This window comes from Oxyura jamaicensis, chromosome 1, assembly GCF_011077185.1.
Source record: "Oxyura jamaicensis isolate SHBP4307 breed ruddy duck chromosome 1, BPBGC_Ojam_1.0, whole genome shotgun sequence".
In the NCBI taxonomy this organism is placed as follows: Eukaryota; Metazoa; Chordata; class Aves; order Anseriformes; family Anatidae; genus Oxyura; species Oxyura jamaicensis.
In genome coordinates, this window is record NC_048893.1 from 13,401,304 (window position 1) to 13,689,661 (window position 288,358).

At 40.1% G+C, this 288,358-nt stretch overlaps 6 protein-coding genes and 2 long non-coding RNA genes across 40 annotated transcripts in view; 4 read left to right on the forward strand and 4 right to left on the reverse strand.

The window, feature by feature from the left end:
* Positions 1-9,209: 9,209 nt before the first annotated feature.
* On the forward strand, positions 9,210-77,179 carry KMT2E (lysine methyltransferase 2E (inactive)). 15 transcript variants are annotated; one of them, XM_035313507.1, is made up of 29 exons: positions 9,212-9,630; positions 17,278-17,333; positions 27,454-27,638; positions 34,999-35,110; positions 35,454-35,683; positions 37,288-37,368; positions 38,153-38,211; positions 42,299-42,471; positions 43,489-43,527; positions 45,284-45,496; positions 46,873-47,003; positions 48,611-48,728; positions 48,864-48,973; positions 49,884-50,145; positions 52,059-52,157; positions 58,788-58,952; positions 59,924-60,232; positions 62,491-62,745; positions 62,919-63,063; positions 63,805-64,058; positions 64,195-64,251; positions 65,766-66,329; positions 69,005-69,303; positions 71,234-71,322; positions 71,422-71,541; positions 71,717-71,808; positions 72,777-74,243; positions 75,540-75,642; positions 76,209-77,179. In XM_035313507.1, the coding sequence occupies exons 3-29, from the start codon at positions 27,568-27,570 to the stop codon at positions 76,247-76,249; spliced, it is 5,658 nt and encodes a 1,885-aa protein (XP_035169398.1). In that variant the 5' UTR covers positions 9,212-9,630; positions 17,278-17,333; positions 27,454-27,567; the 3' UTR covers positions 76,250-77,179. The 15 variants fall into 15 exon arrangements, with proteins under 15 accessions (XP_035170838.1, XP_035169398.1, XP_035168680.1 ...); XM_035312789.1 differs by lacking the exon at positions 17,278-17,333; XM_035314078.1 differs by lacking the exon at positions 17,278-17,333 and having other exon boundaries at positions 76,212-77,179.
* On the reverse strand, positions 76,670-222,045 carry SRPK2 (SRSF protein kinase 2). 5 transcript variants are annotated; one of them, XM_035315825.1, is made up of 18 exons: positions 221,871-221,935; positions 221,699-221,777; positions 171,159-171,222; positions 123,012-123,163; positions 116,328-116,436; positions 115,739-115,826; positions 115,408-115,495; positions 108,829-108,935; positions 103,731-103,896; positions 101,490-101,515; positions 99,751-99,997; positions 98,661-99,149; positions 93,777-93,877; positions 93,578-93,685; positions 83,229-83,298; positions 82,431-82,523; positions 81,895-81,987; positions 78,123-78,307 (listed from the first exon to the last, which is right to left on the reverse strand). In XM_035315825.1, the coding sequence occupies exons 3-18, from the start codon at positions 171,194-171,196 to the stop codon at positions 78,123-78,125; spliced, it is 2,160 nt and encodes a 719-aa protein (XP_035171716.1). In that variant the 5' UTR covers positions 171,197-171,222; positions 221,699-221,777; positions 221,871-221,935. The 5 variants fall into 5 exon arrangements, with proteins under 5 accessions (XP_035171560.1, XP_035171716.1, XP_035171871.1 ...); XM_035315669.1 differs by lacking the exon at positions 171,159-171,222 and having other exon boundaries at positions 76,670-78,307; positions 221,871-222,045; XM_035315980.1 differs by lacking the exons at positions 82,431-82,523; positions 171,159-171,222 and having other exon boundaries at positions 221,871-222,045.
* On the forward strand, positions 98,439-116,532 carry LOC118161500. Its single transcript, XR_004748067.1, has 3 exons — positions 98,439-98,570; positions 99,338-99,341; positions 116,522-116,532. It is a non-coding gene; the product is annotated as an uncharacterized LOC118161500 (long non-coding RNA).
* Positions 206,100-217,232, reverse strand: LOC118161544. Its single transcript, XR_004748085.1, has 2 exons — positions 216,827-217,232; positions 206,100-206,686 (listed from the first exon to the last, which is right to left on the reverse strand). It is a non-coding gene; the product is annotated as an uncharacterized LOC118161544 (long non-coding RNA).
* Positions 222,046-243,410: 21,365 nt separating the features above from the next.
* PUS7 (pseudouridine synthase 7) lies at positions 243,411-264,747 on the forward strand. Of its 7 annotated transcripts, none has more exons than XM_035340377.1 (19): positions 243,411-243,472; positions 244,231-244,399; positions 245,285-245,363; positions 246,024-246,417; positions 248,253-248,355; positions 248,456-248,557; positions 249,433-249,577; positions 251,534-251,551; positions 253,956-254,067; positions 255,384-255,461; positions 257,122-257,250; positions 257,465-257,590; positions 257,863-257,924; positions 258,078-258,238; positions 259,099-259,225; positions 260,006-260,107; positions 262,671-262,800; positions 263,841-263,932; positions 264,380-264,747. In XM_035340377.1, exons 4-19 carry the CDS (start codon positions 246,053-246,055, stop codon positions 264,514-264,516), a joined length of 1,989 nt encoding a protein of 662 aa, XP_035196268.1. In that variant the 5' UTR covers positions 243,411-243,472; positions 244,231-244,399; positions 245,285-245,363; positions 246,024-246,052; the 3' UTR covers positions 264,517-264,747. The 7 variants fall into 7 exon arrangements, with proteins under 7 accessions (XP_035196268.1, XP_035196292.1, XP_035196300.1 ...); XM_035340401.1 differs by having other exon boundaries at positions 248,253-248,349; XM_035340409.1 differs by having other exon boundaries at positions 243,412-243,472; positions 248,253-248,337.
* A 1,046-nt stretch (positions 264,748-265,793) lies between these two features.
* On the forward strand, positions 265,794-275,114 carry RINT1 (RAD50 interactor 1). Its single transcript, XM_035341399.1, has 14 exons — positions 265,794-265,912; positions 266,313-266,508; positions 266,699-266,940; positions 267,157-267,330; positions 267,408-267,557; positions 268,738-268,894; positions 269,392-269,502; positions 269,686-269,911; positions 270,571-270,708; positions 271,424-271,623; positions 272,431-272,645; positions 273,272-273,452; positions 273,536-273,654; positions 274,829-275,114. Exons 2-14 carry the CDS (start codon positions 266,332-266,334, stop codon positions 275,043-275,045), a joined length of 2,307 nt encoding a protein of 768 aa, XP_035197290.1. The 5' UTR covers positions 265,794-265,912; positions 266,313-266,331; the 3' UTR covers positions 275,046-275,114.
* Positions 275,115-275,564: 450 nt separating this feature from the next.
* EFCAB10 (EF-hand calcium binding domain 10) lies at positions 275,565-277,868 on the reverse strand. Its single transcript, XM_035341414.1, has 5 exons — positions 277,513-277,868; positions 277,107-277,291; positions 276,705-276,869; positions 276,342-276,426; positions 275,565-275,851 (listed from the first exon to the last, which is right to left on the reverse strand). The coding sequence occupies exons 2-5, from the start codon at positions 277,204-277,206 to the stop codon at positions 275,815-275,817; spliced, it is 387 nt and encodes a 128-aa protein (XP_035197305.1). The 5' UTR covers positions 277,207-277,291; positions 277,513-277,868; the 3' UTR covers positions 275,565-275,814.
* An 8,360-nt stretch (positions 277,869-286,228) lies between these two features.
* The window catches only part of ATXN7L1 (ataxin 7 like 1), a 115,116-nt gene continuing 112,986 nt past the window's right edge, over positions 286,229-288,358 (reverse strand). For all 9 annotated transcript variants that reach the window (XM_035331750.1, XM_035331720.1, XM_035331759.1 and 6 more), the window contains one exon: positions 286,229-288,337. In XM_035331750.1, coding sequence (XP_035187641.1) covers positions 288,278-288,337 — 60 coding nt within the window. In that variant the 3' untranslated portion in view covers positions 286,229-288,277. The remainder of the gene's footprint in view (positions 288,338-288,358) is intronic.

The following is a 288,358-nucleotide window of genomic DNA, read 5'->3' on the forward strand; positions in this document are numbered from 1 at the left end:
TACATCCTATTCTAAACAGGATGTAGAGTTTACTTGTAATGAGAGCAATCAGTATATAATTGTTGCTCAATGCTATTCAAGCAAAAAGGAGAGGCACCCGGAGCAAGAAACTTCCTGACAAATACACAGGCTATTGGAAAAATCCATGCTTCACACAACATCTACAGACAGGCACAAGCACCTTCCAACAAGTCACTTCCAGACAGAAGGAGCATTTGTAGACAGCTCAATCCCTGCTTAGTGGTGCTGTGCTACTTGCAAGAGACATTAAAAGGAGGCGAAGATCAGTCACATGAGACTTTTGAGACACAGGCCTTAGGTCAAACACGACTAGGTAAGGCAGAGCCAGTAAAATGAACAGAACCAGACCTGAGTGGGGAATGAATACTCTCAGCGGTATACTAAACTGAGTTTCGTTTTTTTTGTTTGTTTGTTTGTTTTAAAAAAGAAACTGTTCTAGAACAGTGTTGCAGTATCATTATTGAAACTGAAGGACATCCTTAGGTAAGCTGACTTAAGCAGGAGATAAAGTATAGAAGTGCCCTCAAACAGACTACTTTGCTTTGCTAGCTGTAGGTGATGTTACAACAGGTCCAATGATGTTTTCTTCCAGATGAGCACTAGTGTTTGGCCTACAAGGCAAAAATTTGGATAACCAGTTCCAAGGAGAAGAACTAGCTGCTCCAATTTACTTGAATGAGAACAGTATTCAGGAGTTATACCACTAAAACAGATGACAAACCAAACTAATTTAGCTAACAGCTGCACTTCCAAGGCCAATAATATTTGTAGCACACAATCTGGGGGAAAACTGAAGGAGCAGCTTGGCTGTTCCAGGAAAAAAAAAAAGAATAGTAAGACCCTGTACCGCCAACTCTCAGAAACACTGCACGCTTAACTTCAACTTTCAGGATACAGTCCTAATAATTTTACTTTGTGACAACCACTCCCTCTCAGCAATTAGATCTGCACTAGCAACCGTAGTCACTTGATGAAAGAGCTCTAAGACGTGTAGAATTCAGTACATTGAATTTGCTCTGTATAATCCATCTTCCAGCAGCACGATTTTTCTCTTCTGTTCACAGTAGTTAGCCTCATTTGAAATACTCCTGCCTGCCAATTTTAAAAGACAAAGAAAACCAAGTCTAAATGCTGCCTTCGTAGTCTCTATTTTTGCCCCAAACTAGATGCTATACTTTTCCTGAAAAGGTCCTTCAATTTTAGGATTCCCTCATTCCCATAGCAAGAATACTAACACCTACATTCAGGGTTTATATTTCATGCTTAGTCTTAATTAGATGATCAGCGACATAAAGAAGAAAAACCCTAACATGCTAGCCTACTTGCATACAAAACCTAGTTGCATTTTTAGGCAATTTCCCAAAGTCAATGGAAATGTTAGAGGTGTTACATGGTGGTAATTGCACAATTAGAGTAAATTGAGTTGCTGCAAATCAGTAGTAGGTTAAGTACATGTGCCACATTTAAGATTCATCACAAGATGTACCATTAAGAACATTCCTGCCATTAACCCTTCTTGCACTCTTTACGTAGAGGAAAGCAGGTGATTTTACAATCAGACTTCTTTCCTTTAATGTTCGTCTAGTCTGCAACGTACCATAGATCCATCTCTTACTACAAGTTGTTATCAGCTCACTGCCACAATTTCCTCGTTATGGTCATTTCTCCTCCCCAGTAGAAGTCATCTATTATCTCTTCTAAGGAGAAGACTCTCCAAGTTCAAAACTCGCTGTTAGCTAAGCCCAGACACCGTGGCTCCTACATGAAGTATATCCTTTCCTATGCTTGTGCAGAGATAGGAGACAAGTGTTTCTCAGAAGCGGTTTAAAAATAGGATCTCACAACTGCCCAGCATACCTTTTTAAGCTTACAAGCTTGCTCTAGCATATGAATAATGGGATGATAGAGCAAAGCACTGGATGAAATCAAAATGTAGCACTACCCTGATAAAAGCAATAGTTTTGTTTTATGAGAAGTGCAGTCTTCTAAATCAGGACAGCTGTGAGAACACTATTTTAAGTAACACACGCTTGTAAAGTCCAATTAGAATGCCCATAGTCTTTCTGGATGGACGACTTATCCCATCTCGAATAAAACTACATCAAGCAACACTAGCACCATCATTGTTGCCAAAAATGAAGCTGCAGCTCAGTTAGCACTCAAAGGAGAACGATGCTCATAAGAGACGAGACAGGCTACAGCCCATTTCAACCTCATGGATCTGCCAGTTTCACTCAGTCTCTCAAAGGGGTTGCTTAAACTACACTAAAAGCAGCACAGCTCTGCACCTCCAGCTTATTTCTCACTTCAATTTGGGGAACCACATGGCAATGACCTAAATGGCAAGGGCAGGCAGGAACATGGGTGGCAAGGAAGATGTGCTTGCACCTAGTTCCTCTGCTAAAATACCCTTGTTCTCCAGACAGTGCTTCAGCTCAAGTTCTTCTTGCACCCCCCTCTCATTTCTGATGCACCCAAGAGCTGCCACACAAGGTAGCTTTGCACTTGTATTTGTTTGGTCTACAGCAACTGCACTAACACCACATCAAGCAGCTCTCAGACCCAGATCCATGACAACCAGTTAGAGGGAAGTGTACCTACTAGTTCCTGTACATCTGCTGTGACACACTGGGAACTCCACCAATACAAAGCTTTGTGAGTTGCCAACCTAAGGAGGTTTGCAAGCCCACAATTGCAGCCAGCCAGAAAGCCACCCATCTGGTATATACCATTCCATCACATTTCTGTTCTTCTGCAACAGCTCAGTAGGCCACACCTACCAGGACTAAAGCAGTTGTCTGAAGCTAGTCCTTTGAAGAGACGTGAAGCACTGCTGCACTCAAGCTGTGTTTCCCTTTTGAAAGAGAAATGCTGCATGTCTGTGTATCATTAACGAGCTGCCAAACAGCACTTTCATACTTGACCAGTGCAGGAGATTGATTTCCTATGGTTTTTCCCCTACCCCTTTTAAGAACGCTCATTTCATACAAGCCACACTAAGACATTTCAGCAGAGATAAGGAACCCCTTTTGTCCAATGTTTAATAAACACAGAAATACAGAAGCCAAGTCTCGTTTGGCTTCTAAGCTTACAAGACAAACTGTGAGACTTGCTGTGAGAGGACCACCTTGAGCTGCAGTTCTGGAACACTGGAACCCATGCCCTTTGGTAAGAAGCAGTGTTTACCTCATGTTCTTCACATAAACCTTGAAGAACCACTGTTTTGGTTACACTGCTTGCACCTTAACACTGAGGAACCATCTGTTTGTTAATTATCTCCAGCATCTTCAAAGAACCATTACTGACAGGGCTCCAAGGCTAGAGATATGTTACAATCAAGTGACAATATGACTCCACTTCTTAGGAAGGGCCCAACAGTGCGTTGGACTTGGTGCACACTCCTACTAAACCTGAAATCAGCTGGGCATTTAACACCTGTCAGCCTGCTCCTCTCAGTGAGGGACTATTTTTTTTTTTATTTTTTAAAGACACAAACAGCCAATCTGGGGTCTTCCTTCCCTAGGAAAATCTTGACTAATCTTCCTGAAAGGGTCTCGACTTTTTCAGGAAAGCTTATCGTAACACAAACCCATAAGTGGCATGCAAAGGATGTACCTGCCCTGCTGCTGTTCAGGCTTTGAACACTCCTTCCACAGCCAGGTGGAAAGATCTGTTGAAACTGATTGCTTCTGATCAGCTGAAGGTCACTGGACATGCTCTACTCCATGCAAGTAATACATATTCATTTGACTAGTGACCGTTGTGACCCACAGAGATCACAAGCTTTTTAAAGATTAGTTCACAACTCTTCCAGTAAGAGTAACTCTTCACACAGCCCAGCTATTGGATTATCAGTCACTTCTGGAACACGAAAGCCTATTCCAAGTTTTACCCTGCTCCAACAAGATAAGCTCATTAAGTCCAAAATCTGTGAACACTTAACCCGAATCCTGCTCCCTCCCAACTCTGGCCTAGTCATTTTTATTGTCTGCCATTTCAGACAATCTGAAATGACCCTGCCACCCCTAACCACAGATCTAGCAGTGCCCAACTCCTTAAGCAAGGGTTAGAGGGATTCTGGCTCCAGTGGACAAGTACCTATAGGAGCTGCCAGTCAAATTCCTTAAAAATTGCATTTTTAGTAAAAAACACACCTGATTTAATTAAGTTTAAACATGCACATGTCCATTTTTTCTCCCTGCAGCCTGCTTCTTCCTACTCCTGTTCAAGCAGGAGCATTACGAAGCCATGCAGTGAACACTCACATCAAAAAAACATCCATTACAATTAGGCTTATGCCAAATCTGTTCTCCTGTTCCACTTCTCACACAGACACTCATGCCATCAAAAAAAGGGGTGGTGCAGAAGCAAGAACGAACAGCTGGGAAAAGGTACAGGATCATCTTTCAGCATGAGCACCATTTCAACTATGGCATTAATGCATACTCAGATCTATTACACCTCGTATTCCTTTCTCCCCTACATACCCTTGAACTCTTGTCAGTCTCTTTGTAAGACAAAGGTAAACAGTGCTGTTTAAATAACAGGTCCTAGCAAAGGCACAGACCACATACATGCACAGACAGGATACCATGGCAAGTTAGAACCACAAGCCTAACTGCTGGAGAACACCCAGCCAATCAAAATATCTTTCTTAAAAGGAAAGAACTGTAGTTCAGTAGGAACTGTTTCTCTCTGGTAGACTATCATATATACAAACTATTTTTTAAAAATATCTCTGTCTTACAGCTCCCTTCCTTCCCCTCATCTTTCCAGTTAAAGGCATTACAGACTGGCCTTGGGGCAGATCCCCTTCCCTACGGTTTCTGTCTTGAAGTTGTACATGCAGTTAGTGTTTATTCATCTCCTGCAGCAGAAGAAACAATTCAGAATGCATCACAGATGTTATTTTGAAGCTTCGCTGCATCACCACTGGAGTTACCACTTCCCAAAATGATAGCACTTCCCTGAGGACAGCCAGTAAGACAGCACAGAAACAAACCAAAATACTATCTTATTAGAATTTGCCTTCATTTCTGTAGTTTCATAAAAACATAAAGACTCCTCAGTTCAAATGCTGCTACAAGCTATCAGCTACACACAACTTTTAAAACAGTTCACTTCTCAGCTCCCAAAGCGAAACCTGGTTATTAATGCAATCTACCTAAAAGGTTGCTTTACAGATTAAGGCTTTCTGCACAGACAAGCTTTCGATTTGATATTCTAAAGTAGCTTATAGAATACTAAGTATTCAGACTGCTCCCTTACAGTGAGGTAGGGAATCGCTCCCTTTGCTTCCATGATCATGCAATACATGCCTAAATACAAGTACTATTAACATAGAAATTTGTTTTTCCACATCTTCAGTGCACATGACTGTTCCTCATTTAATACATATGCAATCCAATATTCATTTCAGGTCCCAAATAAATCTGCTCTACATCAGAAGGATCACTGCACACTGAAAGCTTCTCTGGAAGCTTCCATTACACAGGGAGTATTTACCTTGTGCTACACTATGCCTACACAGAAAGGATCAATAATCCAGTCACTTAGATGTTCGGTTAACAAACCAACTGCCTCCTCTTAACACTATTTCCAGTAAGGCTTTTCTTTATTTATTTTTAAGTAGCCTCACAACCTCTAGGACTCAAGAATCCTGCTCTTTGTAGTAGCTTACACAAAACCGCCTGCTGCGAGGCTCAGCTGACAGCCACCCATCTGACACTCAAAACAGTTTCTTTTAGAAAACAGAGCATACATCATAGAAGTTAAGCTCAGACGAGGCTCCGAACTTTAAAAAGCTTCACACTGTCACCCTTAATTACTGTCTCCATTTCTTTCCTGGTATCCTTTATATAACCTCCAAAGGAAAAAATGTAGCACTATTAGATGCTTCTAGCCCTGGCCTCCTGCCCCTCCCTCAGCACACACGTGCCCTGCAGGCTCTATCTGCAACTAATACTGACTACTTACAGTAGCTCCCAGTCCCCAGTCGCTTCTTATGCAACTAGGCTCCACCTCACCACGTTACTTATGTAACGCATTAAGCAGCATCTATTATCCAGGATTCTTCTACATTAGTCATATACCCAACAACTTTCATTCCAGCAGTTCTCACACAACTAATTCACCAAGAATTCAAGCTTCATTCCCCACCAGGTCGCTGCTGCAGAGAAGAGAGGAATTGCACCTATCTGCAAACATACTGAGAACAGGAATAGTGCTGTAAAGCATTTATAAGTGGAACAAGCCACCACATTTAAAGCATCAGCAATTTTAAGTGTTAACTCGTTTGTTAGGTTAGCTGCAGAGGCTAAGTTTACATTGTACTATACAAGATGTAGGAACTGGCAGTAAATTTCTCTGGAAGCACAAAAACCCCACCCAAACAGGAAAATAAGTTGCACTCTTTTAAAAAAGAGAAAAGAGTTATGATTGGAAAACGTACATTTTTCACCCCTGCCCCAAATCCTGAAATAAAATACAGATCCAGAATGTATTTGCCAAACTCCTAATCCCACCCAGACTAGCATGCCAAGTTCACTTCCCTACAAACCTCAGGAGGCAGGACAAGGGCCACCCTCCCAGTATTTACACACCGTGTCTTTCCATTTTCACTCAGCGCACGCTTCAATCTCCACGTTACAGATGTGGGCCACCCGTGGCCTAACTCCCAAACAGACGCCACAAAGCCTTATTAAAACGCTCCTCAAAGAGGAGCCACCAAGACACAAATTAAGTCATATCGACACGTCCAAGCGCTGTTCTAACAGAACTAGAGGTATCAAACAGCTTTCTCCTCAGCCTCCCCGTGCACCTAGCAGAGCCGCACCAAGCTCCTAGCAGCACAACTCCACACAGCTTACACGTCGGCTTTAGCGAGACCAGTTAGACAGCGCTGAGGCGGGTCCCAAGGACACTAACTGACCCCTAGTGAGGACGGGGGAGCCGAGAGAGGGGATTCACGCGTGCCCAGGCTGCGGCTGAGGGGCCCCGCGGGGAACTTCCCCTTGGGGACAGCGTGGAAGGGCCTCCCCCTATGGCCGCGGCGGGCAGGGAGGGAAACGAGAAGCTTCCTCGGCTACACCCCAGCTCACGAGGGCAGCGGGGGAAGGGAAGGGGAGGCGGGGAAGGGGCCGTGAAGGGAGGCAGGGGAGGCGCGGGCTCCGCGGGCAGCCACCGCCGCCGCCTGAGGCGGGCTGGGCCGCGGCCAAGCCCCACAGGAATGCGGCGCGGTCACGTGACCTCCGGCGGACGTGCGCCGCCCTGCCCTCGCCAGGGAGGCCCGGCGCCATCTTGGGCTGACGCAGTTACAAAAGCCCCGCCGAGCCGCTCCCCGCTCACCCTGCCCACCACTCCTCTCCTCGCGGCCCCGGAGCTGCTCGGGAAGGAGACACCGAGCCCGTTTTTTTCCCCGTTTTCCCCTCTTTTCACCCCATTTTCAGGCCTCCCCCCGCCCGCCCGCCCGGATCATGGCGCCCGTTTTCTCCCCTCGCCCCAGCCTCCCCCGGCAGCTCCCGACCCTGCCCAGCTGCGGCTGCCCCCTTGGTGCAGGATGATGTCAGCGCCAGCCAATCAGCGCGCGCCGGGGCAGCCCGGGCGGGCCGCCCATTGGCTGCCGCGCAGCTCCCGCCCCCCCTCCTGACTCCCGTCTCCGCCGCGGTTCGCTGCGGAGACGCGGCCAAGGCACGAGTGGGAGGGGGGGGAGGGGAATAGGAGGGGAAGAAAAAAAAAAAAACCTACACAAAAAAACCGACAACCAAACCCACCAAGACGCCGGCCGCCATTTCGCGCAACAACAGGCAGAACCCGAGCGAGCAGCCCCGGCCATAGCGCCCTAAGGAGAGAGAGAAAAAAAGAGAGAAACAGAGACACACGCACAGGAGAGTTAGACAGGAAAAAATACCCATAGACTCCGCCATGATCACAAGACGTTTAATCGCCCCCCTCCTCCCTCAGGCTCAACGCCCCGTTACAGCCGCCTCCTCTGCGTCCAACCAGCTAGCAGATCCCTTCACCTCGGCTCCCTCCTGCCGCAGCAGCAGCTGTTTAGAGCCCCAAACTCTCTCTGCCCGAGGTGTGGGGGGACGCTAGGCTATGGCGCTGCTGCTAACTGCTTCTCCAGTCACCCGCTTGTGGCGGCTCCATCGAGGCAGGGTAAGGGCTGCCAGCCCAGCTTTTATCTGGTGCCCCGAGTTTGCGCACTGAAGGAGGCTCGCTCAGCCCCTGGTGGGCGTCGAATGAAACCCCAGCCGCCGCCTCCCCTCCCTCGCTCAGCCGCGGCGCTGGAGGGGCTGAAGCCGGGCAGGGACGCGGCGGAGGGAGCTGGGGGCTCGGCGGGAGCTCTCCTGGGCTCCCCGGTCCGGACCAAAGCAGACCGTACCTGCTCTCCGAGCGCCGTTCCCTACGGGGGAAAACCAGCCCCGGCCACTGCTCGTCCCGTTCCCCGGCGGAGAGAAACGCCTTCAGCTAGCGCGGCCCAGCTCGCTTCGAGCAAAGCACCTCGCTCCCGCTCGCCTCACGCGCCTCGGGGAAGATCTCAGCCTCGAGTGCCTACTGCGGGAGAGCTGCAGCCAAAAGCCTCCATGCCGCCTCCAAACGGGCCCAGTCAAAACCTCCCGCTCCCTCCCCTTTCTCGTCGCCCCCCTCCTTCCCCGCCCCTCCGGTTAAGCTCCTCTGCACGTCCGAGACCCCCGGGGCTTTTTCGTATACTTTTTTTTTTTTTTTTCTTAATGGCGAAAACGCACCCCTCGGGTTGAGATCCGCCAAGGATAGGTACGGCCGAGCGGCATGCCGGACGTGAGGAGGAAGCCGAGGTGGAGGGGGGGGAGGAAGAAGCAGCCGAGGACGGAGTTTTGGCGATCCTGCCCCAGAGGATGCAGCTGTGAGTCAGACATCCTCCCGCTGCCGCTCGCTGCCACCACAGCCGCTGCCCCTCCCCGCCCGCGCCTCACGGATCGCCCCCGAGAGCAGCCCGGGCTGCTCTCCTCCTCCACCACCGCCGCCCTACTTCCCCGAACACGTTCTCTCTTCACCCCCCCCTCCTATTATCGCCCACCCCCGACCCTCTCTCCGCTCCCTCGGCCACGTTCGGCCGTTCTGCCCCGCGAGGCTGTTTGTAAAATGGACACTGAGGGCTCGGCGGGCGCCCAGCGCGCAGCAGCCCACAAGCAAAATGGCGGCTGTTTGGCTTCGCCTTGGTAACCCTGCCCCTGCCAGGCGGGGCGGGTGAGCCCGTGCAGGGGGAGGGAGGGGAGAGCGGACGCCATTTTCCCCGAGAGGCAGTGACATAGAGGGGAGCGTAGGAGGCTGCGAGGAGGGAGACACGGGAGCAGCGGCGGCGGCAGCGGGGTTTGTACGCAGGTCCCGAGGCAAAAGGCGCTCCCCAGCTAGGTCCCCGTAGGGTTCCGTGCGCCGAGCTGGTTCCTGGAGGAGGGGGGGCCCTCCTCTTCCTTTCCTTCCCTTTTCTTTCACCCGAGTCTGCTGAGGGGGTGAGTCCTGCCCAGGGTAGGGACATCCGCAGTGGGGCAGCGGCATTGTTTTGGTCGGGATAGGAAAGGGGCTCGGCTGAGGGGTCCTGCTGCCTGGCCTGTGTGACCATTACAGGTGAGTCTTGGGTTATTTCTAAGGGATTCTACCGGGGGTGCCTCGGGGAGGAGAGGGGGGGGGGCTGGCAAGAAAAAAGGGGGGGGAGCAAAATGCGACGGGGCCGCCTCGTTGCCCCCGGGGTGACTGACTCCCTTCCCCTGAAACGTGGTGAAATTCTCCTCAAGTTGTCTTCAATTCGCTTTTCCTTTTGTGGGGTTTGGCTTGAAAATGGCAGGCTGTCGCTATATCTTGTGAATATGGCGGGTTACTGTAACTGGAGGAGCTGAGGAGAATTTTTTGGCAGTTCTGCCAGATTTATGCGTTATGCTTGGAAAAAGAGCCATGAGGGGCTATTATGTGACAACATACGCTTCCTCAGACTGGTGGTTTTTAAGAACGGGTTTGTGTGTTATTGGCACTGCGTATTGAGTTTTATGAAGCTTAGGGAAGCCTATTCTCTTCCTCCATCCTGTATATTTTTGCTTTGTGATACTAAAATGGCTCGTTATAGGCCTAATCTCTCTGACTTCCACACCCCCGCCTCCTTCTCTGCCTCCCTGCTAATATCTCAGCTTCGTGGTGTAACCTGGACAAACGGAAAGCTGTCCTAAAGAGTTTCTGTGCCAATTTAAAAGGGGATCATTCTCTCCACCCCCTTTCTTGAGGTTGTAAGTAGTTATACTGGTGCATCCCTTTCTTGCTTCGGTTTCTGTAGCCAGCATTCATGTTCCTTGGCTGGCATATTTTAATCTTCAGGAAATAAAGAGTGGTGGAGTAGACCCTATGGCTGCAGACATAGGGGAGGAGAAACAAACGGTTCACTGTGTAGTACTAAATAGGGTAGAGAAACATAATATAGTCTGATTAGAAAGGTCCTGCTATTCCCCCATACTCAGCCATTAGGGAACGTGTGGTGGCTAAAAGCCCTGAGGTCCCTAACACAGTACACACTACGTGTCGTTGAACGCAGAAGCTTAGCACTGCATCTAGATTTAGTAATATTTTAGTCTGTTTATTTACAGTATCTTAAATAATAATGAAATGTTCCAGTTATTCAGGGCTCAGATCGGAGAAAACAGCGATATATCCACACCTGCACTTACAATGCATAACAAATTGATTATAATAACAATACTTTTAAAGTTACTTTTCAAAAAATGTGGAGCAAATTTTTTAATTTCCCTCTTTTGTCCTTTAGAGATTCTAAAAATGGCGGCCTCAGGCTGATGTTGTGGTAATCTAATCAGCTCGGGTCCTCCACACCCCATGCAGTGCGTTTGTCTGCAGCATATTAGAGTCTTATTCTGTGTAAATGAAAAGACCGTTCCCTTCAATTAATGTACAAAACATCTCTTGGCTTTACTGCGATTTAAAAATGCTGTGTTCCAGCTGATTAATTTTATTGGTTATGTGTGTGAAAGGCAAGTGAACGAGACCACTCTTGTTGGGGAGAAGGGGGGTGGAAAGAGGCAGCAGACCCAGGAGGCTTCTTTGAGGGGTGTGTATAGATTTCTCTAAGGTAATACGTGTGTTGTCAAGTAATTTGGAAAAGCTCCGGCATTTGTGGCGGAGGCTGTGTATCCGTCCATCACATTAGCAACCTAAAAGTGATATTATTTTTCAAACTAAAGAGGAGATTAAGATCGCTGAAACAGTCAGCTAAATTCTTTGTGGAATCACATTTGTGAAACGTCATGGTTGTCTTCCAGGAAATACCTTTGCTGGACATTGGGGTTGTAATTCTATATATTCGTAGTTCGAGAATACAAAAAGAACTTAATACTGACTGAAATAATGCATGCAAGATTATAACCTGTTACTCTATTAAGATGCAGAATTTCTTCTGCCACTGTAATCGAGTATTAGACCTTTTCTTTCTTTTACATTGCGTATTGCTGTATAGAACGTGTATGATAACATACGTACAAATAATTAACTGAAAGTGCGGTTCCAAACCTCTAATTTTTTTCTGAAATGAAATATGAACCTTTTAGTATCACCACTATAAATATGTTTGGGTGGGGGGAAGGGAAGTCACAAGGATTTGTTATTCCGTAGTTGGTGTAGTGTACTCTGATACAAACTATGGAGACTGTGAGCTATACGTTCAAACAGCAGCAACAAAAAAGAGATTGATGTTTGTCATTTTTGTATGTTTGTCTTTAATCTTGTCGTTGGTTTAATGAGGTATGAGTTCGTATTCTAGTATAGCTTTGGAACCTTCTGGATTTAAACAATCAAAAGTACTGAAACGGCAAAACGGTCTTCAGTCTCTGAAGAATTCTAATTTAGATACTGTTCGTATATAGAGCAGCACTGATGTGTGGTGTAAGCTATACCTGAAGTTCCACAGCAAGATGGTAAGACTTTCAGTGGTGCTAATGCATGCTTTTCATGTGTTTTGAGGCCAAAGGCTGAGTGATTTCAACCACCAAGTGATGCATTAATGGTCCAACAGTCCATGCTCCCATCATACGCTCCTCATATTATATGGACTTGATTTTTTTAAAATAAAGCATGTCTTACTCTCTGCTTATTAAAAAGGATACAGTTTTAAAGACTTTGTACGAGCATTTTTAGAAAGCTCTTGCCTTTTTCTTTTCTCTTTCTAGGTTTATAGCCTCTCTACTCTTATTTTTTCTTTTAATGCTACAACTTAGAGGGCCACGCTGCTCTACTTCATGGCCTCAGTCATGTTCTTGGGCAGATGTCCAATTCAAGATTAACATTAGAAGAAACAATTTTGTGCAGTTTACAGAAAGTGTCGCTGGGGAAAAACTGAGATCCAAAAATTGGAATACCCCAACTCAATTTTTACAACTTACCTAACAGATCACAATTTTTATGCATTAAGGCCCTTTTGGGATTTTTGAGATCTTCCATTTTTCCTGTGTGTTCTAGTGAGTCACTTTGTGACTTAGTTTCTCCATTTGTGAAATAGATCTGTGATCTGAAAACAGACTTGTTTAAGGAGACAACGTTACAAAGGAAATTCTACCTTTATTTTTGAATTTCACTGATGTTGGTTTGTTAAAATATATTCATTAAAAATGAAATCTTCCCCCAACCTACTAACAGAAGTTCTTGAAAGAGAGGTTTGAAATCTGAATTTTTAAAAAGATTTCTGATTTACAAACATCTTGTTACAAATGCAATTTTGTAAATGTTAAAATAATATGGATGTTACACAAATGGTTTTAGCGCTATCTTCAAGCTTTTCATATCTGAAGGAAAAATCTGCTCAACTGTCATAACTATGCATTTTGGGTAAGCTTTTTTTGCCATCTGGGAAGTTTCAGAAAGGAAAAAATACTGACTTCTTAAGCTGTATGCATCTAGGGAAAGTTTCATTTAGTACCAATATTCAGATTACTGTTAGGAGTTGCATTACCTCATATCTCTGGTTTGGTTTCAACACAACTGGGTTAATCTGTTGGAATGAAATACAGAAAACAGCATTGCACTGAAGGCTGATCCCAGTTTGATTTAAAGACAGCCTTAATTTTGTGCTCATGCTAGTTTTAGTAAGGCTCCATAAGGGTTTTAGTTAAGGAGTGTTGTATGTAACTGAAGAATTATGCAGTTGTTTTAAATACATGAATCTGTAAATGAAGGTCTAACAAAATTATTCTGCTGTTTTCATGTAAAATTCTAACAAAATTGAGTTGGGGGATGTAGATACAAAATGAAAGCCAAATCAGGCTTCTGGAGAGATCCTAAGGAAATCCAGCTATGTTACTGGTCTTGTGACTTCCATACAAACGATCATTTGTGAATCCCTCAAAAGCAAATTTTGTTGGACAGTGTTTCTGGAGTAGGTACTGTGTTCAAAAGTTTCCACTGTACAAATAGTAGTTTTGATTTATCGCTAAGAATGAAGCTTAATTTTTTTTTATATATAGAGATGCCTTACTTGTTTCAGCTCATGTAGAATGTGGATTACTTCTTGTTCTTTTGAGTTCTGTATTATTTACAATGTTAATTGCATTGGGCTTTTGAAGGGTGCGAGGTGAATGTGCCTAACTACCACTGTTCACAGTCTTCTACTTAGAAGAAAAAAAAAAGCTTACCCATAAAAGTTAACCTAATCACTTTCAGGATCCAAAATTTTGCTCATGACCTTCATACTACAAAAAACCCTGCTATAATCACATTCAAAGACAAAACTGTTGTTACCTTTAAGGCATAACAAACAGCTTATTTAAAAGAAACCTTGTCAAGGTTTCGTATACTTGCTAGCAGATACTGAGATAATTTTTATTTCCTCATACAAATCTTAATATATTAACGTGGTGTTAATGAAACTGGCAAGGTTTTAAGCTCTGCAAGTTGTTAGAAAATCTTCATAATTAAGGTTGTCTGCAAGCCTTTGAAGAGAGTTTTGTCATACAAAGTGTGTTTTTTAACATCTCTGGCTTAAATGGTTTTCATCTGTTAATTTTTTTTTAGTAATTAACGTGTTTGGTAAGAATTATGGTAAATCGGTGTCCACCCCAATTGTGTGCTGCAAGAGTACAAATAATAGATTGAAGTAGCATGCAGACTGTGTACTTTGTAGGTAAAATGTGTGTTAATTTTGCATATTTTATTGGAAGAGCACTATCATTCCTTTCATGTGATAGTTTATATGCTGCCTAGATTGAGATGTGGTGCTGTAAAACTTATATGACACTTGCATGGGCTCAGCCCATGCAAGTTTTGCAAATCAGGCCAAGTGTGGGAATGCCAAAATAGTATTGCTTTTAGTTCAAAAATTTAGTTTTAGGTTAACATTTTTGAAAGATATACATATTGAAATGCCCCAATGGAAGTTGAGGTTTAGACAAGCTGTGTTGTTTTTTTTTAATCTCACATTTCTAGTTGTGTTTTGTATACTGTTTCATGCTATCATAGTCTAGGTAATCATTCACTTTTATATCCTTATAAAAAAAAAAAAAGGCCGTCAAGTTCAAAGAAGATGAGTGAGTAGATTTTCATGACATTATTGTAGCTTAGGTTACAACTTACAAAGAAGGACCTATAGTCTGATGTTTACTGTTGATTTTTTTCATGCTGTCCATGGAAAGCTTATATAGAAAATGATTAAATTGGTATCCTGTATTTACAAAGTGAGAATTGAAAATTCTACCATGGGATGGTAGGTTTGGATCTTTAGCCTGCGGAGCTCTGGGTATTTAAATTGGTTCAGTGTTCATTACTTTTAACTGTTATAATTTCTCTAGGTCTAGAGATAACTTTCTTTCTTTCGCAGTGGGTGATGCTCTTATTTTGCCTTGAGTAGACAAAAGAGCTACCTCCTAATGAGCAATGGGTATAATGGGACTATTTTTGTATCACAAGACAGCTGATATTCCAAGTCTAGACAGCTAATCCTGTCTTAACTGTTGGTTTCAATAAACTTTTTGAGTGAGAAAATGTTTTTAGTCACTACTACTTAAACTGAAGGTGAAGGCCTGAGAATTACAACAGCTTACCTAAAGCTTTTTGGGGAAGAAATGGAGAGATTACTCCTCTCAGCTGGTTTCTGAAGGTATAATTCTAGAACTGAGAGGGAAACATTAATGGATTTATCTATAAGTGATTTTAAAATACAGTCATTACCTTACTGTCTGTAAGGATGAAGTTAACTCCCTCAGATGCCTTACCAAGTAGTAATACTGTTGTTTCTTACTCTTTTTGCATACAGTCAAAATACTTTATGGGAATTTCTTTAATGTTCATTTAATATATATATATATACACACATTTATTTATTTACATATATATGTAAATAAAGAGTTGTTACTGTCATTGATTAAAACCAAACAAAAACACCCTGTGTAACATTCGTATGTTCATTCTTTGTCCCTTGCTTTCCAGTTGCTTAAATCTTCTGTCATAGAGGCAATAAAAGATAAACTTTGCATCTTCTTTTTTCTCTGTTTGGCAGTAGTATTCAAAGATGAAAGCTGTATTTTGTGCTTCTGTGGCTGGGCAGAGTTTCTTTGCTGTGTTTATTCTGAGATGACGTATTTCTTATCTTTGTTACTACAATTAAGAATACAAACTGAGATCATATTTGAAAACACAAATGTATAAAGGTGCAGAAAATCTCTGAATTTCTTAACACAAATCAGTCAATATACTCTTGCAAGATAATTGGAATTGAAAACGAAATGTTTTCTGTTCCCTTTAAGTAGGAAACATCTTTTGATATCAGACTTCTGTGTTTTCTGTGGCTGCCTTTGAGCAGCCTTCTCAATCTGTTCCATTGACCTCTCCCTCCCAAAACCTAAATAAAGAGCTTTGCAATGCTGCCATGTTGTTACCAAGAATATAGTCTAGGTTAACTTGTGCTTAAAACTGTGTAAAAGGTCTAATTGCTAGAAGAATAAAGGTTTGTCTGAAAGAGTGCAGATTTCTGACTTGTCTTGTGTTTGGATTCCTAAGCACGAGAGTAACAGTCAAGTGAATGTCTATAAATATTTACAGAATTAGAAATGGAAGCACTGTTGTGCCATTCATGCAAGTCAAATGGCATTGATAAGACAGGAGAACTGGTTTTGGAACCTACCAAAATGAAAGGTTGGGCTAGATGACCTTAGAGGTCTTTTCCAACCTGAATGATTCTATGGTTCTGTGAAAACATGTCAAAGTAGAAATTAGTTTAGCTGAAACGTCAAACTTGGTGCAAGTCTAAACAATTTACTACTTGTATAGTAGGTATCTAATACGTAGATGTAGGCTTCCAAGTCTTGTTAAAGTGCATAGAAACATAAAGTAATAGTTTTACTTGATGTCATAAAGTCAGCAAAATAGGTTGTTGAAACCATTAACTATTGCAAATATGTATTTGCAACCACATGTTCCCCTTCCACCCCCAAAGCCATACTTCATTCTTAGAAGAATACTGGACCTTAGAGTTTAGACCTTCCAGTGATTGACTCCCCGTTCGGTATATCGTTGTATTTATTGAAAAATATCCTTGGCCCTTACACTTATAGACGTTACTTACAGCGTATGCTTATGGAACATTGTGTGCGTGCAGAAACACTATGCTTTGAAATGTTTGTTAAGAATAATAGCTTGCAGTAACACGTGTAAATGGTGTTTCTTGGAGAATAATTGGTAAGTTTTTGCATGTTTAATCAACAGTTATTTACCATTTCACAGTAGATAGAGAAAAATGTTTGCTGGGAAACAGCTGATGCAAACAATGGCTTAAGGATATCTTTAATGGGAAAATGATTTATTAGTTTTCTTAATCTTTGAATTTTACATTTCACAGTGATATAGTGCAAGCTGTTAGATAGCTGAGAGTCTAGTGTATCATTCTCCAAGTAACAAGCAGTACTGCTATCAAAAAGTGGTCTTGTCTTTTATACTCATTCATAGGGTGTACTTGCATTTTACAGCTCCTTGATTCTCCCCTTCAAATAACTGAATGTTTGAATGGGTAGGCCTTTTAGTGCAGTCTACTTTAAGAAGTATGATAGGCAGGTTACATGATTGGCAGCTAATTTTCAGTTTGGGGGTTGGTTTCTGTAAATAGAAAAGCATGGTATTTTCTGTCTGCGTCCTCTGTTGCCACTTCTGTTCAATAAACCAGTTCCTACTCTTTAACTTACTCTATGACTGCATTTACCTTTATTTCCCCTCTACCACTCATTCTTTTTCTCTTCCTAGTCCCGTATTTTAACTTCAACTGAGAGAAGAAAAGGAGGAGTGAAGAGAGAGAAGAGGTAAGGGGGAGTCTTCCATATGTTTTAATGGACTGGCATAAGTACCATCATTTCAAGAACACGCAGGAGCAGTGCTCTTGGATGAGGTAGCAAAGGGGAGAATAGCCTACAGCCAGTGGAAACCAGTTCTGTATGGCAGAAATGTTGACTGACAGATTCTGAGTGCAATGTAAGCAATGACTTGAAGAATCAATGCTTGAATGACAGAGACTCAAGTTTTTAATGCACGAATTTTGCACGCCATGGAAGAAGCAGATTTTTTTTTGTTGTTTCATACCCCAGACTCAAGAGCAATTCATGAAGTTGGGTTGTCATTCTAAACGTGACTGGGGTCTTTGTTGATGGTAAAGTTTTGTGTTTATTGTATCAGGATGCTCATAAGTATGCTAATAATCTTCTTGCTTCACCTGGTTCATTCTGACTGTGTATTGGGGACTGGATTAAAAGCAGAGTAGGAGGAAAAGCAGCCTCCCTCTGTCATAGTTTGCCTGTAATGGCCTTGATTATCAAATAAGTTGTACTGACAAAGACCCAATGATCATTAGACCAACAAATAGCTTTAAAACAAAATCTTTAACAGTTAGGAACTTCGTGCCTTTGGGATCTCCAAAGTTTAATGAAAATCCAAAAGGGGATGGATGTAGCTATGAGCATTGTCCTTGGAGAGTCAGAGAGAAGCAGCATAATGATGTTAGCCATTATGCGGTCTGTGTCCTGACAACTCTCACATGTGTGACTCCAAACCAGCCGTAGAGGTACTTTTTTTTTTTTTTTTTTTTTTTTTTTGCTGTGTTACAGCATGTGAGAAGCAGCAGAGCGGGGCCTGACTACTGACAGCACACAGGTCTGTGGCTGGCACAGGAGGGGCTTGAGGGGCTTGTGGGTGAGGCCAGCACCAGCTAACGTTTATGAGGAGAACGTTGCTATGAGAGAGATAGAGAGAACATGAGGCCTACGAGGATGTTTGGACAAAAACTACGAGTGCATAGGAAGTCAGATTACTTTCAGACCAAAATGTTTCTTTTGTGCAGTATACAGGGGTTGGTCATTAATGGGTCTTACAGTGTACATGGTATGTGAATTATGCCTACTGTCTTTTTTTTTTTTTTTATCTTCTTTCTTAATTGTCTTTTTGTCTCAGCCCAGATTTGAAATAGACTGCTAACTTCTCTGTTAGGTTACCATAGAGAGCAGCAAACAGTCAGCAGAGGTCTGAATTTGGAGTCATAGTTGTTTCTGAGCCTGCATACTACAACTTCAGTGATGTATTGCTTGGGAGCTGGATATCCCTCCTAATCTCTTAGTAAAATCTATACTATGGGGAAGCGTGTTGGGGGAAACAGAGTAGAAACTTCCTTGTGGGCAAGATTAGTCATTTATTCATGTCTTCTGCTTCAAGGTCTGATTAAAGATGTGTTATCTCCTTAGAAACAGCCAGCAATAAATAAATATTCAGATTACTTTGCATAGCGTAAATACATATATCATACTTATGCTACGTGTATTTGTTCCAGATTATTTTGCGTGTGTAGACACATTCATAAATATATGTATACACACAGAGTAGTTAACCATTTGATTCCTATCTGGCATATTCCATTAAAATGTCAGTTTCTATCACTAGTTTTCCAGATAACCAGTGCTCAGAGCAGTGGTAGAAAGTAGAAATTTAGTCAAATAGGTATTTTTTTTAGTAAAATTTTCTTACTGTTTTTCTCTCTTCTCTATGTAATCTCCCACTCTTCTCCTCCACTTAACAAATAAAATGAATAAAAATTTTAAAAAATAGTTTGCAGGCAGGGAAGCAGAGTAGAAAAGCTCTGGTTGAGTTGTTGGCTCTGACAGTTCAGGACAGAAGTCTTCACTCTGCATTTGTGGACTGTGACACACTGTAATGATAGGTGCATTGTTAATTTGCAACTTCTCCTGTATAGGTTGTGCTGAAGCATAGGTATATCGACTTTTAGATCCATTCTTGTGCATTTTCTTTGTGGGAAGGGTGGTTCCCATGATTGCAGGTTAAAATTGTTGGTCTGTAAATCTGAAGGCAGGCATGACAAGAATTGCTTTTGTTAATGATTGCAAAACATGTATATACACATATGATGTAATTGAGGAGAGGGGGAAGGAAAACGTTTGCATTGCATACTCAGTAAAAGGCAAGTTACATGTAGAAAATTATTTTTACATGCTGTCCTCGATTTTATTTCCCTTTTTGCAGTACCTGTAATAGTATCAATTTTTAGATAACTGAGTTCCTGTGTGCCATATTGAGTACCAGCACTTCAAAAACATTTTTAACCCCTTCCCCTTAGAGCATTTTTAAGAGGAAAAAAGGCACCAGTATATCATATAGATGAGTTTTCCTGGTGTGGTAAGAAAATCAAACACCTCTACTTTTCGTCATCTCTCTCTGATGCATGAGATGACTTCTGTAAAGAAAAGTCAGGAGAGGTCTGAGAGCAGTAGTGTCTTGGCAGCTCTTTGTCTTGCTCCCAAGACCCTGTTGATGTGGAAACCTGGAGTTTGATTCGGAGCGCTTCTCTGTCACTGTGTGGAGCCAAGCTGGACTGGCAGTATGATGAGTTTTCTCCTGGGAGCAGAAGTTGGAAGTTTGGTTTGAGCTTAGTGCCGGATGAGTACAGTTAGTTTTTTACATTCAGATGGACTTGAAGCTATAACCCGATAAGTGTTGTGTGCTGGTTGAGCTGAAAGGTCTTGCTTGACTCGAGACTGTCATGCAACTAGTTTGTGTATTTTGTGTTTTCAATTAGTTTTATCTGTAAATCTGATAATTCTTCTCCACCCTTACTCTTCTTCCTTGGTCCATACAAGGGTACAAAATCAGTTGTGCAGACACATAACTTTGTCTCAGCAATTTCATTTGTTTGCTCCAGTAAGCTTCACTTTAATTCCCTCAGATCTGTACACACCCCTTGAAGAATCTTAATACGTGTACTGTCTGTATTCTGATACTTAAATGCTGCTCCAGGAAACTGTTCTTAATGTTTTGCCTGTAGTTAAAGGGTGAGAGACAACGGGTTTACCTGGACTTTTAGTTCAGCAAATGAGAGCCTCTTCTGTAGCTTTCAGAGGAAATAAGCACTGCTAAAACATGGGGTGAACTAATGCAGATTACAACTTTTCAGATATTCAGGAGTAACAATTCTCAGGTCTTTCAGTTACTTTATGAAGTTGAAGTAAATTATGACTGACTGTTGTATCGCTTCTAAGGAAAGATAGTTGGTATATGTACAAAGGTTAGAAGGTTTTGATTTATTTTTTCCTCTCCCCAGTTACATATATTTTGTATATGACCTTGTGAAGATGCAGAGCAGACACAGTATAGAGGTGGTAATTAGGTTAGCATATTAATCTTTGCAGTGACATTAGGTTAGGACTTTGAGATAAGCTTGCATGCATTGGTGTAAAGTCTAGATTACTTATCCTAAACCAGTGCTGTTTCCTCTCTTGAAATAGCCAAAATTATGATTAGGTTTTTAATCCTTAAACTTGCTGCTCAGCATGTACAGAGGTCTTGATAATTGTCACCTGCAGAGGCATTGTGTGAAATCCCCGAGTCTTAAAACACCTAAAATGTGTAACTGCTTTATATTTTCCCCTCTTGTAATTGTCTGTTGATAGATGCTGCTGATAGATGCAAGTGGTAGAAGAATGTATTGAAGAGCTTCAAGTGTGTAAAGAAGTGATAGAAACAGCCCAATGAAAACATGGAGAAAAATAAAAATAATAAAAAAAAGACTTTAAAGATTAGTGCAGTCTTCTTGTGTATGTTGAAAATTCTTCAATCTCGAGCTTAAAAATAATTGCTTGCTTAATTTATAATTTCACTGATGCGCCTTTATAAATTGGAAAATAAATGTGTTGCACCTTTCTTTGAATTCTATTCCTAAAGTTTATAATGTGTTTTTTATTTAACTTAAAAATGTTTGTCCTTGTTATTTATCACATGGTAACAGGATATGGAAACTGATTTATGGGGAAGGAAACACAAGAAACAATGACATTGTGTCTAATATTAAAAAACAAACAAACAAAAAAAACAACAAAACAAAAACACAACTCAAATAGAGTAGAATGGTAAAAGCAGATTTCTCTCCAGCCCCTCATTTGGTTATTGCAGTGTTAGGGCTGACTGTGGATTTAAAAAAAACTTGCAATAAGTATATGAGAATGTCTTGATATTCTGGTGCTGCCACCAACTCTTAACTTTTTGCATAAACGTTTTGCATCTGTGCACCCAAATAAGAGCTGTAGCATGCTTGTACACACAGCATAGGTTCTAGCAGGCTTTTTAGTACTACTGTTTCCTCTTCCTTCTCAAAAAAAGGTGAAATGTGCAGAGGTAGGCTACTAAAGTTAGCAGATACCGATGTGAGCTGTGCCTTTCCCAGTATAGCAAGTACTGTATGGTTTCCTCTCTCTTGAAAAACATGCTGTGTTATTGTTTAAAAAAAATACATAGATAAGTCAGAGCTTTCTTAGATTTATATTGTTACTTCCTTGTAGAATATAAGTACTGGGAATTCAGCTTCTGAACCTATGAAAGTAAATGCAAGTAAAAGTGGGTAAAAATGAACAAATATGTTATCCTACTCCTCCCCCTGCACCCCCTCTCCAAAAACAAACAAAACAAAAAACCTTACATGAAAAATGCCATGGAAGAAATTGTCTGGACTCTTGACGCTTAAAGGATGATTGATAGCTGGGATTATGAAACCTTGTTGGAGTCATCTGGACAGTTTGGCTAGGTTTCAGGTTCTTATTTTTCAAGTGTGCTTTCTGTCTAGGTGATCTGTCATCTGCTTGTTGCCTGAAGCCATTCTCTGGAGCTTTTAATGGTCCCCCAAGAAACAAGTGTGGGGGGAGGCTGACACAGTTGGCCTGCAGTTGGTTGGCAGCCAGCATCTGATCAGAACTGGATCATGTAGAGTTAGGTCCAAAAATACCAACATAACTTCAGGAGATTACCCATTTAACATCTGATCCAAGAGTTAGGCCCTCTATACTTGTTAGTTTTTTCCTCTTCTCCTCCATGTACCCGTGAAAAAGTTACGTGTTTTCCTCTGCTGTCACATAATTGATCTTAGAAGGACAAGGCAGAAAGGAAACATGTGGTCTTTGTTAAACCACAGAATAATGTTGTGTAAGTGGAGTACCTCAGGGATAATATGTAACTTATTTTCTGTTAAACACATAAATGATGTTCTTTGTACAAAGCCACACAGATGAAATAATTTGGCCTGTATTGTGCTCTTATACTTCCGCTAGTAGAGGACAGGTCATTTAAAAAGACTGGTTCTGGGACTGTAAGCAAAGTAAATCACAAGAAGTAGTGATGAAGCTTCAAAGATTTTATACTTGATAAGGCAGTTAAGTCAACAAGGTCGTGAGCGCTCTGTAGAAAGAAAAAGAACTGCCATGGGAAACGTAAACCAGTGTGATAAAGTGAAAATAATGAAGGGTGGTAGGTTTTTGCAGGCCGTTGGTCTTGCACAAGTGATGTTTTAACCAGATTAAACCAAGAATCTGTATAAAGAAGAAAATCATATTACTAGGACAAGGTAGGCTTATTAGTTGCAGTTTAATAAGAGCAAGGTTTTCTCAAATAAGGAAGGTGTCTTCATGTAATGAAGTTGTGCTATTAGGGTAGCAATGAAAGAAATGACAAATATAAGAAGTTACCAGCATTCTTTCAATGGTTACAGAGTAATGCCCCTGGAAGAGTAAAGAGGGCCCCAACAAAATTTGAAATAGTCTACTGTTGAGTTTAACGAGTAGATGAACTACTTCACTTGGTGAAGAGCTAATAAATGAAGCTTTTGTATAATGCCTTTTTAAATATCTGGATCTGAAATTAACTTGACAAACCAATTTGATCCTTCTAACTTTCAAATTCATGTGCTACTTGAAGAAAGACTGTGTGCAGTGAGTTTATGTATATTCCGTGTGGATTGTAGGAAGCCGTCTTCTCTAGCACCCTTCTTTCCACTCTCCCCTGCCAATTTTTTTTTTTTTAATGAAACGCACCTATGAAAACAGTGTTTTGTTTTGGTTTTGAAGGCCCCAGGTAACAGATTCTCAGAGTTCTGGAAGAGTGGTGACCTCATAGAATTACGGAATGGGTTGGACTGGAAGGGACCTTAAAGGCCACCCAGTTTCACCCCCCTGCCATGGGCAAGGACACCTCCCACCAGGCCAGGTTGCCCAAAGCCCCATCCAGCCTGGACTTGAACACCTCCAGGAATGGGGAATCCACAGCTTCTTTGGGCAGCTTGTGCCAAGGCCTCGCCACCCTCAGAGTGAAGAGTATCTTCTTTACATCTAATCTAAACCTCCCCTCTTTTAGTTTAAAGCCATTCCACCTTGTCCTATCCCTACACTCCCTGACCAGGAGTCCCTCCCCAGCTTTCATGCAGCCCTCTTTAGGCACTGGAAGGTCGCTGTAAGGTCTCCCTGGAGCCTTCTCTTCTCCAGGCTGAACGCCCCTAACTCCCTCAGCCTGTCTTCATGAGAGAGGGGCTCCAGCCCTCTGATCATCCTTGTGGCCCTCATCTGGACTCATTCCAATCTGTCCCTGCCCTTCTTGTGCTGGGGGCCCCAGAGCTGAACACAGTAAGTAGATTTAAAATAGATGCTGAAATTGGAAAGTACTGCATTATGATACCAGGTAATATTTTATTAATTATCTAAAATACCAAGCTTCAAAAGATAAACAATCACTCTTAGGATGGATAGGGAAGGTTTCCCAATGATTAAATTAACTTATGTTCTGAACTATCCAAATATTCTCTTGTAAAAATACTGGGAATATTTTAGTGTCATAATAATACTTCTAATTCTGACATGACAGAAAATAATTATTTTCCTTTATCTGAAATCTGATATCAGTGTTGTTCCTCATTCAGTAGTTTATAGGATCATATTAATAGCTATAACATTTAAAATAAAATTTATCCTTTTGCTTTTTTTGCTCCTATGGGAATTTGTTGAGGATGAGCTATGTTTGTTTGAATTACCTTGTCTGCGTGGGTATGGTGACCTGGTGACTGCTTAATTCTTCTGGTCTTAGCTACAGGCAGAAGAAAAGCATTGGAGGGTTCTGTGCGTGTGTATCGTGAAGATCTGAAACCTTAAGGTAGTGAAAACTGATGAGGTAGCCTCACCGTCTTGTTCCGTTTCCTCTTAAATGAAACAACTTCTGTTATAACACTGTTCAGCAGAACAAATTTGAGTTGATCAGGTATTGAATTTTATTTGGTGTCAATTAGTGTCTTCAGATTTTTGAGTGAATTCTGACTAAGGCTTAACGATGTCAAGAGCTTACAACAGATGTATCTCAAATATCTCAGCTCTGCTTCCACCCTTTCCCCACCCCCTTTTTTTCTCTCCTTACAAGAGCAATGTTGTACTTGGTCAGAGATCAAAATGTTAATTGTAATTGGACCACATGTTAGCAGTGAGATTTTTTTTAAAAAAATCTGTACGTAGCTTTAAAATCTGCTCTTTTTTTCTGTTACTTTTAAAAGTTAATTTTAATCTCACATTTGGTATTCACATCTCTTCATGTTGTTGACATGAAGGTAGTTTGAATATATGATAATGATTGGGTAACCTCAGCTTTATGCAAGTTTGTAGATGTCATAGCATACAAGGGGGCTGGTTTAGGTTGGTTCATCACTTCCATCAGTCTCCCAGGCATTTTTGGCTTTATTAATTTCCAGTTGTTATTTTACCTGGTCAGAAGTGTTTAAAGAAAATCCAGTTTAAAAAAAAAAAGAAAAAAAAAAATCCAACACCATCACCAAAAGCTGTTTTGATTATGAGAAACCTCAGGGTAAATGAGGATCTCAATCCCAGGCTGTGGTGTCCAGTATGTCTCTTAGACCTACCTTATGACACAGTAAAAATATTTTTTGGACTGTCCTAATGACAGGCGTCAAACAAAAAGCCCTATTATGGTAAGGATTTGTTAGCATGGATGAAGCTGCAGATGACGGGGCATTGACCCTGTTGTCTTAACATGTGCTTTACATGGATTAAACAAGTTCATAGCTTCGTTTCAGCTCACGAATAGGAACTAATGTAACATTTTCCCCTTTTTTCAGAAGGGAACTAAATGGAAAATGGGTTTTGTTATAAGTTGTTCATAAGGCTTCCTTTAAGCCTTCAGTTTAGGGTTCCTACCCTATAAGTAACCCATGTGGCAGCAGGATGAGCATTCACTTACACGGTGAGAGGGATTTGGAGTTTTTTATATGCCTGCTACTGCTCTATATCTGCTTTTGGTTTAGCAGGTTTTTCTCGCTGCTTATTCTTGAAAACAGTATGTTTTAGTCTTGAATTGTATGCATAGCCTAGCGATATGGTTTGACGTTTGTGACACTTGATAAGGAAATGCTCAGTGGTAACTTGAGGGAAGCAAGATACCCCATGACTGGTTGGCCCAAGTGCTTTTTAGTTCATTTGGTGACTCATTTAATGGGACCAAAACACAACTGCCGCTGTCTTGAGGAATAGTGAACTGTAGGTTTAGACGCTGAGCATGCCAGGGTGTTTGATATGAACTGCCAGGCTTCAGTCATGAGTTAAAATTTAAGTTACGTAAAGACTTGATGGCAGTTCATCCTGCAGAGATGTTTGTCGTTCATCCCTTGTGGATGTTTAACATCGCAGATGCTACTTCAGCATCCTGGAGATACTGACGTGATCAACAAAAGGAGCAGATTCAGGTTTAAGTCTGCGGTGCTTTTCTGAAGAATCCTTGTACACCATTTTCCAGTTGAGGCCAGTTAGCTTTTTCTTGGCGATGTAATGTGTTTGGCAAGGAGGAGTGTTAAAATAAGTTGATCTCAAAACTGTCAGGCTTTCATAGACTTCAGCTAGGATGGAACACTTTGTTAAATGGAAGAAGTATATTTATTAAGTAGTATATTCCTCATTGCTGGGTGGTCTCTGTTCTGGCAATTCTGACATACGAGAAGGACTTTGCAATACTTCATTATGCAGGTAGTGAAGGTGGGGGGCATTTCGCTTCAGGTACCTGGCTACATGTGGAAAACCTCGTCTGTCTTAGGATATAAAAAATACACCAGTTCTCTAATAATCTCTGAATGGGGACAGATGAGGTGCTTTAGTTGTTTGTACCTCTTCTGTGCTGTGTGGTGTTCTGCCCTGCCCAAAAGGAGGAGTGGGAGACTGGCAATAACTGCCATATAGGTGGGATTGTTTTCTTAACTTGAGTAAGTCAGAGTTGTAGAGCATTATTGCTCTACAATTAAAAACTACTACTGATTCTTTTTTGTTTGTTACTTTAGCCCCCTATGTGTATAGTATCTTTTGATAGTGATCTGTTAAAATGAGATTAAAACTGTCATTTCATTTCGTTATTTGTGAGTCACTAGAATTATTTTGGTTTAAAAAGATACTGAATGGAAGTTCTGGGACAGTTTCTTATGTAACATTTCATTTAGGTTGTGTTGTGAACATGGAAAGTGTTTTTTTCTTTTTTTTTTGGATGTGCAAAACAAAAGTGAAGAATGCTCTCTGAGAAATACCTGAAAAACTCTTTGACTGGATTTCTGTTGAAAGTTAACAGCAGCTAGGCTCTGAAATAGACCAGTAAGCAAGTGTACCTGGTGTTTATCGCAGAATCATAGAATGCTTTGGGTTGGAAGTGACCTTAAAGATCACCCAGTTCCAACCCCTTGCCAATGGCAGGGATGCCACCCACCAGATCCAGGTTGCCCAGGGCCTCATCCAGCCCAGTCTTGAACACCTGGTCTGAACATGTTTGGTATGCTACCTATAAAATGAGTCTTTGTCACTTCGCTGAATGTAATGAATGCATTTTTGTGATCGTCAATTTAAACAATAGCGTTTTAATTAGTTTGTAATACTTTAATAAGCCTTGAGATCATCACAAAGTATATTTAATATTAATGACTCTTAAAGAAAATAGAATGCTTTATCTTCCTTTTGCTTGTATAAAATAAAACTATTGAAATGACTGTTACTAATGGTAATTTTAAGTGTGTGTTGTAAACTGCCTGTTTTAAAATGATCCAACTCAGTCTTCTGATTTTTTTTTTTTTAACAGGGTTTGTGGATGCACTTAGATGTTTGCAATGAGCACTGTGGCTGGCATGCCCCAGTGTTTTGGATACCAATGCATAGGACTCTGTAGTAATCGAATTTATCAGAAACGAACGTCATGAGCATAGTGATCCCATTGGGGGTTGACACAGCAGATACTTCTTATTTGGAAATGGCTGCAGGCTCAGAGTAAGTATGTTAACGTAAAGAGTAAGTTTTCTGTTTTTAATTACCTATTTTCTCATACTGAGGCTTTTTAATACAGTTGGAGAAGACTTATCAGTCTCTAGTTATATTGGATTTGTAATAACTTAAATCAGTAACTTCAAAGTCAATTTCTTTTTAAGGAGAGTAAAGGAGAGAAGGTAAACTGTTCTACAGATGCATTTTTCTTCCTTATCAGACTGAGAAATGCAGATACTGCCTGATTCACCTTTAAAATATTTTACTATTTCAGTTTTCTTAACCTGTGTTTTAAAAATAAAAAAAACTCAACTTCCCATGTTTGGGTGGGGAGTTCTTCTGGTATGGTAAATTGCAACAGAGTAGTAATAATCATAAAGGTGCCTTTATTTTGGAAAGTTTAAGGCCTGTCTTAATTGTCTAGTGCTGTGTCTTCACAAAGGTATTTTATATTGAAAAAGAAGTAGAAAATAAATTGGCAATTACTCTTTCAGTTAGCACAAAATTGGATAGCCATTTGTAAAAGGTTGCAAAAAATCCTTAATTCAAGAAGCTTTGCATGAAATAAGCAGAGTGTTTTTTTAATTTTGTTTTTACTGCAGGCACCTGAGACTACAGAGTATAGATGAATTAGATTTTAGGTGTCGTTGGGCCCTGAGTGGGGATTTTTCCTTTCATGTAAACATCTTTCCGTGTGTGTAGCATCCACCTGGCTCTTGAATGTTATGAGAGAAATAATATTTTGATCAACTTGAGAAGTAAAAGACCAAGATGTTATTATTTCTACCTGTTTATATAGGACATCATCCCATTTAGCTCTGTGTACTTCAGAGCAGTATCTGGATTTTTTTCCTGTTTCCTCTGTGGCTTTTGTGTTAGTAAAATGTGACAGATGAGTTGTGAAAAAGTGGGTGTCAAGACAGTAAAGGTGATGTTAAAGATCAAGAGAGTTTGTGTAAGCCACAGTAAGTTTTGTACACTTCCTTGAGTAAACAGAGGGGAAAAAACAGTTCATTTCTTAGAGCAAAAACTGTTAAATACGTCATTTATATTAACTATTTGAGATGCTGTTACTCCTTCCTTTCCTCTGAGTACAGACAGTCTTTAGTAATATTTAAGCCACTTAGTTTTTCTGGCTAACACACAAATGTCTGTTTTCTTTAGATATTGAAGCAATGGTTTAGACTTACTTTAAATGCTTTCTTAAAATCTCTCCATAAAACAAACTTCACAAACTGGTCCTTCATCTAACAGGTGCATTGAATTAACTACTATCAATAAAAGTAGTGTGCACAAAATCTTAACTTGAGAGTGTGTGCTAACCTAGTAACACAAAACTGTGTACCTAACAACTGCATAAGCAATTCAAGTAACCTTTTCTATCACTGTTTATCTGCTTTAAGTGTACTTTTTATGTCTTCTTCCAAGGATATGTTGGGCATAGATAGTATTGATAGTGATTGTAGATAGACCTTTGAGCAGGTTCTGGGGTTTTCCCGGGTGGGAGGAGTTGGACTTTCTTCACGGTGACTGACAGGTCTGATGTTGCTTCATCAGTTGCTGAAGCATGAGCAAATACAAGAGTGGGGGGAATGACAAACCTAATTATGTAGGAGAAGGAGCCCTAAAGGATAAAACATGCTTTAAACTAAGGGATTAGTGTGGTGGTTTTTTTAACAATGGGTAGTTTATCTGTTACATACAGTTTCACTTCTAATAAGGAGGCCAGTAACTACTGGAGGGCCCCAGGGGTCAATACTGGGACCAGTCCTGTTATAAAATCTTCGTTAATGATCTGTACGCTGGGGTACAGTGCACCTTCAGTAAGCTTGCAGGTAACACAAAACTGTGGGGAGGGGCTCATTCACCAGAGGGCTGTGCTGCCATCCAGAGGGACATGGGGAGGAAGCACTTCTGTGCTGTGGGGTGACCGAGCACTGGCATGGGCTGCCCAGGGAGGCTGTGGATCTCCCTCCTTGGGGGTCTTTGGAAGCCACCTGGACGTGGTCCTGGGCAAGTGGCTCTGGGTGTACCTGCTTGGGCAGGGGCTGGAGCAGCTGGCCTCTAGCCTCACCGTTCCGTGTTACAGTATTTCATCACGTTGTCTCAGTGCAGGTGTAAAATTTCTTAAAGGCTTTCTAAAGATGAATACCAGTGATTTTCAAAGAGAATCCCTCTTTTATCATTAAAGACCTTGTAGTATCATAGAATCGTCTAGGTTGGAAGAGACCTCCAAGATCACCGAGTCCAACCTCTGACCTAACACTAACAAGTCCCCCACTAAACCATATTCCTAAGCTCCACATCTAAATGTCTTTTAAAGACCTCCAGGGATGGGGACTCCACCACTTCCCTGGGCAGCCCATTCCAATGCCTAACCACCCTTTCAGTATAGAAGTTCTTCCTAATATCCAACCTAAACCTCCCCTGGTGCAACTTTAGCCCATTCCCCCTCGTCCTGTCACCAGGCATGTGGGAGAATAGACCAACCCCCACCTCGCTACAGCCTCCTTTAATGTACCTATAGAGAGCCATAAGGTCACCCTTGAGCCTCCTTTTCTCCAGGCTGAACAGTCCCAGCACCGTCAGCCGCTCCTCATAAGACTTGTTCTCCAGACCCTTCACCAGCTTCATTGCCCTTCTCTGGACTCGCTCGAGCACCTCCATGTCCTTCTTGTAGCGAGGGGCCCAAAACTGAACACAGTACTCGAGGTGCGGCCTCACCAGAGCCGAGTACAGGGGGATTCATATACATACAGATGCTATACATAATATACAGAGCCAGCCATTTTGGAAAGTCCAAAATGTGCTTCCTGATTTAAGAGATTATTGGTGTAGCTCAGTGTATAAGATACACCATCAGTAGTACTATTTTACTCTTTTTGTATCTATATGTGCTTCTTAGAGAGAAGGCCCATATAATGTACGAACGTACTTTGAACCCAAAACCCAAAATGGATCATTGTATCAAGCTTAATATTCAGGAGAAAGGGTTATGAACATTGTTACAGTATTAAACAAAAATCAATAAAAAGTTAACCCATTACCAGTGTTGAAACAGGGATTATTTTTTTCTGAAGTGTCATAGGAGAATGGAGAGGTTGCTGATAAATGGTATCAGGCCAGCCTATATGGGATGGCCAGCCTAGTATGGGATGCTTAGGTAGCAGATGGTAGAGTAGGGCTCAGTTTGCTACTCTCTAGGTAGCTAAGGCCATCTGATGTGTTTGGCTAGGTGAAGTGTGTTGAAATAGAAAATGTTATCTGCTTTTCATACAAAATAAATCATATTCCTTTATCTGAGTTGACCTTCAGCCAGATAATGCTCAGGTGTGCTGGTACAAAGGAAAAGCAAACCCAGACTCTGATTAGACTGATCAAACCTGGTGCATGGCAGGTTGCTGTTGCTGAAGCATGCTAGGAAGGAAGAAGTTTCATTTGGAGTTTTAAAGGTGCTTTTGGGAAGCACTGTTAGCTAACCTTCCTAAGGTAAGCTTTACAGTATGAAAGTTTTTGTTTTAATGAGATTATTTTTCATTTGAATACTGAGAGATTTACAGAAGAGGTTGAGTGCCCCAGATTTTAAGGACTAATTTAATTTTGGTAGTCAAAAACTACCACCTTTTCTTCTGGAATTATTGCTCAGGCAGAAACAAAATGGTGTTTGAGAGCAATGGCACGGGGGCAGGGGGACTTTTTTAAAGAAGAATTTACTCCTGGCTTAGAATGAATGGCTTGTGGTTGATTCCCATAATATAGATGAGCTATAAGTTTATAGGGACAGTTTTTTTTGTGTGTGTGTGTGTGAACTGATTTCCTGTGTAGCCTATTTATTTTTTCACTAATGCCATCTGCTGGCAATGTGCAGAATATTTTTCAGTTTACATTGTACTGTTAAATACAACCACTAGGAAGTAACCCAGAACAGGAGAGTTTTCAACTGCAGAGTATAAATTTGAGTGGGTCTTGAAAGAAAACATAGTATCTTTGCTTTTTTAACTTGTTTTCAAGTTACAAGGATGTTTTAAGTAATTGCAAACTGGGAGCATAGGAGTATCTTTCCTTTTTTTTTTTAATGGTCCTTTCTGTTGTGCTACTTCTGGATATTTAGCATGATTTTGAATTGCTAACCAAAACACCTAACAAACAGTACTTTAGCAAAACTCCATGGTTAGCCTATCGTGGTAATAGTTGTTTGTTTCAGAGCATATTATTAGCATTTGGGTGCTACAAATATACCATGTTCTAAATGGTTTTGATGAAAACTGAAAACACTGTACCATCTCCCCATGGAAGGGTACAGCTGTTTGAGGTAAGGCTGGAAAATGTGGCATGTTCAGAAAAAGCTTAATATTTCAGTTTGTTACAGAACTGGTTTAAGGTCAAAGAAATGAGCAAGGAAAACATAAGAGCCGCCTTTCAGATCTGAGTGCTTCCTCCTTCTTCCTGAAAACTTGCTTTCAGGGGTGCCTGTAATAATGCCAGTGGAAAGATTAGGGGGAGTGGGTGTTTGCTTTTTTTTTTTTTTTTTTCTCTTTGGAAAGGAATGCAAGCATTTGTTTAGGGTATGACTGCAACTGAACTATCCAGGATGTATACTTGAAATCTTTAGCCTTGTATCCTATTTTTTTTTCCTTTCATCTCCTTTCTCTATGTTGTCTTCTGCATTTTTAATAGTCAGCATACATAATAGTATGGTTGCAGTCTTCTAAATCAAGTACTTAGATGCTAGCTCCAAAGTCATGTTCTGGGTATTAGAAATGGTTCAGACATGTAAGTGGTAGAAAGACTGAGTCCTGAAGACTAGATTTTTGGGATAAGGAACATCAGTTTAAAAAATAATAATTGAAAGTGGTATCTAATGCTTTGAGTGTACAATTAAGAATTTTACTAAGAGGTGTGTCCCCAAGTGTTTGGGTGGGGAAAAAAGCTTTACTGAAAGCTGATTCTGCTTAAATACAGCTTAATAAACTTTTAAAATTTAAATATGAGGCTTACTTGTCTTTGTTTCTCACCCATTTTTTTCCCAACCCATTTTTGTTTTTTTCTTGCTCAGATGAACGTTGTGCTTTTTTGGTTTTAACCCTCCACTCTGTCTTCTACATCTATTAAAATAATTAGGGATAATGGATTGTATTTACTTCTGCATTTCCTTTAGAAGCTTAATGCTTCCGCTTCCCACAAGAGTTATACTTCTAAATCTTAGAGTGCTTCTCTTCAGTGGTTTGTAAACGGCTAGTATAGGTAGAAGTATATTTAAGGAGTAGGGTCTATTGTCTTGCTTCATGTTTTGCAAGAGTACCTTTTAATTTTGTAGTCAGTTGATGAAATATGTATGACTTCCCTTTTTAAGACGTGATTCTGTTCTTGTCTCTTTCATTGAATGCTCACTTACTGAAGTAGTGGTTATTTGAGGGCACGTTAAGATTGATTAGTTTATTGGATGGATAGTTGACTCTTAATTAATTGGCATTTGGGCTGGCAAGATCCTAGAAGTATTAGCTAGGTAATGTTAATGGTGTTGATTAGTGCCCAAATGCATTGTATACCAGTACAGGTGTGGTCAACATATCTGTGGGAAAGACAAAGCTTTTCCAACTAGTGTCCTTTTTGATTTTTATTTTATTTTTTTAATTGGGCTTGATGAACCTGGCTGCTTCTGGGATGTAATTCCAGCAAACTCTCATAAAAAGTACTTTCCAGCTGAGAAGCGATGTAAGAAAAGAAATTAGGATTTTTCTGGGCTTGAGATAAATAAGGGCAAGTGACTTCAGAGTTTTTGGTTTTCCCCTCATGCTAGTGTAATTATAAGTTCTGTTTCTTATCTGCTAGTACTTCGTGTGATCCGTACATTCCCCCACCTGGCATGGTGATTGTTAGAAACATCAGTACTTTTAAAAAGATTTTTCCCCTCTGAACTTTTGTGACTGTCTTTGCCTGATGATAGCATTTTTAATTAGCGATGATTTCTACACAGTAAGATCACAAAGGGAAAAGCTAATGAGAAGAAATTAGCTGCTAAGGTATTAGTGGGACACTTCCAGTTATGTATGTTCTTCCCAGGAAGAATAATTATATTCTTACAGACATGTTAGCAGAAAGTTTTAGTTGCTGGTGATTTCTTATATCAAGCTAGCTTCACTTCATGACATATTAAAAAAGCTTGCATTTATATCTTAATGTCTGAGAAAAACGTGAATTTCTGTTTTAACTTAGGATTCAGAATAACCAATTTTAAAACAACAGCTCAAGGAATTACTGAATCTTTGTGGGGAAAAAGATTTGATGCACAGTAAAACTAAAATTAGAAAAGTACCCACGTGGGCTCAATTTGTGATGCTAGTCAAAAGCCATTTCAGTTTAGAAGATGCTGATATTTTGCCCTGCCCTTCAGTGTTTAAAAAATAATAATAAAAAAAATGCAGCTAGGTAGCTGCATTAATTTGAAGTTTGTACTGGTGTGATTGAATTCTATGGTGCAGTGCAAAATCGACAATTTTGTGACACATGAACTGAGAAAAGGTGCAATTTCTTGGATTCAAAAAGATACTCCAGTTTTAATATTCCTTTACCTTTCTCAACTTCTGTGTTGTGGTTTAGTACAGATAAACCATAGTTCCCCTATTAAAGGTGACACTGCCTTTCTCTACCAAGCTTTATCTAGAAAATCGTTCACCTTTTTCTTACAAAGTAAAAAAATAAATCGATGAGTGCCTTTTTTAGATTTGCCCTACTTAAGGTTTCTGTTTGTAGAAACAGTTCGCTGCTGCTGTGGGTGCTGGTTCATAAAGATTTTGAGAGTCATGTGCTGATGCTACCACTAGATGTCACTGCAGAATTTCATGGTGTCAGCGCTAGTGCTGGGGCTGTGTCCTCAACGGGTTGCAGCTGTGTGTATTGTTGCTTATGTCTTTTGTCTTAATTAAGCTGAAGTAATTTACCTTGTATTGCAACTCGATAGACTTGTGCATACTGATTAATGTGTTCCTGACAAAGTGTGTAACATGTTTTTCTGTCCAGATTTGCAGGTTATGTGAAACGATTTTAGCATGCACACTTTTCTTTGAGTAGTTTTGTAGCTACAGAGGTATAAGTTCTCTGCCACTCTGGAAGCTTCCTTTTAGATGAAAGAAAAGTGCTGTTATTTTTCTTCTTTTAATTGGGCAGTTGTGCTGGCAAAAGTGGTTTTGGTGGTGATTGTTGTATTCCTGAACTTTTTTTGTATGTTCCTTTTTAACAGGAGCAGCAGGTAATTACTTAGCAGTTGTGAAACAATTATCATAACTAACAAGTATATTGACATAACATTAATAAATTACATATATTTATTAGTACAACTAATTATTATTCTGTTTTTGTTTTGCAGACCAGAATCTGTAGAAGCTAGCCCTGTGGTAGTTGAAAAATCGAACAGTTATCCACACCAGTTGTATACCAGCAGCTCGCATTCACACAGTTACATTGGTTTGCCCTATGCAGTAAGTTTCGTGCTAAATATGGTAAAATCTGATGTCCTTAAATAGGAAAAACTCCTGATTCATGCTTACATTTTTGTATTTTATTGGGATCTGGGTAAAATGCCTACAAATGAGTGATTAGAAAGCTGAATACAGAACATAGTGAATTTTATGTAAAACATAGTTGAGAAGGTTAAAAAAAAAAACACCACCAAGAATAAACAATGACAGAAACAAGTTTAAATTTTAAAAATGCCCAGAACTTCAGAGACTTCTTATAAAGTTAATTCTTATACTTTGGCTTAAATAACCATCAGAATGTCTGACACTTGAGCTCTAACTTACTGTTCAAAAAAAAATCTAGGACCATAACTATGGTGCTCGGCCTCCTCCAACGCCTCCAGCTTCTCCTCCTCCATCAGTGCTTATAAGCAAGAATGAAGTAGGCATATTTACCACTCCCAACTTTGATGAAACCTCCAGTGCTACTACCATCAGTACGTCAGAGGATGGAAGCTATGGAACTGATATTACCAGATGCATTTGTGGCTTTACACATGATGATGGATATATGATCTGTTGTGACAAATGCAGGTAATGAATATTAAATGTATTGAAAAGGTAAAAATGACTTAAAGCTGTATTGACAAATTGAGTGCACTTAAATGGTGTTTTAACAGTCTTGATTCATAAGATAGAGGAAACTTCCTTAATCAAAACAATGTTTGAAGGTTGAAGGCTTTTTAAAAGTCAGAGTAGTTGTTTAAGAGCAACAAGTATTTCACACTTTATTCCAGTCTCTTAATTCATGTCAATTTGTTCATACCTTTTAAGTATTGTTGCTCTAGTAAGGATATCTTTTCTTTCTAAAAAGGATATTTATTTTCTCTAAGTTTTGTCATTATGGTGAAATAAAAATCTGAAGGTACCAAGTAATAAAAGCATTTTGGGAAGGTATGTACGTGTAAACCAAGTAACTTGCAGGAAGCAAAGTAATATGACATAAGCCTCTCAAATCACAGGCTTTTTTTGTGTGTGTGATCTTTCTGATAAGAACTCTTCATCTTCAAAAGACTTGGTCTTTTGCTAGGTATTGAAATTCTTAAAGCTAACAGATTCTTACTTGGGAAACCAGAGTTAAATATTTAAACTTGCGTTCATGTTTTGGTATGATCAAATAGCTACTTATATAAGCAGATGCTATTAAACAATTACATTTTGGAAAATTATGCTTTGAAATTTTTAGAGGTAGGACACTTAGCAGGACAAGACAAATCTCATATTTCTGGAACTGTTCAGTGTTAGCCTGTACATTCTCACTCAGTACATATAATGAGCTAATTGATGTTGCTGAATTTACTAGGTTGTATTTCTAAAATGATTGCTACAGCTAATTAAAACATTAATTCAGGTCTTATTCCTCTGGCTGCTTGCATAACAAGCTTGTTCATTTTCAATGGTCCTTGATTCTGGTAACCTTTTCTCTTAGTTTGAAATAGAGATGTTCGTTCAGCAGGGGAACTGTAGATTGTCATTGGTTAGGTAGTCTGCTAGTTTTGAAGAAGAGATTTTCTGTAAGGTGCTGGGAGAACTGTGAGAAATTCTCAAGTGATTTTTGTCCCAGTTACTTCTAGTCTTTGGTCTAGCAAGCAGCCTTTCTTGCTTGACCATGGGAGGAAGCAGTTAAAGCTCTTACTGTGTTGTACAACAGTGCTGCCAGTCGTGTGACTTCTGCTCCTACACAGGACTTTGCAGTCACGCAGAAGAATATATGGCGTGGGTGTCATGTTGACATGCAGTGGCTTTGCAGAAATGCTTCAGGAATACATATATACATATATATATATGTATATATATATATATATATAAAAATACATATATGTAGAGAGAGAGAAAATGAATTCCCTTTTCATATTTAAAAAAAATCCTACAAAATAAAACGGCTAAGGAAGCAGAGGCATTGGGAGGCAGCCCCAAGATTAGAATTGCAGAGTGATCTGCAGAATAGAAAGTCAGAAGGCTAGCAGAGGGCTGATGAAGATTGTAATTCAGTAAGTAGTTTTAGGTAGTGTTCAATCTGAGTCAAGATCATGACAGGAGGGTGGGAAGAAAACATATAAAGTGTGTGTATTTACACACACAGAGTCTGTAAAGTTGTACTTAAAATAACCAAAAGGTGGGGTGTGTTTTTTTTGTAGTGTCTGGCAGCACATTGACTGCATGGGAATTGACCGGCAGCATATTCCTGACATATATCTGTGTGAACGTTGTCAACCAAGGTGAGTAGTTCAGATGATTTTGAACTCTAAATAGCTAGAACAAGTAGAGAATAATTAAAAACAAAACAGACACACAAAACAAGTCCTGGAACAACCAACAATTAAAAATGCAGACCATGTGACATTATCTTGAGAATTTTAGATGAAGGAGCTATGTTTCTGATGCAGATGATCCTACCAGTCTGCATTCTCTTGTTCAGTTGGCATTGTTTTACCTCACTAGATGACAGGGTTAAACAATTGAAACACTTACTGACATAGCAATGAGTCATGGATCCTTTCTCAGGCTGGACAATGTGCAGACAATTCATTTTCTTGTTTCATTGCTGTCAAATGCGGAGAACCCATAACAGCAGTGCTTCCAGACCAACTGTGTCCCACCAATATTTCTCATCTTTCATTTTTATGGCCCCATTCCAGTATGCTACAGTGTTCACCTCTAAGGATTTCTTGCTCCGGAATGGGTATTTTTATGCTCCCTCTCAAACCTGAAATCCTATGACATGACCAGGAGGGCATTTAGTTCTATGTGGTAGGTAGATTACACCTGCCGTTAAGAATAGTTGTTATGGGATATAGAGCATAAAATGCTATCTGTTATGTTCAGTTGTAATTCATGGGCCACCTGTCAGTCTTTCTTCTGAGCTACCTATATTTTCATTATGTTTTGAAGTGATTTGAATAACTGCATGTGCCTTGTATTACAGTGAAGTTCTGTTTTAATACTTGGATGTATTGATACATAAGTGTAAAACATGGAGTGAAACATATTGTTTAATTTCAGGAATTTGGATAAAGAAAGGGCAGTGCTGTTACAACAAAGGAAAAGGGAAAATATGTCAGGTAGGTACAGCTTTTAAAAGTTTTTTCTTCAGTAAAGGTTAAAAAATAAATATCAACTGCATAGATGTAAGATTATATACACATTTCTTTGTAATTCTGACAGTCTTCAGTATATAAGGTTCAGTAAATCAATACCTGCTACATGATTATTGTTAATAAGAGCTTTATATTAGAATAGTTAAAGTTCCAAGTATTTTCTTAAAAGATGTCACCACCAGTTCAATTGTGGAATAATTCATTCTGAACATTGTTAAAGTTTCTTAAGAATGAAAGTAGGTTTTACAGTAACAAAAATATTTTGAGTAAGCTACTAAAGATGGATGGGAAAGTTTGAGACTACGTCTGGGATAAGAGAGGGTTGCTAAGTTCACCTCCTTTTGGGGAAAAAATGACTTCATGTTTCTGTCACTTCTTCCTTGACAGTGTAGACTACTTCTATTCTAATAGTAACATGTTAAAACTATTCCATTACTGGCAATACTCCAGTCTCTGATGAAGAATTTCATAATTAAATGAGTTTTAAAACAAAATAGCATAATTTTGAGAGGTAATCCTAACTGATTTGTTGGCTCGATTTGTGTATGTACATAGGTATTTTTGTCAACCAAAAAATTAATAACTTTTTTTTGGTAACCTGATGAAGCAAGGAGCTTTTTAGTCTCTATATTTTATGAAATGAGCTCTACTACCATTTACAGAATGTCAAAGCTCAGCTGACATTAATTTGTCAGGAGTTCTGTCAAGCCATTGTCAAAATGTGTCACGGGTTTGGTTGACAGGTGATAACTTTAAAGCTCTGCAAAAGTCATAACATAGAAGACCATCTAGAACTTAACATGTTTTACTTTCAAATTCTGTCTCAGAAGTGCTAGGGGTTTGTGCACGATGCTTTAGTCAGACATTAATGACTTATGTAGAACACCATCATAATTTCTGGTTTTGTCCGCTTTCATTTTAACAAAACCAAACCTACTTCATAAAGTTTTGGTTGACCTGCTAGATGAATTTAGAACTCAAAAATATTTTCTTGTGACTCCAATAAATATACTTGTTCTATTATGTTATTCATTAAGTGGAATGATATTGTGAGGCTAAATTAGCATTTACATACAGTACACAAAGTCAATGTCTGAGCTATTTAAGTAATCTCTTAGGATTTGTAGTCATACTATTTGATAATTTACTATAAACTTAAGGAAAGAGAAGTAGCCAAAATCTTACACAGGAGCTGAAGAGAGAGAACCTGTTAAGTTAGCATTGAGCTTAATCCTTAATCATTAGTAGTCTTTTAAATCTGCTTTGTGTAGTCGATAGAAAAAGAAAAGACAAATGGTAAATCTTAAGTATCAAAAAGTTTAAATAAATAAGTAAAATAAACCCTTATCCTGTTTAAGCTGTGACTTAGTGCACTGTTAATTAAGTACTAAAAATCACAGTAATTAGAAACTAACATGTTCTCATGTTAACATGCTCTCTGGTTAATTTTCATTCAGCTAATACACTTGCTTGGCTAAATGCACTTTTTGTGTGTTGGTGTTTGATGTAACGTAGTTCAGTCAGGCTTAAAGTAATTCCAGGTATGTTCATATACCATGAGACACTAGTAAAAATGGGCAGTTTCAATAGATGCTGTCAAGTAGAAAGAGCAAAAAAGGCATTGATTCCAATGAATCTGTTAATTACAGTAACAATCAGTTACTGTTAAATCAGTAACATTCTGGTGCTTTCAAATATTTTTATTTGGTATTAAGTTACAGGTTTTAAGAGGCAAGATTGCCTGATCTCTGTGTTCTCTGACTAAAGACGTATACAGAGGTCCAGAGGCTTATATATAATAGGGCTTTTCATTTAGATGTGAGAATACTTTACCATGTAATGGTTTTCATTCTAAAGATTTCTGAAGCGTTGCTGCTATTAGCCATGTTGCATCCAGAGCTAAAAAGTGGGCAGCAAGTAATAGACCAGTTGTTTTACCTCAAGAAAAGAGATTTTAGGAAATGTGTCCCATGATGTGAAAGTGGGTGAGTGTCTTGTGTGCATAGCCACATCGGTTTTCTTCCTTGCAACATTCCTAGTCTGTTGTTCTGGGGCCTGGGGTTGTATAATGTTGCTCTTGTGGATTAGATTGCTTGCTACGGTTCAGTGCACTGCCTTTGTTAAGCACCTAATTTTATCAAGAATGATTTTACTTAAAGATACAGTAGCCAGATGTGTTACTTGTTTGAGGATGTTGCTCCAAGTGGTCTGGTCTTGAAATAGGTGCTGATGAAGGAAGCCACGTGCTGCTTATGGAGAAGAGAGTCTGGGCTCATAATTTTTTGTGAAACTTTGTATCTTGCCTTCCAAGATGCAAAACCTTCACTTAGTGTGCTTTGCTAAGGCTCTTCAAAGTGAAAGCAGGTTAAGTAGGTTAGGAAGGAGTGTTTCAAAACAACTCTGTGTAATTATATGTTTGATTGAGGTAATTACTCTCTTACAGTAAGCTAGAGCACACTGATAGACAACAGTATTGAAATGGTGTTTCGCTGAGGAAGGTGGTGTTCTGTGGGGGCTTTCAGGTTGGTTTTTTTGGTTGGTTGGTTTTGCCTGTGATGTGATGTGTAATTATGCTGTAGGAATTAGTGTATGGAGTACAACACTGATGATTTTAAGGGTGATGATTTTTTGGGGGGGTTTTCATTTCCCAATTGTTGGTTATTCGGCTAGTCGTTAAAATTAGTTTTTGATTAGACATTTCTTCTGTGTGTTTTTTAGTGATAGTTCATAAAATAGTCCCAGTAGAGATGCAAACAAATTAAGATCACCTATAGATATATATATATATGTATATATAATAATACGTGCATAAATATATTCCTACATCAACTTATAGGTAAAGTATAGCTTTGTTTAACAAGCTTAGAAAGAAGAACCAAGATAGTAAAACTGGATTGCTTACTGTTCACAGAGGAATGCTGTGAACAAGAAATTGTGAACAAGAAGTGTGGAAATTTAAGGAATGCTGTGAGCAAGAAAAATCCAGACTAACCAGTAGCTGGATCTCTTTATTTAGAGAAGTTTTCAAGAATAGATAGTACTGTTGAGTGCACTGATAAAGGCAACATCCTTTTGAGCTCAGAAGGAATGTTTTCTCTGCTCTCATCGTAAGTATTTGTAAAGCCTCCCCAGCGTGGTTTCAAAAAGTATTGGTAGTGTGAAATGCTCTGAAGGCAGAATATTTGGAAAGACTGCTAAAATGTGAGAAGTCTGTACTAAGCATACGTGAAGAGCAGTCTCCTATCTATTTGTACCATCTCTCTTCCAATCCTCCCCACACTTGACAGCCTTTCATCTTGACAGAACTAGGGTAATCCTGTTTCAGGTCAGGAAATGTATTTGTCTGACATAAATGCTGATGTATGCTAAACTTCAGACGTTGGCTTTAGGTCTTCGTGTCACAACAGAAAACAAAAATAACAGTTTGTGTACGATCCTGTTTTAACAAGGAAAACAGAGTTCCACTTTTCCCTTCCTTGGGAGCAGCAGAGTGTTATCTTTAGGGGATTTTTTTTTTTTGAGAGAGAAGGCTTTCAGCTACATTGACATATGTGCCCTGAAAAAGGAACTTGACACTAAAAATTTCAGCTGAAGTAGTTGGTTACAACTTGCACATGACTGATTAATAGGCTTTCAAAAGAAATGCTGGGCAGTCATTAATTTTAATCCTCTCTAGGATATCGTCATCAGAGAATCCCAAAGCTGTATTACAAGTAAAGGCCTTATGTAGGTGATGAGGTGACAAGTAATTCTTTTTTTTTTAACCATTTTTTATTTTTATTCTAATTTTGCTTATAATGGAATACTATAAAATAATTCCATTAAAAAAATGAATTTAGTTTGGTATCTTTTTGTTACCTGGCATTGCAAATATCTTCTAACTACTAGCTTTTCACAGATCATGCTGTTAAAACCGTTGGTGAATTTTGTGTATGAGTTCTTGAAACATTTGGCAGTACACATTTTGGGCTTTCAAAGGCAGGTGTAGAGTAGCTGGTAAATGTTCTTTCTATGTTATGTCATTGCTTACAAAATGTTCTTTCTTTTAAAGATGGGGATACCAGCGCAACAGAGAGTGGCGATGAGGTTCCTGTGGAACTATATACTGCTTTTCAACACACACCAACCACAATTACATTAACTGCTACAAGAGTTACAAAGGTCAATGATAAAAAAAGGAAAAAAAGTGGGGAGAAAGAGCAGAACATAGCAAAATGTAAAAAAGTAAGTGAATGTAATTTCTGTTTTTCTGTTATAGCTGTGTGACTTCTCTTACCAAGAGACACTGGTGTTAAAATCCAGGTTATTGTTACTAATATTTTACTACCTGGGTTTAGATTCAAATGTAATATTCTGTTGCAGTACGTGGTACAATCTTCCTGCCTTTTCTGCTCTCCTAAATTAAAGAAAGATGTATTAGCCGTGACTGTTCAATTTTATAATTGAGATAGAATTTGTAAGGAAGAATTGCATTTTGCCAAACTGCTTAATACAGATAGAGGTGAGGCAAAGCAGGCTTCGGATAACCAAAGAATTGTGAATACACTGTAATTCTGTACTTTCTATGTTAAGAACTAAAATACGTGGGATTTCCTAAACTAATGAGTTGCTTTCTGTGATTAAGATTCACTGGCTTGGATGAGAATTTTGTCCTTTAAAACTAGGAACTAGAAATAATATTTCCAAAACCAATACCAATAACTAAGTAAATACTGCCTTTTGAATGAAAGGTTCTGAATATTAATTTTACTACATTGTATTCTACAATGTAGTTTTTGTCTCCCAACATAAGATAATCTAAAGAATGAGATTTTAGAATGAAAATGAATTTTACAGGTTCTCTGTGACCTGCTTTCCCCCCTCCCCTCTTCTGATAAATATTACAGTAAAGGATATGAGCTATTCAGAGACTTAACCTGCTAAGTAAAGGGTGTTCCCTAAGTGAGTTACTCTTTGTTGCATTCTGAAATTCTAGTCATGTTGTAATGTGGGAGAAATATGGGTACATGGACTACTATCACTGAAATCCAATGTGCACTTAGTTTGAAATGCTGATTTTTGTTTTTTTTTTAATATATTTTGTGGGAGATAACCCACTGCCCTGAGATTTGAGTAGCTCATCTGTTTTCGTCTTGCATGTTGAGAATGGTCCACTAAAGAGGAGGTAATTGTTAATAGGTTTCAAATTGCTGAAGAGATTTTGTATTTCCTCCTAAGAAAATAAAAACAATTTTGTTTCAGGCATTTCGAGAAGGATCCAGGAAATCTTCAAGAGTAAAGGTAGTGTGATTTAGTGTTTTGTTTTTGTTTTACACCTTAATTCAGTGTTACTGAATGTATAGTTCCAAGTATACTGTTGATGCTTCATATTATTTAAGTACTAAAATACTCCTAATAATGAGTTATGTAGTTATCATAGTAATCTTAAAGGTATAAAAACCATGTTTTTGTTCTGCAAAGTTAACCAAAATAGTGTAGTGTGAGCTTTTTTTTCTGAGAACACCTGATATTCAAGAGCCAGCGGAGGAATTGGGGCATTTCTGTGCTGTGAAAGGGAACAAAGTTCCCACATGCTTCATCTGAGCTTAGTAACTCCAACTTACCAATAACTGTAAGCAGCAAAAGAATGAAGTGACTATATTGCATTTGAGAGCTAAGCTATAGCATTTCTGCTCTGTCATACATAGGTGTATTCATCTGGTGGGACTCTGTTTGCTAGTGCTAGCATAGTCTCTGTAATGATCAAGTGCTGGCATCGTTTAAGTAATGGTGTTGGGATGTCTGCTTTCTAAGACTAAAATGTTATAGCAGTCTTCAAATTTTCTGTGGGTATATATTCATATATACAGATATACTCATGGTGTGAAAGCTAGATACTTCCCATAGTTTATTCATGCTTGAGATAAATACAAGTAGGACACAACTTAGGCTTAAGATATACCAGATATGACTGCGACTTGCAAGTATGAAGACAAAATAAGGAAATCAGAGAATAAAATCTCAATTCTGTCTTTATGAATTTGGTGTTTGTGTGGTTCTGTTATTTTTTTTAAACTGCATCACTTTGTTACACTGTTTGTATGTATGGTTCCCTTAATGCACAAAATAAATGTTATTAGTAACAGGTAAATCAAAGTACTGAACTACTTGCTGTTTTATGAATGTTTAATAGTGTCTCTGCTCAGGTGGATAGAAAAGGGAGCGTTGGCTGCTGCTGTCCATAAGGAGCACTGGTTGGCTGCAGCCTGGCTGCTGTTTGTGAGGTCTGGAGGTACAATGGTACTTTCTTTGAAAGTGAAAGGACCCGAAGCACCGGAGAAAAAAATTGTTTAGTGAGGAACAGGCAAGGGGAGAAAAATGCTGTGTGCAAAGCCTGTAACATTTGGGTTTGCAGCCTTTGCACCTTATTGTAGTAGTAGAAGGATTTGTAGAGCTTTCTAAGATGTGAAGCAGAAAGATGTAGCATAGCCCTTGAAGCTCAAAGGGGTTTATCAAATCTGTGTGTAATTGAATGGTAGCTGGAGTTCTTTATATTTGCATATGCTCGTAAAGTTGAGTAGAAAGGGAGATTTGACCTCCAGTTCCTGCAGTGTTAGATTCCTGATTCCCAGTTCTGGGAGGAGACAATGTCAGTCTCCATCCTCATCCTGCTAAAAGCCAGAATCCCTGTTGAAAAGGAATGTATTCCTGAACTTGGTCAATGTTTATGAAATTATGCTGTTTATAAAAGGACAAATGTAATGCTATTGAATTCAGTGGAGTGCTCTTAATACAGAAATTTCAATTGTACTTCCCATAGAGTGAACTTTCCCTTCCTGTAGTGGAGGAAAAAGTGCATGCAAAGTACTGTTATGACAACACTCAGTTATTATAGTTGTTATATATAAATTTTAATCAATGGCATACTCTAGCCTTTTATTTCGTAGCATGTTGTAGGCATATTCTGAGTTTCTAGCTTACTAGTGGGAACCTTTCTTTCAATAAATAAATAAAAATCCTAACCTTGTAATAACTGGTTGCTTACTCTAATTTGTAGGGCTCAGCTCCAGAGATCGATCCTGCTGACAGTTCAAACTTTGGATGGGAAACTAAAATCAAGGCATGGATGGATCGTTATGAAGAAGCAAATAACAACCAGTACAGTGAGGGTGTTCAGAGGGAGGCACAAAAAATAGCTCTGAGATTAGGCAATGGAAATGACAAAAAAGAAGTCAGCACCAGCAATCTGATTTTCAAACCTCCAGTAGAGGTAAGGAGCTGTGCCACATTGTGTCATTGTTTGTTGTGTGTTTTTACAATGACAAAGATAACCATTTAGATGCCTTAAAAGTAAATAAGTAAATTAATTCATATTCATTTCCTCTATCTTGTCTCACCAGATCTAAGCATCAGAGTTGTAACAGCTTTTTCAGAGTTTCTAACTGATACTCATACATGCTGTATCACTCTTGGTTATAATAATACTTACATACCAATTTTCATAAAACAGTTAAAATGCTATACTAAACCTGAAACCTGAATTGTTCTATAAAATGTTTGTTATGGAGGGCATAACACGGTAAACTTTCTTGCTACCACTTCTCTGATGTGTAAGGAATATCAGGAATGGTTAGAGCAGAAAGAAGCATTAAAATTGAATATTTTTTCTACTACGTGTATCAACATGTTAATTGCATGTGTTTTTCTTGAGATGTGGTAAGTCTGTTCTGGATTTTTAGATATTCAGATAGAATTTCATTTCCATCATGAAGAGTGTTGCTGATGGTAGGTGGTATCCCAGCACTGATGTTTGACTCTGTACTCTTGTGATCCTGTAATTTCTAGTTTATGAAAAAATTGTGCAATGTCTCTGTCTTTGACATCAGTTAATGATGAGCTTAAAATCAGAGCCATATAACAGACCTTAGCATTTTGTAGCAGAAATCTCAAGGAGTAGTTACTGTAGCAGATTAATAGAAGCATCTTTGCTTCTTTTCCTCAAAGACCATCATGGCATATGGGACAGCCTCCTTAGAGGAATATCCCTGCTTACAGAGCCTTTTGCCTACATAGAGGCTACTTCCTTTTTGATTGACGGTGACAGTTTTGAGAGTTCACTAATTGTCAGGGTATGTATTGGTTTTTAATTAAAAGACATCCTTCCATCTAAAGATACGGAAATAAGAAATTTGCAAACTTTCTCAGGTTTCTTTTTTATTATTTTGATATTTTCCTGTTCTGTTTTTTCCTTGAATGAATCATGGATGTCCTTGTATGTTTGCATGTTCTGTTTTGTTTGAAGGAATTGAAGCCTTTTGAAAGAATTACACAAATGAATGCAGCAATTCGATGTGTGCTGACAGTTAAATGTACTGTGGGATATAATACTTGAATCGTGAGAACATCTGTGTGCTGCGATTTAGCTGTAGTAGAATACAGGGCTAAGACATTTTTTGAATCTAAGTTTATAACTAGTTGCATTGGCATGGGAACAGGATGGTTTGATCAAATTAGTTTGGAGGTTTAATTACAAGAAAATTTTCAGTTCACATAACGGTGTTTGGTGGTTGTGAGAGTATGATCTGCTGTTAATAATTTTCCGCCCACTTTTGCCATTATTTCATAAATTAACTTCTGTCTTTATAGAGTTACGTGCAAAAAAACAAGAAAATTTTAAAAGCTGCCAAAGACTTGCCTCCTGACGCACTTATTATTGAATACAGAGGAAAGTTCATGCTGAGAGAACAATTTGAAGCTAATGGATATTTCTTTAAAAGGTTTGTTTATTTCAGATGTGTTGTAATAAGGTAACTATTAAATGCTCTTTTGCCAAACTTGTGCCTAAGATACAAGTGGGTCTTGATTACCAGTGGTGCCTTGCATTTACTTGCTGTCTGATTAAAAGTAATTGCAGTTGGTATCTGGTGTCCTCCCCTCTCTCCTGGATATCATTATAGCTCTCTTGAGGAAATAGTTTCTTCCTTCTTTGTCCTTATCTGGCTAAAGGATTCCTGTGTTCTCAATCTTGTAGATGTGCACCTTAACCCAGGGATTGACAGGCTCTGCCATCCAAAAGTAATTAGGAAAGTAGTGGTAAAGACTTCTTTTTTGGGAGAGAGATTTTAATTCTTTCAGGCTAAGAACAGAATTAAACACAAGTCAACATGAGCTTTTTAACTGCCACAGTTCTCTAGTTGGTAGGTGTCCTGGTTTCAGTTAGGACAATTATTTTCCCTCCTAGTAGCTGGTAGGGTGCTATGTTTTGGATTAGGATGAGAAGAGTGCTGATAACATGCTAATGTTCTAATTGCTGCAGAGCACTGCTTATACTAAGCCAAGGACTTTTCAGCTTCTCACTCTGTCCTGCCAGCGGGCAGGCTGGGGGTGCAGCAAGAGCTGGGAGGGGACAGACCCAGGACAGCTGACCCAAACTGGCCAAAGGGGTATTCCATACCATCTGACGTCATGCTGAACAATATATAGGGGTGGCTAGCCGGGGTGGGGGGGCCGGCTGCTCGGGGTTGGGCTGGGCATTGGTCAGCGAGCGGGTGGTGAGCAATTGCATTGTGCATCACTTGTTTGTACATATTATTATTATTATCATTATTATTTTCTATCTTAATAAACTGTCTTTATCTCAACTCACAGGCTTCACTTTCCCATTTCTCTCCCCCATCCCAGAGAGGGAGGGGGGAGGGTGAGCGAATGTCTGTGTGGTGTTTAGCTGCCAGCCGGGTTAAACCACAACAGTAGGTTACTGAGCAATGCATGGCTACTTCCTTCTTCCTGCAGATCATTGTCAGTGCTGCCATTAAATGCAGGGACACACTGACCTGGGACATTGCAAGAGGTTTGCTGGAGAAGCGAGTGTAGAGCTGTTGGTTAGTAAAGACAGGAGGGTTCCCAGCACCTGTAGTAGCAGAACTTGAAGTATGTCTTGGCAGAGCGTTTAGATGCCCAGTTCCTTCAAGAAGGCTGGGTGCTCGTGGTACTGCAAGAACTAGGCAGGGGTGAAGTGGTTGTTTTTATTTTTGAGGTGATTCTGTGAGGCACCTACATTTCTACTGGAGTTTCATTTTAGAATCAGTTACAAGAAAAGCTTAAGAAAGATGTAGAATCTTTACCTTGTCTCTTCCATGTTTAGCACTTGTTCCTCCCTTTAAATCCCATGCAGAAGAATTGCATTTAGGGCTGTGACTCAAACTTTCGGTATTCCGAAAACGTATTTTGAGAACATGAAGCTTCAAATACAAATGGGTCATTCTCAGATTAGCCCTCAAATTCAGTGTAGCTTGCCAACACTATTTCACATTAGTTAACTTTGTATCAAATAGGCTGTACTTAGAATTTTTAAATAGCTCTGGTTTTCTTGTCTGCTTTTCAGGCCATACCCATTTGTTTTGTTTTATTCCAAATTCCATGGGCTAGAAATGTGTGTTGATGCAAGGACTTTTGGAAATGAAGCTCGATTTATCAGGCGTTCATGTACACCAAATGCAGAGGTGAGCATATACATGAAGTTAAATTAGGTTTATTTACTTAGATGTCCCGTTCCCCTTGATTTTTTCCAAATGATAATTTGAGCACTTTCTACAATTTCTATAGAACAACAATAAAACTAATGTTCTCTTACATAGGTGAGGCATGTAATTGAAGATGGAACGATTCATCTTTATATTTACTCCATCCATAACATTCCAAAGGGAGCAGAGATTACGATAGCATTTGATTTTGATTATGGAAATTGGTAAGTATTTGAATGACGCCGTTCATTAAATAGCATTTAATGCCTATTAAGCTGTGATGCGTTCAGGGTGACCTTGATTTTTGTATCATTCACTTCTTTGTGTGCATTAACAGTGCAGTGGTCCTCAAGTATTTATTTTTGCAGTGAATAGTGTATGTTTAGGCAGGGTTTCTTCTGTATTTTTATTACTGAATATGTTGCTAATTTTAGCAATATTGTAGTTACCTATTAGTAATGTAGATAACATACAAACTTGGGTGAGTATGAATAAACATGGCCTATGAAAACTTCTCTGTATATAGGTGCCCAATAACATGGGGGGAGTAGAAAAAATCTGGAACTACACAGTAATTGCCCTATTTCAGAGTGGCTTTGTAGTATGTTGGGAAGATGGTGTCTGGAATTTAGCTACAAATAGGTGATTAAGAATGTTTAAAGATACTGAGTGCTTAGCTTGCCTTAAATTCTATAAAATATGTTTTTCTGAATATAACTGCTCCTTTTATGAACTGGAGAAAACTGTAGTAAACAGCTGTTATCTGTAAGAATCACTTTTAAGTGATAATTTCCTTTATTATTTTAGTTTTGCTTACATATAAAAGAGCTGTTATTTAGTCACCTCCTTGAAATCTGATGGCAAAATAAGGCTTTTGAGGCCCATATAGGCCTTATTATAAAGTAAGGTGTGTCATCTCGTATTGATTTCTCTCTGCTAGTAGGAAGTGTTGTAGAGCACTGGTACATCGTGCAGGAACACCTCAGCTAACACCAACTTCAAAAACTGAAGCACTGAGGAGTCTAATTCTATATGTGAAAATTACCAGCTTATATGTTAGTTACAGTTTAAAAAAAAATCTCATTGCTGTACAGCCTAATCAAAATATGCTTTCTTGGATTTATTTACTTGTAGTAAATACAAAGTGGACTGTGCTTGCCTCAAAGAAAATCCTGAATGTCCAGTTCTCAGACGTTCTGAGCCTACCGAAAACATCAATACTGGATATGAAACCAGAAGGAAAAAGGGAAAGAAAGAGAAAGATGTTTCAAGAGAAAAGGAGACTCAAAATCAGAACATCACGTTGGACTGTGAAGGAGGAGCCACCAAAATGAAAATCACAGATAATAAGCAGAGGAAGCTTTCTCCCCTCAGGCTTTCCATTTCTAATAATCAGGTATTGACACAGAAATGATTGGGAAGCAACGCTTTTAAACACAAATACTCTAAAACTCTTGTGTAGTTACTAGAATAATTTTAATAAGTCACTGAAAAAGGGATATGAGGATTTATCAGAAAAAAAAAACAAAAGAATGAATAAGCTGTTTAGGTCTTTTACATTATTCCTAGTTTTACTTATTCTTTGATTAGATTTAAGTATTTTGGTTCCCTTACCAGTTTTGACTAGATATTATTTCCCTCTAAATTTCTTTGTGGATCTCTGATGCAAAAGCCTCATGTCATGCTTTCAGGAGCTCCCAGGTCATCGTGAAATGCAGATAACCAAAAAGCCATGTTACTCAGAAGTGTAATGTATTAAAATAGAGTTTGGAGAGATGGGAGGAAGAAATGTTCTGAAGTTAGTGTGGTAAAGCTACTTGGTAATACCATGGTAGTCAATTATTAGATCTGTCTTTTCTAATGTTAGTATGAAGGAACTAATGAGAGAGATCCATGAAATTAATTATGAACCTAGCTTTGCAGAGCAGCTGTTAAAGAAGTATTTCGCATGAAAGGATTGTTACCTTGGTAACTATCTTTGTTGTTGTAGGGAAAATACAATTTAAACTTTCCTCAAATGTGGTGGCTTGTGATGATGATGATTTAAGGGGAGAGGGGGAGAGTTTTTGTTCTGGGAGGAGAGATTTTCAAGTTTTTCATCTTTTAGCGTCACTAGGAGCAAAGGAAATACAGTGAAAATTATCATATTTTACACCCCCCCCCCCACCCAGTTTTTATAAGACAATCAAATCGTTCTGTGGTTTTAGTATCTACGTCTCTTTAAAATGCTTGGAAGTCCAGAAGGCATGGCATGTGACTGTTAAAAGCGATCTGCAGAATCAATATTTAAACTTTCCAATCTTACATGACTCTTTTTGTTGCTTTTTAACTGGTATTTGGAACCTTCTCCTGGGCTTTTAGCATAGCATACTGCTTTGACAGAGCAGTCACAGGAGAACTCAATGTTTTTTCCAAACTGAACTTAATAAGAATTGTGAGGAGAATAAAGCTGTTAAACTGTGTATATAAATATAGAGGCCCAGTCAGTCAATTGATACCTTCTTTCCTGGGACAAAATATCTCATGTTAAGGTAAAAGAAAGGATATGGGCAAATGTGCTTTAAAGACAAATGCTAAGGAGTTCTGTCTAGTCACCTAATCAAAAGGTAAAATTGCATGTAGGGCTAACAAACTTAACCTTCAAAGCTACTCTTCTGTGTTCTTTTCTCAAACCAAATAACCATTATTAGTTAGCTAAATTTTGTTTCTCTGTGGCATGGCACTGTTATTAAACTGTAGTGAGATTGTAAATGGAAGATGTCACTTCGATGAAATACACTCCGGAGCTGAGAAGAAATTCCATGTAATAGTACGTTAAGTTCTCCTTTTGACATGACAACATTTGTTGTACATCACTATAATGCCCAGGGTTTATTTTTTTTTTTCAACGGATGTATAATGGAAAGCTCCTAATTCTTTAACTTGTTAAGAAGTGGCTAGATCAGTGGCCAGTGTTAGTGCCCAAAAGTTTCTGTTGGACTGCAGGTTTAATTCTAAAAATCTGGGGGGTTGGGAGTGGATGGGTGGCTGGGGACGGGACCCCAAAACTTCAGTAAGATCAGTATGCTTAAGAAAAAAGATACAGATGTGTCTAAGCTCAGATTGAAAAAGATCTAGTCAAGTGGTTATATTTACAGGTTTATGTAAAGGTACAAATAGATGTCAGCTTTTGTACATTTTACCTTGATATATTGGCTTGGTTACTTTTGAAGTAGTGATCTGAGGATTCTTGGTTCTGTGTAGCTTTTAGTATTCCCTAGTTTGCAGGAGTAGTGGAGCTTCTGTAAAGCAGTCATTTCCATCTTTCAGGAGCCAGATTTTATTGATGATATAGAAGAAAAAACTCCCATTAGCAATGAAGTAGAAATGGAATCAGAGGAGCAGATTGCAGAAAGGAAAAGGAAGATGGTAAGTTGGGAAGCAAGTAGCTGCCTAAAGTTGTCACTAAGGCTTAGTGACACCTGCTCTTCCCATGCTAATTGCTGCCTTTCTGTAGGCATTTAGAATCTGAGTATATATGAAGTCAGATCCTTACATGATCTTCAACTTCAAATGCAAGGCTTGCTATTTGAGTGAGAGCATTTCATCTGGCTTGATCATCGCTTTCTCACAAAAATCTGCTTTTATCTTCAAATGTATATAACTTCCTATTGCTTAAAAAAAATGCCTGTAGCAATCAAGTAGAATTGATTTTCTTCACTCCTTATTACTGCACATTATTTTTAATGGCTGTTTTATAGATGGTACTAATTTTTTCTTGAATTCCCAACTTACAAAGCCTCAGAAATCCTAATTTTTACAGATTGATATAGAACAGTGTTATGAGCACTGGTATTATAAAATGTGCTTTTGTGTTGGGCATTCAAAATGTGAGATGCTTCAAACAGATTAAATCAAAATCTTCACCAAGATGCGTAATGCAATACTAGTATTTGGGACATTTAAAATGCTATCTTTTTATTGTTTATGCTCACTTTTTGTATACAATTTTTATTTGGAAAACCTTTTTATTCTAACACTTCACTGTTCATGACTTTAAAATGTTCTGCTTGTAACCAGTCTTCTGAACAGACTTATTTTGGTTCTTTGTACAAGAGTATATCTAGATTTGTGCAATTTTTGTACATGCATTAACTTAGGGAGAGAAATGAAGTCTTTCAGAAGTATGGTTCAAGACTTCTAACTTGCACCTGTTCAAGTGTCAGAACCAACTATTTTCTTGGCCATGAGTTTGTTGTAAAGATTTATCACTTTATGAATATTGCACACTGATTCAATTCTAAATGCTACTTCGCATGTCTCAGGTAGGTTATCTTCTTTGCAAGTTCTCTTTGTATTTCATTTTCTTTTTAACTTCCTTTACTTCCATTAATAGTTACTGTTTATGTAGCAATTCAGATCTGAGTTGGTGTCTTACAGACTAGTGTTGTTGGTAAGCTTGCCTTCTGTGAAGCTGTCAACCCAAGTCAAAGACTACAAACAGCAACAATTCAGCGCAAGTTTGGCAAGAATTTATTAGTAAATTCACCAAATGTAAAGAGATGATTCTGCTACTTCCTTCCCGCCCTATTAAAAAAAAAAGAAAAAAAAAAAAAGAAAAAAAACAGCCAACTCTGGGGGCTGTGCTCTGATGGTAAAATATGAAGAAACATACCTTTGTCTTCTCTTTAAGAACTGGGTGTTTATAGTGGTAATACTGTCACCCTGTATTAGAAGGAAAACATATTTTCATATCTTTATGTAGCTGTGCGTGTCTGTGCTTAGTATGGAAAACCACTTGCAATTTAAGTACATAGATTTAAAAGATTTGCTATACTTTCTAGACCTTTCACAATTCCTGCTTGCTGTCCTGCTATTTCAGATACAGTTGTACCTGAATTGCATGGACCTGGGTGATTATTAGTCTTGTCAGGAGAGCTAAAAATTTCAGAGAGGAAACATTGTCAACACTGTTTCTTGTTGTAGTTTTTTATTCGAACATATGTTAAATAGTGATCTCATTCTTTTATCTTTTCTGACCTAAAGCTAAACAGCATATAGCAGCACAGAAGGCTGTAAGAAAGGGAACTGGTTTTAGGGAGGAGAAAGTAATTCAGAGGCATAGTGAATGGATGTTGTACGTGGTGAGTTGGAGGTTGGTGGGGGAGGAATGTGGAAACAAAGATGAACGTTTAACATCTTTCTGCTGTTGAATCAACAGTCTAGGAAATGTTATATTAAAACAAAGGGAAATTGGCCTTCAACTTAAGGTTGGCCATGCTGCCTGCTGCCTTACTCTCCCCCACCTCCCCTATCTTCCCTAACAGGTTATTTAGGGTACACACAGTGTGCGATAAGGATACCGTCCTTTCACTTTCCTTGAAGTTAGTCGTGTTTTTGTTTTCATATATGTAAGAACTGAAAAGCAAGTCATTACACCATCTACCTCTTATTTATCTTACTGTCATTCTTCACTGTTTTCCACTTTTTCAATTCTGGCGTCTTCTCTGTTGGTGAATTTTAACTCGAATAGTATTCAGTTTGATCCAGAGCCTATACGCCATTATGTGATTCCTTTATCTCTATTGTATTTATCTCATATCATGCTGTGTTTAGTACAACACTATTTTGTCATTGAATTGATGTTTGCTTTTTATTCTCTCCTGGATTTAGTGTATGAGTACCTGCCAAGAGCTATTTTGTGCATAAAGACCTCAAATGACATTTAAAGTACTTTTTGTCTGCAGCTTAAGGCAATTGCTGCTGTGGCATCTTTCCTCTTGGTATGATCACAAGATCAGCATTTCAGTTGTCTGACATTATTCAATGTTGCTCGTACCAGATGTCCTTTCAGCACATTTAGGACAAGTGTTCATCTTAATGTGCTGTTAATTACTTGGTATATTCAAAAAAATGTTTCATCAAGTCTGTAGACATCCATCTTTGATTTTGATATCTGAAAGTTATTAGACGAATTATTTCTTTGGCATTGTTTTAAGATTCAAAATGACAGGGAGAGTTTTGTTCCATTTGCTGAACTGTCAACATTACTTTAAAGCTTTTCTCTAAAGTTTTTATGGCAGTTGACCATTGCACCTATTTTTTTTTTTTTTTTTCAACAGTGAAATGGATGATGTGCCATCCCAGTGGTAGGTGGCTCATCTGCTTTTTCTAATGGCACTGCAGGTAACTGCAGTCTTTTTCAAATCTAACCAGGTACTGCTAGAGTGCAATTAGATGATTTTTGGTGAAGTGAGAAAGTAGATGGTGAGGAAATGAATTATTCACACTAGAGGGGAATCATTGATACTTAGCATTAGCATGAGCCAGCTAGTTTTGGCCTTGAATTCTTGCTTTGGAAGGCTTTTACGCTCATACTGTTCTGTGACCTGTTTACAGATTTTTGCCATTACTGGGTTTGTCTCTTGAATGCATATAAATTCTGCAACTTAGTTCTTTTTCTTCATAAAAGCATCATCATCTGGATCTTCTGAATAATTTGTATCAGTGTTGCATAAAAGCTTCTGCTTTGTTTCCATGACATTTTACTCTGCCCTCACAGCTGTTAGTTGTGAATGTGTACAGTACTTACACAGAAGGGAGTAACACCAGGCACAGGCAGGGAGACGAGTGGCTGGAGAGCAGCTCTGCAGGGAGGGGTTTGGGGGTGCTGGTGACAGCAGGCTCAGCATCAGCCGCAGTGTGCCCTGGCAGCCAAGAGGTTGGGGTGCAGTAAACACAGCACAGGCAGCCAGCGGTTCTCCTGCTACATTTACAGTTGGTGCAGCCTCACCTTGAATATTGTGTGTGGTTCTGGTCTCCACGTTATAAAAAGGAAGTTAAAGTCCTAAAAAGCCTCTAGAGGAGGGCAACAAAGCTTGTACAAGGGCAGGAAGGCACGTCCTGTGAGGAGAGGCTGAGGGCACTCAGAACCAGGAGGCTGCGGGGCGGCCTCATTGCTCTGTGCAGCCTCCTGAGGAGGGGATGTGCAGGGGTGAGGTGCTGGACTCTGCTCCCAGTAACTGATGACAGGATGGGGGGAATGGCACACAGCTTCATCAGGGGATGTTCAGACTGAATGTCAGGAAAAATTTCTTAATTGTGAGGGTGACCAAACACTGGAACAGGTTTTCAACAGAGGTGGCTGATGCCCCACGTCTGTCAGTGTTCAAGTGACAGTTGGGTAACATGCTTAATATTTTCGTTAATTTATGGTTAGCCCTGCAGTGGTCAGGCAGTTGGACTTGATGAATTTTGAAGGCCCTTTGAACTAAACTATGCTATTCCAGAAGTTCAAAATAGACATGGCATTTTCTTACTGTTCAGTGCATTCTTTTCCCTCATACCTTTTATCTACAGGTGATCATACAGGTGAACTGAGGAGGTACTATTCCACAGTTCTCTTGTAAGATTAAGGGAGATTCATGAAACTGCCAAGAACTGTGGTGAAATTCTTGACCTACAGTATAGCACACAACAAGAGCCTGTGGAAAATGAGCATTAATCACTTGTTTTTTGTTCTGTCTCCTTAAGTAAGCTTCAGATTGCTTCAGCATATTTATATTCTATTAGTAGGGGGACTTTATTGAGAGCAGCCCTAAAGAGAAGGCCCTGGGGGTGTTGGTGGATGAGAAGCTCAACATGAGCCAGCAATGTGTGTTTACAGCCCAGAAAGCCAAACCTGTCCTGGGCTGTATCAACAGAAGTGTGGCCAGCAGGGTGAGGGAGGGGATTGTGCCCCGCTGCTCTGCTCTCATGAGGCTCCTCCTGAGGCCCTGTGTTCAGCTCTGGGGCCTTCAGCACAAAAAGGACATGGAGTCCAGAGGAGGCCATGAGGATGACTGGAGGGCTGGAGCACCTCTCTGTGAGGACAGGCTGAAGGAGTTGGGGTTGTTCAGCCTGGAGAAGAGAAGGCCGCAGCGAGACCTTACAGTGGCCTTCCAGGAAAACTGGGAAGAGACTCTGTCAGGGAGTGTAGTGATAGGACAAAGGGGAATGGCTTTAAACTAAAAGAGGAATAGATAGCAGGAATAAATTATTTACTCAGAGGGTGGTGAGGCCCTGGCACAGGTTGCCCAAGAGAAGCTGTGAATGCCCCATCCCTGGCGGTGTTCAAGCCAGGCTGGATGGGGCTTTGGGCAACCTGGTCTGGTGGGAGGTGTCCCTGCCCATGGCAGGGGTTTGGAACTGTGGGGTCTTTAATGTCCCTTCTAACCCAAACCATTTTGTGATTCTATGACATCCCTAACTCAAAATCATTAAACACAATTTTGTTAACCTGAAAGGAGTATGAGTACCATCTTTAAAAATAAAATCAGGCTTTATCTTATTTTGGGTAAGTGTAGCAAACCACTATTAACTAATAATTTACTAATTTATGAAAACTGTGTTCAGATATTACCAGTTAAACTTTTTCAGTACTGAAACTTTATTTAAACTAAAATTGTAGATAAGTTCTCTAAAATACTATTTCATTTCTTCTTTATTTATATTCTCTGGGTGTGACAGCTCTACTGATGCTCTCCTTTCCTCAGACAATGTTTGTTATTTTTCCTTATAAAAATATCCTTATATAAGGATATTATATCCTTATATAAGGATATATATTTCCTTATATAAATAGTGTTTGTTATTTTTCCTTAATGTCGGGTGATGATAATTTGGTCAATGACAGACTACTCTAGTTAGATTCCTTTTTCTAAAACATTGCGAACAATATACTTGCACTGTGACCCATGGAAACCAAATTGTATTTAATTAGGATAATGGATCAGATTAAAAAGAACTTCTAAATTAATTTCAAGGCGGCACCAAAACTGCATCTGCCCAGGCCTTACAGAAGTTCAAGGGGAGGGATTTGCATTCCTTTTCGTCAGTACTTCTACAATTGTCACTAACAGAATCAGTAAGACTTGGATTTTTAATTTTATCTGACATCAGAAAGTAAAATCTCTTTACGTTAATAATTTGTATTTTAGTATGAAATCTGAAGAATGGCAGCGTGAGCTTTAGTTTTAACATATTGGAGTGCCTCCTCATGCGTTTGAGGAGTGATACTCAGTGAGCACTGTTGGATATGCTGCCTTTGGTCCAGAGGACATGCTGGCACTTTTCTGTTTGTTTTTTGGGTGTTTTACTTTGGTATTCTTACAGAAGTAAAACCTTATGGAACTACGTTACAGCGTGGTTGCTCTAGTAGTTACAGACATAATTACTACTCTGTCTCAATCATGAAGGCTGCAAATAATTCAAGTTCGCATCTGTTTTACCATTCAAACCAAGGCAAGCTCAGTGGCAAAAACAGAGTTGTGTTCCTCATTCACTCAAATGAGCAATACACTTACAGGCATTTTCTTTGATGCAAACATGTTGTTGCTATCCATGCACTGTTGTTGCACTGCAGGCACTGAAACTAAATAAAGCTTGAAATAGAAGCCCCCAATTCTGCAGCATCTGTGCTGTCTTAAGCAGAGCTCTGTGCAGGTAGGGAGCTACCTCTTTAATAGGACTAGACTTCAATTACCAATTGACAGAAAATGTAACTTCTGTGGGTGATCCAAAGTTATCTTACTTTGAATTAGTGATTCTTGGATGCTGGTTGCATGTTTTGATATACTACATAGCACTTTGGTAAATAGAGTCAGAGAGTAGTGAAGCTTTTTGTTGTGGTACTTCTGTGTATATAGTAAAATTTCATGGTTTTGGTCATGAGCATTTCATTGCGTTTTAAATATTACACAGGCTAGTAAGTAACCCAGTGATGTGTGTTCTTACGTTTACAGGCCAGTGGTATACTAGTATATGTCTGTTTAGTAAGTTCTCTAATCTAAAGCAGGACCCTCTCTTCTTGTTTGTCACCGCTGATGAGAATGCAAGCCTTTCTTCAAAAGTCTGCAATAATTGCAATCATTCTAACATCTCCCTCTTCTCTGAGCTTTGCTGAAAGTGATCTGCATGTCAACATACACTGTACATGTTCTGAAGCACTTAAAACAATTCACAGTATTTACAGATGTGCAAGATTGACTGAAATTTGATGATTGTTATTATATCCATCAGACAAGAGAAGAAAGGAAAATGGAAGCTATCCTGCAAGCTTTTGCCAGACTAGAAAAAAGAGAAAAAAGAAGAGAACAGGCTTTGGAAAGGATCAGCACAGCAAAAACTGAAGTTAAATCAGAATGCAAGGAAGCACAGATTCTCAATGACACCGAGTTTATTCAGGTATTTACCCAGAACTTTATCTTAAAGCTGGATTTTTAAAAGGCAATGTTGATCAGTTTGGATATTGATTTGCATTAAGGTGTATGAAACTCTTTTAATCACCTGAACTCATATTTGACCAAAATCTGGATAGTACTTTGACATAATGTCTTCTGTTGACCCCACCCCACCCCCCCAGGTAACTGTTCATAGAATTAAACAAGGAATTTCAGTTAACATTAGTTTATGTGAAAGTGCATACACACAGAGCTACTATATAATTGAGTCTGTCTTTGAAGTTCAAGGTGGGAAGTATTTACTGATGCTCATTCTATGGCCAGGAGTTGGTTTTCTTCAGGCACCCTCTATAACCAGTAGAGAAAGGCTTGCTCCTCCAGTGAGTTATTCAGAAGAGGTTGTAGTCTTTTCTTTCAAAGGAATTATTAAGGCTTAGTTTGTTCTAAATTCTTCTTGCAGGCCACCCTTAATATATCATGGACATTTTTTCAGTCTATTGTTGCTGGATACTAGTTCTCCTTTGCAAATAATCCCACAGATTCTCAGTTTGGGTTGTTTCCATGGGTAGTATCAGCCAGCTTGCTGTTAAGTCCCTTATGGCAATTCTAAACACTCAGAAAACTCTAAGTTACAAGAAGGATATTGAACTGAAAGACGACATAGTGTAAGCAGATGATTTCTAGCCTGTAGATGAATGAATGTGGTATAGGAGTTCCTGCAGTGATCTGACCAGCGACTGGTCTTTGTGAAGAATACTCTGGCAGTGATGCTTGGGAAGAAAGTATAGGAAACATGGTAGTCTTCCTTGAAGTAGGGTAGAAATAGTAACTCTAAAGTGTTTTAGCTCTAAAAACAGAAGAGAGAGGCTTTTTTGACATACAAAGAAGGAGGAACTGATAACAATTTATTTTAAGAAAGATGTGTAGGTTTACATGTGTGTGAGATCCATCTACTAATTTTTTGTTTTGTACCAGGAACCAGCAAAAGAAGAAACTGCCACCAAGCCCACCCCAGCCAAGGTTAATAGAGCTAAACAGAGAAAAAGCTTCTCTCGGAGTAGAACTCATATTGGACAACAGCGTAGACGACACAGAACTGTGAGCATGTGTTCAGATATCCAGCCATCTTCTCCTGACGTGGAAGTAACTTCACAGCATAATGAAACTGAGAATGCTGCACTGGTAGCTGAGCCCGAAACAGAAACTGTTGTTACAGAAATGGTTACCGAAACAGAAGCTCCAGCACTTAATAAATGTCCTACTAAGTATCCTAAAACAAAGAAGGTAAGTTTCTGGAGGGTGGGGAGGAAAGGATGGACTTCGAACAGAGGTTTATAAAAACCATAGACAGCTGCATTTATATCTTAGCTATATATGGATTTTTTTTTTTTTAAAAAAAAAGCCTTTCTTCTTTAAAAATTACCATTACCTGGCCACTCAGTGGTAATAAATCGAGCTTTTAAAGTTGTTACATCTTTTAGTAGGTGTTACTTTAGATTTTTAAGAGAGTTTCAAATACAGCTTACAGAACTATTTTAGAACAAATGTTTTCTAGGGAAAGTACTTTCTAAATAGACTGAAATGGTATATGTATAACTGAAACATAATTAAAACTGTTAATTGCAGGTGGGGTGGGTGGAATTAGCTTTCCTTCCTTTTATTCATCATAGGCTTTAGAATGTATTTCAATGGCAGTGAACTAAATATCTTAAAATAATTAGTTTCCAGTACTTTTGAGACATCTGTTCTGAAGTGAGTGGATTTAAATACTCAAAAGTTTACACAGATACCTGGGAGGGAAGCATTCATAGCTCTTCAGTGCTTTGTTTCAAATAAATTTTTTATTGCAATGCGCTGCACACAGTCTGGAGAACTGTTGCAGTATTTAAAGGCACTCCAAAAAATCTGAAACCTGCAGGAGTGAATAACGCAGGAAAACGCTCTGCTTTAAAAACCTGCAGACAGCATTAAAAATTTCTGGTTTTCTTTTCCATGCTTTACAAGCTATTCTGAATGTTTTACTGGGGAGGAAATGGGGACGGGGGAAGCAGAGGAAGAAGTAATAGGCTGAAACTTCTTGTTGATTAACAGTAACAATTGCTAGGTGATTTTAATTAAATCCACAAAATAAACTTAGCATTTATCTGTCTATTTATCTGTCTAAAAATCTTAAATGGTACAAGAGTCATCCTATTAATTGCATCACTACTAAATTCTTGTCAGAGGGGAGGCTAGAATCTCTTCCTCTTTTTCTGTGCTGCAAAAAAAGCAAAATGAAGGTACTCAAAGTCTGAATTCTACTCTAGTTTTTTCCTGTTCTGTATTTTTAACGGTAAATATCTGGTTGTATTTTACCCATTATATCTTGTAAGGAGAAAGTCCTGATTTGAAACTAAGTAAGTTCGTCTTAAAAAAAGCAAACACTTAAATGCTATGATAATCTGTCAAAGCCTTAAAATAATATTAATATTTAATGTGCTATTTTTGGATGTCCTAATTTTATAGGACAAAAGCTTTGCTTACCTCTATAAAATTTGGGAATTTAGTTCTGTGTAAGAGATTAGAGAGAGAAAAAAAGTGGATGAAATCTTCAAGCAAAGCAAGATGTTGCATTCTACACTTTTTTTTTCAAGCTGCTACAGTGCAGTGAATGCTGGTATTTTTATTTTTCGTGAAAATCTTTTGTGAGAAGTATCCTTGTCTTCTACTAATGCTCAGAAAAAAGCTGAGAACTATTTTGCATCTAAGAAGGCAGTCTTATTCTATACTGTACGTTGCAGTGGATGATTAAAGCTGGGTATTTTGAAACAAAGAATTTGGGTCTGAATCTCTTAAGTATTTAATTCAAAGACCTGTATACTTAGAGTTCAATTGCTCTTTCTGGTTCCCTGTTAACAGGAACTAAAATCCTAGCATCACAGAATCATCTAGATTGGAAGAGACCTCCAAGATCACTGATTCCAACCTCTGACCTAACACTAACAAGTCCTCCACTAAACCATATCACTAAGCTCCCCATCTAAATGTCTTTTAAAACTTAGATGTTTTTCAGAAACACAGATCTGGCTGGGAAAAATACCCTTTTTGGTAAATGTGCTATAAAAATGTGCTATAATTTAGCTACAGTAAGGAAGAATGTCCAAGGCATCTGTCTGACATGGTGACTGAAGCAGAGTCCTGACAACATGGAATTCTGATAAGGAATTTATTTAACTTTGTTTAATTAACATGAGAAAATTTTCCATGAGCTTGGGTGCTCGGGCTCAATTTTAAATGTCTTGGAAGTATGTTCAGTGAGAGTTAAATATAAAAGAACTAAATGTTCTTAGTTTACAGAAAAACAACAAAAGTTTCATTATGTAGAGCAATTGTATACTACTTCCCTCCATTCTCCCAGTTATTTCACCAAACTGTCTTCATATTCTTGTCCAGCTGTCTTCTGATTTGTGTAACAGATGACAACATGAGTAATAAGACTAAAAACTTTCTGAAAGCCATTAGTAGAAAACACTCATAAAACATTTTTTTCCCTCTTTGCTTAGCACTTGGTCAATGAATGGTTAAGTGAAAAAAGCGACAAGACGGGGAAGCCTGCAGACAGTGTATCAGAAAGGCCTCTGCGCATAACTACCGACCCTGAAGTTCTGGCTACTCAGCTGAATTCTCTACCAGGTCTCACTTACAGCCCACATGTATATTCTACTCCAAAGCACTATATTCGTTTTACTTCACCATTCCTTTCAGAAAAGAGGAGGAAAAAAGAACCCGTGGAAAATATTACTGGCTCTTGTAAGAAGGTAACGCTTCCCTTCATTGTGGTTCCCCATGCCATAGTACTTAAAAATAAGTCTTTATTTGCTAGCATCAATTCAGGCAGAAAAAAACTGCTTGGCACTTGAATTGTGATACATTTTTGAAGTATATATCTTCAAGCTGTTAAAATTACTGATTTCAATTTGTTTTATTAAAGCGTTGGTTGAAGCAAGCTTTGGAAGAAGAAAACTCATCAGTGATTGATAGATTTAATTCACCGTCACAGGAGAGATCTAGAAGTCCAGCCATCAATGGTGAAAATAAAAGCCCTTTATTACTGAACGACAGTTGTTCCTTAACAGGTGATGCTTTTACTAATACATAAAGGTTTTGTCAAAGTAGGTAAATGTGGAGGGCTGCAGTTCTTAAAGTGATGAGTTAATGAAAGTTCAGGGGTCATTTACACTGTTTCCTGATGGGTTGTCTTTTGGATAGTTGTTGGAAAGGCGTAGTTGCATAATAGCTGTTTTTATTTTCCCATTTTCTTTAAAGTATAATTGATACAAAATAAGTAACAATCATTTCTCATAGTGAATCTGTACAGATGGTCACAGTCAACAAAACACTAATGTTTTTGAATATGAACATCAAGAGGTTAGATGATGTTCTGTATATTCATACCCTTAAATTCAGTGGCCCTGTTGCACCCAGGGAAAAAGTTGCGTAATCTGTCAGGAATAATGCAAAATGGGAACATGCTAAAAACCACACTTATGTGAGAATACAGAGCATAACAGATGATCCTTGTGTACAGAACTTGCATTTCCACTTCTTAGCTGAAAAGTCTTTAAGATGCATAGAAAGAGACGTTTTTTGGAAATGTAGGCAGTTCTTCCCGTTATCCTGGAGGGAGGGGGAAGGAGAACAACACTTACTGATCTCTGTATGCTGTTAAGAGTTGATTTTTCAGGGAGTCTGCCCCTAAGAGAGATTTGTCAGCTTACTTACTTTTTAATGTGGGATTCATAGCCTTACGGCATGGAGCATTTAACTGCGATTACTATATCTAGATCTCCTGTACCTTTTTTGTAATTTTTATGTAGATCTAACAACACCACTAAAAAAACGAAGACTCTATCAGCTGTTGGAGTCTGCATTCTCAGAAACATCCACACCTACTCCTTCTCCATATGCCACACCAACCCATGCTGACATCACTGCCTCAGAGCCATCGCTGTTCGCTACTCCTCCTAGGGTAAAAACAGAAGATGAAACCTGTAGAAATGGTTACAAACCCATTTATTCGCCAGTTACTCCTGTAACTCCATGTATCCATGGGAATACCATGCACTTTGAGGTGAGATTTATAATCGATTTTGATGTGCTTAGATTTTTATCATTCTGCATAAATCAACATTTGTGCTCCTATTACAAGGGAGTGTACTGTTTCTCTAGGCTAACAATTAACTTGACATTTCTTCTTATTCATTTAGAATATTTCCTCACCTGACAGTTCCCCAGAAATAAAAAGGCGAGCTTACAGTCAAGAGGTAAGGATGTTTCAAAAAATCTGCAAAAGGTTTCTTGGTTTTATCAAGAAACAACACTTTGGGTAAATACTTGCCACCGTCATTGCAAGTTTTGTGGAATTTGACTTCATTACAGGTTTTATTTGCCTATTATTGTATATTTCCACTTTTCCTTTTCAGTTTTCTATCTTAAACTGGTGCTTTTCTCCATTTTTTTTGTGTGTCACTTAAATCCTAATGGCTGTTGTGGATGAGCGGTAACCACTGCAACTTAGATAAAAACAGCGCTTGCGCTTTTCAGGCGGTATTTAGGTTTACATTAGCATGTCTTGTTACCAGTATCTCTTAAATGTTTTGCTGGAGCCTAATTATGCATAGGGTGAGAGAGAGTACAGAAGAAAGGTAACAAGGTGTTTCAAGTGGATTATTTCAGCTACAGCAGGTGCTGCAGCTATGGGCCTAGAGTATTCCCAGATAAGGATAGATTCCGATGTAGAGGATCAAGCTGTGTGGTTGAACCGCTAGAGGGCAACGTGATTCATAGATCCGAGGACTTCCACAGGGATATTTGCATCCAAAAGGAGAGTGACAAAGTTCCACAACAATATGGAATTTGAATTGTGTGATAACTAAAAAATAAGCATAAATATGCTGAACCATAAACTTTATAGTGCCTAAAAGGAATAGGTAGAAGTAATTAGCAGTAAAAAAAATCAGCTGTTGATTTTTGGAGAGCTTCACTTTTGGTGGATCTTGCAAATGAATGGTTCAAATATTCTTTCCTTTTGGCAAAGTGTGGATGTATATATAAAGCTTACTTATTTTTAGGTCGAAATCTTAAATAATGAAATACACAATTTTTCATGCAATCATAGCTGTTGATTGAATTTAGTAGTTCTAAACTAGTGTAATTGGAAATGAGTGCTTATCTGACTCAAAAAGAAGAGTTTTACTTAACTCTGCATTGTAATGCAAATGATTTTGAAAGGATTAATGAAAACTTCAGGTTAGTTTAGAAAAGATATTTCCAGCCATAGGTACGTGCTGGGTTTTTTATGGCTAACAGAGTTCTAAGGCATACAGAAGTCAGTTTCTGTAACTTCTCATTTTTTCCTCTACCGAATGCTGATTTTTAATAATGGTCTTAAAATTCTGAAGTGTTTGGAAAAGCTTCCCTGCGTGCCCCCACCAATTTTTTTTCTTGAAGTAATTGTGTTGACATCAAGGATCCCTTTTATGCTTAAGTTAAGCAAGGCCTGTGTAACTAGGGACTTGTTCCTGTTGAAGCTCCTCTTCCTCTACCAGTTGTAAGTAAAACCTGGTATTAAAAGTTTATTTTGACTTTTGTTCGTACATATTTCATAAAAATGCTTTTAATAGCAGTAGTGGAAATAAGTATCTGGCTACACAACTGTTTCTTAAACTCATGGTATTGCAAGGTCTTTAATGCTATTTAAAGGCACAAATCAATGTCAGAATAGTTGTCATCATGTTGCAATATGGAAGAAGAGCTGACTTGTCCTTTCTTCATGCAGGGATATGACAGAGCATCGATTCTAGCACTGAATTCTTTCAGAAATTCCAACCTGACAGAAATGGGTCTGCAAGAAATAAAGACTATTGGATATTCCAGTCCAAGGAATAGGACTGATGTCACTCGGCAGTGCACTGGCGAAATGGAATCTGTGTCAGACCTCCAGCTGGGACTCGAAGTTATTGAGCAAAGTGCACTGCATAAAAACCTGGAAGCCCCCACACATGATAGGACTGATTCAAACAGCCAATTAGAAACTGCTCATTGTGGACGGGGCACAATTTATTCTTCCTGGGTAAAAAGTCCCGACAGGACAGGTGTAAATTTCTCAATGAATTCTAATTTGAGGGACTTGACCCCTTCACATCAGTTGGAGGTAGGAGGTGGATTCAGAATAAGCGAGTCAAAGTGCCTGATTCAAGACGATGCTAGAGGCATGTTCATGGAAGCATCTGTTTTTTGTACTTCAGAAGATGGAATTGCATCTGGCTTTGGAAGGACTGTTAATAACGACAACTTGATGGATGGAAATTGCACACCCCAGAATCCTCCACAAAAGAAAAAGGTTATAATTTTAAGAATTGTTTGGTTTTTCTTACATAGTCTGGTAACAATATTTCTATAAGAAAGAAGCATACTAAAAATAACAACAAAACATCTGACATTTAAACTTTATTTACTACACTGTAGGCATTATTAAGGAGAACTCACGAAGAGCAAAGAGTAATGTTGCGTGCATCCATTAGTAAAATTAATTTTTAAAAACAATATACAAAAAATCACTTCTTTCTATTTTTAATGTTATTTCTTATGAGTCTTAAATGAAATGCTCAATAAATAACCGCTTTTCAGGTTTGAAAATAGTTGCTTGTGCCACCAAGTATTAAAATACTCCATTCTGTTAGAATACTACCAATTTAATCATATACTGGGAACATCTCTTAATGAGTTACTACAGGAGGTTGCACTAAGGTTTGATACTAACACTTGAAAATTGCTATTTAGTTGTACTTAAGGTATCTTGGTGTTGCTGTTATGAGTACACAAGTCCATAGTTACAAGAAATCTTTTTTTGGCTTGGTTTCTTTTTTATAAAACACCATTTGGAAGATAAGCACAGTATAAACTTGCTACTCTTCTCAAACAGCCACTGTAGGTAATTTCTTTTGGTTACGGTCAGCTGGAACCAAAGCTGGAGGTCAGCCTGCATAAATGTCTTGACTGTGTCAGGTCATCCCTTTGCTCCTTGGCAAGTTTCCAGTGCAGCAGCATGTGCAGTTATGTCTCATAAACAGACTATAGAAATAAATGTGATTTATTTTCTTCACGAAAGCAATGGGCAGGGGACTAGAGGTGTATTATTTGTGAGCATACATGTGTGTAGGTAACATACATGCACGATGGGGTTTTGATTTTTTTGGTCCCATCCTGCCCCCTTGCACTTGTCCCTTCTGCTATGCTCTGGGACATCCTGCAAGGGAATGTTCATGACTGTACCTTCAGAAGTTTGCCATCAGAACTGGATTTTGTGTTTATCTCTCTGATACTGAGATATAACTGAAATAAGGCCGTAGCTTTGTTCTTACCTGGTCCTGAGTTGTGTGAGAGGCTCTCCATCTGTCTCCCCCCTCCCATTCCCTTAGAATTCATGCGTAAAGGTCTCAGTTGAAGGAAACAGCCAGAAATAATTTGGTCTGTACCCCTCAAAGAATGACTTTAAGGTTTTCCAGGTGCAGGCACTCAAATTTAACTACACTTTGCAGCCTAGAAGGAGGAAAAAAATTCTCATTTAAGGTGAGGGCAGAATTCAGGATTTCTATAGGAGAATAATAATTAGAAGCCTTTTGCTAAGATCTGTTAAGACATGCATGTTCTTACACAGTTGCTAAAAGAAGGTGCCCCATATCACAGTGTTGCTATGGGTATTGCTTCCTTTATTTTCTCTCAGCATTATACAAGTTCATCCCATTGCAATAGCGTGTCATGGCCACGCATCATAAAACTTGTCCAGTCTTAACATTAAAGCTTTGCTTAAAGCAGTCTTCTTCAAGGGATCCCAGTGATGTGGAAATAACATGAATTGTTTCAAAACAAGATCAATTCTTGGTCTAAACCTTCTCTCAGTAGTGTTTTGACTCTTTGTACCCTGGCATGCAGATGAGTTTTTAATAGAAAACCACCACCTCGGACTGCTAACAAACCAGGCCTTGGTTTCTGTCCTCTGAGTAGAAATAGATGTCTGCCTTTATTGAGGATTTAAGCCATTTAGGTTTTTGTTGTTATTGCACTTCAGCTTACTGTTTTGCATTATGAAGAGGGTTCAGAGTAGATTGCTGATAAGTAGGAGGAAAGGAATCAAGACATCAAATGTAATTTCTATAACACTAATTCTCTTACTAAGCAAAGCAGGTCTGAAGGGGTCGGTATTTCAGCCTTCAAATTGTGAGTAGACATAGTGAAAGCATTTGATCTAGTTTTCTCAGTGAAAGTAATTGACTAATATTCTTATATTCTATGGAAGTGCCTATGCACTAGTTTTTATATAAAATTGTGTGTGTATGTGCATACACTCAAAAATGAATAAAATATACACACACGTACACAAAGTAGAACCACATGTCCCTTCCTGTGTCATTGGTTTTGGAAATAAACATTTATACTTGAAATTTATAATTGAAATATGCTCTGAATCAGTAGCTCAGAGTGCGGTGAAGATAATAATTTAAAACAAGTTGCAAAAAGTTTGTCATTCTAAGTCACAAATCCTTTATATCAAGAAAAAAATATATGAAAAGCTCAGGATATTTTGATTATGCAGTGGAGTGAAGCAAAATCTTGGTCTGTTTTTCACATGAGGTAGGCCGAGTGAGAGTGACTCAGTCTCTTAAACTTAGCGTTACTACATTGCTGTCCTCTCAGTGACACAGCAATTCCAGGAGGGGCTCTGAAGTCCCTTCTCACTTCAACCAGCAGAAGGACTTCAGCAGTGAACCTTCAGCTGTTCCACAAACTTCTGTGTTTTTGGAGGCAAAATACATACTTCCTCTTGGCAGAAGCCTGTCTTTGCGTCTTCTTTGATAGCCATTACTAGGTGTGTAAATTAACGGCAAGTGTGGTGAGATGCCTTCAACTACGCCCATCTTTTAGAGCCAAGTAATTGGTATGTCTCACTGAAGGAATACATTTAACTGAAAATGCCAAGAAGGAAACAAACTTTCTTCTAATCTTTTTTTTCCATAGGTATCCTTACTAGAATACCGTAAGAGACAACGAGAAGCTAGAAAAAGTGGCTCAAAGACAGAAAACTTTCCCCTTGTTACCGTATCTCCTCATGCAGCTGGTGGAGGAAATATAAGTAGCAACAACGGTGCTAACGATGGGTATAACAACAGTGGTGAAAATGGGGAGCAAACCGATAACGCTGCGAGCCTACCTGTACCACTGCCAACTACTGTTTATAACGCAGCGCCAGAAGACACCGGTAACAACTGTGCAGTTAAGGAGACATCAAGTGAGAAGAGTGAGCCGGAGGTTCAGTGGTAAGTTACAAAACTGTAGGACAAAAGTTCTGGTGAATTATGTACTTAATTCTAAGTCTTGTATTTGAACTCTTTTGTTAATAAGTGTGCAGTTACGGATTACTGATCAGAAGCCCTTCTGTCAAGCTGGTAAACAGTTGTCCAACCAATCACCTCAGAAATACAGCAGATACCTCATGAAGATAAGGATATGGAAAATTACATAAAATACTGATCAGCTTTTTTTCATTCTGCTTTGGTATTTTATTTTTCAAGAGCAAAAACAGCTTGAACAAGATAGATCACCTAGTTCTGTAGACTGTAAAATTGTATAAGAGCAGTTGTGAATATTTAGAAAACGGTGTGGAGTAGGCATGCTCCTTCCAGAGCTGCACAAGTCACACTGTGTGTGCTTGCCAAGGTGTTACAACGGCTTTGGGAGACAGTGAGCCTGATTTTCAGCATGACCTGGCTCTGCATTTAATATCCTTGCATTGTCACTGCTTCATCTATGGGCTGAAGATATTTTTCATCTTAAACCTCAAAACCTTTCCAAAAGTACAGTAGGAAACAAGGGTGGAATAATTTGTGTTGATCAATAAAAGCTTCTAGAAGACTCTCTGAGGAGTCTGTTTTTCAGCGATCTAGTTGGAATGTGTGCTTTGTGTTTGCTGTCGCTTAAATGCAACATGCAGAGATGCATGCAGTCTGCCTGACAGTTCCTTCTGCTCAGGTAGACAGCGTGTGGAGATACTTGCAGAGTTGCTTATGATGGCTGACTGGCTCCCCTGTGTGCAAGCCATATGCTGGATTGTACTCCCTGCCAGATACTCCGGCAGCCTTAAGATCCTGGGGAGAGATGCAGTGTGAAGGGGGATGACACAGAATGACTTCAGTTCGTTAAAATGTTTTGCAATGTTTTCCACTGCGGTTTTTGGTAGCCTTAAAGATAGACGGTCAACTTTGTTGACTCTGTCTCCAAAATGTTGCTAGCACAAAATAAACGCTGCAGAAGTTCTTTATGCTATAGAGAAGGACTGACAGTGTTGCAGATGAACATGGGCTGAGGAGTTGAATACCTCTCTGCTCAGATGCTCCAACTATTCCAGAATAGAAGGATTTTGTAGAGCCAGCTGAAGGGAGAACGTAAGTGCAGTCTTCAAAACTTCACTGAGAAGTGGCTGTTAAGTTCATAATGCAGAATGTAGTGTACCGTATTGTAACCAAAGTATGTGGGAAATAGGCTGAACTGGGAAGAATTTTAGTAAGGTTCTTGCAGTATTCCTGCAGAAAACCTCCAAACTTGTTTTAAAACAGCAGCATTGTAGAGTATTGCATTGTAGAGTTCTTGCCTGAAAGAAAAACTGAGTTCTGTAGAGTGCTGCCATTACTGTTCTTTACGTTCAGATTGTGAGAATGTAATTGATTATAGGACAGAAGACATGACTGTCACTTCACCTGATACCTGGTGAATGAAATCTAAAAGCTTAAATCCTATACATCCGGAGTTGTGCAGCATTTACAACTATGGATCTGCTATTGTAGAGCAAGTTCTTTTTTAATAAATAAATGCTATTTCAAGCTTTTCAAGAAGGCTTTCTACAAATGGAGAATGTGAAGCAGTACTTACAACCTGTAGTTTTTGAAATGTAGTTTTTGATCTGTCAGATATTAAGAATAAAAAGACCTCCACAGATCTACAGATAATCTTTTCTTCTGGAGAGGAATTGTCAGGTCTCGTAACAAGGTTGCACAGAATTGGTGTATTTAAAATGTGACAAAACAGATCTGAAGTACGTAACCAAATGGCATTCCTTAAGTAGGACCAGTTATTTGGCTCTTACATGCAGTCAACACTGTAAACTCTGACCTAGTATTTGCATGTACAGTGTCCTAAATCTGGTCCCTGGGAGCATATCGCCTTATTTTAACATACGCTTCCCTCTTCCAGGACTGCATCAACCTCTGTGGAACAAGTGAGAGAACGAAGTTATCAGAGAGCATTACTTCTCAGTGATCATAGGAAAGACAAGGACAATGGTGAGTTGATTTATCGTGCCAAAGGCAGATACATCTAACCAATTCCTTAGGTAGTCCTTAATCGTTCTAATGTTTTGTTTGGGTCTGCTTCATCTGTAGGGGGAGAATCACCCTGTAGCCCCTGCTCACCGTCTCATGTTCAATCTCCACCTTCATCTCATTCAAATCTCATTTCCCAGTTGCAGCTTAAAGTTCATTCTTTCACTGAATGTATGGAAGGTCAGTAAGCAGATGACCTTGTATGACACTTATTGAATAGTCTCTTACAACAACGTTAAGTAGCTCTTTACAGCACCATTAAGTAGCTCTTTAAAGTAAAATACAAAGTGCTTAGTGATCTTGGCAAAAGACCTTTTCCCCCACTGTTATATTTACCTCTTGTGTTGGTTTCTAGAACCTGATCCTGAAAATCCAGAGCCTACTTCTGAATGTCCATCCCCAGATACTTCACAGAAGACTTGTAAGAGTCCTTCAAAAGCAAGCAAGGTGTGTATGCATGTGTTTGTGTGTATCAAGCATATGTGTAGGTCTCAATTTATTTTTAAGATGTTAGCATCTTGATTCTCTGAGATTTTTTTAAACATTACCATCATGATTTTCCATTGAGCTGAACATGTATGTAGTAATTCTCTTAAATAATTTAATGTAGGTAAAAATATGTAAGAATATTTGCAGTAGGTCCAACATGTAGAAATTCCATCCCAGTTGGTTTGTGTTCTGTTCTTTCAGTAGCTGTATCTACTTACATCTGATACTGCGTTCTGTAGACACTGATAGACGCTGAATAGAGCTTGTATCAGTGGTCTTGGTATTGCCACAGTTCTGCAGGTTGAATGCCAAAGGACTGACAGAACTGACAGCAGTAAATGATGGTCAGAACTGACAGCAGTAAAGTACCTCTTACCTTATAACAGGAGTGGCTCTTGCCATGTCAGGATTTGGTACTGTCTGGCAGCAGAGGCAGTGATATGCAGAAACTTGTTTCGGAGCTTCCTGAATGATACTGAACGCAGTAATTCAGGTTATAACGTCCAGTCTGTCTGCTAGCATTATGCCAGTTTTAATATGTTAAATCACTCAAAAAAAAAAACCTTTGTTTTTGTAAATAGGCATCTGGAATTATTCCTTTCAGACTCAGAAATCTAAAGCTTTAACAAATAGAAGATTCTGACTTTGCCTTGACGGTCATGTTCCTGTTAGTATTCCCAGGTGCACTTGCTAGGCTTTGACTTCAAAGAACAATTCATGTGTACTTGCTAGAAACAGGGCCTGTGCTAAGTTTAAGCTTCCTATGGTTACTGTTTTTCATATGCCAAATGTATCCTGTCTTCATGCTTTTCATCCATCAATGGAGAAAGAGAGCACTGTCCTGAGAAGATTCGTCTAGTTTTAGTGCCTGCATCATTGCATGTTCTGAGTATCTTGGCACTGAGGGAATTTCTTTTCTGTTCTAGCCCTCTTCACCAAGTCCTGTAGTTTCAACACAGTCACTTGGGAAAACGCCGGCAAAACAAGATTCGCACTGGGAAACTGCAGCAAATGCACCAGAGGCCGAGTGTGTGAATCACCCAAAACCTGAGCTGCAACAAAAACAGGTGACAAATAATGTCCAAGCACTTTCAAAAAATCATCCATCTCAGTCACATCTGCGCAGTTCTGCTGAGCAACTTCCACACTCACAGAAGCTGCCTTCTGCACCTTTGAAGCTTCATTGTCCCCCCTCGCCTCACGTAGAAAATCCTCCCAAGTCATCTACGCCTCACGCGCCCGTGCAGCATGGTTACCTTTCACCAAAGCCTCACTCGCAGCAGCTGGGTTCTCCGTACAGACCTCATCATCCCCAGTCACCTCAAGTCGGAACGCCCCAGAGGGAAACGCACCGGAACTTTTATCCAGCAGCACCACCCCTTCAGCCTGGGAATCAGCAGCAGCCGAGCGGCCCGCTGTTTACTCAGACAACTTCAGGACAATCTTCAGCTTCTTACAGCCAATTTAACCAACAAAATTTGAACAGCAATGCACCACCTCCCCCTCCCCCTCCGCCCCCCTCCTCTACTTATTATCAAAACCAGCAGCCCTCTGGAAACTTTCAGAGTTACAGTCAGCTGAAGGGCAGCATACCCCAACAGACTGTGTTTTCATCTGGACCAAACCAAGCACTTCCTGGCTCTGCGGGTCAGCAGACGGTGCCAGGACACCACGTCACCACGGGGCATTTTTTGCCCTCTCAGAACCCCAGTATTCACCACCAGGCTTCGGCCTCTGCTGCCCCACCTCCTCCTCCGCCCCCACCTGCCCCGGGACCTCACCTTGTACAGCAGCAAAGTACTCATCAGCAGCATTCTGTAGCACACGTGGTTGGTCCGGTTCACGCTGTGGCCGTAGCTCCTGGATCACACCTTCACTCTCAGGCTGCTGGCCATCATTTGCCACCGCCCCCTCCGCCGCCGGGTCCTATCCCCCACCACCAACCTCCTCATCCTCCCACGGGACACCAAGGTTTGCAAGCACAACACCAGCATGTTGTCAACTCTGCACCCCCACCCCCTCCACCCCCACCCTCCAATGTCATGGGCTCGGGGCATCACCCAGCATCAGCACAAGGGTTGCACCACCCGTCGCACCAAGGACCCCCCCATTTCCCTTCAAACGCCCATACGGGTGTCTCCTCCTATTCCTCACAAGCCCCCCATCACACGACGTTAGGACCTGGACCTCAACATCAGCCTGCTGGAACAGGACCTCATTGTCCACTCCCCGGTCAGGGTCCTCACATCCAACCTCAAGGACCAAACAGTATTGCAACGCCCACTGCTTCAGGGTTCTGCCCTCACCCCGGCTCAGTAACCCTTCCCCACGGAGTGCAAGGACCGCAGCAGGCGTCACCGGTGCCTGGACAGATTCCCATTCACAGAGCACAGGTGCCGCCGACTTTTCAAAACAATTACCATGGTTCAGGGTGGCATTAAAATGGATCCCTTTAATTCTAAACATTTTTAAAATGTTCTGTAATATAAACTGTGTATATTTCATATGTACCTATTCAAGGTACTTTTTAAAGCTTGTACATGATACTTTGTATAAAAGCAAACACCAGTGCTCTTTCATTGTATCTTTCCATTTTTTGCTTTTTAAAATTCCTGAAAACGTGCTGTTAAGCCAGTATTAGGTATTTCTTTTTATTTTGTAAGTGAACATTCCAGCTGTTTTTCTGGCAGTAGGTTTGATGCTGCATAATCTTTAAAATTTTATTGTTGCAGTTAAATTCATTTAGTGAATGTTTTCTATATTACTTTTATACATATGTAATTAAATAAGTACACAGGCTAAGTGATGGCACTAACAATTTTTTTTTTCATTTTCTTCTGTCAACAGTTCTTTGTGTGCATAGAGATAGAAAACAATGCAATACAAATTTTTATAGTTTTGGTGTGGACATGGCTTTTTGTTTCATCAGTTATTTGCAGAAAATGTAATTTAATGTATAGACTGTTTCTAATGTCTCTGACGAGTGCTGTAAATACTGTATTTCTTCTGCTTGTACAATTGCTTAAAGCTTCTTTCATTTGATATAGTATTGTACATAATAAGTCTCTTTTGCAAAAAAAAAAAAGTGTGATCTTTGTGAAAGTAGTACAGTATATGATCTTTAATTTTTTTAATATACTGTCACATTGCAGCACTGGTTGGGCATTTTAATTCATGTTAATAAATCACAATTATGTCAGTTTTAACCACTTGTCCTCAAAGGGTGCTGTGTGTTAAAGGAAGGGGCTGTAGGCCTTCTATCACTGCGGGGCTCTTGCCCTCCATGCCGTTTCCAGCTGTGGGGTTATGGCACAGACTTTTAGACTGAGCAGGGGAAAATAAATCCCCTCCTGAGTCTAGAAGTGAGGAGAACTTAGTTTAAGGAGAGCAGGGTGTGGGGTCAGGTTATTTAATATTAATGTGCGCTATGTCTAGACCATAGCAGTGCAGTTGTGCACTAAAGGCAGGTGTTACTTTGTTCTTGGTTACAAACTACAGTAACAGCTGCCCACTTCAGCACATCCCTGTTCTCTCCTGTTGGCTCTCTAGGACCTCCTGTTAGTGTGGTAATGTAGGAAGTGAGACCCTTATACCATAATTATGGTGTATGCCTGTCCTTAGAGCTCATTAGTGAATGCTCTTGAATTCTGCTCACGTAACAGAACAAATGCTTGATGGCTCTCTTTCAGACCCCAGAGGAGAAAACCAGCATGCAGCTTCCTCTGCTCTGGCCGCTAGAAAACCTGAAAGGGGACAGGATTGGAAGTGGCAATTCCTACTCACTGAAAAGTGGTAACTCTTTTTAGCACATAGAAAGTATTGGGGCTATGTAAAACTATAATTTGCTCATAAGTACTGGAAAAAATAGTACACAAAATGCTTCCCTGGATAACCGTTGGCTATACAAAACACATGCATGTCTGAGCTCCTCTAGTTGTACTAGCATGAAGTAGAACCCAATTAGGCCATCAACAACACCAGGGAGAAAAACCAAAACCAACCCAACGCACCTTATTCTACTGCTCACACTCATTTTGAGATATCTGCATCACCTGCCACAGCTCAAAGCTGTTGACCTGACCCTCTGTGATGATTTGTTACCTCTTAGCAGCTGTGTGAAGTGTTGACAAAGGGGGTAGCAGCCCATGACTAGCATTAGTCAGGTTTTGCTGTATCAACGCAAGTAAGGCTAGTCCCCTGGTTTGCCATGCGGTTAAACTGATGTTGCCAATGCTAGGATTGTCTCTGTAGTCAGGAACAAACCGTTAATTAGTTGCAGCAGGGCCCAGGGTGAAGCTAAGCATCATTTTACCTCTTATCTCTGGATTTCACTGTAGCATTATTTTTTTTCTTCTCAGCAGTGTCATCCCTGAGGCCTTTAAAAGCCGTTCCCGTGTGAAGAGGGAAGTGGATGGTCAAAGGCACTCAGGTCTGAGATCCAGCTGCTGGCAGGGCCTCGGCATGCACAGGAGTTTCTCCTGCCTAGCGTGTTTGTGTGGCTCTCCTCTTCCTTTTTGGATGAGCAGCTGCCCAGCCACATCAGGGATGGGGGATAAAGGGCTACTTGTTTATATAAAGTTAAACATCTCCTATGAAACGGCTCAGTTTTGTCTTGTTTCATCTAGCGCCCTCTCAGATACAGCCTATCACTCCTCATTAGCCTTGGTATGGTTTGATTCATACAGGTGGTGCTATTTTGTAACCAACCCCATCACGCAGTAATCACAGCCAGCTAACCCCCACCCACCACCACCACACACAATTCTAGCAAAGAGGTGGATTTACGACTAGCAAAGATTCCAATGACCAGCACACTGTCTGAAAAAACAAAACACTTTAATTAGACAACTGCAAGCACCTCAAACAACTGGTTATTGTTACAGCATGGGGCTATCTTCTCACAATCTAGTTATTGCAAAGGCATGTGAATAAATTTCATATGGACAAAGTCAAGAAAAAGTGGCACCATAGTTACATGAAAATCAGAAGTAAGCTTACATTCATCCCACTGACTTCTAAAAGAGGCCAAAACACACCTCTGTATTTTACATTCTAAAATCTGTATTGCCTATAAGCTTCAGTCTATGTAGCTTTTTTTTCCTAGGAAACACGTAATTCTTGCGTGCAACTTACAAAGAATAATTGTATGTCTAGTTATGGGAAAAAAATAAAGCTAGTGCAATTTGTTTTAGAAACATGTAAAGCTATGAATGGAATGAGCATGATCTTGCTTCTTGCATTTTACCCACTGCACTGTAAATTATTTGCAGCTATCCTTCCTTAACTGATTCCAAGCACACACTTTTATTATAAAAGATCAGTAATTCTACACAGAGAGTGGTTCTCATGCTCAATTTTTAATTTTTTTTCTTAAGGTATAGTACAACTTACAGTGCTTATAAAAAGGCAACACCATATGGTACCATGTCTTCACTATCACATTGTAAGGGAAATTGCTATTTTCTTTTCTTAAAAGCACTTAAAATAGGCAAAAGTTCTAAAAGGGAGTGCTAAATGATAATGCATACTTTATTAGAAAGAAGTCTAGCCTTCCTTTAAAGTGCCATTTGGGGAATGAAATCCTGTAAACCAGAGCCACTTTGTTTAAAATCCAATGAACGGGAACTGCTACAGAATAGAAAGTTTACACAATTCCTTAAAGCAGTTTAAAGTCCACTACATGCAATTGGTTTGCTATAAAGCTCTCTAAAACTTAGTAGCTTTACTCTGAAATTGAGTCCCCAGTCCCATATTTAAATGGAAATAAACATTTACAGGGTGCATTTACATACACTATAATACAAGAATGACGTCCCTTTGCCAGAAGATAAAATTGTACAATTCCTTGCCGTAACTCAGTTCTGACTTGATAAATTTCTTACGCTTGTAAATTATATAATATGCATCAGCTAAAATATTTTTTTCATAAATAGTTACAAAACTTGCCAAAACACATGGGGGGAAGTTTCTTTTGTTCAAAAATCTGACATCTGAATGCCACACAACACAAGAAACAATGCTTAAAGACACGTTAAAGTGTTTTCTGAAGAAAGTGGGTGAGTAAACTACTAGCTGAAGACAAAAAGACTACCCTTCCCCAAGAACACAGTGCACAAAAAGCAAAATGTCAAACAGTACCTCAAGCAAAATAAAGGTCTGAGGATTGAAGCCAGCTCACGTGTGATCCTGCTAAAGAATTTGTGACAGTCACCATTTAGGTCCGATGCATTGGAAAGTGGTTGCTGGCTTACTTCTACAGCTGGGAGATTCTGCTAAGAATTCAGCCATGGATGCCTAAGGCATTCTCCAGCTGAAGCACGTTTCTCTGGGACCATTTCTAGCATGGGGATCAGGAAATCTGTAAACTGTGCAGCATCTTCGTGAGGCCAACCGTACTTCTCCACGAGCACGTCAAAAAGACTCCAAGGTTTCAGCTTGGTAATGTGTCGGAGTTCTCCTGTAGACAGAAACATTACTGGTATTAGACAAATACCTCTTCAGTCCTGATAGTGACTAAACCCTGATTAGTTTCCCTCTAAAAAAGAAAAAAGACAACTCATCAGGCTGAGAATCATCATTTAGGAAGGTCTGCACATTGCAAGCTTGCTTGAGGTCCTCAAACAAAGAAAATGAGCACGTCCAGCATCACAAACAAATCATTCCTAAAGCAAATGGTGTTTTACACCTGGACTCCACTATAAGCAATGTTTCTGATTTCCGATTTCTTCCTGTTCGTAGAATCACAGAGTCATAGAATGTCCTGAGCTGGAAGGGAGCCACAGGGATCACCAAGTCCAACTCCCAGCTCCACACAGGACCACCCAAAATCAGACCCTGTGTCTGAGAGCGCTGTCCAAACGCTCCTTGAACTACACCAGCAGCTCGGTTCCATGCCCACTGCCCTGGGGAGCCTGTCCCAGTGCCCGAGCACCTCTGGGTGCAGAACCTTTCCCTAACCCCCAGCCTGACCCTCCCCTGCCCCAGCTCCATGCTGTCCCCTCAGGTCCTGTCGCTGTCCCCAGAGAGCAGAGCTCAGCGCCTGCCCCTCCGCTCCCCTCGTGAGGGAGCTGCAGGCCGCCATGGGGCCTCCATCCAGTGCCCCATACACAAAGGCACTTGCTCTCAAGCTCTTGCTGCCCACAAGAACACCACAGGCCTTCACTCGTTAATCAGCCAACAACCCTACACCTTACAAAAGCTGCTCCAACCTTTAGGCACAGCTCTCAGTAACACAGCTCATTCTGCCTCGCCAAGTGCCATTTGCCAACAGTGTCACAACAACTGGTTGCAAACCAAGCCCAGCACAAAGGGTTTGCCCTCACGGATTCTGCTCCATCTCCCAGGTGAGCGCAGCCGGGCTTGGGCTGACTTCTTCCTGGGGAGGAAGCGCCTGCTGCTCCTCCTGTACTGCACACAGCCGACTGCCAGTTGGCAGCAGTTCTGCAGCCGCCACCATAAAGACCCCACAGAGTAACCCTGCAAACCCTGCAGTAACCCTGCAGTAACCCTGCAGTCAGCCACTGGCAAGGGAGAGGAGAGACCCGCTGCTAACAGCAAGCCGAGGTGTGCTGCCCATGGCTCGCCCACTTCCCTCCTCTCTCTCCGGGTAGGAGGGCACTGACATAAAGGGCAGCGAGAGCAGAGGCTGGCAGTCTTGGGCCAGTTCGTGCCTGTACATTTCCAGCACAAGTGTGGCCCATGAGTACTGCTGAGTCAACGACAAAAAGAAAAGTCAAAAAGGCTCCGGTTTAGGTCTATACAGCCCCACAGTACTAATGTACAGAGCAGAAAGTATCTTGGAGAAGTTTATTCACTTCCAGGCTTACTCTCAGCCCTTGAAAATCCCCATACAGCCCTTCAATTGAAGTGCTGAAAAAATGTTTGACTACTTACAAAAACGGGTAGTATGTTTTCTAAGCGTATAAACTCCAGTATTGTGCAACAAGGAATCTCTCTGCCAAAAAGCAATAGAAAATAGTGTCTTGTTATTGACTGCAAGCAAAAAATAAATAAATAAAAAGAGGCTGGGCCTGTAACTTCTCCAGATTGCAGCACTCGCTGCCAGGGTTGCCATAATCACTTATCAACATGGGGTGGAGAGGGGGGTGATGCAACAGCCTTCACCTTTGTATTTAAATTCGGTAGTCTGGGGCATTACATTCTCCACAAAAAACCCAAACATTTCGGAAGGCCTGGAAATCCAAAGTCATCATCCATTTTGTGAATAAAACGTATTTGTAACAGAATCGATTGCATGTATTTTCACCCAAACGCTTGCATTTTCTTCTTTCCACCCTCAGGTGGTATGAAGTGCACACAACCGCAATCTGAGGATCCTGGGGTTCGGTGGCTGTCGCTGTGGAACCTGAGTTCACACTGTTTGCACACTCTTCTTATTCATTTTGTGAAGTGGAGCTCAAACTGGAAGTATCCAAGCTAAGACCAGCATGCCCTGAGCTACACAACGTGCTGTAGTGTTTTTCTGCTGAGGAACAAACTATTTTAGCACTAAAGGCTGGAGGTTTTCCACAAGAGATTCTGTGAAGACTGTAAAAATGTAAAGAAGAAGATGGGATACAGTAAAAATTATCTGTGTGGTCCAAGAATTAAATTAATGCTTCAGGTCTGCACTGGGGATGCCGGAGGGTACATTCCTGCCCCGAACATTTACTGGTTTATACACCTAGGGACCTGTTGTCCTCGAGTTTGATCATCTCAGTTAACACGAGCTTGGTGTTGAGCCTGCTGACGCTGCAAGCTCCATGCTCCCCACCTGCGTGTAAGGAAATAGCTGTGTTAAACCCATCGCTGCAAGTTTCACTGGCTGTCCCCTCACTCTGCTATGGCATGTTGGTGAGCAGCAGCTCTGTTTTCAGCTTATCCACTGCCTTTGCTACTTTGCCCATCATCGTATTCCCCCCACACGCAGCCTTCTCCACTCCAAACTGAATTCCCAGGCTTTTCGGTGTCCCCCGTAAGGCAGCCGCTCACAGCTCCTGCCCTCCGCCTTGTCCAGCCCGGTGCCCTCCTGGGGAAGGGCCTGAAGCCAGGCGGAGGTCCCTACGCGCTCGCAGCGCAGCGCCAGAGCCTCGGCCCCGCCGCGCCCCCAGGTGCCCGCTGCGGCTGGTTGGCGCTGGCCCTGCCGACAAGCCGCCCGCCGGGCACGTGGAGTCGCGGGCGCGAGGGAAGCCGTGGCACTGCCCTGTGGGAAAGCCGCTCGCCAGCCGCAGTCCTCGGCCCCGGTGCTGCCCCGGACGTGCCCCGTCACTCGAGGCTGCACGGTGCTGTCTCGTCAGCAGGGAGATGAGAGAGGCTTGAAGCATCCCTGCGGTGCCTCCCACGTTAAATCCTATCTGAAAGACCAGCCTGAGCAAAGACCAAGCACAAAGAGGTCAGAAAGGTCAGTGTAGAGATTCGTTTGCTTGTAGCAACTGGCCGTGCTACAAGAGGGGATGATTTTAGGGGGTTCTGTTGCTGCGCGATGCCACGCACGGCTGGCTGTGACCCAAGGCACCGCAGCAGCCAGCAGTGTTTGGAGCGAGACAGCACTGCGCACGGGAGAGCGGCTTTCTCCAGCGCTCTGGCACAAAGCCATCCTTCCTCCTCAGGAAGGGTCAGAGCCCGAGGACTGCACACACCTGCCTGTCTACTGCCCGGGCATTCCTTTTCCACCCTGTTTACTCCTTACCAGGTCTGCCAGAGCACTGTGTACATGGAAAGCAGTCAACAGCTCATTTTCCACCAAGTTACAAGCTCCGCATTCCTTGCTTGCTTACATTTACACGAACATTTGACAACGGATTCACACAGACATTTGTTAACGTTCACACTTTGCTGAGTACATCCCCAAACGAATTCTAAATGAAACACCGGAATGAATGCTGCAAATTTTTGCTTTCCTCAGAAAGCCAGGTTTACACCGAAATTCTTCTTTAATAAGAGCTCTCCGTTTAAATGGATATATTTCTTCAGTACCCATAAACGAACACACTCTCCTTTTGGATAGTATTATGCTTTAAATTAGTGGTGCATAAATACCGTTACCTTTTTTGGTGAAAAACTCCTTGGAATATTTCCCCAACATAGCGTATTTTCGAGGGATTTTTCCCAGCAGTTCAATGATCAATGCTATGTGGTCTGCATTGGAGAACATTGCCAGCAAAACAGAAACATACAACAGTTTAATCAGTACATTGCATGCACACACTAACACTGGCCCGGTACAGACAGAAATAGATTGATCCTGGTAAAAAAAAAAAAAAAAAAAAGACACATGCACCGTGGCTAATTTGGGAAGAGGCTTTCAGCAAAACTTCCTTCTCGAAACATCTGGGTATCAGCCGCTACAAACAAGTTTGGCTATGTACTTTAAAACGTACCAAATAGATATTTTTCAGGAATTTTAGGTTAAAAAATAAATACAATCAGTTTGTCACAGGTTCCTGTGCACTTCGGTTTTCAAAAATAAATTTTTGTTGCGTGATTTCAGAAAATGCTCCTCAGTGGGACATGCTACAACCAGCACCAGCAATTCCACTTCTGTCTGCATCACGGCACCTTTCAAAAAGAAGAGGTACTACCTCTGCGATTGAAGAATTCCCGAGAATATTTTCCAGATAGAGCAAAGTGCCTTGGGATATTGCCTAGCAGCTCTATGATGTGTGCTATGTGGTCTATGAGGGAGAGAAAAAAAGGATACGGGAGTGGAAGGGGCAGGGAAAGGATGGGATAAAAAAGAAGAGGAAAGAAACTGGAATTAGTAAAAAATCAGAAATAGTTTCAAATCAACAATGTTTGCAGCAAGTCCATGCAGAGGTTTCCAGGATCAGCAGAGCTCTGGCATCATTAGTAGCACTTAGGAACAATGAATGATGCCCACATTACCACTGCAAAGGGCATTTACAGGCAAACAAGCATGAAAATGGACAGGTATACGGATGGAAGCAGGAGTTAAATCTCTTTAAAAAAATAAATTAGTAATTGCCTAATCAAATAAAAATTCACAACGTAAACATTATTTCAATGTCAATCTTATAGAGAAAATACTACAAAATTCAAAATTGAGGTTTCTTTTCTAAACTAAAACATTGTTATTCTCAATCAGGTTTCCACACATATGCAATCTTACAAGAAGGGCAGTTTAATTCCTTCAGGCAGTGGTTAGGTAGATGAGTATCTGCAGAAGGGAGTTTTTGCCCACCCACTGCTAGTGATGGAACTTAAAACTAAAAAGAAAAAAATTGCATTTATGTTCTGAAAACAATGTGTATGAACAGTTCACTCAAAAACAAAAATTAAGCCCACTGTAAGCTCGCTAGAAATTTGAGAAGAACATGAAAATACAGAGAAACTCGTGGAATAACTCAAAAGGTTCATACCTTCATCCCTGGAATAGTCTTCACCAGAATGTGGTTCAAACAAGTAATCTCCAGTTGCTAGCTCAAACGCCTATAACACAACAGACATACCGATGGGTATTGCAGAGAGGCTTTTCATCTTAAAACATCAGAACATGACAAGTATCCCGGAGCCACGAGGGAGCCAGCACTCCAAGCCAAAGGCCTCCGGCAGCACCTGAGGCTACTCACCTGGGAGCCACCAGGCCCGCACGACCGCGGGCCTGAACCCCGGGCGTTCCTGCCTCCAGAGCTGGGGAGATCGGAGGAGGTGGGAACACGAGCCCCGAAAACCAGCAGTGCTGAAAGCCCTCGCCAGCTGACCACCGGGTTCTTTGTGCCATGTCCAAAGCCATGCCACCAAGCCCCGGGGCAGGAGGCACAGCTCATAGTGCCCACTGCGACATGGCGCCGGTGTGAGCTGAGGTAGCACGTTTAATGGACTAACATCTTAAACTGAGTTAAATGGGTGTGTTAGTGAAGCTGAGAGATTCCTAGGTGTACGGTAAAGAGCTACATTTGTACCCGAAGGCTAATTATCGGTCACAGATCAAACGTTGGGGACTGAAGTCTGAACCAGAAATAAAATCCCTTTATAACTGTAATTAATCACTTGAAATCAAACAGGGTAAGCTTCCTCGATGACTAAATCTGGAACAGTTTTTCAGAAGGCCTTTTTGCTGAACTCCGAGTAAATACTGCAATCATTGGGTAAAACACTGAGACGCCCATTGATGGAGGGAATCAGATCAGGCAGAGGGATGATTGATCCCTTCAGATTATTGCAACGCTTCCACGGGATGCTAACTCTACACTGCGTCAAGACAAAACCTATGGGCAGTTTCTCCTTACAGGCGTAATGGGTACTGAAAGCCTCAAGCACTGAAATGATTGTGAGAGCCCGTACTCGTGTACGAGCATGGACTCATCCAGCCTGATTTGTTAACCAATTCTCTTTCCGCTCTGGATCACCCATTACCCAAGCAGCCACAGGAACCTGATTTTTTCCAGGTGGTATAAGCATCGAACTGCTTTCCATCTCCAAGAGCAGGAAAAGCATCTGAGCCACAAAATCATTCCAAAAATCAGGCAGAGCCTGCTGGCACAGGGAAGGGATTTCACTGTCAGAACATTTACTATAAAATATTACAAATATTACAATATTTACAGAATATAAACACACTTCCGTTCCAATTTGTACTGTGGAGCTGTTCAATCACCTGCAACTTTAACCTGTTTATGGGCACTTGACTTCTTCAAGCTGTGAACTGCAGAGTGATCCAAGTGGGCTATCGCCAGACCAACTCGCTCCCATCACACAGCAGCTGACAAAGCAAGGATGCCCTTTGCTGGCATCTTTGTTGATCCTACAAATGGGCATTTCTAAAGTCACCAGGCACTCATACACAGTCATTTACCTTTTTTCTTCCACTACTCTGAGCTTGAGAATTTTTAAATTAAAAAAAATCTGAGCAACTTCATAAATTATTACCAGGTATTTAAACTGAAGAAACTATTAGGGTAGCCAGAAGCTATCCATGGAGAGCACAATCCAGAGAACATTGTTATTCTCTTGAGAGGAGACTGAGATGCCACAAGAGTCCCCTCCTTATCTAATGGGAATACATTCATTGAAAAAGCTGGGTCACCTGTCTTGGGAGAGCACTTGCTGAAGGGGCTGATTCCTGACATTAGGGAACTCATCTCTACTTAACGCAGATTCCTGAAGAACAAAGGAAATGCAGTTGGATTTAACCACAACGGTAAACTGCAGAATAGAGTTCCCCAGCTCCTCCCAAAAATGAGGCGTTAATAGCTCAAAATGTTTGTATGGAGTTAAGACTAAATTGGAAGAACTCTAACAACAGCTGACAGAGAAGCACAAGCAACAAGCGTACCAGAGCAGCACACAGGCTTTTAGATCAGACTATTTAATAGGAGCTGCACGCCCTCAGAGGTGTAGGGTATTTACACCACCCTCTTGCTGAAGAGAAGCTAAAGCTTTTCAAAAACATGCTGCTGCTTCCCTTTTCCCCTTTTTGTGTAGCCCTGACCCCATGCCCAGGATGGGCTGGAACGGCAGCGTCTCAGACATTTCAGCCCATGCCTCTCCCTAGGCCTCTGCACCAGCCCCACAAAGCCTCCTGACTCAGATGCACACAGGACAGCCCAGAGACAGCCTTACCCTTTGGGTGCTGCAATAAATACCCTGAATGCTTGCAGCATTCGTGCAGGAAAACACCTCACGGATTCACCTGTAGAAACGTGGCAATGGGATCCCAGATACCCGCACGGTACTGGCTACCTAACGCAGGATAAATGGCATAAACCAGCGTCAGTTAACAAAGCATAAATCCCTGACCTGCGTTTTTACCATGAAGTACCAGGAGCAGGGAGGTGATGACTGCCCTCTCCTCAGCACTCACACCCGCAGCGGGAGGCCTGTGACCAGTCTGGGGCCACCAGTACAAGAGAGACCCTGGCAAACTGGAGAAAGAGCATGGAGGAGCTCTGAGAGGGCATGGGGCAGAGCCCAGGAGGCAGGAGGAGAGGCTGGGGGTGCTGGGGTTGGGCAGGCTGGAGGGAGGATGGCAAAGGGGGATTCAGTCGCTGTACCCCACTGCCTACAAGGCAGGAACAGAGAAGATCGAGATTCACCGTTCTCAGGCGGAACCATGAAAGGACAACAGGGAATGGACGCAGGTGGCAACATGGAAAATTCCAACCTGATATGAGGAAAAAATCCTTCAGAGAGACAGGCTGAGCATCAGGACAGGCTGCTCAGAAGGGCCATGTTAATGCCACCTTGAGAGCTATGTAACACGCAGCTGGGTGAGGCCCTGAACAACCTGATCCAGCCTTGACATCAACCCTGGTACAAGCAGGACGTAGACAAGACTACAGGACCTCTACAGATGCCTTCCAGCCAAGATATGTCTGTTATTTCCACAGTGCTGCAAATACAGGTTAGTCATATTTGTATAATTTCTTTCCCTTTGAAAATATTTTTTAAAAATACATTTTTTTGAACAAAACTCTGAATTATCATCTTATTTTTCTTAATGTTGACATTTACCTCCACAGAAATCAGTGTTCCAATTATTATATGGAGAGAACAAACGAGATGCAGCACGCTTAACATATGGCACAGAAGCCCAAGGCAATCATCCATCCTTACCGACTGTATTGGCAATCACTACTTATCACTTCTCTAAGGCGATCACAGAAAAACAGTCTAGACTGTTTTTCACCATCTACAGATGGAGAACATTGCAGATAAATGGTCACCCTGCTGCTTTTGTAGGCTCTGGAGAGGCCACAATTCCTTCCCCGCCATGTGGCTGTGCATGAACCTACCACAATACGGAACTGTTGGCACTGCTACCGCGTATTATGGATCCACGTCTAATCACACAATTGGAAATAGCTACATTTTCACTGTATGACAGCTGTGTACTCAATCTGGTGATTGAAAATGGCTGCATGCCTAGGGAAAGATGTCTGGGAGAGGACGGGAAGAGTAATTCACTTGGCCTTCACCAGGCTCCCTGAATTCCTCTTACAAAAACCCCAGCTGAAAAAGGACAACAAACTAGAGGCCAGAATTATTATTCTGACAGACGAGATCCAGCTCTTGGCCAGAGTTTCTCCACCCCAGCTGAAATGAAGAGCTATGAATGAGAAAATTGTAACTGCTTTAAAAATAGACTTGGTTTTAAGCACACTGTTCCACAGGTAAGTGGGAGCATGAAAAGAAGAGCAAAAAGCTTTCTGAGAGAAGCACTCCGGATAACAGGTTGTTCTCCCATGAACATCTTACTCTAATGATCCAGGCAATGGAAGGAATATAAAAGGGATTTTGCACGGTTGCTGCTTGGAAAGGAAGGTCAGACATACATGGGATGCTTGAAAAGGAAACAGCTTTCTATTATTTGCTATACTCCGAGCTCAGAATCATGCAAATGCTGAGTGTTGCCTTGAAAAGTCAATTTCTTTGGAAAATCATTTACTTCTGAATGTTTCAGGTTGTCCACCCACCGCCTTCAAAGCAAAAGGGTGCACAGTGATTAATAACAGCATTTTGTACTGTATCTGCCTACTGAAAAATATGTGCAACTTCAAGTTTTTCTTCTCTCCCAACCAGATTTTGGATTTTCCATTTTTCCTCAAAATGCTGCTTCTGTGCAGACTGAGGCTTGTCATCACACCTTCGGTGGTGTGCCACTCGCACGCACCAGCACGATGATACTCACGATCCTATGGGGACATGGCTGTTTTCTCCCACTGACAACACAAAGAGTCACCTCCCTGCTCCTCGTTAGAGGGCATTATCCAAAGAATTAAATTTGGGACTGAGCAACAAGTGCTTATTTGCACATTTAACATAAGTTACCATACTCTCCTTCTTCCTTTTGTCCTTCTGAGTTGTTTCCTATGAATAGAATGAATGACTTGTAATAAAAATAAATTAATTAATAAATAAAAACCACCACTGTAAGCTTGTTTGCCTGGTCTCACAAGCTGTAAGAGCATTTTCCCTTACTATGAAAGCTGTTTGCTTGCCTCCTTTTTCCTCTTACCCAATACAAAGGTGATATTTCCTTAATCTTTCCTATTCTTTTTGGGTAGAAAAAACACCAACTTCAATTTCTCCTTCTCAGACTTCCTGCCGGTCTACAGCTATGATATATTAGCGAGTTCTCATTACAAAAATAAGATATTTCAGGAATCACAGCTCACCACAAAAGCCACCTCAGATATGTGCTAAAAAATACGGTCTTGTTAATGTCCTAGCTTGTGATAGAGTCATCTCCTCCCCGCAGCTAAAACAAGACCGTACCTAATGAACAACACGAGTCAGATGATGAGACTCATCGTTTCAGGTGCTTTTCCTGTCTCTGATCCAAAGAGCATAAACAAGGAAAAGCGATGGAATCATGGTGCTTGCTGTCATTTTCAGAAGCAGCACAAAGGGATGCCCTCGACCAGTGCTAACTGCCTTATCTCGCCAGCATTTCCAGGCAGCAGCAGTGGGGCACTGTGTTCTGTGGTTTTGGAGATTTAGGAAGTGCTAAATCAATCGGTGCCTGCTCAGTTTGTGCTCTGCAGGAAGAGACTCTCAGTACTGCAAATGAGGAAATTCAGCCTGATAAAGTCAAATGATCAAGCGTGGTTTCAGTCCTGTCAAAGGCACTGCTGGATCCAGATCTGCTTCTTTTTTGGGTGAAAATGAAAAAAAAACAACGAGAAATGTACCTCCCTGTTGGCATAATTAAAGTAGGGTTTAGTACAGCAAGGGAACATAGTATTTTCTAGACTACACTATCTGTGAAAAGAGATTTCCAGTGTCAGCTTCGCATGAGAGCAGTTGATAATCCCACTTAAACTGGCCACATTGTTGAAAGGGAAAAAAAAAGGGCACTGTGCAAGTTCCTTAGCAAAATATGTAAATGGGCAGCAAATGATTGCAACAATTACTCATGCTAAGGTCCCTAAAAGTCTGGGAAAAAAAAAAGAAGTTACACTTTGTTGCATTCTTTGCTCATCAGAGAACAAGCAAACTCCTTTGTCATAGTCTGGAAAACCCCAGTGGCATTTAATTTCTTTCATCAGCTTCATAGCACATCATGCATGCAGTGATTATAAGCCTCGATAGACATGCGTCATCCTGTTTTTTCCCTCCTATCTTCCCCTGCCCCCTTTAAGACCCTGAAATTCAGATTACCTGAGCAGAGGACTGGTACTGGCCTGAGAATACCCCCTTTCATCCTTTAAATCTGATTCAAAGAGGTACTTACCCTGTTGGGGGCACAAGAACTGAGCCATGCTGAATCATCTAAAATTAGAAGATTCAGCCCACAGGCTCCTGGCTTACAATGCTACTTATTCACTGACATAACACCATAAGAAAAGGAGCTGTAAGGTTTTTAGCACCGAGTTACTTCTCTCTCTTTTACCCGGCTTCAGTTATATTATAAGCTATTTGGGTAGAGTCCTTACATGACTCTGTTTGTGTAGACTTCCAGCACAATTAATCCTGATCAGAATCTCTGACTACTTCGTACTGAGTATAATGTAAATACAACGTGACTGTTCTCTCCTAGGAAGCTGCATCAAACACACGGGGCTGGTGGCTAGATGAAGCCAACCCGCACTGGCGCAGCCCACCTAATGCGAGCACTCCACGCAGACACAACGCAGCATGTCCTAAAAGCCAGGTCCATAAGGGGAGTACTCTGCAAGTTGCTGTGCACACATGGATGCAGATGCTTTGCATGCTCAGGGCACCATCATTTGCTTTGTTAAAAACATCACCACCTCCACTGTCAATACTAAAGGTCAAGTAAAACTGCTGATGAATGGTAACGTGACAAAAGAGTTTGCTACTGTCGTGATACACCACGACCTCTATGCCTGACAGAAACACTTAATGCCATAAACACAAGCCAAGGCAAGAGCCAGCAGCTCTGCTACTTGCCTAGTCACTGCTATTCCCAATGAGCAAGATTATTTTGTTAGCAAGCAAAAGGCAATGAAAGGCCTTAGGCTCAAATGGAGAGTGATAAAGCACAAGACCAAGCTCAGAAGCCAGGTGAAGCCTGGCCCCATGCACTCCAGGTAGTCCTCCACAAAACCTACAAACCAGGAGACACGAAAAGATGGAGGTGCTTTATGTACATATAGAGGGCTCAGCTACTGACATAGAAACTCCACGGACCCTAACATAATTCATAGAAAGGCCTGGTTTTATTATTTTTATATGGATTTAGAATATCTGACCCAGAAGTGCATATAAAACAGCTGGAAAACCCCCTTCTATTCTGCAAGATAAGCAGTCTTTATGCACGCGTTATACTGCTAAGCAGTGTTCTGGACCACATCGGAACAAGCTCTTTCAGGAGGGTTTGGCAGCCGTGTGGCTGTACTTGAACACTGCACCCAGAACCAGAGACCCTCACCATGACTGTGAAGCAGGAGGTCTTCTGTCAGCAGGAGCTACACAGAGAGAAGTAAAAAGCTGAGATCAGCCTCTGTGGGAACACTGCTCAGGAATCTCTGACTGAGGGTCCTGGATACACACAGATCTACAGGATACAGTTCAACATTTAAATCCATCTTCATGAGATTAAAATATTTTAAACCCTCTTCCAGATTAGGTTCAGAGAGCATGCCCAACAATTCAGAGTCACAAGTATGTGTTTTAAAAGCCTGGTGTCTCATCTTTGCTCAGATACCACCTTGCTATACTTTGCATTTGTGTTAATTCACATCATTCATGAGGCACAGACTTTTGCAAGATGTGCATTATCTTTCAGTAGATAAATTGAGACAAGAAAGCTTAGCCGAAGTCAAAATCATTATCAGAATGAAAGACAGAACCTGTAATTATGTCACAGCTCCCAGAGCAAAGCCAGATGTCACCTTTCCAGAACAGGTGCTCAATACTAGTCACAAACATTTCTGATGAGGATATGATCAGGGGAATTACTTACTCGCCCTGAACACAACCTCAGATTTACAGTCACTTATTAAGTTATAGCTAGCCCTTAACAGACAACCCTTTTTAAAAAATGTTTATTTTTATTTTTTTTTCAAGCAGTGAATGAGAAATACCATATGCAGGAAGCACAGGGCTGAGCTGGTAGGACACCCTATGTGCCTGGTGGTATCACCCTGGGCAAGGTAAGGAGGTATGGAATACCGTGAAGCAAAAAGTAAAGGCAATGCTTCTGGACCGTTCATTTTGCACAGCAAAGCTTCCAAAATGTCCTTAATGACATTGGACCTGTCATGCAAGCAAAGCAACATTTCAAAGAGGTGGAGAATCACCTTCCTCTCCATTTAATATGAAGTCTTAGACAGCACGGCTAACAGAATACCTGAGCCACGTTTTCAGCCCGTCAGAGCAAAATAAACACCAACTTCAGCTCCATCAGGCAGTCCCTTTGAAAATACAGCTAAAAGTAAACACTACAGAATTAAATAAGGCAACAAGAGCAAAGTTACCTAAGAAGGACACTTTGTGAGGCACACTTAGGTACAACAGAGAATCCAGAATTGAGAAAGCAAGTGGGATTCTCGTGGCATTAAAACGCTTCAGAACTTCACTGTTCTTCGATACTACAGTGACTGGAGATAATCAAATCAAGATTTCCAAAAATGGCCTAATAGGTTAATTGGGAGTTTGCAGTTCTACATCAGTCACGTTTCCGCACATTTTAACATTTCAGCACATCAAAAGTCCTCTGCAGAAAGACAGTTAAGGTGTTTGGTTAGTACCTACCTCAGAGCTCTACTCCCTCTGATTCAGGATGAGCACTTACACTGCTCTGACCCACTTCCTAACCACTCCAGAACGAAAGCAGATCCCAAGGAGTTTGGAAACTATGAATTTCTGGAGTGAGTTTCAGGCACTGATCTCCATCTTCTACATGACTGCACTTGTACAGTGAAGATAACTGAATTCAACTACCCTGTGGCAGTGCTGTAAGACTGCAAAGTTTCTACAGTATTTTTAAGAGCAAAAATACAAAGTCTGTGACAGAAGATGGAAGAGAATTCTAGTGTTTCTGCCTCGAATGCTTTACTATCTTTAAAACTTACATATGAAAAAAGCAGAATTGTATTTTTCTTATGGAAATAATGAAATTCTATACATAACTGTGAATCTGAACTAAGATAACCCAACTGGCAGAGATTCTTTAGGTTTTGTTTTTGTGAGTTTAAGAAAGGACTCACACGAAGAAAGCAATACAGCCTATATAACATGAAAAAGAATTTGAGTGTAAGGGGCAGGATGACTGTCACAGAGTGTAAGGGGCAGGATGACTGTCACAGAGTGAAACAGCCCAATATTTGCTTGCATGTTCTTCATCTCCTCTTGTCCGATACAGTTTTTCGAAACTCATCCAGTCGCTACAACTATTTAAAATCTGATAGAAGTTCTTACAATATGGGATAAGAACTCACACGTCATGTCAGTAGCTAGTGCCCTTCCAAAGATGTCTTTTCTATTTAAAAGGAACGTTTACAACTCACACCAAGTATCAATTAGCAGGATGCTGGCTGAATAAGTACAACCTTAAAGGAAGAATACAGAGTATTCAACACCATAAAGAGGTACTGGGTTGAATTAAGGTTAACAGAATATCAGGTAAAAGGAATGATAAGTCCCTACAGTAATATTATAGATAGCTACAAGAAGACTGAGAGAAGACTCATTAAAGAGTTCACAGAATTCAGGATCAAAACTGTGGAAAATTTTCTATGCTTCATTTTCAATGTAATAGAAAAATTCTACATTTTTCCTCAAAATTGAAGAGTAAATTTAGAAATGGATGTTCTTTTCCATGTACTAAAGCAAAAGCTAGTATTAAACTCCAGAGAAAACATGCTTGCAAATTTACTTATGGGTTAGTTACTTCCAACACATGGCTTGCTGAGCTGATATCTGTAGGATTTTATGTTCCTTTCAATCCTCCTCCTCTCCCTCTCAGTTCTGCAATTCTTCTCATCACCCACGCCTGCAAACTGTGTCTAGTATTTAAGTGTTCTCCTCCTCCTCACACACTTACTCTTTTCAGACATGTATTTGTAAAATATAAAGATTTGAATAAGTTTTCACTTTTAAAATAGACAAAGGTATTTCTAAATGTATTTCCAAAACTATCTTTAATGAGAAAATGCATGTAGCTTGTCCTCAAAGTGAGACTGCAAACAGAATCAGTGTTTCAAAAAGTTATTTTCATTTTTCCTACTTTCTATAAAAATATATCATTTCAGTTTTCCTGTGTGTTAAAACTAATTCTACAGAACATTACCACATACTTTACTAATAAATTAAATTCCTTCTCTTCAAGTTTAGCATCTAAAGCTGTGATTTGCAAACCAAATCTGATGAATGTTTTCACTGAAGGTGGCAAAAATTTAAAGTATTTCAGTGTTTTGCTACTTTATGTAATAAAAAGGAATGGAAACACAGCAAAGAGTTGCAGAGATTCTAAGACAGGAAAGAAACATGCAGTTGTACGATTTCAATTAGATTTTGACATTTAAAATATAGGTACATTTTCCTTTAAACTTGCATATTTTAGACTGCAGGTTTAAAATGGATCAAATGAAAATTAGAAACTTCTTCCAAAATACTTCCTGTTGATTAAGAATGCTTAAAATATTCAAATAAAGGGGAACAATCATCAGTAGCTATCTGACGGTACGTAATTTTAATATTATATTTGTGTCAAAATGTCAGAACCATCCACATCAGGATCCCTCACTACATAAACGACTGTTTTTAGGAGATTTTAGAATATGTATTGTATCGTTCTTACCATACACGCGGTACTCCAGATATCAGCAGGTGTACTGTAACCTGCTCCTATTAAAACTTCTATGGATCTATATTGTCTTGTCTGGATGTCTTCTGTGAAGTGTTTATGCTACAACAGAAAGAACCACATTAAAAGGAAAAATGAGCAATAAAAAGGCTTATTCTAAGTAGGAAGGCTGTATAGCTGACCTGATACTTACCACCCAGCAGGCATTCCCCAGGTCAGCAATTTTAACTCTAATTTTATCTGCATTTCTTGGGTCCAGTGGATTCACCAGTAAGTCAGCAGCACGAGTTTTTGCTAACACAAGCAAAATGCAAAACAGTTAGTATTTAGAACATACTTTTCATTCTCCATAAGCAGTTTTGCCTTGACACTTGATCCAGTTTTGTAATACCTTGAAGACATCAAAATCATTTGCTCAATGTTATGAGAAATTAAAGCAACACAAACAGTATTTCTCACCTTGATTTCTCAATACCTTTACACATTTAAAGTGCAAATTGTTCACATTTTTAACAAATTGCCATATGACCATCATCAAAATATCTGGAGGAGCTCCTAAGCAAAAATGGTGTGTGCTTCCATAACAGAAACTCAAACGCCAAGAACTCCACATGAAAGATACATTCTTAGAACAGTTTGGTTGAGAGAATAAATCCAGTACTTCCATTCTTGACTAAGTCACATACAGTCTGCCTGTTTGTTTGTTTTAATTTGCCCCATTGGGAAAAAGAATTACTAAAACCTGGACAATTTCAGAGCCTAGCGGCCAGTTATCCATTTCACAGATCGTTCAGCATTGAATCAAAGTTCTCTGAAGGATCTGTTTGCATTGAACGTGATTCAAAGTGAAATAGCAGAACTGTAATCAATTAATCCTGCAATCTTTATCGGTTTCTGGGACACTGGAGACCCTCCCCCACAACAGTGCAGGAATGCTTCTTTTTTGTTGATTTTGACATAATACCACCCACTGGCTCCTAAATTACATGGGAAAGAAAACAGGTTGATTTGAATGTGGAAGAGAGAACCAGGTATCATAAATGAGACAGTGGCAAAGGAATCATCTCAGCTGCTCCATCAAAAGCTACAAAAACTAAACAAAAAACTGGTGGTAAGATACGAAAGACCTACTAGATAAGATCTGGGGATCCAGTATAACGATCAGTTAAACTGGCGTAGGAATTGGAAGAAGAAAATACACTATAAGTGGGACAAGGAGAAAAAAGAGAGGAAGTCTAATGGTGAATTAGGATTGACTGAAATCAGGTGAAGATCTTCAGCTACTGGGACAAAAAATCTGAATGGGCAATCAGGGATAATGATGATGTCTGGATGGAAAAGAAGATGGCAGGACTAAACGGTTGAAGGGGCAGTGATGTCAAGAAACCAGTCCTCTAAAATAGCTGGAATGGAGTCCAAGACTTGAGTTCAAAAAAAGCACCAACATAGGGCATAAAAGTAATATACGCTGAGAGAACATTAAGGCTGCATTCCAGCACTTAAAAGTCAGGAATTAGTAATCTTAACTCGAAGTCTTCCCTTAAGAGCATGCTGCATAGCAGTATGGCTTTCCAGCACAATCACATGCATTATTCAACAACTAACCAGACCTTTCTCAGTTCAGTAGCCCTGGCGAAAAAGAAGATATTGCTGAGTAAATCCTTCCCATACATCTTACTGAAGGTGAAGTGTTGCAGTAAGTAAAGCAGGAGAATAAAGGGAAAAAAAAGCCTAGTTAGTAAGGTATCTGAGTATGACATTCGAAAAGAGCATCCTTCAACCTCCCTTAAGAGACTGGAAAAAGGTAACAGGCAAGTGCCTCCACCTTCATTTTTTTCTCCTGAACTCAGTGAATTTGTGTCACGTATTTTCTGAGAGATGAATGAGACCTTGGATTCTGATTTTGACAAATGCTGATCATTCATAGCTGACTGAAGTCAAAAGGAGCGTACTTTTTAGCAAGTACTCTCAAAAAGTATCCTCTGGAGCTCAACCTGAGCGCAAACTTCGTGAGCATTTCTAATTTTCACTTCTGTGTGTCCTAGTTCCGTAAAACTGAGAAATATCACCTCCTCTTCTCAGTCACACCACGACAATATACTTAGTAAACATTCAAGCACTGGAACAAGGAGGGAAGTCATGCGGAAATTGATAAATTTGGCCTAAGAGCATTTGGTCACACAGTGTAAACTTAAAAAAAAAAAGATGAAAAAAGATAAAAACTTGAAAAAAATAGTTGCGCAGCCGCTGAACACAAATCTGTCTGTGCTGAATGAGGCAAGTATCCTGAAGAAATTAAGATGAGACCACGCTACTTAAGAATGGATAGCAATGACTACATGGAGATGAGCAAATAAAGTCCGTGTCCGTACAAGAAAAGGGTAATAAAGATATAGTGAAAATGTACCTTAATCATTTTTATTACTGTTTAAAGACACAAGTGGTGCTGTTAAGATCAGTAGCATCAAGCTTTTCCTCTTTCTGAGGAAGAAGTGAGTTAAGGCTGAATTTACTGACTCCTACCTCCTCTGCTCCCAAGGCCCGTAAACTGCTCCTGATGAGATAAGAGCACGGAGGAATGAAGTAGGTTTGGTTCTCCAGCTGGGGAGATAAGCTGCTCCTGTGATGACAATAGCAGCTTTACTCTGGGGAAGCAGGAGGATTTTACACATCACCCCAGGAAAACAGCAGTAGAGGCTTCCTGCCCATCCACTGCCAGCAGCACAAAGAGGCTACCGAGCATCTAGGAGCCTTCAGGGGGAACGGGGCATAAGGAGATAGACTGGAGGATTTATTAGCCCAAGTCTTGACCTCCTGCAGAAATCCAGCTCTACTCAATTGCATTTCATTTCACATTTCTTACCTACCTACAAGTTACCTGATTTAGTCAGACTGTAAAATAAACCGTGTGAAATGCTCTTCTGAAGTCTTAAATGAGGAAATGCACTCTACTGTACTTCTGAATGCAGCTCTGTTTAAATTTAGTAACTTCATCTGGGACAATGTTCACGCAGGCTTGGCGACCTTCTCCTGAGCTATCTCATTTTCTTCTATCCGCTTACAGATTTAGTCTCTCAGTATTTTCTTTACTGAAGCTGAAACCCATAATATTTATCATTTAGTCACTGACACTATGGATAAAGCCTATGGGTAATACTCTGGAGCCATTTAATTCAATGACAAAAATCCAGCTCTTTGCACAGAAACCTAGATTTCACTTTCTATGTCTTGTATAAACAGGATTTATAGACAAAAGGTTTGGATTTGAGCAGTTTTGGTGGCCAAAATGTAAATGTCCAAACCCAAGCTGAATACAGAAAAGTCATAATGAGTTGAGGGTTGGCAACATGCCTTACAGAAACAAAAAAAAATCACCGTGTTTAGATTTACCAAAAAGCTTGAGAGAAGAGCTGTCCTAAACTGAAGAGAGCTATTAATGAATGAAAATAGTGGATATTAAAGAACTTTTGAATATGACTGAGAAAAGATAACAAGAAGTTAGAAGCCGCAGCTAGACAAATCTAAACTAGTTACAATTCTTCTAAAACTTTAAACATACTTTTTTAAAAATCTTTTAATTTGTCCAAATCAGCAGCAGTTTTGGTGGTGGTGGTGGTGTTTTGCTTTTTTTTTTTTTTTTTTTCCAAAATATTTTTTAAGCCAAAAAAAGCTTTCTGAGCTTACTAGATAGGTGCATTAGTGCCTTGTTATAAAAAATGGGCCAGGTTAAGCGATCTCACGAGCACCTTTGGCCTTAAGCTGTGTGAATAATGCTTACTGGCAAACATCACCTTCCTTCTCTCTTTCCTACTGCTCAATGCACATAATTCACCTACAGTAACTGATCTAATACCCTTAAAAACAAGTTCTACAGCAGAAAAAAATATCAGTTTTGCATTGCTCTTAAAATTTAAGATGGCAGATTTATTTAAATTGATCAAGAATGCTTTTGTGCTGTGTTCCAAGCTGCATCTATCAATCTCCCAGGTCAGAATGCACAAAAAAGCATCCCATTTACATAAAGTATGCTAAGCTGAGCCACTGCCTTTGAGGAGACAATTACAGATTTTTCATATCTTAATCACTGCATTTCTATAACACTCACTTGCCTCCCTCCCCCCCTTTTTTTTTTTAAAAAAAAAAAAAAAAACACGTAATCAAAGCCCAAGGTACCAGGCAAAAGACTTTCATCAATTCCAACCTTTTTTAAAAAAATTCTTAAAGTCATTCAGAACTTAACATATTTTATTTTCCTTGAAACTTGTTCCCAGGAGACAAAAATTCACCAAAATGCTTTGGGACCAAAATAACTTAAAAATCTCTTACTCATTTCTAGACATCAGCACTGCCTTTTTTTTTTTTTCAGAATTCTTCTAAGATGAAGCTCTAAATTTAAAATAATGATAATTTGGACTGGGCATTCACTTGCTGATTATATTAAATGATCAGAACATTCAGAGTTAGACCAAGCCAAGAAAATTAAATTAGTCTGCAAAGAAAAAAGGTTTCCCAGTAGTGGGCTGCAGCTATGATCCAGTCCTAGCTATGGCTAATCTGACCCCACTTTCTGACCAGGTGTGAGCAGTGCCTAGGAAAGCGAGTATTTGGGAGCAGCCTGCACACACTTCTGACTGCAGAGGCTGGCAACATGGGCACCATCTTCTCAATGGGCACACTTCAGCGTCAAGCAGGGAGCAGGCCATGACATTAGTAGGTTTGGCACTAACTCAGAAACTAAAAACATTTAAAACACTTCAGCTGTAGGTAAAGAAAAGACAACATCACAGAGAAGTTCCAGATCTACTGTTCAATTAAAGCAAGGGAAATTGTGTTACAGAGCCCTCCCCTTGTTACTGAGAGGTGCTTTCACACTACTGAAAGAAGTATGTTATGCTCTACCCATAAGGCATGTGATGAATTTTAACTTAAAAAAGACATAAAATTTTAAATGCAAACTTCACTGAACAGAGATAAAATATTTACTTAAGTTTCAGCTCCATTACTCATTCTGCAATCAGACACCACACCAGTCCCGAAGACTTCAGGCCCAGAATATGCCACCAAGAGGAATACTTACTTTTAGGAAGATCTCCAGTGCTTGAAGCTGAAACTGTTCTGCTCCTGTCGTGAGATGGGCTGCTCTCCTCTCTTTCAGTTACAGTAGATCCTTCAGAAACAGCAGAACCACAAGCTACAGACTCTAGAGCCCCAGAGAACACTGAAGCTGAAAATTCAGAGAACTGTGACTCAGGAATTTTATGACGTCCATTTGGCAATTCACCATTAAACTGTTCATAGGAGCTGCTATAAGAGTAATCACTTTTTGCATTTGGCTCATCAAGATTATACTCCTCTGGATTTGGACATTCTTCCTCTTCCTCATCTTCATCTTCAATCTGTTGTTCCAATAGGAAGGGGCCATTGACAATATGGCCATTTGTTTTGGGGGATTCTATCCACTTAGGGTCTGTAGGGTCATTGTTGGCAAGTTCCTGCTCAACATCGTCATCTTTTTCAGTGTTTTCTTTCTCTGTATCTTCTTTTTCATCCTGATCTTCTGCCTCACCTGAAAAAAATTAATGAGCAACATATTAGATCACATATCAGCACATCATTTTGAAATTAGGCATTCCTAATTTTTAACTCTTCAGGAAATACTTGACTTCCAACATAGCACACAAGGCAACTCTGAATATCACTGGAACACGCAAAGACTTTAAAATCTAAATTAAAGGCAAGAGAAGGATCTAATAGGGCTGTTGGAAAACAAACAAAAAAGAACAATGTGAAGTGGTTCAGGATAGTATAACTGAGGGAACAATTCAGAAGAGAAGAATGCTATGAATGGAAGGTAAGTGGTTTTAAAAGCAAGCACTACAAATTTACAACTCTGTCAACGTCAAACGGATTCATCACAGAGGCAGAAAAATTCACAGTATAAACAGACCCAAAAAAAAGACAGTATTACATCTCTGTCAGAACTGTAAAGAGTTGACAAAAAAACACAGGAGCTAGAAAGGAGTTAAATCTTAATTATGCTTCAAACCACAGACAATAAACAAGAATTTTTGTTTGGCAACTTTGTTCAATACGTTAGATGCAATACTGCAATTACTTTCCCCTCTGAAACAGTAAATTCTAGGTCAATAAAAGCAGATGACACTAACCATCATCATTTCCAGGTTCTTCATCTACTACCTCTTCTAGATCAGCTGTTTTTAGTTTCACCTCTGGGTGGTACTCATCTTCTTGCTCATTTGATGGTACAGCTGAGGTTACATTTTCTTCTATTTTTTTCCTTTCAGCTTCTCGCTCTAGTTCTTCTATTTCCTGCAGGCGTTTTTCTAACAGCTCTGCTTGCCTCTTCTGTTTTTTCTTCAGTTTTTTCTTTTTGTTTTTGGATATTTTTCCAACCTGAAATATTAACAAAAACAAAAGAAAATAAACTAAAAACAAAGAAAACCAAAATTGACCAATTCCCCTCAGGGCATCTTAGACCAAAAACATGCAGTATGGCTACTTCTTATTTGAAATGACAATTAATATAGTAATAATATATATATATATTTTACCATTTTATATACGGAAAAACTTTCATACAACTATGGTTATATAAAGTAAAAAAAGCTATCAAAACCTTACATAGTTATAAATATATTTTTACACTGTTGTTTACTAGACACAAGAGCAAAAAACATTTAAGATGACACTGTAAAATTCCTATAATCTCAACTAGCACAATAATTTTAAACTTTAATCTAGATCAACAGATGATACGATTGTACGTGGAAGATATTCTGCTATCACATCTGCTATATCTTACATATTTTGTATGCTTATCTGCTATAGACTATATATATGATCTCTCCCTCTGTACAGCAAAAGTATGCAGAGAAAAATTATACAAGAAACCCAAAGAGATTGAAAATGGTAAAGAATTTTAAATAAATACTGTGCTGTTCAGCTTTTTCCCTGTAAAAAGCAGCTTTATTATTCCTTTCTGGTCCAAAACATATGAATCACAAACAACAGATGGCCATCATGAAAAGTTCCACATTTTATATAACGTAAGGACTAACAACCCCAGGTATAACAACAAAGAAAAAAAAAATCAAGAGATCTGAGCTAAGACTGATACAATTTATTATATTTTAATTGAAATCTGACTTCTAATTTTACTCCTTGATAAATTAGCTCTATCCAATTTTCATTCATCATTCAGATACCACTAAGAAATCCTCATACAAGTCAAAAATAAAGTACAGGGAACAAAGAGAAATACCCTTTTCTTAAAGGTTTATCTCTTATTTCCGTTAGCTTAAAACAAACTACATGACAGTCAAAATCAGACAGTTAATTTGATAATCCTACTAACTTTCATACACGTTGTATGCTTATTTAAATTATATACAGGTTTTGTACACACAGATGTAGAAAGCAGGTTTGACCTCAGGTACCACTAAGCAGCCGTATTATCAGTGGCTCCTTGCTATAAGCATATAGCAAAAAGATCTGTGAAACTTCACGAAAAAACTCTTAAGACCTGGCTGATTAAGGCCTTGAAGTCCTTAAGCTATCTGCAGTGCCTGATACTTTACAGTGCATGCATGCATTGCTGTCAGGATTTGAACTGAATGGATTATTCCATGAGAGATGAAAATGGCAATGCTTAACTTCCTTTGACACAGCTACAGAATTGTAAGTCTATGAGAATTTCCATCAGAGCAATGTGCTGAAAACTGGTAAGGCCAAAGACATTGAAAGAAAAATATTTTCTGAAACATAAAAGCTTTATTCAAAGGAAGCTTTTAAAAAGGGTAGACACTACCAACAGTCTCTTAGTTACTAATACTGCCAGAAACACAGAAAATAAGATAGTTAATTCAAATTATATATCAATACTTACAGGCTTTTGTTGTGGAGCTGTACTCACTAGAAAGAAAAAAAAAAATCAACTTTCAATATACATTTTTACAAGAACTCTATAAAAGCAGAAAGTTGTAGAAATTATGTGAAAACATTCAGAACTAAATTATAGAGCACTGATTAAAAATCTTATTTTTAGCCTTTTTTTTTTTCCTATGCTCTTTACAAGTGCCTCCTGCCTGAAATCATTTGATGTCTCTATTAGAGTATCTGTAATTGGAAGGAGCTAGCATTAATTTCTGTTCACTCTGTTGTGGCTGGTTAATGAAAGTTAACCAAAGTCCAAAAGGGAAGTCTGAAAAAGTAGAGTGGACAGAAAACATTAGTTGACTGTGGAGTAGTCACTGCTGAAACACTTGCAGACAGCCAACTGATCAGGTGTAGATAGATAGCTTTTAAATAGTCCAGGGAGAATCAACACAGATGACTACTGTGTCACACTGAAGAGGAAAGTCAAATATTCACATTTCCTTCCTTTTGAAGCAGAGTGCTTTGATAGGACTGTAGGTATGAATAAGTGCCTGCGGCAAAAAGCTCTACACCACAGAAAAAGCATCGCTAGTGTGTACCTTGTCCTAAGCATGCCTCAGGTGGATACCATCCATGACTAGGTCTGATGTGATTACAATAGCAACTGCAAAAATGCACAGACGAAGAATACAAGCCACACACACACACAAAAAATAATTTAAAACTAAAATAACCTAATAGGGGAAACAGGAGCAAAGTAAAACTGAGAAAGTGGAACTGAACGGGGGAGGAGAACCACTCTCAAACTTCTTCAGACTCACAGGCATATGGCAATTAACAAATGCAAAGGGAAAAATGGAGACAGTTCAGAGTTCTCTAATAGATTCTGCTCCTGCTGCTAAGTTCAGGGCAGAAAAACAACACTTGTACATCCCTGAAAGAGCAATGTTTTCAAAAAAATTCTTACACTTGAGTATCATCACTTCTATGAAAAGTGCAATTATGCAGAAACTATACTTGACATGCTGTAAAGAAAACACATCTTCTGTGTGGACACAGCTCCTGTGTGGAAAGTCATACATTTAATTGCAATTTGCTAAGAACAAGCTGTGATGAAAATTCCATTAATGTATTCCTTAACATAACATTTATTTTAATGCCAGGAAGCAGTATCAAGGCTACATGAACAAAATCAAGTTACTTCCCACACAAGTAACATACAGCCTTTAGCTATATGATCACACAGTATGTGAAATTCAATACAATATATTAATGATATATCGTTGCATGTCAACATATCTAGCATATATAATACTGTGAAACAGCACAATCATTTTTAGCTTGACAAAAAAAAAATCACATTCAGTCAAAGATGGAGTTTAAAAAATTATGTTGAAAAGAAAAGTGCTTTAGGAAATCTTAAAAGTCTGTAAATAACGGGCTACAGAGGAAAAAAATATAGGTTTGACCACAATTGTTCCCGATATAGAAGGTATTTTTACTATATCTCAATGATATTAATCTATAATGTATTTTCCAACAACATTACAAAGATCTTTAAATGTTATTATTTCTCCACTGCCTGCAGCTGATGTGCTGGATTACCAAATAAATGGCAACCACACTACTAAAGATCACTAGAAAAGCCACGTTTCCTTCTTGTTTGTCTTTACTGATGGTTGTGAAGTCCTTTATTTTAGTTTCTCCTAGCTAAACGTAACATACTGTTCCCATCAATGTTCCTGGCAAGTTTAACAAAGTATTTCACATACAGAGCTAGGAATAAGAGATTATCACAGATTCAGTCAGGTGCAATAAATTCCATTTTCAGGAATGAAAAACTATGGACCATAATGCCTGTTACTGCATTATGAGCACAAGTTATAACCAAAAAGAAGGCAGGTAATTTCAAAAGTACGCTGATGAAATTCTAACAGAATTAGACACTTAAGTTAGATAAGATCATTAATTATTGTCAATATTAAAGATGCAAGGTTTCACTGCAGATAAATCTCATTAAAGCTTGCAGAATGAGTCTTTGTTCCAATAAATCAGGGACTCCAAAAAATTGAACGTGCAAAACTGAGAAGAAAGTACTCCTTTTTAGCTTTGCAGAGCATCAGTAAGAATCAACTAGATGTACATTTTCAGATGCAATTCTTTACAACATTAATATTCATTAAATGAAACGCTGTTAGCATTAATTTATAGAGACGAATTTACTGAATTGCATTTAAACATACTATCATACCTGCTGAGCCAGAAGGAGGAGGAGCACCAGCTTTCTGCCACTCGGTAGCTTCTGCAGCCATTCTACGAACATAGGCATCATCCACGCACATCAGAATGTTTTCTGGCTTAATATCCGTATGAATGATCTTGCACTTGCTGTGGAGATAATCTAAACCTTGAAGTACCTAATTGCAAAAGGAATTTTTTGAAACTTATTTTTATCAGCCAGAGCAAGCTAAAAGTATTTACTGTTAGTACAGAGATGTTCAAACTATTGCCAGCAGTCCATGTGTGGCCTGCCAGGATAATTTATTTAGCTCATAAGCCCAGTTCCAGAGATGTCCGTAAGTTAGATATTGGTTGGCTGAATGGTCTTGATGACAACAAGCTGCTCTCAGACTTCTATTTCCCAGGTGCTTTTCTGTTGATCAGCACACGTGGAAAAAACCTAGATAGGTCTTTCTTGGAAAACAGATTCAGGCTGCTCAGTCAGAAAGGCTGATTTTCACTAGCTTGTTTAAAATGTTATTAAAAAAAACACCACAAGTGCTACGTACTACAACTGAAATCTGCTTTGTGAATAACCAGGACTTAATAAATAACAACTGATTATTGCAAAAAGCAAGAAGGGAAATGTTTGGATGAAATGCTAACTATAATTTTCCTTAGAATTGCAATAGTAATTTGGCTTCTAATGTGATCAAGATGTCACATAAGGACTTGTCTACCTGTATTTGTTACACGAATTTTTCCAATAGTCTTTCATATTCTCTGGAGGCAAATTCTGCTCGATCACATCAAACCTGCATATCCAAAATCTTAAAAATGTCTTCTGGGACTAAAATAAAAAGAATTTTTACACAATGAAGCTGTCTCTGATTCCAACCAGCACAGAAATACAACAGCTCACATGGTTTTAAAAGTATTTGAGATGAGACCTAGGTATAATATAAAAGCCTTGAAAAAAGTAATCGACTTTCACCATTACTTTCACAAGTCAATTACTGCAACTAATCAGTACAGGGTAAGATAAGAGGGTTAACCAAACTACTGCTAAAATAGTCTCCATAAATATTGTAAACAAATTTTAAAAAAGGGCAAGAAAGAAAAACCCAGAAACCTAACTGACCCCACTTAAAAGAATTCTTTGAATTTTTAAAGAATGTTCTACAGCAGGAAATAGACCTCCAGCCTCAGCTACAGGAACAGCCTGCCATTCCAGATATTGTATAAATAAATCAGCACATGCTGACCTCCCTGCTCTCAGGATCCCTGAAGACCAAACTGGCTAGGGTGAACTTTAAAAATAAAGTGTGTTGGTTCAAAATAGCAGTAACAGAATACAAAGGCTACCACCAAGTCCCGAGCTAGTTCCAGGTGGGTATGTCCAGACAGCACACCAGGTAGCTCAGGTAGGAGAAAAACAGTGGCATGTGTATCATGTTTACACCCAGAAACACCTCAAAGTGTTTGGCTCTGTTTTCTCCTGTTCTGGAGCTAGCTTGGAACAGCAACCTTTCTGAAAAGCGTTCCATCGTGCTCTTTATATATGTAAAAATTGCATGTTCACATGAGCAAGACTCAGCATCGCTGCCAAAGGTATACCTAGAAACTGCTGCTTTCTTAACAACCTGATTTTTTCCCTGCAAATCCAAACTATGCCTGAGCATTTGCCAAAGCAATCAAAAGAATATGCAGTACATCTCAAAGTGAGAAATGTTAAAGAAAGACTGGCTTATTCTAAGAAGGTAGTTAGTGGCTAAGTGACTGCAATCTTTAGAAAAGACATTAGCAGCAATAGCAACATAAAGTTTGATTACAATAGACTTTTCCCTCCACCGCTATGGTACAGAGCATCTTAGAAATTACCATCAAATATCTGAGGAGAAAAAGAAGATTCTGCAGTACATGAAAAGCCATAAACATTCAGAAGAAAAAGTACGTTCCACCACGATGTGCACGAACAATCTATGTGAAAATGGATTTGCTGTTACCCACTTTATAAAGATAGCCTTTCCCCCTTCCATATGATAGGAATTTTCTTCCATTTTGGCTGGAGATTCCTTTTTCATATAACAGACAGCATTATTTTTTAATATCACAATCAATTCCTTGACTTACCATAACGACCATACTGCTGGAATTTTATAATTAGAAAGAATGCTCTTAGCTATCTTAAAAAGTGGATGGGATGAGACTGCTTTATCATAAAAACTGGAAGTGTATTATACCAATAAACCAGTAAAGAAATGTAGACTGCAAGCGTGACTGAAAACACAGGACAGTTCCTGTTATTACAATTACAAACATGAATTACAAAACCGTGTATTTTCCCTGGTAAATGTCGCATGGTTAGTTTCACATCAAGAAACTCTTTGTCATCATCTGCAGTGCCTATTTAAGATTCCCTTTTCTTCTCTTTCTTTTTCATTCAGGGAGCAACATCACATTAACACAAACAGATTATTTACTATATTGCAAAGCAAAAGAGAAAATTTTCAGTGATCATTACATGATGCTGGCTTTAGCTTCTGTTTCAGAACATAATCCTTTTATAGACTGATGATATATATTTTACAATCCAAAATAAGGATTCCAGAATTAAATCTGCACTGCCAGCCATCTTCACTGCAAAAAAGGAAGTGTGGCAGCCAGCCCTTTTTCAATTCTATAGGGTCATCTCTTGCATGGCATTTCATATAACACTGCCCCAGGGGGAAAAAAAAAAAAAAAAAAAAAACCTGCTTAAAATTGAAATGAAAATTCTTATTAAGAAACTCAGCTCTCAGCTGCATTTTAAGATAAACCTTAATTTTGTCCCAATTGAGTACTCAAAAGAACTCAAAAAAGAACAAAAATATTTTCCAATTCATAGCATAAGGAATTTCTTTTTTGTTATAGCATGGAACTATAATACTTTTTGAAATGAAATGGCTTATTCCTGAACACCAGTGCAATACTTGAATTCTCATATTCAAGTTTCATAAACAAGTTTTTAAAACATGCATGGCACGAGTTTTGTGATTTCAGTTGGAAGGAGATCGCGTTGTTGAAACCCTCTCCATCTAAGACATACCTGCTTCAAAGCTGAATCTAATTTAAAAACCAGATCCGATCCAGTTCACTTCTGACTATTTCTCACGATGCCGGCTGCATACCATGACCTATTCCAGTGCCTGAGCACCGTCACTGCAAATCATTTCTTCTTCATATGTAATAAGAATTTCTCTTTTTGCAACTCGCCTGCCTTGCCTCTTCTTATCTCTGGGTACTGCCCAGAGGAGTCTGGCTCCATTTTCTCCATCTTTGCTGAAGACTGCAGAAAGTTCTCAGTTTTCTTAGCCTTCTCTTCTTAAAACCAAACAAGCCAGTTTCTCCCAAGTCCTCCCATACACATGCTGCAGCTCCCTAATCCTCTTGGTCGCCTTCTACTGGACTCACTTCAGTAAGCCAACGTCTTGCACTCGGGGCCCCAAACTGTACAGAATCCTGAGGGGCTAAAAACAGAGCCTCAGTTCTGCTGCCTACACCCGTACTGATGTGTACGCATATGAGCTCAACTGCTCATCCCTGCCTGTCCTTTGGGAAACATCTTTACCTGCCTGTTGCTGCACTGCTCCCAGTGAGGTTATGGCTCTGCAGCTGTGCATGGATTTCTAATTCCAGTTCATTTTTTCCTGTGCCTTATACATTGTAAAATGCCACTCAAGACAGGTCCCCAGTCTGACTATCTGAGGAAAAACTGAGAGCCTCCCCTATAGGCAGCTCCTTAAGGCAGCTCCTGGCTGATGTCCCTTCTCACTGGGTTTTGGTCACCATCCCTGAAGACCCCACCTGAAAGTCCTTCTCTGCTAGGTTCCCATCTTCCTTTCAAAAAGCAATCAGCTTGGATCCATTCCTGTTTCTGCAAACAGGCATTGCAACAGAGGTAAGAGCTGCAGGGGGCAGCTTCTAATCTGGCTTGGCTGCTCAAGCCAGTGTATAAAGAAAGTACACTGCAAATTCCCATGTTTTGGCCAAACTCCAGGACAACAGGGCAACCAAACTGAAAACATTCCAAACAAAATAATTACAAAGGTTACCAGAAGCAGTGAATATTTATACGCACGTATTAACACAAATACACAGTCCTGTTCCTTAGCACACAGCTCGGTTCAGCACTGCGTTAGTACAGCTCCTTATTTCTAGCATCTGAGCCTCCTGGTCGTACAGAAATTAAGGGAACGACAATTTCAGCTCCATCCTAGCAGCTTTGTCAGGCAGGGTATTTGGCTAATTCTGATTAAAGAGCTGAGAGGCTGATATTCACCAGATGACATATCATAAAAATTGCAAGGAAAATAACTACTTCAATAGGCAGCTTATTAACAAAATAGAGGTAATGCTGATGAAAGGCAATACAAATTACTTAAGTGACAAACTGAAAATATTTCTTTGATCATTGGTCGGTATTAACTACACATGGATTAACAGTATATATAAAATCACAGAGATGTATGATTTTGCCTTGTTGAGATACCATTTCTCCGTACGATCACCTCTCAGCAATTTGGTTTTTACAGCTACAGCAAGAGAACATATTTTGAAAGAGTATCTCCCAGTGAAATGTTCTGAACTGTTTCATCTGGGTAGGCCTTTGACTCTACAAGAATTTAAATATATGTAGATAATTTCCAAAAAACAGTTTCTTTTAGAACTGATTTTTCAGAGATAAATCTTTTGTTCAGTTTTATAACAATATATTATTTCCCAGTGTTCTGATGTTTTATTTTCCAGAACAGATTATTAAGAAGCATGACACACTGATGATTTTGTTAACCAAAACTGCAATTGAATATGAATACTCTTACATCTATGAAAAAGACTCATTGTTTCAGCTTTTTGTTTTCTGTAACATCTCAGGAAACTCCCTTATCAGTGGGGTATCTTGATAAAAATAATACAGTAAGGAGAAATGCAGGCTACCAAGGAAAAGGCTCTTACAAACCTTAGCAATAAAAATAGATAATCTCGGATACCTTCGGTAAGAATTTGTTTGAAATACCACCATTCTAGCCTTCAAATTGTTAACAATGGTGGAAGAAAGACATGTAGAAAATAACATTAGCAAATCTTACCTGTCGAATTATACTTTTTACACAACGGATGGGAAGGCCTTGGTAATTGGACTTGATTATCCATTTTAGGAGATGATGTCCAAGTACTTCGAAGACCATACAGACATCTGGGATTTGATTAAGGATAATTCCCAAGTAAACTCGTTAAAAAGATGAACCACAAACATTTGTTTGCATATTGACTAAAGCAATCATCATTCTGTAAGAAAAAAGTTCCCCCTTAACTGAGCAAAAAATGGTATATGCTTTGGTACTACATTTCAATTCTATATGAACAGGTACAAGAAGAGTGCCCAAATTAAAACTTGTTAACGATGCAATTCTTGTCTGTTATTTCTAAATGTAACAACAGCATTAGGGTGAACATTGAAATAGCTATATATAAAAAAACTAATTCATTTTTGTTTTCTTTCAAACAATTCAAAGTACTAATTTGTCCTATTATCTCTAGTTTTTAATAAATTTTAAGTGATATGAATAGAAGGTTTTAACAACAGTAGACTGCAGCAACAGTGTTTTAAAAATGAACCACCCTAAATATCTTTCTGATTAGGCTCAATTGAAAAACACTTGATAAAGATGACAAAGTAGTAGGAGAATGGATCTCTTGCCACCTACAGTTTTAACTGCAGAGGATAACGACTATCATCAAAGAACTTAGGAACAAAGACAACTTGTAATTCAGAAGCAGCAATATGCAAAAAAACAGAATGCCAGGAAGTTTCATTTGACCCATGATCTTATCTGCCAATAGCAGATAATCAGGGAAGAGTATTGGAACAGAGCAAGATGTAGAAATTTGCAGTGATTTGTGGTTCAGGGACCTCTAACTTAGAGCTTCTACACCTAATACACCTGGGTAAGTTATTTTTTTATTACAAAAATATTCTAACATTCAAGTTAATTGCAAGTTTTAGCATCCATAACATTCCAGCAAGAATTATACAATTTGACAATACTGACTTAACCCCCAGACACCAATTGGGAATAACCTTACCATCGCCAGAAACTGTAAGGAATGTTGAAATCTGAACTACATGACACTATAACCTTGCACAGAATAACGCGATACAAATGACAGAAAATGAAATAACTGATGGATTCTGCAGGAAGATCTCAATGGATGGAAATTAGATCCTCTCTTTCTCAGAGACCATTCATAGGGAACCACACTGTTAGGGGAGAAATCTTACATAACTTATCAATGTTTTGTTAACCAATGTCTTGGTGATGAGCTTAATGTCTTAGCTTGAGTAAAAATGATACTTACCTTACCTACGGGTCTATCACTTAGATTCTTTTCAAGCACCTAACCCATATGAATAAGGTTATGTGAAGTTTTAAAATCTACATCCCCAAGATGGAGTTAGCCTGAAAGATAAAATCCCTCAAGACTGGTCTTTGTGAAGAATTTTAATTCACTTTGATTGCTGCTACCTGTTCTTCTCACTTGATGTTCCTCAACTCCTGTATTAGGAGAGATCATGAATAGTCATTTCCCAGTCATATTAATCAGCTACTCAGAATATTATAAAACTCTGACCGTTCAGAAGAGGAAACACTTTTCCGTACAAGCATCCGATGACAAGAAGTCACTAATAAAGCACACAGCCATCAGAGAGGATGAGCAGAGCATGTTAGCACTACAGGGCTTATTTACTTAGCCCATGCAGGGAAGCTGCAATGCTACAGAAAGACAGCAACACACATTTCTGAAAGGCAAGACTCTGCAGTGTTAAATGAAATTTAGGACACCCGCCCACAGTCCTTCAGACCACTGCTGCTGCAGACTCTCCAGTGCACATTCCTGTCATTCCTTGTTTTTTACTGGACTGCTATGCCTTGCCAGTAACCAGAAGAGGAAGGGATGTGGGGAAGTGAACAGCTGAGAGGCAAGAAAGGGGAGGACACAAAGAAGGAAGACGCAAGGAGGAATGGCAGAGGTAGGCAAAGAAAGGGAGAGCCAGAAGAAAGAGGAGTGATGTATACCTGGAAAAGATTGCAGCATTTCACCAGGAGGACTCTGACAAACCCAAGGCAAGCTCAGTACTGGGGAGGCAAGTGGGATGGGGAAAAGACAAGCAGGAGGCTCAGTGTTTGGATAAGATATGTCAAAATGTGACAGTTATCTGATTCTCTGTTGTGACCTGAAGCATGTAAACTGCAAGCCAGCATGTCCACAAAGAAAAGCGTGGGGAAGGCTGTGCATTAATTATCAGGAAGCCAGCCCTGCAAGCCCCACGATCATCCCACAGCACCAAGTGCCTGACAGATGAGCATGTCCAAAGAGTCCTTCAGAAAAAAAAGAAAGCTGAAGCCCATGCTGCATACGTGTCTCGTATGAAATGCTCTTTGAAGGGAGTCTGGAGAATATCTGAAAGGGGGAAACTTAGCAAAGTAGTGAAAGTGAAAGATAACAAACAACATTTATCAGCTGACAGAATTAAGTACTTAAAACTGTTCTTTCTTGACCAGAATCCTGCATGTGACTATTTATCTACAAACACAATACAGGAATATTTAGAAATCTGATGAGGTTTAAAAACTAGCTAAATTAAATGACATAAAGCTCTGGTACCAACACAGAGCATATGTGGATGCATCTCAGTAGCTTCTGGGTTGGCAGCATTTAGGCCCTATGGCATGCAATTAATGCTGTATATTCTCTGAAGATAAATTTAATACAATTATCGTAATACATGATCATGTCTGGAATGTTTCCTTCTTTATTTTCTCACTTGTATCTCCAAGCACTTGTTTCATTATGTGATTATCTGAGTTTCTTATTAAAAAAATGCTACCCTCAATCATTTATTAAGGCTCTAATAAGTATCCAGTGCAGATAAATACAACCATCTACACTTACTGAAAATACTACAGTGCCCCAAAGTTCAGGAATTCTGTTATTTCCTCAGAATAAATCATAATTGCAACCTTTTTAAAATGTACAAGTAGCTAAAAGAAATGATCAGCCTAGTGTAGCATAGCACACATTGCTAAAATCTACATGTATATAAACACTTCTTACAGCTCCTAGGAGAAGGGTGATCGTTTTCAGACACACAGCCGTGGCAGTGGCTCTACAAACTCACAGCCCTGTGCTACACGGTTCTTGACAAGCTCCCCTGCCTGGAAGCTCCACAGTGTTTTGTGATATTTGCCATCTAAAGGATCCATCTACCTCTCCTTTGTCTTACTTTAACTTTTAAAAGCATTCCTTAATCAATAATCAAACCTCTATGAAGCACGTTGCTTTAATTTACAGTCAAGGAACAGATATTTAGTGACTTACCCAAAGAACGCTAGAAACAATACAGCATGAAAAATTCTCAAATTACTGTCTCTCAAACTGTTCAACTCAGTAACACCATTGTAGCACTAAAATGGCTTTTTTTAAATGGCAACCACTAGCAGCAGAACGTTAAAAACAGTTACTTGATCCTTCCCTCCCTTCCAAAAGGACATACACCAGAGATTTTTTTATCCTAAAAGAAAAAAAGGACTTGATCAAATAACCAATACAACCAAATTCTGATCGAATAAGCGATGTGATTCAGGATGCACAAGTTTTTTACAGGAAATCTCAAAGCTATTTTCTATCATATTTTCACTGGCGACTAGGACTTTGACAGACTAAGTCAAGGATCTACTAAGGTAGAACTGAAATAGAATAAATCAGTACCAGCTATCCAGTTTTAATCCACTAACACAAAGCTATCTGAGCCCATGTTACACCAATACATGACCTCTCTTGGCTTTGTCAACTTACATGCTGTATTTATGAAAAAGTTTGGATATGCTTTCAAAATACTATCACTAACAAAATTTACTCTTCATATTCAAAAACAGCTTTTACCTTTAATACAGATGTTTACATACCTGTGAATCTCATCAGTAACATAAGAATGTTACTGGGAAACTGTTCTCTTAAACAGGTAAGAATGACTTCCTCACATCGGTATGAGTACATTTTCTTATTCCCCATTTCATATTAGTGTTTTCCAATGAAATCAGTAAGTCAAAATCTCTGATTTCTAAAAATAACTTTAATTATTCTTCAATAGCACAGTTGTCAACTGAAGAGCTGAAGTGCTTTGGTGACATTATTTTTTAATGAACACAGTTAGACAATAGAGATATTTATGCATTACTTCTCAGCAAGCATTTCAGCTCATAGATTAAAACCTATTTTATGTAGCCCAGCAGCACCGAGAAATCCCAACCAGGGTTCTTTGCCTCATTGTGTTAAACAACTTCTTTGATCACAAATTGTTTATAGTCACTTTGAAATGTCTGCTAGCCACTGTATAGTTTCTTTTAATTCATGTTAATGTGATGATATGATAAAACCCACGAAAAAAAGGCAAACTGTGCTGACTTCACCTACACTTAAGTAGTTTTCTACCAAGGTAGCTGACCAATGAAGAAACATGGAACAAAGAAAACTGGAAGGAAGGGGAAGCTGTTAAAATCCCATTCTGGAAATGCGAATACTTGTCCCTATACTCACTTTTGTCACTTACTACAAACCCAAAGGCTAACTGACGTCAAGAAACAGATGGGTGGGATGAAAACTGTTTGCACACTTTTCCCTGGAAGGATACTTTCCAATGGGCTTTCAAACTTACTGGAGGTCACCTCCTAGATTCCTCTTCTAAAGGACTAGAGCTAGTGAAGAGCATCTTAACCTAATTTGTTAAAGACTGAAGGCACATCACCAAAATCAACTTAGTCTTAAGCTCTCTAGATCAAGAACTGTCTCTGTTTAGTAGTATGATACATTGAATAATGAGGTCTGTTATTAGGCCTCCAAGACACAAGCATGCAAATAAATACTAGTTGTAACAATAAATGAAAGGATAATAATATAATAAGCTGCTAAAATATCTAATACAATTAGCAAGGACAACTCCCTTCAGTTCAACTAAAAAGACAAATGTATTCATAGATGCCAGATTTTCCCTGAGTACAATATTCAGGCATATATATTACTTTTTCTATTTATCTCCCTTTCTTAAAGCATAGGAAGAAAAGACTTTAAAACCTTTGCCAAAAAATAGAGATCATGTGGCCAAAAAAGGATCACGTAAACCAAAAAGAGATGCTCCATGCCCTCACAGTTCTCACAAGAAAATAGCAACCAGCTTCTTCATGACACTGACTCTTTCTCCTTACTATTCAAGGGCAAGACATACTTACTGTAAGCCTGTAGTGGGTTTACGTGGCAAGGTTTTGGTAGCAGGGGGCCATAGGGGTGGCTTCTGTGAGAAGGATCTAGAAGCTGCCCCATGTTTGGTAAGGGCCCCACTGCTGACCAGAGCTGAGCCAGTAAGTGATGTTGTTTGTGCCTCTGTGAGAGCAGATTTAAGACAGGGAAAAAAAACGCTGCGCCACACAGCAGCTGGGAGAGTGAGAGGAGTGAGGAACAGCCTTGCAGGCGCCAAGGTCAGTGAAGAAGGAGGGGGAGAGGTGCTCCAGGTGCCGGAGCAGAAGTCCCCTGCGGCCTGTGGTGAGGACCATGGTGAAGCAGGATGTCCCCCTGCAGCCCATGGAGTACCACGGTGGAGCAGGGTTCCACGCTGCAGCCCGTGGAGGAGACCACGGTGGAGCAGGTGGACCTGCACCGACGGAGACTGCGGCCTGTGGAAGACCCCTGCCGGAGCAGATTCCGGGCCGGACCTGCAGCCCGTGGAGAGGAGACCACGCAGGAGCAGGTGACCTGGCAGGAGCTGCTGCCCGTGGGGGACCCAGGTTGGAGCAGTGAGCTCCCGAGGGATGGACCCTGTGGTACGGACCCATATCTGGAGCAGTTCTTGAAGAGCTGCTGCCTGTGGGAAGCCCACACCGGATCAGTTCAGCAAGGACTGCATCCCGTGGGAGGGACCCCACGGCACAGGGGACGAGAGTGACCGAGAAGGAGCAGCAGAGAAGAATTTCTATAGACTGACCACAGCCCCCATTCCCCCATTCCCCTGCGCCACTCGGGGGGGAGGAGGTGGAAGAGGGTGGATGGGGGGGGGGGAAGGTGCTTTTGGTTTCTTTCCTTTGTTTCTCACTTCTCTAGCTCGTTAGTAATAGGCAATAAATCTTACTATCTGGCTACGCTGAGTCTGTTTTGCCCGTCACAATAATTACTGTGTCATCTCCCTGTCCTTATCTCAACCCTTGAGCCCCTTTCATCGTATTTTCTCCCTGTTCCTCTTTGAGGACAGGGAGTGAGAGAGCGGTTGTGGTGGAGCTCGGCCGTCCACCCGAGTAAAACCACTACAAAGCCTCACCTACTACAAATCTTTTCAGTAGATTTCTAAAACTTACATTCTCTAGTTCTAGTAGATCATGACAGGGTTGTCTTTTCTCTCTCTCTTTTTTTTAAATATATATTGCACTCTATTTAAAAAATTTAATCTATTTCACTCCGGTGAGTGCACTAAATGCTGGACTACTCTTTGTATCTACACATATGTTGATGTTTCTACACAACGATTTTAAACTAAGACTAATTAAAAATAGCCAGAACTAAGAGATTACTTATCTCATTAGACCATTTTTGATGAAGGTGCAACATTTTCAAAAGGATACGTATTCCATTCATTCCAGAAATTTTGAAGTCATCAATTAGCTGTACAACCATATCTTTGTTGGGATCATTAGGGTCACTTTCACGAACCTAAACCAAGAGTGCAAACACTGACATTTTAGTATTTTAATGTGAATTCTTTCTTAATTACTTAGTTTTCAATATGAAATTAAATGATATTTTGGAGCTTCAGAAATCATAACGACATAACATACTAGCTATTTAGAAAAATACGTAAAAAAGTTTAAAAACAATATCCCACTACATTTTTTTTTAATTCTTCATTACTATCATGATTAGTACCGAGCACTGTATCGCATGAGTGATACTTACACATTTGAGTAACTTTATTTCATCCAAGGCTGTCTCTGTGTAATGCTGGGCACTTTTTACGACTTTCATTGCAACAAACCTTTTTCCTCTTGAAAAAAACAAAAAAACAAAATCACTTTCAACACATGCTCTGAGCTAAAACAGACACATTTTGGACGTTTGGAAACGTTAAGTAGAATATTTCATAATTTCATGCATTCTGACAGAAAACTATAAAGCACTGAAAAGCAGCTTTTAACAACATTGTTAACAACCTCGTTTATTGAATATTTTATCTCCTTCATGCTAATGTCTTTAGAAGAGCTATATTTTTTCATTAATGACACAACAGAAATAAAAACATTAGCTTGCTCTCACACATTCAAGACAACATGTAAATTCAATAAGCAAAGCTAATTTGTCAAAGAAAACAGTTACACATATTTCTGAGAGGTTTTATAAACTAAGGACTTAACCAAAGGCAAAATGATAATGCAGACGTTTTTCTGCATTACGAAAAAGATAGCATAAATTTACATAGCTTTATCATGCATGCAAAATAAAAGTTACTGTAAACAGAATAAAAAATGGGTATGTATAGTTTACTTACTGCATATCCCAGCATAGCCAGACTGTGGAGAAGTGTCCCCATCCTAGCTTTCTAATAACATGATATCGGCCATTGAAAAGATCACCAATTTTCACTGGATGATAGCCTCCTTTCATGGAAATAAAAAGTAGAAAAGGAATATTCAGAAAACAAACAATATTCTTCAGTTCTTCAATTAAAACCTGTAGTATAAGTTTTCCCTTTCAAATTGTCGTGTGCTATAAATAGGAAGTCTAAAAAAATTTACTCTAATGTTAAAAAATACTGCCTTACTTGGCCTGGAGAGAAAATACTCATGCCCTGTATGTACTGTAGAGTTTATCTGCCCTTCTCTGTTACGGCTTTCATCTGTGGTAATACCATCTGTTCAAAGTACAGGAAAGATCTACGTTATTTCTTTATCATATTTGAATTTTCTCCAGTCAACAGATTGTTGGATGAATGTAGAATCTCAACAGAGATCGTTTTAATTCCCATTTGCTTTCTACTAATAAAAGGCAGCGATAAAATACTTCCTGAGAAAACATTATGAACAACGTCAAATTTATCGATGCTGTTCTGCTTGGCTCCTGACCCACAGCAGCAGCACGTTTTCCCAAGCCTGAGGGTTTTATAGCGGGGAAGCAGAGGGAGCAGGTAGCTACAGGCTTTGTCTAAGCTGCATTTTAACCCAAGTCTGCAGGCTACCTACCCGTTCTCCCTGCTGCAGTCCTGACTTGTGCCCCCACACACCTTCTCAAAATCCCTGCTGGCAGAAAGGCCAACCTGACAGCAGGCTGGAGCTCAGGTTTCAGCACAGCGGGAAGAGGTTTGCAAGAGGTAGTGCTGATGTTGATTGCTCCGCTGTGAAGCTTTTTATTTCCTTTCTATTTTAAGAGTTATTCTTAAACATTGGAAATTGAGTGATCACATAAGATTATTATTCAGATCTTAACACACTAAATAAACGTTCACAATTTTGCCTGAATTGCAAAGGAATAATACAGCTGCAGCCTGCAGCTCTCCAGGATGTCACCCATCTGTCAGCTGTCATGGGATTATCTCTTCAGCTCTTGCTGGTCCTTTGTCATGTCACGCCCAACTGGCCTTTGGAAGAACCCTTACTGACTGATTATTCCACTTCAGATTTGGAAAAACTTAAGAATACTTCCTTTAAGTTGTTATATTTGTTTTGAAATACACTGCAAATCTTGTTAGAACTGGTGCCCAGTTAAAACAATGCCAATTTATTACTTAATTCCTTGGATTTAGAACAGGGAGTTGGCTCTTATCTCTTGCGTATCTGTGGAACAGCGGCAACAAATCCGGATACATTTATATCCTTTCTATGCTAATAACATTTTATTTTTTTTTTGCCTTAACAGAAGTTCAGGAGTTTATTTATGTGCTTGTCGCAAGGATTTCCAGAGCAGATGAATAAATTTATTAGAATTGTATGACAGAACTGTAAAGATTGCATATTTAACACAACCATAATGCTTAAATAAAATATTGATTTAGATGTCAGTATGCCTAAACAAACTCTAAAACACACAGCTTCGGGATCTGTACGGCGAGGTGCATCTCCAGGCTGAATTGGCTCCTGACAAAGCTTGCCCAGAGCACCAGCCAAGAGCTGACCTGCCTGGCCCCGTCCCAGCCGCCGGGCTCTGGCACCACCTCAAGCACGGCTGCAGCACCTGGGGAGCAGCCCAGCCACTCTCTCGTTTGGACCAGGGCTGGTCTGAATCGAGTGACAGCACGGTGACACGCAGAGACCCAGGCCCAGGAGGATCTCCCTGCTCTCCCTAGGAAGGAAATGTTTGCAAAAGGCTTCCAGGACAACTCACCTAGCAACGTGAAAATACCTTAAAAAAATACCTTCGTTTCCACTGCCAGATTGTGCCAATTTAGTAAGAATGTGCAACATGCCCGTGTGGGAACTGGTCTCTTTTCAAACAAAAAAGCAGGTTACTTTTGGAGTGCCAGCCCAGATTTACACCCCAGGAAATAGGATGTCCAGGCTTATTTAGAGTAAATGTTGACTACTGTGCTTTCCACTTTGTTTGGGAAAAGGAACAGTACCAGGCACAACTGAAACCCAAGTTGCTTGTGTTTGCATTGCTACAGAAATTCCCTGAATAAAGTCACACATACAAATTCATACTGATATGAAATAACAGTAAAAAAAACCAAAACCTAAAGCACTGATTTGTGTATTTAACCATCCCTGCACTAACAGCTGCGGATGAAAATATTAAGAAAACTGAATGAATGTAATCATACCGAGACAGTTACTGTCTGTTTTAAAACAATCAAAACAAACAAACAAACAAACAAACAAAAAAAACTATTCTTCGGTAAATTCTTTCTGTAAAACTCTACCCAGGACGATCAAGTGATAGATGTGAGAGGAAGGTTAAGGGAACAAATACAGCAATTCTACCTTTCTATTACTGAAAAGGCTTGCATTTGTGAAACACATCAAGCCTGCTGACCTGACAGCAAGGATTGCTTAAAATGCTTCAAGTAAATTCAGTGTCACGGTATCATTTCTTATTATTTTTGTCCTGCATATCTCACTGCAAGAAAACAGTGAGAAGTATGAAACTGCATTCTCCGTATAGTTATTGCTTTTGCAAGCAACTGTAGTCAGAAAACCTGAAAAGAATGCAACACCTAGTTTTAACATCTGTCTATGGTTTGCAAAACAGATTTTAAATTAAACAATATAAAATTTTCTGAAATATTTTACAAACTTCTTGTATGTCTAGTCCTAGTAACTCGTTCCTGAACACAGTTACAAGGCTTCAGAAGCGTCTGAAATCACACACAACTCACGCAGGTTTTTGTGCTGCAAAAAAGGTGTAACTCTGGGCCTTCAAATGTAAAACAATGGTCTTCTTTTTTTTCCCACTAAACAAAATATTTGCCTTTTCTTTTTTTTTTTTTTTTTTGACATGGTAGCAGTGTTAACATTCAACTACAAAGAATTTAAGCACAGGTAAATATATGTTTCTAAGAGCAGTGTGGTTTAAAAACTGCCTTGCAAGTCTGCCTGTGTGAAGACAGCCTTTGGCATATTTGTGCTTCAAAGGGTCAAAAGCAATCAAGAACTTGTGATAGTTTCTTCCCAGCACAGACAGAAGAGAGAACCTCCTACAGAAGGAATCAAAGACTCTGAAGTCAAGTTAATAAACAGAGGATTGACAAGTTATTTAGGTAAAATCTATGTAGTGCAAGAACAATGACACTGTACATGTAAAAGCCGTGTTACTTTGGTCACTACAGCACTCTCATAACTAATTACAGCACTAAAACAAGTGTGTATCCACTGAGTAAATATACATTTCACAAGGTATTTTCTACTGTCCTAATTAAAACTAGGAGCAGTTTTGTTAATAATTAATTACTATTCCCGTATGTGTTATTCCCTATTCCTGCTGCTGGGTCAGCAATGTATTCATTTACAGGTTGGGGACAACCAGGTAACAACCCAGTTAAATGCATTTTTAAAATTGGTGTCATCCTACAACGAATGCAATTATTTAAGTTCTTCATGGTACAGAAGGTACTTCCAAACAGTAACAACAAGAAAGTATCTATGCAAAATTATAGTTTTGAGAAAAATTATGTAATTTTGGAAAAACAATATTGGTATTTGAAAATACACAATGTGTAAGTGGTAGTGCTGATAACGTAACAAAAAGTCTGTTGTGCCATTCACTACAGCACACACACAAAGTCTCTCACACTGCTAGCTAGCTACAAGCACTCAAGGAAGAGGGTCAGAAAAAAATGAGATCATTATTCCTAAATGTCTCCTGAATGTATTGGTAATTGTAGCTGGCTAGTTCTATGTTTGTATAGGGAATTATTCCCTTTGTGAACTGGATGAATGGGAGACATCTCCAGGGGGCAAAGAAGATGATCAGAGAAGCTAAGAATTCCAATTACATCTATGACATGACAGACTCTTGAAAAAAAAAAAAAAAACACCTCCAAGTGTTTCAAGGCATTTCAGAAAAGAAGAAAAAATAGCTTCATTGTCTAAGTACCCCTTGAAAAATCATGTAGCTGCAGTTTTGATATTTCCATTTCTTAAATAAACATTTGAAAAGCATTCGATCTCAATTTAGTGGCATCAACAGAAGTCATTTCACAGATTTAACCAGGCTCTGGAAGAAGGCCCAGGGGAACAAAGGTTAGTCTGCTTTACACAAGTGGCTGTTAGTTCTTTCCTTCATATCAGGTGTCAATTCAAACTAATCCAATTTCCTGATTAAAAATACTATTACGAGTGGCAACTATTTACTAACCACTATGTAATGTGGTGAAGATGTAAGCCCAGCTCACAGTAACATATTCTTAAAAAAATAAAATAAAAATACCTGTAATAAAATTCCCCAGACAATGGTAAATATAGTTAATAGGTAAAAATGTTCAATTTGTTAAATACATTTACGTATTACACACACCCTCATCAAAACTGCCCTCCTATGAAGTTTCAGACTGGGGCTGGGAATGGATGAAGTATGCTCTAAGTATCACTCAAAAATCCTGAGGGACTGCCACTTTGGAGATCAAATTAGGAAAAAAAAGAGACAGTCCAGTAAAACATGGTAATTTCCAAATATTTATCTTCTGCTCCACAAAGATACCCCAAAACAGGAAAACATATTAAAGCTAATAAAACATCTCTCCAAAGATCTGGAAATACTACATCCAAAAGCCATCCCTGCAAACCTTTACCAAATAACTTATTCATTCCCCAGACTGAATATAAAATAAAGTCTAAGTGGCTCCAGATCTTCCCAGCCTTGCCATTTGATTGAGACGCATATACAACACTGACCTTCCTGTCAAGTTCAACCACAGCAAGTGAAAAAAAAAAAAAGGAAGCGTACTGATCACTCTGACAGGAAACTATGGTTAAAAAATAGACAAATTATCTAGTGGAGCAACAAAAGCACTGTTCTCACAGAAATAAATGATTATGACAACCAAACAAACCAAAGCTTGAACCAATTTTTAGTACGCTTCCATCAGTTCACAGATTCAAGATTTCCAGAATGCAGGAACACCTTTCAGTATACAGAAGTTGCCTTTAATTTTTCCAGAAACTTCAAGTGTTAGTGTAACGTGTAGTTCATTTTAAAAGCAAACAGAATCTCACTCGTGACCTATTACAGTCACAGACTCTACTTAAACAGGTAACTTACAAGCAAGCTGTAAACTTAGATTTATATTTTTTATGATCTGGATACTCCAGATGGTGACATTTTGCAAAAGATAGTGGAACACAGACAACAATGGATTGTTTGAAATTAAATGCAGCCCTTACTTCAGGGAAGAATTAAGTGGAGGCCTAGCCATGCTTAATCTCAAGTAGATACAGATGCTTACAACAAACAGATGTTTAAACAGCAAATCCATCCTTACTCACTGATCGAAGATGTTACAGATAGCAAAAGAGTTATGTTAAGAAACTGGTGTGTAACAACAGAAATTGGAAAAAAAAATACGAATAAAAAAATACAAAGATGCTTTAGCTACGGGTTTTCTTTTCTCTGCTGCAGACTGTAAAATTTAGTTTGAGTTTACCATTTGGTTTTCACCACTGGTATTTGTAAGCCATTTCAACATTTGAAATATCACATATTAATAAAATTTCTTACACTGAAATTAAAATGTCACGTCCACTTGTTAAATCTGAAAATACACAACAACTCATTCCAGGGCTGGGAAAAGGGATTCTTATAAGGGCACACTGGCAGGCTTACATAGAAACTTCTGATGAAGACAGCATCATATTAGACAAAATATTTATTGATTTGAGGAACATGGAATACCAGATATAGTCAATGTATGTATAGCGGTTTGGGGCTGTACTAAAACATGAAAATAAGAAACGAATCAATTCAAGACAATAAAACTTTGTTTCCTAAAGTAAATTCATACCCCTGAATTGACAGACATGTTATCTATGATTTTTCATGCAAGTACAGTGCACACTAATGGGAATAGACTTGAAACAGCAGGAGTAACGTTGAAACAAACTTTAGTATTGACATTGTTGCACTGCAGTTATAGATTTTTATGCAAAAAAAAAAATCAACCCATCTGCAGCCGTTTGCTCTTACAGAAAAAATCCACCTGTATTTAAAATAATATAAGTAACTACAAAAACTAAGGCATTTCAGAAACTAAAATAAAGATGCAGAGAACCTCAGACAGTGCTGAGGTCTGTGAAAGGCAACGTGCAGAAAGAAGCATGTATCATAGGCTTGTGCAGGTATGAGAAGGAGAAAGAAAAGATACAGACCCAAATGTATTTAGTTGACATCAAATGCATGAAAGCATGTGAGAATGTATAGAGGGGGAGTTAGTTTTGGTTAGGATATTTGTTTCTCTTACAGCTACTATATATCAAGTAAAGTTTCTTCTCTTATTCTTATAACTGGGAAAAAAGGAGACATAATATGTGTACACTTTTAATTGCAAAACGCATACATCAGCTATAGGTAAGTGAAAGCTGAGCTGAATACAGTGCGTTTGGACCTGAAACAGACAGTCATTGATAACTTTAGTTATAAACAAACCCCATAATGAACGGCTGATTCTTCAAAAACCTCAAGAGAACCTGGCTGAAGTGAATGGCTGAGATACCATTCACCCGCAAGGACACTGCTGAGCTGCATGTACCTTTACAATAATCTGCGGGATCCTCCTGCTCCTCATCGTCAGACCCTAGGATCTCCTCCTCTGGCTCTGGCGGGGCGGGCTCCGGCAGGGGTGGTGGCGGGGGCGGCGGTGGTGGTGGAGGTGCAGAGGGGGCTTTCTGCTGAGGCTCTGGCCTGGAGATGGAAGAGAGAGGACATTTAATGAAGAGCTTGGTCAGCGGTAATCCGATTGTTGAGAGGGGAGGAAAGATGCTTTGGGAAATGCGAGTGAAGCACGTCTCTCGTTATCTTTTCTATTGCCTTGCGATGCCCCAGGGAGGCATGGACAGAGATGGCCTCACCAGGCCAAAAGTAAGTTTCAAGTGAATTTGGACTCGGTCACTGGAACAGCTTGCAAAAGACACAAAGTACATAATCAGATATGGCCCGGCTTTTTCAATCCCTGCTGAGCAATTGAGGTGTTACACCCATGTTCTTGAGCATAACATAAAATAAATATTTTTCAGAGGACATCAAGGTAATCGAGTCATTCAAAAGCTCTCGTCCGCTAGCTGAATGAAGAAAGATCTCATTAATACTCAGCAAGAAGCAATCTTACAGCGATGCCAGCACAAACCAGATGACTTAAAACACTTCTCCTCATCTGTAGCTCCTGCCAGGACTACGGAAAAATGTATCAGCACACAAGATACTGAAAACAGCTATTAGTAAGAAAGAGAGAGAAATTAAGTCTTCCTGGTTAGCCCACGAGCACGCACAACGCTCTTGAATATGCAGTAATTGAAAAACAAAAAAAAGCCACCGGCAAGCAAGAGGTGGTATCTCTAAGTTGCTTCTTCAGTTTAGAAAACAAAACAAACAACAAATAAAAAAAGAAAAACATGAAAATGAAATGTTTTGTTACTCAAAGTGTTCTATAGCTTTTTATGAGAAAGATTATAGTTGGTATTTCTGAACACCTACAGATTACTGCCATTTTGAAATTCGGAGCACTTTCAGTACACATAAAAAATGAAATCCAGAGTTGAAGCGTATCTCTTTGTGTAACCACCAAGAAAACCTCCCAACAGGTTTATGCTGTCATTTTTTGTATTCATATTTCACACAAATAAAAAAATATGTATTTGTAAAATGATATACTTGCAAAATAACTTCAAGCATGCGTGCCACCAAAAGCTGCTATAATTTGCATGTAGATCTACTTCAGATCTAAGCTGCCTCAAAAGTACCATATTAACAGTATTATTCAAATAACCACAACTGAAAAAATACTGCAACTTGTTAATTTTTCATCTCTCAAAACTCAGACTTAAATGCTTCCTTGATCATGAATAAAAACTATATTTACGTTTATCTTGCTCCTAAATTCATCTTTCTCATAATCCCCCACCACTTTTTTTTTTCTTTTTTACACACCGCAATTGTTCAAGACAGACAGCATTTGGAGTAGACAAGTACACAGTTGGTCAGAAATAAATTCCACTGGCAAGATACACCGCCTGCACAGCAGCTGCTATTATGCCTTTGCTTTAAAGGACATTACTGGAAGTTGCACGCATACCAAATTTATCTGCCTGATACTTCTTTCACAAAATATCATTCTTTTATGATTTCAGTAAACGGTCAGATTTTAAAAGGATATTTGGAACTAGTTTATTATTGAAATACAATGGCTTAAGTTATGTCAAGCAAACTACCATCATTTTACCTCATTCTGACCATGTTTCAATTTCATTATTTTGGTCACATAAAATGATACAAACGTGGCAAAAATCCAGCAGATTACAGCAACATGGTACAGGTCATAGTTTAAAAAATCCATTGGAGTTCTGCTGATTTTGTCTTTTAAGCAAGCAACTACTAGATCTATTTCTTAACATTATAAAAATAATGTTTTAAAGAGAATTGGAAGCATTTCTGGAATTGAGATTCACACACTTTGTCACTCATTTTGAAATAACTGTCAAGGAATACCAAGAATCTCCCTCCAAAAGACCAGAAGAAGGAATTTATTTCTAGAGAAACTGATTAACAAAACAGAGCTTCTCCTGAGTCTTTCTCAAGCTACTATATTTTACTTTGGTTTGCAAAGGGTTATTTTTTCCTGTCTACAATCCTTGCTGCATTCGGTACCCTGGCATCCAGAAGCATTTTCTTATTCTCCTTTGCAGACATCAGGAAGGAAGGGGGGACTTTGTTTCCTTCTGGGGTGATTTATGATTTTTTCCGCCAGTAACAAACACTGATTTAAACTGAGAAAGATCTTTGATTTGCTCTTTTAGCTTTGCTTGCACCTTTGGAAGCAATTGAATGTTACGATGTAGAGAAGGGTGAGGGAAAGACATGCTGCCACATTACACCAGCCTGCCTGCTAATTCGGCATTAATGCCTTCTTTTGCCATCTGTTTGCTTTAGTTTAGGATTCTCAGCAAGGGACATTGTTGTTTGGTTTTGTTCACTGTTACATTTCTGAGCTGTCCATAAAGATCAAGTCTTCAGCACTTGACTTGGCTGCTTAAGTTCTGCCTACAAGTTCAGTAGCTCAGAATAGCATCGCTGATGCTTGCTCTTCTGCCAATACACAACTTGACAATACTAAGATATGACATCAGTCTGAGAGAGAACTCCAGTTTTGCTGTTTCTTAATAGCCCTGTTATTGAATTGGAAATGTAAGATACTATGAATGTTCCAACAATCACAGAAACACAAAATGGTTTGGGTTGGAAGGGACTTTAAAGACCCCACAGTTCCACCGCCTTGCCATGGGCAGGGACACCTCCCACCAGACCAGGTTGCCCAAAGCCCCATCCAGCCTGGCCTTGGACACCTCCAGGGATGGGGCAGCCACAGCTTCTCTGGGCAGCCTGTGCCAGGGCCTTACCACACTCACAGGAAAGAGCTTCTTCCTTATGTCTAATCTAAATTTACTCCTTTTTAGCTTAGATTTAGATATATTCCTTTATGATGTATGACAAATATACATTTCATTCAGCTTACACTGTGGATTTTTTTTAGTATAGAATTTTTTAGTACAGAACCGCAACTTGTTAAAATGTGAACTGATTTCTCATTGAAGTGGACTTCAAAACATCTTTGACATGAACAATTCAGACGTTAAGAAAGCTGTAATAAACATGCTAACCTCTGTTTCCTTTTCAGAAACATAATTGTCCAAAACTATCATAACATAAGCTATGCAACAGCTGCATTATTTCAAGTTATTTCTCTTCTTAATATCCTAAGATGTTGTATGCAATGATGTGCATTATGTTACACACCCATGCGGAGGCATACACTAAATCTATTTTTCTTCTTTCTGCAGTAATCACTTGGTACTCTGTGGTCTACCACTACTAGGTTATTCATCACCATCCGAGCATAAACACTTAATTAAAAGAAGATGACACACTATTTCTAGACTCGCAATATTCTGACAGTGGGTATGCAGAGAACTGACCGTCTCCACAGGCTACAATGACAAACCTTACAACCATATTAAAATAAGAAATACAAACAATTAACAACCACTACTCAGGATGTTTTTATCTTTAATTTACTGCTTTCTAAACACAGCACAGGCTGATCAAAATACAATGAAATCCTATTTTTAACCTCCTTTTAGAGGGAATGTTTAATAAAAGACAAAAGAAAAGCTGAAGCATTTCTCCTCTACAGTGAACACAAAGGAAAATATGCCCAAATGCTAACTGGGGTCTTATAACAAAGCAGTTGCCCTCTTCAAGAACCACAAAATTACTGACATCTGAAATTTACTCCTCCCTCATGGACATGTTGCTCCATGGTCCAGCTGGAGAACAGCCAACAGTAAAAGCAATCAGCGTAACATTAAAACCTGGAGACATTGAGAAAATTGTACCATGACAAGTTCAGGAAGAGGTGTCCAGCTTTGTTGTGGTGGGTTGCTTTGCTATTCCTCTATTTGGGAAAAGGTAAAACAAGAGCAGCGAGGGTGATTAAAAACACGAAATGCCTTCCATATGGGAAGCATCTGAACATACCAGAGCTCTTCAGTCAGGAAAACAGACAGCAGAGATCTATAAAATCTTGAGAAGAACAGAGAAAGTGAATAGGAAATGACTGTTCACTGCCTCACCCTGCACAAATTGAGCCAAGTTTGGAAAAAAAGCTAAATTTAAAAAAAAAAAAAAATTACTTCTGTGACACGGCATTAAAAGCTAAAGCCACTTTTTTCCCTGGGCAGCATGGGTGAGAGAAGCTTCCCTATGCCCAAGTAGGGATCAGTAAAACGCCTGGAAGAAAGATCTCCTGATGGCTCAAAGAAAGCCGCCTTTGACTTGGGAAGTCTGAGATAGATGAATTTTGGAGAGCATTCAGCACATCGGGGCCCGGCCCTGTGCTCCTCTTGAGGCGTCTGCTCCCGGCCAGAGGGCCGCAGCCGCACCTTGGGCCTGACCTGGAGCGGCCATTTCATCTCCAGACACTCCTCCCTGTTCCTCACCAAATTAGTCACTGTCATGGCTAAAGCACAAAACAGGCTTCAGGCCTCTTCATCCAAAACCCTCATCAGGAGAAAACTCATGTTTTTGTTGTTACTATCAAGCAGTGAATAAGAATGCATTGCAGGCAAGATTGCTATGCTGTAAGATTACTTGAAGAAACCAGCATGGTGCTCTCCATGGGGGACAGGCATAACCCAGGAGGAGACCTTCTCTGTGAACACTGTAGGCATGATGAACTACTCAATTTTTTAATTTAAAGACTACCTTTTGGGTAGCAGTACTCTAGCTTGAATGCAGCTAAAACCTGATTCTCCTGCCTTTAGAAGAGCATTGTCTCAGAAGGAAAACAGACCAAGTTAAATGAAGAACTATTGGGGGAGACAGAAATATATGATATGGCTAGGCTAAAACTACCTCAGCCTAAGGGGAAGACGAAACTTTCCTTAAGATTTACAGATAAACATATCCAGAGAAATTTATTTGCTAATAGAAAATGCAATTAAAAGGAAGTTAAATGACTCCTTCATATATTTAATAAAATAAAACTTGGAAACAACTGTATTCTAACAATGTTATGAATCTCCTGACATGTCCACTGAGGCTCTTTGGGGAATTTCAAATTGAAGAGAAAACAAGGAGGCAGGGGGAGGGTAACCATCAGAAGAAATGTGCTGCAAGCCTCCTAACACTGCAATGTGAGCTTTCAGAGAGCTGTGAGTGGGTGTGGGTCCATCTGGAAGGAGCTCCAGCGATGCTTCCCTCCAGCTCCAGAAGGCAAAATCATTCAGGGCAGGACTCTCAGGTGTTGCAGAGCTTACAGGCTGAAATCTCTGCACACAAGTCTCTTCCAGCTGCTGTTAACTGCTAAAGGACTCAATTATTAAAAATCTCTTTCTCCTATGTCCAAATGGTGACTGCTTTACTAGTTGAACTCCTGCCTATTCTTTTTCCCAAACGCAGATTTAGTTTAATTAGACAAGTGCCAGCTAAAAGTTAGCTCTGTGAACCTTAAATGAAGGTTTTCTAAATAAATGTATGCATACATTATGCAACAAAAATATAAGAAATCAAAACAACCCCTAAGTTCTTCTTCAAGGAAGAAAATTATTTAAGATGTAAGATTTTTAAATTTGTTATTGTTAGATTTTTAAATTATTCATAATTACAACTATACAGTGCTTGTAATTTCATATTATAATACTTTGTAATTATGCCAGAGATTATTTTACTGTTTTTAGAATCAAAGACTATAAATTTAGAAGGAAACAGGTTACATAGAGACGCTTTTTAACTAACTCCAAGAAACTGTTCAAGTGAACTTGCTGAGACAGCCTAGCTTTAAGTGAAAAGCTTGGGTTCTGGTATCAGTGCAGACCAAGAATACAGTTTCCAATTCTAGAATATTCATGCATAAAGAGAGACTGCTGGTGTGTCCCAAGCATGAAGCAGTTTCCACATCTGGTCATTATCCAACAAAATTATCATTCCTCCCGGGACTGTCAACATTCTTTCAAAGACAGCATTATAACTTACAACAACCACCACTGCTCGTGGAAACCCCTCTTGGAGCAGGGGAGGCTGAGACACAGTGGCTTCTGTAACCTCAAACAAACACCAAGACAGAATTATTTTTTCATTCCCTTTTAGCGTGCTACCCTTTTGGAGGCAACCCTGGGCTTCAGCATATACTGAAGGCAAAGTAAAATGCCAAGGAAATCTGCCTTCTTCCTTTCAAAACAACAGGTACTATAAATAAACACCATTTCAAGCAGCCTTCTCATGCCTCCACCCCAGCCTAGAAGCAGAGTGCTGCTGTTGTGAGACATCCTTTTCTTTTTCTGCTCCTGACCATGGAGTCTCTCCTTTTCCTTGCTGGAAATTACATGGCCATGAGGGATGACAAACCCACAAGCTGAACTTCTCGCTGTGTGCCCACGCCATCGGCAGATCCAAGGCAAGGCGAGCAGGAGGAGCCCACCACCAAAGGCAGCGCTGAGAGGAACCAGCCGCAGCCTGCAATTATAACAAATTGCATCTAACACGAAGCAGTAAGGTCTGCCTGCTTGGTGGACATGAGAGAAGCTGGCTCTTCTGGGCTTTCTCTGGGACAGCTACACCAAGGTCCCAGAAACAAATGGTGTCAAGCTCTGAAAGTCAGTCCTCCCCCCAGTTTTGTTCTCAAAAAGCTGCAATTCTGTTAAAATTGGCAGCAAAGGCAGCAAATCATAAGTCATATCTATCCAGGAAGCTTCAATCTTAACTGAACCTATCTTTTCTTCTCACATACTGGTTTCTTGCAAAGTTCTGCCTTCCAGACCTGTTCTCCATTACAGACTTGCAGAGGGGTAAAAAATAATATCAACAATCAAGAAAGAAAAAAAGGCTCGCCTGGTGACACAAAGAGAAAATACCTAGCAGTATACTCAGCACCTTACACACTGCCCATATTTCTAGCCTCTGGTAAAGTGCTGTAAAGGTTGAGAAAGTTATTTTAAAAAATTGCACCAAATCCCTAAAAGACACAGCGGAGAAATCCTGTTGGCCTAGTTCCATAGGAGACATACCGATCAACAGAGAATGAAGAGTTTCTCGTATGCTCATTCTAACAGATGGCAAAAATGAAGCCTCCACCTGAAGTCAGACAAGGCAGCTCACTCCAACAAAATGATAAAAGCCTAGTTAAAAAACCAAACCGGTCTCATATCTCCATATGAAGCTTCACCTTCTCCAAATCCTCCTTTGAGAAGGTGCTTCTGCTGTCTCCCTGCATACACACTTCCATCTCTGACCAACTAGAAGACCTTACAGGAAACACCAGCATGCAGCAAAGGACACAGCCGCTATTTCTTTGGCTTCTTTTTCCAAATTGTCATGGTTAAGCTCTGTGATGGGTTACTTTTAACACGACGACTCACACATGTATAAATGGAAATTATTTTCTGACTCTCTCTTTTTGGCATGTTACATTGTAGTATTTAGCTTTTTGCTTTCTGTCTCATTAAATTATAGCATTTCTAGTCTTTCTATTAATAAGATATGATCAGAAAGCATGCTGCTTGTTGTTTCGGTATCTTACAGTTGCTACTAGCAACAAATTTCAAGTTGTGAAGGGGAGGAAGGAGACGCATCCTCTGCTCTCCAAAGCGCTCTTTGCTCCTGTGGAAATGAGTAGATTTAATCTAATTGGCATCAAAACCCCTCACATCAACAACCCAGCAATCCAAGCCAACAACTTCCATAGAGTTAATATAAACACAGGCACACCAAAAGTAGATATACATTCCATTTACATGTGTTATAAATTAAACAAATGCAATTGTGATAAACTGAGCAGAAATAAGTCAATAAATAGAGCATTTTGTACCCCTTTTTACCTATTTAATGTAATCCTGACCTCAGGTGAACAGATCATCCCAATGCAAAAAAAATCATCCCCTCACTTACTTCATGCTTTGGAACCTAGTTCTACAGGGCAACGACACGTGGGTAAACAGGCAAATGTTTTGGATGGGACAAGCACTAGGGAATGTAACTGCCAGGGGGAAAATAACAAGAGCCTGAAGGGGTAAGGTCAGACTTAAGGTTACACAGCAGCCAGAGGAACCTCTTCAACTGCACCAAATATAAAGCATTGCTGCAGTGATAGATTCTGAATGCCAGCTTGAACTCCATTGATACCAAACTCCACCTTGTTCACCTTGCTCTCCAGGGGCCAGAACAACATGGATTCTTTATAAAAAGTCATCAAAACTCCTTTTCTCCAACAGACCACTTTCTCTCAACACGAGGGATTGATCTCAACCTTTCTAAAAACACACAACCCACTCCCAAACTTCCAAGTGCTGTTAACTTCTCCTCCACATAACTTTACAAGAATTTTAACCAACTTCTTCTCAATTTCTGCTAACATTTTATGAACGTACCTATGCTTGCATTGCAGTAACAGCAAACAATAAAAACAAGCTAAATAAGAGCAATTTAAACATTTTTACCTTAAGTATTGGATGTACATTACAGAAATGTCTATCATTTAAAAAATTGTCAGGCTTTTAAGCTGTTAACATTCTTCCATTTGGGGTGTAATATATGCAGGCATAAATACAATATATGAACACATCTGCTTTCAGTTTCCCTCTACATATTGCTCATCACATTAATTTAAGTATCCGCTTTCAAACAGAAGTCTATATCATAACAAATCTATAAAAAAGTAAATAGACTGCAAAGTTCAGAAGCAATCAGAAGTAAGAAGAAGGTAAAGCTACAGATGCATGTGCTTTAAGAAAACTCATTCTCATCCAAATGCAGACAAGTAGCAAGCAGCTGGTTTTAAATAGTCTCAAAACTTTAAGGGCTGCACCTGTGCTTGGACATAAAAAATTGTTAGTGTCCATTCTTTAATAGCTGGTATTATTATAAGCAATAAAATAATTTAGGAACCTGGATGCTGAATGACCGTGCATAAGCTAGGACCAAGAAATGAGCAGCCAGTAAGCACAACCATGGCATCTGCACCGGTCTGCATGCTATCTTCTCTGAGCTTTCCTGCACCTGAGAGAGTTTTTGCAGCAAAAATTTCACAGTGGTGAAAAAAGGCAACTGGCAACCTCTTCTGGACACAGGAATGTCACCAATCTTTAGCTCTGAGTTACAATCCAGAACGGTGACACCAGCCACCATGATTCTGGCTGTTAAATTTAGAGACTGATTTTTCATGTCCGGTATGTGGACTTTCACACGGCAGCAAGGCTGACTCAATGAGGCCTTCCTTCTTTGTTTTCTTGCCAGGTAGCATACCATGCCATTTGTAACTCTTTACTTGGTGCTTCTGCCTTTTTGTCTTCACAGAGCTGGTGTCAATTATTACTGTTCAGACACCTGGTAACACTTTTTATTTGGATTAATTGCTTGATAAATTGATCTAGAAGAAAAAACAATGGCTTCAGCTTCTAGGAAAAAATGAATCTTCTTTTAAAGTGCCTAGCTCTCAGAATGAATTTTTCACCTTATTTTTTATACTCTTTAATGCAAAGTTAGAACTGATCTCTTGCCCAACAACCATCTGCGCCTCTTACAGAATACGGCATCTTCTATTTATCTGACGTAAATGCAATACCATATGCTTCCCAAAGCAGCTGCATCCAGCATCCTCTCCTGTGACACATTCCCTCAGTGCAGAGGTCATTATTCTTCCTAGTGCTACTCATTCTCATTCAACGCTCCCAGGGAAAAATACCTTTCAACCCCTTATTCCCATCAACCACCTGCCTCATGGGCTTTAAGGCTCATTTTGGAGCCCTACATTTTGTTTGGAGCTTGCAGCTTAAGGTCTGTTCCCTTGGTTGGACCTTCACTGAGTGGTGGCTGCCTCAGGAGAACCAGGGAAGTCACCTCAGTATTTTAAAGCCCTGTCCAGCCTGTTCAGCTGGCTTGGATGAGGTTGTAAAACTGTGATGAGGTTTTCAGAATCTCTTCTGTGTCAGCAAGTCTTAGAGTAAGGGTTATCCAGCCATCTGATTCATCCTTGCCTTGGCATGCTCTACCTCACAGCATGGATGCTGGATGACTCACTCACTTACTTATTGGAATATTCCTATTTCTAACAATAATTGTGATTCTGATCCATGGTGAAAAAAAATGAAGGAATCCCAGCTGTCGTGGAATCCCAGCTGGACATTTGCTCTCATAGAGAAGATTTAAGTGTGAGGATGAGCCCGCCTCCTGGAGTAAGATCCTTCCATATCCTGTGCCTTGGTACCAGAATGCACCCTGCACCATGTCAGCCACCTGCAAGCCTCAGGAAAGGCAGCTCATCTTGCAAGGGTAATTTCTGAAGCCAGTTTACAATACAAAGAGGACAGCAATTACTACTACTGGGAGTAATACTCCATTTCACCTCTTTCACACAAATAATCTCATCTCAGGGTTTCTCAAAAGGACAATGGTGTCCTGAACATTAGCTAGAGCTGTTAGAAAAACTGAAGAATTTTCAGATTCCAGGTTTCAAAAGCCAAGGATAATAGATCAAGGATAATTGACATGGCACAGCACAAGACAGAAACACACTGGCACTGACTCCTAATGACAGCTAAGGATGGTGACATAGCTTCAAAGACATGGCATACTCAAAGCAGAAACCAAGGTCCAAGGAACATTGCAAGTTTACTGCTGACAAAAATGGAAATATTGAGTTTTATGGTGGTGGCACAGCTTCTGATCTGACTGGTGCTAAAACTAAGATATGCTACATATGTTTGTGATGTATTGCCTTGACTTTCACTAAGCTGAGTCAGTGCCAAAGCTGGCTAAAGTCTACTCTGGCATCGGCTCAGTTATCTGACAAGCCTCAGTGAAGTCTTGAAGAAGCTATGTAGACTATCAGCAATAATGGATGGAAAAGAGCTGAAGAAAACTCTGAGCTGAACACTGTTTCAAGAGAAGAACTGAGCATACCGGGCTCATCTCACCTTATGTACCTATAGTTATTTACCTACAGAGGTAAATAAGTTTTTCTACTCCTGAACGAAGAGGTAGATATGCAGTGAGAGCACACGTGGGTTACTGCTTAAAAGCGGGACTTTAAATTGCTAAACCTCTAAAAAAGTAATAGCCAAAACACAAGCTGATTGCAAGATGGGATGGAGATACTCTGTTATAAAGCAAGACATCTTTAAATCATTAGCATGACAAGGCAGCCAAGCCTTGGACAGCTGTAAAATGCTTTTGAGCTTAATCCTGATTGATAGTGAGGGTGCCAGACATACAGAAGAGGCTAATACTCCTCTGTGAACATTTTATCTACTTGAATTTCCACAAGAGTCCCAGTTAGGATAAATCAGCTTCCTTTAGATATTTGACAAATTCCTGCTAGGCAACACCAGATACAGATTAGCTGTGTAGTGCTAGGGGTGGGGATGATTCACAGAGATGCACGGAGCCTTTCACACTTCTGAGGAATTCTGCTTCCAGCCAGGTTTGTCTTCTCAGAAGGTTCTGAATTCCCAGAACATCCCACTTTTCCAGGGTGGAGTAAGTACTTTACGGTGTAGGAAGCATAGAGAAATGCAGAGGTAGATGAGCAATGTCTCACCCTAGTCCACTCAAAGATGAAAGATGAAGTGCAGGCTTCAGAACTCCCTTCCCTTAGTGATTCCTGGTACCCAAATGAAAATGCAGCATTTCTAGGAAGCTACCCGATACCTTTAAATCATGCTTTCCTCACTCCTAGCTTTTCACTAATAACAAAGGAAAAGAACTACCTGAAAGAGCTCATCAACACAGATTTAATTCACCAGAAATACTTTTAGGGAAGTATAAGAAGCAGACAATTTTTTGTTTATTTTAAGAAAAAACCACCTTCTTTACCTCTGAGTGATGTCCCAGTCAATCCCTATCCGAATTTTCACAAGTACATAGAAGACACTTCACAAAATGGATGTCTCTAAGTCTTCCAGTTTCACCTGACTTTCCCGTACGTTTCTGTGTATCAGCTACAACCATTTCTTGAACAAACATTAACACTTAAACACATGGTAAGCAAAAAAAAATAAAAAATGGAGAAGCAATGATGTTAATCTACTGAACAGTCTTCAGCAAATAAGGGGCATGAGAGGCTGGTTTCCTAATCATTCATTGTGCCAAGGGGGAAAAATAAAAGGAGTCCCTGTAAGAGCTCTCCTCATCCTTATAATGCTAAAAATAGAAAAAGATGTAGTAAGTCCCACTGAAAGATAACAGAACGTTGAAAGAACAAACAAGAGAGGATTATCTTTTGAAAACCCACAGAAAATGAAAAACAGAGGGATAAGATTGCCACAGAAAAGAATGAGATTTATCTGGAAGTCCTCATAGACCTTTGTGAAAATAATTTTAAAAGAGCGGAGAGGTGAAGTCTAGCTTGAAAAGGCTAGGACTAAGACAAAAATCAGTCTGTTTTGTCCCCATTCTGCATCAGTGCTAAGCACCCCTTGCTTTCAGTACAGAAAATTTCTTGCTATCTCCATGCAGACCTATCAGCAATAATTGTGTGTATTTAACAGTGCTTTTCTGTAACGTTAGAGAAACATAATGAAAATTAATTTTCAAACAAGAGGTTTCCACTTCCACTGTTACACAGATCTACCTCTTCAACAGATTCATAATCATTGTTAAATGTTTTTTTGTGTGTGTGGTTTGAAACATTACCTAGCTAAAATGTAGGTCTGCATCTCTTCCCTTGCACAAAAATACCAACCACAGGCCCGTGTCAGCCCTCCTCACAGTGCCTCGGGGTTGCCATGGAAACTGGCCCTGCTTTCTGCTGCCAGCACAGGCTCTGTGTGAGCAGGAAAAGAGCTTAAATAATATTTATGTAATATGCAGCAGAGACCGTATATACGAGTTGTATGATTTTATGGGAGGCCTGCAGACTGGTTAAAGTGGCTTCAAGAATCCGTGGATTGTTTCATTCAGACATTCAAAGTTTATTTTTATTGCTAGGCTCAAAATCATACCACGGGGAATATATACGAAAGCGGAATTCACTATATTCTTTTCTCCACATTTTTGATCAAAGAGACAGGTGGGCTCCATACTTTGTAAGTAAATAAAATCATGTGTTCTTGAATGCACTGTGAGAGAAAACAGAATTTGATTTCTTCCTTAAAGTGAGACAACCCCTACATCTTATTCCCAAAAAGCCATAATAGATTACTAACAAAGACTTTTTTGGTAGCAGACTGATTTTGAAACAAAAGAAGGCCAACCTAACCTTCGTTATTTCCCTTATTTTAATAAGTGGCATGTGTTTCTTCTCTTCACCCCCGCCGCCCCCTTCTTTGAAACAATTTTCATGTAACAATACTGCAGGAATTTGGCAATTCTCTTTTTTCTGACTAGAAGCTGACACATTTTTCTGACTACTCCCTGACATGTCTGACTTACCCTGGCCTCTATGCAGTAAATAATCAAGTGTACCTTGCCATCTCGAATCTTGTTCAGTCACTGTCTTATTTACAATCAAGCTTTGTTAGATCACAGTGTTATATCAATAAATATATTGCTGCTTCTCTCATCTGAGTGAAATATATAATTCCATCCGTGACAGCTGTGTACATGCACACAGTCACCTTTCACAGCATGGCTGAGGCTGGCAGGGCCCTCTGGAGGCCAGCTGCTCCCACCCCTGCCCAAGCAGGGACACCCAGAGCCACTTGCCCAGGACCACGTCCAGGCGGCTTCTGAAAATCTCCAAGGAGGAGAATCCACAGCATCCCTGGGCAGCCCGTGCCCAGTGCTCAGAGCTCAGCTTTTAACACCAGGCATGAAATCAAGAGACACATTCATACTTCCAAAGACCAAACAACCCAATGAATGGTTAATGCCCCAGAAATGCTCTCAATACCGAGCAACTTAATTAGACAGCTTACTGTAAACACCAGTTAGAATGGAAATTACCCTTTGGGTCTATTTAAATGGGGTGGGAGGTGGAAAGTGCTGTGGAGAGTCTTAAACATAGAAGAAAAAAAAGGAAGTCTTATTTTCTCATTTTTTCACCTGTGTTAGACTTTCTCGGCACACTTTTTCATAGGTAACATGTTTGGAAAAGTACATAAATTGGGTATTCCTTTTGTCTGTAAGAATTTCTGACTAGAAATATGAGAGCGGGAGACCAACTAGCAAACACACATCGCATCCAGACAGCCTGGGAAAGAGCCTCAAAGCCAGGTTCAAATCCCTAATCTGAATGATCTGAGATATGAATTTTACTTCAAATATACGTTGTTCTAGCCTATATCATAAGTCAATACTCAAAGCCTATTGCTAGAGTTAAAGCTTACTGTCTCTCTCACCTATATAGTTTGTTTTTGTTTTTGTTTTTTTTCAGATAAAATATTTAAGTTGCAAACATTAGCTAGAACAAATTATCCTTCCTGAAACAGAAATCCCTTGGAAAAGGGGTAGACCCAAGAACTTTCAATGCAATGATATCAGAAGGGCTCTGGTAGGGCATATCAAAGATCTACATAACACCAGTATCCTGTATCTGAGAAATAGCCCTGTGCAGATGTCCATGGGAAAGCTGAGCACAAAGTTCCTTCTTCCCCCAGGCAGTCTCCTGGTCTTCAACAAACAGCACCTCTGAGACCGCCAGATGGGACTGCTATATATTTAGTAACTCCCAACTCACTTTTATTGCACAAGTCTACCCAACTCCCCCTTGAGCATGTGGAAGCTTACAGCATCTGCGTGACATGAAATTCCAGAGCATAATTACACCTTTTCCAAAGAATCACCTTGTTTTGTTTGCTCTGCAGCTGCCATCTCATAGCTTCAAATGACACCCCTTGATTCTTGTACTGAAAGTGTCTGAACAGTCATTCTGCAGTCACCCTCTCCCTGGCTCACTATTCAATAGACATCTACTATATCCCCCTCTGCCATCTGTTTTTCAGTCTTGGGAAGTCCTACTCAGTTCTGTCGTTCCTTACAGGAAAGCTGCTCCATAATTCAAGATCCTCCCCTCCACTCTTCCCAAACCTTGTTGTACCCTCTGTATGCCATATAGGCAATGCGTGATGGGCTTACACTGGCATAATATTTTGTTCTTTGTCATCTCCTCCTTTGTTCCTTATCATGGCTTTGCTTCTTTAAATCATTATTGAACATAAGGCTGATTCTTTTATGAAACACCTGTTTCAGTGTCAGTTCCCTAAATAAATATCACCTCAGAATCCATTATTTTATATGAAAAGTTAGGATTACTTTTCAATATGCATCACTAACACTGAACCTCACTTGACACTTTGCCATACAAAACGTTGGTGTGAACATACTGAACTATGCTCGAGGGAGTTTTTTGACCAAGAACCATCAGGCTGAAAAGGCAAAACGCGGATACAAACATACTGAACTAAGCTTGAAGGAGTTTTTTAAACCAAGAACCATTATACTGAAAAGGGAAATAAAAAATGCATACGCTTCCACCAGATAACAAACAAAATAAGCTTTTTCATATTTTCAGGAAAACGAGAAACTAGTTTTGATTGCAGGTTTTTGCTTGTTTTTGACATTCTAACTCTATGACTAGCTCATATGACTGGGGCTCTCCAGAGCTGCCTAATTATTTTCTAATGAGAGTGTGATTATGGTATGAGTTATTACTTCTTTGAATAGAAGTAGATTAATCAGTAGTTCTAAAAGGAAATGACATTTCCTTTTAAAATATCATTTTATATAAAAATAATTATGTATCTCGTGAAGTTTAAATAAATGAGATTTTACTGTAAAGAGATCTGAAATTAAAAATATTTACCAAACTAATACATAAAGACTCTTGCTCTGCTTTAGTTAGCATCAGACAGCATCATAAAACACACACTTTGCAAAATAATGCAGATAAGACATGTTCTTCGAGATAATTTTATCTTTGCCTCAGAGATACTATCCAGGCTTCCATCTAGCTTGGAAAGAACAGAGACAATTTATCAATACAAGCAGTGACTTTAAGGTAGTTATCATATCCATAGAAATTCATGTATAAAGAAGAATTGTCATTGCCAAAACAGGAAGAAAACATTGGCATGAAAATCCTAGATACTAAAGATTAGACTGAAAGAGGGGCATAGTGCTCATCATTACACATTTGAAGCCATACATCAGAAAGATAAAATGTCCCTTACCTAGTATAGTAAGGTAAGGAGACTACAGGAAACCTAGTTGTCCTAAACTCCCTCTACCATGGCAGTGAAAAAGGGGCAATTAAACATTAGGTAAGTAGTAAGACAGGTATTTAGTTTCAGATGAACGATGAATGCTATATTAAAATAATTATGCTTTTTATTAGTTGGGGACAAAATTAAATAGTTCCATCATGGAATTGTAAATTTCAGAGATAACTAAAAGGTTATATTCCCAGAACATGACTAAAATGAACTGAACATTTTACAGAATTAAGCTTTGACCAGGAAAACAATCATTCGCTGCTAAAAGCGACACTAAAAGATATTACAGAGATGAAATGTAAAGGTAGATGAGAATAATTTTAGTAGCAACTGCACAAGTTGCATTGTTATCTACTTGCAAAACTATAGAATCATCTCAGTCAGCACAGGACACACAGCTCAGAGCTTTAAGCAGCTTTTGATTAAGCAATCTAGAGAAAACAGTAGCTGCTACAAGCAACTTATAAATTAATAAAACTCATCCATATGTTTGTAGCAGGATAATATATTTAAATATTTATTGAATTTTACAGAGTAATGTTCCATTTCATTATTATGATTGCATAGGAGACCTGGCCTTTGTCATGGTATTTACTTGGTGTTTCTCAACTGATAAGAATATATTCAAATGAAGACCCAACAAAATGGTAGAAGGTTGCAATTTAAGAGAGTAATATTTTTAGAGACATTTTCTCTTCATTTGTTTCTGTACAAATTGCTATTTATAGAGGTGACTGATATTTAACTGCATACCATTAAATAAAAAATAAGCAAAATATTTTCATGAATGACTGAGATCTGTAAAGTGAATATGAAACAGTTTTAGTTTGAAAGCAGCTGCTCATTTTAGCAAACGAGAACTCTAGTGTTATATTGATCTTTGTTCAGAAAAGTAGTACAAGGGGGCTCACAATACCTTCCACAAAAAAAATGTATCTTCCTCCACACGTGGACAATGCATATATTTTATGCATTGCATTTATGTCAACAGTATGAGGAAGTTTACTATCAACTAGGTAAAAGGGTAAGATGACATAAAAAAAATGACAAAATGAACAGGAATTAATCCTTAAAGCGCAAACTGCTTTTTTATATAAAATACCAGTTTGCACTTGAATTTCACAGGAAGCCTTAGGTAGTTTGCTCTGACTTTGCCTTAAAGGTATTTTTCTTACTGTCGGCTCCCACTGGAAACAGCACCACACTACCTTATATGCTAGCATTTGCTGAACTACATGGAGTTGAAATGGATCCCAAAGTTACTGCCTAATAATCAGAGTTTCAATGACTAGAAGCAAAATTATGTAATAAAGTGGGTTTTAAGCTCTTTTTAAGCTCTATTTTTTTTTCCAATCCACAGATTAAAACATAAGTAAAACATAATTTATTCTAAACTAGAAGAAATTTAGCTTACAGGAAAACTTTCCTGTGCATCTTCAAGGTTCTGCTCGCTGCCAACTTTAGCCTCCCAGCACATAGCCTTCAGATGACCTATCCCAATGAGAGCAGACAACAGTCATAAGACATAAACAGGAAGATACATTCATTTATTTCCTGTATATTTTCTGACTCTGCTAAGAAAAAGTATTTATATCAATTAAAGGAGAACAGAGACATCAGAAATGTGACAGCTCCTGTTCTCTTGCCAGGTTTTGAGTTGAAGACAGGCTTTTGGTTAAAGAATGGAGATCAAAATGAAAGGAGTTTTAAAAAAGTAAAAATAAAGGAATTAACAATACCAAAGATTTTGTCTCAAGACAAAAATCTACATTGTTTTGCTCCTTCAGACTGTGTTTGTCTTTTTTTTTTTTTTTCAAATTATTTCAAGCATTTCTCTATGGCAAGTGTTTAATACTTTGTTATGCAGTATATTATCCCTGTGAAGATAATCACAATCTTCCTAAAAATGGAAGTGTCAAGAGTAGACAAAAATTTCCCTTTTGCAAGGAACAGGCTGGTTAAGTCACAAGCATTCGGTTTGCTGAATGGTGTTATTTTGCATACAGATTCCTTGTTCTTGCAGAATTACACGCAACTATGAATTCGGCATTTCTTGCAGCCATGATGTGGCTGCTCCAAGTCGCATGAAATGGCAGGAGTGAGGGTGCAGCACGTGGACTGTGAGCAGAACCACAGAAGAACAACCAAAGTCTCCATCAGCAGAGGTTCTCTTTTGACATCCTCCACAGTGCTAAGGATTCTCCATGTACCTTTACTGGGATCCTGCTATTTAATAGGTAAAGAATGAACTTTCTGTCTCTTACAACAGTCAAGGCACCTTCACTTTGTTACACTCTATCTTCTACTTTTCTTTTGCTTAAGTTAATGCCTTATTACTTAAGTTAAACATCTTTGTAGAGATGGCTCTTGCATGAAAATGAAAAAGAAATAAAAATAGTAAATAGCACATTAAATTCAAAGTACTTCGTATGACAAATTAGGAGACTCTAAACAAGGAGAAAAGGTTTCAGGAAACACTTCCTAAATTTTTCCAACATCCTTTACAGCCAATGAAACAACAGCCTATGGAAGAAAAATCGACAGAACAGTTTCTAAAGCTTCATTGGTGGTATGTAATGTAACGACCAGAATACAGAGTCATTCTGAGTACTGTAATGAAACAAAAATATGAGAATGCACACATACAGAAGCAACAGAGCATGCACACACAAGATAGTAACAGATTATCTTAAATATGCATCTGCTTCATTTTCAAAAAGCAGATTTGAGACACAGACACCTCAAAATTTCTGGGCTTAAGAAGAACTGTAGCACAGCTCTGTCCCTTAGATGTGCTGAAAGCAAAAGATAATCCAATTTATTCTGTAGATGACATGAGCACCCTTAGATTTTCTAAGAGAATTTTATTCAGTTCATGGAAATTCTTGGGAACCAGAAAGCAAGTAAGTCTGCCCCACGAACCTTACAGAGCTATGGCAGTAATCTGCATGGTGCAATGCAAAACGTGAGGATAGTGCCTGACAAATTTGGTGGCCTTGTATGATGGGATTACAGTATTGCTGGATAAGGGAAGAGTACCTGACGACATTTACCTGGACTTGTGCAGAGCATTTGGCACTGTACCCCATGATATCCTTGTTTCTAAATTGCAGAGACATGGATCTGATGGATGGACCACTCGGTGGGTACAGAATTGGCTGGAGGGTTATGGAGTTGCAGTCAATGGCTCAATGTCCAGGTGGAAGCCAGTGAAAAAAGGAGTTCCTCAGGGCGTACTGGGATGGACACTGTGTAGCATCTTTGTCAGTGACATGGACAGTTGCATCGAGTATACCTTCAGCAAGTCTGCCGATGACACCAAGCTGTGTGGTGCAGCTGACACGCAAGAGGAAGGGATGCCATCCAGAGGGACCTGGACAGGCCTGAGAGGTGGGCCTGTGCTACCTCATGAGGTTCAGCAAGGCCAAGGGCAAGGTCCTACACTAGGAAGAAAATTAACTGAAAGCAGACCTGAGGAGAAGGTCCTGGAGTTGTTGGTTGATGAGGTCAGTATGACCCAGCAATGCGCGCTTGTAGCCCAGAAAGCCAACTGTGTCCTGGGCTGCATCAACAGAAGTGTGACCAGAAGGGTGAGGGAGGTGATTGTACCCCTCTGCTCTGCTCTTGTGAGACACCATCCTGAGACACATTGAGCTCTGGGGTCCAAACATAAAAAAAGACATGGACCTGTTGGAACAAGTCCAGGGAAGGGCCACGAGGACGACCAGAGGGCTGGAGCCCCTCTCCTACAAAGACAGGCTGGGGAAGCTGGGGTTGTTCAGCCTGGAGAAAAGAAAGCCGCAGGGAGACCTTCCAGTGCCTAAAGGGGGCCTGCAGGAAAGCTGGGGAGGGACTCTGTCAGGGGGTGTAGTGATAGCACAAGGGAGAATGGCTTTAAACTAAACAAGGGTACATTTAGATTAGATAAAGGAAGAAATTCTTTACTCAGAGGGTGGTGAGGCACTGGCACAGGTTGGATGGGGCTTTGGACAACCTGGTCTGGTGGGAGGTGTCTTTGCCCATGGCAGGGGGCTGGAATGAGATGAACTTTAAGGTTCCTTCCAATCCAAACCATTCTATGATTCTATAGACTTCATATTGAAAAAAAAAAAAAAAAAAAAAAAAAGAAATACTATTTATTTGTTCCTTACAAAACAAATCTAGGATATTAGGGTCACGCAAATGCTGGGGAAAAGGCCTTCAGTCATAGGCCTTTCATGCGTGAAAGGTTTATGTAGGGTGAGAAATTACTCCAGATGTCCTCTAAGAAACGCAAAAATATCTTAAAACAAGTCTGAGGGAAATGCAAAGCTTTCCGTTTTCTTCAGCTTACTTGGTATACAAATAACAAGCACATTCTGGCTTAGAAGGGATTTTCTTGTTAATTTAAAACTCAATTACAGCCGTTAGGCTTGTAAAGGAACGGCTCTTTTGGAAAACCTGGAAAGGTTGGAAAAAACAGCTTGCTTGTTGCACTCTGTTACTCACCATGCTCAACTAACTGCAGTTTTGCATATGTCAATTTGTTAACTCTTTCACGAAAATCAGAACCTAGATGTATGATGCTACGTATCAAGAAAACAAGAGCTCAAACTTGAAGTGTTCTCCTACCCATACCACAGCAGAGGTCCCACCTGAAAGGCAGGTGCAGGCTGCCCTGGTTGCATTCCCAGCAAAGGAGAGGGCAGGACAGAAAACAAGGAAATGGAGAAGACCTGTGAAGCCATACTTTTCTTTATGCAGGAGAATATTGCTGTAGCAACATACATGGAATGAGTTTCTGGATTTTTTGTATTATTTTCCCAGCTTGTGACAGTTCTGCAAGGCTAAATAACTGAGCATATGATTCCATGCCTAAAAAAGGCTTATGGATATAGACTTAGAAATCCCTACAATGTCTGCAATGCTCGGATGCCTTTTTTTTTTCCAGTTAAATTACTCTGCACTTTGAAAGAGACTAGAAAAAACGTACTCATGGGACATAATTCTCCCATGGGACAGATCAGTTCTAAAAAAGAACAGACTGCCTAACCTGTTAAAACTCTTGCAAAAAGACCCCAGATTTGCCAAGCATGCTACATAAAAAAATGCAGGTAGTAGAAACACATCTTCTATTTAATCATACTGTAGTTTTATTTAGACTACGGCTGAAAATAAAGTAACAGTCCTTCTGTCAATTTCTTTCTACTATCTAGGATCAAATAATAATGAACTACATGCCAGGTAACCCACATAAATTAGCTAAATTTAGAAATTCAGATTATTAATTCTGTTTTTAACTGTACACTTGCATGATCTTAAGTCAAACTACTACTCCCCTCTTCTACAAGTTAAAAATCACCATAATGGAAATGAAAAGGACACCTAATAATTGTGCCATTAAATATACTGCTGCATAAATAACTGTTAAGACTGGACAAATGCCTCTGCATGAAGTTAAATGCTTAAGGTCAAAAAGAAAGAACACGCCAACAGTGTTCTGTATTTTCCTTCTAAATCAAGAGATTCAAGTCTGGAATGTAGGTCTTTGGAAGAATCTAAAAAAAATAAAACCCAGAAAATTGTGTCTTTTTTTCCCCATAAAAATATGCTCTGCAGATCCCATTTTTACACATCAATCACCAGTCCAAAACAAAGGAGGCCATGTTTTGCAAAATTACCCTTCTAAAATAAGCATGCAAAAAGGGCAGTAAATTTTAAAAATTACTGCTGCAAGAGGGTATGAATAGAACAGTAAGTGACAGTTTTGCAAGTCTGCTTCCAAACCAGCAGAACATGCCCTCAATCCTTCCAGGGCAGGGAGCGCAGTTACATCAAAACATGTCTGAATACAGGATCTAATCCACACCAGAAGCTGATAGATGTAGGCATACTCCTCTCCCAACTCAACTTGAAAGGCCATAGTAGGCCATCCTTCAAAAAGGCTCAAGTCTAAAACATACCACAAACTGCTTTTAACTTATTATCTGAGTTACTGTTTCCAAATAATCTACGATACTTTGGAAACACAGCAAATAACCAGATAATTAGAACAGGCCAGGTTACTCTGGCAGGATGAAGAACCATTTCATGGAAACTTTAAATCAATGGTCAAATCTCAAAATGCAAAACATTCACCTAGCACTTATTACAGGACTTAAGTCTACAATGACCAGCGCACCATAGTGTTGTTAAAGTCATAAAGGCCCGAAGATACATGGAAACAAGTCTTACCAAGAACAGAATCAATCTTTTATTAAAATATTTCTTGCAACCATATCCTCAGCACTGTCCTCTTTTGTCCACTATTCTCCACTCAGCACAGCAGCACCAGCTCCTCCAGGGCCTGAGGTCTCCATGCTGCTGGCCAGCACAGGGCTGCAGGAACTTCTGAAGAGTGTGGTGTATGTGAGAGTGCCTGAGCTGATACGTCCTGATGGTACCACCAGCTCTAGGGTCAGATACAGGGTGTGATGTATCTACCTCGGCTATGGTTGCTTCTGAAAGAAGTCTTCTCGTAACATCTCCACCTGCATAGTAAAGTCAGAGCACTACAGGTATTTGGAGACTTCTCAGTGCAACCAGGGAGCTTTAGCTGAAAAGCAGAGACACCACTGTTGAATTTAAAAACCTGATGGGTCCTTCTGAAGGACCTACTCCTTACGCTATGGATCCTTTCTTAAATTATGAAGTGAAGGGAGGGAAACTACTGTAGCAAGGCACAAAAAAAAAAATTACTCAAATATAATGTGAAAGCATCCAATTTAGACTTTCATTTTGTACTTGGACAAAAAATTTCTCGTAAGAAAGAGGATCATTGCATTGTCTAGACACGGACAGAGTTACTGAATGTCTGTACAGTAACACCAAACAAAGCCTAGAGCTCAAGTCACTTGCCAATATATCGTACTCTCTTCAGAATCAAAAGGGTTCTTGTTAAAATAAAGCATCGCTGGCAGGGCCTGACAGCTAGCAGAGAGGAGGTTCTGTATAACAATGCTGTAGAACACTCTGTGGAAAAACAGAGTTAAAAATAACTTTGAATTTTGTGAGAAAAAGTGTCTAATGAAACACAATGAATTAAATCATGTTTTTATGAATATTTTTTTTCTCCCTTCTGACAGAAGGGAGAAGCTGCAGTTCAGACTTAAATAACTTGCACAATACCCTAAACCCAAAGTCAAACCACCAGTCTCTGAAATTGCAGATCGGTCTGGCTGAGTGCAACCTTACTCTTCGGCATTGTTCATGAACTGCCATTCAGACTTAAAAAAAAAAAAAAAAAAAAAAAATAGACCAGTAGGTGTTACATTCAAGTTGCTGCAGTTATATTCAGTTGCTGCAGTTACACAGTGGTAAACGAGAACTCTCCTTCTTAGCAGACCGCAAGAAACTGTTCACCTAAAGAGCATCTATAAAAAGCCAGACTCAAGAAAACCCAAGTGACATGCAAATCTAAGATTGCCTTGTTATTTCTTTCTAGTTTCTAATTACAACAGATTTTCGCACTTTCACTATGCTTTTACTTCACTTTCCAAGAGGGGAGTTAACAAAGAAAGCACATACTCTGTTTTTCTATTAAGCATGTAGAAAAAGTAGAGGCATAGCTGGCATTCACAGAATTCCAGAAGTCACAGATATCGCACACAGAAAAACTCTGCATGGTGGTTCCTCCACAACCTTCTTTTACTTATATATACTACATCTAGTTTATACATCTTTTAAACCCAACTTGCCAAGCAACCCTAGGTTCAAGAAAGTATTAATGAAATTACAATTTCAGAAGCTTTTGAGATTTTTTTTTTGGCCTTTACAGACCCCAAAATGGGTTGTACGCTTTTTTTTTAAAAAAAAAAAGTATCAAATGTATTAAAAACTTGTCCAGAAGTTTCTATTGAATCTTTGATTTCCTTAAGTTTACAGCAATCACTTCTGTTTTGTAAAGAAACAACTGGCCAGTTCCAGACAAGATAAGCTGACTAAACCAGCAGTGTCTGTGGAAATTATAATGAATTTGTCACTAATCTCAATGGTGTCAAAGTTTCACTACTAACCATATAAAAGTGCTTTCTCATTTTGCTGCAAAAAAAGGAGGTGTAAATTATTTTTAAACAAAGGTGATTTCCAGCATTTTACAATATTGCTAAAGCTCTAGATCTCTCTGTAGATAGAGTATCACTGAACATGGCTAGCAGCTTCCAGCATTTCCTTTTGAAAATCAATAGTAGTTTTTTTTAATGATTTGTTAGTATTCTGATTGATCTTAGGCTCATATATCATCTAAATACTGTAATTTAATAAGAACAAGATTGCTGTACTTCTGCATAATACGTTAGCTAAAAAGTTCTTACAGCCAAAGATACCGCAAACAAATTAGCATATGGGTGCAACTAAAGGTTTCACAGCAGTACTATGGCAAACAAAGACTGAAGGTAAGTTGCAAAATTCAAGCCAAATAGCTGTGAGAGGTGGAAACTAGGCTGGAAAATCATCAAGAAGATCCAAAACACACAAATGACAAGGCAGATGTGGTGCCAGCTACCATATGTAAGCACCAGAGAATGGAATTTACATACCAGTTAAGTAAACAGGAAAGCAGCAGCTGAATCTATCTAAATAAAAAATGGAGCCTTGTTTTTCTGTAGAAATAAATTATACGGTAGCTTAAAACTTCTCAACTAATGCAGAAGCAAAAGACTGAATCAAGAACAGAAAGACCTGCTGGATCATGAATTTATATATATATATATATATATATATATATTTAGTAACAACTCAAAATAAGGATTGCAACCTAAAGCCATTAACATTAAGATGTTAATTGGTCAAATTTGGAGGACAACAGAACTGAAAATTTCCAAGACCTATCCCTCTTTTAACAACACAAAGTTCTGGTTTTGGTTATCTTCGCATTGAAAAAGGACCTCAAAATAATATACCACCTTCACTGATCCTGAGTGTGACTTCAAGATCTTCTATTTCTATGAATATACATGTAAAACGCATGCCACGCACACATAAATCAACCACAAAACCAAGCAAGTACTGAAAAAGGTTTGTCCGGTTTTGTGTGAACCCCATGATCATGCATCTATCTCGTGCATACTGCGATTACCTTGTTACTGCCACCAAAAATTACCTTGTACCTGCTTACCAGATTATTGCCTAACATCCTAAAAACAAAAGTGTAGAATATACACTCGCCCTTTTATATGTTCCTTATAACGTTTGAAAACCTGTAAATTATCATTATGAAATTTAAGTGTTTTTCTTGCTTGTTCTTACTTTAGACATTAAACTACTGTCTGCATTAGAAGATTCTGTAGGTGGCTAAAAGAATTATGTGATTATGACTTTAAAGACACTCTGGATGATTAACCTAAGAATCGAGATGAGATGTGAGGGTTTTTTTTCTGTGTTGTCCCCTCCACCTCAGTCTGGCTTGTTAAGGATTCAACAACTCTGCCACTTTAATTAAAACAGTGAGAACTACTAATGCACATCTGACTCATCCAGAAAAACCTCCAGCAAAACAGAGGAGATACCAGACTTGAAATTCTATTTAAAACATGAAAAAAGCTGGAGAGAGAATCAAAAACGTTTTGAAGAGTAGGAGGGGAAGAGTTCAGAACACCTTCATAACTTCTGTATACATTTCAAAAATAAGGTACACGTTTATTTCTTCTCTGTTCTGTACATGGCATTTTCAAAATAATAATAAATAGGGAGAAAATAGTTATGGCTTTTTGCTTAACACATGAAATGGCTTCAACAACTTACCATTCACCATTTCAAAATGTTCTTAACGATAAAGGACTATTACAGAACTATTTGCTAGAACAAGAACATCAACTTTGTCATTTTAATTTTACTGTATAGTCTGATCACTTCCAAAACTAACACACATTCACTTTATCTTGTCTCAAGACCCTAGGTTTATTGAGTGATCTCCAGCACCTAAGCTCTTTAAAAAGCTCCAATGAAATTGCAAGGCTCTGTAGTTAGATACATGACTTAGCCTCGCAATGCAACTCCAAAACAGCAGAACTGTTATTCTACCAGTAGAGAAAGAATAAGCAATAGTTGCAGATTTTATCCTAAAAGTACTTTGCTTACCCGAAGAGTTCAAAAGTGCCAAGTATGGTCCATTAGTTCTCCACAAGAGAAAAAGTAGACTTACTTGTGCCATTTTCACATTACAACTCAATCATATCAAAAAAATAAAGCCTGTCTTGACAGTACACAAAGCTAGCTTGACCTCTGCTAGCAGAAGAACATCTGCTCTGGGTCACACCAAGCTGCATCTAAACCATTATCTTATTCCTGACCGTGACTAAAATGTCCATCTTCCCAACAAGGGAAAGATGACAGTTGCCAACTACTTGCCCAGTGAGCAGTAATTTGCCATAGGGACTTCTTGGACCACAGATGGTATTTAACAGTCTTCAGTGAAGTAGTTCTCTATAAATTGAAGACCTTGGACTGCCACCTCTTGCACTGATGAAAATTTAACACTAACATCCTGTTGCAAGGCCTTCCACACACTAAACTACCCACATTTGAAAAACAATTTCGTTTTGTTTATTCAGAAACTGCCTGCAAATTTCCTGTATTGGAAGAAACAGTGAAAAATTATTTCTTATTTACTCTTTGTGTGTCACTCACCATTTTATAAACGTTTATTTGACCTCCCCATTGACACTCCCGTTCCAACGTGAAGATCCCTAGCCTGCCTTACCATTCCATGTGTTGTTTCACACCCTCCATCAATTGCCTAACTTCTCTCAATCACTTATCTTGATTATATTATTTCTGAGATGGAAAGAACAGAACAGACTAAAATATTCAAGACTGGGGACACTGTACGTTTACACCCTGCTCGCTATTCCTTCCCTGGTAATCCCCAACTTTCTACTTGTGGTCCTATTACAGCACTGAGCTATGACCTCAACAGATCTAGTACTCCTCCAATACTGACAATAATGCTGATATTTATTAGAATTGCCTCTACAAACTGTCAGAATGCAGCTTCACAATTGCTTTTAACCGACCAGGTCGATGCTTCCAGCACAGGGGACTGCCCTGCCATCTGCTCGCGTCTGACAGACTTCCAGGCATCCCTTCTGCCCGCAGTTGTGCTCACGTCGCTCCCTCACCCCGCTCCTCTGCGGCGATTTTCAGGCTGATCAAACCCCGAGCCAACTGAGAGCATCAAGCACACCAGTGCCAGCACTAGTGATGAGCAGCAGGAGTAAGTGCTGAGGATAAGGTGAGACTTGGAACCTGGACTTGGGCCAACTGTGAAACCGCGCTGTTCATGTGTATTTGCAGTAGGAAGCATCTCCTCCACTGACTTTTACGCAGCGCCTCAACAACTACGCAGTAACACGCACAGCACAAATGGCTTAAAGGGCAAATACATGTGGTTCGTTACTGACTTCTCATAAAGAACAGAACTCTGAGATTATGACACTGAAACAACCACCCCAGCACCTTCTCATACTCCGTGCAGTACGGAGGGCCTTGTTGGAAAACCAGCAGCCTTCTTCTTTGGCTTTGGTGTCATCTTAACCAAGGTACACTGACCTGATTAATTAGACATTCTGCATTGTAAATTATCATAAAGAGAAAATGAAGTGTTTTTGAACAGCTGTTGGCTTTAATAATGTAGAGAAGCTATGAGTGAAAAGTTTATAAAGATGGGTATTGGCTCCATTTTGAGCTGAAATGGCCTGCCAAAGGCAAAAAGCTCTTCCCTTGCCAGGTGTTGCCTTTCTTCTCAGAAAGGAACGGAATCATGCAATATTTTTAGTCCCTGATATCTGAACCTGGATTTCTCAGGTCCCTCTTTCTTTTAAACCACTCCAGGGAGATCAAATGCCAGCACCCTCACCAACTCACCTTGTCAAAGGCTTGCTGAATTGCAAATATGCTTTTCCTGCCTCCCAACAGGACTATCAACAAGGCAACCCTGTCTCCTGGGGTTACAGAGCCCAAGATCAGATGTCTTTTCATACTAGCATGATCTTATTATGTACTGTCCTAACTTTAAAGCTTAAATGTTGTTGATACTACAAAAACATAACAGATTTTGGGCACAGTGAACTTAAAACAGCTGTTTTGATCTATAATGGATGCTTTCATTTTCCCAATGAGCCTTTGATGGCATTTAGATCTCTAGCTCCCAGCTGATGTACCCAGATCACTGAAATGGACAAAGATACTCCTAAGATTATTTTCTAGGGCTTTTTTTGTTGTTTTTTTCCTTTCAATCCAGAAAACTTTAAGGCTATTTTTAATGTTATTTTTGAACTAGGTTAGTATTCAGAAGAATTTTCCACCCCAAAATTTGTCTAAAAAAACCCTTTAGCATTGATTACAGATGAGAACCCCTTTTCTCACTCCACAGGTAACTGCTTGTTGCCACACATGATAAACGAAGGAGGACATTACACTGGGAGCACATCACTGCTTGATATTCATCCTAAAAGGGTGGCCGATGCCTTGCCTTAGCAATGTTTTCATTCTTAGAAGTACACTGGGAATGCATCACAGAAGGTGTGCTGTATGTGCAAAGTTCACAGGTGAAAATACTACACTAGTTATAAACCTACAGCTAAACTGCCGGTGGAAACCTCACTTGACTTCCAGAGCCAACATTGACCAACATTGATGTTGTTAGCACCAGCCTTTCTCCCCCTTCCCTTTTCAAGAATGAAGCTGCTATTCTGGAGGATTATAATTATTAATCCCCAGATATATGCTGAACTGATGGCCCCCTTGAGCTTTTCCAGTTTTTGTTTGTTGTTTTTATTCTTGTTTTTAACTCAATGCCTCTACTCTCGAGCCTTTGCCGAACAGAACAGGAATGCTTTAACAACACTTAACAGTGCCACTGCTGTTAATAAGAACTCCTGAGACACCAAGTTAAATGCCTTAACCACACGGATTAATAGTTGCTGCTGCTGTGTGAAATAGGAGATAAGACAGATACTGGATTAATTAATGCTGGAGAGAGACTGAAAAAGCAGAAACTGTTAAAATGCTAGGATAGCCAGCTATCCCAGGCATTTTTGGAAGGAGGTGATTGGAACATCATTTCTTCTCCTGATAAGCAGGACATTTTATGTCCAGGATCCAGCAAAAAGAAAATAAAAGTCTTAACTTTCATCCCCCCTAACTGGAAGGAGTTTCGTGATAAGGCTCTACCAGGGCAGAAGAGCCTGTGCTTTGCAGTTGAGCTCTTCTACGCTGGCACTCAAGTGGTGGCTGACTGAGTGATTTTGGGATGGGAACCACACAGCCAAGAATACCTGATGATTTTTTCTTACTGTTCTTATTTTAATATACATTAAATCCCAAAAACCTAAGCAGTACACTAGTCTGAAAATCTCGCTATCTAATCATTTATTAAGACGAAAGAAATGCCTGCCTATAGAGAAGGTAGACATTAGAAGAATTACTGACAGAGGAGAGTCCCAGTCCTTAGTAGGACTGGGCTTACTTTCAATCCTTACTAGGACTCCACTCAGTATGTGGAGTCATGCAAAAACCCTATTAAGACATTTGGTCATTAAATATACTGAAAAATATGCCATATTCTTACCATACAAAGAAACGAGCATTCATCTAGATTAATGTGTTTTTTTTTTTGTCAGAATTTCTGCTGAATCACAGATGGTGATTTGCAACATTTTCTTTTAAGCTAAGTGCTAAGGCTTGCAAACTGCAGTTATAATCACAGTGAGGACTACCAAAAAAAATCCACAAAATAATGCTGAAGTGTTAAGACTGACTTAGAGCAAGTGCAAGAAAATGCTGTAAAAAGTTTTTAAAACCTAAACATTAATGTTATTGTTACTGCTACAAAAAAAAAAGAGGTCACGGAATATGCAATTACTGCCCTCTCATGTGCTCTGCCCTCACTCCCATCATGCAGGCTCTGGCATTTACCTGATGCCTCAGCAAACTGGTGGTGAGCTCAAGGGCAAAGAGGACAGGACAACTGGCACAAGGTGAAAAAGCTGTGCCAGGGGCAGGATCACTCCTTTCAGTCACAAAACTGTTAGGCGGAGGTCAGCCCTTCTGTTGGAACCATATGCAAAACTTCATGTAGTTCGGTGGGATGTGTAACATGGGTAAGCTCGTAACGTGACCAGTACCAAAATCCTGTCAGAGCTTGCCAAGCGGAAATCCAGGAAACATCCACCTAGAAGACAGCTGGGACAGCGTAAGGTATCACTAGCTCTCTAGATACTTGGTTCTGTGCCAGGGATAAACCTTCCTGCAGGAAAGCAAACAGAAGAGACGCTCCACCAGCACTACAGCCAGCTTCTCCCCTTTAGCCCAGGTCCTACCAAAGACCGATTCCCCCAGCAGCCCCGTGCAGCTACACGCAGCTGATTGCTCCCCACAGCACTGCTCTGTGCTAGGCAGGCACACAGCAAGCACATGCTCAAGGTCGACAACAACTCCCATTTCCCTCTGTAACATCAAAGAATTCCAGGAGAGCACAAGTGACATTCAAAGGTGAACCAGAGGATGCGAAAAAAGTAAAGAATGATCCCAACTAAAGCTCTGTTCCTCTCTGAGCCGTAACCTCACACACAACATGGAGAAATGAAACTGACACCATTTTCAGGCATTAACAAAATGCCCTAGAAGTCAAAGCTGTATGAATGCAAAAGAGGTTGATCATGACCCGGGCCCTTCATTGTGCCTGCCACAGGCTCGGGTCTTCTCAGACACAGCGCAGTCAGATCCTAAGGGAAAGCGACGACTTCTGCCGCTCTGCTCGAAACCCAGAGGACAACTCCAATTCAGCACTGATGAGTCCTAGAGGGAGATGCAGCAAGCTTTCCTTGGGCAAGACTGCTATAACCATCAGCCTGGATAAAAATAAGATAGAGACAGGAGTACAAGATGAAGATAGGTGTTTCCAGTCCGTGTAGGTACAAACTGATGCAGCTCATCAAAAGCAGAGATTTACTGCCTCAGTCAGCAGCTGTTTCTTCTAGCTAATGCTTCAATGTTTGCAAACTGCACTTGTAACAGCAGTGAGGACTGCAATAAAAAACATCCACAAAAGAGCACTGAAGTGTTAAGACCAGCTTCAAACAAGTGCAAGAGAACCCTAGCTGAATTTTTAAAATCAGCATCCCCTGATAGTAAAAAAAAAAAAAAAAAAAAAAAAAGGCAATACTCAACTACGTTAAGTGTTAGATGTTGCTACAGCTATATGCAACAAACTTTTAAAGACATACTGCATTTATACCTGCCATTATACCTACGCTTTGCTGGAAGCCATTAAATAGAATTCCTCAAAACTGAAGTCTCATTCTAAAAACCACCTCCTGTAGCAATATCATTCAGAGTACACATACCATGTCTTTTGCTAGTCACTTTATTTGGCAGAAGCAGACATTTGCATCTTTCACAATGAGAAGCCCCATCTTTAAAAAACCAAGTCACTTACAAGAAAGCTTGCAAACAGACAAACCACAATCAGACAATGAAAGAGAGGTTAGCATCTCTTGTGAATAAAAGATTTCCCTTCTGTGTTTATATCGTTACTGAACCTAATTACATCGTAACACCACCACCGTCTTAATTATGTTTACAGATTCCAGTTCAACATCAGCAAGCTCTGTTCTGAAGTACGCCAAGACAACAAGGTACAATTGACTCAAACTGTTAAAAAAACACCACCAAACAAGAAACCTTAAACAATACATGATATGCCTTAAGCAAAACACAGTATATTTAACTGATTTTGCAAAAAATAAACTAGCCATGTCAGCAACACTAGAGCAGTAAGTAGCAATAACTAGACATACCTGCCCAAATTAAGTTGCACGAAGTCCATAAAACTAGGAAAAAAATACCGAGGAAGGATGTAGTTATTTCTACAGTATAAATGTTACTGCCCCTTCCTCACATTTCAAAATACGTTTTGCTCCTTAACTTGAACATAAATAGCACATTTTGTAATTTCTAGTAATTGCTTCTTCCCTTAGACTTTCATTTTGAAGTCGTATCAACAAACCAAATAATAATGAAAAAACTTAAACTCTTCAGCTTCCATCTCACCACGCAGTGAGTGACTCACCCAGAACACATCATCTCCTCTGCTACTTGCTGACACAACTCCACACAACAGCAATTTAGAGCCTCCAGTCTGGCCCAAGAGAACCCTGTTCTGTATTTTGATGGAGATCCAGCAATTTCTAATGCATGCAGTGAAACAACGTTGTGATTGAGAGCAGACTTCTGCGTTACTATGAAATTTCAGGACTGAGTGCTAACAGCAGCAGCAAACATGCCAAAAAGTAACCAGAAGTAACTTCTGGATTTTCAAACTTCACTTACGTTTTATATTACAAAACTTTGATTTCTAACTCAAGAAGACTTGATTAAAAAAGGACTAGATTACTGGGAAAAAAAAAAAAAAGGCAGTATATACACCAATCCCTTCTTCCCTAAATCAATTTAAATGAATTAAGCCACTCATCATGGCCCATATACGCACAACTTTAAAAAAAAAAAAAAAAAAAAACATCTCAGAGCAAAGGGATTCTACAGAATCTAATTCATAGTTCACCATCTCAAAACTCTTTAAACAACATAAAATTTATTACAGTGAAAACAGGAAATGGTTTGTGTGACCGCCCAAAGCAGTCTGTGATTGAATTTTGTAGAGCAGCAGACCGAGTATGAAACTCTTGTCAATATTTTCCCCTATGAACACCACATAACCCTGCTTCCAAAAATCCCCTTTCATTGAGCAGGAATTGTTTTCCTTCTCGATTGCCTACTGATTCTTTAGTGTTTAGCAGGTTCACCAGCACTACATGAAAAGCTACCTCACAGCTCGATGTCCTATCCAAGCAACGCAAGGAACAAAACAGAGGACACAAAACAGTTGCAGGTGGGACTTGATACCAACTGGAATGTTGTCTCCCTCCTTTTATCTGCTGCAATGTAAATCTTTCAAGCTCACATTTGAACAAAATTAGCAGTAGCCCACTTGCTATCACAACAGGCCCATCCTAACACAAAAGCAGTGCAACGGATTTTACAAGAAAACCCTTGTGCACCAGTATCCACGCTGACATTTAACTGCATTACATGCAGAATTAGCAAGTTTTAGCCTTATTTATTTATACTGAAATATAATTGTTCTAATTCTACTTAAGGATAAACCACTAAATAAATTATGTATTCCAAATCCTCTTTTTCTACCAAAAATTCTCATTACCAAATTCCAATCCTAGGCTCCTAAGTGTACTCAATAAGCAGTGTTCCTTTTTTTTTTTATTAGAAAAAAAAAAAGGAAAAAAAAAATGAGTAACTGCAGTTTACTTTCTATTACTGAGATATAAGGCAGGGGCAAAAATAACTTCCTAGGTATTTCATTATGAAGAAACCTTTGCAGTTTGCCCCTTCACTGCCTCACAACGGTTTCTACAGAAACTAAAATAACGTTTAAACCCCTTTGCCACTGGTGAATTAAGATGAAATTGCCCAAGAACAGGAGAGGTTCTGTATTGTTTGGCTTATGACAAGTAAATCAGTCAAATGTCTTGAAGAACTTAAATTATCGTATTGTTAATTAAGTTAATTAATTCAGTTAAAAGCTTTCTCCATAACAATTATGGATATGAATTTATCATGAAGCAAAAAAAAAAAAAAAGAAAACCTTATTTTAGAATCTGTTGAACATTTAATAGGTGAAAAGCATAATTAGCTACGAATAACCCAGACCAGCAGAAAATAAGATGCAGTAATAGTCTGTTTCTGAAATACATGATGCTGATGATCAACAGCAATCAAATGCCTCCCTGACTGAGTACCCTCAGCTGCACCGTGTCCACTGCCTGTAGATCTGAGACCCCATCCCTTCCCTAGATGGGAAAACTCCAAAACACTAAGCACCAAAGTGAATCCTAACACAGCCAGAGGAAAAAAAAGAATAAAAAAAAAAAAAAAAAAGACAAAGAAAGAAGCGTTGTAAGCCTAGGGAAGCCCTTGTTACTGCATAGACAAAACAAGAGTGCAAGAACTGGACCAGACAGACACCTTTGGGACAGGCTTTTATTTTCTAGCTGGGTTTGACTATGGCCAACAAACAAGACTACAAAGAGCAATATAAAACAAAGCTGCGTGCTCTCTCATGAATTACTTGGCTACTGCACAGGTGCTTTCAACAGAAAAAGATGACCAGCTAAGAGTGCCCAATCTTATGATTGCAGTTGAAGTACAGAAGCCTGAAAAACAAACTCCTAATGTAAGGCGGCTTTATTTTCAATCAAAAAGTAATAGCTTTTAAGAAATCTAGTGTGCATGTTTCGTATTAAAGTGTTAGCTGAATTTCAGTAAGCAAGCTTTGTCCAAATACCATTTTCACAGAGCATCAGGACAGATGAGGTTGGAAGGGGCCTCCGGAGGTCACGAGGTCCAACCTGGTGCCTTGGGGGAGGCTCACCTGGAGGAGGCTGCTCAGGACCATGTCCAGCTGGGTGCTGAACATCTCCACGGATAGCGATTCCTCAACTCTCAGGGCAACCCGTGCCCTGTGTTCAACCACCCTCAATATTTTGGAGACTTTTTCCTTACGTCTAAATGGAGTTAACTGCATTTCAGCTTGTGCCTTCTGCCTCTCCTGTCACTGGGCAGCACTGACAGGTCTGTCCGCCTTATTGCCTCCATCAGGATCAGTTCATACACGCTGATCTTCCTGAGACGTCTCTTCTCACGGCTCAACACCCCCATCACTCCAGGCCTCTCTTCATATGACAGAAGAAGCTGTCTGCAAGTCCATCACCTTTTGCAGCCCTTTGCTGGATCTCCTCCAGTTGGTCCCTTTTTTTCTCCCTCTCATGTGTCTCACCAGGATGGTGGAGAGTGGAAGAATCACCTCCGTTGGCCTGCCGGCAACACTCGGCCTCATTGCTGGCTCACGTTCAGCTTGCTGTCCATCAGGTCCTTTTCTGCCAAGCTGCTTTCCAGCTGGTGGGCCCCCAGCCTTTACTGGTGCCTGGAGCTGTTCCCACCCAGGTGCAGGACTCGGCATTTCCCTGGATTGAACTGCACGAGGTTCCTGTGAACCCACCTCTCCAGGCAGCACAGCCATCCAGGGCACCAGGCACTGCTCCCAGCATTGTTTTGTCTGCAAACTCGCTGCAGGTGCACTTTGTCCCATCACCCTGGTCACTAACAAAGATGTTAAACAGACCTGCCCCAGGAAAGGGTGACCACTGGAATACTGGGTGGTGACTGGCCTCCAGCTGGACACCGTGCCACTGATCACAGCCCAGTAAGCCCAACACTTCGGCCAGATCTCAGTCCACCTCACCTGGCCCATACTTCATCAGCTTGTCTACCAGGATGTTATGGCAAACAGAATCAAAAGTCTAGCTAATGCCAACATAAACAAGAGACACTGCTTGTGTTTTATCATTGTTAAATATAATTTAATCCCCTAACATTTTTGTCCTTCCAACTGGACTGTTTTTTTTTCCTACATCTGAATTAATTCTATTATTCCACTTGTTAACTCTGGCTGTTATATAAGCTAACATACTTGGATTCTTATAAAACCTTTATCAAAGAAAAAATATATATGCAGAAGTACATGAAGTACTACCATAATTTCACATCTCTAGCTTTCACTTCACATAATCCTTATCTCCTTTGATGTATCAGTACTTAGAAATAAACTTTAAAAAAGCACAAAGTCAAACACGGGATAACAAAGCAAACAGCCTGCAGAGGACTGGGAGCTGATGGTGTCTGAATACAAGGAGTGGGCAACAAGAACGCGGCCTGAGGCAGGGAGCGAAGGGAAAGCTCTGGGATAAAACTCCACTGCAAACAAACCTCATTTCTTCTTACAGGCAACAGCATACGCGTGAACTGCTGGTTACGGACAAAACAGCTACGCCTGAGAGGAGGTTGAGGGAGGCAGGAAGCTGCGCGAGTCACAGAAGCCTCCAGGAGCCGAGGAAGGAAACGCATGCCTGCGTGTCAGTCAGATCCAGCCGACTCACAAGGGCTTGGGCCAACTGAGCAGGCTGCCCAAGCATCGCGTGGTAACCTACAGCCAGCCTGCCCGTACAAGAAAAAGGGGTGATTTAGAAGAAAAACAAACAAACGTGCACAGAATGGGCTAGATCTAAAGAATCTTGCCCCGGAAAAGCCCAGGGAAGAGCTGGCAGAAGCCTGGGAAGTGGCTAACAGAGATCCTAAAGCAGCTCACACCTGTCCACGGGAAAGGCAGAGCTATTTGCAGCAAAGGGCAGGAGTCTTGGGATGCCATGCGACGTGACCTGCGAGGAAACCGCAGAGCCCAGAGAGCAAATAAAGGTATTACAGGGTGTATAAAGGCTTCTTTTGAAAGCTATATTTTAAGTCTGCCATTGTTATCCTAAAAAACTGATGGCTGTGATCATGCTACGCTCTAAATAATTCTGCACTGGGCTGCGATCAGGGCAGAAGGTTGGGCTGAATACCTTTCTTTTTGGTGCAAGTAGAAAAGCAACATTAGCTCTTTTACGTAACAGCTGTAAATAAACAAACTGAAAAGCACTGCCCAAAGCACTGACACATCAAATCCAGGCAGACCGTAAGGTGTGGGGATTAAAAGAATTTTCTAAATATCAATTACGAAATTAAAGGAGTTGGGAAAAACTGCTCACAGTTACAGATGCCTCTGTGTAGCAGGCAGAAAAAAAATAAACAGCAAAAATACTCTGCCTGTGATCTCAGGAAAGAGAATTGTGTGGTTTTTTCATTTAGTATTTCTTTTTTTTTTTTTTTCTTTTTCCCCTAAATACAGCACTTGCTAGACAGGCAGACTTGAAAACATCAGCAAAATAGCTGCCTGTTGCACTTTGTTTCTACTCTGCTCAAGCAAACAGAGCTCTGTTTACATTCTTTGTAAATAAACAGGGCTGTGCACACACAAAAATCTCACAACTCTCAAATCACAATCTATTTTTCTTCCTGAGAGAAGCAACTTGGCAAAGCCTCAAGTACTAGCTAGCTTTTGGGCTCTTATATTAGAAATAATACATGCCAGGTTTTCTGAATACAGATGTCAGATAGCCAAATATTGGCTAATGTGTGGTGTGGATCTGTTTTTTTTTTTTTTTTTTTTTTTTTTTTTTTTTTTTTTCCTCCTGTTCAGCTACCCTGTAAAGGAACTGAGCAATCTGCAGGTCTTGCAGGTCAAATTAACAATAGCCTTCCTGTCCACCTTAGAGACACCACTCCTCTTCTAAACAAGGACTTTTTTTTTTCTTTTTTTTTTTTTTAGCTGGCACAAGAAATAATTTTTAATTGTTACTGTCAGATAGCTCTTTTCTTTTCTGGGCCAGAAGGAGCAGGGGCACGCTGGCCAGTCTGAGCTGGATTATGCCCCAGAACTCCTTACCTATTATTATATAACTCTGCACTACCTTACCTCAAGTGGGTTTTGCAACAAGCACAGAAGACAAGTTTGGCGGAGTAAGTAGCACTACTTGCTTGTGGTCATTGCTGAGCTTTGTCTTCATTAGATGTATGAGGCTAACGACTCCAGCAGGTGTAAATCTGAAGCACAGAGTATATATTTAACACACTGTAAGAAGACACCTCAGTTTTCCTTTCCAGAAATGCGAGTCTATAAATTAGTTAAGTAGCCAAAACCCTCCAACTTGAAATTTCAAGACTGAGTAGTAGCAGCAAAGGAATCGAGGATTTTGTATCCTCAGCTGATTGTAATCTTTTGGATGTCCGTGTCAGATTGCCAGAAATTCAAACAGCCCTAAAACCAGTTTTGACAGGTGTGACTGGGAGACTCGTGTTAGGTTATCTGATTAAAGGGTAATCACAATAAAAACAGAGCCAGCGAGGATCAGCGGAAAAACAAGAGGCAGAGAAATCCTAGCAAGCTAATCAGTGAAAACGGAGCACCTGAATCAGCTGCTCCCAAGACCACCAGTTAGACCATTGTCCCCCAGTGAGAAACCCACCAAGAGTCAAGGAGGAAACTCTCCCCAGAAACACCTTAAAAACTAAAGGTTATTGCCTTAAGGGGTACAAGACTTATGGGATGCAGGCAGAAATAACACTTTGGGATTGTGTAAAACTTACCATGAGATTGTGGGAATACACAAGACGTTATGAAATAATTAGGGAAAGGCACTAGAGGTGGAGAAAGACAGGGACAAAGGTGGATAAGAGAGAAACAAGCATGGGAAAACAGCAGCAAAAAAAGGATAAATGGGGCATATCCAGTGCAGACAGGTTGCTTGTCTGAGCCTTCCCCTTGATTTTGACAGTCTCTCACATTGTCATTAAATCCTATTTCTATCTTCCTTGTGGTGCACTTTTCATTCCGAGTGTGCAAATTCCAGCAAACTTCCAGCCAGACTAGCAGCAAGTAGATAAGAGGTCTAAGTACCAGCAACTGGAGCAAGAACAAACCCTGGGGACTCAAGGGTCTAGGGGCCAACGAGGGGAGACCACGGGGCCTTGGTGTCAGCTACTAGACCACTTCAAAACAGCTACGAGGGGGACTTGCAGCCCTGAGCTGTTGGAAGGAGGAGCAGGACTGGGCTGCCTGTGCAGACCCTGTTGGTGTGCTCTGTGTATGCTTGCATGGGTACCAATAAAAGCATTTTTTTGATGTCTCTGCTGGTCCACATGGCCAGCTGCGTGTGCATTTTGTGTGTGTTGTGTGAGTGCATGCACGCACGCACACCTACTGGGAACAAGTGCTCAGCCTCATTAGGGGCTGGCCCTGGGGACACAGGATCTGCAGCAGCCTTGCATTTATCTCTTTAGGCGGGATGGAAGATATGCCCATGGGACCTAGAGCCCTCCAGCTTTGGCTACCTCTAACACCTGGCACGGTTGAAAGGACACAACTTTCGTAGCAAAGCTATCAGTAACACTTGGAAGGAGATGAATATAAAACCATGATTTGAGTTCAGGATAAACGTCCTGTGCCTGTTTACGGTGTCCTGGCATTTGCTGGAACTCACTCAATTCTGTTCTGCTACGGTTTTTTGTAAACAATTTGGTATTTAAACGACAGCAGAAAAAAAATTATTAGCATTCTCAGGCACCCTTCTAGTGCAATTGGACGTCCTCTGGTTCTTTTAATAGCCCTTGAAATTCCATGTTTGAAAGGAATCTTTACTGGGTCTTTCTTATGCATTTTCTTTTGAAGTCAGGACTCAATTGTACACCATTATAATGGCAGAGTAACACAAATAAAGCAAAAATACAGATAAGACAAAGCAGATGTAAATTAAATTACACAAACATATTTAACAGGTTTGCCTGCAACTCTAAATACTAGTGGCGTGTGCAAAAAAACATGCAGCCACAGTGCCAAAGGAATAGAGTCACAGTAATTTATGGCCTCAGAAATCCACCCACAGATAGCAAATCTAATACAGGGAATACATTTTTTGTTCACTTTTGTTTTTGTTGCTCCACAAGCTATGTGTTTTCACTTCTGCTGTGAAATATAAGCATTCTGAGGGAGACCATCTTTTTTTACTTGGCCCTCTAGACCAATACTCTGACACATGAATTACCTGGGAAGGAGCCAAGTGAGACTTCAAACCACATATACAAAGACTTTGGACTCTTACTTACATTAGAAACGTTTTAATTGATAAAATTTACTTCAGAATCACTGTAGTCAATCATCTTTTTCATATCTCTTAGGGAAGTTTTGATCCAAAGCAGTGTTACAGTTTTCCCAGAAGCAGACAGCTCCCATAGCTAAGATACCAGGCAGCAGAAGAAATTTCTGACTTTTGTCACAAAAGCAATAGGACCCATCAGAAGGGCAAACTGGAGATGACTGCACCACTCTGAGAATACCTCCACACAGTGGGCAAGGTAACCCTTTTATAGAAGGATTCATAAAAAACAGCTAATTCCAAACATCTTCAATTCTAGTTTATGGCATGGAATAAACAGAGGGTGAGATGTCCATTTCGTATGGGGGCATGGCAGGAGCTGAATGCTTCTGGGCAGTGGCTAGAGCAGCTGAATGAAAAAAGACAATGAGAATCTGTGGTCATGATGTTGGATAGAAAATAACAAAATGGCTGCACACTGAAAACCTCATGAATTTCAGAGCCTCTTTCCACTTCAACAACAACAAAAAAAAACACACTTGGATATTTTGAATCTCTACCTGTAATAACAGTTACAAAATAAAATATTGCCTCTTTATAGCACTAATAACAAAAACAATTCTATTTCTGCCAAAACTACTGCTAATATTTAAGCTTTGACAACACAGAAAAAAACACGTAGCTTAAGAATTGCATCTACACCAGCATGGCCTTAGAATCAGAGTCACTAAGGTTGGAAAAGCCCTCCCAGACCATCTGGTAAACCACGCCTTACTGCCGATGTCACCCACTAACCCATGTCCCTAAGCACCACGTCCAACCTCTCCTTGAACACCCCCAGGGACGGTGACTCCACCACCTCCCTGGGCAACCCGTCCCAGTGCCTGACTGCTCCTTCTGAGAAGAAATGTCTCCTCATTTCCAACCTGAACCTCCCCTGGCACATCTTGGGGCCATTCCCTCTAGTCCTATCACTAGTTACCTGTGAGAAGAGGCCGACCCCCGGCTCCCCACACCTTCCCTTCAGGTATCTGTAGAGAACAAAAAGTTCTGCCCTGAGCCTCCTCTTCTCCAGACACAACACCCCCAGTTCCCTCAGCTGCTCCTCACAGGACTTGTGCTCCAGGCCCTTCACCAGATCTGTAGCCCTGCTCTGGACATAATCCTTCTTTGTCCCCCCAAAAGATAAGCACTATCCCCACGCACAGTAGCATTAAGCAACAGAAGGAAGGATAGATTTTGGGCCCAAGAAGTTGCTTCACAAAAACAAAGCACCAAACTTTAAAAATGTTTGACATTACTCCAACATCACTTTGCCAAACTAAGTAGCTCTAAAAACTTCTTTCCATATAATTACATTGCTCTGAGTTTTGGGGGAAAAAAAAAAAAGCCTTCAAGATTAACCAGCAGAATATTGAAATATAAGTGTTTTACAAGCTTTCAGGAGAACAAATATGATCTTTTAGTAAATGTGGGCATCACCAATCTCCAGTAATTCGCTGTTTTGGAAACCAGCAAGATAAAGCTAGAATTAGGACACATTACTCAGTACAGAAAGGTTATTTAACGTGCCCTCTGAACATCCTGTTAAACAGAGTGGCCAAAATTTCATATAAACAGAACATCTGCTGGGGATATGGTTCTGGCCTTGAGCACTGTCCAGTCACAGAATAGAAGCAATCAACCAGCCTCATGGACCTACAGCCATAAGCAGATGAGGAGAGTTGTGTAGACGAACCTGGCAAAGAACTGGCACTCCTTCAGCTGTAACATATATAACACAGGCAAAACTTGGAGCTTCATGTTTGTTTTGTAATCAGAGCTTTAAAGAATTAAAGGAGAGGAAGAGAGAGGCAAAAGAAAGGGAAATAGTTCAGCTTCCACATAGTCACCATCAGCAGCATTAGTTTGGTAGGCATCCTAGGTGAGATGACTTCCACTTTTTTTTTTTTAAGGTAATACTGACTGGATTTTGGCAGAGAGCTTACCCAATCCTAAGCGTAAGTCTTGAAGAAAATAAGAAGCATCTAGATTAGAAACTAAGGAGTCCATTCCTATGGACTTCTAGTAAGACACCTTCTGGTCACAAAACCTTTGGAGAGAAGAGGTATTCTTCAATCATGTGAAGATCGGATTGATATCTTCTAAACTGAATGGCAAGATTCACAGCAATTCAAAAGCTGAGATATTACAATTATCCTGATAATATGCTTATAATAGATAAAATATGTAAGAAAATAGAATGCCTAAATGGGCACAAAATTGCTTAACTTGTTGCTTAGCACCTTATGACAACTGCATCAATTGTGTATCAATGAAAATGCACAAGAACATCATAGTAAATTTATGAAATTACATAAACATCTGAACATTTCATTATTCATTTGTAAGTACAGAATGAGAACATGCAGAAAACCTCAAATTAGTTTGTTCTGTAACAGCACACTGACAACAGAAAAGCATTAATCTGGTATAGGTACACAGTATTTTTGTGCAATCTGTCAGCCAGTGTTCCCAGACCACTTGTCTAGGGCCTGCAGTGGGAATTTTAGTGAAGTCACGATTAAGACAGTGATTAGGCAAAAAAGTGTCAAGTCATGAAACTGGACTAAATTCAGAACAGGAAAGGATTTGCTTAAAATTAAACATTACTTTTTCTCTGACCTTTTATGCCAAAGTAGAATTGGATACATACATTTAGCTTGGAAAGGTAAAGTACTTTGTTCAAAGCGTATGTTTTCAATCTTTTTCATGCTTTTTTTAGCCATTAACTGTTATAATCGTCACTGGCTTGCTTGAATTAGTTTCCAGTGTAGGACAGTTCTCACACAGGAGAATCTCAAACAACTCCCCAGCACCTTCAGTCTCTCCCTTTCCCCAATATCTCTCATCTTAGTTCCAACAGTAAGTGCCAACTACTGAGATCTGTGTTTTCAGAAGGTATGAGAAACCTCCTTGTAATAAATATCTCAGATGCCTGTGTGATGAAAAACTCCTAAAATAAAAAAGAGAAAAATTAAGTAGTGAATAGAAGAATCTGAAAAATAGGGACACTAATGACACATTTTACTTGTGACTAAATATCAAAATGTGCGATTTTCTTAACATATAGCAGAAATTCCAGACAGACGGGAATAAAAAAAAATCCACCATGGAAAAGTAAAATACACTTCACATTCTAAACCTTTTTAAACCTTACTGATGAGCTGATACAGGCACTATCAGCTCTAAAAAAAAAAAGTACAAAGTGCACCCTAAAAATATCACCTTGAATGAAAAAGCTGCTCTGCAAGTAGCTTCTTCTACATGTTATTTCTGTTTTTTTCCTAAATGTGCACAGTGGCAAGCTGTGACATTCCTAGTCTCTGCATCCCTTTCATACTTAAGTCTGTCACAATAAAACTATTAGTATGCGAAACCATTAATATGAAAAATACACAAATGGCAGCATGTTTCAGTCCAATTTTAGTAATCTAAAATTAAGTATCTGGTCTAATACAGTTACACAGACACACTGTTATTGAACACATTTAGTTCTCCAGTGAAGAAAATGCCTCCCTGGATAAACAGCTTCCATCCCACATGAAGACAGGATAATTTCTTCCCTACTTCTAAGATAAAGCACATCAAATAGCAGATTTCGCTTGGAATTTTGAAAACAGGGAATTAATACACGCTATTCACTGTTATCACGCACTATTTTAAACAAAACCAAAAAATTAGAGTTGTACAACTAAAAATAACTTGAACCACCTGTAATGGAAGTTAAAAAATATTTATTTTATACTATAAAAATGTAAAGAGGGAAGATAGTTTTAGATGTATTTTTAAGTGTTAGTGGAACTGATTGAATAGTCACATTATTCTGGTAATTATTTTTTTGTTTCAATTTAGTTACACAAATAATAATACAATTATCACCTTATAGTGCCCTGTTATCCAGTAATTATTCCAAAACATTCATCTGACATGCAGCACTGCCGGGTCATACTGAATGTTGTGAGCTGATGGTTCTTCCACTTCTAAACGTGTTTTATTTCTATAACTCATTACAAATGACACTTCTGCCTGAGGAGAATGAGTGCATCCACAATTAAATTAAGAAAACAAAACAAAACAGGAAAATAACCACGTGTTCCTACACCCCAAGGAATCTTTTCAACATCAGTGTTTCACAATGCCTCTTAAATCAACTAACATTAGATCTCTTCTTGAAAAAGGAAACAAAGTGTACTCAGTCTCCATCTTTTTTCTTCCCCACCATTATTTTAGGTTTCTTCTTCTTTTACTTTATCCCTGACTGCATTCTTGAGATGACCTGATGAACAGACCATGTAAAAATACATTAAGACATGCATTTAACTTGCTCTGCAAAGATAAATGACAAAGATGGAGGGGTATATATAGCTCATGGCTAAATAAAACCAAACAAAAATAAAAACAAAAAACAGTTGTCCTTAAACCTTGCCTGCACCACGCCACCCCAAATACTTCTGCACACTGAACAAGAACTTCACTGTCCTACTGTCATTTAAAAGTATTTTCCCTTTTCTGCTATTTATGGAACCCCTCAGAACGGTGAAAATTGCATTTTACACACAATGGCTACCTACTTTAGGACTGCTTATGAGTGCTTGGCTGCCATCATTTGTTTTTGTTATCGTTTCTAAAATTTTGTGGAAGAACATTGAAGCATAAATTCATTTTAAAGCAACATGTACATGCAGCCTTTGCAGAAAGGCAGCAGAAGAGCCAAATGTGTCAAATGTATTGGCCTTGCTAAGAGCCTTTACCAGTAACATCTTGTGGCAGAAGTGCATCGCTAAGATGACCTGTAGAATTTGGAATCAGAGCTTAAAAAAAAAAAAAAAGCTTTTTGCCCTGAAGTATGAAAAATATTACATGCATTAGGTTTGTCAGAGAACAGTCTACGCATTAGAAAATGATGCAGGTGGAAGAATGACTTTTCCCCAAATAGAACTGAAACTCACAAGAAGTTCAACAAAGCCCTTGAAAAGGCAAAAAAGAATCTGTACAGCTCAAGGAGAAGAAGAGAAGAGGACATAACAGAGATGGTAAAAATAAAAGTATTTTTGCTTTCTTTGAGGGTTCTCGCAAGACCACCCTCCTCTGCCCAGCTTCTGCTATTGGCTTCTGTATTTCCAAGAGCATGGAAATAAAGCATATATGCGGGGAAGCCCCGTTGGTGTAACAAGTTAGTGCAGGCCACCTGAGCCCCCAAACATCCACAGGCAGCCTCCCCTCTAGCTGCCCACCAGCACAGGGAGAGGGATGCCACAGGCTGCTAACACAGATGGGCATGGCACTAACACTCAGTATTTCAGGATGTAAAGGTGTTATCTCATTTTATCTGCCTAACCAAACACCCCCCAGAACAGCAACACATAGGTCTCACATCTCCCCATCTCATTCCCCTGCAAACAAAAGTTTTTCTAGGCAGGAGGTGAGGGGAAAGGAAGGAGGAATTTCATTAAGAAAAACAGCTCAGGCTTGCATTCATTTACTTTCCAAGGCTATAATATCTTTAACATCTCAGAGGATCCTCACCACAGAGGTTCAACTCACTTTCTTCCTAATGTCTCCTAAAAGCCTCTTAAAAACCTAACAACCAGGTATCCTGAGAGAATGCTGCAGGATTTCTAACACTTGGAGCGTCCACAGCAGCCAAACCAGCCATTTGATCCAGCTTCCTTCTGACCATTTTGTTGTTGTTGTTTCTTCCCTCTAGGACAGGATAACATACTGAACTTGCCGAGCAAGCAGGAAAAAGCTACAAACGCCAAACTCTCCTGTAAAAACATAAACTAAACAAACCAGAAGGCAAGTGATGGGCTTCTCTCTCTGTTCCTATTTCCTCGGTCTCTGTGCATGCACAAAGCACCTCCTCTCCCTTCCCCTCCTGACATGCGAGCACTGTCTGGCAGCCTGCTTGTGTGGAAAACAAGATGCAAGCCAAGGACTCTCTTAGATCTCCCACCTGGTATTTCAGACAACTCAAGCTTCTCAAGAAGTCCCACCACTATAAACAAGAGCAAAAATTAATGAAAAAAATATGCAAGTGTGAATTCACCCTGTGTTTGTCAAAAACATGCATGTTTTTGTGCATGTGAGCTACAAACACACACTGCAGTTTCACTACACAGCAGTCTGAGGACAGTTTTGCAGTTCAGACATTCAATATTACTCTTTTTTTTCTTCAAAACACACAATAATTTTGCGAAAGGCCTTGAAAGGAACTGGAAGCTAATAGGACAGACAGCACTGTTTCATAACAGCTTGCAAAAAGAATTCAGTCTATTTTTAGATGCATGAAAAGAATGTGGTTATGTTAAAAAAATCTCAGATAATACATAAAGGTTTTTGTTTGTTTTTTTCTTTTTTTAATTTATCACCAACCATGTAAATTGTGCAGCTGATGTGCCGAATCACTCTCCAGGTGAAGAGTACCACATAATTAAATCTTCAAAAGAGCAAAGCCTGTGTGTCTATACAACATCCACATTTTAATCTTTATTGCGAAATTATGCATCGTGCTGTTATAAAATCTTACTTTTTAATGAATGGCATTTAAATTAATTTCAGATGGATCCATTTCTAATTGTGTAACAATCCTTTACAGGGACCAATCCATCTAGGACTAGCCTTAGTTCAATTATGAGCATGTTTTGCTCAAAACCAGACTGCTCTGTTTTAGGGTGCTGCATAAAATTCGTATTTCTAAATGTATACATAAATTATAAACCGTAATCCCCCTCAGCAATGCCAAATCTATAGAAAAGCCTTTCCAAAAATCAAGTTAACACCTGTTTCCTCTACTGCTTTCACCCCATCATCCTCATCATCCTCTCTGTTATCACCACCATTTTATTAGTCTTGTATTTAAAAATTTTAGATGTAGTGGGACAGAGGCAAACAAATAAACATCATTTTCTTTCATGATAAGTAATTTTGAATAAATCAATACATTATATCTCAAAGCTGTTCTCGTATCTCTCCATTTTGGAAAGGTGACTTAACAACCCACTCCCCCCCACCATTTTCTGTATTTCTCATTGCTGGTATTTTGTTATATTACAGCTACTGAAAGGCAATACAATTTGCTTCTACACGTCTTACACAAATATACCTATAAATCAAACTAAACTGCTCTTTTTGATTTTTTATGCTTTGTTTTTTAAACCATGCATGCCACACAGCACTCACTGATTTTGGAAGATTTGTCTTTTACCCTGTTTCCTTAAGACAGCTTTCAGTACATTATCATTTCTTGCTATGCTGAACCGTTCAATAAAATGTACTTTATATAATAATTTCAGCTAAACGTACAGTTTGAGTGCATAAAATTCATCATCTTTTTTTTTTTTTTTTGGCAATGCCCAATATTAAAATGGCAAAATATAACATCCGGTTGGTCTTTTGCACACAGCTGACATGATTACTGTAAGTAATGAGATAAAATTTATCTTATACTGCCCCAGATTTAAGCAATTTCCAAAATAAAAATTTCTCTTAAAATTCAGTGGCAAGTAAAACAGAAGCAAACAGGCTGGATCGCATAAAAACAACAAAATAATCACAAGGAGGTCATTTCATGTCAGAAAACTTAACGTGCATTTAGTGCCTCAAAATATTTCTTTAAAATGAAACAGCTACTTAAAATTGTAATAATCTGATTGACAGATAAAATAATTGCTTTAAAAACACTTATGAGTCATTTTGTCCTTACCTGCAGGCATGAACCATTACTGCATGCAGTGACTGCTCCATTTCCTAGCACAGACTTGAACAAGGATCACATCTATCTCACAGAATGTGACTAATTTGGGGATTTGTGATTCCTGAGCTACTTTGCAAAGGACACTCCCTTTCCACATAACAGGACATTAAAATGCTCCACCAAGTTATATTTTCTGTTAATCTTAATTCAAAAGAACCCTTTTTAAGTGTAGAACGGTTTCCTGTAACACAACAAAAACACTAAATCTTTAAAAATGAATTTAGAAATCGAGATGCTGTTTGCACAAATGTAAAAAGAAAAAAAAAAAGAATGAGGTCTGCAACAACAGTACACACAAGCCAGCAGCCTGCTTGATCTGCTTGATTATGATTTGCATGCTGCAGCCGAGTAGACTTCATTAAAAAGGAAATCAATAAGCCTTTGCAAAAATGCACAAAGCTTAACCAAAAACAGGGGGGTTCAATTAATACATTACAATAACCAGCATGCAATACAGAAACGATATTAGCAAACTTGACAAGGGGGAAAAGAAAAGAAAAAATAAAGCCCTGCGCTGCTTCTTTGCAATGCTACACCATTAATTGTTCATGCAAAAGATGTAGCTGTACCTTTCTGAAGAGGACGACTTCTCAGAGTTAACTGACATCAGCAGCTCAATCTTCTGCTTGATTTCTGGAAAAATCAGAAAATATTCACAACCGAGATTGCCTGCCCTTGCTTTCCGAAGTCTTATAACCAAGCGAGTTTTTCCTAATCCCTTTTGTTTCAAAGGAGGCCACAAGATTCACAGTACTTCTGTGAAGACTGATTCAATCGGGCTGGGAAGGAAAAAGCTCCGGAGGCATCAGGCCCTGCTGAACTCTGCACATGACTGTTTATGAAAGCAGGAGGAACCATTTCTTTTAGGCAGAGGGGTGGTGCCTTTCTCCAGGCGAGGCTGACACATGCACCAGGCGATTCTTATCGGAACACTTACAAATTGAGGCACGAATTGCAGTTTCTGGGGGAAAAGAGGGAAACTGATGATTTATGGCGCGGAGCAGCTCTCTGTTTAATTACCTAAACGTTGTTTGACACCCTCAGAAACCCTCAGTTCAAAAGCCCTGAAAAATATGGCTCTTTGAATCATTTTTGTCACAAAGAATGAAGTATTAAATCTGTACTTTAATACATGGGTAGAAATCAGAAACGGGAAATGCTACCTGTACTGGGATTCATTTTTTCTAGTGCTCTGCATTTCATTTCCTTCAAATTCACTTTGAAAAGTAGCATTTAAAAGTCCTTATTTTTTAAATATATATATTAATTACCAATCTAGCACTCACAGCAACTAGAGGGAAACACCCGCCAGCAAAACCCAGGCTGACATTATAATTCTGTAAGAAGACGGCCTGCCGACAGGGCCCAGCACCGAACCACCACGAACGGATCAGCTTTTCCTAACAGACCCCTCGTCATGGGGGGCAGACATGCTCTCGTGCCATCTGTGGCTCACTTCACAAGATCATCTGCAAACAAAATACGGGGACAGCTGAAAAATGAATTACCAGGAGCTATGTATGTGGCTAAGATGTTTGTGATCAGAAAAACCCAGCGAATAATGTCACAAACGTGAGCATCGTTTTAAGATCCTACCATAGCCGGAGATAGTGGTGCCACCTATAGAAATACAGGTAAATCCCGTGCAGCATTAAGATGAGGTTCAGTAGTTTATAACTGAAGTGAACTTCTGGTATTTGGGATTGAGCTTGATGGGAGACCTGATTTTTTTTTTTAACATATATTGCAAACACAAAGTCTCAGAAATCTCTGAAACAGAAAAGAGAAGAGAAACTGGTGTGTGTATATATACATATATGTGTGTGTGTATATATATATTTAAACATATGATAAAGATTATTTAGCACTGAAGTTTAGCATCCTCATGCTCCGGTGACAGGGCTGCAAGGTAGCAACGACCATGTCCTCATCTAAGCATATGCCACTGCTTCTTCCCAAAATGCAGAAGAGAAGCCTCCAAAACTGATCTTAGTTCTACATCCCAAGCAAATGCTTCTCACAGCTTTCAAGACACTTCTTGGAAATTTCCCTATCCCCAGCTGGCTTACCACTGGGAGACACCCCCCCGTAGGTGGAGGAGCTGGCTGGGCCAGCCTCTTGCACCTCAGCACCAAAGGCCAGAGCGGTTCTGATTCAGGCCGCCTGCATCCATCGCTCCATGCCTCAGCTCTCCTGCTATGAGACGGCAATGACAGCATCCACTGAACTCCCTAGGGTACTGTTTCTTAAAAAAATAAAAATAAATAAATAAATAAATAAAAATAACCTGTGGTAAAACATCAGTGAGCACACACACAAAGAATTATTTAATTTTGTACTCAGTGCAGTTTGGAAAGTGGCTATGAACTAAGACTTAGAGCTGCACAGTAAGATCTGAAAATACTGAATGCCCACCCATCCACTGAAGGAACCAGCCACATTACAGTCAAATAATTCCGGTGCATCATTAAGAGCTAGGCTGTACTACATACAGGCCCACAAAAGCTTTAACACCTTCTGACTTCCAGCTATACAACCAGGCTTGTTTTAAAACAGATCTTTAGTGCTACTTAGGACATTGGCACTGATATACAAATTATGCAATATGCTGGTTACATTGTTCCTTAATTTAAAGATCATTTTAAAGCAGCAGAGGAAGGCTGACCCTAGAATCTTAGGGCTATCCTAACACAGTGTTTGCCAGTGCCTTTGCGCTTGAGTTGTATGAATGCAGCACAAAACACCAAACAGAACTGGGGCAGGGTGCAGTCAAAAACATTTCACCACAAGACTCAAATTCACTGAAGAAGTATTTCCGTGCAAAAATATTTCTATTTTAAATACAAAATGTAGCATAAAACCAAGTTACTACACTGAGCTTCAGCTTTAAAACTGACCAAGACTGCCTTTGAAGCAAATTTAGATAACAGAGAAAAGTGGTTTGACAAGTGTCTATAGATGACAACTTGCTATGGCAGAGGTGTGCTGCAGTAAAATGCATGAGGGCAAAGCCACTCATGCTTGTTGCACAAGAGGCAGGTAAACCTCTCTCCTCTGTGTCCCCTCTCCTCTTTGGGCAGTCCATAGGCCAGAAATCCTCTCTCCTGGACACAATCAAGCACACCATGAGAGCCTGCCTGCATGCTGAATTTTGTTTCCCTTCTTCCAGTTTTGATTTCCAAGACAGGGAACAAAGCTTGCAGATATACCTCACATTTCACTATGACTTGATCCACACAGGCAGTATTCTTGAGCTTCAGACTTACTTTTCTTGAGGACCAGCACACCCGCAATTCCATCCTGATTCTCTTCATACCCTGACCCAATATGGTTCAACAAGAACGAGATGCTTCATCACACATTGATAAGAGTTGTGTTATCAGCACTGAAAGCTAATAGATACAGTGAAGACGTTTTTGTGGGATGGGGAAGTCTACAAGCTTGAAGAGCTTTGTTGGAGAAAGCGTATCCCTTTAGTACACTATATATATATATATATATATATAATTATTATTTTGGCTGAAGAAGCTGTTGAGGGCTTTGCATGTTGAAGGAAGCTCTGTCAGCTTCTCACCCGTGCTTCTGGACAGAGATAAAGCCTTTGGTTTGGTGGTGCAAACTGAACCTCATTTCTACTCACAGATCCTAGATGTATGTCACTCTTAAAATCCAACATGACTTTTCCTTCCTTTTGAGTAAACAGATATTAAGAAGGCTAGGATTTTATAGAAAAACAAAATCCAAAGAGCTTGGAATAAAGTGATCAACTGATCCACTCCATAAGCAAGCTTCCAGACAGGCTTTTCATATTACCGTGATATAAAATGGATGCTTAGAGATTACACTTATGTTCTATTGGAAACACCAGTCTACAAGATATTAAAAATAAAATCCAAGCTACTTTGCTGCAAACTTCAAGTGCCTGGATGCTCTAAGAGTTACTCAAGAACATCTTTCTCTTATGGCCATTCCAGCGCATCATTTTAGTTTCACTTTTATTCAGTGGTAACAGATTTATTTAATACAGCAAAAAGGAGAATTTAAATGAGGTGAGACTTCACAGTAAGAATAATTTCTGGCATCATTAACGAGGGGTCCCATTCACAACGAGGGGTCCCATTCACATTTTAATAAAATTTCCATCACAACATTATTTAAATATGGGGGGGGGGGGTCACCTCTTTTTCTCTCCCCCTCTACTGTCAATTTGAGTTATTCTCTTATTTGGTATTTACCTATTCTTTGTCTCTGCTATTTGAGTTTTTTTTGTTTGTTTTTGTTTTTTTTTATTTTTTCCTAAGAGAACCCATTTCCCCCATTTTTAGAAGAAAATCTGTACATTTATACATCCACTCCACAACCCTGAGATGATGCTGATAACACAGCTATCACTATAGATAGAAAGCTGATCATGGAAATATCATCACCAAGATTAGACAGATGGAAACCTATTTGCGTTTTACACTAAGTGCCTTTCAGATCATGATGGAATGATGGCTGCAGTAACAGCAACATTAACACTTGTTTATTTTGAATATTTATAAATCACATATCCAGAAATCTGGGCTCTTCCACAGAATGTATTAGAACATACAAATTGTATCCCAAGACCAAATAGAAAAAACAAAGCTCCAAATGGTGGTTACCCTACCACCCACTCAAGCAGCCTTCACAGCCCCAAAGAATGCAAGTTACAGTAATATTTGTAAATTCCAAGTTAAAAAAAAAAAAAAAAGAAGTAAAGAAAAAGAAAGGGGAAGAGTTCTACATCTGAGCAGCTCTTCCTGAAAGTCTCTTGGTTTCCCCCCTCAAGAGACTTTCCAACTTGACACAGAGAACTAACAGCTCAACTTCTGGTTAACCTCAACTGCTGTGGCACAGAGAGGCAAACGCTGGGTTATTCAGGACTAACATCGGTTAGATTGAGAAAGCATCATCTTAAATGGCTTTTATGAGTTAATTAGATAACTGTATTGATCAGCACACAGACGTACAGCGAAGAGGCTGCCAGTACCTCCACTTAATGAGCAAGCACAAGTGTTCTCATGAAGATTTCTGGGCTGTCCTAATTTCAGAGGTAACAAAAAAATGGCACTGTAAGTAGCACCACATCCAGGAGAACAGATCTTAATAGCCTGGCTGAAAAAAGCTGAAAGGAAGTGAAAATTAGTGCCTGCAAATCCAAAAGCAGCAGATAATAGAGTGAAGTTCCCAAACTAAAAATAGCAAATTCAAGGTAGGGAAGCCACCAACTCGTCAGTTGTTCCATCCACTTTATCAGCCCATTTTGAGTAACTTTACTTTGAATAGAGATCTAGTGTCGGACCGCTGGCTCCCATCCAAGACCTGAGGCAAAGCAGATACAGCAAGTCCCTAAAGCCATATTAATCAATCTGCAATTGAATGAAAACAAAAAAAAAAAAGTTCAGAAAACCTCTGCGCTGCCCCGAATAGCTTCATAATCATCTTTTTTATTATTATTTTGTTTGGTTTTGTTATTAACCTAAGCAAAGCAGAGGCTAACCATTTAGAGGAAGCTGTGCACAACCTTTGTTTACCTCCGAGATGTTTGGGTGTAGGTTGTGCATTAGATAGGCATCAGATAAAGTTAAAATGGAAAGGGATTTCCTTTTTGAGAGAGATCATTTGCTTTGCCAGACAAAGAGGAGACCAGAGGCTTGGAAAAATGGCAAGGAGAGCCCTACAAAGAAATGCTGACAGAGTTTTTAAACAGAAGGGATTTGCAGGAAAGCATCATGCCAAAGGCTTAAAGAACGAAGAGAGAAACCTAAAACAAGTTTCCACAATGAATCTTAAACAACATCAGAAAGAGAAATGGAAGAAACCCTCCAAACCAGGCAAAGAAAAGTTATTTAAATAGTTATTTAAATAATGTGAATTTATTTAAATAATGTGAAAGGAAGGGGAAAAAAAAAAAGCAACAGAAATACACATTCTTAGCAAGTTTTCAGTGTTAAAGCCAATGAGATGCAAAGGAACTTTATTACTAACTTGATTGTATCTGGACAAATCCTTGTTTTGAGCTGTGGACAGTTGTTGTGCAAATGATACATTAAGCAGTACACACGAAGGCAATAAATTATCCTGCCAAAGCATCAGCTACCAAGACAAAATTAGGTAACCATGGCCAAACAACTTGAGAGATTCACTCCTTGATCTCTTTTAGATTATATACTTTTAAATAATAAATGGAAAACAGGGGTTTCCTTTGGAAGACAACACATAGCAAGCTTAAATTTGATCAAAACGTGAACATGAAATAACTAGAAAATGGGGGTAGTGTGGAAGCACAAAGATGATAATTACCCCAGAAGAAATCATGTGTTCTTCCAAGTGTTGCTTTTAAAGAAAACAGTGCTTGTGCCCCAACTTCATATTATTTGATGCTCAGGCATAGAAGTTCGGCAGTCCATTATTAATGGAAATCAGACTTCTGGTGGTGCTTTTCTGTGATGAAACTTCTTGTCTTCCAACTGCTTTACATGACCAGAAAGAAACAGAGGGCTGGCCTGAACGGTTTAGTCCTACTGCGACAGAACACAACTCAGTAGGTACAAAGCAGGCATCTTTCATCTTGAATCAAGTGAGACCTATTTAATAAGCCTAGAAAGATCACTTCATGTGGAATTTCAGGATTACAACAGAGCTGACTTGAAATTCCTACGAGTCCTTAGAAACATAAAAAGCTCTAAGTAGTGGCAGTGAATACGACGGGACTGAAGCCAAATGTCAATATTGTCATCCAGCAGACTTTGAGAAGCTAACACCAAGTTTGCTTGTTACTTTCTTAATGCTGTAAAGTCAATGCAGTCTTCAAGGAATTTTTGGTCTGCATTTTCTGATCTTCTCTTATAAAGAAAATTGAAGGTGTCTCTGTAACAGGTAATTTTTTCTCTCATTTCTGCCAGTTTCCCACTTTGCATATGTGTAGCAACTCTGTCAAAGTTTTATCCATGTCATCAGGTCTGTGCACATTCATGGGGCTTAATTCCAAGATATCTAGAAGAGGAAGGCTGAGAAGAACACAGGGGTTACCCAAGCATCCCAAACAGTCTCCAGTGTTGTCTACTTTGGTTAGCAGAAAGAGCAGCTCTCATATTAGTTTAACACTGAAAAATACCCCTCCCAGGGAGATTACACTAATATTTTCAGTTTTACTCCTATTCAGATCGCTCCCTAGTGATCTCAGAGATACAGAAACACTGACTTCTCACATCTCCTATATACTCAGAAGTCCACAGAAATCATCTGCACTGGTACTTTTACATAATACTTTCATTGTAATATCACTGTTATCCTTCTAAATTGAGTTTTCCCTGAGTGTCAGCTGAGGTTGAAAAATAATACTTTTGCCAAAAAAATTCCAAAGGAAAACCTCTCTTCCTTCAAGACAGCTGCCACCTACCTGTTCATACCCAATGATAAGCCTAAGCTAACTCTTAAAGACAGACATCTTTTGTCAGCATGATGCTGCTAGTAGTTCAGCTTTGTTCTCATGAACCCCAAGGAATGCCGGGGATGATTTGAGAGACAGTACAGACCTCTAATGGCAGCCTTTGCCTTACTTCTACAGAGGTAAATGGAAGACCATTTACTGAGAACTCACCAAACAGTGATATTTTATTCACAAACCACAGTGACACTACTACAATTTTAAAACTTCATCTCACTGAACCTCCACAACAAGGAAAACAGGTAAAACCAAGGGATACAGGGAGCAGTGGTACATGATAGGAAGGAAAGATGTGCTGCAGGAGATCTCAGGGGGGGAAACAGAAGCTTGAGAACACCAACCATCCAGCTAAGTTTGGTTTTGCTTCTACAAAAGGGGAAAAAAAAGCCCATAATATACAGAGATGAATTTGCCTTTTACATACTTAAATATTCACCTTCCAAGTACACAAATGTACAGCCTAAATCTCATGCTTAATACCTCTGAAGAATTTTAAATACATTCAAATTCTTTAATTTCGTTATGTTTATACATGGGAATTTTTGAACTTTGCAGATAAAATTGAGAAATCATGGGGTGTCTAAGGAAAAAAGCATTAAGGATATGCTAAGAATGACCCATTATAAACCCAGTGAAGCAGCATTACAGCTAAACGTAACTACGAATTTGAATTTCTTTTAAGTCACCCACATAATTTTCAACTAAGGCTTGTTGACATAATCTGCCATTTGATCTTTTGCCACGCTGTAGAATTCGTTCATTAAAATGCTTACTGAAACACAAAGATGACATGAAAAGGAATTCATTCTTCTAGTTGTCCTTGGGCTGGCAACATTCTTTGGTCCCAACACCAAACCGTTGCTTTTCCCTCCCTCTGTCCATACCAGCAAGTTCTTTGTGCCCAGTTCTTCCCCAGTGCTCATTAACTAAGAAATCTTTAAGTGTGAATAACTACTCTGCCCAATGTTTGAAAACCTGAGGTTGTATAGAAAGACATTCTTCAAAGGAAAAACCATTTAAAATTTAAACATCTTTTTGCGTAACTACTTGTCAGATTAAATGCTAGTAAAGGACATCAAGGAAAACATTATTAGCCTGAAATATGGCTGTGCTTGTTTTTGTTATCTCATTATTTGTATGTATTTATCAGTCCTTATTATGAGGAAGGTTATGTTTAGACGGGACACAGAGTTAAGAGCGTATCTTAGAGGTACTGGAAAATGAAAAGCTTGTTCCTGCAAGCATATCCATTCCCCTGGGGAAAAAACAACAACAACAACAACCTAAAAAACTACTACAGCTAAACAGTCACTAAATATCTTAAAAACATATCTTCCTGTCCTTTAAAATCAGTTGTCAGTTGCTCCCTGTTAAGCAAAAAAACATCTTCATATAGAAACTGTTTGAAATTATTTAGCTAGAGACAGAATTATTTGAGTTATTAGTGTCAGTCAAGAGACAACAAATGACTAGCACTATTTTCCACACCTTGTCTAAAGAGAGGCAAATGGTTTACTGAGCATGCAGGGTCAGCTTATTTGACAAACCTGAAAGTTCATCATCCAACATAGTAATGGAGTGTTTTTTCGCAACCTCAAACTAGATCACTTTAATATCTTTGCTACTTAAATAATTAAACAGAATGGGTAATTTCTGATTTCTAGTCTAAATATATTTCTAATTTATTCCTTTTGTGATCTCATGTACAATCATTATTGTGTTAGGATTCTTTTGACAACAGCATTTTCTCTCAGGTCTGCAATTTGTCTAAATGCCTACACTCTATTCACGTTTTCAAATAGTATTACTTTTTCCACTCAAGAAAAAAATAAATTGCTCCAACCTTGTAGAATGACAACCTAAATTCCAGTCTTAAGATAAAACAGTTTTCTATTCATCCAAACGGAGTCAAGCATATGTTACCTTCTAAGGACTAACAGAATGACTCAAAAATCATGCATGCAGTCTGACATCTGCCTCTCATAGGAGATGAAGCTACACTGCATACCCAAAAGGATTAAATTGGGTCACAATTATTAAATCCATGTTATAAACTTAAACTCCAGGTTAGAGTTTCTCCTTTTCCTTACTAATTATTATTATTTGGTGTTTTAAAGAGCTTTATGTTTTTACTTGTTATAAATTTCCCAGTTAAAAATCCCTACAGTAGAAATATTTTAAAACGGAGCCATTTTGACAGGATATTTGCAGGATGTTTTTCAGTATGTTCTGTCAATGTTTTTATATCGTGCTCATCACCACAGTATCTACATAACCAGCTTTTCCAAATATTCTTGCAAGGTTTTCGTATTTCTTAGCCAGTAGATAGTTTCACTAGATTTTTGTATGGAATTCTCTACTGTAAAGAGGTTGTCTCGGCTCTGTTCCTGCAGAAAACAAGACAGGACTTGTTTCACCTTTTTTGGACTCAATACAATGACAATCAGTTCTAAGAAAACGCTCCTTCAAAAAAAGTAACATGGCATCCTGTGCACAAACGGAGCCAAAACCCTCTCCGCTTCAGCAGCGAGTTCCTCCAGCCCTCTGGCCCAGCAGGACACGGGGCCACATTGATGATCTTATCCGAAATCCAACTCATCAGGGTGGTTAAACAGCAGTCTGTCAAATGTCAGTCAAGCAGGTCCCTTGTTGTTTACATGGGAGGAAACAAGGGGAAAGGGAGAGAAACATGAGGCGTTTTTACACAGAGAAGGAATGAGGGCCAAGGACGAGGTGTCCAGAGCAGCCATGAGAAGGCCCAAAGGCCTGACGCGGGCCCCACACATCCAGTCACACCCAAACTCTCCTGGGTTTTCCTGCACTTCCTCAACTGTACAGCTAACATACAAATAATCCTGTCCATGCCCATGTCAACTCGATAGGCTAGATTCTGGGAATCACTGGCACCACCACATGAAATATTAAGGCTTTGCCTCAGAGCAACCTTCACAGCATTACAACAAACCTTGAAATTCCATATCCCAAGAGTTGGGCATCCTTCAGCACATACTTTCCATCTAATCTCTCATACAAAAGGCAACTGATGGACAATACAAACAAATACTATATTTTCAATCCTTAACTGCCAGTGCCCTGGCTTTACACACAGCTGCATGAAAAGACACAAGGAAGTTTTTCTTCTTTTTTTTCTCCCTACACTCTGAATGGATACAGCAGTAACACAAGCAGATATTTATTTGAAGTGTTGCAAATACACCCTCAACCAGTTTAATTTGGCCATCAGCCAAAATCTTCAAGTTCTTCTACGTACGCTTTCTTTGCTGCAAGGAGCAGAAACAACTTCAGATGTCTGTCTTTCTAAAGTCTGAATGAAGTTACAGCACGCATCTTGATTATCTATTGCTGTATATTATAAATAGAAGAACATGTTACATTCAATAATGGAAAGAAAAAAGATGGATTGTTTTCAATTAAGGGAGTGCTGTGAAAGCCTTCTAGTTCTGAATTACTTCCATCAGGAATATTTTTAATTTTACACATAAAACATGCAACACAAACACAGAAGTACATGCCAAAGTAGCCCCTTGCTTTCCATTTGCTCTGTTCTTTGGAGAAACAGGATGTTGATTTAAAAAAATACAACATGTTACACTTTTGCAATGACAATAAATGATTGGAAAGAAGTCTGGAGAAATACTTACAAACTTTCACTGCAAGATTTGAGAAAAGGATTAAGTAGAAGAAATGAAAAAAATCTTATCAGAAAAAAATTTGGCAGCTAGACGCAAAATATTTACGTAGGAAAGAAAGGAGTTCAAAGTAACCACAATAATGGAGGAATTTACAGAAAGCAGAGAGGTCTGTCCAGACATGAGATCTGATCTTGCAATCAGTAAGGCAATTTACATCTCCACTGCCTTTTTTTCCTCCCCAAGTCTCATCTAAATCATATCCTAATCAACTACTGCTGATGAAAAATTCAGTGCGTGCTTTGCTGGCCTGCCAGTTAGCTTTACCTTTTTTCTTCTTACACCCTCTCCCCTCCTCCATCTGACTTCCCCATCATTTATTCAGCAATCACATGAGACACCTGGCATTGCCTCGTCTAAAAGCTGGCTACAAATAGTTTCTTTGGCACTGAAGACACGATGATGTAGGTGGTAAGTCATCACCATCCACTCCGCAACTGTGTGGTGACACCCCTCAGTAGCTAATCATGCTGGTCTTCATTATCTTCCATCTCCTACGTGGCACAAATCATGTTTTGTTGAGTGATTCTGTTAAAAGCGTAGGACCATGTCACTCAGCCTCCTCCTGTCTTCTGACCCTACCAGCTCCTCTCAGCACCGGCGGCTAGCAGCTACTGAGTCAGCAATGCTGTCACTTGTCCAGGCACACCCAGCCTCTTCTCCAAACCACCACGTTAGAGCTTTTGGTCTCCTTTCGGTCCTCTGCTGCACAGATAGGCAAAGCAAAATGCCTTGATTTCACCACTGGCCTCCACAGATCAAGACTTAACAAAATTTTGGCAGCTGGTGGAGCACCACTTGAAACAACGCACAATGTTGAACAGACTGCCATCACAGTCAGTTATGTCTTTCACAAAACAAAACAAAAAAAAAATAAACCTACTGGAACTAAAGGAAAATTTGTTTTAAAACTAGACTAACACAGAGAGTCCTAAAGAGCTCAAAAGGAAAAAGAAAACAAGAAGAAAAAGAAGATTTTTAAGTAATCCTCTACCTACGACATCAGGTATCACTGAGGACTCAGAGAAAACTCAGAGAAAGTGTCCTCTGATACTGTACTTCCAGATTTATTTCTTTTATTAGAAATGAACAACAACGTTAAATAAAATTAAGACCTCATGAAAAAGCATTGAAAGTTAAATCATCTAAATTCTCTTCCAGTTTCACTATCCTATTTACCATTCCCTGAAGTATCCAAGTTTACAGTCATAGAAGATGCACGCTTGAAAATCAGATAATTCAAGTTTCAACAGGACTGGCAAGTCTAGCCTAGACAAAGCCTACCAATGATCATCCTGGCTCTCCTTGCTGCAAAGGAAACATGCTTCAAAGATTTTATGTATTTTCAAATGCAACTACTATTTTGCCCTGTTTACAGGAAATTTTAAATATAGATTTTTTTTTGTTATAGATTTATATAAACACTGCTTGCTCCTGGTGTTTAAAACCTGTAATTAGATATTTTTTACATATGCATGAAAATGGGGAAAAAAGCAATAAGCATTATCAGAAGAACCAACCCTTACAAGCTAATTTTAAACAACATTATCTTGTTAAGTCATAAGAGTCAACAATTTACTTTCAAATATTAATTAAAAGCTAGATCAAGAAAAAGATGAGAGAGCACAGAGACTATTGGGAGACAGGGAGCAAAATAACATCAGCAGAAATCACTCAGTGCAGAGAAAAATCAAGCAGGAGAAAAACATCAAAAATTCTGGGAGAGGACAAGAGAGGAATACTGAGGAGAAAAGGTATGTTGCCAAGGCAAAGACAGAGAGCTGAAGACAGTAGGCAAAGAAGGATATAAAAGCTCAGGAGAGTGTAGGAAGAAAAGCAAACTAAAAAAAGATAACAACTAAGTCTTGCAAGGGAAGACATTGAATGTAGCAAATGTGCTCAACTTAATGGAGCCAATGTGTGCTTGTTTAGGAGAAGGCAGACAAGAGCACTCTGAATATCTGAAGGAAGATTAACTTGTGCTCTGTCTGCGAGATACACAGGAATACGTACTGGAAATACAACATCCTCTCCTTCCAAAGCAGGGACCTGACTGCTCCCCCAGACAGTGCGTTGCTCCTCCTCCTCCAACAAGCAGCCAAGCAAGGACAACAGCAGCTGAGAAAGGGCAGGTTCATGAGCTGTAGGCAGCACCTTACACTTAAAACCGTGTTCTGGAGATTCTTATATACTAGAAAATGTATCTTGCTCTCTTAAAAAGATAGAGAACCTGTTGCATCTGCTTTTTTACATTAGAAATTCAGCTTTTACCTATAAAAATTGTAAACAAGGCAGTAGAAGGACATCACAAACACAAAAAGCAAAAAAATGAACTCAAAAATAGGACTTCTCAGATATTTGTGTAATTTTGCTGTTATTTTTCACGCTTCTATTACTACAAGACTAGTGAGAATAATTTGCTTATTTAAAACAGAACACAAATATAAATAAATACAACACCTCCAATTGCTATGCTAAAGTTGGAAAAACTCCCAATCAACATGAGTCACCAAATCACCTCCAACAAGAATAAAAAGGCAGCAAGACTTAACATTGCCCTGGTCTATTTTCACTTAGAAATATAAACAGGAAAAGCGACTGAGAGAAAACATTCAGCCTTGCTTTACCCTCCATGAAACAAAGTCCTTACCTTGTTCTTTTGCTAATTGGCTCAAGAATGCATTTCAGATGACTAGATGAAGACAAGGATCATGATCCAGAAGAATTATGCAAGAAATTGTAGACTAAGTTATTTTGCATTACACTTAGCTATGTCCAAATGTCCTTTCAGAAATCTAGCTGGAACGGTTTCAAAAGCTACCAAACCCAGCAATTCATTGTGCCCTCTACCAGAGGTTACCGACCTCCAAAGAACATAAAAATAGTCTGCCTGATTACTGAGCAAAGGCTGCTCACAAAAAGCCAACTGACCCTGAGGCACATGGCCCAACCTGACTGCTCTATTATAGCAAAACATAGAGCTCTGATAGCAATAACTCAAATTGCGCTTATTATACATATCAAAGCTCATCTGACCATGCCAGAGTTCTACTTAAAGCTGCTCTACTAATAGAGAAATAAGTCTAAGGCCCTGTCTACAGGGAACTCTAGCCACTAGGGTATCCATAGCATATAAATCCCTAGAGCAGTACGGAGATATATTAAGGGTATAAGCATTATTTTTAAAGGGAGAGGGAAATGCCTTCCTATGGTAACTTGGTTGGCTGACTGAAAAGGCACGATGACTATTTTAGATCACTTATAGACAGCTTAAATAAGGTGAAATGAATTCTGCCTTTTAGTTTCTACCTGAGTTACCATAGGCTCCTTTTGCCACAGACAGGGATAGGAGACATTCAGGACAGAGTTCATATTGTCTAGTTGGTTAATCTAATTCCAAACAAGATGAATCACCCAAGTACCACTTTCTCTCCACCAGTAAGTCTGGACACCCAAATCAGATGCACACACCGTAGACATCCACACCAGGTCAAGTGAATCCCGTCATTATTACAGGGTTTCAGGCAGCTGTATCACAGCATACAACCTTAACCTATTAGGTATCAATCCCTGTAATGATTTAACCTGGGATGAACAATTAACGTCACTCTTCTTTGTATGTTGATTATATCACCTCACTTTCCTTCGTTAGAGTAGAAACAGGGAAGGCTTGAATTTTGTTGTTTGTTTCTTTTACTGTGAAGTCACTCAAGTGTTCAACATTTTCTTAAAATTGCTATTATTCGTTGCAGTCCATGTATGATGAATGTTAGTAACAGGTACCTGTACTAATATAACTACGCTAATACATAAATCCCCATCTATAGAGGCAACCCTCAAATCATATATATTCTTCCTTAAAACAAACAAAACAAAAAAAAACTGGATATGACAAAGTTCAAAGAAACTCTGAAAAAAAAAAAAAAAAAAAAAAAAAAAAAAAAAACACAACAAATCAGGGAGGATACCAGAAGAGACTGGTAAGCATTTATAAAAACAAAAACACTGAAAGAAAAACACAAATGTCAGCTGAGAAAAATAGTTACTAACAATTTAGATAGAGAAAAAACAACATACAGAAACTTCAGGTCTATTTCCTTCATTCATTCTCATTAGATTCCCAGTTTTGAAAAGCACCAGAGAGGGGGATCTCTGTTCTGCCAAACTGCTCCCAATAGCAGAGTACCATGCAGGTGTGAGACTCTTGGGCATTACAAAGTTACAAATATATGAAGTGCAACATACTTTAAAGTTTGACCTTTAGGTGTTAGCCTTGACCATCTGGCCCTAGTTGCAGGGTTTCAGGGTGAAAGCAAGGTGGGCCAAGGTTGGCCTTTATCAATTACTTTGTTTCAAAGTCAGGCAATATTGGTGAGTTTTCTGTACCATCTTAGAGTTATATTTTTTGTTCTTAAGGCCTCAGGCAAGAGCTTTTAGATGAAACTGTGTTCTCAATACTGCCTATCACATTTTCCATTAGCATGCTTTTTAAAAGGCCTCTCCTCCCTGCCATTGTGCTTGGAGCACTCACCAAAACCAAATACTCTCAGTCACTGCTAATTTAACAAACCTGGCCTTAATTCGGGTTTGAAAGTTTACAACCAAGATTTAGTCCTCTTGTCAGTTAGGAATCTTTTGGCTAGGCTAAAATTGACACAATTATGAGACTAAAATGATGTACTGGCCATAAAAGAAGAGATAAACCCTGCATATCGTTACCTGCTAACACATTCCTAAACAAGCCTGTGATATGCATATATTACTTACATGCTGTGCTATATATCTGGCAGGCCTTCATCAGCCTTTCCTTACTCAATTTTAAGTACATGTTCTTAAATCACGTCAAGGCTTTTTTAATTTTATTTTTTTTGCCTTGTTCTCAGACAATTTTTGTACACTGATCAAATCATCTGTATGTTTTAAGCTGCTCATTAACCTATTCTGAGATCTCAGAGAAAACGTGTTTTGGACTACTGGTTGCTCTTATATCATGCAAGAACACAATTAATACAAGAATTTTAAAAGGATGTTTTCCTCCTCAAAGATGGCACAGATTATGTAGCAACAGCAGTATGAAATTAGAGAGGCACTTCTGCCAAAATCTGAATAGATGAACAACACTGGAGATGAAGATCAAGCCTATGGTAGAAGTCCGAAGACAAATCATAAATATGGATAGAAAACAAAGCAAATATTATCTATTCAGATGGTAACTTATCAGGCTGAGCTCATTTTCTCAAATAGCTTTGTTACACTGCAGCATTGTCAGGATGGCTGAAAAAACAGCGACCTTCTGCTGTAATTGAAAAACAATATATAAACTGTTACGTAGTAACTAGGAAAAGAAGCATGGTAAATAGCTGTGCCTTCCATTTTAAAACACAAAGCTATATACCCTGCAGTTACCCAAACAGGTTGTTTCTTACTAAGTATTTTCCACAGAAGTTCATTTCCTGTGACCCTACCGGTCAGCTCAGTGTTTTCCAAGCTCCAGAACCTGACAGCAGGTTTCATCACAGGTTTCTGACACTGAGACAAGGATCCCTTCAGCCTTTCTGTACCAGCAGAGCTAAACCAGCTCTCTGGACGAGTAAGAGATGTATGACTGACAGAAGTTCTGCCCTGTAAGACACATTTTGACAAAGTGAACATTAAGCTCTCAATGAAAACTTTCAGGAATATGGTGGAGTAGAGAACAGGCCCCTGCTTGACACTGAATCACTTCAGTAATCCTCTTTAACATTTTTCTCTAATGTTTTAAAAAAATCATTAATTACCTTTTTTCCATTGGCATTTCTCAAGGCAGCGTGATTGTAACACTGCCTTTTGTATCTTTGTAGGAAAAACATTGTACAAAACCCTTGTCACTGATGGTGCTGTTGAAGCACAGCCTTCCTCTCATCTGTACAGAAACCGCTGTACTATATGCAATTCCTCAAAAAACTACTCTCATGCCCTGTAAGGATCAGGATACATTTGTTTTGTTGTCAAAGTGTTGTAGCAAAAGCTCATTCAAAACACAAAATGTGTTTTTCCAGCACTGTGGAGAATGCTAACTGTCAGGGAGAACCCAAGATGACAATTCTCCCTTTTTGAGGACTGTTATATTGTCTTTCCATTAAAATCACTTACGTTTTCTCTTTTGCATGTCTGCAACGGCACCAAAAATACCTACAAAAAAACCCCTAGGTTAAGGATGCTGTACATACGCACAGCGTTAGGGTATTCAAGCTGTTTTAAGCTGCACTTTCACGTTAAGCCCTTATCTTTTCCTCCTTCAGCATTATAGGCATGGAGCGTTTCTGACAGACCTCAAAGCCTCCTTCAGAGTCCAGTTTTCCATATTTTAAGCTCTAACACTGCCATCAGATGCAGATTCACAGCCATTGCTGAGACTCCTCTATACACAGCCAGAACATCTTACATAACAAAGTATCCTCGCACCGTGTTTACATTACATTAGCCTCCGTTAGGGTTAGAACATACTGTTCCACATAAAAACACCACAACAAGACTGCTTCCCTCAAGAGTTTACAGTCTAAGAATGCAAGGAATACACTGAGGGGAGAGAAGGCAGGCATGGGGAGATAAAAGCACTTATAAATGCATCTACACACACAATGTTTATTATTAGAGTAATGCAATTGCCAACCATATACATCATCTCCTCAACTCCTCATGGGTATTATAGCAGAAAGAGCTGAGAAGGTTGAAAAAGTGCAGCAGCTAAAATGTTAGTCCTGGAGGGTATTTTTAGGAAAAGGAACACCACGGGAGGAAGAATAGAGCATTTATAGGAGATAAGGAATGAGTGGGCAAGGCTTACACTTTGACAGATAGGAAGAGTCAGACGAGCAGGGAGATTTGCACATGAAGGAGGGACACGGTGGGCAGGTGCAGATAAGGAAAAACGCTGGATCAGCGTAACAGGGAATGTTGACGAAGAAATCTTAAAAGGATGATTTGGCCAAAATAAGAAATAGAATACATTTCATATGCGCCTTGGAAGGACTAGAAGGGATGATCCTGTAGTAATCACGTTGGTGGATGAGGCAGGCATACAAATTTTCTCTCTCAAATTGTATCTTCCTACTTGAGAAGCCACCTAGAATGTAAATATGTATTATTGCTCCCAGCCTCAATTAAGATTCTCTTCTGCATTTCATATCTTAAGTGATAGCCATAACATCAAGCACTCTAGCTTTTTTTTTTTTTTTTAAGAGTTTTCATGATTCCGTACTAACTGCCCATAAAACGAGCTGATAGTCTAACACGACTTCATTTGCAAGATGTTATCTTCAGCAGCACAGTGTTCTTTAACATAATGGACTAATAGCATGCAGAACACAGAATCCTGAAGGAGGGCTTGGCAATCTCCTTGCAGTGATGCCTCACAGGACAGATGACCATGTCTTTAAACATTACTCTGCAACCAAATACTTTAAAATACCTTCTTCTTAGTTGTTGCATGACCTAATTAGGATAACAAAACTACACCTTTCTCAAATCTGTATTTTTTCTAAATCTCAGCTGAATTCTGTATTTACTGAGTTATATGCTTAGTAGTAAGGTTACTAGCAATATCTCACTAATACTGTTTACTTTAAAAAGATCATCACATACTTTCAATGTTATCTGTATCTGCTTTTTGCCTTTAAGTATGCAGCAATATAGAGACTGCTGCAGTATCTTTATCTGCTTGTGTCTTTCTAGATTCACATATTTCTGCTCCAAGAAATCAGTAACTGCACAGTGTTACCAACTGATAGCAATTATCAGCAATGTCACACCATCAGTCAACACTTCCTTTTTACAGTTGACCCCAAACCTCAAAAGATACTCAACTAACCCTCAAAAAGAGGGCCAAGGTCTCTTTGCTCAATTTTTTGATGACACTAGAGAAATGAAAGTAGCCTTCATCCACTACAGCTTTCACTCTAAATCTTCTCTCACCATCCGATATTATAATGAACTCCTCCACCTAAGAGGAGCAGGCTCTAAGCACCACTTACTTCAAGGACAGAACTTAGCATGCAGCATTTCTAACTGCGTGTGGCCTGCTGATTCATGCAAGACAAAGGTTAAACAACAGCTTTTTATGTATATAAAATTCATTAAGCATACACCTAATGATTTTCTATAAACAAATACCGGCTAATAACCAACAGAGACCAAAAGCTTTTTGTCTATCAATTGTTTCTCTTCTCCTTCTTGTAAAGGAAGCCCTATTTTAAGTCACATTATTTTAATTGAAGTGTAACGATCTCACTGCATTATCACCATTGTAATCACTACCTGCTCATTGAGGAGAGTCTCTGAAGAGTTCAAATGGCAATAATCAGCAACACACTTACACTCGGCTCCAGCTCTCCTTAGCATCAGGACAACAGTGCAATTTCCTTGCTTTTCTATCATCAAGGCAATCAATTAAATAAATCGCATGAAACTAAATCTAGAAGTGAGAAAAATAATGTAGAATGGAATTATTTAAACTATTGAGTTTTAAGCGTGAGTGTCACAGATTTCCAAGTTTTAGGGACATCTGTACTCCATGCAGTATTTATTTCAGAAAGTTTAGCTAGACTGTTGGCTTTATCTTCATGTGCAGTCTGGATGTAAGCCTGAATTATAGAACGTCTTACCCCTTTGGTGATTAATGTGGTGCATTTAAATTACGTCCTTTTAAATGCAGAGAAGGTAAATAAGAAGGTAGAAATATAACTTCTGGCACCTAATGGGACAGGGTTTAATAGGATAATGCTTTAATATTTGTAGGACAATAATGCAGAGATACACCAAGGGGCATTAATTTTCAAAGCAATATCTATTGCAATAACTTAACAGTACGTGGACTGCTGTACTTTTATTCATTACAATCCAAGTATACAGTAACATAGAAGAATTACTTACAATTCTCTTCGAAGAAGAGACATCACAAACAATCATCAGACTCAGGTTTGTGCTTGAGCTATTTTTCCACATGGGAAAGACAGATCTCAAAATTCAGAGCTGTTGTTACTGATGAGGGGATTCATGAGCCTGAGGAACGTCCAGACACGGCCTCCAGAGCCCTCGGCTTGAAATTACTTTCTAGGAGGAGGCAAATGAAAGAATATAAAACCTACTAAGAGGGTAATTTATGAGAATACAAGGTATTTTTCTCCGTTGGAGAGCTGGCAGATGGTGAGCTACCACAATGTTCAGTATTATTTACAGAAAACAATTACGGAGCTTATGATCTAAAAGATAAGTCCCTACATCAGGTTTAAACTTCTCCAAAATGAAATGCATTGGGGGGGGGGGGGGGGGAAGGGCAAAAAACCCTCAAAGCTAGAAAAGAACATAGATACAATACACAATGCGCTAAGTTTAAAATGTCTTTTAAGTGGCAACATGCCTTTTTTTCTTTATTTAAAGATTTTTAAAGATGACAACACAGGTTTTGAAGGAGCTAGAAGCCAGCCCCCTAGGCAAGACACTGAGTCTCTAACATTCCCAGGCCAAATCACTGCGACTGTGCTGAGGATGTGCCCAGTCTAACATTCTACAGATCCCATTTATTAACGTCATGGTGTGAACGATTTCGAATATAACTGCAAATAGGATGAAGAATTTCTAGCAGTGCACGTGGCCATGTGACTTTGAACTGCAAACTACTGATGCAGATGGAGCTTTTTTTTTTTTTTTGGCCTTTGCAGACTAAGCTGCTATAAAAGCTACCAGAATCATCTGCCAAAGGAATTTCAGGTGCACGTGTTAACACCAGGCAATCCTTGCACAGCTGAGTTTTCCTTGCAGCACTAGTGGCCACTGTTCTGAAAGCTGACATCAGCTTTTCCGGACAGCAGGAAGAATCTTTCAGATCAAAACTTGGAAGGAATGAGGCTCAAAACAGATGTATTTCTCTTAAAAGACAAATGGTAAAAAAAAAAAAAAAAAAAAAAACAAATACTCCCTGAACTTTAAACATCTCAAGAACATTTACAGGACTTTATCTTTCCCTTTGCTGATAGGCTTTTATTTAACTAATCATTTCCTTACAGAAGCACTGGAAAAGCCTGTTTTCATTTACGACATAACAGAGCTGCAGGTTTACAACTATACTGTTAAGATAAGGATATTGCTTTATAGATAACTTCTAACTGCTGCAGTCATCTCTAATACGAGTATCAAGCAAGGAAAACAGGCAATTAATTTCTAAAACAGGTATACAAAAGATTTCTAACTCCACAAATGAGTCCAAAACCAGCCTAATTTTAGAAATTCTGTAGCACATATGTCACACAAAAGGATAAAAACATATTTTTCCTGTTTAAAACATCATGAACGTTAAGTCCACCCACATTTTTCATCTGGTTTAGATCTGACAAGTAATTCCTGCTCTGACAGAGAATCTCACTGTACAAATATTCTGACTGCCCAACATGGCCTTTAATTTTCATTTCATAATTTAATCACCATAAATTAGATGCACAAAAATGAGGAATTTGTTCCGTGAGCCCCACCAGCTGATGTCTGAGAGGGGAACAAAAGGTCCCCTTTGTCTACCAAAAAGATGCTTTCCTAGGCGACCTTTGACACGCCACTTAAATAGAAAAGAGAAGCCTAAAGCTTTCCATAAGATGAAGTTATATCCCTGTTTGCTCAGTCAGGATACGACCTTTCCTGAAGGCTTTGAATTTACCTAGTGTAAGTTATGACCAAAAAAATGGTTTGTTCAAATTAGAATATCCACATGCTACAAGGAACAGAAAAAAAATGAGCAACCTGAAATGTCCAAAACAAAATTAAATGTGGGTCTCGTGCAAAATAAAAATCTGATTTACTGATGCCTTTAAAATAGTGACTCAAGAACACTTGATTCAAATATGTGCATTACTGTAAGTACCTAAAAATCAGTACAATAACATTTCGATTCCAAGTCTAATCATACTCATCTTCTCATACCGGTTTTATTAAATTATCAAAGGTCTTGATTTCAGTTCATCACCAGCAGCATCATAATCAAATAACGAACGAAATTCAGAAGTAGACTCGTGCTGGAATAATCCACTGTGACTTAATAGTTTAATTATGCATGCTTCAGCCCACGATAAGCTACTGTAAGGTTTTTCTTTACAAGTCTGAGATATTTTTCCCTATCATTGCCTAAATAAGAAGCTAAGTATTCCTAGTTGCTTTGTTTTTATATCTCCATGGAAGTGTTCACAAATAATATGAATAAAAGCCCTAATGTCTGTTTTAAGAATTCATTCCCCAAACCTGACCCAGAAAATTTTAATATGCCATTTTCTATTACTGCTTTTTAAAAATAATTCCCAAGCAGCCTTCTCAGTGATCTAATTTATTTAAATTAAAATTAGCTTTCTCTCCCTGGTCTGCTGATATTAAAATTAAGCTGTGTCCCACTGTACTCTTTGGTGTTTTCCTACGGTATGGGAAGGCTGTCGCTTTGACTGCTCTGCTCATGGGACTGAGGTAGGACCCCCTGAACCCCTTATACTTCGCACCTCAGTGCAAGTGCAAAACAGCACATTTAAGGCAATGGCATCATCCTAATGGTAGTCAAAAACTGAGATAACACGGGATTAGCTTCACTTGCCCTGTTCTTCTTATGCATTGTTAAATAATACCACATCAGCAAAAAACAGCCTAAAATTGATGCCTGTGGTTACCTTTTGAGAGTGATAACCCCAGCAGGTCAAAAAGCACGAAGAACAGACCTGAAACACCTGTAAAGCCAAAGCCATGCCCCTGAGATACCAAAAATAAGGCAGCATAGGAACGACTAATACTTGCTTTACGTTTTAGTCATATAAGACACAGCTTCCTTCAGCTTCTCCTTCCGCAGCCCTCCCACTATAGCCCGGCGGTGAGTCACAACTGCAGCTCCCTCTTGACAGAAGTTCCACGTTTGAAGAAAGCTCGAGCATCTTTTCCAAAGCCACGCATCTCAAGTGCAGCATGAAAACAATCATCACAGCAGCGCAGCTCCCTTTCAAGTGCCAGGCAAGCCTACAGCACGGTCGGGTCAAAGCCGTACTGCAAGCAGACAGCAGAAGTCCAGGTCAAAATGTCACTGAGCAGGAATACTTCTACAAACAGATCCCCTGTTGTTGATGAAAATCAGCGCTTCTCCAGGGTTCTGTAGAAGTCCGATTAAAATTATCCATAATAATATTGAATATTATGGATATATTATGAAGAAAATGCTTCAGTTTATGGAATAGCAAATGCAAAGCAAATGGCTGCATCTCAAGTCTGACAAGTCAATCCTAATTTTAGCAAGTCTTGCAGCCCAACAGAGACACCACTTGAATTCCCAATAGGTTTAAAACTGAATAAAGAAGCCTGAGAATTTCTCCAGACAGCATTAACTGCGGTCACATCAGCCAAGCACAAAGCAGTTCTCCTAGACAAAAACCTGGGCACAGCCATCCTCACACCTAAATGACGGCCACAAAAATCTCAGATTCTAAGAAAACTCAGTCAAGTAGTCACACCACATGTTTACATCCTGAAATAGCTTCCACACCTCCTCAGTAAAACATAAATAAATAAATACCAGATCTATCAAAAGCATGGCAATACAGGGAACTTGATCTTCCTATAAAACACAATTTCACTGCTTTCCTCATTCACTCTGAAGAATTAGGAAGCACAAGGTCCCATGTACAAAACACACTGTCAGCAGGCAGGAAAAGTGATGATAATGTCAGCCAGGAGTACTTTTTTCTTAATGAAAATTCTGTAGTTTTATATATATATGTTTTTTTTAGGATAAGTTTTTATTTAACCATGCCCGTCACTAAAATTAAGGAAACAAACACCCATTTCCCTTTCCTTCCCACATTACTTTTCACAGTTAGGAAGTATTTATTAAGGCAATGCAATCAGTTTCAATTAGATCTGACAACTCTTAAGATTTCACATATGTTCACAAAATAAATAGATATGCAAATGGGTAGAAATACTCACGAAAAGAAGCAATTGCAAGAAAGCTGTCAAATAGAATTTCTCCATTTCTTAATTCTCTTTTCCTAGGGTTTAAACCTTTTTTCCCCAGTGCCCTCTTCCTCTAGTCAGCACAGCCTCCCCCGGGACCCGACACCACAGCCTCAGCACCCAGTCCGAGTCTCCCCCGACGCAGCCGGCATCTCCCACACCTCTGTCATCCACATTTGGCTCAGACTCGTATCTCCTCCTGATTTGGTTTAAGGTCTCAGAAGCAAAGAATAAATAAAATTAATCAATAAATTTGCTTGCAATGCCTGTTAGGTCCCTGAAGATCTTGAAGCTCTCTTGGTTTTTCAGTAGCCAGGCTGCAGCTTTTTTCGCAATACTTGCCGTATTTGGTGGCTATCACAGGGATGAGTTTCATTAGTTGATATAGTTTAAAGCAAATTAACACAGTATTTTCCACTCTTCAAGTGGGAAAAACCCCTCTGGTTCCAAAATCATGGCAGTTGCAAAGACTGACACATTTTTAATATTCTCCACATGATCTTAATAACAAGCAACTAAATACCTATTTCCACAAAGCATTTTAAAAGGGAACATTTTTATTTTTATTTACTGATCATGCAATACAAACAGAAGTAGGAAAAAGTCAATGCAAGCACCCAGTTGAGAAGTACCACAAACTGATGGGTAGTGCCACGCTTCTTCCCATGGGATTCCCAGGCACTTGTGGGAAGTTTAAACACAGATCAATTCACGATTAAAAATAAATATACTAAAGAGTACTATAAGAAAAAGACTTTTCTGGGGGGAGGAACTGACTGTTCTTTACCATTTGAGTTCTTTGATATGCTCAACTTATTCTTACACAAAACGGGCTGTCTCAATGGTTAAAATTTCATCTTAACCCCATAGACATTGTCATTTACAGATCTCAAACTTCATTCATGTCTGACAGAGTAATCACCTTTTGTTGCAATAGAAATGAAGTGAAATTGAACGCTTACTCTGTAAACACAAACACACACTTGAACACAAATGGAAAGAGGTTTGAATTTAATGGGAGCACCCAGATTTTGTAGTGTATGACTCAGTTATATTTCAAAACAACATTTTGGGCCTAGGCTACTTGGCTAATTTCCCTATTAAAATCGGAGACAATAGAAACATACAAGAGAAAACTGTAACACAATAGAAAGACTGTTTTTCTTTGTATTCAGTACTTACTAAATGAGTCATGTAATTCCCTGCAGCCAAACTGCACTGCATTTGCTGTTCTTTTACAAAGGAAAAGCAAGTAAGGAAAATAGCTCTACTACACACAAAGGAATGTTTTTGTACTGCAGCTACCAAAAATATAGTCCAGCTTTGTTGATCCTGTTTCTCAAAAGCATGCAGTACTGAAGAAGAGCTAAAATCCACACAGGTCATGATGGACTGCAGATTTTGCAGCCGAGACTGTCATCCCTCCGAGTTTCTCAGACCACCACCAGCACTTACTGTCAACTCCTTGCTTCTCGTAGTTCTGCAGCTCCCTGCAAATCATTTTTCACAGTCTGTCAGATCACACTGAAGGAACCACAGGAACATACTGATTCATTTACAAGGACTTTTTATTTTCCAGGGTTTACAAACAGAGTCATACTGGTCTCACTTCCTGAAGACAAAAAATAAGTTACAGGAAGAAGCTTTAAACTATTCTAAGCACTTCTGGTTAGAGACAACGCATATTGAATATTGAACCTCTGCTGCTTTAGGGGATCGCCTCCACGAGGTCTTCCCCCTCTTTAGAAACCCCCTTCTCCCTTACCATAGAAGCAGCCTGCAGCCCCTGCTCCCCAGGCTGCACAGCTGCTAGACATTAAACTAGGTACTGTTCTTCTGGAGCAGTGGGAGCCAGAAACCCTGGGCACATCAACATAATTCATTATGTCCTCAAGAAACAGAAGGGAAAATAAACTTGTTATTTTCATGGAAAAAAATATTAAACGTGTCCAGCCTATAGGCTTTAAATTGCAAAGTACTGGGGAAAAAAAAAAAAAAAAAAGAATCAAATCAGATTAAATGGAAGAAGCTAACAGAGCTAACGGCTGCAGCACGTGAGGCAGACAAGCAAATAGACATCCCATGAAACCTCCACTTTCTGATGTGCTTTGGACAAAAATGCAGGGGTATCTACAGAGCACCAATCCTGACAGGATGCTTCCTGAGGATGCAGTTCAAGCAGTCTGTCTGTTGCTGTTTTTTGTTTTTGTTTTGTTTTTATGTCTGGTTGGGTTTGTTTTGCTTTTACCTATAAGGATTCTCCTTTTCAAAGGAAAAAATGCTCTCACAGACACAATTGTGGCCAGGGACTTGCTTAGTGAATAACCCAGCTGAAGTCATTAACAAAGACCTTACTTTTACAGAAACAAGGGCATTCAGGATTGAGTCTTAATGGGGTCCCTCAGAAGTAAACGAAAACTGAAGAACCATTTAAGCATCAGAAAAAAAAAAACAAAAAAAAAAAACAAGCAAACCACGTTTAGTCTGTGGTCATATCTTTCTATAGTGTTACATACACAGCTGGGCAGCAACTGCCTGAAGAGGTAAGGGGAAAAACAGCAAGGTACAAATTCTAGAAAAGCGTGAAAGGAAGGAGCAGCATTTGGAAAGGCTTAAACACAGTAAGCCTGTGGTAATGCAGCCACCGTGATATTCATAGCACGAACCTTCCAGTGCTCCGAAAGATAGATGCACACAAAGCACAGCATTCAGAACAGGAATGCCACGAGGGCACGGACACACGCTGTGCAAAGTACATGCTGCACCTGGAAGGAAAGCCGTTAAGCAGAAATGACACAGCATTATTTTTGGCTACAATACACCCTGAGAAAAAGGACAGCTTTTACAGACATTTCTTTATAGAGAAGAAATACCACCAGAATTCAAAACTGGCACAATGACTGAAACTACATCTAAGTTTCTGCCTTGCACTAACATCTCAAACATCTCAGAGCATCTCAATCATACGCAGATACATCACCTGCAGGAAAACCCAACAATGAATACAAGGAAGAAGAAAACAAAGCAAGAAAGTCAGCATTGGACTCTGGGTCAGCATAGGACTAAAACCCTTAACAGCATTTCCCAACACATTTTGCCTCATGCCCCCATCTAAGCAAATTTTTGTGTTCACATTCCCTGCTCGATTATCCTAGATACAGAATTGATGTGGCTCTACTGCTCCTTACACCCAAGACAGCCCAAAACCCATGAAGTACTTTCTGCACATCCTCTGAGGGTTTCATATATAAACTATAATTTGGTAAGCAATAAACAATCTAAACAGCAGTGAACTCTACAGAAGCAGATTTTACTACAGAATAAAGTTTTGGAAGTATGCCATCCTGTTCCAGGAGTGCTTAAATGTCTACGGTAATACTGCAAGAGTAAACTACCACAGAGGTAAGTGCATGCATGGAATCAAGCTACATTGAACAATAACACCATGTATGGTATAATCACTTAAAAACACATAAAGGAGCTGAAGTTAATCAAACCTGTAAAAGTGATAACAGGAAAAAAAAGCATTATATGTACTTGCCTAAACCTCACGTACCTAAACATTGGAACTTACGGGAACACTACCACTTATTTTAAGAAGCAACACTTAATTTCTCCAACAAGCAGTTTATGGTAGAGTCAACTGGTCACAGCATCAAAGTAGGCATTTCAACCACCACTTGAGAAATAGTACTTTAAGGGAATGCATCATCCATACCAGAAATACTTCAGAAGGTTCACAACATAAGGACTGATAAGCAAAGTCACTGCAACACCCTAATACCCAGCAAACAGGGCAAGGTTTCTTCTGTGAAAAAAAAAAAAAACACGGTAAGTAGAAATACAAATCACTCCAAGATAAATTAGTTCCTCTGGCCACTGCCTGATAAAGCGATGATAAAACCTAACCAAATGAAGGCCAAGAATTAAAGCAAGAGAAAGCACTACCTTTTCAAAAATACCTGAGAACCACAATAGGGCACGCAACTTACCCATTAGTGATAGCACAAAGCATTTGGAATAAGCCCCCCAAAAAATAAAGATATCAGGAAGAGGGATAGGTTTTCACACAGGTCAAATCTAAACAAGAGAACAGCATCCTACATAGATGTTGGAAAACACCACAGGGAATGGTACAGGCAGAATGGAGCAGGCAGGTAGGAGGGCAGCAAAACGGCACTCAAGTGGAAACATCACTGTCTGCACATCAACAATTTCACTACGCTTAGGCCCAAAGTAACAACCCAAGCAAGACTGCGATATAAATTTAAACAGCTACCACACAGGAACATTAACAACAGCATCTTCAATAAATGTGCTAAATATACATACCTAAACAAAGGGCCGAGATGCTCCTGATAAGACAGGTCCTGCGACATACGGATATGGTTTCTGTATGTGTGATGCTGTGCAGACAGAGACTGCATTTGCAAGCTGTGCAGTGACAACCCTCTTGAGTCTTAAGCTCACATAAAAAACCATAATATGGTACAGATCCAGTAGCACCTAAACCAAAGATGTTATCAGCACATCCACTAACAAGTGTCTATTTATACCAGACACATTTGATGTTTGGTAAGTTCATCCACAGCCAGTCAGTAAATCCATACTCATTTTACACCGACTAGTTTCAAATAGCATTACAATCATAGCAGGAACAACTTATTTTTCGAGTAGCACTGACACAACCCCAATAAATTCTTTCTAACTGGCAGGCTAAAATAAGTTTCATCAGGAAGTAGTATGGTAGTAACACTGTTTTTCCAATGTGCAACATGTATTGCAAACATGAAAGCGAAAACAATGCTTCCCCCACAGCCAAGCAACTCCACAGAACTATTCTCCATCAAGTCTCACCCAGGCCAGTTTGTGCAGAACAGCTCCTTTCTAGATCAGGACTATTTTATATATGAGAAAGTTTAATGTTTTCACTTGAATCAAACCTACTGCTTGGTATTCTATTTTTGATGAGAACTTTAATTGCACTTTTTGGAATCTTTTAAAATGATATTGCCATCTAGTGGCTCGTTTCAACAGTACCGAATAATCACGAAAGCCAGCATGAAAACATTCACATCTAGAGCAAGCTTGAGAAAACCAGTATTTTTTTTCCCTCATATAGAAAAAAAATCTAATATTCCTCTCTATCCAAAACAAAGGAAATGTCCAAGGGCTACTTATACAATTAAGCCTAAGACAGTAAATTCTTTTTTAAAATAAAATCATTTCCATGGGCAGAATAAGACATCATCACATAATTTGGTTTGCATTATGTAATAACCCAATGTTGAGCAATTTCCCAAACCTGTTCCAAACACATGATTTCAAGGAAAAAATACAGTTACTACATCTATTTTTAGAAGTTACTCCTTTCAGTTTCTTGAATATAAAAAAGAGAAGAGGAACATATTTCCCATCTATCCTGTCTTCGGTTTACTATAGATCTTCTTGCTGTAACAGCAAAGCTAAGTACCCTAAATATAGGGAATAAAATGCAGAACAAGCCCTGTTTTATCTAATATAAGAGAAAACTACTTCCAAAACATTTCTGATAGCAAGTTTGGCTTAGCAGTTAAAGAATAAAGACAAGAAAAGAAATTTCTAGTATTTATGCAGCCTTTCCATTACTATTGCATTCTGATCGAAACCAACACATACATATAAGAGTCCTACAGTTACATACAGCTCTGTTCCTTGGTCAGATTACATCCCCTTCAGTATCTATTGGAAACCCAGATGCTTATTATGCAGCACTAGGAACAGCTGATTGACAAGACCATATGTCACTTTAATCCCTTCTGCTCCTTTGTACTTATTTCTAGAGGCTAATAGACAAAAAAGTATGAATTACATTCCAATCAAAAATTTGCAATATTGTTTGCAAACTGTTTAGTGGTGGTTACTTTAGTATTCTTGGAATTAAAGCTGCCATACAGGAAAAAATAAATAATTATAACCATAGAATGGTTTAGGTTGGAAGGGACCTTAAAGATCATGCAGTTCCAACCCCCCCCTACCATGGGCAGGGACACCTCCCACCAGACCAGGTTGCTCAAAGCCCCATTCAACCTGTTCCACTGCCTCACAGTAAAGGATTTCTTACTTATACGTAAGGAAGATATCCTTAGATATCTTCCATTCCCCCTCCTCCTATCCCTACACCCTTGACAATGAGTCTGTCCCCATCTTTCCTGAAGGCCCCCTTTAGCCACTAAAAGGCCACTGTAACATCTCTCCAGAGCCTTCTCCAGGCTGGACAACCCCAACTCCCTCAGCCTGTCCTTGCAGGAGAGGTGCTCCAGCCCTCTGGTCATCCTCATGGCTCTCCCCTGGACTTGTTCTAATATATCCGTGTCCTTCTTGTGCTGGGGCCCCAGAGCTGAACACAAGGCTCCAGGTAGGGTCTCATGAGAGCAGAGCAGAGGAGCACAATCACCTCCTTTGCCCTGCTGGCTACACTTCTCTTGATGCAGCCCAGGACACGGTTGACTTTCTGGGTTGCAAGCTCACATTGCTGGCTCGTGTTGAGCTTCTCATCCACCTACACCCCCAGCACCTTCTCCTCAGAGCTGCTCTCAATCCATTCTCCACCCAGTCTGTATTTGTGCTTGGGATTGCCCCGGCCCAGCTGCAGGACCTTGCACTTGGCCTTGTTGAACCTCATGAGGTTTGCACAGGCCCACCTCTCAGGCCTGTCCAGGTCCCTCTGGATGGCATCACTTCCTTCCTGTGTGTTGGCTGCACCACACAGCTTGGTGTCATCGGCACACTTGGTGAGGGTACACGCAATCCCACTGCCCATGTTGCTGACAAAGATGTTAAATGGCACCAGTCCCATTACTGATCTCTGAGAAATGTCACTCATCACTGATCTCCACTTGGACATTGAGACATTCAACTTGAACAAACAATATTTTCAACATATATTTCCAAACAATATTTTTCAGCAAATCAAAGCACTATTTTCCCCCCCACTTTTCTTTCCCCCCCAAATCATAATCACTAGTTCAAACATTTTAAAAACTGTGGGGAATCCTCAGAGCTACTAAGCTTCTACAAGTTTTATGAAAAAGCACGGCAGAAGAAAAATCCCTATCAGTACCTCAAAGAGGGGAAGTCAGGGCAAGCCCAGCTTGTCCAGCTGCTGAGGGCCAGGCACTAGCTGGGCAACCAGCCCAGGTCAAACTCCAGGCCAGTCCCCACAAGCACTGCTCTTCAAGCCTAGATGGCACATTGCACAGACTTGGATTAAAGCTACAGGGAAAGCTCAGATCTTCATGCAGGTGGCCATCAACTTCAGCAAGGGAGGTTCAGTATTGTACTAGGTAGGCTTAAGAGACAAGGAACAGCCATGTTCACTCGAGAAAGCCCACTCGAGAAGGCCCACTCGAGCAAATGTATTAAGGTATGAGTTGGTGGGCATTAGAAGAGAACTGAACAGACCTGGGATTTGTGATGGTGAGCAGAGAGGACACAGCAAATGCAAAAGCGAGCCAAGGCTACTGCGGTGGCAAGATACACGTGGTATGGGATAAAAGCGCATGTAGAACCAAAGCATTTTGTGTAACTCCTCTAATCTATGCAGCCCTCTGAAATGTGTGATAACATTTAATTATCCACTTCACAGTCACTGTCCCTTATCTGTAGTACCTGCTTTAACCTTTAACTAATTGGTGTTATTACAGCACATCTCATATATATGCTTTATATATATATATATATATATATTTGCACATAAATATATGGAATACAATGACTAGTATTGTTACTTTTTATACATTTCATACAAAAACACTGCTGTTGTCATTGTCAGGAAAGAAAAGATAATTCTTTTTTCCCAAAGCTTGAACAGATATATAGAATCATAGAATATTCCGAGGTGGAAGGGACCCATAAGGATCATCAAGTCCAACTCCTGGTACTGCACTGGTCTACCCAAAAGTTTAGACTATGTGACTAAGTGCACAGTCGAAACGTTTCTTAAATTCATACAGGCTTGGTGCAGTGACTACTTCACTGGGGAGCCTGTTCCAGTGCGCAACCACCCTCTCGGTGAAGAGTCTCCTCCTGATACCTAGTCTGAACTTCCCCTGCCTCAGCTTAACCCCGTTCCCGTGGGTCCTGTCACTGGTGTTTATTGAGAACAGGTCACCCACCTCTCCACTCTCCCTCCTGAGGAAGTTGTAGACCGCGATGAGGTCCCCCCTCAACCTCCTCTTCTCCAGGCTGAACAGGCCCAGTGACCTCAGCCACTCCTCATACGTCTTCCCCTCCAGGCCCTTCACCATCTTCGTCGCCCTCCTCTGGAGGCTCTCCAACAGCTGAATGTCCTTTTTGTACTGTAGTGCCCAGAACTGCACACAGTACTCGAGGTGAGGCCGCACCAGCGCAGAGTAGAGCGGGACGATCACTTCACTTGCCCTTCTAGCAATGCCATGCTTGATGCACCCCAGGATACAGTTGGCCTTCCTGGCTGCCAGGGCACACTGCTGGCTCATATTCAGCTTGCTGTCAACCACAACCCCCAGATCCCTCTCTGTGGGGCTGCTCTCCAGCGTCTCGTCACCCAGTCTGTATGTACGGCCAGGGTTGCCTTGTCCCAGGTGCAGGATGCAGCGCTTGCTTTTGTTAAACTTCACGCAGCTGGTGATCGCCCAGCTCTCCAACCTGTCCAGATCTCTCTGCAAGGCCTTTCCACCCTCATCCAAGTCTACAACTCCTCCAAGTTTGGTGTCATCGGCAAATTTGCTCAAAACACCTTCTAGTCCTACATCCAAATCATTTATAAAGACGTTGAAGAGGAAAACATCATAGACCAGATGTTTTAACCAAAAATACTCTACAATACTCATAAGGTCTCTCCATTATTTCCTGGCACATTTTTTAATCTACTTTAGAATACAGACAGCATTTCTATAATGAAGAAAGATCAGGCCTTGCAAATGCTTTCAGACCTTTTCAACTACTTCAGATAAAATTTTTATTCAATATGCAATGCTACATAGCTTTGTCTATTTAAACATAAACGTGAGCTCCTTTTACGATGGCAGGCAAGAGTTCTTTATATTTGAATTTTAAGTTAAAATTGGTCCCCTTAACATTTTTCAAATGTACAGGAAGAACCACCTTCTGATACCGTTGCTGCTTATAGCAGAAGAACTACTTGAAAATATTCCCTCAGATGTGCTGATCTAAGCACCATCTTTTTGAACTCCAAGGCCATCCATTTCCCTGGAAAAACATGCAGGATGTCATTTTATTTAGGCATCATCAGATTAGCACTAAATTTATGCCTTGTCACTTCCTGGCTGCTTCTTGCAAGCTTTGAAGTCACCTGAGCTGCAGTAAGGGTCAGAGCGTGGCAGCAGTTTTATGAATTCAGTAAATTTGCATTGAGGTTAGCTGAACAAAGAGCAGCGATTACTCCTCACTACAGACCACACAAAGCAAGCCAGCATAGCCCAGTAAACACGGTGCTGTCTTTGTACTTGGCCACTGGCTTTGCGTTCAGCTCCTAACATAGGCATCAGGACTTACCAGGATTTGTCTGCACTTGCCTTGGCCTGCCTGGAGATTTGTTTTAGTATTCAACAGCAACGGTCTACCGATCAAATGACTGCTGCTACCTGCTACATTTCAGCTGCAGCTTCGCTTTGTACAATCATGTGGTACAACAGTTATCATTATATGTGCGTCTGTAACTAACACAGCAATAAGCTGTAGTTATTCTGTGTTAAATGAACTACTCAATATGCTGGAATAAAAAGCAGCATAAGACGGTAAGGACATGGAACAATTGCTGAGGGCTAGAAAGACACACGATAGAGACCCAGAGCTACCAACAACTCACCAGCTATACTACACACCACTGTAGAGTAAATCTGGATGGACTAACATGGATTGTAATACAGATTTACAAGACAGTGAGGAAAGAACAAATTGTAGAATGCATTGGTAAACACATAAAAATGACCCAAGAAGAGTGAAGAGAAAGAAACTACGAACATCAGCATCATCCTGATGATGCCAATGGAGGGTTCAGGATGCTGGTGACTGCCCATATCCTTCCCTCTTGACAATAAAGCCAACCCTCCTTGGAAGGGTGGGCAGAGGGAGAGCAGAGACTGCAAAGTTTGCAGTTACCATTTTGATTGTATACAAAACATAAAAATTACTATCACTGTAATTTGACCATTAATAATTCTTTGATTGCACTGGTAAGTCTTTCACTAGACTGAGAACAAATTCCTGACTCCACAAACAGTGATCATTCCTTCTGTTCATAACAAAATCTGAAGTGCAACAAATTCAAGCAACCCATTTGAAACTTGGATGCAATGAAGTGGTGAGAAGAGGCTCTCAGTTTTGGAATGAGAGGGGATGCAGATGGATGCACTAGTAGCTATTTTCTTTGAGGAGACACACATAGCTGCGTTCTTACAATACCTCAGCAGCTGGTGGGTGAGGACCACACTGCAAGCATGGGAGATGAACGTGGAAGAACTTCAGGCTGAAAAGAACATAGCTGGCATATGAGAGCCCCAGTTGGGTTTGCTCCCTCACGGCCTCCATAAAGAAAAGAACGAGTTCAGAACAAGTTCATTTACTGTCCCCTAAATAAGAGGGACAATGTATTACTAGGAAAGGGGATAGCAAGCAATTTTGTTTATATATACACACACACAGACATGCTCTCTTCACCTCACTAATTCTCAGTTTCCAATTTTCACAAAAATGTTTCAGCCTTTGGGGTGTTTGCTCACAGTGATTGGAGCGTACACATTTCTTTTCTCCATTACTGAAATGCCACACTGCAAATCACACTTGCCCTTTTCTGCTACAGTACTGGTCCCCTCACTCAGCTTCTTCTATTTCCTTCTTCCAAATGCCCCAACCATATCGATGTAGAGCTGTTTAGATAGGGAAATGTCATTATAAACATTCACTTGTTACTCTAATATTCTAGGCATGTATTTATTTTCAGTAAATCTGGGCTTTCCTGTTCTCCATTGCTGCTGATAAAAAAACATAAATTAAATTCTATTTCAGGAAACGGGGTGAAGGTGCTTCTAATTCCTGATTAAGTTTTAATTCCACATTATCTATGGTAATGCAGTTTGAAGGAAATTACTATCATCTTAAACAGAAACAAGGCAGCTTGCTTCTTTATACTTCACTTGCTTATAACGTTGTCATGCTTTGATGAGCACACCCCATGAAGCTAACCCACAAAAAAGGTGATATTATTAGGCAAAAAACCTGAGGGGACCAATTTCTCTACAGTTCCTGAAACACTAAGATCACACATTTCATTCCTGCTATTTTCAAACAACTGCTTTATTACTGATATAACATTCATGGCAGTGACACAAACATTGCTGTGGAACAAAATCTGAGTAGGAGCTTTAAGAAGCAGCCTCTCAGAATGAGTTATCAACTCATCTTCCCGCTCCACAGCGATCATTGCTAAATCAGACATGCCAGCTCCTGATGCACCACAGTTCAGAGTTTAAGATACTAATTTAAACCATGTGCAGTTTCAATTCAAGTTAATACCTCAGGGGTGTGAACTCCAATTAGGAAGAAGCTGGCACACATTCAGTTCCATTGCCCTTGCATAGCGCCGTCTTAAAAACACTCTGAATAAACTACCACCACAAACAAGCGCTTTTTGCATTTTTTCCATCAGGTTTTGATGCTAGGGTAGAACAACCAAACATCCTATTTGTTCTGGTTTTGACTTTTTTTTCTTAAACTCTTGCAAGAAGTAGAGTCTAACAAGAAAAAAACAACACTTTAAACATTTGGTTTGCTGTGGTGTTAATGAACTTAGTTACAACATCAGAAGGTATTTAATTTACATATTTCCTATGATCAGTCACACCATGTTAGTATTTAGCAAGCTGTCCTAAAAAAAAAAAAAAAAGAAAGAAAAAAAAAGAAATATCAGAGAACTAACATACACGTTATAAAAAAATGTCATTTTTTAAATTGCTGCATTCTCCAAAACTGCAAGCTTGTTGACTCTAAAGCACGAACTTTGATTCTGTGTGTTGTTCATTTCCAGCATTCATTTTCTTTGGTTCTCCTGCAACCTGTGGCAGCTCAGGCACACATCTTCGGGCCCTCCACTGAGTTACTGGGATGGCCGCAAGTGGTGGCTAACCAGAGGACAGGGAAGCTGGGAGCAGGCACAGACCAGTCCATACACAGCAAGCACCAAAATGGATCAGAAAGCTCAAAGCCTTCTTATAAGGGAAGTGAGTAACACCTGGTGATTGTGACATTGAAACAGAAGCAAAGGAGAAGTAGCAAAGCCCACAAGCCAGCTGTGGGACGGTTGGTCATACATTCCCACAGACTAGCAGGGAGAAAGAACCCCCAATTTATCAAAAAGAATGGTGAATCAAAATTAACAACCAAAACTTCTCCATCAAATTCATGCAGTAGTATCTATTTAGTCTCTAACTCAACGCCTTTGGCCATAATGGCCAGCACTACGTGTCTTTAAAACTAGATGTCCCATCACACCCAATTCATCTTAGGTTGCTATGTATTCTCCTATGACACCTCCCGAGATGGATGAAGCTTCCCATAAAAGGATTTTTATTTCAATTGACAAATCAAAACTAACACAAAGCATTTGGTTGAATGCAATATCCACAAAATACATTTAGCCTGTTGATTCTTTTCAATTCTACTGTCCAAACCACATTCCCATTTAATCACCAGTGGTCTGTAACATGAATTCCACACCCCATGCACTGCTATGTGGAAAAACTACAACGAAAACAGGAAGAGTCTAAGAGTAAAACTGTTTTCTTTCAATATACATATTGAGGTGTGATTTATTTTAATGCTCCTTTTAATTGCAGCTATTAAAAATACTCTGTTCTCATCAGCCGTGCAAAGCACGGGGCAAGGGTTAAGACCAGGAGCAATCCCAGAGGAGGTGCAAGGGCAGGGGAAGGGAACCTGGTCTGCTGTTAGTTTATCTCAACATCTTCATTCCTCAGACAAACATTCTCATTACACAGAACAGGCTTTTCTGGCCTCAAAAATAAAACCTAAAGAAAACAGTTCTTCTATTTCTCAGTATTAATAACATGAGAAATCATTTGATTTTTCTACACCGTCTTTCCTGTAGAACATGCAGAACTTTTGCTAGCTTTGTTGAACATTCTACGATAAACTAATGAATTCTCAACAATACCTGTTTTAGGCAATTGAGGAAGTCAAGTATTGTCTCCTGAATAGTTTCAGCCTAGTTTCTAGATGCTGGATATGCTGAACAACAACACAACTTGGTTTACCAGTGAGACTGCAATACTTAAAAGTAACTATGTCCTATTAAACACCAAGGTAGTTATCTAACAGGTATCTGGCGAATTAAAAGAAATTGGTAACGTTGGCCGTGTTCTTTAGAGCTCTATCTCACATTTTAAGTCAATTGAATATTCACACATCGTGTTTTCACATCCAGCCTTGACTGTGAGCACACCCAGATTACATCTACCCACAACAGCTACACTGAGTTCATCACAAAGCTTGCAGTTCCCACGACTGCTAGTCCCTGATTAAAGAGTGACTCTATAAAATGCATAGTGCTGGAAGCATCTACTAAAATTGCTGTGTGTTATCTCCTCAAAATTGTTGACACAATTCATGACTTACAAGTTGACATATTGCAAGCATTTCTGTGAAACAGCAAGTATATGAAAATCTCTAATTTACATTAAAAAATTGAAGTAAAGCTGTAATAACATTCAACTGGAATTTGATTAAATGCCCACGATCAGGTATCATGAGACTTGGAAAACAACATGTGCTGGAACACTGTGCTACTAATATGCAAGACAGGTAGCCCCAAGCAACAGACTGCCTTAAAAAAAACAAGAGCACAAAACTAAAATGTTTTTAGATACTATTATCTGTAAAGATGGTTCCTATTCTTTTGACCCAGATGTCATAATAGCATCATGAAGCTTCTGCTCTTTTTCAAGTTTCCCTGACACCGCTACGATTTTAAAGCGTTCACCTGAGAAGAGATTCTGGCAACTGGAGGTCTGCCATATTGTGCTGTGTGACACCAGGAAAGGGAATTTGAAAGAAGTTTACATTTCTGATTTCCTCAGGGCTCCCTGTTTCATGAAAATGCTCAATTGTGACTGTGCGGCTAAAAAGAAGAAAAGTCATTTTAATGATCTAAACAGCCCCAGCCTGACCAAATCACCACCTCTGTTTTGTAACGCATGGTTACATGGCCACAATCAACCAGCAAGTTGATACCTGCATATTAGAAAAACTTGAGAGCAAAGCTTCCCTTTTAATCACTTGTCCTCTAACACCATCGGTCTTTTGCTCTTGATTATTCAGCAGAAAAGATATAAAGCTAATGTCCTTCCCTGAGACCAAAGCCTAGCACAGCCTATAATCCTGTGATTGACATTTGCACAAGGCACGCTGAAATAACAAGATTGAAATTCCTCAGGCATCTTAACTCTTATTTCACAGGTGAGCGCATTACTGAGCTACTACATAAGCAGGAGAACCAAAGCTTTAAAACAGAGCTAGTTGTTCACAGCAAGAGGCAAAAACCCAAACGCTTGACATTGATAACTTTAACTCCCAGCCTCACCTTGGCAAACTCAGAGCTGCAGTTGGCCTTGATTGTATGACAAAAGCAGCATTTTGGGCAGTCCCAGTCCTTCAGTATTTCATACCCCTTAGCTAAGGCATGCCTTCCAGGCCCTTCTACTTCACCTTTGTGTACTTGGGTTTACAAATGCTCTTCTCAAACACATATTCTACTCGTTCAATGTAATTCAATGATTTAGCTAACTTCCTGTAAGCAGGAAGGAGTTGCAAAACTGAGCAGCACGTGTTAGGTCACTCCAGACCTTTCTGGGTCTAGGCTTACGAACAGTGGTCAGGCTTACAGGTACTGGCAGATGTTGCAAGTCATCTTGTGAGGATCTCTTACAAATCTAAGAGCTGCCACACTAATTCAGATCAAATACCTATCTAGGCCAGTATCATACCACTAGGTGTCAAACATATGTTTAGAGATAGGTATAGAAGTGGATCGCTCTATATTAGGAAAAAATTACATGGCTGTGTTTCAGCAAATGCTTGGGAAATCAGACTGCACCTATGCTACAATACCCTTAAAAACTCCTGATGGTTCTAGTATCCAGCCTTATCCTTCTTAAACTCTTTTATAATTTGGCCTCTACAACATATGGCAGACACATTCTGCTGTTTGTAATGCAATAAAAAATATTTTTGTATTAAAGTCATCCTGTGTACCATTGTTTTATAACGAAAAATGGCAAGTTATTCATTATTCACTTTCTGTACCAGTTACTGTTTTTCAGGCATGTCTACAAGACATTGCTTAACCATCTTTACACATCTGAAAAGCACTGATCATAAATGAAGCTGTCCAATATCCCTGATCACCTTTACTGCCTCCTCCTTTGAGCAATTCCTTGTTCTACCACATCATTTTTGAGACAGTAAGATGAGAACCATGTAACATGAGCACAAATATAAAGAACTATTTACATAGTAGCATAATTTAAAATTTATGATTAGCTCTCAAACATTTCAATGGCTGTGCCAAAAAATAAGCTGTGCCAAGCTCATCCACTCAGGGGTTTTCTTAGTATGAATATTCAAATTGTTCCTAAATGTCTCCACCATTTTTACCCGTTTATTTTTAAATCAGCCTCCTCTCACATTAGTGCTTTTCAACAGTTATATCGTGAACCAGTCATTTTGCTCTGTTCAGGATTAAGAATTGTTTCTCTTCTTGCAGTACCTGTTTGTGTTCCCAGAAACAGCCCTCCTCTGTAGAGTTTAACAATCATTCAGAATTACACCTTGTTATACTTAATTTGTAGAGTTCTTCCACCCACATACTTTTCCTTCTCAGCTGTGACTAAGGCTCCCTGCACAGTCGGTCAAATCAGTAAGAACAGTAACACAATGCTCCTTCCAAGTACCACTGCAATCCACAAAGACAAAATCTTTTGAGGCCGCTAATGCTTAACATGCTCAACTGTGATAATGATCACTTCTCCAGCTACTTCACCACTCCATCACCAGCACACAGCTCGCTCCCTACAACAAAATCACCTTCTGTTCATCACAGTTAGAGGTCCTGCATCACTAGCCTCCTTTAAAGCAGAAATACAAGTTCATTCATGTTAGTGTATAGTACTTTGTTTCATTTGTCTTGTTTAAATAAAGTTGTTTTGCTGTGTACCTTACTTATCTACAGCCTTAGCTGCACTTAACTGGCATTCTTTCAATTACTTTCTACCTGGATTGCAGTAACATATTTTGCTTATTTTCTTCAGGGATTCAGTTTTCTTTCTACAAGACACATGACCACAAACTGTCCGAATGTCCCATGCTAAGGCAGTAGGTGACCGCTGGCTACTCCCACTCTGGTAGGAGGGAAAAATAAAACCTGCAGTCTTAGGGCACTTTCACAGTTCCCAGCTGAATGACAGCTCGGGCCCAGCCTGGCTCCCTGCCCGCGGTTCAGCAGGGCCAATCCAGACCAAAGCTGAAGCTTCTGAAGTCGCTCAAAAGGAATTCAGACTTTTACACCATTCTGAATTTTGCTTTCACAAACTAGGCGGGGAAACTCCTGAATCAAAAGCAGCTCTGTACAGCAAATAGTTGTTTCTTTCTTAAGCATGCTGGAAGAGGAAGGACCCATCCTGCTCTACGGAATGCACGCACCCCTTGAAAACACAGCTCAATTATGCATTTCCTCCTCTTACCGCAAGCTCACAGGCAGCCGGTCACAGAAGCACTGCAGTCACATGCATCTGCAAGCTCAGAGCAACTACCTAGGAAGCTCTTCTCTAAGTGCTTGGTACAAACCCATGTATGCAGCTCAGCCTAGGAAGACAGAATAACAGCACATAGAGGTGAGCAGAAGCAGGAGGCAGCAAGCAGACAAGCAAACAGGAGAATGACTGTGGTGAGGGAGGAGAAACTGAAGAAAGATCAATTAAGAAAAAGAGCCACAAGAGAGAATTTTCTTTAGACCCATGAATACAAGAAAAATATCACTGTAGAACAATTTGAGAATTAGTAAACAACTGATTTCAATATCAGAATTTAAGATAGAGATATTGTACTTAGTTCTGGCTCTTATCTGTACAACAACAGAGATATTAAACCTTTTTCCTCAGGGCTAGGAAAATATAATTGACCTTTAACTATGGAGCTCTCCCTTCCATTTTTCAAAAACTGCAAACAAAGCATTGACAATAGCTCAAGGCAATTGAAGCCCTTGATGCTTTCAGTCTCCTCCATTTAAATTACCGACTTTTAATTGACTAACCTTAGCTGAGGAAAAACAGTAAGGCACCAATACTATCTAGAAACATTATCTCACAGAAGCCTGTTCTGTGGTTTGTCTTTAACCAAAAGGTTCAAGATAGGTCGTCTTTAGTATTAACACTCAAAGAGACTGCCCAGAACATGACTTCATTACTCAGGACTCTGAGATCAAAGCCAAAAATACGCCAGCTGGTTTGGTGGACAAAACCAAAACGTGTGGTATTTAAATTTATGCACTGTTTTCATCATAGGATTTCCAAATATGTAGCCTGAATTTAAAACTGTACACACTACTCAAAAAGAGTTTCTATATTTAAAAAAGTTCACTTTGAAACTTAATAGACCATATTTTTCAGTCCAAAAGCTTATGCACAATGTCTTCCATTAAACACAGAGGCTTTTTCTATCTGCTCCAGCAGATAGAAATTGCTGCAATTACGCTCCGTAATGTGTGCTTTATTACACCATGCTTCTTTCCAGCCAATTCTCCAAGTATATTCTGCATATGATCAGAAATCCACCCAAATCCAACAGGTCTCACAACAGGTCTCTCTCTCTTCCTAAAAGGGGAGCTACTACTGGAGTAGAGAAGGGGGCACAGGAGGAAGAATACTCCCAAAGCTCTGCTGACTTTAGACAGCACCACTCCTCTTACAGCATGCTGTAACACGACTGTTGAACAGATTAAAAGGGAGAAATGAGAAAGCAAGGCTAAGTATCATGAAAAAAAGAGTACAGACAGGAAAACCAGGAAGCAATGGTTATCACTTCAAATACATGAAAGCCAGGAGTATTTTAAAGGTCTGAATACTGGGAACTGTAAAGACAGGTGGAAAGGCATTTTTTTGTTGCTTCAAATCTTAGTATCTTTTAAAATGTTTTTAAACAGTCTAACAAAATAGGGCCCCAATCCCAAAGTCCCAATAGTAAATTAGAACAGAATTAGTTATTGATTATTAGAATACAGGCTAGATTACATAGATAAGAGCTGGGCAGAATTATAACAGGAGTCATCGGTAAGAAAAAGAAATGTTATACAGCAGTTAGATTTGTAATCAATACTTTCATTATTAACCATCCTATCTCTTCTGTACAGGACTGAGATCACCTCACTTGCCTTCATTAGATATTGGCATATCTTGGGGTACTATCCTTCTGAATCTTTCCTAGTCCTTTTTAAAAGCTATTAAAAATTAACACTACCTTCTCTAACAATCTTCAGTGAATCATTCCAAGACAAACAAACAAAAAAGCATGCTGACATTTTTGATACAGTTCTTAAATTCTGAATTCAAATTATCATCTTTGTTTCATATCACACCATCCAGTACAGAAAGCAACTGCCCTCAAAGCTGTACAAAACCAAACAGAACAATTTTCGTCGACCAGCTCTTTTCCACAGAATTTCTCTCAATACAATTCAACATGTCATCACATAAAAGCCCATCTCTGTCTCAGGCTAGTGTCAGAAGTATGTTAGACATGGAAAAACAAAGACTTTTCAGGAACTCAGATGTGCACAATGGTTAAGAAAAGCACAGAATCATATTTCAGATGATGCCCCCCAACCCTGTGGAAGAAAACACCTCTATCAATAGACTGGACTTACTGTTTATTTCTGAACAGTGAAGAATCTGAGAAAGCTTGAGAGCATTACAAAATATGAGGAGGTACTACACAGCAGTGTCCTCCAAGGGCAAAATTTTCTTGTAAGAGCTTTTCCTGCACAGGCCTGTGCCAATAAGCGAAGGGGCACCTGGCAGTATGTTTTAAGTTGTTAGCATTTACACTCTCTTACAGTCCCTGAACACATCACAGTCGATGGGCAGATACAGGATTACATCAAGCTTTGAGAGTGCAACGTCACTCCCTATAGGAAGCCTTAGAGGTATCCAGGCAGCCTTTGATCAGCTAACAGAATCCACCCAGCAAACACCTACGTGCATGGGAACTCCCTGATAGAGGCTGCTCTTAAAAATACAACTTAGCTGTCACAGTGGCCATAGTACAAAATGATTATTTTGTTTAAGCATAACTAATGCATATGAGGAAGCGTTAAAATACTTTTGTAATACCCTGACACATCAACTTTCTAGTCTTCCTCACATATTTAGATCCAGACTTCCTTCAAAGGATTAAAACAATAATGTATATAGAATATAAAAGTTATGTGTACATATATATGGGTGTGGGTGTGTGAACATACACATACACCATACAGTAGATGATTTTAAAATCTAGTAGTATTTTCGCAAGACAAAACAGGAAAAGGAAGCTAGATAAGGTTTACTGCCTAAAGCTCATTGTCCGTCTTAAGCAATTACAGCCAGAGACCAAAACGTTTTCATTTTCAGTATAGATATGGATTTACTCTTTTATTACAGACCGTAAGAAGGCAAACAGATCAGCACTCTGTGAACACCCTCAAAATCGATGTGTGCTTACGAGGAGCGTGTGCAGTTTCCACTACTGCCCTACAGTTCATTAGTTAACGGAGAAGTCGTCTGCGCTGCCTCTAGCTTCTCCCGTGAAAAGATGGCAATACTGAAGACTCCAACCCTTGAAAAACAGGAATGGAATTTAAAACAAAAATCCGTTTTTAAATACAAAAGCCTAGTCCCTTAAGGATAACTAATAAAGTTAGTTAGCAAGGTATTGTGTCTGTTCCTCAGCAGGACCACAAGTTCTTCTCTACATGAGGAAACAGAGGTAGCTCAATCTAATGCCATGTTTTGATATAATGCTCTCATCATCCCACACTTCTACTGCTTTAATGGAATTCCTAGCTTTGCTAGGCACATTTATGACACAAAATACTGCAGGCAATGCTTGAAACTGAACACTAATTTTACCTGAGAGAAGTCATGCTGGAAGACAGCAACAAAAAAGTTAGATATCTAGCATAGCTGTGAGAACGGTTTCTTTCCAGGTTTTACTTCTGTCATTTTTCTAGATAATCTATGGCTACCAAAAAGAATAGTTTGTGCATCCTTTTTTCTCTCCCTACGCATTAAGTCTTCATAATGGTCAAAAATATTTAGGACACCATCAAGAAGCCACATAATAAAGGAATTCTTTCTTTCATGTTAACACATGTGAATTCAATCAGGTTATCCAAAACTAAACACTGGACCAAATCACATAATTTTTGTCAAACCAAATCAAATTTATTATACAATCTGACATTCTCATTTATTCAGTAAAGATTTCCAATATATATCTTCAAATTGTAGTTTTAAAAAAAAAAAAAAAAAAAACAGTAACTTCCAGTCTGTCCTTATTTTGATAACGAAAGGAAGAGAGACATGTTTATATTTCAAGTTCCACACCCAAGCCTTGTCCACAAAATTTATTACCATCCTGCTCCATAGTTACAGAAGAACAAGTTAAACAAAACAAAAATGTACTGCAGAACAAGCCCTGTCCTTTATCATGAAAAAACAGCCCAACAACTCATCTCAATATGATCTGAAACGTAGTCATTTTCCCTCCCTGACCAAGGTGCTCTTGTTCAACAGTATTATGTTCAACAGTATTATTTTCCTTAACAAGACTGTTATACAATGTTATTTCATCAAAGAGAATTATTACAAATGAGATTAAAGTGCCAGTATGGTTTCTCTAGTCACTGCCTGCTCAAAAAGCCATGAATCTTGACAGATTTGCATTATCTTTGATAATAGATGTGTTTATAGGACAATCACAGAATGGCTTGGGTTGGAAGGGACCTTAGAGACTATGTAATTCCAACCCCCTACCATGGGCAGGTACACCTCCCACCAGACCAGGTTGCCCAAAGCCCCATCCAGCCTGGCCTTGAACACCTCCAGGGATGGGGCATCCACAGCTTCTCTGGGCAGCCTGTGCCAGGGCCTCACCACCCTCTGAGTGAAGAATTTCCCCCTAAGCTCTAATCTAAATCTCTTCTTGATTAGTTTAAAGCCATTCCCCCTTGTCCTGATCTGATTGATCAAAAAGTTGTTCTGTATCTTTTTTTTATAAGCCCTTTTAAGTATTGAAAAGCTGCAATGAGGTCTCCCTGGAGCCTTCTCTTCTCCAGGCTGAATAACCCCAACTCTCTCAGCCTTTCCTCACGGGAAAGGTCTAATACATCTTTCTTGTGCTGGGGGCCCTAGACCTGGATGCAGGGCTCCAGGTGGGGCCTCACAAGGGCAGAGCAGAGGGGCACAATCCCCTCCCTCCCCTGCTGGGCACCCCTCTGTTGATGCAGCCCAGGACGCAGTTGGCCTTCTGGGCTGCAGGCACACACCACTGGCTCATGTCAAGCCTTTCGTCCACCAGAACCCGCAAGTCTCTCTCCACCAGGCTGCTCTCAGTAAGTTCTTCTCCCAGTCTGTCCTCATGTCTGGGGATGCCCCAACCCAAGTGCAACACCTTGCACTTGACCTTGTTGAACCTCATTAGGTTCATGTGGGCCCACTTCTCAAGCTTGCCCAGGTCCCTTTGGATGGCATCCTTTCCTTCCGTTTTATCGACTGCACCACTCAGCTCGGTGTCATCTGCAAACTTGCTGAGGGCGCACTCGATCCCACTGTCTATGTCATTGATAAAGGTATTAAACAGTCCTTGTCCCCTGAGGGACAGTGCTTGTCACCAGCCTCCACCTGGACATAGAGCCATTAACCACCATACTTTGGGTGCAACCTTCAAGCCAATTCCTTACCCACTAAACAGCCCACCCATCAAATCCATCCCTCTCCATTTTGGAGATCAGGGTGTCATGTGGGACTGCGTCAAAGGCTGTGGAGAAGTCCAGGTAGATGGTCTTCCCTTGTCAACTGATGCAGTCACTCCATCACAGAAGACCACCAGATTGGTCAGGCAGGATTTGCCCTTGGTGAAACCATGCTGGCTGTCTCAGATCACCTCCTTGTCCTGTATGTGCCTTGCATTGCTTCCAGGAGGATCTGTTCTAGGATATTCCCAGGCACACAGGTGAGGCTCACCGGTCTGTAGACCCCAGGTCCTCCTTTCTACCCTTTTTAAAAATGGGAATGATGTTTCCTTTTTTCCAGTCAACATGGACTTCAGCTGACTGCTAGGACTTTTCAAATATGATAGAGAGTGGCTTGGCAATTCCATCAGTGAGTTCCCTCAGGACCTTTGATGTATGTCATCGGGCCCCATACACTTGTAGCTGTTCAGTTTCATCAGGTGGCCTTGAACCTGCTCTTTGCTTACAGTGGGATGGACTCAGTTCCCCCAGCCTTCACCTAGGACTTGAGGGAAAATAACCACGGGTTCACGGACAGTAACTACTGTCAGTACACAAATCTAGAGCTACAGGATATTTTCTTACTATATGATACCAGGAGCTGCCATATGTCAAAATGAATGAACACACCTAGTAATACACGTGCTACTTTACACTGAAATTTACTTTAGATTCTATTGGATTCCACAAAAAAGTCTTTGATATCTGTTTTATTATGACATTACAAAGGTGAACATTAGTTTGACTCAGGCATTCAAGCTCAAGCATGTCACAACTCCTACTTAAATTTCTGTAATGAATACATGCAATTATTTACTTCTTTACAAAAGAATTGATAGCATTATCTCTATGCTACAAAAATCAACTTTGTTCCTCTCAGCTGAATCCTTCTCTATGTTGTACTCTTAAAGAGGGTACAGTGTTAAGCACCTGAAGCCTACATACACTGAGTGGGCAAACAACCAAGATAGACAGTTGTAGCCTTGTGGTACACACAGTTTAATGAAATCTTAAGAAAAATTGACAGAAATAGGATGATAAAGCTCCAACTAAAATATTCTAAGCAAGAAGACAAAAGATTATCAAGAAAGGAACCAAGAGTAGCAATCCCATCAACATCGCATGTTGAGTAAAAACCCCAATCCGATACTGAGAGCGGGCTTCTTAAATTGATCCACCCTGGGATAGGATGGATGTCTAGGATATCCACATATTGCAGCCTCAGACCACTAGCAGTCAAAAAATATACAGAAAAAAAGCAAATAAACAAAACACATTCCCATATACATACCCTTGAGGAGAAAAAAAAAAAAAAACCGGGGGGGGGGCCAAATGAAAAGGGTTAGAAGGTTTTCAGAAGTTCTGCAAGCAAAAAATAAAGTCAATGACAGTCACTGTAACACTGTGCAAGATGGATATTTCTCCTCAAAGTGTGACTCTCATTAAGAGAAGGTTGAAAAGCACTGTGCTAGAGAAACATTGACAAGCAAAAGCAGTGGATCATTTTCAGACAGTAAGGTACAACAATGATGTCATATATCCAAAAATCTTGATAGCTGTGCAATACCTAATTACCCCAAGAAGTCAGTTATATGGAAGCATGCAGTAAAGAAATCTGGCACTTCCCAAGTAATCTAAGATACACATTACCTCACCTCTTTAAAGAGTTATCACACATTCATCATGGCCTGTTCAGAAGCATCTCTTAAAGACAAAACCAAAAATACACTGTACAAGAAAACTGAAAAGACAATCTTTATCTCTGGACTTAGGCATTTCATTACTGAACTTGGTAATCTTAAGGGTCTTTTCCAATGTAAATGATTCTGTGATTTGCACTGAAGTATTCAACACATGATTCAATCCTCTCTCCATACATCCATAAGCTACACGTTAACATCTGGATCTTTCCACATGCAAAACTCTACTCTTTAACTTGGGGTAGAAACATATAGTAAACATGTTAAAGACGTACCTCAGGGCACCTCTTACAGAACTGGCCTCCACCAGTGCTAAATAAAGGGCAGTAAACAAGCTTGTCTATCTGTAAGACAGTTTACCTCCAAACACGGGCATGGGCATGTGTTGAAAATGCTACTTCACAGACCTCTCTCAACGCAGATCTCCCTTTTAAGGAGAAGTAATTCACAGAGGACCAGAACTAACCATTTTGATTAATCTTCTGCCTGACTCAGAAAATACATAAATGGTTTGTACAAGCTGCATGCGAGTCAATCTATTATTACAAAAATCAAATGCTAACCATTATTTTTAAATAACGAGATATTATTCTTTTTCAACAGTCTGGGTGACTGAATGCAAAGTGAGGCCATACCAACTATATTTTATTATTACGTACAATTTTAGATATAGTCTTGATCCAAGACAAAGTATTTCCACTTCAGAACATGAGTCATTTACCTTCTACTTTCTTATTTTTCCCACCTATTACCAAAGTAATCCGGATTCACCTCCATCAGTTCTCATCACTGACTTAAGGGGGTCAACGCTGAGCAGTCCCCGGATTGATCTCGCAGCCTTCCATGGCAATCAAGGTCATAACAGACAAAAAGCTATTCAGCGTCAAAGAGCACTGTAATTTCTTCTTCTTGTGTCATCATCCTAATATTATTCAAACAAAAGCCTGCAAGTAAGTTAGAATGTGATGTAGCTCTCCTAGCCAATTCTAGAAGAGGAATCCTGCACTTCCTTTGAAGCACATTGTTACCAGCAACAATGGAAGTTGCTCTTTAAAGCTACAACCCAACAGAGAATAGCGTTAAAAAAAATAAAGCAGCTTTGGATTCAAAATTGAGTCACAATTAAGTAATTCACTACTTGGAAGTCACGTTACAGAATTTCTGCCCCTCAGATATGAACATTTTCATTCACATGATGTGCACCACAGACACTGTAGAGCTCTAACACACTGGTATATGCTGTAACAGCTGGATTAAAAGAAAGGCTAAGAACTGGAAAAAAAAAAAAACAGACTTCTGATGAGATTTCTTTTCTGAAATAATGCTCACTATTCACTTTACGTTGGGGGCCTAAACCACATATTTCACTACATACAGAGAAACTTAAAGTCTTGCAAGGAGTTTCCCAAGAAGCATAAAATGGAGGAGGTCTCAATACCACACATGTGGTTTGAAGAGAAAAGAAAGCAAACACAGCAGAAAAGAAATGATGGCTCCAATGTCTACCACAGCAAAACCACCGTTTCCCGAGGCAACTGAACAGATTGGGCCACTGCATCTGGAAATGCCGACTCAGTATGGCAAATGGCCAGCTCCTGACTGCGCACCCTGACTTAACAGTAGCCAGTTTCTTCAAACTGAAAGAATACCAGCTCTGCGCTTACTGAGGGCGTCTGTGAAGGGAAACTTTTGACAGACTCATTCAGCAAGACATCCCACTGCAGCCCTGGTTTTAAAAAAAAATGTAATAGTAATCATTAAACACTATGATCTAACTAGAACAAAAAGTTATTAATAATCTGCTGGTTAAGACTCTACGAAAGCTACAAAACCCTAGAGGTTTTTATAGGAACCTAGAGTTCTTGTAAAATGTGACATGTTTCTGTTTTCAAAGTGGTAAAACAAAACCACGTAATGTTACAAACTGACTTTCTGAAAGGTTTCGGGAAAAAATAGAACCAACCCAATTGTATTGTGTATATTGTGCCCAAGATTGATTTCCATTGCAGTAATTCCAACTTCACACAACCAAAAGCATAACGTGGCATCTGTATAACGCAGGAGAAAAAAAGCAGCAGCAGAACAGGGTGCAGACATTAAAGCCTGATGACCACCACAACAGATTTCATCCTGCGATGGTTTCACCTGTCTCACAAGGAGAAAGAAAGCTCACTTATGGTAACTAAAAAAAGTAAATGAATACCAGGACCAGGGGGAGTTTATTATTTCTTTCTATAGAAATCAAAAAGAAAAGGACTTTACACTTCAATTACTTTCTATAACACGTAGCCATACCTTTACCCCATCACATAGACATGTGATGGGGTAAACATCATCGGTTACATCCAGCTCCCCTGGCCTAAAGACGGGGCAGTTCAGAGGAGAGGGGAGCGCGGGGCATCGGGACGCGTGTTTGCCCGGCGGAACAAAGTAGGACCCCCAAGGGACAAGCACAAAGCCAAGAGGCTAGGTCACGTTTCCTAAGCCACCAATAAGGTCTCACTGAACCAAACACAGCCCAAGTTAGCGCAAGAAGCACGTAACACTGTGAGGAGCAAAACTAAACCAGGGAAAACTCCAAAGCTGCCTTATGCCAGGAAGGGCTCCTAGGAAAGAGGTGCCCAAGCAGGAGGAGGACGACAGAGGCGAGCTTAAAAACACGTATCGGACAGCGAGAACGGATGGAGAACGTGAAGACAGGAGGGCGAAACATGACGATTTCTATCAGTACCCGCAACAGGCACTTAAATAAAATAAAACACGGACAGCCCTGGGCGGCTAGACCCAGCTGGGGCGAGGGAGGGTGCCGTGAGGAGGTGGCAGGGGCAGGCAGGGGGCTGCTGGCAGCCGGTCGGTGCGGATGGCGGAACACAAGGCATGGGAGGAGGAAGGGCACCGCCGGGGGGGCTCGGAAAGAGCCAGGCAGCAGCGGCGGTGCCCCGGGAGAGCTCGGCCCCCGGAGTGCCGGGCGACAAGGGCAGGCCGTGCCCGGAGCCGCAGAGGGGTTGGGGACGGGGCTGAGGGGACGGGGCGGCGCCGCGATGGACGTTACGGAGCGCAGCCGAACGGTGGGAGGAGGCAGGGAAGGGGGGGGGGGGGGGGGGGGGGCCCCCGAACTCACTTCTTGTGGGGCGGCTTGTCCCTCCTGCCCGCCGCCGCCGGCTGCTTGGGCCGCCGCCTGCGGGCCTGCAGGGCCAGCACTGCGGGGAGGAGAGAACAACCGGGAGACGGCGTTAGCAGCGGCTGCCCCGCCACCCACCCCCTCCCCAAAACCCTATCTCCCGCTGCGGTACCTTTGCGCGAGTTCATCGCCCCACGCCGCACGCTCCGGCCGGACTCGAACCCGGGTCCTCGCCGCTCTGCCGCGCCCTGCCTTGCCTCGCCTCGCCCTGCCCTGCCCCTGCCGCGTCCCCGCGCCGGGCACCGGCCGGCAGCAGCGGCACCCCCGCCCCGCCCCGCTCCGCGCCGACACCCATTGCGCAGGCGCAGGCGCTGGCGGCGGGGCCGGGGCCGGAAAGGCGGGGGCGGGGCGGCGGCAGGTGGCAGCGGGAGCGCACCTGAGGCGAGGCCAGGCTCGGTGCCTGGTGCTCGCCCGGCCACTCGGTGGTAGCCTGTTGGGCTTAGCTTTGCTTGTTGTTTATTAATTATTATTGTTATTGAGGGGTGCGCCCCGCGCTGGGATACTATAAACTTTGTGGCAGCTTATTCTGTAGAGTCGTTAATAAAGACCTCCAATATCATCAGGTCCAACCACCCCCTACCACCAGCATCACCCATTAACCATGTCCCTAAGCACCACACATCCCTAAGCACCACCTAAGTATTTGTGTGAAATCTGGTGCTCCTTCCACAGAGATCCCCAGGCCCGCAGTCCTGAGGGATTTCAGGGAAGGCATGGCAGAGGCAGGAGTTGTGCAGGGCTCCCTGAGCCCCAAAAGGGACAGCTCTGCCCTCCACCAGCAGCCACCTCCTGGGGCCCATTCTTGGGTGTCCCCGAGGGGGTTTGTTCAGCTTGGGGAGCCAAGCGGAGCCGCCTAAACACCACCCTCATCATCCTTTTGCTGCTCCATGCTTGGGGTCACAGCAAGGGAAGGATGAGAGGAGCCCAGCGGCCCTGGAAGCACCCTTCTGCCTCCCCAGCAGCTGCCCAGGGCTAGGTCAGCCTCAGCTTATCGGGAACTGTGGGGTCAGGTGCCAGAAGCAATTAACCTCATGACACAAATCCAGGGAAATTAGATTTCCTTAATTCTGATTCTCACTAAGTTATTTGCCACAACTGACAATTCTGTACAAGTTTTTTTTCTTCCCGCAGACCACGATAGTAACATGGTGTCACGGTGCCCAGGAAGCCGGGTTCTGTTTGGATATGGCCTAGTTCTGGCCTGTTGAAAGCTGTCATCCATTTCTGCTGTGCATAGCACGCCTCAATTTTTGACACTTGTTATGACTTTGAAATTTTGTGTAGTCACAATTTCTAATTATGCTTGATGCAGAACATGATCTGGGTCAGACTGAGAACTCCAGTATGAGCGTGAGGCTTGTCTCGCCTCTCTTTTATCTTTGCTTGGGACTGGAATTCAAAGGCATAGTAACAAAAGATAGCAGCGGACAGTCACTAAATTTCAAGACAAAACTGCCTCCCCTAAATGGCAAGCCAAAGAATCCACAAGGGTGAAGATCTAAAAGGAGCTGTGGTCAAGGCCTTGTGAGAATGAAGAGAAGCAATAATCACTAGTCTTAAGTAATTGGATCATAGAGATTTCAACTAGACAGAAAATTGAATCAGTAGTTGTGGTTAGTTCAGTTGGGAAATGGGACAGCAACAGACATACTAAGCTAGACAACTTAGAGGACGTACCACAATGTGTAATACATTTTCATCTGGCTAGGGAGCCTGGTGAACAGAAAACAATAGGACCATGAAGTTTCTAAACTCCAGCTCTCCTCTGCCAACATAAGGCACCACAGCTGAATTTCTAAATTAATAAATTTTCTGTTTTCCATCCTCCATCATAAAGGAAGACAGAAAAAAAAAAAAAAAACACCACACATTTCCATGTTGGTATGTTACACATCTGCCTTTTTGTGGTTAGTCTTTTAGTGATAGTTCAGTGTGATGGATCAGGCAACAGATGGCTGTACTGGAATTTTGAAGTCTTTCTGCTTAGATATTATAGATACATGAAAATTAAGAATCGTTGAATGTAAGAAAGAAAATTACCTATCTACCCTTTGGTTTTAGGATAATTTTAATTTCATTGGTTCAGTTGTGCCTTTTCATGAATACTTGTGCCTGTACAGACAATGGTAGAAACAAGCAGCTGATGATGGAGAAATGGTGAGACTATTTTTTTTATATTTATTTTCAGTGGCAGTGCTGGCTTAAAGTTGTCTTTTAGGTTTGGCTGTAAAGCAGATATCATGTTAGGGTCCCAATCATCTTTTCAGCTACTCATGTGCAATTCTATTTACTTCAGTGGGAGATTTATATGTAGAACTGATTGGAAAATTGGGTCTTAGATAATTACAGTGAGCTTTGCTTACATCAGCAGGGTTACAAATTCACCAAATCTGGAGTCAGGAAGGAATTTTCCTCATGAGCATAATGTCAGCAACATAATCAGGGCTTGGGAACAATTTGTTAGTGAATAGAGAAGGAATTATGTTAGTACCAGGTGAGTGTATTCCACCCAGTCAATGTCTTTGTATTCAATGAACACATATTTTTTGACCGTATTCTTCCTGATTTTTGTTGTGATTTTTTTTTCCTGAAAAGCTGCTTGGATAATGCTCATGCAGAAGTGAAAAAAGTACACTGAGACTCTGTATGTATGCATAGAGAGGATTACCATGTGCAATTAACTAAACTGAAGAGTAAATTAAGGTAAATAGAGGCTAAATGTATGTCAGGAAAAAAAAAATGTATTTCTCAGACTCTTGAGAATCTAACTCTGTGAGAAACCAAGCTGTAAGTGAAAATTAAAAAAATAAATAAATATAGAAAAATGCAGAAATCATTCATGGCACTTGGATTGCCCAGATTATGTCTGTTTCAATCCACTCATTTCAGTGAAATTCTCCATCCTAATTTCAGTATGTCCTATTGTATGCAACTTATCTTTTACAAAAAAAAAAAAAAAAAGATGAGTAAAGAGAAAAGACCAGAAAGCAAAAGAAGATGTTTGTAAAAATCAATGAACAACAAAGAACAGTGGACTAGGTCAGAATGCAACTGTTTCTGGCTGCCTCTCTTTGAACATAACACCGGAACAGGTGCCTGTTCTATTACAAGGATTACCGCAGACCTCATTCACAGTGGGGAAGGGCACCATGAGATTTAGGTAATATGACCTTCACAGAAAGAAGGAGCATCATATTTAGGTGATTATGGGTGCAAACATCAGGGGAGAGAAAGGAGAAAATAACAAATTATGGAATGATATTTTACTTCTTTATAATGTTGTTTGGACCAGACATCTGAAACCCCACAGATGTTTGGTTTGTTTCTACTTAGCTTTGAAATATCCCACTTACACAAGAAGACGTTAACTTTTCAGGCATGAATGAAATACAATTGTACAGAATAAAAAGTAATTTAGCAGCAATCCTGTAAGCATGATAGTCTGCTTTCTGAGAATAATTCACAACTCTTCCCTGAGCAGTGGGAAGTTGGAAGCTTTTGCCCTAATTTCTGTACCAATTCCTTTCAGCGTTATGTTTCCCAGTGTGTGGTAGTGTGCTCTCTGAATTGCACTTTCTCAGAAATTAGGATATTAGCTAATTGTATGCTTCTTTTGCACAGAATGGAATAGACAAGAAATATCACATAAGGCAAAGGGAGAAAAAAAAAAAAACGTTGGGTGGTGGAGAGTTCTTATTAATATGCAAGTCCAGCCTTCTCATCCTCTCGCCTTTCATGTTTGTCTCTTGTTCCGTCAGTTCCCACCCCCATTCCACATTTCTTTAAGTATGATGCACTAGTGTGTGCATACTAACAATGAGTCTGTCCTCTTGTTCACTTAAAGAATTTTCTGGCTGCCAACGCACTATTTTTTTCCCCTCCAGGATTTAAACAAAGCAAAGAGAACAATTCTCAGCTTGGTTTTGAGCAACAGAGACAAAGATAGGAAGTATTTACCAACAGCAATTAATAAAGTGTGTTTGTTTTTAAAGGCAGGAGGACTGTTGGCTCATCACAGCTTGAGTATAACTTCAATTAACAAGAGGAGAAATGAACACATTAAACAAGAAAAGTAGAGCTGTTATCTTGGTAATGATTTAACTGGAGAAAAATATAGCAGGAAGCAGGAGTTGGAATTTCCAGAAAACAAAACAAACAAAAAAAAACCAAACAAAACAGGAGGTCAGAAATTCCTGAATTCACATTCCTGGCTCATTCACTGATTCATAGTGTTATTCCTAAAGCCAGTTACATGACTCATCTGATTTCATCTTCATCTACAAAATGGTATAGTATATGCCAGCAGCACAGAGTTTAACATTGGTAGAGAATTCTTGTTTATCAAGTACATTGGGATTAATAATAAGAAAGATACCAAGTTCAAAGCAGACTGGCTTAACACCAATTTGACATCAAATTAAAAACTTACCTGTGCCCAGAAATAGCTGCATCAACCCAGATATGCATTGTACTAGTGTAAAATAGGGCATGAACTGGCATGACTTAACTCAGACCTGAAAGAGGATTAAAATAGACTGTGGCAATGTTTTTATGGTAGTATTTCTTCTGTTTAGTCAATCTAGTGTTGAAGTACAGATTTCTGGAATCACTCACCGAGTCTTTCCTTTCTCCTCTACTTCCAGCAGGCTCCTTTCAGTTACACTTCCTCCTGTGTCCTGTCTTAAATGTCATCATTATCCCCCTCTCCTCCTGTTTCCCAGCTCTTTACCCAGCTTGCCCTTCTCATCTCAACCTCTCTCATCTTCTCGTTCCAATCTATTACCTTTTTCGTCTCTGTTTAAATCAGTTGGTTTCTTCCTTCATGCCGATCAAGTGTCAGCAGGGGAAGAGAGGATCACCAGAAGATGAGTGACTGCTCCCAGATTCCTGACCAAACACATCACAAGCAATTATAGGGAAAGTTCCTCAACAGTGATGCAGCTGTGGTTTGGGCTCACGGCTACTCTTTCGCTCTGAATGGCAGCTATGCAGTCTGGTCATGCCTGTGAGAGATTTATCTGCTACGTGAGCATGGAATACTCTGAGACTTAAGTATTACAGTCTAACATGTCACTATCCAACATGTGCAGAATGCCATTCTACAAAGTCTTATGATCTGGCCACATTTGAGGAGATTTTCAGTGGTTCTTGCAAAGCCACATCTTTGATATTAAGGCCTTCTTCTAAGAAATCTCAGCTAAGAAATCTCCCTACTCAAAGTTAGGGATTGTCAACCAGTGGGATGAGAATCCATGAGAAATCAGATGTGGGCTTACCCAGTTTCCTCTTCTGTTGGCTTGGACTACACAAACAATAGTCACAATGGAAACAACAAGGCAGAGACTGTGAACTCAGTGTAAGAGGAAGCAATTGACTCACTTTTTCTTGAAGAATAAAGCCTCTTTCTTCCCCACAACCTCCTCTGTACTTTTACTTGATATAGGATGTTTTCACAGCCTTCAAAAAATCAGACACCAGTAGGATGATGCCATGATGATGCCACCTTATGTCAGCAGTGCCCCAGATGTCCTTTCCTCAACAATTCCTTCAGTGTGACATAGCTACAGCGCCCTTACTGACCCCTCTCTGGGTGACAACCACTGCCCTGCTGTGCTGCTTCTCAGCAAGGACCGGGGCTCCTTTATGAACTTTCAGGTTTCTGTGCATTCTGACATAAACTCCTGTTAGTGGAATGGCCAGTAAAAAAGCACTGGCCAAACTGGTTTATCTGGGCACGGTTTGAGAACTTCATCCAGACAGCACAATAAACTTGTCCTGTTTTGTAGGAAGCAACCATTTGGTAAATGATGTCTCGGTTACACAGGCAACATGCATCAGTGGCTACAGTACACTACTGTTTACCATTAAAACACAGAACAGTGCTGCTTTTGCTTAATTAGGCTTGATTACATATAAAGTAGTCAAGGAACTACTGTGCTAGAGGGGCATTTCAAAGAGGTATCTCAGGATTCTTTTAGTATGATCAAAACATCCCTCTTTAAAATGTATGAATTATTTCATTACTCGGTATGGGATATTTCATCCCATATGATTAAAATTTTACAAAGTTAACAGTAACTGGATCTTACAAAGTAAAATGTCAGCCAGTTTCAATAGTCGTTAGCATTAACAGCCTGGTTGTAACATCTGTGAACTAACCATGCAGTTTCATTCTATCTGGATACGCCTGTGCCATATCTATACCATATAAAACAGCAACATGAATTTTTTAAAGTAGGAAATGTCACAGCTAATCATTAAAATAGAACTGGCTCAGCTTGTTAGCTAAGCAGTATTTCTTTCCAGCCTTCACAAAGAACACTCATGAATAAACTTTGTTAGTTTCAAAGAACTGAATAAAGACTGATTATCCACCTCTAGGCACTCGAAATTCCCCGTGCTCCTACTATGAGATGCATAACATCAAATAACAGTGAAAATATTCTAAACAGTCAGCTATGTTTTCATTCAAAGCACAGAAAACTAATCCACTGCAATGTGGCTTGTGCATTGTTAGAAATGAATTCAGTGGGCTTGATTTTTCAGTTTTGATTTAATTGTGTTTTACACCCACTTTGCTGTTCATTGTAGCCACATAAATGACTGTAGTGGGAAATATTCATGTTTGTGCCTTCAGAGCTGCAAAATTTTACAGGAAACATTAAGAATGTAAATATTGTCACTAAAGAGTATGCACTAATTGCAGTAGTTACTCGAGCCAGGCCTTTAAAATCACTACACTGTAGAACTACATTCACACAATATGTCCATCCATCTAAAGCAACTTCTCAGTATCAGGATTTTTACAGTATCAGGATTTTTACCCACATTCACAAGCACTCACTACTTTACTAAGTGGGCTGCCCTGATAGAGAGCAGCTCTGAGTCATATGCACAAAATGCTCAGAACTATGAACAGAATTAAAGGACTATGCTTATTTTAATTCCCAGTGAGGAAAGAGCCCAGTGTAGGTCAACAATTTCTTCTTTGTTCAGATACCTGACTTCAACCTGTTTTGAAAATAACAAAACCCTGTTTATTCACCACAAACACTAGGTATAAAATGCTACTGGGAATTCAATACACTACTAAGTCCAAACTCCAGTGCGTATGCTCAGAGCATACCTCCTGGATTTCAAGGAGAACCAAGGGTGCCTTTTCTGTCTCTTCCTTTGAACTGTAGTTTGGAACCCATGTGCAAATGTGATGTTGATGGTTTTGTTCACACACTGATTTATTACTCTTCTATCATCTTTGCCTGACCTGTTCTAAACTTCAAATAAGGTTCCCTGGCTCTTCTTTCTTTCCCCAAATAATACATAGTTCAAGATGAAGAATTCAGTTATAAACTAAAGTACTGTGTGAAACAGTATTGGGAATCTACCTGCAAATAAGAAAAATATGCAAGAATCCTATTTGCAGTGAAATTAACAGTAATCTAAAGGGTAACGGAAATCTGCATTGCCAGCATAGCATTCCCCTTTTTTCTAGAGCTAGCCTGGTCCTCATGTAAAAAAACTACATCTGTCTGAGTGGGCTTCACTTCAGGAATTTGTGGTGGGCTATCACTCTTTAAACCCTGAAATTCCTTAGGCAGCTGAAGATCACAAAATCACAGCAAGGTGAGGCTGGCAGGTCCCTCTGGAGGCCAGCTGCTCGAACCCCTGACCAAGCAGGGACACCCAGAGCAGGCTGCCCAGGACCACGTACAGGCAGCTTCTGAAGATCTCCAAGGAGGAGACCCCACAGCCTACAGGACTATGTTTGTAGATGCATATGAGATCCCTTGAGCTTCTGCAGGCTGAGCAGTCCCAGCTCCCCCAGCCTCTCCTCAGAGGAGAGGTGCTCCAGTCCCACCATCCTGATAGCCCTCTGTTGGGCTCCTTCTACCATGTCCACATCTCTCCTGCACTTTGGGCCCAGAACTGGACACAGCACTCCAGGTGCAGCCTCACCAGGGCTGAGTGGAAGTATCACCTCCCTCGACCTGCTGGCAATACTTTGCCTCATGTAGCCCAGGATACTGCTGATGTGAAATGTGTGCCCCATGTATATTACATGCAGCCTGGTAAACATCTGCTCTGCAGCTTATTGGGCATCAGGGAAAAGAGCAACTCAAGGAACAATACTTGATTTTGTAACTTGTGCTCTCAAGCTTCCCAGTTGTTCTTTAAATTATTGGCAACCATTTTTTCCTTCTTCCCAGTTCTTCTTTCGGTGGAACTTATATATTCATGTTAGACCTGTATCCAAAGCTTATTTGCAGCAGGTTATCCCTGAATTGTTATTTTATTGATTTTGTTTTTTTTGTTTGTTAAGTGTCTTTTCTGGATCAGGGTCCTTTCCACCAAATATGTATCTGATTTTACCCACAGAAAGAACAAAACAAGCAAACAAACAAACAAAAAAGCCTGTTATGATTTGTGTCATACTAAGCCTTTAATATTTTATGCGCTTAGTATGCCTTCATTTCATCTCTCTCTTCCACTTAGAAACAGTTCTACTCCATGCTGCCAGTCTACAGAGCAATGTTTCATATTAATGTATTCTTACACAGAAATTGTGATGGTTGGGAGGACGGTCCCAGTCCCTCAACAAGGGATAAAGGGGATGCTTACCAGTTACGGTTTCAAGCAGCAGTGCCATGAGAATATATTAATCAGCTGAAGGTCCCAGACTGGAAGAAGGAACAATTTTTCCCAGCATCTGGTAGAAGACTATTATAATTCGGTGCCCAATTAGCAAAGCACTGAATGGAGAGAGCTAATAAGCTGTAAAGCACACACTGGAAGAGAGCTCTCTCCAGCAATTTTGCTGACCACCATGATTTTCCCTTATTTTAATCATTTGTAAGACTCATCAAGCACCAACAGGGAAAACATGCAGGTGAACATTAACAGGATACTGAATTGGGATGCCAAGGCTAGCTAAAAATAAATGTGCTTCTTATTTTTTTGGCTGGAAGGCATGCTGTGAACTAAAAGTGACAAGAGACCAAGCACAGCAAGCATAAAAATGCCTTCTTCACTTAATACATGTGGGACTTGCCATACCTGCTCCCTGGAACAGTGCTTCAATGTTATTACCAGTGTAATGCTATGCTCACAGGATTCAGTTGTTACAGATAAAAAAGCTATGCCCTTGGTTCTTGCTAAGCCTTCTAATCCCAGCTTTGAATAAGTTTAGTAGTTATCAGTTAAACCCTGGCTAGAGTAAATCGCTAATTGCATAGGTAAATTTTCCCCAGCAGGAATTTATGTGCACATACCCACATACAATAAGGGGCCAAAGGGGAAAAGGAGACAGGGAAGTGATGCCACTTCTGTCCTTGATGAAAGGAAAGTCTTACTGTACCAACTTCTATCCCCCCAACAACAAAGCCTGCATTGACTATGCTTTTTTCTACTCATAAAAAAAGAAAAAACCTTTTACCTAGTGGCTCTGTCATCAGTTCCATTTCTGCTCAGTCCATCCTTTGATAAATCCATGGTCACAGCACAGATTCTCTGTCCATCTGGTCGTTTTGAGGTTACCACTTTGCTACCTCTGCTGCTGGCCTTTCCTGCAGTACAGCCCTTTTTGCCCCAGTCTAAAATCTGAGATGAACTGTTCTGCCTCAAAAGCTGTCCAGTGTGATTGTGCCAGCAGATGCATTTGCAGCTTTGAATTTTCTTGTTCTGGCACTGAATTACTCCCTGCTTGATCTTTTCCTCCTCAAATTTACAAGTAATCACCTGTAAGTGTGTGCCATCCCAAATTACCTGCTTTGCTGTGCTCACCCCAGAGGACTACTAGAAGGTTGTGCAAGTCTCCAGTTAGCTCACAGTGTGCTGGAACACAGCTGTCCCGGAGAGTATCGTTCTGCACTGCTTGATTGAAATAGCTGTAAAGAAGCTGAGAAACTCATGTGAAGACAAGGACTTAAACTGCTGCGTGGTCCTTCATATTAAGGAGGTAAACGGAAAATTAAGAAGTAGATAGGTAAAAATAGAGCTTGTCTTGAATTGTGTGGGTCCCTGGAGTAATACCTGGGTGCACGTGCCGTAATTCATGTTCACATTGCAAAATAGGTGGGATGGTATCAGGTGGACACAATTTGCCTTTGATTTAACCCCTTGGCTATGCAGATAGGACTAGACTCAGAGGACTTCAAGAACATTTCCTAACCTGACATTTTCAGGAAGAGACCACAAGGTATGACAGTGTAGCTCACATTTCCTTTTCCACCCTATTTTCATACATCAGCAGCCTTGTGTAACTCTTAACTTTCATAACTCAGAAGAAATGGTCCAGCTTATCATAATAGCCTAGTAATTTTACTTTTCTGTTGTCAGGGTCAAACATGAGTTCCCAAATATAACTTTTGAGATGCCCACTGCAGACAAAGATACAGGTACAAGCTGCATAAGCAGGTTTTTGGTAGCTTCTAATGACCCAGCTTGGCTCATAGCAGCAGCCTGTTACTAGTGACCTGTGGCTACCGTGGGCTAAATTATTGAATTAATGAGTTAGTAAGCTAGAAAATTATCAGGATACCCAAGAGAGGTAGCTTGGGAGAAACCCAAGCTAGCTAGTTAAAGTTAGCTTATACTTGTTAGCACAAGCTGCAGTTACAGAGGACCTGCAGAGCGAGCTCTATTTCTGTGTCCACGCAGCCCTCCATGCAGCAGCACGTTGTGGATTCATTGGCCAGCAGACCACTGATGAGATCTGAAATTCAGGACCCAGGTCCCACAGCTACACCAAAATGCAATCCAGCCATGCTCAGCCTTCACCACCTGGTTTTGATGGGTGGAATGAGCAGCAGGTGTGAGGCCAGGAAGCAGCTGTACCATGATTTGGTCCCAGCTCCCCTCCGAAGAACTACTGGACCAGGGGCAGGGTATATTGTGCAGCACAACTGGTCTGCACGTCAGGCAGGACTCAAGAAAGTTTAGATTACATTAGACAGATAATTAGTTGTTTGCTGTGTGCATAAAATTTGATTTTCTCCTAGTTTAACCACACTGCTTAATCATGCCTCCCCAGCACACACTAAAGCAGCTCAGATATTTCAGACTTTCCCTGTTTTTCTCAAAGTATCATATCATTGATTTCCCCAGTTAGCGAACTCAGCCACTCAGCCACACTTTTTTATTCAAACAGAATTTAATTAGATTGGAAAATTATCCCTTTGTATGCCCAAAGATATTGAACCTAAACAGAAGTATATGGCTAGTTGCTCTCCCCTGCATGTGTACTACAGCTCACAACACAGTCATTTTAAAATGCCAGCAAATGCTAGCACCAGAACTTTTGCAAATGTCACATATTTGAAGATAACTACTTAAAGTTCTAACTCTGAGTAACTTATTCATTTCATAACTCATTTAACCTCTTTCTAAATTATGATCTTATGGTTTTTTGTTTTGTTTTTTCTGAAGTGGAAAATTATTTATTTGTACTAAGTGCAAGAAATCTAATATTCTAAACTAATTAAAATATCTGAGTCATCCCGAAAGCTACTCTAATTACTATTTTACTCCATTTATTTCCCCCCCTTAGGATTGCATGAATCTTTCCCTTTGTTGTTTTTTTTTTTTTTTTTCTTAGAAAACAACATTTGTATGAAGGATTAGTCTCCATCTGATAATTTTTGATTTCACTGTCCAATTTCAAATGAATCTGGCAGAAGGTTAGAATTTTCTGAGTTTCTACAAAGATACCAAGGATAGGCACTAGTAGTGTTCCCATGGCAGAAAAGGAAGGAGAACACAGGAGCCTATTTGGCAGGAGTTGCTGCATCCTCACCAGTGAGTGAAACCCATTCTACTACCGTGGTCCAGGCAACAAGTTGAAAAAGGGTAAGCAGAGGGCAAAGCTTGTGTCTAGAAGGATGTACTGATGAGCTTGGAATACTGCAAGATTGTGGTGGGGTATTTGAAATATAGAAGAAAGCTGAGGGTGTTGGCGGGGAGTGTGGGAGGCAAGGAAGAAGACTGGGAGAATACTTTGGTGGTATAACAGTGGGAAGATGTCATGGACATAGGATATTGGTTTAACAAAAAGCAACTTTCATTAATTTTTCTACTTATGAAACAAAGCAGTGGTTTGATAGGCCAGCACTTGCTTAGCCCTTTTGAATGGAACCTGTCTGTACCTTAATTGCCAAATCATTTCAAAATGGAACATCAGACAGGGGTTTCTAAGTCTTTTCTTAAAAATTGCAGGTGAATGGATGTTGAGAATTAGAAGAGGCTCGTATACATGACCATGTAATCTGTACACCGCCCTGGGATTTCTGTATCTTTTTCAAACTTGAGAAAATAAGGTTTTGCAAATCAGGAGTTCTGGGTTTCCAAATTTGATAAGTTGAGTAATCAGAAGGAAGCTGGTTCAGATGTTATCAGATTTATTTTCAGCTTATGATCATATCATGATTTATAAATAGGAGTATTTTTAAAATGAGTATTGAGCCTTAAACCTTTATTCTTATTGAGTGATGCAAGAGAACTTACAGGGTAATAACTGTAAGATAATACTTTCTCATTTGCACCTAGTTCAATTCTTCCCAGTTAGTTTTTTGCAGACTAGTTGGCCTGCACTCTTCCCAATGTCTAAATTCTGATCACATTTTTGCCAATGTGTCTTTGAAGTCAAATAATGACAGGTCTTTGTGGGTATTCTTAAAGTACTTTAAGTATTCTTAAAGTACAACTGTCTCTATGCCACCTGTCTGGTCTCACAGCAGAAATTCACAATTTTTTGTCTCATGCTTTAAAGCCAGTCACAGTTTTGTTAGTCCGAGCTGCAACCTTGCTGAGGGCGCATTGTTTCAACGGCAACCATGCAGTCAGTCAAGCTGCCTGCTTGCTTAGTGTGTAGTTACATGGCAAGCCTTGCTGGGAAAAAACGTGCATGCCTTTGCTAATAAGCTGTTATTGAGCATGTTGGTATGCTGGAGCCCAAGTCATGTGGCTTGCCCTTGTCATGTCTGCAGTTTTGGTACGTTATGAGAAATCCTATCACCAGCACCTAATTTCTTTTAACGTGTGTGTAGCACTGGGAGCTGGTTCCCTTAACCTACCTGGAACTGATTGAGTTTTCCTTGAACTATCCAGAGCAGAAACCTTCTAAAAATCTGCCTGCGGTGTGTTGTAGAGTATTTGTTTTATCTCAGTATCATATCAATGGCAAGTACTGTAAGCTGCTAGAGGATGCAGCTGTTGCCCATACATCAGTAAGTGCATTTTATGGAAATACAGACTTTGTATGGAATTTTCCTTTGGAGGGACCTCTTCTGATTGTATCCTAAGTGAGCAAGTGATTGAGCAGCTGTGTAGAAGAAGGCTTTAAGATACAGGAAGAAGCCTTTGTGGTTTATTAGACTATATGGTTACAAGCAAGAAAGAAAGTGTTACTTGGAGATGCAATGCATTTGTCCAAGAGAATCATGTTGTAATTGCTGCTCTATCCTCAACTGTGCTTCTGTAGCAGGAAACTAACATAAAGAAGATGAGTAGAACTTTTGTATACAGCCCAGTGATGGCTAACAATGGTTCCAAAACGTAATGGAGCTATGCAAAGAAGTCTACCCACCAAAGAGTGTGTTGTGCATAGAAAAGTCACGGCATGGAAACTGGCCCCTGTGGCCCCTGTGTGATGTTGCAGTTCAGTGGCAAGCCACAGTGCTGCTGTGGAGGTTGTTTACTTTGTATGGGTATCATGACTGCCAAAGAATGGGACTTTCATGCAGTGCTGGAGAGATTTTTTCACATTTTCTCAATTTGTAAAGGGCAGTTCCAGACCCTATTGTAGGGAGGAGTGTAGAGCCAAATAGCTGCTGATTAATGCCTTCTGTTTTGTGCCTGATGAATTTTATGGATTACAGTGAATAAAAGGCTAATTTGTCTCCTAAAGTATATATTGATATAAATGTGATCATTTTCTGCGCTAGGTAACTTGGGTTAATAGAGTGTTGTTTCAGTGCAGTGTGTTTCTCACGTGTTCTGTCGGTACCAGTAATGTCTTTGTGTGGCCTGCACTTCCTATTCATTACAAATGGGTGAGCAGCAATAAGCACTTCAACAAATAGATATTTCTTAAGCTGTCAACCCCAAAGCTTGAATAACCTAAGGAGGAGTGCAGCCAGGCCTGCCAACTGGAAACAAGAAGCACTTCTAAAAATGTAGAGCTGTTTACAAACCAAACAAACCTTAAAAGTTAGGTTCAACTGCAACTCAGCTGTAGTTCCTGAAAACATTAATACGCAGAAGAACGAAGGCAGCACCAGTGCCTGATATCAGCTGCCTGCTTTTCTGCTTTTCTCTCTTTTCCCTTCCTGCTTCTTCCAAGCACAGTACAACGCGCTACAGGCATGCAATGGGGAAGGGCTGCAGGGTTCCCTGAATTGTTCCAGTTAGCTTTCTCCACATGTGGCTGCCAACTCAGTGCACAGAAGAGATTACAGAAAGGCTTGAAGAGATTTCAGTGTCTTCCTAAAAGCTGAAGTAGCAGCAGAGCAAGAAGCAGGTGCTCATCATTCCATACAGAGGCATGAAAGTGCACAGCTAACATCACCATGGTTTTGGCTCTTCCCTTCAGCTTCTACCTGTAAGAAACCATTGAAATTCTTGGGTCACACTTATACCTGAATTTGAAAAGATAATGCCATTTCCTTAGATGCTTTTCCTCCATAATCTCCATTCTTTCAAGCTTCTTTCTCTATTCCCTCCTCTTTTCTTAAAGCAATTTAGAAGTCTCTGCTGAACGTGGGATGTAATGTTTGCTGCACATTTCCTTTTGGTCCTCCATGGCAGCGTGCGTGCACTGAGGTTAGGCAGCAAAATGCCCCGGCCCTCCAACCTGGAGCCTCAGACTGCAGGACAGACCAGTCATTTTCTGGGTGTAAGCAGTAGAAATAGACTTCCCTCCCACCTATTTCTAGAGTATAAAACCATAAATCACAACTTTGTCACTGTATATTTTTTACCCTGGCCTACATCCACAGGTAGAAGGCAAGTTTCTGTTGTTAAGGTAACAACAGAAAAAAAAACTCACAATATATTATTTTGCTAATTCACATATTAGCTTTTAAAAAGGCATCTTACTTCAGGAGAAAGCAATATGACTGTCAGTGAAACAGACATCAGGGAAGAGAAAATAAAGAGCTGAGTTTGTTAGTCAAGGCTGTCTGTCTTTCTTGGCGATTCATCAAAAACACGTATTTTGGAAGCCCCTGAATGAAAGAAAAAAAAAGTGTCTTTTCAGTCTTGGACGAGGAGAGTGTCTTTCCAAGGATACAGTGGTGCTTTTTAGAAGACCAGCAACTGTGCAACGTGTCTGTCAATGGAAGGCTCTTTTCAGAGCAAAGCTTGCTCTAACACTTCAGGTAGCTACTGACTAACATTACTGACTGACTCAAATCCTTGTTGCCTGAAAATGCTGTAAATACAATCTGTTTAGTGTGAGCAAAAATCAGGGGAAAACACAGATAAATTGCTTTAGCGAGCACTTTTTGAATGGTGCCTGTGAGCCAGACTCCTCCCTCGGCACCAGTTAGGGGGAGGAGGAAAGAGAACTGGCTGGGCTCTAGCATTGATGGCTTGCTTGTCTGACTGACCCCAGCTGAAGCCGGGACTGGCCAACAGGACTTCAGCCAAAAGCACTACCATTCTCCTTCTCCCCCGTTTTTCCTATTCCACTCCAACACACAGTTTCCACAGAAACAGAGTAGCACAAATAGTCCAGTTTTGGGTGCCTTCCTGCAGAAGTAAATGTTTAACAAAAGAGTCTGAAGAAAGTGTTAAGTAATTAACATCTCATTTTGGTGAAAAGCTTTATTACAGTTTGGATTCAAAGGTTATCTGAATATGAAAAAACATATTTGGAATTCTTCTTCCTCTCAACATTTTAAACCTTGTGCAGTAACTCTAGGGACTACATGGCTATCTGGCAGCAGGGATACTAAACTAATATTCTAATTTATTGCCTAGGGATTTGTCAGATTTTATTTTTCCTACTTTTAATAGCAATATTGGCAAGTGTCTGATGCAAAAGAAAAAAAAAAAAAAAAAAAAAAGAATCAAGCAACCCCCTTTAACAGGCTACGATACGGCTTGCACCGTGTCCAACAGCCTAGCTTAGACTTGAAGCAAAATCCTTCCTACCATTGCACTTCATAATTATAAGGAAATTTTGTAGGCTGAAACATACAGAAAGGTGGCTGACCTTAGAATATACTGCATGTTCCCAATGGGCCCCCAAGCAGGTACCTGAGAGACCTGGTTCACTGAAAGGCTTACTCTAATTTTGCCACGGTTTCAGCCAGCCTCCTGACCTTCCAACTGTCTGTAAATAATTTCCCTGTCAGAAAAATGTTGTCATGCCAGTCACTAAGCACAGTGATTAAAAATTGGCAATTGGGAATGAGAGGCAATTTTAACCTCTCATTCCATACAACAGGCACGCTTTGCTGGGCTATTTTCAGGCTTCTGGTCCCCATCCTCAGCTGCACAGGAGAGCTTATTTGCATGCTAACGGTAGCGATGTGCTGTCCCAGTGAATGCCTGGCTAACCAAGCTGCTGGGAAATGGCATTGTGGTGGAATACGTTCTTATTACCATATCTGAAATCGTGAGTGCTGACTGTACTCCTTCTGGGCAGTGGAGAGAAGTCAGCTATGCTCCTTTTGGCAAGCAGCCAGGAGGACACAGGGATTGCTTTTGCCGATGCTAATCAGTTTGGACAAATCCGCAAGAGAAAGAAGGATCAACAGTATCTCCAGATAGCAGGGAAGAGGAGGGTGATACAAGGGTGAAGGTTTGCCTCTGTTCTGGATCTTATTGTCTGCAAACTATGGGAAGAATTAGGCAAGGAATGCTATTGATGTCGCTACAGCCCAGAAGTTAGTCAAATGCAGGTACTGTGATTTTCTGTATGGATGACGAGGAATGAGATTTTAAAGTAATTCACAGCTATGATTAAAAACATACCACAGGTATCACCATAATGTATTTTAGTGTCACATCTGTCAACTTTTGACATTAATGCTGATTCAGAGAGCGTTTTTAGTGGCCAGATCCAGTTGTGCAAAGGACAACGGGCGTTTTGCTGGTAGCTTAATAGCGTACAAAATTTCACACCAATAACAGTGATCAAAGACAGTCAAAGAAATGTCATAGAAAACCAAGTGTGACAGCAGGCATAGACAGGGCAGGCAGGCATATAAAGAGCACATTCTGCTACCCAGCAGGGCAGCACTTCAGCAGCATAGCTCATTTTCTCGCTCCGCTTTGCAGTCTTCTGCTTTTCCTCCTGCGTGAGGCAGCAGCTGTGCTGCAGGAGATGATCCCAGCCAGTGCCGCTTGGTTCCCTCACTGTTTTGTGGCCCTTGCGAGAGCAGCAGGAGCCGCCAGCCCTGCTGGCAGGTAATGCTTCAGGCTCTGTGCCCTGTCTCAGATGTTTCCTTCTTCCCATCCACCCAGCACTAGCCCAGGTACACAGAAAAGGCCTTTCAGCCCTTGGAGGAGAAAGGCCTCCTGAGATAATTATGGGTGGGGGCAGAAATATGTAATTATTCCCCCAGTTCAGATTCCTAGTAGCTGCAACACTTCCTCTTCACTGCCTTTGCAAAAATTGAATGCTGCCGATCAAAGACATCTGATCTGTGGGCAATAACATCCTGTTTGTCTGCAGTGCTGCAAAGCTTTAGGCCATCGCTGAACCAAGCTTCTAACAGAGAAGCAAAAGGTGCACAAAGAAAATGTATTTCACAATTACCCCCCACATTCAATGGAAAGTTTTTACTTAATATTCCAGTCAAAAACATTCTGAACTTAAAACTACCCTGTACAGCAGAGTACCTGATTATTTTGTTTACAGCTATTTTTATATAATTACAGTTTTCGTGAGGAACTTGATCAAAAATCAACACTTCCTAAAATTCTTATAGTATCTCTAGAAAAGATGTTTTTCTACCTTTCTCCTATTGCAGACTAATTGACCAAGGGATTTGGAGAGATGAACATGAAATATAAGCAGCTTTTCATTTTTAAAACATAAAAGGGGGTAGGGAAGAGGGGAAGTATGAACTTGAAGGTGATGACCTATTAAGTCCCTGTAAGCCTCAGTAGTGTGTTCTCTGAAAACCAGTTTTGCCTTTATTTTGTAAATCTGTATGATTGTTTTTGGACTGTTTTCAACATACTTCAAATAAACTTCTAATTGAAATTGCTTACCTTGAGTATTAAGTTCTCTATCACCCCCCCCAAAAAAAAAACAGTTTTTCTCATAATACTGTAGATTTTGCATGCTAATGAATTATCACCTCCACTTTTTTCTTCATGCACGGCTTCAAAATAAGCATTAGCAATGCAAACAACCTACATATGAAAAATACATTAGGCTTTTAAAAGTTCTTTCATTTTAATTCTCCGTGGTGCTATTAGTGACACAGGTAAAAATCAGACCAGTTAAGTGTAAAGAGTGTAAAATTACAACTTATCAGCCTGATTGTCTGTGCCCTTGGGAAAATTAAAACTGAAGAGTGAGCACAGTTATTGATGCTCTCTTTTATCATTTTTTTTCCATGGATTGGGAACAGCTCAACTTTGTACCTTTGGGTTTTCGAGCAGCATGCTTGTAGGAGATTGACTCAATATGCTTTTTACTTGTGTTTTCTTCCTAGTCAGAGTTATGGTCCCACCTGCCAATATGTGCTTTCCTGATATCCCCTCCTGGGGAGCCTGAGCATAGGAAGCCATTATAAACTTGAACTTATTACAGGCCGTAACTATCATTGGTTGTTATGTTTTTCAACAAAACAATCTTCCTTTAGGTTGCATTATTTAAGTTTCTATGGAAAAACAATGATATTCACATTTTAATTGAGATTAAAATATTATTTTAATAATACCACCTGACTGGTATATTAAAACCATTCATAACAGAATATTTTTAGTTGTTAGACCAACCAGGGGAAAAAATCAAGCTGAAGCTGCAGTCATATCATTATTTTCTTACAGTTTTATATGTAAAAAAGGGCATTTGACTAAGGGAAAGAGAAAGTGGTGTTGACTAAACAGATGCCCTTTGCCAGCCTTCACACAGAACCCATGCTGGGAAACCATAGCAGAACATGACTGAGTATACAATTTTTAAGGTCTGATGCTCTCTGCTTGTCAGAATGGCTCCTTTTTATTTCAGAAACAGAACTAGATATTCCTTCCTTCCTACCCTTGAGCTGTAGGAAGGCCAGACTCAAGGATTTTGTCTGTAGATTATCAAACACAGACAAACGTTTTTTTGATATGTTGGAGATTACAACAGTTATTGAGAAAGGACTAATGAACTTTGCTGAATAGATTAGAAAACTTGAGAAATGCATAGTAATTATATTATTAGCTATTTACCTTGTGGTGACACCTGCAGGTCCTTCAAAATGCTGGTTCTTCACTGGATGAAGCACTTCATGTCACTCCAAATTCTATTCAATCCAAGCTAATGGTAATGGATGATACATGAACACCGTCAGCAGGGAGAACTAACAGGAGGGTAATCACCATACCAAGCAGAGGTTGTAATGTACAAGCTACTTAATTACTGACAAGGATTTTATAGACAGAGAGGTACTTAATGCAGGAATCTGGAGGAGGAAAAATAAGACTTTTAGGGAACTTCTCTTCCACAAGATGAAAGAAGCAAGAAGCTACATAAAAAAAAAAAAAAAAAAAAAAAAGTTGGACCGATGCATGGGAGAAGTCTTGCTGAAGGATCCCCCCGGCAGGTATTTTCAGCCAGATAACATCATGCCTGGGGAGGAGCAAAGGGCAACCTTTCAACACCTGTGTACAGAAGCTATAGTAATTGGTGAGATGACAGCCATGTTCAAACAACACATGGCTCTTTTTTACATTTCCCCTACTTCAAAGACAGCCTGGGAATTGAACAACAGTAGTCACAGCTCTGGATTCCTTAGCAATGCTGTACTCTGCCACATCTGTCACTGTGTCGAGTCCACCACTGACCTGTCCGCAGGAGCACAGAAACCCCATCTCCCTCTACTGGTTTCTAGTAGGTTATTTAAATTCCAAGTGAGAAGGGTGGTCAGGAAGTACACTGAGACACAGCATTGATCCACTAGTGCAAATCAACTCAGCAAAATAACTCTCTGTGAATCCATCTCCCTCCCAAGAATAGCCACAGATCTTTGCTCCTTCCTAAGTGCAACATGTGTTTCTTTAATATGGTCTTTTGTAAGCTAGTCACACAGCAATGCATGTGTACCTGGGATTTTTAAAATCCAAACCAAAGTACTCCACTTTGTTGCCTCCCCTCTTGGAGTAGAGTAAAAAAATAAGTAACAGGGATGAGAAAATCACTCATATACATGCAGCACTGTAAGTCGCATCACATGCGCGTGTGATGAACAGAGTATGACTAGAGAATAAGAAACTAAAAAGTGTCATTAACAGCCTGACAAAGAAGAAATATGAGGTTGGCTAGGATTACGATATACCACAAAGGGTCTTGAAAGTAGAGACAAATCCTGTGTGTTGAAGTTAATGATGAAGACATTCTTTGCACTGTTGCTTACAATAGAAAGGAGGGTGGAAGCCAACATTCTGACCAGGTCAGAGAATACTCATAGTACAGATCCACTCTGTTCTTATTTGGTTTTAAAATGGTGGCATGATTTGCATGGTGCAAGTTCTGAAATGGCACTCAGACACGTCTGTGCCTGGGGACTAATGTTCAATTAGCACAATCTGCTGCACAGCAGGAGAGTTCAGGAAGGCCACTGACTGCCTCACAGGCGTGACTCACTGCCACTGACTCTAGCTGACTGGGGGAAATTATGCTTTTCTGTACTGTTGTTCTTTTGAGGAGTTTATAGTGCATTCTTGCCTGCTTCCCCTAGGTGCTTCAAAGCATAGTTTTTTAGTTGCAAAGGAAAACTTCAGCAGGCCAGAGGTGAAGGAAGGGTGTGCAGAGCAGCCCACCATGGGCACTGCAGCCTTCGCTGGGTTGCCTCAGCTGGGAACTCTTAATTATCCCACTAATGACACCTCCCTGTGACAGCAGCTTCCTCCTTTTGGCTCTGGAGGCAGCCTTGGATGCCCTGCCTGGAGCACAAGTCCTGTGAGGAGCGGCTGAGGGACTGGGGTTGTTTAGTCTGGAGCAGAGGAGGCTCAGGGCAGGCCTTATTGCTCTCTGCAACTGCCTGAAAGGAAGCTGTGGGGAGCTGGGGGTGAGCCTCTTCTCACAGGTAACTAGTGATAGGACCAGGGGGAATGGCCTCAAGTTGTGGCAAGAGAGGTTCAGGTTGGAAATGAGGAGACATTTCTTCTCAGAAAGAGCAGTCAGGCACTGGGACGGGTTGCCCAGGGAGGTGGTGGCATCACCGTCCCTGGGGGTGTTCAAGGTGAGGTTGGACGTGGTGCTTAGGGACATGGGTTAGTGGGTGACATGGGTAGGGGGGTGGTTGGACCAGATGATCTTGGAGGGCTGTTCCAACCCTAACGATCCTGTGATTCCTCGGCTCTCTGCGCGGCCCGGGCCTGAGGCGGCCGCCGCCGCCCGCCCGCAGGGGCACAGCCGGGAGCTCCGGCCGGAGCCCGCCCCCGTACACGCGGCGTGGAGCCGAGCTGGGCCCTCCTCCTCTTCCTCCTCCTCCTCCTTCTTCTCCTCCTCTTCCTCCTCCTCCTGGCCCGTCCTCCCGAGCCGGCGTGCGGGTAAGCGGCACCCCCGTCCCCAGCTCCCGGAGCCCTCCCTGGGGCCGCAAGCCCTTCTTCCTTGTCCCGCCCGCCCCAGCCCTCAGCAGCAGGCGGCTGGAGGCGGCGGGACCGTAACCGGGGCCCCGGGCCCTCCCTGCCCGCCTCTTCCGGGGCCTGGCGCTGCCGCCCCGCTCCCCGAGCCGCTTCCCCGGGCTCGAAAGCCCGCGGGGGCGCTGCTGGGGTAGGGCCAGGCTCGGCTCCCGGCCGCCTGCCGAGCTCAGATCATCATCATCATTATCGTTATCGCGCCCTGCTGCGATCGCGCTTTGCTCCGTGACAGGTCCCATGCCCGCCTGGGAGAGGAATGAATCCCGAGTGACCGCTTGGTGCGGCAGGAAAGTCGGTGGCTCTGTCAGGACGAGGTCCCTGCTGGAACTGCTGCAGAGCCGCGCTGCGTGCGGAGCACGGCCTCTGCAGAAGCACCTGTTAGCGGGGCAGAGGGCTGAGGCAGTTCAGCAGCTGTCAGGGAAATAAAAGGCCTTTTTCCGAAACACCCTGCTCTGTGTGCCTGCACACTGCAGCTCCTTCCACTGGCTGCCCTGTGGAATCCTGCCCTGGTGGTGGTTGCCATTTGGCACCAGGCGTGAGCAGGCCGTGCCTACTAACTTTGGAGCCTCTGGCCAACACTGAGTTCTTTTAGCCATTTGTATCATTTAGTGACTTGGTATTGCACGTTTCTTTTAGAAACACGAGATTTGTATTGCTACCTCCTTCAGGAGGTATTCCAGAAGATTTCAGCGTGCTCAATGTGGATTCGTTTGCCATGGAAGGAGACTCAGAAGCCATCTAGAAGCCTTTTCCTCACCAGTGCTTTATTGCCAGCACCGCATTAATTTGGGAATATATGAGAAGAATCTGGAAATGGTGGTGAATTGCTTCTCTTGGGTATGATTTTTTTTTTTTTTTTTAAGGAGGATTTTATATTCTTTTATTTGAGGATAAACTGATGTTTCCTGTGAGTAGGTATACTGATTTGTGTATTGCTTTGCTTTCTTCTGCATGTGTTTTGTCACCCCTTTTCAGGTATCACGTGCATTTTTATGTCACGTGCATTTTTATAAGTCTCTACTTCCTTCCTTTCTTTTTTTTTTCTGTTTTCAGTCCTTCATTTGAGCAAAATGTTTCAGATGTTACTAAAACAATCTTTCCTGCCTATTTACACTAAACTTATGTGACCTTAGAACTGAAAGTCCCAACAATTAAATCTGTAGTGGCTAACAGCTAAACTGGTAACAATTAGTTAACAACTCAGCATGTGATGATTAATGACTTAGTCATGAGTCCTCCTTTAAAAACATACCCTTTAAATTTAAATGGAACATTAGAGAAATACAGAGTGATGGACATTGCTCCCTAGGGGGAGGCTGTGGTCCCATGAGAGGTGTCCTTGGTCTGGCTTGGAGCACGCTTCCCCAGCAGCATTCCCTTCCACATTTCTCCCCACAAGTCTTTTTTAGTATGTCCTCACACACGTCCTCCTTTGCCTCCCGTTGTGCTTTCTGCCATCAGCAGAATCTGTCTTTTTTAAGTATGCCTCAGCAGAGGCACTGTGTGCACCTTTTTTGAGTAGAGTTTTGGCATGCGGTGGGTTTCCTCCATTGTGGAGCCAGCTGGAAGTGACCATGATGAGCACAGGGCAGTTCAGGGCATCCTTGCAACCTTATGTTTATTTTTGTTTGGTTTGGGGTGTTTTCTTGTTGTTGTTGTTGTTGTTGTGTGGTTGTTTTTTCCCAAATTTTCTCAAATAGATATTTTTCCTTTGTTTTCCAGATCTCTAGGTTCTGGTTCTGCTGACAGAAGGGTGGCAGCTAAAGTTGCCAGTGAAGAGTCAGATCTCTGCTCCACCAGTGTGGGTAGTCATATTCTCAGAAATCATTTCACTTGCTTGTTGTTTCATTTGTCCCATGCATTCATAAAATTTGTTACCCCTTCTCTATTATCTTTTGGTCTGAATTCCATCTTGAGTTCCATGTGGGATTGTGTGTGTTAGAAGAGATGCACACAGAAAAGGAGAAGGTGAGATTTCAGGTTTAGGGGGAATCAAGCCATCTTCTCTCAATCCTTGCAAGATCAAATCGTGGTAGAACAAGGAATAATTGAGAGCAGTAATGTCTAACTTGGGAACATAAAGTTTGTTAGGCACTAAATTACTGTTGACAGCAGAGTCTGTATGGACAGGGCTCGATGCAGCTGTATAAGAGTTTCCAAGTGTGACAGTGGTTGCAAATGCATTATGTAGCATCGAATCCTGCTCTTCTATAGCTTTATATCCTTGCTGCCTCAGATGCCTATTAAGTCCCCTTAAGTCCCTAAATCTCCCTTCTCAAGTACATATTGTTTCTAGCTGTAAAAAAGAAAACAAAACCCCTTTACTTGATGTTTAACTTAAATGCAGAAAGTTTTATGGTTTTCCCAAACTGTTTCAGAGTGCAGTCCTTGGAGTGAAGAGACTATGTATTGATATTGCTCTTGAGCAGCCAGGAAATAAGCCATTCTTCTTGCTCCTCAGGGCTTTCTATCCTACACTGTGCCTTAAACATGGAAACTGTAGAAATGAATAGCGTATCCTTGAAACGTCCTCATTCTGAGGATGATGTGGCTAATGCAGACGAAATTAAAAGACAGAAGATCTCAGAGAACTCTCAGACAGGGAACAACTCTGGGCAGAGCGTTGAGACTGTAAAAGAACAACCTGACAAATCTCTGCTTGAGGACACGAAAAATGAAATAATCCCCAATGAGGAAGGTGAGGAGCAAGAAGATGAGGAACTAGAGGACAGTGATGAAGATGGAGATCCAGAGAGCTTTGCAGACATGATGAAGCATGGACTGACAGAAAGTGATGTTGGCATAACTAAATTTGTTAGCTCTCATAAAGGGTTTTCTGGAATCTTAAAAGAGAGGTAACTCTTTGTCTTGTTATATATGTTAATTCCTTGTGTTAGCAGCTCTTTTCCATTTTCCTTTTCTGACTCACAAGATGCAGTTAGATTATGTGCGGCCATTTGGGAGGTTCATTGCTTTCTGTTGCGAATGCTGAGATTGAAAGAAAGGTTTAATTTGCCATTTTTCTGGGTTGTTTTTCTCTTTTATTTGCTTTTTGTTCCTGTCAAATGGAACTCTAGAGAGGGAGGTTCTGTGTGGATAGAAATAGATGACTACACTAAGCTTTGCCATTTATCTCTATCTGTGGTAGCAGCATGCAGCATAAAACCTTGTGCAGTGCAGCTGCACTTCTGTACAGCTCTTCAGTGCTGATTCAGGAGGCACTGGTAACAGTATTGAGGCCATCCCTCTCCAGCTAAGCTATTCTTGCTCTTCCCTGACTTTTTAGTGCCTCAGTAGTTAAGCATGTATATTGGCAGGTAGTCCACTAAACTTTAACTTCCACTGCAATCAGCCATAATGTCATTTACAAAACGTAAAAGGGAATTTTATAACTCAGGATATGGAATCTTTCATTACAAACTTAGTAAGATGTTTGGCTTATAGTAGCTTTTATTTTTTTAATGAATCATCTAGTGTTTTTTAATTAAATAACATACTTGAATAAAGCTCTGTGTGCAAATACAAAAACTCTGAAGCAAAAATCATTGTTGCCACACCTCAGCAGATCAGTTTTGTTTTATACACCACGAAGTCCTTATTTTTAAATACTAGCTTCGTATATAGAACATTTTATATAATAAAACAATATGTACAAGTTATGTATTTAACCTTTACATGCAGCATTAAACAGCTAGCATAATCCTTCACTGGTGAACACAGTCTGTGCTGAACCTCCTGCTGGGAAATTTGCCAGTCTTCAAACTGAGGTGGCCAGATGTAGCTGTGTGCTAGAAATGTTTGTGGACTCACAGTTTGACTTTGATCCCAGTATATAACATCTATAATTAATTTAATCCTACCATTTTTATAGTAACCGTCACTAGCATGTCTAGACAGCTACAGATAATAAGAGAGGACGTAAAACACTCTTCCTTAGGAAGAAATTCTACCAGTAAGATGTATGGCAAACATAGGATTGGGGGGGGGATACTATAGAAACATTCCAGTGGTGATGTTTTTTTATTGATCTTTCACAATTCAGACATTCATAAGCTGAGGACTTTTTTTTTTCCCTCTTTACAAGCAGTTGCTACTTAAAAACAATTTAGCAATTGCAGCATAGACTGTTTCTACTCTTTTAAAATTAGGATGTTTTCCTCATTGGGCGTAGCAACTCAATCCAAAATGTAACAGTGAAATTTTATGTTGCTGTCCCAGAGGGTGCAGAAGATGATGTTCTCTATAACTGAATATATGTAACAGAGCTGAACTTGTCTTGCTTTCCTTAGAGAATGACTAACGCTTGCTTTATCCTGCAGGTTGTTTGAAGTGACAGCGCATTTGTGTTGAACTTGTGGTAATGTTGTAGAGTCTTAATTGTCACTACTGACAATTAAGGACATAAATTACTGATCTTTCCAAATGAGCAGGAAAATGACTGAATAACTATAGCAGGTGCTTGGTTATCTGCAAAGAAGTCTACTTGATTTAGATATGCTAGACTTTCTTCAATGTTTTCTTGGTATCTTTTTGAGGGGTGGGAATAGGTACAGCTTTCCTGTGGTTGAAGTTTCTTTTGCACTCCTTTGAATGAATTCTGTGAGCAAATAGTTTCTTAGGAAAGGGTTTTGTGACGTGGGATATTTGTATTTTTTAAATTATAGCTTTAATGCATGCTTCTTCCCATCAGATACTCGGACTTTGTTGTTCATGAAATAGGCAAAGATGGACGTGTGAGCCATTTAGATGACTTTTCTGTCCCAGTGGATGATGAGGTAAATTCTGAGGTAAAGGTAATGGCTAAACTTGTTAAACAAGAACATAGACTGAAAACTGTTTTATGTGGGTTATTGGATGTTTGTTTTTTTCTCCCCTCCCTTAAATGTGTGTCAGGACCCATCGGAAGAAACATTTACAGTTTTGTCAGATGAAGACAAGCAGCGTTTAGAGGAGCTCCAGCTTCTTAAGAATAAAGAAACTAGTGTTGCCATCGAGGTAAAACTAATAAATGGGATAAAATTTGTGGGAGACAGGGTAAAAGTGAGTGACTGGAAGGTATGTTCTTTCTAATGCATGCGTGGCATAAGAGCAGCTTGACCATGATGTAGCAGTAGGTAATACTGAACTGTTGCTAATTTAGGTGCAATTCTCTAAAGCATTACAGATATACTCAAATTCATGCACGTGAGTAGTTAAGATCTCAGTGGGACTATGCATATGAACTCAAATGCATGTCTTAATTTCTGTGGTGTTAAAATTTTCTTGCAATATTTTGGTTCTCTGTCTAGAAGTGTTTTATAGGATATTTGTGTGAGAAGAATTAAATAAAATCCATCCCGATAAAAATACTACTTCCAAGGGCATTGCTTAGTGATTTAATAGAAAAGAGGATAAATATGGTCTTCTGTCACAAGAAATTAAAAAGATTCAAAACAAAAACTTCATATTTTTAATTCTTGAGCTACATTTGGGTTAGAGAAATGAGTAAGATTAGGCCTGGTAATTTCAAATAAGCAATCCCATGAATCTTAGCTAGTGATTTTTTTTTATTTTTTTTGTCCTTTAACGCATGTAGAAAATCTTGGTTTTGCCAGAGTTATCGTTAGAAGAGGGAATTTTGTTAAGCTCAAAAGGGGGGAATTAGTCTTTTTTTTTTTTTTTTTTTTACTTCGAATGTTGAGACTGGGATTTGTATCAGTTAATTACTATCTTTCAAATTCATGGCTAGGGCAGGCTTTTTAAAGTGTACCCATTAAGTACTTTAGTGTGATTCAGTAAGTTTTCTGTAAGCACACAAAACTTCAACTCAGAGAGTCCTTCTCCTTTTGTGTTATTTTATTTGGTTTGTGTATGCATATGTTTTACCACAGGTAATTGAAGACAGTAAAGAAAAAAGAACAGTCATCCATCAAGCTGTTAAGTCCTTGTTTCCTGGACTGGAGACTAAAACAGAAGATCGAGATGGAAAAAAATACATTATTGCCTATCATGCTGCTGGGAAAAAGGCACTGGCAAGTGAGTTTCAGTATTTGGGTGAAACTAACCTGAAAATTAAAAAAAAAAACATTAGAAAGTACTTCACATGGGGTGTACGTTCTGAAATGTAGCCTGGCCTTTTACTTTTTGTCTGTGCTGATGCCATGCATCTAAAGTAACTAGGAACACAAGTGGTATCTCACATTTAATTTTTTTACTCACTTTTCTTTCCAAATCGTTAATCAAGTACATTTATGCTAGAAGTGTGAGGATCTTTTGGTATTACAGGGGAACAGGCAAAACAGGGGCTTTATTATGTGTATTGTTTGAACATAGCCTTCCAGGACTTGCCTGGATCTGCAAGCGTGCGCTGTGTTTGTGGTTGAAATACACTTAGCGTGTCTTGACTGTCTCGAAAAATCACGATAAAATTCTCCATGACTTGAATTGAGACAGGGCCTATTTGTTTTCTTTAGTTTTGCATAAACATAATATATTTATCGTGGTCTTTAAGATAGTTTCAGTCACTAGTTTTGAAAGCAGAAGTAGCCATGTTTTATTTGCAAAAGATTATCCTTACTGATTATGTCATGGTTACTATTTTGGTACAGTAATGAAAGATTTTTAAAATGCAACAATATATATACTCTTACCAAATCTTGTTTAAGTTACAGGGGATGAATTCATATGTTCTACATCATTTAATGTGTTTTATTTTTTAATTTAAATGCATTTTGATTTTACTTTGATCCTTCTGCAGTTTGAGAGGATTGTCTAAATGAAAAATTTGCACACTTAACTAAAGGTTCTAAAGTTTGGTTTGAACTGATTTATTCCTATTTCATTTCAACCTACTGCAAGTGGTATAGTACGTAAGGCTAGCCCTCTTCATTTTAAAAATAAAGGAGATGGAGAAAGCAAAATAGAAGGAAATAAGATAATTTAAAATTTGAAAGAAGACCATCTCCACATTCAATGTAGTTATTACTTCTAAAGCTTTTTTAGGCAAGTATGGGAATGTTGTATTTTATTGGTACAAGTTATAATGTGTTATATATCTTGTTTAACCATTTAGAAACTCTGTATGTTTGCATGCTTTATGCATGGAGTATGTATACTTACCAGCACAAAATTCTCCTCAACCAGTTTTGTTCTCTGTTGGTTTGTAATGGTTTTACCTCCACCTCTCCCTTCTGCTTGCATATATTCTTTAACCATTGTTACAGTCAAGTGGTTGTTATTAAGCTGACCAGTCTGATTTAACAAATACCATATAAAAAAACGAAGTATTTGGAATACACTGAAGAGAATTTAGTGATGTATCTCTAGGATGACAACATTTTCTGGAGCAGCATTTTGTTATGCAGAGGGCCATCATCTAAAGCTGGACTCTTAAGTCACAGTGCTACAAACACCTGGGCGAGTTGGTGGAGATGTGTACAGTTTTAGTGGGTGTGTGTAAGTGCTAATGGATGTGGGGTTTGAGTGCAAGTTCCTATTAGTCAGGGTTATGCTTTACAGCCACTAACACATCTCAATCCTGAGCAGGTTCCCCAGGCAAGAAACATTGCAGAAGCCTGTAATACTCACTAATTAACTATCTGATTACTTTTGTTTATAATGTAAAAGGTTACCAAAAATAGTTTCCTAAAATCTTAAAATTAAAAGCTGCTGTCTGTTTATATTAAGTTCACACCCGAAATACCTAAAATACCGCCTTACTAAATTGTCAGTTAATTGCTGTTTCATCATTGTCCACAAATGAAGTTTGTTGCATCTCCGATTGAAGCTTTCCATATGTTCACTGTTTGCCTCTGCACGATTCCATTGCATAACTGTCTAAATTGCTGTCATCCACCACCTAACTGTTGGATGCTCTCTAAAGCATAAACAATCCCATAACCATAAACCTGCATGTTCACCTCTAAAAACCCTTTGACAGTCTAAAAATTAAATGCTACTCTTTTGTGCTCTTTATGCTATGCATTGGGACAGAGGTCAGAACTGCAACAGGTAAGAGATGTTGACATTTCATGCTAACAAAATGAAATGCCAACCATTACGACCTCCTAAATTGTGAAGAGACTGGCCAAAGCAGTAACAATTAACTAAAAAAAACCACAATACTACAACAAAACAAAAAACCCAACCTACACACAAATAATGATTACAATTCCCAGAAACAGCTAAGAATTAAGCTTGTGCTATCTCTTTTTCACTAGTGCAGTATAGGCAGAGAAAGTCTGCCAGTAATAAGTGATGTGAATTATTGGGGTTGACTATACTTATCTATCTGCATACTATAATGGTAAATTTTCCTTTGATTTCATTAAGCTAAAATGTTACCCTTCAGCCTTATATTTCAAAACCCATTTGCCAGATGTATACAACTTTCAAAGTATGTATTATATGTCCTGATCTTAACAGAGAGCTTCTAGCTCTCAAGTTGCAGCAAAAGGTTTGGAAAAAATACTGGAAATACGATTTTACTGTGAAATACATAATGAGACTCTGAAAAATAGCAATAAGGAATGCCATCTGCCCAATTGAATACTTCAGAGTGTTGGGTGAGGAATGGTTAAATATTGGGATTATAGCTGCAGCATTCCAGGACTTAGTGCTGGGGATAGGGATGTGGCTGTGATGCCCGGAGGTGAGAAGCCTGTGGGTATATTGTGCAGAGTCCTTTTAGCCTTGCCTTGATTAGGGCCCTCTTTTAGGAGGTTGTCAAACTAACTGCTTGCAAGATGAATTAGTTAAATTTGAAGAACTGTTTTGTCTGGAGAAGACCTTCCTTGTGAATCATTCGCTGTTTTCCCCTCTTCTCTTTTAATTAATGAGTTCTTCATGAAGGTGTGTTGTTCTTCAAACTGAATGCAGTATTTCATTGAGTGTGCTTAAGAAAAGTGGTGGCTCAGAACAGCGACCGCTAGCATCATGAGGTCTCTTAACGGATTTTTGATCATGGTACTCAGTTTGGAGCCCAGGAAATTTTATACTGTTTTTGTGCCAGGACTTTGCTTAGGTCCTGGTACAAGACAATCTTTGGATTAATTTTTAAGTGATTAAAAACTATGTATATAGTATTTCAAACTGTAGCATGAGAAATTGTTTTGACAGAAGTTTTTGTGTAGATGGCACTTTCTCAAGAAAGGCAAGAAGAGCTGTCCTTTAGCGAAAAGTTTAATGGAGCTTAAATGTATTCACTGTCTGCGCAGGATATCTGAGGTTTATTAAACAAATGTGAAGAAAACCAGCAGTGTTTTCCAAGACCTTCCTTTTGGTGTAGATGTTTATATACTGGAATAGGACTGGCTTTTTTAGATCGGTTTTATGTTTAGGAAAGAAAAGCTCTATTCTGTACAAAACAATGCATGTCTGGTGGCTACCAAGAGATAAGGTGCTTCTTCTTTAAAAACAAATCCTTAATTTTGTTCTTGTAAAAGAAATAATTGATAAACAAAGCACCTCAAAATAGGTTGCTAAAGCTTGTAGAGTGAACCTTCATTCCCAGTAATGTCATCAACAGTGGATGATAGTCAGAGGAAGGCTTTATCCCTGGAAGCTTTTGGTGTAACAGAAGCTCGACAAATGTATTGACTGTTTTGCTTTCCTCTCCAGCAATCTCCAAATAATTGTACAGAACTGTGTATCAGTTGATAGTCTGCAGGAGGTGAAGTTCTCTCCCTCTGGTGCTTTCTAAACATGACACAGTATCTGGCTTGAATTACTTGTTAATGTTGTGATTGTGCCAGATTTTTCTTTCCCACATGACTTAAAAAAAATCCATAGAATATCCTGAGTTGGAAGGGACCCACAAGGACTGTTGAGTCCAACTCCTAATTCACCTTAATATTTTAATAATAAACTTTTTTAAGCTTTTATAGAGATACAACCCGTTTTCTCATTACATACAGAATAAAATCCTACAAAAATAAATAACATATTAGTACTATAAATATTACTGTAGTCATCCTATAAACAATGCTCCAATGGTCCAAATCTATTAATTAGAGAAGGCACCAGATGAAAAGTGGAGAGGTTTTTACTGTACTGGCTAAAAGTAAGTATAATGACAATGCTTTTGAGGAGTTTAATCAGACAACGTGGCAGTTAAGTGACGTGGGGATATTTTTATGTAGTTTCATGACAAAGGACCTGTCACCATTTCACTGAAGCTTTTTTAGGTGCCAGGATTGATTGAACAGAAATGTACAGCCAGTGGAAGGTGAGAAGGTACTTTTCAATGTTCTTTGCAGCTTTTGCTGTCAGTATGTATGTATTTATTTTTAAAGCAGATGGAGGTTTTCAGAAATTGACTTTTACACATTTGTTTTAAATGGAACAGCAATGGCAACCATATTCATTGTAATAAAAAAGTGACGCTGCTAAACTTTTAACCTTTTTATTTTTAAAGATCCAAGAAAACACTCTTGGCCAAAATCTAGGGGAAGCTACTGCCATTTTGTACTGTACAAGGAGAACAAGGATACTATGGATGCCATTAACGTCCTATCAAAATTTTTAAGGTGAGGCTGCTGTTTCTGTCAACTTGTCTAGCACACTGTCTTCCCACTGCTTATTTCATGTTACTGTAAATGTTAAGCCTCAGGGTTACGTAAGAGCAATACAAGTGGTTACTGTTGCCTAATCTTTAGCCTTTTTTTTTTTTTCTTAAAAAAAAGACTTTATTTGAAACTGTTTCAGAAGTCCAAAGTGATCTCAAGTGATTTTAAAAGGCTGTACCCTATTCCTTCAATGGAAAAAAGCTGCACAATTCAAACTGGCCATCTGGAGAAGGGCTAGGCAGCTCATAGCCTCAATGTAAATAACATTAATTAAAATCCAATTTTATTCAAGTGTGTGAATAAGTGTGTTTTATGCAGGTATGTTATGAATGTGTGTCAGATACTGTTGTGATAATATGCTAATTGGTTGCTAAGTACTAATTGATAAACTGTCATTCCATGTATTAATTTCTCCAGTACAAACAGAGCCTTAAGTCCTTTTACCCCACAAAATGCAACAACAAACAGATTTGTGAAAGGCATAATGTGAACACACAAAATTACGGACAAAGAATTATTTTCAAATAGGGTCAAGTCAGGGATCTATTCCCTGCTTTTCCATCCCCCTTCACTGTTCTTGTTCAAAAATAAATATCTGCACTTCAGACAGTAACCAGTACAATACTAATACTTGCATTTGAGAAGAGAACATTAGGAATATAGTTTGGTGGAAATACATACCTAGTGGCAATCCTGCTACCACCTGGTGCCCACAGCTGGAATAACGGGATGTATTTCCTGTGTGACACAGGTTGTAGTACACAAAGTGGAAAGGAAATTTCCTTTTTGAGGGAAGAAATGGAACAAATTTTAAGTTAACATATTTTCATATAACGTGCATGCATGGTATTCAAATAGACATGCTATTTGAAATTTAAGGAAGAAGTGGACCTGCTGTTTTTTTTTATTATTATTATTTATTATAATGGCTACATATTCGTAAACTGAGTGGATATATAGAGAGAAGTATTTCAAAGCTTGTACTTCAAAAGCACAGTTGTGGATCTTTTTGCATAAAATTAAAACAGGGAAGTGTGAGTTTTATTTACTTACAGATGAGCTTAGGAAATGTCACACACATTTAGGAATGTTGAATTGCAGCCTACTTTTGGGGAAGAATGCAAGTCTACCTATATAAATGTATGTTCTATTTTCAATAGAAAATATATATTTTCCACATAAAAGATAAATTAATAATTCTGGGTAATTATACTGAAAATTGTGTTCAATCTGTGGCTACTTTAACATTTTTTTTATCTTTCACCATCGCCTTTAAGAGTGAAGCCAAACATATTTTCCTACATGGGAACTAAAGATAAAAGGGCTATAACAGTTCAAGAAATTGCTGTTCTTAGGTAAGTGAAAATACCCTGGAGTGATTGCACTCCTACCATGATGGCTTGGCTACCTCACTAAAAAACTAAGACTCGTTATGCACATAAGATCAGGACATGAATTTGCTGTTCATGTTGTTACATGCTTGAGCATGTGATAATGAATAATCTTTTATTTATTTATTCCTTGGAGACTGCTAATATTTTCAGGCAGTGGTGCTCTGAGTCATAGGCTAGGTACATGTAAATGCAGCTAATATTTGGCTGAAGCAGTGGGGCAAATTTCCTGTGTACTCTTGCACTGCACAGCCCTCGTGCAACAGCAGATAAGCAGAATGACACGGTGAAAATCCTGTCACATTTCCTTCCTGACTTTTGTTTCCCCCTTCCTCCAGCTGGAATTCCATTTCCTTTCTCACTGAACTCTGAACAGCTCCAGAGAAGGCTAACCACTGCCTTTGCTCATCTGTGAGTAGCCAGAAGGGGAAGAAAAGACAAGGAATTTTACTTGCCTTAACCTACTCCCATAATAAAACTTTTTTTGGCATACTTCAAGATAATTACATGGTTCCTAGGCACTTGAAATTAGTGCTACATTAGTAACAGAGGATGTTGGATGCCTCACATTCATGTATTACAATATCTGTTTAGCTGGCTGGAATATTCTGCCTTTACTGATATTTACAGCTCTTTCAAAACCACAGTCCTCAAGTGGAGGAATTCTGAGGTTTGAGAGCCAGTAATTTATCAAGTTCTTGTTAAAAGGAGGGCATTCACTACTTAATTGTTCGTAATTTTCCTTCCTGTTGTTTGCATGTGCATACACTGTGCATATAAAAGGAATTAATTTGTGAACTATGTGAGGAGCCCAGATTCTCGTTACTAAAAACAAGTTTACCAATTGATGGCAATTCACTGAACTTGTGGTGTAACCATCTCAGGTGCTGTTCTCTTTACTTTTAACATGATCACATTTAACATTGCGTCCAAGAGCTTTGGTGTGTTGTAAGCATTGCCAGCTTCCCCGGGAGGAACATACTGATTCTGGTGCACGTTCAGTAGCGTCACAGCACCAAACTCTGCTGTAGATCACTGGACACAGATATCATGGGGAAGGAGAAGTTACCTATTCTTGGCCCCCCTCTGAGCTGATTATGCTGGCCATATTGTTTGATAAACTTGTCTCTCCTGGTGTAAATTTTAGCAGAAGCGTCAAGGAGCAGCTCTGCGATGCAAAGAACAGGACATAGTTCTGAAAGAACTAGCAACAAAAATGACAGAAATCAGTGAGGGTTTCATACTCCTTCACTTCCACTGAGCTCACACAGTGGCTAGTTACATAGCACAGTCTGAGAGTTAACCTGGGTGCATTCACGATGTATTTACTCAAAGCAGAGTTAGGCTTGTGGTGTGGAGTAGCACTGTACTTTAATATTAAAAGCTTTTTTTTTTTAATGCATGTGCTAACATAGATGTGAAAAGACAGTATTAACACTTGGTCAAAGTACGTGTTTTCTCTGCAATAAGTAGGCCTTAAGAATGTTCTCTTCTTCTCAGAATCTCTCTTCTTTAACTGGACTGTCATTGCTTTTTTGTTTCAAAATGATGGCATTTCTATATTTATCTAACTTACCTGCTTCTCTAAGCATAGGGTGGTCACTGTTGGTCTGTTTCTTTTTAGAATCACTGCACAAAGACTTGCTCATCTGAATAAATGCTTGATGAACTTTAAATTAGGAAATTTCAGTTACAAGAACCATCCACTGAAATTAGGAGAGCTGCAAGGGAACCATTTCACTGTTGTTCTCAGGTAATATGTTAGTGTGTATTTAGTCAGTTCTGTTAGATTCCTTTAACAGGGAAGGATGTCAGTGTATCTTACGTTGCAAAAAAGAAGAAAAATCCAATTGGCAGGAGGCTATTGAATTTATTAAGTACTGTATAATGCTAATGTTGAGCTGTAATATTTTGGGGATTATGAAATTGTGTAAGCCCTTATGACATTTTATTTTTTTTAATGCTAGAAATATAACAGGAACTGATGACCAGATAGAACAAGCAATGAATTCTCTCAGGGAAATTGGATTCATTAATTACTATGGAATGCAAAGATTTGGAACTACAGCCGTTCCTACATACCAAATTGGCAGGTATGTGTTGTTTTCATCACTTTATTTTTTTAATCCCTATGTAACTTCTAATGTATTTCTGGGAAGTTTTTTCTGTCCTATCGCATATACCAGTTTTAATTTTAGATTCAAGAAGGACCTTGTTTCTGAACGAGCTTCAGCAGGCATTGTGTGTAATGCCACCACTTCTAGTATTGCATAAACGCAAACAATACTTCTTATTTCAAATAAGTTTGCTCAATCTTAAAATATATTTAGCAAGTTTTTAATTAACTTTCTTGTTTGAATCTTAGAGCTATTCTACAGAACAATTGGAGTGAAGTAATGGATTTGATATTAAAACCACGACCAGGAGGTAAGGTTCCAACCTCAACTATTCTGTGATTCTGTTAACCTGTGTAATGTGTCATGAGTGAAGTGTTAATTACTCAACTGTTTTAACAAAAGGTGAAATGAATGTTTTTTTGGAGTGTAGATAAAATATCTTTATTCTGCATTCTTGTTCTAGCTGAAAAGGGATACTTAGTAAAATGCAGAGAAGAATGGGCAAAGACTAAAGATCCAGCAGCAGCCCTCAAGAAACTACCTGTAAAAAGGTGCGTGGAAGGACAGCTTCTACGCGGACTCTTAAAGTATGGAATGAAGAACATAATCTCTGCATTTGGCATAGTGAGTGTAAAAGTGCTGTGGGCTATTTACTTGAATAAACGTTTTCATGGTATCATGATGAATTAGAAATACTCTCATCAGGCATCTCTCGGTCTAAGTGTAAAATCTTTAGCCTACGTTTTTGCTTGAAGTACTGCTGATGGTAACATGACATATTCACCGTAAAATGATCTCTCCGGTTTATACAACGATCTCTTTAACAACGATCTCTTTAAGTTGGAAGCAATACAGCTACACTTAGTAACCGTGTATAATACAGACCTGATGATTTTGTAGAGATTCAGTATGATAATTCTTCCTAATGCTTTAAAAGTATAAATCAAACTGATAATATGCTAATGAACCAGTTTTGTATGGGTGGTGGATTCACTGTCACTTTCAAGTTCTGTAATTACGTTGAAATCTTTGGAGAAGATAGCTCATAACCAGCAATTATTGGGCCCAGCACAGGAGCTGGGAATAATTTCTTGTTTATGAAGAACACAATTAGAATAATGCTATGCCTTAATATCTGCAAAGTTCACGTAAGATTTCAGAAGGTTGAATATGATGAATTCAGTGTTTCTTTTAACAGCCCCATGTGTTTGAGCTGTTGAACAAAAAAACAAAAAGTTTACCTTGTTTTTAATTTAACCACAGAGTTTTTGTGTGTGTGGATTTCAAATGTATAAAAGCATGATTTCTTCACATACTTTTTTCCTAAGTCACAAATAAAAAACACAAGTCTGTATATCAAATTGGTTTGTTAGTCCTGTTGCTGGAGAAGGTAACATTTCAAATATGTGCATTTTTGGCTTATGAGTAAAAGAAAAACCTACAAATACGTATTTCTAATTTTTCACGTTTTTTTAAACCTCCAGATACCAAGAAACAATCGTTTAATGTATATTCATAGCTACCAGAGTTACGTCTGGAATAATATGGTGAGCAAGAGAATAGAAGAATATGGGCTTAAAGCTGTACCAGGAGATCTTACGCTTAAAGGAGGTAAAATCAAACAGTAGCAAAAAAAAAAAAAAGGCTGGTGTTGCTTTGTAGTACAAATTGGTAGGAAAACAAGGTGCAAATATGCATTATCACATAAATAGATCTGCTTTCTCTTCCCTGTGACCCATTTTAGTCCAGTGTCTTCCAAATCCCTTGGCCAGTTTTAGGCACATTTTGCAAGGAATCAGGAGTGAGGAATTACACGTCCCTGAGCGGTTGGTTCACTCGTTTTTCCAGTTAGGCAGTTGGATAGGGAAGGGGGACTGTGAAGGACTGATTGACCTCAAGAATTAACCCAAAAACACAAACCTTGTTGAGCTATGGAGAACTATGGAAGAAAGGTTTATGAAAGCTTTAGCCGCAGGAATTTTTGTTTACATTAGTATCTAGCAAAGCAGCAACTGCACTCAGTCAAAACTATCTTCACTTGGATTTGCATTTAGCTGTGGTGGGATTGTCCATGATATTTCTCCTTCACGTATGCCTGATATGTGGTAAGGGGATTGATTGCTTGAGTGAAATAAGCAGTCCTTATTTCACTCAGCTTTAAATGTCTCTGGAAGACTCACACCAGGCTGTGAGTCTGCTGCTAACTGGCAGCCTTGAAGACTATTATTTCTTTTATTGGAAATGTTGTCTGTTACAGTGGAGATAAAACAGAGTAGTTAAACCCCTCTAAGTAGTGTTATTTCAGTCAAATGGCTCACTTTAAATTTGGCTAATGTTAACTGTCACAGGCATCTATACTGGTAACTCTTTACTTCTCTGTCCTGATTGTAGCCACAGCTGTTCACATTGAAGAAGGAGATGTTCATAACTACACCATCCATGACGTTGTGATGCCCTTGCCTGGATTTGATGTTATTTATCCAAAGCATAAAAGTAAGTCTGACTATTAACTTACATAGTCACTCTGAAACTGCAGGTCTGCTTTAAGGTTGCTTTTAAAAGGAAGATGAGATCTGTGCAACTTTCCTGATCATTAAAAATTAGCTATTTCAGAGCTGTGCTCTAGTAGTAGGTACGCTACCGTCAATCTCTACCCTTAAGATAACGCTGTTCATTACAATTTAACATAAACCTGTTTAAGATTTCTTTTTAGCAAATAGCTTTTCCAGAAAGCTTCTAATGAGGCAAAATGATTTATCTTGGTAGAAGGGAAAAAATTGTGAAAGGTTCATTTAAAAAGTATATGCACTTGATTTTTTTTTTAAATTAGAAAACTAGCTCAACTTAGAATACATAACCCAAAATCTTGATGTTAGGAAAAAGAACCAGATCTGGTTTAATTAAATGTTAACAAGTATAAATGCTAAAAAAATGCATCTCTCATCTGTTGTATATAAGGTATATTGGATTTAAATTGTTTTTATTGGAATAGGTTTGGCAATCTATAACTATCTGCATGGAGCCCTGTGTTGTTATTAAGGTACAGAGTTGTAGAATCATTTCAGTTGGAAGGGGACTCAGGAAGCCATCTGGTCCAAACTTTTGGTCAAAGCAAGGGCAGCTTGCCCAGGGCTTTGTCCTGTCAGGTGTGAAACTTCCGAGGACAAATAGTCTTTAATGTCTCCTCTGAGTCTTCTCTAAGCTAAAGAAGCCCATTTGTCTCAGATTCCCCTCACAAGGTATGTGCTACAACCCCTTGCCATTGGGGTGGCCCTCCATCAGATTCATTAAAGTTTATCATCATGTATTTTGTACTGGGGTGCCTGTACCTGGACACCCTATTTATTCCAAGTGCAATCTAATGAGTGCCCAGCAAGGGGCAGTAATTGTTACTGGCGTAGCTACTGGCTACGCTCCCACTGACAGAGGCCAGCATGCCATTAGCTTTTGTTGCTGCCAGTTTGTCTGTTAAGTGTCCTTTCCCCCAGGATTCCCAAGTAACTGACAGCAGTGTTGCTCTGTAGCCCTTACCATTACAAGGAGTTAATCATTCCTGGGTACGGGACTTGTTCTTTACAAATGTCATGAGGTTGCTCTTGGCCTGTTCTTCTAGCCTCTGCCTCTGACTGGTAGTCCTGCCCTTAAGCGTATCGACTGTTCCCCCAGTTTAGTTTTGTCCACAAACTTAATGGAGGAAGAGCTGCAAAGTTATTTAACATATCATGTCCTAGTTCCTTGAGGAGCTGTGCTGTTAACAAGCTTCTAGACAGAGCACAAACCAGCGGTGACTGTCCTTTGGGACCATGAGCCTGACAGTTCTTTACCCATCTAGCAGTCCACCTACTGTAATGTTCTAACCTTGGATGCAAAGATGCTGTGTGAACATGTTGAAAGCCTTGCCAAAGGCAAGACCAGCAACGTTCACTGCTCCCCACTCATCCTCAGACGTAATAATTTCATTATAGAAGGCTCTCTGAGCTTTGGCTTTCCTAATGCCATCCCTGTGTGCCTAGGCTGTGCTTGGATATCCTTTGTTTGAAGGCTGTCCTAGGTTTCACCTACTGTATATGTCCTTCTTAGATAGGAACTTAGTCACAAATTCCCTACTTATCCCAGCCAGTCTTCCAATATTTGGTTAAAATGTTTTTGTGCTTTGCTGTCCCTAAAAGACTGGTCAGCTCTCTTGATTTTCTTTGGCTGTCAGAACCGAGTCTCAGAGCTGGATCCCATTCATAGCCCATCTCTCTGAAACATTTGGAAAGCAACGATCTATTTACAGTGTATGGCACTGAACCACATTGAATTAAAAGATTGGAAAGAAAAGCTGGAAGTTTTTTGTGTTCAGTGTATTTTAAATTTAAATGGAATTTTCCCATGGGAATCCTAACTTATTCCTGTTTGAACTTCCATTGCATGGAAGTCATGCTGACAATTGCACTGCAGACTATTGGCATCGGACAACATTTTAGCTGCAGGATATTCTTATGTTTCCATTGCCTTCCATGTCTTCCCTTAGTGTACATAGGCACACCCTTACTTAGGGATGCAAGGCTGTAATAAAATTCCTCATTCTTTTGGCAGTGTCAGATCTACTTACAGGTACCTACCGGCTGAGTTCCTCAGAGGGCTGGCTTTCTTAACCCATTTCAGTCTCTGCTTTTTCAAATGTAGAACAAGGGGTAGTCTGCTTCCCCCGCCCCCTTTTTTTTAAACTCCATATATTTAAGGTTAGTCCTCTGAAGTTCGTTGACATTTCACTGACATCTTACACACATCTTCCACTTACCTAAAGTATTTTGTAAGTTTTGTTTTCAGCTGGAATTTTGATTTGCTAAAAAAGATTCTTTCTTGGTTTCTTGCCTTTACTAATCAGATTCTATAAGCAAACGCTGTAGGTAGTAAGATTTGTTAGACAAAAGTTTAAAATTAGGATTTACGTTTAACCCATATATAACCGTATGTGCTGCAAACTTAAAATACAAAGGAAGGAATGCTCTATGAAAACTGTTTCAGTCTGCTGTGCTACATTCTGATTAACTATTTTTTTCTCTTCCAGTTGGTGAGGCCTACAAGGAAATGCTTGTAGCTGACAATCTTGATATCAACAACATGAGGCATAAGATCAGAGATTATTCACTTTCTGGAGCATACAGAAAGATTATTATTCGACCTCAGAATGTCAATTGGTAAGTAGGAGGATAGACAAACTTCTATGTGGATTGACAGCATAGAGTATATGTGGGATGACTATGTTAGAAGCTTTAGATTGACCTATGGCATGTACATATAGACTAAAGTATGGGTAGGGAGAAATCTCTGTGCATTTTCCTCATGTTGGTTATAAAGCTGAAATTGAACCATAGCCTTATTTCTAGAGTGGTCCTCTGGTTTTCGGATGCACTAGTGTCAAAATGTCCATCTGTTTGTTACTCTCCTTGCAAGGGCTTGCCTAAACACTTCATAGATAACTATTCATGTTGAAACCATGATAGATAATATTCAAAGTAGTCATTTGTTGCAATCTTGCTATGAGAAAGTTGGTCTCCAAGTAACTCTGTGTCAATCAGAAAGATCTAGATCACTTCAATATACTGTAGTAGAGACACAACCTAGTTGTCACACAGCAACCAAATAAATACCTTTTAAACAGGTAATCCTACAAATGTGCAGAAAGACTTCATCAGTGATAAATAGACAAAATATGGAGGGTTTAGGAGGGAGTCAAAAACCTCAAATATTTACATTTTATTTTAATTATTATTGGTATTTAAAGCTTATCTACTTCCCAGTTACTTTTTTCAGCCCAGACACTACACGTGGAATGATTTCTATTATATGAATACCTAAATACGTATTTAAGCGTTTTCAAAGAAGTTTAGAGGGTTTTCTTCAAAGTGAATGCTTTTTATTTTCCTTCCAAATATTCTTAGAGTTTACACCATTCTTCCCCTAATTTCATAAACTATACTTCTTGTGTAGCTGGAAATCCTGATATGCCTATGCCATGGGAAGAAAAATTAATTATGCAAAGAAATTTCTCACTAGTTCATTATTTTGTGATAATCCTCATCAAACAGAGGCAAGCTTTCTATATAAAGCTTTACCAGTTATTGCAAGATAAATTCCATAATAATTTCATTAGAAAATCATTCCATCTCAGTTGTATGATTGTAACTGGCAAATTTGAATAATAGTAATAATAATAAATCTTATGTATGTTATAAAGGGAAGTTGTTGCATATGATGATCCTAAAATCCCATTATTTACTACGGATTTGGATAAGTTGGAAGGAAAACCATTACCAGTTCTTCCTATGGGTAAGTTAGTGTTCTTGCTGATCTTTAAGTTTTTAAAATGACTTTGGTCACAAAGTCTTTTGGCACTACTCTGTAGGAGGGGAAGGGGGAAGAGAAAGGAATTTAATCTTGAAAGAACAAAAGCCTAGTTGTTGTTGTTGGTTGGTTGATTTTTATAGCGGCACAAACGCCCACACAAACCAAGGAAAACCTGATTCTTAACAAAATGAATTATCATTACCAATAAATACCTAAAACATCGCTTTCTGCTGCGAGAAAACTTTATTTAAAGTTGTTTTTATGAAATTCTATGTTACACTGTAGATTGTATATTTGAGTGTAGTGGTAATGGCTGTTCTGTGGATTTAAGGGTGGTGGTGGAAAACTTGGGTCCACTTCAGATGACATCTAGAATAAGTATTAATTATATTCTTAACTTTTTTTGCTTTGTGTCTCCTCTCACAATAGATGGTAAGTTCAGGGCACTGAAGATGGAGTTCTCGCTTCCCCCATCCACTTATGCTACTATGGCGATTCGAGAAGTGTTGAAAATGGACACAAGCATAAAAAACCAGACACAACTGAATACTACCTGGTTGCGCTGAATGAGCTGCTAGAACATCTTAGCTTTTAACATGTATAAAGTGTTTTCCTATTTACATGTTCTGTACAAATCTTAGATTGCTAGTAAGAGATTTGTATTTTTTTAAGTTTTTATTAGTGCAAGCATTTAACTTCATTTACAAGTCATTTACAAGATGATGGTTGTAATATAATATAGGTTTTAGTGACTGGTGCTTTTAAATGAATGAATAAACGTGTTGCTTGAGCTTTAACACGGCTGCATTTTTAAGAAGCGGGCTTATAATAATTTCAGATTTGGAAGAATGTTTAGCTTGCTTTTTTTTCAGTGAGCAGTGAATGTTTTTGCAAATTCTGAAGTTTCTTCAGATATATTAAATTACAGATTAGGAAACTGAATTGAGATGTTAATATTATACTCAAAGAAATCTGTGCTGGTGTGGTCGAGGATTCTGTCAGCAGGGCTGTAATGATGTAGAGCTGCTTTAATCTCCTTGGGAAAATATTTGCGCCTATTTTCCTGCTTTGCCAATACCTGTACCAACATCAGGTAGTGGGAATAAACGCACTGAAAAGCCTCGTATGGGTAACACCTCGCTGTGTCCCTCGGCAGGGGGAGCCAGCCTTGGGGCACACACAGGGCCCACAGGGGCGGCCCCTTCCCGCCCCTTCCCTCAGGCGACGGCGGGCAGGGGGCGGGCGGCCGGGGCGGGAGCGGCCGCGCGTGCGCAGTGCGCGCCTCCGGCCCCGCCCCGGGGCTGCGCAGCGAGGCGCTGACGTGGCAGGGGCGGGGCGGGGCGCGCGGCGGCAGGTGAGCGAGCGCGGTTCCCTCACAGGGGCTGAGGGCTCCGGCCCCGGCGGCTGAGGGCGGGCGGTGGGGACCCGCTGGGGACCCGCTGCTGGCGGTCACCTGGTGCCCGCACTCGGCTGTGGGGCCGGACCGGGACTCCCCGGCTGGGGGCCGCGGTGTGGGATCGCCCACGGCCTTGTGGAGCTCCTGAAGGCAGTGTTGTGTGCCTTCCTCTCCTGGTCTCCCGACTTTGTCTCCTCCTTTGCGCCGTTCCTGCTGTCTGCTTAGCGGGGTTTTTAATTTAATTAAAACCTGTAGTGACGAAGTGCAAGCGTTTAAATTTCATTTTTAAATGTTGTTTGGAAGATGACGTTAAAAAGCGGAGAGCTGAGCTGTCCAAGCGCAGCTCCTTGCGGCCGTTTTGGTTTCCGTCTATGTGGTCGCCGTCTCAATTGCAGGTCCGGATTTGTCTGCCAAATGCTGAAACCGGCAAGTGCCTCTCCTGCCGGGGCTTCCTTACAAATATTCCCCTGCTGCTCTTACAGAACAAGCCGTGATTTGTAATGTAAGAGCTGAGTGGATCCTTGGCTCGTAGCGAGTCCCTCAGCACTTGATGCTTCTGTGAACAGGTAAAGAGGGGCATTGTGGTTACTCTTTTCTACTTTACTATATATATATATTTGGTATTTTTCCATGTTTTCTAACTAGAAACTACCTACATGCTGAATTATTTGCAATGATTATTCCATCGTGCTTTTGGGAAAGGGTGGACTTTTCTTCAAGCAGCAGGCATGTTCCACTTCAATAGTTAACATATAGTAAACCACCAGAGAAATATATATAAAAAAGATATCTCAGCGAAGACTTTGACCACAAGTTGTCTCGCTTAATGCAGGTTTGTTATTACATGTCTTATTTGAATTTCAGTTTAAGTTGAACTGCCCTGCTTTTCATGGAGCTTTGTATCCTCGGGAAGTTTCTAGCTGGTAGTGCTGTCTTCGTGGTGAGTAACTGAAGGTACATGATTAGTATTGCAGATAAAGAAAACATGACAACCGTTAACGTTACAAAGAAAGAAGTCGCTAGAGATCTAGACCATTGCGATATCCCATACTATGTTTCTGAATTTGTGGAAAGAGAAGTTGGAAACGACTATGATTCACTGAGGAAGTTGGGCAGCCTTATCGATAAGCTATCTGAAAATAAAAAGCAGTTAGAAGAACAGGTGAGTATCTTTCCTTTTTTATTTTAATATGCTGAATATATGACTGATTAAGTAGTAAATATGACTGGTTAAGTAGTAAAATCATTCAAAAGACTAAACTTAATTGAAGCAGTGTATTGTATTTCAAAAGATACCACTCTACATAATGCAATGTTTTTATGTGAGTTTTACTACCTTTCTATAACTGTAGGTACTTACAGTTTCATCTGAAGTCCCTAAAAGAATTCAGAAGGCCTTGAAGAATGCGGAAGATTCTAAAAAATCTCTGAATCGGCTTTTAGAGGAAGAAGCCCTTCTATCTGATTCAATCGATAGCCACTTACTGAAAGCTCAGCCATGGATGGAGGAGCTTGGTGTGCTGATTAGTCAAGTAGAGGAGATTGAACGGCACCTGTCCTATCTTAAATGGATCTCACGAATAGAAGAGTTAAGGTAAAGTTGGTATATTTTAATGTCTTATATACTTTAAGAATATTCTTACCAATGTTATCACACAGCCTTTTCAGGGCTGAGCACTGCATATATGTGATGAGAATGGTAACCATGTTAGACTAAATCAAATATCTTAGATTAAGATTTATCTCAATTTTCCAGTGCACGAATGATTCGAAGTGAATGTGTGACCTCAACTTTTCTTTAATTTTATAGCGATAACATTCAGCAGTATCTGATGACCAACAATGTCCCAGAGGCAGCCAGTACTCTAGCTTCTATGGCAGAACTGGATATTAAACTTCAGGAGTCCTCTTGTTCTCATCTTCTTGCTTTTGTGAGATCCACTGTTAAATTCTGGCATAACATTCTTAAGGACAAGTTGTCAAGGTAAGGGGTGCATTGTCACTGCCTCATCTTTGTGTAGTACTGTAGGTTTGTGCTCAAGTGCATATTTTATGTTGCAGTGACTTTGAAGAGGTGCTGACCCAGCTTCGTTGGCCGTTTGTGGGGCCACCACAGTCTCAGGCATTTGGTCTTGCTGCTCCAGCCAGTGCTCCTGATATATACAACAATTTGGAGACGTTGTTCTGTCAGCTTCTGAAATTGCAAACCTCGTATCCTTTTAAATAGTTGTGGTGTGTTGTAGTAAGGATGATACATGTCAGAGCTCTTGAAAGTCAGAAATGAATTTATGTTACTTTGTGTTAACATTTTAAGGTACTTTTCATACAGAAACGGCTAGGTGGCCAGAGCAAGAATTTGAAACTTGTTTTCAATTAAAATTCAAGTTACTCTTTTTGGCAGGAGCAGGATCATAACTCCAAGTCATCAGATCGACTGATCTCATGGTAACTTGCAGTTCAGGCTTCATGATGTGCACACCTTACAATGTATACTTTCAGCAAGATTCCCTATATTAATACAAATGATGATGCATTTTATTTTAATTGGGCGTAGTTAATGCTTTCGCTTTCCTAGCATTACTTGAAATCTGTTAATCCCTTTAATATATGCAGTCCCAGAAAGAAGAGAGAGAAAGCTCAAGATGTATGTCTCGGAAGGGAATTTTAAAAAGGTGTATGTCTCGGAAGGGAATTTTTAACAATGGAACAATTTTCACTGAGCAGCAGTAGTAACTTGCCTCTGAGGTCAGTCAGCAGGCAGTGCTGCTCATCCGGTTCCTTTTGTTTGTGGGTGAAATCAAGCACAGCTGAAGTTCAAACAACCATTTTTATCAATTTTTTTCCTGGAGTGGTTGTAGCTTTTTTGTTGTTGTTTTTGTAATCAGCAGTCCTGGACTGGGAAGAAACAAGGTCATTCTGGGCAACCTGGAGCTGGTAACAATTTTGGTCAGTGAGGCTGGGCTGCTTCAATCGGTTGCTTCAAAGTGGGAAATCGTGTATTGCATTTATTAATCTCATGAGTCTGATACTTCTTTAAGAAATGTGAATATGAATGTCTCTTGGATAGCCCCTGGGTTTGGTAGTGATGATGGTGCTTTTTCTTCTTTTTATTTATTTATTTTTAAATGATACTGGTTTCCTAGATCAAACTGACTTCAGTGACTTGTACTGTGACTGAATAAATTATCCTTAGCAGCCAGAGTTTTCTTACATATTTTATAAATGGGAACATTTTGAGCGTTGCTCATATTTGAGGACTTGTATGCCTTGTGTAATGCTGCCTTAAGCCAAGAAGGTAGAGCAAAAGTATTCACTTTTGTAAACGCACTTTATTGAAATGTTACCATTGGAGGAATCAACACTTAAATTTGTCCTTGACTGCCAAACTTAGAGATGAACTGTTAACCAAACCTAAACAACTTCCAGAAAAGTATTCCTTACCCCCATCACCACCCATTATCCTTCCAATACAGATCATGCTGAATCCTCTGCAGAAAAGATTCAAGTATCATTTCACTGGAAATAAACCCACCAATGTCTTAAGCAAGGTATGGAAGAAAGCAGTTTGATTGATTTTTTTTAAGCAACAGATACATTACTGTATATACTGTATTTAATTGTATAGCTTGGACACTTTCTGTTCTGAAATTACGATTCTGCAGTCCTTGGGTCTCCCTTGGTGGGGACTGATGCCAAGGTAACATGTGGAGATCTTCCAGAGGCATAAACATTTTCTCTGGGCCAGAGAGATGTCCGCTTTACCAGCTGGAAACTGACCCCATTTTTGCATGAGTTATTTTCAAAGATTGAGTATTTTACCTGAGAATTGTCACTGAAGGAGGTTTCCTACAAGTAAATGTTAATGTGACTGTAATGCATCTGCAGCAGACTTCGAGAGCTGTTTTGTAACAGCTGTTGAGTAAATGTAAATACATTTGTGCTCTTACAGTTGCTAATACAGTGCATTTTAATAGTATCACCTATATTAGGGGATTCATTCATAATCTGTTTTTTTTTGTTTGTTTGTTTGTTTGTTTTTAATAAGCCTGAATGGTATTTAACACAAGTGCTTATGTGGATTGGAAATCACGCAAAGTTCCTTGATGACAAAATCCAGCCGATATTGGACAAGGCAGGATCTTCAGTGAATGCTGGGGTAAGTACTTTTGTGTGTTTTGGATGTAAATATAGATGCAGTCAATTTGTACAAGCATTCTTCTACTGATTTCGCTAAACTTGTGCTGAGACTTAACTCAGTCTAGTAACAGTTTTAAGGTCATACACGTTTGCTCATGTTTGTACATATCTGATATTTTTACTCACTTTTTTCTTGTAAAAGCTTGAATTCTCTCGTGCGCTGGTAATGCTGATTTTGGAGAAGCTGGCTGCTGATATTCCATTCCTGTTATACGATGATGCCCTCTTTTGTCACCTTGTGGATGAGGTACTTCAGTTTGAGAGAGAGCTTTACAGCGTTCATGGTTACCTCAGCACCTTTCCCAGTTGCATGCATATTCTCTCAGAAGAGTCCTGCTTCCAGAGGTGGCTGACAGTTGAGAAAAAATGTAAGACTTGTGATGGATTTTGTTGGTCTTGACACATTTTCTTTCTGATTGTGCAGAATCCAAATTGTCTTCTCAAATAGGAGAAGTCACTTGGCCGGGGCTACTCCATAAGATGTATTTTTGAGGTTGGTAACGAGAGGAGTGCCCCAGGGGTTAATGCTGGGTCCAGCCCTGTTTAAGCCAGTTTGGGCTTCTGTAATATTTTTACACTCTGCAGTTATTTTGACTAAAAATGGTTTAACTCTAGCAGTGTCTCTGAAGTTTACAGGACTGTTGTCCCTGAGCTGTATGGGATGTAGCAGGCTTCTTTTTAGTCCGAGGTGTATTGAAGTATGCAGACAAGGACAGACTTTAAATTGCAATGGGCAGAGGGTACTAATTTTTGAGAATCAGAGTAGAAATTAAGTATTAAAAAAAAATAAAAGAAGAAAGAAAAGATAGCCTTGACGGAATTCTTGTATCTGCCTTTGTGATGCTGTTATTGGAATTGGTTCTGTATGCGGCCAGTCATCAGTAGATTTTTATAACCTGAAAATGTAAATTTGAACTCACTAGGGATGAAGATTTTATTTTTATATATTGTTTGGTTTTAGAGGATTTTTTGTTGGCAGGTGTTTTCATTGTTAAATACTAAAACAATTTACAATTTCTGTGCTCAGTTGCTCTTCAGAAAATGGACTCCATGCTTTCATCAGAGGCTGCGTGGATATCGCAATACAAAGATATCACCGACGTAGATGAAATGAAAGTCCCAGACTGTGCTGAAACTTTTATGACTCTGTTGCTAGTTCTAACAGGTAAGTGCCAATCTGTGGACATTGCTCTTGTTTATAACAACTAGTAGAAAAACTGCAGCTAATAGATTGCTTTATTAAGTATCTATTGTGTCAACAAAAGTCAGCAAATAACAACTTTGCAAAGTTGCGATGCTCGCAATTTAATAAAAGCTTTCCTGTTCATCTTGTCTTTTGGACATTATCTAGCACAAGTAATCTTGAGCTAGTAGTGACGTGCTTTCAGATGCATTTTTAAAAATTGGATAACTTGTAATTTACAACATTCAAACTCATGAATAGTGGAGAGAATATAACTTGTTACAGTGCAGTAAGAAAAATATCCTACTGTTCCTCTTGAATCTGCAGGATGTACATTTTCAGGAGGTACTTACTTGTATATTCAAGGGCTTTATCTTACTCTGTGACTGGCTTTAAGGGCCACATGTTATTGCTAGATGGTGTGGTGTGATAACATAGTACTTAAAGTATTAGGATACAATATGCTAGTGGAATCATGAGCAGGAGGGGAATCACAGATGTGTTGTTTCTTTACATATTTAGCTTTTGCATTGAGTAGTTTCTTGAGGTTGCTAAAAATAAGTCAGCTTTTTAAAAATTAAATACCATATGACATCTTTGTAGGATTACGGTCATGTAAAAAGCTGGCCATGTTTCTTGTTCACAACCTTTTCTTCAGTGCTGGAAAATGTTAAAGATTTTCATAATGTCTTTCTAGACAGGTATAAGAATCTTCCAACAGCTTCTAGAAAACTGCAGTTCCTGGGGCTACAGAAGGAGCTAGTTGATGATTTCAGGATACGATTAACTCAAGTGATGAAGGAAGAGAGCAGAGCTTCTTTAGGCTTGCGATACTGTGCGATCCTTAACGCCGTTAACTATATCGCCACAGTGTTGGCAGACTGGGCTGACAATGTAGTAAGTAATTTTTTTTAATGGACTGGTTCTATTTGTTTCCCAATCAAACATTATATTTCCAGCACTATTTATGGAGACGCATTTAGAAGAATTAATTATGGAAAAATTGAACTAATAGTACTAAAACTATTGCTGCTGAAGTGCACGTGTTGCAGGAGCAAGTGCATGCTTCTTGTATTACCCCTATGCCAAGCTAGTTGAAATGGATTTGGCGTGGGTGCCTGCATTACAGCTTGGTTCAGGCAGTGTTTGGAAAAGTCACCCTTGGACAAGAGGGTATTGGGTACGGTCCACTTATTTGCTGTAACAGCCCAGTGGCACCATAGCTATTCTGTAGTATGTCAGCTTTTCCATGGTTAGTGCAGAAAGAAGCGTTTTGTGGGAGATGGGCAGCCTCCAAATTGTTTTTTGTCTTGACAGGAAACTGTCTCTAGCAGAGCTTAATCTTGACTTGAGAGCAGCTTTTGTGTTGTACAGCTGCATCTACAAAAGCGTCTTGACGTGCTTAAAAGCACAAACAACTTCATTACTGCTGTGTCACATTCAACTCGGACCATTTCTTGCTATTGTCAGACCAGCAAACATGTGCCATTACCTATCTGCTGTTGCATTTGGGACCCATATCAGTTGCATTACCACGATTAAAACAGTGCATTGTTTTCATTGAATCGGGACAATGTTTTAAGACTAAGATTATAAATGTGTCAGGAGCGCGTTTTGTAGAACCCTGTCTGTTAAAGTACAAATGCAGAGTTCTAATAATAAGATGGTTTCTGCTGGTACTTATGTCTGCTTCTGTTCCCCTAGTTCTTCCTGCAGCTACAGCAGGCTGAACTGGAGGTTTGTGCAGACAATAGCACTGTCAGCCAGCTACAGCTGGGGCAGCTGGCTTCAATGGAGAGCTCTGTCTTTGATGAAATGATTAACCTGCTGGAACGCTTGAAACAAGATATGTTGAGTCGTCAAGTACATCATGTCTTCAAAGAGGTGACAGATGCCGCAAAGCTGTACAAAAAAGAGAGGTGATTCTGTTTACTCTTCTCATATTCCAGTATTATTTTCTGTTGCAAACACTGAAGCAAATAAAGGCAAGAATAACTAATAAGAAAAATCAGTTTCCTGAATAGGAAAGGCCTGGGGTAGTAAGCATTGGAAGATATTCTTTATCCTTACTTCAAGCCTATTTTATATTATGCTTTCTAAAGTAGTTCTGCAGTGAGTGGACGTCTTAAAAACCCTAGGAGGAATGCTGGGTCACTCTAGTGTGGATGAGAGTTACTTTCTTCACAGTAGTATTAAAAGTGGCCTGTAACAACTGCTTCTATCCTCACAGAATCACAGGGTTTCTGAATTTTTGTAGTTCAGTTTCTGAAGTACTTCACAAAATGAACACAACAGCTGTATGGTTTCATAGATTACCTTTTAAAAAAAATAGCATGTTCAGATTTATAAGTAAAGCATCAGCTTAACATTAAAGGACATTTAAATAAAGCATTAGACTATGATTGCCTTTAGGTTTGAAATGGGAAAGGAGAAAACTCTGAACCATTGCAATCAGCTAAGATTTTCTTACAGGATAATTTTAATTTCAGTCATTGTAATATGACTAATCATCCCATTGAAGTCATAACAATGACATTTCTTTCAGGTGGCTATCTTTACCATCTCAAGCAGAGCAAGCAGTAATGTCTCTGTCGAGCACAGCTTGCCCGATGTTGTTGACCCTAAGAGACCGCCTGCTACAACTAGAACAGCAGCTCTGTCACTCGCTCTTCAAAGTATTCTGGCAAATGCTTGCGGAGAAAGTGGATACGTTCATCTATCAGGAAGTAGGTATCTGCAAAGTGTATGCAGTACTGGGTAGGTGTCAGTGACTGGCCTAAACAGAAGATGCACCCCTCTGTATTTGCAGATAATCATGGCGAATCATTTCAATGAAGGAGGAGCGGCACAACTTCAGTTTGACATGAGTAGAAATCTTTTCCCTTTATTTTCACACTACTGTAAGAGGCCAGAAAACTACTTCAAGCAGTAAGTGGGCAAACTTCTGATCTGTTACTGTTTGCGAATAGAATGTCCAGATGACTGTTTTGTATATCACTGCATTTTTTTCAGTTTGGGGTGCGTAAGAAATACTTGAACTATGTGGATCATCTTTCAGTGTTTACAACAGGGAAAGTTTTGATTCTGCAGCATGTATTCAGATAGCAACTGACTGTAATGTATGTTCTGGAGTATTTAGCACAGTGATAATGTCTACTGCACGCAGAAAGATGAACTTATGGAAAGTAAGCAGTATTCGAAAACTGAGGCAAAAGAGATTACTCAAAGATTTAGATACGGCACAACAAATTTTCTGTATCCTTAGGCTACTAAACTGTGTTCCTGCTTCGATTTGCCCTGCGTAGCAGTCCAGTTGCTTTTGCTGGTGAGAAGCAACCTTCTTTGTGGTTAGTCTTTTTAAATAGCCACGGTCTAATACAGAGTCCAATGCTAAACTCCTAGGCTAAACGGGACAGAAATCTTACTACACATCTAAAGATCAATATGGAACGTGTTATTCAGTCTTGAACACTTGAAGATGGAAGTTACATATTGGCATTTTTAATTGGAATATTCAGGTAGCAGTATCTTAAGGTTTTTTTCAGCACATTACCTTCACAAAGCTAATTGATACCTATGTAGTAGTCACAGTTTAGAAACAACAGATGCAGGAAGGAACAGTAACCAGTAATATGTCGTGGGTACATGGTTATCCTTTGTTCTAGAAACAATGTGGCAGGGTTTCTGTTTGCTCTCTAATGAGATTAATAAGAGAAAATGTTCAGACTCTAGCAGCTTTCTGTAAAGGTGTGTTCTTAAAATATACCAAATAAGAAGGATTCTAATTATCAACAGAAAACACAGTTTGAGGAAGCTAGACAGGTAATTCTATGGTAACTTTTCTGTATTTTTTTTAATCTAGTGGAAAAAATAGGAAGCAAAAGCCAGGCCGAGCATGGCCAGGTATTGGTGCTTGTAACACAAAGTGCTAAGAGAACAAGACCAAGTATGCTACTTGTCTTTGGCTAGGCAGCACTTTTCAGTTCAGTACTTCGATCCTTTTCAGAAGTCCATGGAACCTTTTTTGTTAGTCACTGTGCGTACAAAATGCAGTGTATCTTATGTGTAATTCTTTTAGTAATTCATCTTTTCCCTTCCACAGCATAAAAGAAGCCTGCATTATCCTGAATCTGAATGTTGGCTCTGCCTTGCTTCTGAAGGATGTACTACAGTCAGCCTCAGAAAATGAAGTGTCACTAAAGCCAAACCAGCCGTCAGCAACAGCAGCATTAAATGAACTTGGCGTTTACAAATTAGCTCAGCGGGATGTTGAGATTCTTCTCAATTTGAGAGCTATTTGGCCAAATACAGGAAAATAAAGACTTCAAAATTGGTTAATAACTTGATCTAGATTACTTATTTCAAACAAAAGCAAAGCAAATAAGTTACAAGATAGTTGTGTTATTTTCTTCCAACACTGTGTGCTGTGTAATTGGTTTGATCTAATCTTACCATTTCTTATATGTGTTCTTTTAAATTATTTGAAAAGATTGCAGATCTTACTTTAACGTAACCACCTTGTCATTACGTTTAGAAGCTAACAATCTTCCTTACTAGTGACCATGTTACTTGAACTGGCACACTCTCACTTAAACACGTGTTCTTATATCTCTAAATCCCAGGTAACAGGTGTTCTGTATTTGAAATACGTGTATGCAGGACCTGGGGTGGAATGAAGGAATTTGTCCATTTGTTTCCTTTATTTATATATATGTTGTTTTGCTGTTAACTTTAAAGTTAACTTTATTTGCTGTTTCATTACCAATGATTAACAAAGTAAGCTACTAGCTGAAGGAGGAGACTCTAGAACACTTTTTTTTTTTTTTAAAAAAAAAAAAAAAGAGGTTTCTACTTATTTTTAATAAAATAATCTTACGAAGAAAGGCAGTTCTCCAAAGATACCCTTCCAGTCCCTGGGAAATGTAAACAAATTTTTGTCATTTGTCCTTTCCAGCTGATTGCTAATACAGGGAAGAGAGGGAAAAAGAAGAGAGTACTGTTTCAAATCAGTTGTTCACAGCTGACACAGCAGCAAAAGCATAGAGTAAAATGCCTATTTTTAATATATTAAGCATACCACTCTTCCATCTAATACACAGCCCAGATCTCCAGCAACCTTTTCTTCCTAGGAAAAAATAGAAGTGTACAGTTAGGTAAGTTGGGATATCTAGTTAGAGTTTTCTTTCACTCATTGTAACAGTTGCCAAAATAACCTCCCTAGAACCATTCTGTAACCATGAGAAATTACTGAGAAATTCTAAGCTTGTTTCAGCTAGGTGTTACTACCTCTGCTACATCAGGCAGAAACAACAATGTAGCTCAAATACTTCCCATTTCTGGACTAGTGCTCTCAGTCCTGGGCTTACCTGATGACTGTTTGTAGGAAGGAAATCTGATAGGCCTGCTTTGGGTGGGTCCTAATGTGAGATGGCTGAAGAAAGTGCTGAGCAAACCCATCAGGCTAGAGCAATAGCGTCTCTTTAAATCTTTCAGGGCAAAGCGGGTAAGCTTAAACCAGTGAGTCTTTTAATGACATGCTTTTGTAAATAAAACGTAAGCCACAGCAAAAGATCTGCGCATAGCAACCCTCCACATACCCTTTCAATTATACTTACACTTCTTCCTTGAATGTGTCTAGTGTGACGTTCACATCATCACCAGTGTGCAGGTTGTCTGTGCTCAGTCCCAAAGTTTTCAGAGCTAAAGTTAAGAAAACAGAATTTCCTATATAAATCTGGAAAAAATAATTTAACATCTGAAAGTGGCCTAGATGCAATAAACAAACAAACAAAACCAAACAAATGTGTAACTTCTTTTAACTTTCCAAGGTACAGGTAGTGTGGCCAGAAGTGCCATTGCTTTTAACGTACGCACACAGAGGGGGTTGAAACCTTTTTAAGACGATGCTTTTGAAAGCATTTTAACAAAACTGTTCAAACAGCTAGGGGCGTGCTGATTGCTGTTCGGGTTGGACTGACCTTCTCGGTACTGCACAGGCGTGATGTAGCCCAGGTCTGCAACATCCAGCATCTGGAACATGGCAACCAGGTTGGACTCATCCATCAGGCACGGGTACCCCCCCTCACCTTGCCTGCCGGCCTTCACTCTTTCCAGCACCTGGACAAGGAACTGGCGAGGTCTTTCTGCAACAGAACCAAGCCACCGAGGTCTTTTTCTTCAAGGGAACCAAGTCACCAAGGTCTTTCTGCAAAGGCACCAAGTCACCAGTGCCGCCCGACCCTCACCCTGCTCCTGCCGCTGTCCCTCAGCACCCCCGCCCAGTCCCCGGGCTGCGTCTCTCCTTCCAGCCAGCACCCTAAAGACCCCAAATCCCCGCTTTTTCCCCCCAATCCCACCCCACCACCGCGGGGGAGCCGCACCGGGCTGGTGGTAGAGCAGCAGGGCGCTGAGGCGGCGGAGCAGCTCGGGGATCCCGTGGCGCTCCAGGTAGTCGCGGCCCCCCTGCTCGCCCGCCGCCATCTCGCCGTTGCCAGGGGAGGCCTCGCACCCGCCGCCCGTTAAAACCGTTGGCCCTGAGGGGGAGAAGCTTCGAGAAAGAAGCCGCAGCCGGAGCCCTGGGGCCTGAGGAGGGCGGCGGGAGGAGACAGGGCGGCTGCGGGACGGAGCGTGGTCACCGGGGGGGAGCTTCGCCTGGATCCCGTCAGCGCCGGAGCGGAGGAGCGGCGCTTCCAAGTTACTAATCCGTAGCCCAGCCCATTCACGGGGACAGCGCCTTACACGCCGCTAACACCGCTGCTTTGCCGGTTCCAGCCCGTGTGTGGGCACCCAGCCGCCACCTTTGGGGGTTTTGCCCTCCGTTGCCCGCCGCCGGGGCCCCCGCGCGGCTTCAGTCAGCCGCGGTGAAGGCGGGAGGACGGCGCCGCCTCAGGGCGGAGGGCTGAAAGCGGCGGCCTGCCAGCGAGAACATCCCATCGTTAGACAGCAAAACTACGGGAAAACGGCTTTGTCGTCTGTCTGCTGTGCTTGGTAAGCTGCGGTACACCTCTGCGTGATGTTTGTTAAGAGAATGGTGCAGCAGAAGGCAAACCCCTCAGAGCATGTAACCGCGGCATCCCAGACACGCACCATTTCCAACAGGGTTTTACAAGATCCCACAGAAAAGTCCCGCTCCTACCTGCAAAACCAAGGAGAAGCAGCTAAGAGTGAGAAAGATGTAAACATTTTTACTTTGCTTCCAGCACAGTCTGTGCAAACAGAGACGAGACATCAAGTACCCTTTCTATTGTGCTACCCACTGTGAGGAGAAAGATAATGAAGAAAAATGTCCCACTAAGAAAGGATAGAGTTCATGGTTACTGAACGCATTCCTGCATTTGACTTTTCTGCTACCTCTCAGAAGACTTTGCAAAGAACTAGCAAAGTTGGGGTTGTTTATTGTTCTTTAAATTCATTTCACTGTTAAGAAAGCACAAAGTGTTTCCTTGAAAAATGTTCTGATAATGTATCGTGTAGGGGATTTATTATCCACAGCTCATGTGAAATTATCTGCTGAATGAGGGTTCTAAACGTGTGATAATTTAGGATAATATCTGAGAAGCTCACCTGGACTATTGTACGAGGTGACTAAGAAAAACAGGATTTGACAAAACATCCGAAAGTTTTCTGGTTCCATTATAGCAAGATTGCTAAGTAAGGTTTAATCACAACTGCAACACTCTTGCCAAGTTCCTTGCTCCTGGAATTCAAGGAGACTTGGAGCAGACAGGGTGCAGGGAAGTCAGGCAGGGACTGCCAGCCTTTGGGTGGTGCGCTGCAAAGGCCAGAGGGTGGATGTAATGATCCGTCTGGGACAGAAGAGGAAATCCACACAAGAAATGGATGACCTCGACAGCCAACCCCCCGGTAAGCATCCAAGGCTGGATGAAATGGTGCGGCTCGGGAGGAAGAGGGAGTCCACCCACAAAGTGGATGACCTCAATGGCCAATCACCCTGTAAAGCGTAAAAGATGGATGAAATGGTGTGACTAGGGACAAAGAGGAAATCCACCCAGGAAACAGATGCCCGCAACGGTCAACCCCCCAGAAGGTGTCCATAGATGCATGATGGGGAAACAATGGTTGGGAACCCACGGAAAACATGTGAGCAGACCGCTGGGGGCTCGGCTGAGGAGAACATCCAGGACTTGGGCAGACGCCCACCAACAAAGTTGGTGCAGACCTCGCCACCCAAGAAATGGATGGATGGATTCTCCCCCTCCTTATTCACTGAGCTTGGTGACTGCAAGGCAGTTTCCCACTCCTCACTCTCCCAGCTGCTGTTGCCCAGCGTTTTTTTTATTTTTATTTTTTATTTCTTTCTTTCTTAAATCTACTCTCCCAGAGGTCCAACCAGCATTGCTCTTGGCTCGGCTCTGGCCAGCAGAGGGTCTCTTTGGAGCCAGCTGGAACTGGCCCTTATCTAACATGGGGCAGCTTCTGGACTCTTCTCCCAGAGGCCCATGTCACCTCTCTATGATGTCATCTTGCCCCCACCTCTATTAAGGGGTTGCCAAAGTGCCAGCAACTTAGTCCGGCAGCTTCCCGCTCCTGGAGTGCCACGGAGAGACTCGAAGGGCATTCGGAGAACAACTGATGGAGGGAAACCGGGCAGGGACTGCCAGCCTGTGGTGGCTTTGGGCAGTGCGCTGCAAAGTGCAGAGGATGGGCGCAACGATCCGTCTGGGACGGAAGAGGCAATACACAGAAAAAAGGAAAGACCTCAAGAGCCAACCCCCTCGGAAGCGTCCCAGGCTGGATGAGATGGAGCGGCTGAAAAGGAAGAGGAAATGCGCAGAGGAAATGGATGACCTTGATGGCCAACCCCCCAAAAGCATCCAAGGCTGGATGAAACGGTGCGGCTGGGGAGGAAAAGGAACTACACAGAAGAAATGCATGACCTTGAGAGCCAACCCCCCAATAAGCTTCAGAAGGTGGATGATGCACAGACGGAACTGGACCCACTGACAAAGTATTTGCGGACCATCAGGGCGTGGGTGGACATTAACAAAATGATGGCAATTTGGTACGGATGCCCACCAACAGCACCGGCGCAAGGCATCAGAGTTGAGCCTGAGAAGACCAACGTCCAGGCCACTGACAGACGCCCACCAACAATGTCAGTGAGGACCATCAGGATGCAAAATGAGACGATCCGTGTCCAGGTCAAGAACAGACGCCCACCAATGAAAGGAAACAGGGACAGACCATCAAGGCACGGCCTGAGAAGGATGATGTTCAGCCGCGGATGGAGTCGAGGGGAATGACTGTGGCCTTACCACAGGCAGGAAGCGTAGGTACATTAGTGCAGCTAGCCCCCGCTTGCCTTCTGCTTGCCACCAATACAAGACCTGTGAACTTTCAAGTGTTGTGTGAGCCCTCCTTTCCTGTCCTGCGCTGAGCCCCCACGCTATCTGAGAACCTTTCCTTTAAGAAAGCAAAAATGATTTCTCAGTATACTGAGTCTCATTCTTGGAACAAGATCAAAGGAGGGCAAAGCTGTGGGGTTTATGTAGCTGCTTTCAGGATGTCTCTGAGGCACCGGGGTGGTGAGGCTCTGGGAGAGGCCAGCAGGACTCCTGGCTGCCCCTGGGGACACGTCTGTAACAGGGACAGCAAAGCGCCACTGTGCAAGGAGCATCCTCTGGAGCTGTTCAGTCTTGCACTTTGCTAAAATCCTTGAGACATTTTTACCACATGTGATTTCATCTAGCAAAGCCAAGCAAGTTTTAAGTCCCGTGCTGAAAATAATTTAGATGTTCTGAGACACAGTATCATTTATTTTAAAAAAATAAAAACTAGGCATTTTATGCTGCCTTGATTTCATCCACTCATAGCAGCTCAGCTACTTCAGAATGGTTTTGTACTAAGTACTAAGTACTAAGGTACTTTCTCTGTCGTGAGCTTTCCTCCTGCTGCATGTGTAAAAATGATTGTTATTCTTCTGGATCCCTGTGGGAGCAGGCAGGCCGTCATGTCCCCTACCCCCACATCTCTCCGTACATGCCCAAAGGGCAAGGAAGGCCCAGAGAGGTGGTGGCTCCTCTGGAGGATGCTCCAGAGCAGAAGTTTCTCATAGCTGCTCTTGCCTCTCAAGCAGTGCGCTTTCCACATGGGATCACAATCTCCACGTGAATCCCGCAGCTTAATTTTCAGAGCTCATCATTTTGTAGGCGTTAGCCAGGCAGCTGTGAGACAGGCTGTGCAGTGTGCTGCTATGTGAAGCGCTCTGTGAGCGCACCTCAGAAAGTCACCGCTGGCTCTGGAACATAGCAATTAACTGTAAAGGACAAAGATGAGGATGAATGCACATGTAGTAAAATTTCTACCTTTCTTTGCAGAGTTCCACATCTGCAGCCAGACGAACGTTAGCTGCTGACTGGAGGATTCTGCCTGGGAGCGCTGGCTGGCTGCAGGCGTGCAGACAGAATCCTGTCGTACCATCTACTGGCCTGCTGGGATAGCACACGCTGTGGAAATTGCCCATCCTCTGAATGAAGCAGCTATTGTTGATGTATTTGGTTTTTAGTTATTAGAATTAAAGTTGTGATTGTTTTAGGTGTTAAAATTAAACTTGTGAAACTTTTAATTATTAAATTACTTGTGAACCCCAATAGAAAGGAGTTTGCTGTGAATTTCTTGGGGGAAGGGACAAGATGAAGAATGCCATAGGTGCTGATTTAAAGTCGAACACGTGGAAAAAAGGAGGTAGAACATACTCTCTGCTTCATGCAGACCAGTGTGGTCAGCCAGAGAAGCTTGGTGTGGGCATCAGAGGCTTCCCTTGATATACACTGCTCTCACTAAAGCGCAGCACTCAATACTGCAGTGGGTTTACGTGGCAAGGTTTTGGTTGCAGGGGGCCATAGGGGTGGCTTCTGTGAGAAGGATCTAGAAGCTGCCCCATGTTAGGGAAGTGCCCCGCTGCTGACCAGAGCCAAACCAATAAGTGATGTTGTTTGTGCCTCTGTGAGAGCAGATTTAAGAAAGTTGGGGAAAAAAATAATAAATGCTGTGACACAGCAGCTGGGAGAGTGAGAGGAGTGAGAACCAGCCTTGCAGGCGCCAAGGTCAGTGCAGGAGGAGGGCAGGAGGTGCTCCAGGTGCCGGAGCAGAAGTCCCCTGCGGCCTGTGGTGAGGCCCCTGGTGGAGCAGGCTGTCCCCCTGCAGCCCATGGGTCCCACATGGAGCAGATCTCCACGCTGCAGCCCCTGGAGGAGCCCCCGGTGCAGCAGGTGGATGTGGCCTGGAGGAGGCTGCGGCCCATGGAGAGCCCCTGCAGGAGCAGGCCCCGGGCCGGAGCTGCAGCCCGTGGAGAGGAGCCCACGCAGGAGCAGGGGATCTGGGGGGAGCTGCTGCCCATGGGGGACCCGTGCTGGAGCAGTTTGCTCCTGATGGATGGACCCCATGGTACAAACCCTTCTCTGGAGCAGGTCCTGAAGAGCTGCTGCCTGTGGAAAGCCCCTGCAGGCTCAGTTTGGGAAGGACGGCATCCCGTGGGAGGGACCCCATGTGGAGCAGGGGCAGAGTGACCATGAAGGAGCAGAGGAGACAAAGTGCTATAAACTGACCACAAACCCGATTCCCCCCACACTGCTCAGGGAAAGGAGGTGGAAGAGGGAAGATAGGGAGGGGAAGGTGGTTTGGGTTTCTTTCCTTTGGGTCTCACTTCTTTAGTAAAATTTATTGCCTATTACATGTCTTCACAAGACATGCTCCTTTCCACCCCTCCTGCCTGCTAAGGTCAGCTCAGCAGGAAGGCAAACCACATAGAGTCACAGAATCATTCAGTTTGGAACAGCCCTCCAAGATCACCTGGTCCAACCCTCCCCCTACCACCAATGTCACCCACTAACCATGTCCCTAAGCACCACATCCAACCTCACCTTGAAGACCCCCAGGGGCGGTGACTCCACCACCTCCCTGGGCAACCCGTCCCAGTGCCTGACTGCTCCTTCTGAGAAGAAATGTCTCCTCATTTCCAACCTGAACCTCCCCTGGCACAACTTGAGGCCATTCCCTCTAGTCCTGTCACATTACCTGTGAGAAGAGGCCGACCCCCAGCTCCCCACAGCTTCCCTAGTAGTGGGATGGTTTTAGCAAATAATGCCATCTAATTTATTACACAATTAGCAACCCTCTGAGTAAAGATGTTTGTGATTCCTCAAAAACAAAGACTGATGTTCTTGGAGAACGTCTGAAATGCTTGGTTCTGTGAACTTAAAAATACAAAACCAAAACAAGAGGTGTTAGAGTAGACAATAGTTTCTCTGCCTTACCCTATGCCGTCCCAGGTGCAAAGCAGGTAAATTTATTGGAACTCCATAATATGTCTCCAGGGAGATGCTTAGGAAAAAAAAAGCAATGGAATATTTATCCAAGAAAGATACATTAGAGTGAAAAGTAGAACAATATGGCCTTGGGTGTTACCAGCTCTGAGTGGGAGATACAGCTACTGAAAAAGTTGGTTAATGAGTAACAGACAGACCAGGCAATGAAGAGGGTTTGGTACTAGGAAAATGCCCTAAGGAGGCCCTACAGTGCATTTCTTCAAAAATGACCCTACTAGATGAGTCCCTGAGGGAGGAGATGGATCACCACCGTTGCTCCCTTCACGTTTGGATCACCCGACAGGAGGGCTGTAGCCCAGCTTCCTGCTCACATGCAGCACTTCCCCTGGGAAGCGTCTATGCTCAGCGTGCGAAGCTGTATGGGCCTTGGATGCACTCTGCAAAACAGCACGAGTGAAAACCAGCTCTCTGCATCTCCTCAATAATGAAGAAGCAAACCTGTCGTGTTGGTGTCACTGCTCAGCCTGTAGGGCTGAAATACAAGCCCTAAAGGGATTAACACGGAAGGAATAACTCTACGCAAGGTCACAAAGAAACAAAGCAAAACAACAGCAACAAAAATGACAACAAAACAACCAAACAACTGACTATGGGTCAAAATAAGAGAGAACTGAAGGAAAGTGAAAGCAAATGGCTGCAGTTTAAGGGTGGAGCTGGCCAGAAGGGGAAGTTTTGTGCAGATGCTGTTGAGAGGTTCTTAAGACCGATGCCTATGGGCCTATACGTTCTGCATCGGTGTCAGGGAAGGCTGAAGAGCTGAGCCTGAGCAAACCTTTTCAATCAGCCTGTGAGCTCTCGTGTGACACAACACGCCTAACCACTGGGAAGGGATGATGGTTTCTCTTCTGCAGCGACGCTTTGTCACCATTCCCTCCTCTGGCTTGGTAGAGGCCAGGCTGGAAACCGAGTGCTACAGCCCTGGGACTCACAGGGGTATTCCTCAGGCCATTTCTTATGTTTACACCAGCAGGTTTTTTACCTGTAGCGTTCTGTAAATATACTTTGTTCATGCCAAGCAGCTTCTCAGAAAAAATGGTCTCGTGCTGTCACATGAACCTCGTTGCTAACTGCTTCACATTAACCAAACCCAGCTTGAACTTGAGAGCCAAAGATTTCAGGTCTGGGGAAACGGCTAAGGGGCAGCTGAATGTTCTGCACCACCTGGAATCCCTCCTGTTGTCTTTACCCTCAAAGTCCATCTCTCCTAATCCCGATCCATTTCTGGCAAGCTTCCCTTAAAAAGGAGAAGTTTCCTGAAAGCTTCCCTTCTGTGGGGACAGCTGATGGCAGACTGGATGTTCGTATTTCTGCAGGCCAGCAGAGTAAACAAAAACACTCACGCACAGAACAATCCAGCCCATGTCACTGGTGATGCATTACAAAATGAAACGAGCACGCACAGCATCTACCGCAGCTTCTACGGCTGAAGGGCAAACGAGGACCCGCTGCTAAGGTATCAGTTTATCTTCAGCTTAGGAAATAAGGTTTTAAAAGAGGTCTGTACTTGGTTGGCGTAGTAGCTTTCAAGAGGTATTTGAGAAGAAATACAGCATTAAAAATTGCATGAAATAAACACTGTGTTCAAAAGTCTGACTGCGTTGTATGAATCGCCTCCAAGTATTTCTGGAATCGGTCCTTGGCGAGGCTTGCGATTGTGAATTCTGACAGATTTGGATGAGTATAACAGATACGGGTTGCAGACAGCAATGACTGTCTTCTACAATCAATATTTCTCTGGTAAAAACAAGCATAAGAACTGGAGTGCAATGAGTAACAGAACTTATTCAGTGCTCTGCTTACCTCTGAAACTGGTGGCATTTAAAGCACGTTAGATAATACAAGAAGAGAGTGCTGCTGCAAAACACTTGTTGCATAACCAAAAAAGGGGTGTGGGGAACCAACTCCAAGCAGAGAACAGCTTGTGAGCCAGTGCAACAACGCTGCAAGTGCTAATGAACAACTCGGTCACATTTGGGAAATAATTTTAGTGGTCCTTGACCACTGCTGGCCATGGATGATGATGGTGAGCAACTAGTAACTCACGGCCGCACTGTTCCATTTTCTTGGTTATAGCCTTCATTTCTAAGGGCTGCAAGAAATACCAAATCATCCTGTAAACAGAACGCGTCTCTTCAGCGTGGGAACCGCTCCCTGTCAGATGAAACTTCAGTATCTACTGTTACTAAATGACGTCTGGTTTCTCTACAGCATACTGAAAATGATAAATTCAAAAAAATCAAAATACAAGCAGCTCAGACACACACTGGGGGCACCAAAGAGGAAGTTTAAAATCAGCTTTTGCCACATGCAAGAACATGCAATATGTTACAGAAAAAGCTGTTCACCTAGAAGGTAAAATTTTCTTCCTATTTCTATTTCCTGTACTGCAGGCCAGCTTTCTATCTCCTCTGAGTGTATGCATAACACGTGCCCTCCTTCCACCCCCCCCCAAACCCAAAACATTTTGCAGTTCAATTTCTTGCTTTAAAGATCATCCAGAATTGTGTCTCTTCCCTACAGTACCTCCAAGACCGAGTTTCCAGGTACCTTATAGAAGAAGCACAAAGCGTACATCTTCTCCAGACCTGCAGAAGAGGTTTGCTGTGAGAGAAACACCTGTAACCCCCTCTGCAGAGCTGACAAGTCAATGAACAACTTCAGTCACATTTGATCTGTAATTGGAATGGGCTTTTACACAGAACAAGAATCTTAATGCCTAGAGATAAAAGTTGCATTTCTAGAATTAACAATGATAAGAACAAAAAGATTGGTTTTATTTTTACACTGCCCACTGAAGTCCGAATTCCTACATCTAGCAGCTCTGGCAAAGTTAATTCTTACACTGACAAAGAGTCAGAAAATGCAATCAGCTAAGCAAAAGAATTTTAAAACGATTGATCAGAACAAAATCCTCAGTAGCTGATCATCACACAAACAGAAATATTTTAGACACGAGTGCCAAAACCAATCCTTGAGCAATTCAGCCCTGTACAGGGGACTGGGCAGACTTTCTGAACTAGGAATTCTCAGTGCAGGCTACTGCACGCCCTGTTCCAGTCGCTGGGAAGAACAAGGGCAGCCTTGCAATACACACCCCTTTCGCTTTGCCAAGATAAATAATGACAAAACCCATTTGTTTCTTACAAACATATAAATTATTTTATTTACAAAGCCATGTTACAAAAAAAAAATAATAATAATAAAGCAAAAAAAAAATACAATCGCTCACTAGAGAATATCTCCAGGCCCGGTGTTGAACCATGGCAGTATCAATCAGATACATGTTTGTTCTGTTTTTCCTTTTTTAAACTGTAAGCCATAGAATTTACTATTTACACCTACTTTAGACATTTATTCTGCTTACAATTATCACAAGCATGGAATGAATTCTATTTGATACTGCTAATACATAAAGGTGCAGGACAAAGAATGAAAATACTTAGTGTTACAAAATATGGATTGTAGAAAAGAAATTGGCTGTACAAGTATGGCATTTTTTTTTCTTAGAATGATTGGACATGCTTTCTTCAAAAGTCTTCTGGAAAAGGTTCTAAAATCTGTAGTAGGAAAGCACAATATAGCAGGTGCAAATTCATTTCTGTGCAACAACAGTTATTTAATATACCCCATGACTGACCAGCTATGCAAAACCCACAGAGTTTTGTTAAAGTGCCATGGGTCAACAGCATAACAAAATATAAGGTGTAAATAGAAAAATTTCTTTTTTTCTTCTTTTTTTTTAAAACAATAGTTCACTGAGAATCAGCAATAATAGAATATGCTGTATAAACTATTCTCTACAAAGGTCGATCAGCACTATTTACAATTGTTACATCGATACAAAAGAAGGCATACAAGTTATCCAAGTCGCTTTTTATGGCTGACGGGCCTATGCATTGCGTATGTGTAACAACCAAAGCTTCTGAGCCTCTATTGCTGGAAACAAATCACAAGATTTTCAGGCAAATGGGGAAGAAAAAGAACCACCGAGTGAATGCTACACTAATAATGCATTATAGGCTGGTCCAGTTTATATCCATTTATTCCAATGTTTACTTCCATTTCGCTTTTCAGGCTGAAATTTTTGATACTTGTAATTAAATAATGATTCTTTGATGACGAAAGGCTGTGGGATTTTACTTGGCGCTGAACGTTCCTGAAATGCTGTCAGGTGTAAGCCAGTTGACACAAAAAAATAAAGCAGCATTCAAAGGACAGGCTCCATATTCCAGCTTTCCAATTAAAAGATGCGTGGAAAGAGCTAAAGCTTCCTTAACTACGAAATCGCTCCTTCAGTCACTGATTAGCATTAGTTCTCAGAAGCAACCACCGAATCTCCCAACCACCGTTTTCCCTCAACAACTAGAAATAGCATTTCGTCGATTACAGAGGATGACTTTGTTACTGAGATTTTTAAACTCCTGCAGTTTTAAAACTCAAAATAAATTAAAAAAATCAACATAGTACTGCTCCTAAAACTGAACAAGACAAAAATTGTGCAAAAATAACAAAGATATGTACACATTTTTCAGTCTGAAGAAATGTACAATAAAAACATAATTCAAAGAACATTTCAAAAATATAAACATTGCTTAAACTTTCCTAAGTTTCATACTGTTTCTGAAACTATACGGTCAGTTAGCTCTGAAGTATAGCAAAACATAAATTATTACAAAATTAACACTATAAAAATTTATTTTAAGAATATTTCTAAACTTTTTTCAAAGGGTCTAGCCTTGCTTATAATTGCTTAAACATTTTAGTCTTAAAATTTGCCTTAAGCCTTCTTTTTTTAAAAAAGAAAGTAGTAATAATCTCCCTATTTGCAGTCTCTCGCCTTTCCCCCAGATGTAAATAAACCAGCATATAAGTGCACTTTTAACACTGTAGAAATAAAAATTAACTCCTCTGTACTATTGTTCCAGTACCTAGTATTGGCTTCCTGATTATAAAATCTATATTTTATTAAAAAATTATTCAGTAATCCTATAAGAAACACTGTCAGTGCAATTCTATTAATGCAAGCCAATCTGCTCAACGCCCGTCCTTGCAAAGCCAAACTGTTTACCGAAGGTATCGAGTACTGGGATCTTAAGGGTCGAGAACTCCACCACGACAGGGGGGTTTCGTGTGCTGAGCCTCGGATAACATTAACCACAGTTTGGTGCAAAAATCCTCTATGCATTGATTGAAGTATAGATTCCTTAAGAGCCTGATCCTGGAAGATGCTGAACACTCGGAATTCCCACTGAAATCATTAAATGCTGTAGGTAGAAGAGCACCAG

Coding starts and splice junctions, on each gene's coding strand:
- KMT2E (XM_035313507.1), top strand. CDS start 27,568: ATGAGCATAGTGATCCCATTGGGGGTTGACACAGCAGATACTTCTTAT. Junction 27,639..34,998: donor GAAATGGCTGCAGGCTCAGA/GTAAGTATGTTA, acceptor TTTGTTTTGCAG/ACCAGAATCTGTAGAAGCTA. Junction 38,212..42,298: donor GAAAAGGGAAAATATGTCAG/GTAGGTACAGCT, acceptor TTTCTTTTAAAG/ATGGGGATACCAGCGCAACA.
- SRPK2 (XM_035315669.1), bottom strand. Junction 93,878..98,660: donor CACTGGAGATCTTCCTAAAA/GTAAGTATTCCT, acceptor TGCTTGTGTTAG/CAAAAACTCGTGCTGCTGAC. Junction 78,308..81,894: donor GGAGTTTTTCACCAAAAAAG/GTAACGGTATTT, acceptor TTCTGTCTACAG/GAGAACTCCGACACATTACC.
- EFCAB10 (XM_035341414.1), bottom strand. CDS start 277,206: ATGGCGGCGGGCGAGCAGGGGGGCCGCGACTACCTGGAGCGCCACGGG. Junction 276,870..277,106: donor GCTGCTCTACCACCAGCCCG/GTGCGGCTCCCC, acceptor GTTCTGTTGCAG/AAAGACCTCGCCAGTTCCTT. Junction 275,852..276,341: donor GACACATTCAAGGAAGAAGT/GTAAGTATAATT, acceptor ATTTTTTCCTAG/GAAGAAAAGGTTGCTGGAGA.
- PUS7 (XM_035340377.1), top strand. CDS start 246,053: ATGGAAACTGTAGAAATGAATAGCGTATCCTTGAAACGTCCTCATTCT. Junction 257,591..257,862: donor CCTACATACCAAATTGGCAG/GTATGTGTTGTT, acceptor TTTGAATCTTAG/AGCTATTCTACAGAACAATT. Junction 257,925..258,077: donor ATTAAAACCACGACCAGGAG/GTAAGGTTCCAA, acceptor TTCTTGTTCTAG/CTGAAAAGGGATACTTAGTA.
- RINT1 (XM_035341399.1), top strand. CDS start 266,332: ATGACAACCGTTAACGTTACAAAGAAAGAAGTCGCTAGAGATCTAGAC. Junction 272,646..273,271: donor AAGCTGTACAAAAAAGAGAG/GTGATTCTGTTT, acceptor CATTTCTTTCAG/GTGGCTATCTTTACCATCTC. Junction 273,453..273,535: donor ATACGTTCATCTATCAGGAA/GTAGGTATCTGC, acceptor CTGTATTTGCAG/ATAATCATGGCGAATCATTT.